Genomic DNA, 288,358 nt, shown 5'->3' with positions numbered 1-288,358 from the left:
ACTAAATATATGGAAATTGTGCTGAACACTGCCTTTAAGCCTTTTGCAAGAATTTTTGAGTTTAATTTGATTCGATCTTTTTTTTTTTCCTACACTGATGGCTAAAAATCAGACTTGTTAATATCGTAATGCATTTGATACTGTCTTCACAATTATTGCAGGCAAACAAATTTCAGTAACGAGCTCATGATAGCAAAAGAAACTTACACCTGAGGAAAAAAATGGTGTAATACAATGTGTAAAAGATATTTTGTTGTGTGTTTTTTGTGCACTTTGGGATATTTTGCCCTCTTTCTGACCTTCAAGGATGAGATTGATGTCTTTGAAAGCATTAAGAGGCTTTTTATTCCCACTTAGCTCAGCGTGCTAACCTCTCATATAGAGCTGATGGTGAAAGTGGCAAAAAAATAAACTTTACAACGAGAAACTGGGAAAGATTTTTAGATCCATGTTGCACATTTTGGCAAGTTGTGAACTCGAAATCGCAGAGTCTGTACTTTAGGGGGAGCGATTTGGTAAAAACCTTTTATAACACTGTCCCTGCACTTTCCAGCTATTAACGTTAGCCATCAATATAATCTGATTGGCTGATGGTGTTTGGTTTACAAGTTGTTGGCAGCCCAAGAGAAAAAAGTTTCTCCTTTATGAACGGTTTTCAGTGGCTCCGACTGCCGTATGAAATCATGTAAACGGGGCCTAACTTCCACTCTTCGTGTAATCCCCTCTGTCTTGTAGGAAATTCCTCAGTGTGGCATCCGTGAACACGTCTGGGGAAAATACTTTTTCTTGACATTTTCATCAAACTTACTCCAAAGCATTTGTTACAGAAAAACTGAAACACTCCCTCACAGGACATTTGATCTTTCCAGGCTCAATCACCGGCGTCGGCCACCTCTGACATGTTAGAAATAGAAATGTCAAAGGTTAAGACGTTGGGTGAACACTGCCGTGTCGAGGCCCCGGTGCTGCGGAGTGACAGATAGTTAATCGGGTCTGTGCTTTACTCAATATTAGATTTTCATGAGCTGATCATCAAATTGAGTTCATTGTGGGGTCTTGAATCAGCGTCACTGTAGGACATGAAAAAACATACAAAATTGTTGCCTGTTTTCATGGAAACAGTCCATCTTTGGTCCATTGAAGACAACGATCTATTTACAAAAATGTTTTTGTAACCAGTCGTTGAATCAATTTAGCTTTTGTACATGTTCCCTAGGAGCTCACAATTTGGTTGCACTGCACGTAAACATGACCCAGAGTGTATTATTAAGCTCCACTACTGCTTTTTTTTATTTATTTATTTATTTATTTTTTTTTTTTTAGCAAATGTGCGTTTCTATTGAACTCAGAGTGCTTTCAAATTTCTGGTGATCTACGACTCAGTATTGTGCCTGATTGCTTCCTGTGTAGCGAACACGGACGCTGACGCTGCCCCGCTGACATTTTGCTTGACCTATGCCATCTGTGCAGAAATTACTTTCATCCCATCAACAAAGCTCAAACTGTTTGAGGTAAAACTGCAGCAATAAAAAAAAAAAAAAGGAAAAAAAGAAAGTGGGCTCACCGCCCTGACTTTTAAAGCAAGATTTGAAAAAAAAAAAAAAAAAGATAAAGGGAGCTGATTCTGAATGTTTTTATGAAACAAACTGGATTTTCAGTTGAAGCACAAACACACTATTAGTACAAGCACAATGCACGCATACAAATATTCAACTTACTCTGACCTGTTTGCAAAAACACCCAGACAAGTAATCAATATTCTCCTAAAATATTTACAATATGTACAAGACACTCTAATATATGAACGGTATACACAGATACACTGCATCTTGAAAGTATTCACAGCACCTAACTGTTCCAGCATTATTCTATCATGGATTAAATTCATTTTTCCATCAAATGTCTTTACACAATACCCCATAACGACTTGTTTTTCTTTCAAATAAAAAGCTAAGAAATCAGATGTACATCGGTATCTGCAGCCTTGGATTAGAGCTTTGGTGAGCCGCTTCAGGCCCTTCGCAGCCGTCCTGAAGCCTCCTTCCACATCTGAAGCTGAACGCCGCGGCTCGTTCCACTGCTGGAATATGATCAGTGTCCTGATGTGACCCCAACAGGACTCTGCAGCAGGCTTTCATTCTGGACCTCACTGCATTTATCTTTCCCTCTGTCCTGACCAGTCTCCCAACAGCATGATGCTGCCGCCGCCGTGCTTCGCTGTGGGGACGGTGTTGCTGATGAGCGGCGCCTAGTTTCGCCTGGACTTTTGTCTCGTCAGATCAGAGAATTCAGCTTCTCGGGGTCCGAGAGCCCTTCAGATGCGTTGTGGAAAACTCCACTGAGGAGTGGCTCAAAGCATGCGTGAAATCCTCCAGGATAACCAGAACGGCACAGCTCTCCGCTGACGTTCGAACCCAGATGAGCACAGCCAGATAATGATCTCATTATGAAATGAGCAGCTTACCGACACATTTCTTCCCAGCAGCTGCTGTGTTCTACCGAAAACGGGAAAAAGGCCATTTCTGAACTTGGCCAGTGGCAGAAACGAGCATGTGCGTAATATATCCAAGGCTCCGGGCGCGATGTTTTATTTAGCGTGATGTAGATTCAAAAGAGACGAGCTTTTAATCACAACCAAAAGCGCACGCTGAAACATATAGGCCAGTCCGCGCATTATTGATGAATCCCAAAACTTTTATCGGTCAAATGAAGTATGTTCTTCAAGAAAATTACTAGAAAGTAGTACTCAGTTTCTGTGACAAGACATCAAAAAGCTGACAGAGACCCGCCGTCGGTGTCGGTATTGATTATCGTCCCTCACATGATCAACAGGCTCCGGCTGAGGTGATGAGAATCTGCCTTTGACCGGGAGTCAAATGAATATTTTAAGCAGCTTTGACATCCTTTTATTATGTGTGGAGTAAAGGTGATATTGAGTGGGGCTGGCAGGTCGCGCCACACAGAAAGATAACAAATTGATCATGAATTAATAAGGTCACGACAAATCAAAAACGTCTTCGCTTGCGTCTGAAGGCATTAGCGGCATCAGACGGCATGCGTTTGGAATCAGAAGAATCGGTGAAGGTGGGAGGAAGAGGAGCAAATACCAGAGGGATCAGGGGTCAGGAGGTTAAAGGTTACCTTGGAGAGAGACCAGATATGTCTGGACACATTACGATTTATGACTCTCCTCGGTTTTACTTGAGATACATCCATCAGAGACGGCAGTCTGTTCGCTGATGGTCTGCATGTAAGAGGCAGGGTTGAGGGGAGCTGGATCCCATCGCTGCCAACGCCGAGCAAAGGTCAGGAGGCGCCATGGACAGGTCACCAGGCCGTCGTAGGGTGAACACACACACATACACACACACATCAATCACACACTGAGCTTTAGACAAAAGTCGTTCCATCTCGATCATAATTGAAGCATAATAAACAAGAGCTGAAACGATAACAGGAGGGTGAAACAAGTCCAGAGGACGAGGGAGAACATGCAAACTCCTCGTGGGGATTAAACTGCATCAGCCACCGCATTACGAAACTAAACTACATTCAAAGCATTTTCATTCCTCCCACTCTACAATCACTCAAAGAAAAAAACATCACTTTAATCTCAGTGCATTTTTATTCATTTGGTGTGAAACTCTGACTTATTCTGTTTATTGATTCACATCAGTGTCACATTTATTTCCTCAAGCATCTCTTTTGTATTGAATTACGGCTTAACTAGAGAAACAAAATGAGCTTGACGTTTCTATCAAGCAGCTTCTCCATACAAATACTTTCTATTTTGACCTTTCAGAAGAAAATTTAACAAAAAAAAAGGTCTGTAACTCGGTTTACCTATTTTTTTTCTCTCTCCTGAACTGACATAACATAAGAGCACAAAATGTAACCTTGCACAGGTTTGAAAAATTACAAATTATTTCAAAGTTCTGCACGTAAACAACTGCGACGAAAGGTCGTTAACGTGAAGAAATCCTATTTACCATCCGCTGTTTCCACTTCGCTTTGAAGGCAGCAAAGTTTGACTTTTAGCAGAAAAACTGAAAGAAGTTCCTGACCTGCCTCAAAACTTAAAAATCTGACAAGTTTCCAGCGTTGGCTGCGCTTGTGTTGATGTGACTTCGCCCACCTTCACGCAGCAATTATAAAAGCAAGTGAAACTGTGAGGAAGGAAGGGAAAAAAAAAAGCCCATAGGAATAGGAGTTGTGGAGTCGTGCTGGAGGATAACATCAATCAATTTGTTTTGGGCAACTCAAAGTTTTGTTTTCGAGGTCAAGTGCCACAGATTCAAAGCGTTGTATAGGAAGCGTCAGATCGGCAGTGAGCTCTCCTCAAGTCGAAGGCTCAATAATTAAAAATCATCTCCTTCCCATCACAGTTTCAACAGAGTCCAGAAAGTCTGTTCTCTCAGCAGCAGCTACTTGATTTAATCTCACATTATTTGGAAAATGCGATTTTGTACATTTATTCAGGTTTGTTTATGCTATATATGTTATTACTATGTTATTATAGTGCACTTCTGGCAACAATGATGAGGTTGAAGTTAAAATTTTAAAACGATTTGAGGAAGAAAATGTAGTTCAAATCATACATATATATTTTTCTTCTTCTTCTTGGAAGAGTATGGACCCAGATACCCGATTTCCGCTTCAGCAGTTTTTTTCTCTTCACAACTGCTTATTAATGTTCATATAAGTATAATGCAATGTTGCCATTTTCGTGAAAAAAACTCCACAGATTGCTCTGAAATTGAGTGGAATATATACCACTGTTTTCATTTGCGGTTTGGAATGAGTTATTTCTCCACCTGCCGTGACGGCTGTGAGACCCTCGCCGTTTATCCGAACGCCCAAACTGTTTATTCATTGCAACATAACTGGTGTTGATTGAAGTCGCTGAAGGAGTGTTTTGTTCTGGCACCGGACTGCTCCGCCATGTAATTATCTCCCACTGTCTTATACTGATAAGGGGAAAAAAATGCCATGTTGAAAAAATAAAAATGCTAATCCGAGCATTAGACATGAGGGGAGATGAACGTCTCAGTGCGGACCGGGAATTAGTTTTCAGATACGTTCATTAGAGCACTCTGATTGAAATAAGTCCTTTGGATGGGAATAAAAAAGTTTTTCCGGGGCCTTTCTCTTTGCTTTTCCGGCCCGGTGTTTGTACTGTAACTGCATCGCGGTTAAACATTGTTCAGTCTGCTGACGGAGCGGCCGGCTTTCACCCCCATTATAAACACACTGTGGTAATTGCTGTCATTGGACTATCTGAGAAAATGTGCTGTTATCTGCAAAAGCTTTTAAGCCACTATCTAAAGGCACGTATTAATGGCCAAATGAAACTGGAGAGACGGATTTTCATTTTTAGGGATGAAGCTGTAACAACACTTTTTCCTGCTGTATTATCACTGCTTCAATTTAATATTAATATGAGGAATCTTAATGGAGTGACTTGAAGTGTTTCTCCAGAGGAAAACAAACCAACACAGAGACAAAACTGAAGTGTCGCTCTTCTATACAGCTTGATTAAAAAAAATTTATATATAAATAATTCATTCTCAGTGCTTAGCTAGCAGGTTCAAATATCACAAAACAAACTTTATTTGCTGCAAATACAATATGATTCAACAAAGATGTAAAGATCCTAATATTAATAATATTAAACTGTCAGACAGTGTTCATGAATTTTCTGCAGAGGTCCAGACCAAATTGCCTGAATAATCCCAGTTTATCCAACCCACCAAACATCTGACGTCAGGGAGACGCGCAGATTAGGTCATTTTTCGGTCGGTCAGTCAAAGATCATATCTGGACGTCCGCAGAACGTACAAAATGGATCCACGATTCAGACGTCATTACTGGACCTTTTTTTGACGTCATATTGACGTTCAGGATTTGGACGTCATTCAAAGACCAAATCTAGACATCAGCGAACGTACAAAATAGATCCAAGATTCAGACGTCATTATTGGACCTCATTTAGACGTGACAGTTACGTTCACATTTGTACCTGATCTGGACATCTGTGAAGGACCAAATCTACACGTCAGCAGAACGTATAAAATAGGTCCAATTCAGACGTCATTATTGGACCTTATTTAGACGTAATCCTGACGTTCACATTTGCACCTGATCAGGACATCTGCGAAGGACCAAATAGACAACATCAGAACGTACAAAATAGATCCAAGATTCAGACGTCATTATGGGACCTTTTTTTGATGTCATAACGACCCAGCTGGCATTCAACCAGTAGCGCCCGGTGGAGCGGGTCGCAGGTGGCGGGAGAGCTTGTTTTGTTCGCCTACACCGTCAGCGGCGGGCGGTGCGGCGTTAATTCGCTTCCGCATTGGCGGAAGCGCTCGTTTCCATATCCGCGCATTCCAGGCGGGCAGTGTTGAAGAAACCAGTTTATTGAAAATAATCGTTGCCTACCTGTTGTGTTGTTTGTAATGCGCCTTGAATGCGCTCAACAGGTACAGCTGAGGATCGCTCAACAGTAAGTTGTAAATTCAAAACCCGTGTTTCACCTGTCTGTAATGAAATGCTGAAATGACTGAAAGAATATGTCTGAACCTCAGACTGCAAGCCCAGTGGTTAGAGGATGGTCAATTTAAGTGATAATTTTCTGCACTTTTGCTGCTGCACTGTTCAGTTTAACTAAAACCAACTCTGCATTGGAGGTCGGCACGACGTCAGATACGGACCTCCATATGACGTCCAAAAAACACGTAATAAAAACTTTCATTGTTCACCTCCAAAAGACCTGATTTCGACAGTCAATTTCGACTGTAATTGGCTGTCATGAACGTCTGCATTGGAGGTTGGCACGGCGTCAGAATCGGACCTCCATATGACGTCTAAAAAAGACGTAATAAAAACTTTCATTCTGCACCTACAGCAGACCTGATTTGGAGGTCAAAAAACGACTTTAATGATACGTTGTTTCAACGTCACATTGCGCAGTGGGAATGTCATGTGGAAACATAACTGTAAAAAATACAGCTGAAATATAAATGCTGGAACATAAATACTAAAACTGCAACATGACTGCAAAATATGCGACACAGGAAATCATATCGTCTGCAAAAGTTGAAACCTGAACATAATATTTAGATGATACAACACTGGATCTACGTTCATGTTCGTTTTGCGCTCTTACCACGTTAATGATTTGTACGTTTTATCCTCAGATCAAAATACACTGTTACGTTTGACGGGCATATTGAGACACCCCATGGCAGGACTCCAACAGCTCAGGGCCGATCCCCCAAAGCTCCGTCTTTCCTTAAAAAATACAGAAAAAAATGCTGACGAAATTCAATACTCTATCCCAAAGTTCAAAAGATATTTTGAGTTAAACTAATTTGTTCATTATAAGCATGTATGTTTCTGTGGAGTTCCACAGAACTGTCAACAAATAGGAAACAGCTACATGTAGCTGTTAAATAATTTCTTCTTTTTTAAACTTTTTTTTCTTGCAGTCGCAGTTGGAAGAGCCACCGTGCCAATAAAAGCATTAATGAGACGCCTCCTCTGGTATCAGTGTGCTAGCATTGTGCATGCTGGCTTCCTGAGACACTTCAAAGGAAGGAAACCATCATTAAATTTATTACAAACACGTGTGGCTTCCCTAATTTGGAAAATCAAAATGCCTGCTGTGAAGGAAAGGTCAGTCACCTTCGGGCTGCGTCGTCAACGCAAGTGCATCAAACGCTGAGCCTGAGAAATCCGAGCGGGATAAACGACAAACAAACACACCGCTCACTCAAATCAATGTTCTCTTTTACTCCTCTGTGGCATTTCCTTCTCTTTTTTAAGCTTTTTTTGTAAGCTGGTGAGCATTGTTACTGCTGGAACATAAAGTTCTCTCAATTCTCACATCTGCAGAACTTGGAGCCTCGTCGAGAATTTTTTCTCTAAACTGACATTTCTGTCTGTTTGATTACCATTTTTTAAATTTTTTTTATAGTTTTGGTGTTTACGCACGTTCACCGAAAGCCTCTCGACTTGAGCAAAGTATCCTGCACCTGTGGAAAGACGATTCTGACCTACTTAACCTGAGTCACTTCAAACATTTAGAAAGAGGAACGAGGCAGAAATCCCTGGATCTGCTGAGAGAAGCTTCAGGATGGACGGACACTGGTGGATTTGTGGGAAGAATCTGTGGAAGATTAACAGAGTTTTATCTTTGAATGCTTTTTTAACCTTAAGTCACATTACTTCTCTTTGTCTGGATATTTAATGCTAGTTTCTACTTTTAAGGATCACTTGTTGATAGCAAACAGAGACTGTGTTTGGTGGAGCTAATGTGTCTGGATCAACATTAGTGAGATTTGTATATATTTTTTTTGGAATATTTATGTCTTATGTCGTGATTAACTGGGTGAAAAATGTGCACATGTACACACACACTCAACTCTCAGCTCAATTTCATTTATACGGTTTAAAAACAACAGCAGCAGAGCCAAGGTTATCCCACATACCTCAGCTTTGCCTCAGATAAATGTAAATTTGGCAGGAAAAAAAAAATCAAGCAAAAAAATTGGGAATGACGTGTCAAAGCTAGCTTACTCTCTGACTTTCTTTGTCTTTAGAATACATCTTTTTTGTTGTTTTGCAGTTTCAACGTGGTTCTTTGAAGTGCCATGGTAAGAATTACTCAGCACTGTAAGCTGTCTGAGGCAGCGACACATTCCTGTACTTTTCCTGTGTTGGTTGATGGCTCACCTGGCCAAGGGGTCGACCTTTGACCCCGGCTGTCTGCCGGAGAGCGGCGCGGGGCCTTCGGTGCTCGTCGCCGGCCCTCCCCGTGTCCCTGCGCGGGGCGGCGGTGATTTATTCTCCGGCTACCAGGAGGAGCGCCGCGGGGTTGAGAGATGATTGTCCTGCTGAGCGGGGGAATAAACCCCGACGCGACGGTGTCAAGGCCCCCCCCCCCGGCTGCAGCCAACGGCAAACTCCGTCCCACACACACAGGAAGCGGCTGACCTTTAATCAAAGGGAAGTCTATTCCAGCTGCCAAATGAAGACCGTCTGAGTCCAGTTTTCATTAAAACCGTTCAGGAGCTTTTTTAATGAAATGGCAGCACGGATGTGTTTTTATCTGACTGGGCGTCGCGACGCTCTGGACGCCGCCGTTGTCGAAGATAGATAAGTATCATTAAGTATACTATCATACTTTGACTTGGAAAAAAAATCTGAATTTTAATCAATCGCACCATGTTTGAGTGAACGTGTGTGCCAGATATGAAAACGGGACGAATCCCTGCGGGCGACGGCCGGGAACGTGGCGCCTCCAGACGCACGGAAGACGAATAAAAGTTATACCTCAATTTCTGGAAAAAATCAACACAATCTGACAACCATCAGAAATGTAATAACTACAAAGTAAAACCCTGCTGGTGCCTCTTACAGGTTGCAGTGTTTATTACGTGTCACAATCCCAAAATAATTGTATTTATCTCCGGCGCATAAATTCTCAGACATCCTGAGCGCTGCGTTTGTTGTTTTGGCCCGAGGCGAACAGAACCAAGGAAAACTTTTATTTAAGCTTCTTTCTTTTTTTTTTTTTTTTGTTTTCTCTGCTTTCAGAAAAAGTGGACTTTTTGACAGGAGAACAGCGGTTTTAACCTTTTAGCGCCGAAATTAAGGGAGAAATACGGCGGAGCCTTGTCAGAAGTGTTCCTTCTTGTTTACTTTCCATTACCTCCGTTCTCGGCTAATGCGAAACCTTGTTAGGCGAGAGGAAGTGAAAGAGAGACAATGAACCCTCCCGGAGAGAATCTCCCGGAGTTCACTGGGGGCTGCGAGCTGCTAAATAACAGTACTAGTCAGGGACGAACGCCTATAATCTGAATTTAACGACGCTCCTTTATGCGATAAGCGGTGCCAGCGTGTCTCTCGCTGCCGCAGACTAAATCATGTCCGCCCACACCCGACGTGTCCTCACCCACTCACACCACCCACCGCTGGATCTGCCACCGCCACAGCCTCCGCGCGCGCGTGTGTGTGTGTGTGTGCGTGCCAGGGCAATAAATCTGTGTTAGCATGACACAATAAATCCTCTTTGCCGTTTTGATTGCTTGAATTTAATCTCATTTTCAGATGTCGCTGGGTAACGTCTTTGAAAAAGCGGCACGTGTTTCTGAACTGAAGGCTGTTGTTTGTCAGAGTGGCAGAAAAAACAAAACAAAGCGCTGTTTTTCTGATGTTTAAACAAGATTTCCTCAACCTGATGCTCTTCTGAAGAGCTGTTAGTTTGGGTGAGTTAAAATAAGTACAATCTGGGTTATTGGAACAACTAAAGTTTTTGATAGTTATAACTAGTAGAGCAGGGTTTTGTTGAGAACATACTAGATGTTTGAAACTTATAGAGTCTGGATGAGTTATACCAAAGTCTTAGTTAGTAGCGCCAGATAAATTATGGGTTTTTTGTAACTGGTGGAGCTTGATTAGATTAGAGGCTACTTGATACTGGTTGAATTGGTAGCAACTATGGGCTAGTTGTGGCTAGTAGACTAGAGGCTAGTTGTAACCAGTATGTTTCTGTTTGTTTGTAACTTGTAGAATCGGGCTGATGGGGAAGCAGCTAAAGCCTTGGTTAGCTGTGACTGTAAAAACTAGTCTTGCTCAGTGTTAACTTGTAGAATTTACAGGCTGCCTTGGCGTCTATTTCGACATCAGAATAAATGAAATGTCGGTATGAGAGACAGAGTTTTTTTCTAGAGCTAAAGTCTTGTTCGGCTGTTACTAGTTGAGTCAGTTTAGGAAATCTAACTAGCCCAGATTTGAGGAGGCGCTACAATGACACCGTTTCTTGCTTCCGAGCCGTTTACGGTGACAGCAGCTCTGTGTTCTATCAGCAGAGGAAGGCAGCTCGTTTGTATCCGAACCAGAAGAAAGCAGCTTTCAGGGAGCTCGGAGATCCTGATAGAAATGTTATTGCAGGGGATTTGGGGGGGGGGGGGGGGGGGGGGGGGGGGGCAGTCAAGGATATATTATCCACTGATGTCTCTTTTAAAAGCTTCTATCTTACTGATGTGTACTCAACCCACACTATCTACCCCCCACCACCCCACCCCCACCCCCCCACGACCACCGCTTCTCTCTATCTCTTCCTTATTTGACTTAATGCTGATAAATGAGTCCGTTCTTACCCATTCCTCACACTGAGGAGCCCGGCTGGATTCACTTCACACGCCCCCCCCCCTCGCGCTGTAGTTATGGAATTGATCACAGAGACAGACGTTCTCACGGGTAACTCAATCAAGGGTCATTCGCCTGAGCGGTGGCGTCGTGGTTAATCCCATCGCTGCCGTCACTCACACACAGTCCCAAGAAAAATTTAGAGTTTTTGGTATATTTTTCCATATCTGTGTCTAGTTTTTTAAACTATGTGTAGTGATTAGCAAGAAAAAAAACAAAAACAAAAAAAAAAACCCAAACCTTTTGAAATGCTAAAAGGATAAAATATCGGAGCTGCTGTTGCACTTAGTGAGGAACACTGCAGCTGCTAATTTTTACCTCGGAGACTTAAACTCTTTAAAGCTTTGCCATTGATGTAAATGAGCGCTATTATTCTCCCCATGGTTTTCCGGAACATTACAATAATAACCATAATTATATACTGTTTAAAAAAGAAAAAAAAAAAAAAACATTTGTTGAACAACCGGAGCGGTATCTCTCTGCCTCACTGTTTAATGTGAGCTTACTTTATTTTTTTATTTTCTAAATCTGTGAGCAAACTTTCTGGTGCTCTCGACATCTTTTGTGTGGTGGTAGAGGAGAAGGTGGGAATGGGGAAGTGTGTGACGTGCCAAGCTTTGTGTGTGTGTGTGGTATCTGGGTCAGGCCTCCCGGCCCGGTGCAGGCGTCTTGTGGGATCCTGCAGGGAGTGCTCTTAAACAGCGGCCTGGATGAGGCGGAGATGGATTTTTGAGGATATCTCCTCCTGCAGGTGTGGCGCGGCAGATAAAGCACTTCCCCGGTAAGACAAACCGAGGAGGATTCGCCGGCGCTGGCGGACCGGCCGCTGAGCTCTCACCGCCACGCCGATGCTCTTTGAAATCTCGCCGCTTGTTCCCACCTGTCACTGCATCCCCCCCCCCCCCCCCCCCCCCTTCCCTTCCCCCTCCTCCCCCGATAGAGGAAAGTAATGGTAAAAGGCAGCGGCGCACACCCTTGACCCGGCGCACGGAGCCGTTGCCCCGGTGTTCCCAGCAGCCTCTGGGGCGCTGGCCTGTCGATGTACATAGTTTAATCAAAGTGGCAGGACAGCCTGTGCTGACAGGCCGCGTTACTTCCTGCGCTTCTCTTCTTCTTCTTCTTCTTCTACTCTCAGCTCCTGCAGCAGAGCTTGTTTTTTTCCCCCGTCCCAGCTCCTCCTACGCTCGCGCTCTCCAGGAAGCCTCGGCTGCGCTCAAATTAACCAAACTTCTGTTGATTTACACACACGAGGTGCTTCTCTTCCTGAATATCACAGACTTTCAGAGCTTCAGTGGCGCTTTGGTGCCTTTTAGACGTCTGTCAAAGGATCGGAGATGAGTTCAGTCAATATAGTGCCAATAACAGTTTTCTACTTCAAACATCTTTTCAGTCGGGCCTTCATGTAATGCTGTAAGAGTTTACTTTTAAAAGTATATGTCAATTTTTCTTGAGCTTTTAAAAGTTTTTAGGTAATTTGTTTTGGGGTTTTTTTTATTTGCTGTCTACATTTCATTTTAGTATTATAACTATTATCAAATATTTTATGATATGATATATAGTCCTTAATTGTTTTATTTATTTCCACAGTTTTTTTTTTTTAATTTTATCAATTTATTTGACTTTGTCACTGTTTAATCCTGTTTTTGAAAGACAAACTACACAAATATGACAACATGAATACAGAAAAATACACATATACCCAACATTAAAAATACTAGATCCACATTGTACACACTCATACGTCCATCACATACAGACCGTACTCATAGAGATACACATATATCATTGTATACCTTGCTGATGTATTATTGTTAAAGAGTTTTACTTTTTTCCCCTTTTATTTCCATTGTACATCAAATTCATTTTATTTATTCAATTGAGTTTTACTTTTGTTGGGTTTTTTTTCTTGATATAAATCACACATTTATTCTTAACCTATTTATTATAAAGCTGTTTGCAGTCTTTCTTAGGCAGTGTCTGTTTTTGGCAAATAGATTAACACATTTTATTATATTACTGATAGTTTTATGATTGTTTTTAAGATGAAACAGTTCATGGAGTGGTGCTGATCTCCACTCAGTTACTTATACAGATAAGATAAGATAAGATAAGATAAGATAAGACTAGACAACATGATATGAGAGAAGATGGCAAGAGGACATTAAAAAAGTAGTAAAGGAAAAGAATACAGGCAAATAAGTATGAAATGCAAGAAAAATAGTAACAATGATATATAAACAGAATAAAAAAATGATATTTTTTACATTTAAAACAGAGAAACTGCGTGTGTTTATATATAAATGTATATGCAGTCCTGTACAAGCGCTACTTCACCATCTGAAGTCACTTTCAAGTACTGAGATTTACATTACATTACATTAAGTGTCTAAGAGGTTTCTGAGATAGACTTGATGTGTAAATGAGAGCAGAGATCAAAAGACTTCTCTCTGATGTGGGCCAATTGTGACGGGATGGTTCCTGCGCCGCGGCACTCGAACATGTGACCGTGCCGGCGAGTGGGCGTCCTCGCTGCCGCGCTCGTCCCGGGTGTGTGCACAGCGGGGGAGCAGAGCCCCGGGAGCCGCTCGAATTAACCTCTTAATGTGTCCCGGCCTCCCGCTGGAGCTGAGAGGGAAGCGCTGGCTGTCGCAGCCTGTTCTTTGACTTCAGGCCTCCGGCTCGTCGTCACCGTCGCCAAGGCTGCTGCCGGCCAAATAGCACACCTTACACTTTCTTTAAATATCAGAAGGAAAAAAGAAAAAAGAAAAAAACCCTCAAATGTTATATCACATTGAACATTCAGACGATGGAAGTTAATGTCAGGCAGCCAGTCTTCTTGTGGATAGTCTAGTCATCCTAATGATGTTGTGGATCCCGGTAAGAAAGGAAAACTCTTCCTTCTATCAGGTGTTTCTCACCTGAAACTGAACCACAGCTCCAGCAGAGCACAGAAACTGTGTAAAGACGAACGCTACAAAGTATTTTTGTTCCATTCGAGGTTCCCAGCAGCACTGCATCCTCCGTGTTCCTCAAATAGAACAAGTCTGAAGCAAGGAGGACTTTTCCTCTAGAGCTGGCCGTCTGGCCATTTCTGAGCTTTACTGATTGAAAAGAGGACCTCGGCCGGTGTGGCTGAGCCCCGCTGATCCTGTCTGAAGACTGGAGGCTACAAACTACTGCACGGAGCAGAAGCGTCTCCTCAGTGAAAGTCAGACATGAACAGAAAAACAGTGAAAAGACTCACAAACTGTCCAGTTAAGACAAGATCAAACTGAGAGAGCGAAACATCACCCGTCTTTTCATCCCAAGCATGGTGGCGGCAGCATCATGCTGTGAGGCTGCGTGTGAGGATGGAGTGTGTCATGCCTTGTTTCAAAAGTTAGTCTTTTTTTTTGTGATGTGATTTTATGTGATGTGATATATACAGGTGCTGAACCAGTCGAGATTGTGAGAGGAAATTGGAATATCTTTAGGAAACCTCCTCATCAGGAAGAACATGCAAACTCTGTGGCTGATAATGGGGAGTAACAAAGTGAAAAGTACGTCCACAAACTAAAGATGTACACCGAAAAAAACTAAACAGTTCCACTGTTTGCATGACGAATTGAACTGAACTGAAGTGACGGATGCCCTGATCCTGATGTTCTGCTCCCGTTGCATCCTGTTAATATTGTCTCGACAATTTCCAGCAGTAAATATTCCACATTTATTTTTGACTGACGGTTTTTTTTTCAAAAGAAAACAGTATCATCTTGGGCTGATTCTGTGATCAGTTACATTGAAAATGTCTGACTCCACAGGCGATGTTTACTGTTAAAGTGCCCATTGATTGCGACGTATAAGTGTTTGCAATCACTGGATGGCGATGCTCCGAGAAACTTCAGAGAAAACAATCTTCATTTGTGGCATTTCTGTATGTGCTGTGCCGCTCCTCCTCTCAGCTCCTATTCAAAGCTGACTTTGTCTGTGGATCATATTGGTTCCAACTGTAGAAGTCTTTAAAAGATTGTTTTCATCTCTCTATTCAAAGCAAGCCCTTTGTCGCTGTGCATTTCAGTCCAGCCGTTTTCCTTTCGGCCAAACTATTAGTTGTGCTTTGAGCTTAAAGTTTGCTCGCGCTGCTCAGATCATGAGTCACAGGCTCTGATCAATGGGGCCTCACGCCGAGCCGAGCACCGTCGGTCCAATCAGAGTCCGAGCCGGCGGGTCGAGTACAAAGAGTGCGAATGAGCTCATGACCACCTCCCGCGGCCGCCATGCCTGATGGCCTCCGGACGCCGGGAAGCGGGCATGAGCGCGCTCATCCACATGGTGAGTCAGGCTAATAAGCTTCGTAAGTGGGGAGAAAGCAGCCGGGTCAACTCAGTGGGGCGCGAGTCAAATAAACATGGAGCGCAGGCTCAGGATTTCACTGCTTTTTTTTTTTCTTCACCACACTAATGGAGACCGTGGAGGATTGACGAAGGGTAATTTTAGCCCTTAAATTCACCTGATTCAGTCTGAGCATGCTCGCTGCGGCCCGTTCCCTGTTATCGGTGATTGCGTCAGAGCATTGCAGTCAAACTTCTCAAAGTTAAATTGTGTCTCTGCACTCGGATTTCTTGCTTTTTCTATTATTGCGAATGTGTGAACACACAAACACACACATCACATCCTCCTCTCACCGGTCAGCTCACATCCAGGCGTTTGTGTTGACCGTGAGGGATTCTATCAGCTGAGAGCAGCACAGAGCCTCACGTCTGCAGCAGAAACCTGGAGAGGAGGAAGACGTATTACAAGAGGTGGGATCGATAGTCACGAGGATTCCGTCTTTGGCCACAGCTTCAAAGACAAAACGCCGGGATCAATACTTTTCAAAACTGCGTCTAAATTACTGTCTTATGGCCATCTCCCCTGCTCCTGTCTCTCTCTCTCTCTCTCTCTCTGTCTCCCACACATGCTCGCACGCCCGGCCTTGTTCTGCAGGACTAATTATCGAAAATGAAAAAAAAAAAAAAAAAAAGATGCTCTCCTTGAGGGCGGAGATTTCGCCCGGTGTCTGATGAGCAGAAATTACACGTCTAATGGAACGGAATAGTTGTGCAAATTGACAAAATGAAACACACTTTTTTATCTCGGTGCCACCTTAAATTAGATTTTAATTTGGACCGCACGCACACATAATGGAGTGCAGCAGGCCTTCCTTGGCACTTCTCCTAATCGCCCATGGCTTTCTTATTTCTGCGGATCTTCTGCTTGATCCATTATCGACTCCACCACTTTCAGCCTCGTGCGGCTGGGATATGATGTGAGGCAGAACTGCATTCCGAGTCCAGACTTTTAGTGTGAAAAGTTGCTCCTTATGTGAAACAATCTGCTGAGTCGGCACGGAAGACGAACGTGGGAAACACAGCTTCCAGATTCCACTCTGGATGGTAGAAATACGGCCCGGGTGAAGGTCCTGCCGGCCGGGCGGCTCTCTGCCAACCGGAGCGATTCTGAAAAACTTCAGCAAAGTTCCGCTCGTGCATTGCAGAGTGTTTCACTTGAAAGAAAAGTGGACAATAACTCTGCCGCACAAAAAGTTATTTATGGCCCTCCAGCCCAGTCAGCAAGATAGATTTTGGGGGGGGCTTACTCTGACTCGGAGGAAATTTACAGCTTTATTTGTGTGTTGCAGCCTCATGGTAATGCAGAACTCCTTTCCTCTGAGGACAAAGAACTGTGGCAAAATGTCAGATTCTCTATTTTTTTTTAAAGAAATTCCAGTCTTAACTTAATCAAGTACGTCCCAAGTAATTTTACTTGGTCAAGTCAAGTCATGTTATAGGACAGATCAAGTCCACTCACCTTATTTTGATGTATATTTTTTTGTATTTTAGATTATATCTACTTACTTTGCTAAGTTTTGAAACCCCATTATGCCATGATCTGTAGTGTTTTAACTTGTAACGACTCCATTTTCAAACCAGTACTTCATTTAGTCCATCTTCAACCGTATTTGATCAACTTTGAACTATTTTTACCGAGGTGACTCAGGTTTAACAGTATTTTTGGGGACTTCATCATTGCGAAGTTTACTTTTTCAGCCCTCGATCCGATTTTCACTGCATGTGACTATGAAGATGTAAAAGCCAAGTGTCTCACAGTCTGACTTGAGACAATCAGACGGGAGGAGTCCGTGTTTCTCCATCAGATCTGGGCAGTTGTCTACCATTAATGAAGAAAAAGGTTTGAGAACATCTGACAGTGGAAATTTCAGATTACATACAGTGATATCTGTGTGTGTCAGTAAATTTGGGGTCACATACTCTATACTCTAGAAAAATTCTGTAAATTTACAACTCAGAGTCTATGAGTTGTAAATTTACAGAATTTTTTTTTCTCTCCACAAGTACTGCACAACACCTATCCATTCTATAATTCTATATTACAGGTGTAAAAGTCATGATTTGCACTTTTTAAACACTTTTTTCTATAATTGTTGCACTAAATTTGGTGCAAAACGCACCTGTATCAAAGACTGTGAATTTTGTGGGCAAAAATTTGAAACTGTGCAAATATGAATGTGAACTTGTGTTATGAATAAAAAAAAACCTCAAAAATTCTGTTTCCCTCAACTGGAAATCACAGTTTACCCGTCCACTGAGATATGTGATGATTTTTTTTTTTTTTTTTAATAAATGCCAATTATACGTTTTGAGATATTGTTGTAATAAGATTTTTTAAGACAAAATATCTGGTAAGTCCTTTTATTTTATACATCCTTTTATTTTGTCTCGGTGAATTAAATGCGTTTTCCGCCACTGTACCCCAGTTTTATTATTTATTTTGCACCATTTTTTTAAACCCACCCTTGATCCAGATGTTTCAAGAAATTACTCAACAATAGCAGTTCCTCCCATTTTGTACTTTTCATATTTTCGATGCTTCCTCAAGAGAATATAATCAGGAAACATTCCAGTGTATCTTCACTGGGAAACACTGTTGTGTGAACAGGAGTCTTGATTCATGCCGCCTGCCAGGCTGGTGACTCCTGCCTGGAGGTTGTGAGCAATGAAAAGTGGTTAGAAAATGTCACACCTGGTGACATTTTTCCCTCTCCTGGGGTAATTCTGCACCAGGTCCCTCACTGAACTCTCTCCTGAGCTCCCAGCATGCCGTTCAGCCTTCCCCCCTGATGATGATAAGCACTGACCACACATTTGGTTTCCACATCAGCCTCAATCCAGAGTCTAATCCCAAATTTGCCTGGTTTACCCAGCATGCACTGAATGAAGAGAGAACACGCTTTGGGAGGAAATGGCTGCTTATCCACTGCGACGTCAGCACCTGGCACTGTGAAAATGAGCATATTGTGAGTTATTAGGTGACTTTCATGTGCTTTGAGCTGTGTGTTACTGGCGATATGGTCACTTCAGCCCCTGCTGACTACATAACCCAGCTGCTCTCTGAGTGGCCTATTTACGGCTCTTTACGTTAAGAGTATTGGAGGTCATCATGAAAAACGCTGTTATCTGACGATTCGGCGAGTGGGAGACAGAGAGCTGTTATTCAAATGGAATGATGTGTAATTCAAAAGGTCTTTGTGGTCGTTTTAACATTAATAAAATAACCCACAGTTTTACACTTATTTGTGTCTGGATTTAAAGGAAATGAAAGGAAAAGGCTTTTATACAATTCCCAGATTTTACCAGTAACTTTGTGACACATAATCTACTGGATTACAGCTTTGTATGAGTTCGATAATGCTGAAAAAAAATCTGTAGAGGAGCTGGAGGGAATTCACAGGGCTCGAGGAAGATGCAGAGAGATTATTATGGATGAAGCTATTTGTCCCAGCACAGCGGTGTGTGTCTCGGCTGCTTGTCTAAATGAGGGAAAAGTCGCATTTAAATGCTTCTGTTTGTGTCTGATTTCCCTCAAGCTCTGATTCTTAAAGAGTCCAAAGTGAAAACTCAATCTATTCGACACTCAGTGAACCTGACCTGCTGTGTCAAGAGCCGATCGCTCACTGGAGCATTTAACAACAGCCTCCAAACTTTAAGACCTTTTATTTATTTATTTATTTATTAATATTGTATTTGGAAATATAGCTGAACAGAATACAATGGAAAATAATATTGGTTTTATATATTTCAAATTTTGCTACAGTACCACACAACCCCAGCAAATGTTCCACTTTACCCGTTTTTAAGCTTTAATTAAGCATAAATTTGGAGTTACAGAAGTATGTTAGTGTCTGTGTGTGAGAGGAAAGTGAAGGTTACAGCGAAGTACATAAAATTCTCACCACCTACATCTTCCATATGTACCAGGAGAATGTCTTAACAAACACCAGAAGGTTACATGTGGAGCTTTCCAAACTGTCCCTAAATATAGAAAGTGCTGGTGGAGGAGGCATACTAAAAGGAGTGAATCACCGTTTTTGGCGCGGTGGTTGTTGGATAGACGGAGAGCTGCTCGTCCGCCGTGCGCTCCACTCAGACGACACCGTCCCAAGAAGTGCTTCAGCTTAAAATATAATCGTTAAAAGACATTTTTTAAATTCTGACTTTTAGCTACATGGAAGCACCAAAAAAGATTTATCCAACATTAACCACAGAGATGTTTCATGGCACAATAAATAATTTCTTCGACTTGACTCTCTGTGATTGGCTGAAAATGATGCAGACATCTGATTGGTTACAGGAAAGTTTGGATCACAGAGACTAAAATCATGTATTTCTTTATTATGCAATAAAATGGAGCTTTGACGGCGTAGAAAAGCAAATATTATATAATAATTATTATCAGTAGTAGTTTTGTTTCCATCAGAAATAAGTTTGTGTATCATATTTTGTATATTCAGATTTGATTTTTATTTTTTTGCATTTATGCTGTTAATATTGCTATTTAATTTGATTTTCTTTACTTTAAATATAAATCTTCAAATGTATCTGTGTGCATGGGTTTTGCGGTTTTGGGTTGCATCTGTACATTAACTCTAATTATTTGCTGCCATGTAAAAATACTCAAACTGAGAGATACACTCACTTCACATCACAATGACCTCATTTGAAATATTTCAGTGGCCACATGGCGGTGCAGTGGTTTGCACTCGCAGGGTCATCTGGTTTGATTCCTCGTGGGTTTGCATGTTCTCACCATTAGATTCTCCACCTCTTCTACCAGAACACTGCAGTGAAGCCAAACATGCTGAAGGGCGCTTTTCCTGAAATAAAAAACCTGCAATCCGATGCATTACAGGGAAAAGTTCGAGAAGCACTGTTACAGGAATCCAACTTTTGTGAGGTTAATTTGGTGGACTAGCTGGGTTTTTTCTCTCTCTCTCTCTGCTCTCTTCCCACATTCTCTCTGCTGATTTGTATTAAAATGGTGTTTTTTTGTGAGAGTGCCACCGCGGCTTCAGTGCAGAAGTTGCGTTCGGTTGCTTTAAGCAGGCAGCAGAAAGACACCGTGTGCAGGAATCTCTGCTAGTGGAGTGCTTGACTTGTAAATGTCAGCACAGTAACCACCATCAGCACCACACACAGACCCGAGGTTGTTAAATTTTAACAGGCCTTTTTTTTTTTCTTCTTCTTCTTCTTTTTTTTTCTTCTTTGCTGTCTTGGAGGAGGAGTGGGACAAACTGAGGAATGTTTGCTTTGCCTCCTCCGTCTGAGCCCATCTGAAAACACGTCTGAGGAACACAAAAAGAGTGAGAGAGGGAGGACGAGATACAGCTGCCGGAGTTAAAAATAAACAGAGAGTGCACTTACGGGAAGAGAGCGGCTGAGAGCTTTAGAGGCGGCTTCGAGAGGCCGACCTCGTGGCCCGGAGGTCATACGGTGAGGGAGGGAGGCGAGGGAGGCGAGGTGAGGGTGTGGGGGGTGGGGGTGGGGGCTGGTTTGGAAAGTCCGAGATTTTCGCAACACGGAGAAAACTTTTCCAGCACAAACAACCGCCGAGCATAACAAAAGAAATGTGAAAGCAGGAAAGAGAGCCTGATGAAATTAACTCAATATGTGCAGCTTTGGTAAAAATGCAATCCTGCTCTAACACTTGGTAGGTACAGTTAAAAACTTGATTAACCTGACTACATGATCTCTCTTTAACTAAAATCCAGATTATAGAGCGCCTTCATCCTACAGTTTTATCCACATTATTTCCACCAAATAGTAAAGTAACTTCACTACTTTTTAAACAAATAACTCAAAATTGTAATAGAGTACTTACATTTTTAGCAATCTTTAAGGTTTTTATTCTTCTTTTTTATGTTATTAAAGATGTATTACAACAAAATGTTTCAGTATTTTTGATAAAAGAATAAATAAAAATCCCCGTTCCGCATTTATTTGTAGAATATTATCAAGTGGCTGTGAGTGATTTCACAGTTTGTTAAAAAAAAAAAAAAAAAAACATTAAGCCTCATGCCTTCATCCATTCATGTGTTCATTCTACCAACAGACCTCATTACAGCTGACAAAGGCCCGGTTCCAGCAGACCCACTGAGATTCAAAAGATAAATGAAAAAATGTCTTTATGGAGCCTGATTAGGATTCAGCTTCAGCCCACTATGTTCTGAGAGAAGAAAGAAGAGGAGCCTTCACATCATCCATGTGGGAATTCTGGCAGCTGTCGAGATCCTTCTGTGATAATGCGAGGCGGGGAGGCACGGCGGATCTGTTGAAAGAGCCGCGGTAAGAATAGTAACTTATCAAGCGCAGCAGATCCTGCTCTCTGACAACAGCCTGTAGCTGAGTCACGGCCCTCGCGTCCCCTTCGCTCTGCGCTTCACCTCCTCCAGCAGAGCAAACCAGAACACATCCAGTACCTGTTTGATGCGTGTGGGAGCGCCGGGGCGGCCTTTCCTCGCACCGCCGTCCTCAGATACCGGATCTGTTTGTGCACTCCTGATTACATCTTCACTGCTGCTGTAACACCTTCAGAGGAAGCTCAGTGCAGAAGCATGAAGCCCAGCGCTCCTGAACAGTTACTAGATATTACTTTAAAAGGCATTAACAACGTAAACTGTGCAAGTTGAAGATGACTGACTGCAGTCATGGAGTTCCGTCACTGCTGAATGAAAGTAACTGTTGATTTCCAGAGTGACGGTCGTCACTACCAGTCGGCTGACGCCAGCGTTGTTGCTCCTCTAATCCGACGTGCCAGCTATCACAAATGGCAGCGGTTGGGTTTGTTCCTTTTGGTACAATCCACAACTTTGGTCAGTGGAAATGCACAAAAACCTGAACCGTCCCGTACTGTACCGGCATAAACCGCACTCTGGAAATGAGGCTTAAATACAAGTCATGGAGGGCCAGCTGAGGAAAAGCCTCCCAACTCATAAAACCCGAATTTGGAACATTTTACATATAATGAAGCTGATACTGTAATCACTTACTAATAATGTTATGAAATAGTCATTCAAAAAAGCAACAACACATAGTGCTTTAATGCATTTAAAAACATTACAAGGATAAGACAAGAAAACCCGTAGCCTACCTCCTACCTTCCATCTCTCTATACATCCAGCTACACATACGGTACATGCACACACACTTACACAATAAAAATATACGTGTTTAGTAAGATCTTCAAGGATTGAATATGACTGTTCCATCCTCAACAGGCCAGACAGGTGAAACAGGGCCGTAATAACCTTTAATTTGAAACTTTCTTTTTACTTTGTTGTGCCGCAGAGTAAATATGAAGAAAATGTCGATATTTTGGCAAAACTAAAGAATCACTCCCAACCTGAAGTCAATTTTACCGAGTCCTTCTGCTGAAAAATACACTGAAATGTCAAAAAAAAAAAAAAACCTTCTCCTATAGCTGTTGTTTTATGCATGTTTTCCCAGACTCACCCTGACAACAGGGCTGTGAGGCTCGTTTGATACCAGCTGTCTTTCATGACGTTATCACTGATATCTCTGCTCAGGTCTCTGTGTTGTGTTGTGTTGTGTTGTGTTGTGTCTGCTCCTCTTAAGAAATTTGTTTAAAAAGATTAACGTCTTCCCTGAAATGTTTACGATTCGCTCAGAGGTTTGGCAGGCCGCATTGGCGCCTCTCGTCAGCCGGTCTTGGCCCGTGAGCCTTACGTTTTGACATCCCTGCACTGCAGCAACTTTTAAAGCAAACCTCCCACGTTCTCCCCCGCCTGTGTTGCTGGCTGCGATGAGGACGAAACGCCGTAAATCTCCCTCTCTAAGCGAAAACATCATCTGTGATCTCGTGAAGAAGAGGCTGGCCTCATGCTAACAACCAGCACAAAGGCTAACAGCACACCTGTGTCCGCTCTTCGTTCGTTGTTCAGTAAATTATGCAACTGTGTGCGCCCGGCGTCACCTCCTCACCTCACCACACACTCCTGCTACCGCAAGATAATACTCAAAGCTTAACCTCCAAAATAATTCACCATTGCATAAGATTTTCTCCTGCTGGGTGGGATTATACTCCTTAAACTCCAGCTGCAGGATTTTTTTTTTTTTTTTTTAAACATAAGCTGGAGTGGCACAAAGTTCTCTGCAACGTACACACTGACAGATGGAAAATGTTACGACTCCTCCACAGGCAATCCAGTGTGCATGGAGAGCCACTGAGGTGTTGTTTTATCAGCGCTTCATATAGAGCCTCCTAATGGACTTTCCACCGCGGACAGTAAAATTGCTTCTCTTTCTTTTTTTTTTTTTTGTCTCCGTTTTGCAGAATGGAATAACATTTTATTTTCTTCATTCAGCCACATTACTTGTCGGACCAATTAACCCCTCTGTCCGCGCGCGCCACAGCTTCCCCCGGCGCATTGAAAAACCTGCTCGGAGATATAATGTCTGCCCGGCGAACGCCGATGCTACTCCAAACTACTCGGTCAAAGGACGAGAGAAGAAATGCATTACATTGGCGTGCACGGCGCGAGGCGTATTGCATGGAGAATTACCTGCAGTAAATGAAAGCCCGGGCAGGAGAGGCAGGGGAGATAAAGCGGGGCGGGTAAAAATAGACAAACGTGGCCGCCGTTTCTGCAGATTTGTTGTTGTGGAGTAAGCCGGCCATTATCTGTCCGGCCAGGAAGGTTTTTCAGCGCGCCGCGAGGAATGCAAAGGTGTGCCCTGGCGTGTAATTAACAGATAAAACTGTTGGTTCATTAAATGCATATGCGGTGTCATGCATTCACTGTGTCGGTATCGATCGGCCGGACATCTCCGCGAAGCTCCCCGCTCGCCGGACTTCTGACACACTACATCCATCACGCCACCTTACCTCCAACATATTTATAGAATTTTAATTAGCTCTGAGCTCAAGCCAACATCATTAGCTTCTCTCTCTCTCTTTCTCTCTCTCTCCTTTTTTTATTCCCAGCAAACAGCCATGCATGGTAATAATGGTGTTCTTAGACACAAGGACACAGCTTCAGAGAGGGAGAGAAAGGTTGACAGTTTAAAATGACAATGAAAAATGGAAGAAGAAAACAGCCGAACATGTGGAACGCAGACAGTAATGTCACCTTGGAATAATTTCACCATGATTAAATGAGGAGCTGAAAACGTCCCTGTGTGATGACAGTATCTGGAAACAGTCAATACGGCTGAATCTCAAGCAGCCGGGCGTGAAGTTTCAAGACGGGGAACGTCAAGGTTAGCCTTCAAAACGCGACTGGACAATACGGATTGTTTTTTACAGAGCCGGCGCTCTCAGGGAAACTGATTCCACACGTCGCAGCCATGCACCTCGTGTGGATAGAATGTAGATGTCAATGCCTTTTAAGCACGCACAATGAAAAGACGGGGAAAACATGTTTTTCAATAAAAACTGCAGAAACAGCTGAGCGGCATACGGCAGGTAAATAACGTTAGCGTGAGTCACACAGCAGTCCATACTGCATATGTGGGAAAAACAGGATGTTCATCTCTCATTTGGAAAGGCTTGGAACTAAATGCTGAAAGGCATGCTCAGAGATCTGTACGTGGAGTGAAATCTGGAGGAACTGAACGTGTTTTCAATCTTCTTTCAATCAGTTTCTCACAAAATGAGAAAACGAAAATCGCCAGGATTGACTTGTGATCAGTAGCATCCATGAACACAAACTATAGTGTGTATGAGCTGCTGAGTTTGCTGTCTGGAATAATCATTTGTCAGTGTTTCGTAAAATGCAGCAACACAAGTACGCTATAGTACTCCTTTAAAACAGGCAAAACACAAGCGTTAATTTGATTTTAAGCGTTTATAAAAGCTAAAAATCAACAAATACATTTACGTATGACATTTACACATGAGAAAATCAGTTCAAACTGGCCCAAATCACATGTATTACACCACCCTACGCTAAGCCACAAATATAGAGGCCCAAGTGTTGTTCAGAAATCTGTGTGCGTTTGATATTTCTATCAACATTTCAAATGAAAAAGCTTCATTTTCAGAAAAGTTTTGTGTTTTCATGAAAACATTTTAAGCAATGTCCACAGTGAGGTGGAAAACTGAGGGAGACAAAGAGAGCAGGAACTTTTGTTTGAAATCAGATATTCAACCTGAAAAAAAAGTGAAAGTTAAGAAAAACACATGCTCAGGGGGAACATGCAAACCCAGCACAGGAAGTCTCCAGCCTGGAATCAAACCGGTGCAGCACTGAACCGCCTCACTGGGCCCTGCAAATGAACATCTGCAGAACTTCACTGCATTTTCTTTTTGATTTGTGTCGAATTCGATTTTTAAAAAAACAAAACAAACGTGTCGATGTTTCACGATCCCTCTCTCGGCCGAGTGGAAAAGCACTTTTCTGGAGCTCAAACTGTAAATGTGTCCTGATCCCGTGATTCACAGCCGTGACCCCCCCCCCCACTCCCTCCCCGGGCCTGTTGGGGGGAAAACACACCACTGCACAATCCTCACTTAAGGGTGACCTAATTAAGCCGGAGGCGAGGTGTAATTACATGCAACCTTCATCTGCCCCGCTCTCCATTGTTGTGGCTACTCGCTGGTCACAGACTGAGTCACAGTGTTTCCCCCATCCCTCCACTCCCCCTCTCCTCCTGAGACTCCATCCCTCTTTCCCTTTTTTCTCTCTTCAGTCTACCAGTTTAATTCCACGGAGACACAAACATCGTACGTTCAGCTTTAAGAAAAGATATATTTAGCCTCGGCGTGCTGCTTTAAAATTCCATTTACTTTTCGGTGGAATCACATATAAGATCTCATTCGGGTTCCTTCATTTGGTTTGATAATGGCGAGATATAAAATAATAATTATTGAAATGAATAATTAAGGCCGGGTTACTTTTTTCAAATGAACACACTGGCTGCATTGATTTACACAATAAAGGTATTGATACTTTTGCAAACATATTTTTCCACATGTGCCTGAGCAGCTGTTTTACTGCTTTTATTATCACAATAAAACAAAGAGTGACAGAAAAACAACAACTATTAACAGCATTTTTTTAAAAAATATTTGTTTAATTTGTATGTCCAGTTAAGACTTTCAAACATGTCAGTGTCTAGATGGTCGGTGTGTGCCTGCTGGGTAAAGATGAATCTATGTCGTGTTTAAGTACATTCATAAAATATTTATTTATTCATATAGCTTTATTTACAAGGTGTGTGGATGCGTGTGTGCATGTGCAGACTGCAGATAAGTGCATGAATATATGTGCATATGCATACTTGTGTACATTTGTATAGGTGTACAGTCAGATTAGTGCAAATGGATTTTTTTGTATGTTGTGACACATTTGAAATATATCAATTATTTAAAACAGCAAGCTCCTATTTTGCTTTCTCCAATATTTTTCTGTGCAAGAGACATAATTTTAGTTTGATACAAGCAAGGTAACAAGCACATCTGACTTTCTGTCTGATAACAGAGAGACAATATTTTTAAAAGAATTTTCAATCCATCTGAAGAATGCATAATTTTTTTAGGAGTAAAAATATCATCCCCCAAGGTTATATTTTGTAACACTGACAGCATGATAAACTGAAGAGCTGAACTCAAGTAAACTGGAATCTCTTCCAGTTTCTACCATTTAGTAATAAAGTTTCACATGAGGGATTATATCTGCCTTCATCTGATTGGTCAGACAGAGTCATGTGACACGGAAGTGTGCAAAAATAATACTTTTTGTTTAATAACTTCATTGAAAAGTAAGAGTAATGAGCTGCATTAAGCTCAAAGCAGCAGAGTAAAGGTTTTTCCTTCAGATTTGTACTCTAGTAAAAGCTGAACTGTACTCTATGAAAGTGCAGTTTAGTGGGAATGTTTCCACCTGAAGCTGGAAGCTGCAGGGCTCCTGCAGGACGTCTGCTGCCTGCTGGCAGCGCGCTCACACATTCTTCTCCCGGTTATTAATGGGAAGTGTTTTACCTCATAAATGCACCTTAGAAAACACAGCGTGTTTGTTTCCACCGTTAATCCTTCAGCCGTATTTATAGAAACTCTTTCCACTGATGATAAAGGAGCAGAGCCTCTTCAGTACGAGCCAAGAGTGATTTTCCGAAATGTTTTCACATACTTCAACGTGTCTTTTTAAGGGGGATGACAACACAAATATGAACCATTTATTCACAATGTTTTACTTGAAGTTAAGTAGGAATGAGCAGATTTAGGCAGGTACCAATTTGTTTCATGTATAGAAAAAAATTAGCTTTAGTTGTATTGCTTGCTTGACTCCAAGTACTACAGTAAAAAGTAGCAGAGTTGGAGTAACAACTGAAAAAGTATTGAAGGTGCTGTAGGCAGGATTCGGCATCTCCGCCATCTTGCTTAGGGTTACCTAAGCAAGATGGCGATTTGACCCATCTAAGATGGCGATTTGAAACCCAGCACAGCCAATCCTGTCCTGTTTTCTCTGACATTACGCCCTTACGCAAGTTACGCCCCTCCCACAAGAACGTGCGACGAACGCCCCTCGACCAATCACGGTTAGAGCCTCAGGGGCTCTTCTGATTGGTCAAAGATACCTGGAGCTGTCGAGATTCCTTTTCAGCTCAGAACAGAGACAGATGGAAACGCTGCGCCCTCGCGGTAGTGCAATTATGCTACACTCGTAAAGAATTATCAATGAATACTCTGACATTTAATCCAAAGAAAACACAAAAAAATTAGCATTGACTAGCAAAATCCTGCCTACAGCACCTTTAAGTCAATCATATCCCCCTGAATGAATATTATGACTATATCCAGAATAATGATATGAGCTACTGGCAGGATGATGCTCTAAAATCTGAGTTCTCTTTTTGAAAAATATATGAAATAATACCACACTTTCTTCCCGCTTACGCAGCATTTCAAGTGAAAACATCATTTTTGTATTTCACATAAGTTTTGAGTTTACACTGACACGGCGATGTAGTTAGCGTGCCAGGCCGTGGGTTGGAGCCTTTCGTTGCTTTTATTTCGTTGGTGCACTTTGTGCCAGCAGTAGTTGTTTTTAAAGTGCTAAATAAATAAAGTTGAGTTGAGTTGGTGTTACATTACTCACATTAGCTGAGCTGGAGTTCAATAAGTGGGAGAAAGACGCTGTTAAATGTCATTACTAACAGCTTAATCTAACTGAGGATGTCCATGAGTCAATCCATTAATTAGGACCTTTTTTCATTCTATTGATACAATAAACAGAAACATTGTCATCATGGGTTTTATCTGAATAATGTCCTCTGCGGTGCGCGTTCCGTTCTGCGGTGCATGTTCTGTGACTTCACACAGCTGCGAGGTGGTAATTTCATCTTTCTTTTGCAATTTCTCATGTAATCTCACACTCTGACCCGTGTCACTGTTTAACGCTTTCAAAAATAAGAAAAAGCTAAGATTTCAGCACTCCTCGTGCATTCATTCATTTCACCAACAAAAAGTCTATTAACGCCTTCCAGGAGAGACATGTGTGTGTGATGTGAGCGACGCACGGAGATCACTGATAAGACATGTTATCACACCGGCTGTCATGTGCTGCGTTGATTCGCTGGAGGCCCTGTTCCTAATTAATCACATGCGTCTGGTAATACATTCATCCCATAATTCCAAAAAAAAAAAAAAAAAAAAAAAAAAGAAGAATTGATCACTGCGGACCCTGTAAAAGGTCACACTCCCGAGAAGTTGGTCATTCTTTGAGACAGGTTTCTGCAGGACGCATGGGCTTCTCTATATATGCACATATTAAATAACGCCCCGCAAAGACTGAATTTTAATGTGCTTATTAGAATCTTAATTAAAAGAATAATTTCAAAACAGTAAGTAAATGTGCAACCACATTTAACCCTTCAGAGGTACAGGTTTTGTTTCTTCCTCTTAACACATTGGAAGCTAAAAATGACGACAGAAGTATCTGCTTCTAACACTGAGTGGGGTGCTGCTTGTCTCACATTTGCATAATTGGTGGAGCGACAAAAAAACGCACAACACTTCTCTTTTAAAAAAGAAACCGAGCACTTGACAGATGTTTCTAACTCGAAAATGTGTGAGAAAAACTGGAAACACTTTAATGCAGAGATGCAATGAATATGGCAACGAACCATTTTATCATGATGGATGGGCGGATTGATTTATTGACGGATCGATAGATGGATATTGCCATTGTTAATGTTTATAGCAAATTGTTTCCTGTGCGCATGTGTGTGGTTTCATTCCGAAAACAGCCAAGAGCTCTCACTAGTGGCCAAACATGAATACTACATCATTTTCAGTGTTGTACCATTTCCATGTTTTTTAAACTTTACCGCGTAAACGTCCTTTTTTTTTCTTCAATTTCTGCAACACATACACACTTTACTCTTTCCGAGTTATGTAAAAATTCCTTGTAAAGCTATTCATAATGCGGGATTGGGGTGCTGTAATGTGGTGAAATTAAAGGTGATGCACGTCTTTTACTCACAATGGAGAGAAATTAGGGGGAAATGCAGCAGTTCAGCCTCGCGCTGCTGCCGATGGGCTTTGATTTGACCTCTCGTCGGAGAGGACGAAAGGTCAGAGGAAAGGAATGACTGCCAAATGTACTAGCATTGATTTCTCCTCCTCCATTATTCCTTTACCTGCCACTCACAATAGATGGAGTGATTTCTGGGATGTCGGAGAGGCGATCAATGCGAGGAGGAGAAGAGGAGGTAGTTTGGGAGCGTGTAAGAGGAGCTGAAAGAAAGGCTCTTTTTTCTTTTTTTCTTTTTTTTTTTTACCCCTCAGCATGGGAACAGGTGATCCTCTTTGTGAAGCAAACAGGTCCAGGTCGGATGTTTGCTGAGTGAGATCTGCGCTGGGAGCAGACGACACTTTTTTGGGGGGGAGAAAGAGTAAATATGAAAGCAGCAGCTCACTGTTTTATTGCTTTACTACAGGGGCGCTGTTTATTTTGGGATGACTGAGGTAGAGGTTTAAAAGAAATCACTCTATGCACTCCTGCATATGTGTCAGTGCGGGAAAATTTGCTTTGGTGGGAAGAGATTTGGAGAAGCGCCTGCAGGCAGACGGCCTGATCTACCGGAGGTTTGCACAGAAAAAACAAGCTGAAGCTTGATCTACATCTTAGTGATTTACAAGTTGGAGTTTATGCTACGAGATTAATATTCAACTCATATTTTATGCATCTGTTGACATGTTTTTTAAAAAAATTAGGTGTCAGTCAGTCTTCAGCAGAGAAGCTGCTGTTATTGTGCTGAGAGACATTTCCTCACCTGGCCCTCCGTGGCTTTTTCATGAGGATTTTCTTCTAAGAAACATTCTGTTTCTGAATGTGTTCTGTAGCTCTTCTTTTCCTCTCAGCTTTTTTCTTCTAACAGATAGCTTCCCATAATATATCTTTCATTTTTCCCCCTTTCGTTAAAGGCAAATTTATTTTCTTTAATGCTTTAATAATATCCTCCACCAACCTCTCCAACTCTTCAGTATCAGATTTTTCGGTCACTTTGTTTAGAATAATTCAAACAATACAGTTTCTCATATGTAAGTAGATTCTGATGTATGTAAAACGCTTCTTTGAATAATGTTATTTACATGTGATGCCACTCATGGTGATATTTTTTGCTGATCACCAGCAAAACGTATGAAAGTGCAGTAGACTAGCACGCTTTACGCAAGATCTGTTCACCTCACTCCTCTTGTGTCATGCTAACATCCATGCAAATGTGCTTTAGTTTGCATTTATTTCTTTATTCTGCATGCATCATCAGCATGGGGGTTTGAGGAGGTTCGGGTTGAAGCAGAGGGTGATTCACGTCCTGGATAATACAGAAGTGAGGTGTAACAATGAATTGGCCTTAACAAGGTTTGCTGTGCTCTTTTAGTTGAAGACAGGAATCAAACATCAAGCGTAAAGATTTGGGTTTGGCGCTAATTTCTGCAGATGGATAGGAATCTTATATTCAAATCCGAAAGCTGCTGTTTTCACCAATAGGATGATATCTCAGTTTTTTAACATATCCAGATCGACACGTCAGGGGTGCAGTCTTAGTCCTTTATTGTTCACAATATTTCTTGAACCTCTTGCTGTGACGATAAGGGAGGAGCCCGGAATTCGAGGAGTTACTGCAGGAGGGAGAGAACATAAACTTTTTCTTTATGCGGACGACATTCTGATACTGTGTCAGGACCCAGCTAACTCTGTAACACAATTACTGGAAACTATTAAAACATATTCTAAAGTTTCAGGATACTGTATTAACTGGCATAAGTCAGAGGCCATGCCAGTCTCCCAGACCTGCTCCCCTCATCTACTCAATGCGTTTAAATTCAAATGGCTCCCAAAAGACATGAAATATTTAGGAATAGAACTAAATTCGGATATAGAAAAGATTATTACAACTAATATGGAAAAATTATTAAATAAAATTAAGGGTAATTTGGAGAAATGGGGCATATTAAATTTAACGTTATGGGGGAAAATAAATACAATTAAAATGGTTATTGCCCCACAAATTAACTATCTCATTGGAATGATCCCCCTATGCATCCCTCCACAACTGCTACTTAGATATAACAACATGATAAAATGCTTCCTTTGGGGTGGAAAGAAACCCAGAATTTGTTTAGATAAACTCTATCAACCAAAGAAATATGGGGGGTTGTCTTTGCCAAACATCTCTTATTATAGCAATTCTTTTGAAATGGCAAAACTCATGAAACACTGGAGTGGAACGAACACGGATTTGGACTGGATTCTGATTGAACAGGAGCTCACATTCCCTTTCAAACCCACAGAGACTCTCTCACAAATGATTAAACAAAAGGACAACAATATGATGAACCCAATTTTAACCCACTCAAGGAAAATATGGCAGGGCATACATAAAATTTGTAGAATCTCACATAACACCCAGAAATCGGCTTCTATTTGGCATAACTCTAAAATAAAAATAGGTAAACAAACCATTTACTGGGCCCAGTGGTTGAAAAAAGGTATTAGAACATTAGACGATTTGTATGAGGAGGGTAATTTTGTCTCTTATCAAACATTAGTCAATAAATTTAAACTGGAAGGAAGGGCCCATTTTTGGAAATATCTACAGCTCAGACATTGCATTAAAGGTAAGATCTTTATAAATAACGATGCTAATATAGTTGAACAATTCTTAAAATTACCACCAACATCTCAAACAGCCTCCAAGTGGTACGAGTTATGTCCCTGGAAGACCAGCAGAAGGTGTGATTCTTTAAAGATGATATGGGAGAAAGATCTAGATTGTACTTTGGATGAAGAAACGTGGAAGGGGATTCTTTCCAGCACTGAAAGATATATTAGAGAAGCTAGGAGCAAATTTATTCAATATAAAATTATACATAGATATTACTACACTCCGACTAGACTTAATAAAATGAAATTAATTGACGATGACCTGTGCTGGAAATGTAAGGGAGACCGTGGCACATATTTACATGCTATGTGGAAATGTCCTTGGGTTTTTCCTCTGTGGGAAAATGTATTGGAGTTTGTAGGGAATTGGCTTGAATGTATACTCCCAACGTCACCAAGGCTTTGCCTCCTCGGGGACAGAACAATAGTACCAGATTTAAATAAATTCAAATACCAAATATTGAAATCCGGTCTATTGACCTGTGCTCGTCTGATCCTGACGTGCTGGAAGGAACCCCGAACTCCTACAATGGAAATGTGGAAAGCTCAAATGATGGAAATGGCTACTTATGAAAAAATGCTGATGAGACTGAATGGTGGGAATGAGGCTGCTAATGAAGAATGGGAGAGTTTTAGAGATTTTGTGTATGTAAGGAGCTGAAAAGTGAATATTATTGTGAATACAAGCATATGAAGAATGTGCCACATCTGCTAAACACCCATTATATGTTAAACCCTCTCAATTTTTCATTAGAAACTTTGTGATGGACATTGCCTGCTAAAAAACCTGCCTTTATAGGTTAGTTATTAGGGACCGAGCCCGGAGGGCATGGTGGCCGCAGGCCACCATGCCCGGAGGGCAAGGTCTCTATTGTTCTTCGTTCGTTTGTCGTTCTCCTCCTCCTCCTCCTCCTCCTCCTCGTTAGGGACCGAGCCCGGAGGGCATGGTGGCCGCAGGCCACCATGCCCGTAGGGCAAGGTCTCTATTGTTCTTCCGGTGTTTGTCGTTCTCGTTCTTCATTATTATACTGACCTACCAAGTAAACGCAAATTTGACCCCCTAAACATGCACGAAAACTCACCAAATTTGGCACACACATCGTGACCGGCGAAAAATTTTATAAAATACAAAAACGAAAACCATCGGCTCTCTAGCGCCACCTATATCTCAAAAAACGTCTAAAACAGTCGCCACGGCCCACAGGAATGTCGTAGAGAGATCAAACCAACACTCACGCGTTCGTCTCATCAAGATCTACATTTCACACACTGACACCTCTGACCTAAATCCAACAGGAAGTCCGCTATTTCCCTTTCAAAGTAAAATTTAGCTCAAAATCACTCCTCACGAAAAAATTATCTCCTCCGAGACCGTTTGTCGTACAGACATAAGAGTCACACGACATGAAAGAGGACAAATTTCTCTACAAAAGTTGTGAACAACTTTGTCAAAAGTCTAACGGTGTGGATTTTATTAGCGTTCAAATTTGGAAGTCTGAAATCCTGCCTTGCTCCGGCCCTCATCCGTTATAATGGGGAAAAAAGGAAAAAAGTCGCCTTTTTTCAGCACCTCGAACAAGTGGCGACTGCGGCTAAATCGTGACTACTATCAACAAACCAAGCACATGGAAAGTTCCAGCAGGTTCTCCCGAACAAGATGATGTAACATAAGTGGGGAAAATATCATGTTATATGTATGTTTTCACAGGTAAGAAAAGGTGTGCGCTCTGCATTTTTTTTGTTCTCAGTTATAATGGAGCCGGATGGGGAAAAATCTCGCGCTTCTCACAAACTGAGGCCTCTGCGGTCCAAACTAAACGTCTGACTGCTCTGAAAGCCTCACCAACTGAAAGAAAACAAATTTTCCTATCAAACGTGATATTTTTTGTTCAGTTTTGCCAAACAGCAAAGGAACAAGGACCAGTTGTTTCCCCAAAAAAGAGTTTTATTTTCTCCTCTCTCCACTCTAACTGAAATGACCATATATGGGCATACATTGCAGTTACACAGCTGACAGCAGCTGTCAATCAAACTCTGCCACTGATTGCCTTCATTCAGTGACTGTCAAAAGCAGCTGGGAGAAGCTAACAACTCCATGTTAGTGGATGACTGATGCCACCAGCTCCATGTTAATGGATGGAACATGCTAACAACTCAATGTTAGTGGATGGGAGACGCTAACTACTCCATGTTAGTGGATGGGAGATGATAACTACTCCATGTTAGTGGATGGGAGATGCTAACTCCTCCATGTTAGTGGATGGGAGATGCTAACAGCTCCATGTTAGTGGATGGGAGATGCTAACTACTCCATGTTAGTGGATGGGAGATGCTAACAACTCCATGTAAGTGGATGGCAGACGCTAACTACTCAATGTTAGTGGATGGGACATGCTAACTACTCCATGTTAGTGGATGGGACATGCTAACTACTCCATGTTAGTGGATGCGAGATGCTAACAACTCATTGTTAGTGGATGGGAGATGCTAACTACTCCATGTTAGCGGATGGAAGATGCTAACAATTCCATGTTAGTGGATGGGAGATGCTAACTACTCAATGTTAGTGGATGGGAGATGCTAACTACTCCATGTTAGCGGATGGAAGATGCTAACAATTCCATGTTAGTGGATGGGAGATGCTAACTACTCCATGTTAGTGGATGGGAGAAGCTAACAACTCCATGTTAGTGGATGGGAGATGCTAACAATTCCATGTTAGTGGATGGGAGATGCTAACTACTCCATGTTAGTGGATTGGAGATGCTAACTACTCCATGTTAGTGGATGGGAGATGCTAACTACTGCATGTTAGTGGATGGGAGATGCTAACTACTCCATGTTAGTGGATGGGACATGCTAACTACTCCATATTAGTGGATGGGAGATGCTAACAGCTCCATGTTAGTGGATGGGAGATGCTAACTTCTCCATGTTAGTGGGTGGATGTCTCAGTCGCTGGCCGGCGGGGAGGCTCGGTCCCGACCAATGCCGCTTGCGGCTTTTTCTCTATTATTATACTAACGCCCAAATAAACGCGAATTTGACCCCCTAAACATGCACGAAAACTCACCAAATTTGGCACGCAAATCATGACCGGCGAAAAATTTTATAAAATGGAAAAATTGGCCCCATCTGCTCTCTAGCGCCACCTAGATCCCAAAAAACGTCTAAAACAGTCGCTACGGCCCGCAGGAATGTCGGAGAGAGATCAAACCAACACTCATGCGTTCGTCTCATCAAGATCTACATTTCACGCGCTCACACCCCTGACCTAAATCCAACAGGAAGTCCGCTATTTCCCTTTCAAAGTAAAATTTTGATCAAAATCACTCCTCACGAAAAAATTATCTCCTCCGAGACCGTTTGTCGCACACACATAAGAGTCACGCGACGTGAAAGAGGACAAATTTCTCTACAAAAGTTGTGAACAACTTTGTCAAAAGTCTAACGGTGTGGATTTTATTAGCGTTCAAAGTTGGAAGTCTGAAATCCTGCCTTGCTCCGGCCCTCATCCGTTATAATGGGGAAAAAAGGAAAAAAGTCGCCTTTTTTCAGCACCTCAAACAAGTGGCGACTGCGGCTAAACCGTGACTGCTATCAACAAACCGAGCACACGTAAAGTTCCAGCAGGTTCTCCTGAACAAGATGATGTAACATAAGTGGGGAAATATGATGATATATGCATGTTGACACAGGTAAGAATTGGGGTGCGCTCTGCATTTTTTTTGCTCTCAGTTATAATGGAGCCGGATGGGGAAAAATCTCGCGCTTCTCACAAACTGAGGCCTCTGGGGTCCAAACTAAAAGTCTCAATGCTCTGAAAGCCTCACCAACTGAAAGACAACTAATTTTCCTATCAAACGTGATATTTTTTGTTCAGTTTTGCCAAACAGGAAAGGTACAAGGAGCAGTTGTTTCGCAGAAGGAAACTGTAATTTTCTCCTCTCTCCACTCTAACTGAAATGACCATATATGGACATGCAGAGCAGTTACACAGCTGACAGCAGCTGTCAATCAAACTCTGACACTCAATGACTTCATTCAGTGACTCAGGAAAGCAGATGGCAAAAGCTAACTACTCCTTGTTAATGGATGGGAGATGCTAACGACTCCATGTTAGTGGATGGAACATGCTAACAACTCCATGTTAGTGGATGACTGAAGCCACCAGCTCCATGTTAATGGATGGAACATGCTAAGAACTCCATGTTAGTGGATGGGAGATGCTAACTACTCCATGTTAGTGGATGGGAGATGCGAGCTACTCCATGTTAGTGGATGGGAGATGCTAACTACTCCATGTTAGTGGATGGGAGATGCTAACTACTCCATGTTAGTGGATGGGAGATGCTAACTACTCCATGTTAGTGGATGGGAGATGCTAGCTACTCCATGTTAGTGGATGGGAGATGCTAACTACTCCATGTTAGTGGATGGGAGATGCTAGCTACTCCATGTTAGTGGATGGGAGATGCTAACTACTCCATGTTAGTGGATGGGAGATGCTAACGACTCCATGTTAGTGGATGGGAGATGCTAACTACTCCATGTTAGTGGATGGGAGATGCTAGCTACTCCATGTTAGTGGATGGGAGATGCTAATTCCTGCTTGTTAGTGGATGACAGATGCTAGCTACTCCATGTTAGTGGATGGGAGATGCTAACTACTCCATGTTAGTGGATGGGAGATGCTAACAACTCTGTGTTAATGGAAGACAGATTCTAAAAGCTTCATGTCAGTGGGTGGACGTCTCAGTCGCTGGCCGGCGGGGAGGCTCGGTCCCGACCAATGCCGCTTGCGGCTTTAATTTAATTCTGGGTTTTTTTTTTTTTTTTTTTTTTTTTTTTTTTTTTTTTTGTTTGTTTGTTTGTTTTTTTTTGTTATTGTTGAATGTTCTTGTTCTTGTTGAAAAAATGAAAAATTCAATAAAAAATGTGAATTATAAAAAAAAAACATCAAGCGTAAAGCCAGTGCTAACCAATTAATTTGGTTTTCCTGTTCACCTTTCGCAGCAGATCACAGGGTGGATCTGTAAACACGGAGCACACTGCTGTGATTTCTTTCATTTCTATCGATTATCCAATTTACAGACTCAGTTGAATCGTCTCTCAGAAGACATCCATCACTCGGCTGCCAATTTTCCGCGAATGCCAGCCGAGTGAACTCAGCGGAGATCATCAGGTCCGTGTGACACTTCTTCTGCGGAGCCACTTGCAGGAGATACAGGGTCGAACCACCGCTCGTTGGTGTGTTTTTGCTGCGCGTGGCGGCCGACGCCTGCTGCTGCGTATCGAGCTCTTTTGTCAAGACGAGGCCGCTCCGAGCCTGACAGCTAATCAATACATTCTATACCCTCAGCATCAGTGTTGGTGGATAGAAAGAAATGTGTCTTTGGAGCTCAGTCTGTGAACATGAAAGGGATCAACATGTAAGGATGTGTCAGGGTGGTTTAACTTCTCCTGACTTCGGTATAAAGAAAAAACAAAGTGGTCACAGGGCTTAGTGAGAGATTTGCTGCTGCGCGGTATCGGATTGTTTCGCTCCCACTGTAGATGAATTTATTCAGGGATAATGAAGTTGTATTCTTTTCTGTCTTCTTACACATGCAACATGTGTAAGGGTTGTTGTTTTTTTTTTTTCAAATTGTCCTCACTTGATACACAGATGCTTTCTCTCTCCCTCTCTTTTTTTGCAAAATGTACCAACCTGGCACATTTCTGTCTAAAAATACATCTGAAAAATGTTAAACAGGAATGGAGTGCTTTTTAAATTAAAGCAGTAGTACCCTCATGCCTACTGCTGCAGGCATGGTGCATTCACAGACATCAGAGGGGGTGGAAGGGGGATCTTAAACCCCTCATACTTGGGGAAATATGGGACTTATTCCCAAAATTATATAATTGAAGGAAACTCAGTGGAAATGTGTCAGAGTGGATGAACCTGATGTCCCGGCAGGCTCGCTGCATGTGAAAAACTTGCTTTATTTATAATCTCTGAATTACAAATGATCATAAACAATGAAAATAATGAGAGGTTTTGAACCGTTGCTTCCCATTATTTGCACAAATAACTAAATTTTTATGTTTTCGGTGATCATCACAAACTCATTAGTGTTAGTTTTGGAAGAAATAAGAAATATAGTTGATTCTCTAATAAAAAAGCAATAACTATCCTCAAGTACTGGGTTTAAAAAAAAAACAACCAAAGGAAGAACATACAGATTGCACACAGAAAGGCCTTGCATTGGAAGTCAAAACGCTTCTGCACCATGCCATGCAAATAGCTCAATAAACATTTATCATAAGTTATCCACAAGTTTATAGAAGAAGAACTCAGTGAAGTTTAAGTGAAACTTGAGTTCAGTACAGTTGAGTCTTTAGTTTTCTTTACCCTCTTCATGTCTACCAGACATATTTGTGCTCAGGTCACGCAACACTCGGCTGAAAAAAAAAAGATTTCAAAAGGGGTTTATTCATGGAAAAAAATTCTCGGTGCCGCCGCTATAGAGAATCCCTAAAGCTGTTTAAATGTTTACATGAAGTCCAATAATCCTTGCATATGTTTCTGTTTTATTTATTTTAAATCTGAGTGGTGACTCCCGGCTCCAAAACTTTAAGTACTCTCATCAATATGTAAATTTTTCTGTTATGGCCATTGAGCTCAGAGGTCTTGAGGGGGCCGAGACTTTGGGCCGCGAATTTCCAAACCTTTCGCTCATCTTGTTTTGACACCTACAGTGTCAAAACATTCCCTGGAGTAAAATGTGCAGCGGGCCAATTAAAGTCCACACTGAGACTGTGTGGTTACCGGGCCGTGACCCCGGGTGAGGCCGTGTTTTGTAGTCAGACGAAGTCTCTTTGTGCACCCGGCGGCGAGGCGGGAGCTGCAGCTCAAAGACGAGGCGGCCTGATCAGCCGTATAGATCCAGACTGCAGGGGTGGGGGGGGGGGGGGGGGGGGGGTGGGGGGGGGGGGGGGGGGGGTCGCGACCGAAGGCCCCCGAACTCAGAAACTGAAACCAACTCACAAACAGGAGGGCTGATAGAAGAAAATCATTCTGACTCATTTCTGTCTCATTTCACTCATGTCAATGAATTTATCATCAAAGTGAACTTATGTGCAGACTAAAGCTCCATTTGCAACACATTTTCAATTGAAAATGGAAAACTGTAAAGGGGGGTGGTTCATTTACACGATGATGGTGCTCGGAGTCACTGAAAACACAACTTTTAGAAAATGCATCGATTCTGTCTCCATGGAAACAGAGGAAAACATAACTTTTCGAAAACACTCAGACTTATAATAATAATCACAACAATGGCAGCCTCCAGAGTGTCTTGACTCCCAGTCCACATTCTGCTGGGATTTGGTAGTTCTAGAGTTGGGAGTCACTGTAACACCAATCCAACTTCGTCCTCTGTCAACATGAATGTCTGCGTACTCGCCATTGTTTATGTTCATAGTTTTCTACACACTTGTCTTTGGTTTCTTTACGAAACCACACAATAGCACCAACGAGTGATACTACATGAAAACCACATCGTTTTTTAGCATTTTTGCTATTTCTGTGTAAACGGACACCATCTTAAAAATGTTGCAGGCTAAAGGCCCGTCCATGCTTCACATGTCCGCGTGGGTGCGCGTGACGTAAAAATCGTCATGAATTCCTGTCCGCTAGGGTCCGCGCTGCAGCCAGAATTTGAGACCGCGTTGCGCATTGCGCGCAGGTCGCGGAAGTGTGCGCCTGCGCCAGAGCGCCATAACAAACAAAACATGACGGTAAAAGTGAAAGTAGACGGAGCTCCAGCCTTATGGCTCCACTTAAAGACACCGAAAGAGTGAAAAACTCGTGGAAAGAGAGAGAGACTGTCTGGAGGGAGGAGAAGGTCTGCAGACAGAAGTGAAAAAGTAACTAATCGCTCCGGCGCCGCCCCCGCGATTCAGAAACAGAAAAAAAAGGCTAAATAAACTTTAATACTTAAAGATAATGGACTGACAATGTATGTGCTTAATTTTCTCTAAATAAACCGCAATAAAGGAGCAGATAAACAGTCTGTAGAGCCGGAAAAGCTTCTCGAGGCTGCGTGGATCACCGCGCCTGCATGAGACGCGCACAGCTGAGCTCAAAATGTAGCATGGGAGAAAGCGCGTCCGCATCGGTGGTGCGCGGACCTTCCAAAGCGGACGCGGAAACGCGTACATGTGAAGCATGGACGAGCCTTAAGATGCAAAACCTGTCTGGACTACGCTGCCATGGCCAATGATCAGCAGGCAGAAATCCAGGAGTTGAATGTGGTATTCCAGCACTGTGGGATCCTCACTCCTCTGTGATGCCTCTACAGGACAGCCCGGCCCCTGCTCCATGGCACCTGCAGGCTAGTGATGCGAGGTTTTTTTTTTTTTTTTTTTTTGATGCCATTTACACTTTGTCACATCTGGGTGTAAAAGCATCAGTGAAGCAAGTGGAGGCAAATTTTTGGCCATGATGGATATCGGGAGCAGGGCAGTCTCCTGATTGGCATGTCAACATGCCAAAATACATTGTCACGTGGAGCGTTTTTTTAATTCCTGAGATAACTTGGTGGGTCAACTTAAACCCTCCAGACAGGACAACCAGGTGGCCAGCGAAGCACATATGTCTTCATATCCACCTGGTTGGCCCGTTTCGGCACACTGTTGGATGTCGCTTCAGACACGAACTCTTAATTCACCTCTGGGCTTTGGACAGGGGGTGGCTAAAGACCTTGGAGTCAAATTGCACCATACCTCAGCATCTTTCTACAAGCAATTCGGACTGTGTGAGCATTTCCATCGCACGGTGAAGGCTGCACTCCGAGCCACCCTCACTGACAGTAACGGGATCGGCCGGCTGCCGTGGGTCACGCTGGGCCTGCGTTCTGTCCCTAAGGAGGATTTGAAATCATCTTCTGTCGGGCAGGTGCTGCGTCAGCTGCTGCGGGTCCCCAGAGAGTTCCTGCTGGAGCTGTGGGAAACCCGGTCGATTGCGGCCAGGCAGCCTCTTTCAAAGAGGGAGCCCAAGGGCTCGACCCGGTTCCGGCTCATCACAGCCTTCCCCAGTCCTATGCCCCATGACATCTGATGGCGACCAAATATGTATATACTGGGCATGACTCTTCAGCCTCCAAGAACTCTGCAGGGGACATGGGATGTGAGTTTCAGAGGACTGCCCGTCCAAGTTACACCGGAAGAACTGGTGGAAGTGGTGCAGTCCCCAAGTCCTGTTCAGTGGACAGTGCCGCCTGCACCCGTACCTGTTTGTGTGGGGGTGCAACGCACCCGTTACGGACGCATAGTTAGACCTCCTATGTGTAACTAAAAATTTACGACTAATAATATGCACTTGTGTGGTGTCCACTTAGGGAGATCTCACATTTGAAGCAGCAGGCGGGGTTTGGTGACGTAGGAGGGAGTGTTGAGGTGTGGTGCACTGATGTAGGGGCTGTATAGTAGGAATACACAGAGAAGTACACACAGGAGACTTCTGGAATGACAGCTGTCAGTCTACATTAAAATAACACATTTTCTCTTTGAGAGGTTATTGTCTACATGGGCCCTCCATCTGCTGATGATAACCAGGTAAAAGTATTTGCAATACTGGAAAAAATGGTCTACAATTAATTTGAAATATGAAATGATGAAATACAATGGAAAATAAAATAATCTGATGTTTTAAATCTGCTAAAACCAGAATTTAAAATAAAATTCAATCATATAAAGCATAATTAACAAGTTGACTCCATAAAAATAAGACAATTTAAGATGAATAATTTATTGCATATATGTGAATTTGTATTTATAAACATGATTAAAAAAAAATCTGGTGCTTCAAAACTTGATAAACCAAAACTAAGGACAAAGAAATACTCTAAAGAATTCAAACCATAAAAAGTTGATAAGGCAATAAGTAGCAGAGAGAAGTGGGAATTAAGAAATAAAACATAAATATCTTATAAATGAAGGAGAGGAGGACTCTTCTTTATTCCATCATTCATTATCCTTTTTTGTTTGAAGAAATAGCACAAAAATAGATGACATTTAATAAATAAATCATAACAAAAGCCAACTGATTTAATCATAAAATACATCAAATTAACTAGGTTTGTAAATAGAAGTGCAAAATCTGAAAAATAATAATCACAAGTAAATAAGTGTGGATCTAAATGCAGACAGGCTGAAAGGAGTGCGAGCCTCACCTGTCAGGCACTGTTTTCATGCTCATAATCTATCTGTTTATCCTCGTCTCCTAAGCACGTCTAACCCCGTCCATGGCTTTTCTTTCTACTCGGCACTCTGCTGATCCCGCCGTGTTCGCCTGTTAAATCCGGGCGGTTCAGCTGTTAAATTCCGGCACTTAGTGAGACATGACAGAGGGCTCACTTTGATTATGACGACTACAGAGGAAAACACAAAATGTATGAGGGGGCCTTCTGACGGGCAACAACGTCACACTGAGTCTCTCAGTCAGATCTTCTTCTCTTCTCTCGAGGCTCGCGATTGTGCGCCGTGTTTTTCCTCCTTCTTCTGGCGTATTCATTAAACAGATTATGCCGTATTGTGCTCTGGCATGCAGCAGCCGCAGAAGTCATTTCTGCCTCAGAGCAGCAGGACCAAGACAAGCTGTGAAGTTCTCTCAGAACAATTTTCAAAGCCCAACCACCTAACCAAGAGTGTGCACTACTGTGTAAGCCTCAGCTGGATGAGCGGTAATGAACAGGAGCCTTCACGCCTTCGTTGTGTGCGTGTGTGTGTGTCCTGTGTTGGCTGCCTGACATAAACTTTACTGCACTTCTGCAGCACTTTTGTTCAATAAAGGCCGATCGCAGCCTCGGATCCAAAGCGGCTCTTTTGATGTGGCTCTGAGGTGCGACTGTGCAGCTGAATGGGATCACAATCACACAACCTCAGCTCTTCATTTGAAACAGTAATGAGTGTGAGTCTGTTGTCCTTCACCCAGCTGTTGCTTTCTGATGCTCGATAGGTAGGGAAAAATCAGAACGCAGCAGCTCGGTCATCCAGTGACATATCCTCATTAGCAAACCGAGGATGAAAGTTAAGCTTTTATCTTGTTATGCATTTTTTTCCCCCCATTTTTTTTAACCGTTAAGAGAAATGCAGCAATTCTAAGCTGCTCTCCTACACATCCGCCGTGTCCTCATGTGCACCTGTTATCACTAAAAAAGACTTCTGTAGAATAATGATCACACAGACTTTTCAATGAATTCACAGAGACTAATGATACAGTCATTTAGACGGTATTTACAAATGTCAGCTTGCTCATTATCTCTTCAGGTTGAGATGGTTTGGACATGTGCTGAGGAGAGATAGTGCATATATATATTGGATGAAGGATGTTGGAGCTGGAGCTGCCAGGCAGGAGGAGAGTATATTCATGGATGTGGTGGAGGAGGACATGGAGATGGTTGGTGGAGCAGTGGAGGAGGCAGGAGAAGGGTGAGATGGAGGTTATGATAAACACATGAAATGACACAGGCTACGCTCAGAGCAAAAGATCTCTCAGGCTCTGAGATGAAGAGTACAGAGGCCACTTTTAGCCGTTGTGGTGTGAATGGACGGCCAAATTTGCAACCAGAGTGTCTCGCTTTCACCTGAAGATGTTGTCGTGTAAACCTGACCAGAGCGACTGAAATGAGGCACAGCTGACAGCAATCAGGGGATAATGAGGAGAGCAGAGGAGCCACAGAACAGCAAAGAGACACTGAACTCAACACAGGCAGAGACTCAGAACCAGAAAAACACAAAATACTATAACATCAGGAAACATGAGAGAATATGGCACATGGAAACAAAACAAACCACAACTTAAAGAGTCCCAAAAAGGTGGGATATGTAGATAAAAATAGAACATATTGATGTGCAAATCACATAAACATTTGTTCCCACTGGACTGAGATATTTTACTATTCCATGGTGAGTATGAGTTCATTCTGATTTTCAAGGCAGCAACATCTATCTGAACTTTGACGACTCAAGAACAACCAGATGTTACACCTCAGCCGAGGAGCTACTGGGACGCGGCATGAAATGCCATCCTCCACTCCATGTAGCACAGCAGCATCAAAACTTTCTGAAAGTTTTGATGTGGATAATTTTGTTTACAGTATTGAGTAAATCGACAATTATCTGTTAAAAAAGCTTCAAGTGAGAGTGAGTGGTACTGATAAAAAATCCACACTATCCTTAGTGGGTCGAACTTGCACACAAAAGTAAAGAACAACAAAAACACAAAATCTGGCCTCCCTGCCGAACTTAAACAACAGAAAACGATTTAAATCAAAAAGTAGCAACTCACTACAATAACCCCAAAGTCTAAACACACACAAAGCTCAGCACAGTGGCTGGTTGCACTCAACAAAGGATGGCCCCGCCCCTCTGAATCTCCGACACCTGGCAACATCAGCGGTCCAACCTAAATACTCAGCCTCCTCCCAATCAGCCAATCCCGTCTCTGGTATGGCACGGATCTACTTGCATGCTGAATTTGGAGGGAAACAGAAGACAGAGCACAGAAAAAAAACTGACACAACCTGAGGCTCAAGCACACAAACAACTAACGACCGCAGTCGTAACACAGAGAAGCATCTTGCTGCTAATTAGGTTGATTTTCTAGCGGGTAGTATGACCTGAGGCACAGCCTCTCTGATGTGTTATTGTTGCAGTTGTAGCTGTAACTATTCTCCTGACTGTAATCAATAAACAAACACCTTTAAAGGAAAGATTTCTTGTATTTTTGTTTAGGTCTCTGAAAAACAGAAATGAGTTTCTGTGAATCTACATCAGATAAAGTTAGTTCTCAAAACTCAAGAATTTTGAGAGTTGTAATACTAGTTCACACCACTTGGTGGTGTATTGAGGCACTCGAAGAAGCAGCAGGAGGAATTACTTAACCAAAGCTAATGCTGAAAACAGAGTAAAAAAAAAAAAAAAAAGAGTAGTGTAATCTGTACTGGGAATCGACCGATCATCGGTCGGCTAACAACCAATCAGCAGTGAAAGCTGCAGGGCACAGAGCATGCTGAACCATAGATATACACTATCGGTCAAAAGTTTTAGAACACCCCAATTTTTCCAGTGTTTTTACTGAAAACTATGCCGTTTAATGTCTCATTGCACTCAGACGTCAAAGCATAGTACAAATAAGCAATTGGAGTCAAAAAAGAAATTATGGAATCAATTTATAGACCAAAATGTGTTCTAAACTGTTGACTCATCAAAGTAGCCACCTTTGGCAGATATGACAGCTGAACACACACGTGGCATTGTTTCTACAACAGAAATCAAATATTCTTCAGAAAGTTCTTCCCATGTCTGTTGCAGAAGTTCCCATAAATGTGTGGCACTTGTGGGTAGCTCAGTGGGGTTTAAGTCTGGAGACTGTGCCTCTCACTCTGAACAAGTCACCAACTCTGGATCCAGCAAAACAACCCCAGACCATCACACTTCCTCCTCCATGTTTGACAGTTGAAGACACACACTCTGGAAGCATCCTTTCACCGACTCTACGCCGTACAAAGATCCTGCGTGATGAACCGAAGATTTCAAATTTTGATTCATCAGTCCATAATACCTTTTTCCAGTCTTCAGTAGTCCAGTGGCAGTGTTTCTTGGCCCAGGCAAGCCTCTTTGTCTTATTCTGACGTCTTAGCAATGGTTTTCTCGCTGCAACTCGTCCAGTCAAACCCGCAGCTCAAAGTTTTCGCTTCACAGTTGAAACAGAGACTTGCTTACTACGACCACTATTAAGCTGTGCTTGAAGCTGTTGTCCTGTGAGCCGCCAAGCACGCAAACTGTTGACTCTCAGAAACTTGTCCTCTGATTCAGTTGTGGCTTTGGGTCTGCCAGATCTCTTCCCGTCAAAGTTTGCCCCAGTTTCTGATTTCCTTTTGATGGTGAAGGAAACTGTACTCACTGACCGGTATTGTTCTGAAATGTACTCTGCTTTTCAGTTTTGGGTAACCTTACTTTTATTTTACCCTCTGGTAGTTCACCACTTACCGTTGTATCATTTCAAGCTACTGATTGGACGTGAGTGACTTGAATTGCAATAAATAACTGGAAAAATTGGGGTGTTCTAAAACTTTTGACCGGTAGTGTATGTACATAGAGGAGAGAAGCGAAGAAGCTTTGTCAGTGAAATGAGCTCTGGACAGGAGAGATATGTCTCGTGACTGGAAGGTTAATCATGTAAAGGCTGCATTATGATTTCCACATGAAGCCATAAAACACAGTAAACCACAACATGCAAGAACATAAAAAAAAAAGCTCCACCAGCTTAATGCCAACTTGTATGGGAAAACCTATTGACTTTCTAACAGTTAACACAATAGTCACAGAACTTGCTGCAACAAATTAAACTGAGCAACATTTCACTTACTAAATACAAAACAGAAACTCTAATTATTTCAATACTAACATTCGTCTATTTCCCTCGCTCAGAAAAAGACGAACGATAATGAAAAACTGAAAACTCTGCCATTAGTGTACAAAACATAAACGAGAAGTAGTTATGGAAGTCTGACAAGCTTTGTACTATTTAAGATTTTGACACTTATATTTTTCACTTTTACTGCAAATGAAAATCGGCTGTAAATATTTGCTATCGGCCTCCTTGACTACAGATGATCAGTATCAGTATCGGCTCTGAGAAAACCCTATTGGTCTAACTCTAATGTGAACACGAAGCGGGTATCAGACCTTTAACTACTACACCAAAGACTGAGAGCCAATAATTATTCAATAAACATCACTGAAGTGACTCAACACTGCCATCTAATGTCCACCAGAGGAATGACAGACATCTTAATACTCGTTTAAAGCCATGACTGTAGACTGTGATAATACTACTGAAGTGGATATAAATAATAACTGTGTTTACACCTCTGGCAACCAAACAGAAGAATAATTAATGCATATTTACATTTCTATAGGTATTTTTGTGAATAATCATGGATGTAATTAATGGAGTTAAATTGGAAATTATTTTTTTCACTGTGCTGAATTCTTTTGCTTAATTAAGACTTGTACGTCTTATCGAAGCTCTCTGAGACTGCAGATGTGCCTCATTAACATGTGGGCTGCACACGGCACTTTGACTGAGAAGGATATGGAAGTTTAGGTAGAAAAGCAACACCTCAGACAAACATCGTTAACAAGCAATTTAAGCGCCTGCATGGCTAATGTCGGAAAAGTTTGTTTGTGCAGTTCACTGAAATACACCTCAATGACTGCTCAGCCCACACGCTTCACAAGAGTATCATACTTTATTAAATCCTGAGTGTGTTTGTCATAGACATGAAAGCCAGAAATACTGTTAAATTCTCGTGATAAAAAAAAACCCTCCCTCTGAAATAATACCTATTGGTATCTAATGCTTAAATAAGAAAACTTTAATTTCATCATTTAAGCAACAATTCAGCATATACAGAGCTTTTAAAAAATGACATTGTTCAGCTTTTTCAGATCTCATTGTTAAAAGAGATATTTTACGCTAAAAATGTCATGAACAGTAGAGGAATTTCAATCACATCATTTTACATCAGATACCTACTGATAAGCTGACATACAGTATTTGTTAACGGACTCCAAACATTAAGACTAACATCAAATTAAGACAAAACAATCCGTGGCAACGTGGTCTTGAACACTGACTGCATATAAAAGATGGATGTAGATAAAGGGATAAAGGGACGGTCCCCAAAGCTTTTTGAAATCTTGTTTTGAAGCTTCCAGCAGGAAGTCTTCATATAAACAATGAAAACCACATGTAAATGTGATTGGTCAAGCCTGTCCCATGACCGCATCATGTGGACAGAGGAGGTGCTGTGATAGGCCGATTTATGCTAAACTTTAACTCATTAAATAAAATCAACCGATGATTTATGTGAAAATCAGACTGTGGTCAAGCCGACATGGCTGTAGAAACTATTGATAGAGACCAAAACATGTTCTGAAACCGGGCGCTTTATATGTTTATTTACACTCTGAAATCCGGCATTTTTAAATGGCTTCCAATGAGACTCAGGCTCTTTTTGAAATCAACATCATTCCCCCCTGCTGGAATTTCCCTGGAATTAAAGCTTTCCTGCATTTCCACATTGGCTTCATTTGTCACCAGCCAGAGGTTGGCGCCTGGTCTTGAAGCTGATGATGAAGAAGACACAATACAGTAGACGCACTGTACACATGTGTGATACACTTGTGTATTAAACATATATACATATATACAGTACATGCAGCAATACATGAATGTCTGTCTTGCTCTCTGTGAATGTTGCACTGTGTTTGTTTGTATATGTGCACGTGTGAGTGCATGTATCATGTATAATTTTATTTGTGTGTATGTGCATATAGATCGATGTGTGTGTGTGTGTGTGTGTGTGTATATATGTAAGTCTGCAAATGTGTGTGTTAATGTATATTTGTGTGCTTGTGTGTGTGCATGCGTGCATGTTGGAGTGTGCACACAGTTCTCTCGATTTAAAAAAAATGTCTTTCAGTATTAAATAAAGATTCGTGCTAAAATGACAAACCGGGATGTTCTTTTTCTGTCCTTGTAAATCAAACAATCTTCATATGAGAAGACAGAAGCTCATCATCTTCCCTGTTTGGTTTGTGATTTGTCATATTGTCATATTTCCGCCATTAGATGTGAAAATTTGAGCTGAATTCTTATTACTGGTGTCAGTTTCTCTTCATCACGGCCTCTGAGTGATGCGGTGGTCTCTTCCAATCTCCCTCCAGTGGTAATGAGCACGGGAGGTGCAGCACACATGTAATGAGAAGCCTGATGGTGTTAGATAAGTGACACTAAACACCACTGAAGGGGACGCCGAGCACGTGACAGTCAGACAGATGCCGCACATCAAAAAGTGAGACGGGGCTCCTGCCACGAGCGATCCCCGTCACTTCACTTTTAGCTGTGCTGTTGTGACTTCGCAGCCTAATTGAAGTGATTCCAGGTGTTTGGTTACACATGAGTCAAGCAGGGAAGAGTCTTCACTGGGATCAGAGTCCTTCTATAAATACTCCTCCTGCAGCTGCAGCAGGGAAGATACAAGCCTGCCACCTCGTGGACATCCCTGGAATGGCAGGAATGGAGCCGCCTCCTTGAATCGATGGAAACAAAACCTGATTACTGCCTCTTGTGCATCACAGTAAATCTGAATAGGTCCTCTTGAAAGTGATTAAATTATCCACAAACCAACGTAAATTCCATCTGTGCTTTGACCTGATTATTCTCTCCCGAGGCACATTGCAGAATAATAAAAGAAAAAAAATTGGTCATTATGGTTTCTGATAGCCACTAAAATATCTCACACATGCCACTTAAAGCAGTAAATCCTGAGGCCAAAGTCAACAGGGGGTTAAGAAGTTGCCTGCGCTCCATAATCTTGGCAGCTGAAGGCTCGAGTCGGCTCCATATTGAACTGAGATGAAGCCAAGTGTCCTCAGACTCTCTGGTGGAGGGTGAAAACACCCTATCTGCAGAGATTGTTTTCACAGTATGACGAAAACTAATTACAAGCAATAAATTAATTTCACGCTCCTGCTTTAGAATTAATTGCATCTTTACAGAAGTGACTGGAAGTGATGGCTCAAGCAGCTCCGATAAGGGTGGACACACAAAGTGGTCTATTGAATTATGTGGGCTTATCAGCAGCAGTGCTCCAACATGGGGAGGGGATGCATTTGATAATCCTTCAAGAAATTATCTGAAACTCTCGTTTGTTGTCGTTTTAATTGCTGCTGCTTAGGTATTTTTGTCATTGCAGCTCCCCGGGCACACAAACACACTCACACACCATATGTTAGGACAGCTGAGCTTGTTGTTTTTGTGCAGCAGGCCTTAAAGGTACAGTATGTGATATTCCTCTCATTTAAAAGATTTGGCTAATGAAAGAAATCAAAAGCAATATCTTTGCATATGTTGCCCTCCATAGGGAGTGAAGTTAGCAGGCTAACAGGCTAATTATAACCTAAGGGTGCCCAACATGCCAACCGTGGGTCTGTTCAGGGTTCAGTCTGGCCCGTGGTTTAACCTTGAACAGCATGATGAAAATAAAATACGGACATTTATACAGCAGTAAAGCTCCTGACAAAAGATTAGTGAAAGATAAATACCTTATTGCAGGTAAAATACCATTCGCTGTCAAGCCTTACAGTGAGCGTTAGCTTGTTAAATCATGCACGCTGAAGGCTGCTGAAATAGTGCGATCTGTCATTTTAGAGATCCGACCCAGCTGAGATAGAATCAGGATGTACTGAATGAGTCGGACACACACCTGCTGATCGAATGTCTGGTTTTATAAATCCTTCACTCAGGCCCCGTTCACACAACCACGTTTTCAAGTGAAAAGGGAAAATGTTTCAAGGTGTATATTTACACAACAACAGAGCTCAGAGCTGCTGACACAACATTTTGAAATCGCTCTGAGCGTCTCCATGGAAAAAAATGCAACTTTTTGTTTTGATATAGCATAATCTTCTCACAGCGCCAACTCCAGCATGCTAGCTAGTTTTTCAGCATTTCTACCTTTTCTGTGTAAACTGACAATATTTTCAAAACAAAATATTTCTGAAATAAAAACTGAACAGCTATGAGCACTCACTTAACATCGTATAAACAGAGTCTTAGACCAGAGGTGTTCAACTTGGTTCTGTTCAGGGACCACACACGTTTCAGTTTAAAGGTGCAATAAGTAAGAAATTTGCTGTGAAAATAATTGATAATAACATTACCATTTGTCAACCGATAAGAAAGGAATACTCCTTTTGAACTTTGAATATTAGTGTAGTCTGTCACTACTTCCTGGTTTCTGTAGCCTGAAAGGCAGGAGAGGAGGGGGAAGACCACTGTGAGTGTGTTTTTTTTTGGACTGCAGTTCCCATTTCAAACACTGGGTGTCAGTGTTACTTATTTTTCCTTTAGTTTGAACTATTAATTATTATTAGAAATAGCTTTTTCTTTTCTGCATCTCTAATCTGTTCAAAAGAAACTGATTCACAGCTGCCACCTAATGCATTCAAATGGTACTATATCAACTGAACAGAGTGCACCTTTACCCTTTAACCTTTAGTTCAGAGGGCACACGCCGTTCAAACTGATCTCAAAAGTGGGTCGAAAAGTAAGAAAACCAGACACTACTCTTAGTAAAACAATGTAATCTACAATAGATGAATCACAAACAAGCACCTTTTAGTAAAAAGTGAAGTTTTCTTGGTAATGTTGACCTGATTAAAGGTGCATTTTGTCCCACGGGCCTTTTGTTGAACACCAGTGAACTGTGCTTCAGATGAAGATCAGCGAGGCGAGACGCTCTCCGGCTCGCTGTTTGAACTCCAGCGACACATTTCACACTCGCTGGAGGAGTGAGCACCCATAAATAACCCGCCTGTGAAATGATTCACTCTCGACTCCTGATGCTAAGTCATCACTTAGTCACAAGCAGAGAAGAAAGGATGGGAGTTCACCCACAACATGCTGAAGATCTCCACTCATCCCAGATTCTTACAGAAACAGAAACATAAATAATAACTTGACAAATGTATGGATTTGTAATTAAAAGGTGAAATATGGCAGCAGAGCTGCTGTCTCGCTTCCTCCTTTATATTTTGTGCGAGCTGCTTATTTTCATGATTCTGAGTTAAACGACTTTTCAAGACTCTGCTAATTGGGCCCGCTGGGATTTGGAGCGAAAAGAAAAGAAAAGAGGAGGAAAAAAAAAAGCCTTGATGTTTCACATCTCGTTCACATCCTCCTGTAACTGTGACAGTATTATTTTAATCTGAGCGGATAATATTGTTGTATTTTTAACAAGATCCCGGCAGCGTTTGATCGAGGCGAGTTTGGTTTCATTCCAAGAATGCATTTATCTTTTTTTTTTTTTTCTTTTTCATTTCCTCGGTGCTGTCAGACTAAATGTTCCTCTGTAAAGTGACATGACAGACTGACCCCTCACGACCCCTGATGACCCTTCAGGATCCCCTCGTTATATTACTCTTTCATCCCTTTCATACACAGAAAAGTCTTAAAGTGTATCATCGGTGAATTATTAATCCATAATCCTCCTCAGATGAAGCACTTGGAGGGGATTTGAGTTTAGTTTTTAATTTAAGGAGGTTTGTGAATAGTCGCTAAGCTCATTATATTCAACATGTTTGGAAAATACTCTGAATAATTCATTTCAACTTGCCAAATATGTGGTTAATGAACAATTTCTAATAGGCAGAGATACAAAATAATGGCTAATAAATGCACAGTTTTTGGGTAGATTTTCCAGGTTGTTTGGTTGAGAATTTGTTTTACTGAAGACTTTCTCCTCTTTGCATTGTTCAAACTGCCTCCTCTGTTGTTTTAACCTGGCTAAAACATCTAAGAATGTTGTATCCGCTGAAAATTCATTATCATTTTTGTTGTTCTTGTTGTTGCAAAGTGCTTTGCAATGAAATACAACAAAAATTGAAGTGTTTCGGTTGCACATGAAGTATTACTGCATCTGTAACTCGTTTCATTTGAATGAAAAGTTCAACATTACGTGACTCATCAAGACGTAATGACAATTCCTTTGAAACCGAGCTGATATTTCAAATGTTTGATAACTATACAAACACAGTAACTATATTTGCACAGTGTTGTCACATTTTTCATTGGAAACACTTTACACATGCTGACATTCAGGCTGTGCTCATAAAATCTAATGAAAGAATGAATTGAAGTAAGTTATGTAATGTGTTGTTTAACAGGAGGACAGTGAAGTAGAAATGTGAAGGTAATCATTAACTCAGTCCCTCCAGACTTTGAGCTTTTTACAGGGACGCACCTAGAAAATCATTCACCAGGACACACACACACACACTCACAAATCAACATGCTGGGGGAAAAAAAAACAAACTTGCATGGTCAGCCTTTATAACATTAGAGATCTTGAATGTGGTGTTCTCTTCAACATTTTCAGAAATATTTTACTTTTCGCATTTTTGCCAGTGGTTTTATATAGACTGTAATAAATGTATTTATGTGTATTTTGCAGTCTCTTTTAATGATTTCAGCTTTAATTTCCCATCCTGAAGAGTTTCCGGGGAATAGTTTAATGGTGTCATTTCTCTCTAAGTTGTAAAACACATGAGAACTGGCACATGAACAAAGATGGAGTGGTAATGGTGCGACAGCTCTTCCTGGACAGTAGCACGTTTATTGCATTAATCTTGCTGAAATCACACTTGTTTTAAATTAAATCTCAGTAATGCGTTCTTTCAGAAAGGAGAAGATAAATAAAAGGAATAAAAGTTTGTGTTAATGAAGCTGCATCATTCGCACGCAAGATGGATTTTAAGTCTTTGCTTTTTTTTTTTTTGCATTTTGCATTGCATTTTCCCCCCGTTACCATAGAGACGGAGCAAAATCAAGGTGTTATTAGTGAGTCTGAGCATCGTTGTCCTGTAAACGGACCTCCAATTCGCATTCCAAGTTTTCTATTGTCCATTTTCACTTGAACACATTGCCGTATGAAACTTTTTGGAGCGCCTGTGAGCTCAGGTATGAATCCCTTGCTGCTCATCCAAACAAACGCATCCTTCTTTAACATGTTCTACAAGTTCAAAGGCAAATAAAGAAAGATAAAAGTCTCCTTTTTTCAGTAGCTGGTCTCTGCTTTTCTTTACTTTTTGTGTTTGGTTACAGCTTAAGGACACATCAGCAGGTCTTTGTTTTTCTCCTCCGTGGCCCGGCCCTGTATTCAAACTGCAGCAGGCAGTGTGGGAGACGCCCGTCCCCTCCCTCGCTCCCTCCCTCCAGCGTTCACGCCCTTGTGCTGACTTTCAGCGGATTACTGTGAGAATGTGGCAATAACGTCGCTGACGGGAGGCTGGAATGTGTCTCTGCACATTACTGCTGCATGATTCAGCGTGAAGCCAGTGCAAGTCACACACACTTAAATCATCTCTTTTATTGATGAAATATTGTCATTGGAAATACTTTTTTTATTTTAAAAAAAAAGGCACCGTTCAAACCTTTTTTCAAAAAACTTCCTTAAAAAAAAAAAATTCTTGAAAACTATGAAATTTAACAGACAGTTACACTCAGCCACAAGCAATCTCTCCAATGATTACAATGAACCAACCAGCCCAGTTGTTATGAATCTATAGAAAACGCCCTCCCTTCATGTATCAACACGCACAAAAAAAACCAAAAAAAAAAACCTGTGAAACCAAAACTCTGAAGGCACAAAACACGTTGTAACAACCAATAATGTAAGAATGGACAATAATCTCATGATTTGGACATTTTTCATCATAATAAACCCAATAGTTTTTCCCATCATGCCAAAAATCCTCTCAAAATGTATTAACTGTGACCAATAATATGATACATAAATTAAACTGCAATTCCTGCAGGTGTTGTGCAGTTTGCTTTTAACAATTGTCAGATTAATTTATTGAGGATAAACACCATAACACTGGCTGGAAAAAATCTTTTACTATTTTACCACACTATTATCTTTATTACACTCAGAATGGCCAAAGTTATCTCATGAATGGTTGTTACACACATTAATACACAGTTATACTCTACAAAAATTATTTACATCTGCAAAGGTTTTTTTTTCAGTGCAAAAGACTTTAAACCAGGAAGCCGCAAAGAAATTAAACAGCTAAAAGCAATGTGCGCACACACAAACACACACACACACACACAAACGCACACACTTCTCATACACCTGTACATGTACACACACACACACACACACACACACACACACTGGCACCACTTGCTTGTTCTCTTTCTCATTCACGCTCAGGGCGTGCCGGAGCTCGTCTGGGTCTCAGCGTGCCGCTCGGCCCGAAGCCGAACACTGTTGCTTCGGGGGTTTGAGAGCGTTCATGATTTCCTGCAGACGTCCGCCAGAGTGTTGAACTTCGGTCCCAGCGCGTTCAGGAACTCCAGGTTATCGTCGCCGCCGAAGTCGCTGCAGCAGCCGACGGAGCCGGCGGTCGAGCCCACGCCCTCGAACCCGTACGCTTTCGAGTAGTCTTCCGCGAAGCGCCCATCCTGTTCAGTTCCCAGATATCCCAGTTTCTGTGAAGGTAGCATTGGAAGGAATCGGGATTAGTTTCAACAGCCGGGGAGTGAAAATCCCAGATTAAGTTTTCCTTTTTCCCACAAAACGTACAGTCTACAAAATACAATAAATAGAATTACTAAACTGTAATCAATTACAAGTAATTACTGTAATTCACAGATTATCTGTTAAAATGTCTCAGGACATACTATCTGGAACTACTAGATGTCACTGTATGACAATGTAATGTTGCTAATGAACCACAGAAAACCTCCATTATCAGATTTTTTTCTGACAGTGCAAGAAAAAGGTTACGAATGGATTTGTCACACAGACAAATTTCTCCTCTGTTCATTCAGCTGTGAAATAATCCACATATCTGCAACCTTCAAACGAGCTGTTTTTATGGACTTCCCTCCAAACAAATTTATCTGGAGCCACGAAAAAGTTTCAACCATTTCAATCGTTATAGCTGCTTTAGCAGGTTTATTCATTTTAATTCTTCCAGCAGTTTCAGTAAAATTTAAACCAATTGAGGTCTTTCAGCAGTTTTGGCTGCTCAAACAATTTTATCGCATTAAGTTCTTGAAGTAATTGCTATATTCGTATTTTATCAGTTACTGTAGTAATTTTAGTTGTTGTATTTCTTTTAGTAATTTTAGTAAATTAACTGCTTTAGCCATTTTAAGTCTGTCCACAGCTTGGACTGAATTAATATTAATATCCCATTTATATATGTATTAATATCAGAAATAATATTCACCAACACCACTTTCATAAAAAAGAAAGAAAACCTAATTCTAGTGTTTGTTATCAATTAATATACTGAAATACAAAAAGTAATTCAGTCCCGTTGACCAAATATCAGCGAATAAAACATGTTGCAGAGCTGCTGTCTCTTCACAGTGGATGGAAGAGGAGCGCTTCTTTAATCCTGAACCGACTCAGTCCTGATGGCAGAAACATAAAAAGTTTCCCCACCGCGAGTAACATTTGCATTGGCCTGCATGTACAGTGAATCTGATTCACATCTTTAAAGAACCGACATCAGCTCCTCTCTGTCGCAGCCGTTCGCTTGCATTTGTCAGTCGTTACTCCCACCCCTGGTTATTACGCCGCGTGGACCTGAGCCCGGGAGATGGGAGGGGAGATAGCGACCGTTCCGGATATGACAGACAGTTCGGATATTACACAGCGAACAAACAACTCGCCGACAAGTTAGAGAAATAATATTTCTCACCAAGAAGTTGAGAAATATTAAAGTTTACAGAGGATACTATCAGGGCTTAGAGAACAAGATTACATTCCACATGAGACTTAGCCGAGCTCTGACAGATAACAAAGACGTTATTAAGCCTCAGGGAATCAAACGTGGACACTTTCATTCTCTCTCTGCACATTTTCTTTTCACCACATTTGAAGCATTTTCAATCCTCGGCGTTACCTGGCGCAGATAGAGGCCGTTGGTTCGCCAGGTGTGCATGAAAGCCGAGTCCTGCGCCATGTTCCGGTAGTCGAAGTTCATGCCGGTGCCGAGGGTCTGCGCTCCAAACTGCTGGCCGTCGTACTGGCTGGAGTGGAACTCCTGCATGTTGGTGGTGGAGTAGCCGGTCTTGTAAAAGCCATTCTCGTGCACGCTCTGCCCCCCGATGGTGCTGGCGCTCTTGTCGCCCATCCAGCCCATGTTTGGAAGCGCCGACTTCACCCCACCCTTCACCGTCTCGGTGCCGATCATGGGGACGTTGATGAGACTCGAGTCCTGGACGGCAAAGCAAACAAACAACATGAAGATCCGGTTTCTACACATTAAATATAAGCCGTGGTCAGCGCGCACGTACCACTTCGTCTCCCGGGGCCTCGGTGTTGGACTTGAGCAGGATTCCTCCGCTGTCAGCGGCATCATCCAGTTGGATCTTCTCCCTCTTCGTGGCGCAGAATAGTGCAAGAAGCACACCTGAAATGAGAAAGCAAGCATGTTTTACAGAGCTGGCAACACGTTTCGCATCCACATGAGGCAGAGAACACAATAACGAGGCCACGTGGGGAAAGACCTGCACAATATCCACATACATGTCAGTTTTCAGGATGTAATGTGTGAGCTGCAGAGAGTCTCCAAACACAATTACAAGCAGTGGAAAAGGTGCAAATATTAAATATTGCGTCATTCATTTCTTGCATTGATGCTCAAAATGCCTTGATGTTTTGGGTTGATTTGTGTTTCTAATTTGCCCTCTAACTCCGAGTTTGCTTGTCCTCTCTGTGCAATTTTTCTCCAGGTATTTTGGTTTCTTCCAAAAGACCACAACTGTTCCAGGTACCTCTGTGACCGAAGGGCCAGATTTACTTTCTGTTTGTGTACGTTTCGCAGGTCATAACACCATTAAAGACACAAACAGGAGTCTTCAAATGGGAGGTTCGTGTGCTTCAGAATCTCTTAATAAGGAAAAAATTTTCCGGGCCTTTCCAGAAGTATTGTTTTTGTCCCTTTCACACGAACAGGAAATTGGAGCGTTTCACCTTGGGAGCTCTTTTCAAAATGAGCATTTTCAGGACACTCAAAATGCAACTAAAGTTAACATTTTCACCTGAAATCTTTGTGCAAATGGGGCCTCAAACTGAACTGCATTTGTTCACTGGTGTCTGATGAGAAATGGTTGGTCATAAAGTTTAAGTTTGAAAAAAGTCTTATGGAAAATCTACAGGTAAAAGTCGTGGGGGGCCAGCTGAGGAAAGGTCTCAAAATAACAGCAGATAAAAGTCGGGATGATAGGAGCAGACAAGAGCTTTGACATGTAGGAAATCCTCTTGTGTGCTGCAGTTGGATCATTGGAATTTCTTTTCTCTTTATGTACAACTGATCGCCAGTGTCTCCTGAACTGTCCTGCAGGCTGGACAAGAGGAGAGGTACTCACCGAGCAGCAGGAGTAAGAGGAGAGGCAGCAGCATGGCCAGCACGCCCATCCCCCCGAACATGGCGGAGCGGTTCTTGTCCAGGCAGACGCCGCCTCTGCACTCGCAGATCCTCACCATCGCCGTCTGCACTTCACCGTGCCCCTGCAGGTCCTTGACCAGCACGGGGACCTCGTGCATGCCGGTGGGAAGCTCTTTCACGTGCTGCAATGTGGCTGCCGTGTCTGGAGAAACAGTCAGGCATCGTTACGAAGAGGAACGGGGAGGCTGTGTCCACCCTTAAAACTCTGAATCTCTACGTAACACCTCTAACAAATTCCCGAGCTAAACCTAAATGCGAACTTGAGTGCTGGGGGCTTTCCCAGCATGCCTGACGACAAGGCCAAGAAAAGAGTTAAAACTACAGGGGAAAATAACTCTTCCACTGTTCCATCGGCTGAATGCAATTGAAGTGGTATGACAGGAAATTACATTATTCAAAATAATGAAGTATAACCCACTTAAATCAGTCTAAGCTAGGGGTGTCAAATATATGACCCATGGGACAAGACCGGCCCACCAAACGTTCCTGCTTTTCCATGTTAGCTGCCAATAAAGATCAACTTATGCCATTATTAATGTAATAAAGCCAATTAAGTAGTAAGTTCAGCAATTTTTCATATAAAAAGTCAGAATTTTAGTCATTTTTAATGTAATAAAACTAATACAGTAACCATTTGAGATAAGTTTTCATGTCAGAAAGCCAATTAAGTCATAATTTGGGTAATTTTCAATGAAATAAAACTAATAAATTAAAAAATTGAGACTTTTTTTAGAGAAAGAAATTTTCTTTAAAAAAAAAGGAATTATATGGACTATTTTTAATGGAATAAAGCCAATTAATGGAACTTGGGCTATAAATAATTTAAGTTTCAGTGTAAGAAAGCCAATTAAGTAATAAATTGCCAATAATGTACAGAAATAGTGAAAAATGTAATAATTGAGAATGTTTCACAGTTTGTATCCTCAATGAATGAAGGTGAAATCTCTGCTCTACTCTGAATTTTGGTCAGCAAACCACACATGAATCTCCTAAAAATGCAGTTCTACTGCTGTATTATAAGATTATTGGCAGCAGTTAGTAAATTTAATTTTCAATGCTACTTTAATATTTTAGTCGCTAGTAAAACTGATTACATAAATCTGCAAAATATCACAATATTTACTGAAACATTGTGATATTACACTTTTAAACTGTTCCACCAGCAGTAGCACTAAAATGTACAGATCCCAGCTTTGAGGAACTGATCTCAGACTTGCTTTGCACATGTTCAGGATGAGTAATCTGTCACTTTCTTGTGTTTAGATTTGACCAGAAGTGAACATTACTCATGCATTACTCTACATGAAGCCGTCTGGACGCCTCCGGCGTTTGAGTAACAAATCACTTGCTGACGCTATTAAAAAAAAAAAAAAAAAAAAAAAAAAAAAAACTCTTCAGTGAAGCTTGAACATGTGCAAAAGGCCAACCTACCATTAAACCTTGTGACGGTCCATTTGCCATCGCTGTCACTGGGTATGCTGAAGGTGAAGGGGGCGGAATATGGAGACAGGTCCTTGTCCTCGGCCACCAGCAGAACGGAGCCCATCTCTCCTTCCTTCTCACAAAGAATCAGCTCGCCGGGCGGGAACGTCGGCATGTTGTCGTTCATGTCCTCCACCACGATGATGACGGTTCCCGATCCCGTCTTGGAGCCTGAAACACACGGGTTTACAGGCGGGTGGGTGGGGGGTGAAAGTGAGGAGGAAGGCCGAGGATTTTAATTCCATTTGTTTAATTTTAGAGTTCTCTGGAATTGGAACCTTAACTGTGACAAGTGACAAGCCAGACTTTGAAGTTCAGCCGAGATTATGAGTCACTGTAAAACGACGAGTTGGGTCAGATCGCTTCAGCAGGTGCTTTCAGGTGAAAGCGGGTTGGCTAGATGTTCAGACAGATACAATAAAAGGTGGAGTACATAAAAAAAAAAACAACACGGGCTGGAGCGTCGCATCAAAGGGCGTGATGAAGACAAATGTGTCTGTGGTGAGTCGACTCACTGACTAAACACTTTCCCAGACCACTGTTTTTTCCGCATCACTGTTGGCGTTCATAAAGGTACTCAGCGTCTCGGTGTGGTTTGGCAAGCGGCCATCCACTGAGAGGAACTTGTTTTCTGAGTGAAGTGTTTGACTTCCAAAGAAAGCTTTAAAATGAGGAAACGTGTTTGGTAGTTGTAACAGTGTGTGCTGTGCATTTGTTTATTTAAATGTTTGATGGTGTCACATTTATGACAAACATTGATTTGTGAGTAGGGCGGCATAAGAAAGTAGGCCAATCGGAAAGAAACACTGACATACTGTTGTCACAGAAGACCTGAGGAGCAAATTTTCAGTTTTTCTCTCAATCTCAATTTTGAAGATGTTTTTCAGAGGAGGAGAGGTGGGATCGAGTGGTAAATATACATGTGTGTCATCGGCATACAAGCAAAAGGCCGATTGTGCACAAAGAATGGAGAATGTGTTCGGTAGATTATTAATTTGTTGCAACAATGCCTCTTGGCAATAAAACTGACATGATTGAAGGAACATGCATGAGTGGGATGAGCATCAGAGCTGAATATACAGGTTGTAAATGACTTAAACCAGGGTTTCTTGGTTTGTAATACCATTCCGAGATATTGTAAAGTCTGCCAACTCTGCCAAGCAGCTTGGTAAAGAATTAATGACTGCTTGACATGAGAAGTAAATATATTTGGCCATCTTCAGAATGCAAGCTCTAGGCAGCATCTTGACTTTGAAAATTAAATATAGCACAGAAATCAAAAACATAACTTTGCTTTCATAGAGCTTTTTGAAATCCAGACTTATACCAAAGGAAAGTGAGTTTTTCCAGTTTTCACTGTGCCACATTTTCCAGGAACAAGAGTTTGTGGATGACCACTGTGAACAGTATGCTAATTATTCTCCACTAGTGTCAACCTGCTCGATCTGCTATTGACTTGAGTTTCTGGTACTTCCAGTTCTGACTTCAATGAAACACTCGTAGGATCAATTTGGTTGTGCCCAAATGACCAATGCGGCCAGGTCAGCTGACTCTGCACTGACGCTGGTTGCAGGATCCATCCCGCTCCGTAAGGACACTTGTTAAATTTGCCAAAAAAAAAAAAAAAACTTTCTTAAACCACCTGAACAACCTAACTTGATTCAACAGCAGAATTTTCTGTTCAGCAGTGGCAGAGAGGATTCAGTAAATATTTGTATCTGTTTCTCAAAAATGTGGCAGCTTTCAAAACATAAACGATTTATTGCCAAAAAAAAAAAAAAAGCATCACAATAAAGTAATAACCTACCCAAACACTTGTTTCTTGACTTTTTGATCTACCTCTAGATGTCATGAGTATTTTTATGTGACTTACTGGAATCAACAGCCTTCACAGTCATGTTGTACATCCCATTCTTGACAAAGTGGGACTCCCTGTCGATTGTGTTAGCAACCCTCAGCGCTCCACTGGTCCTGTCCATATTGATCCAGCCAGCTGGGTCTGAATCCTTATAATACCTGAAAGACAGGAGACTTGACTGTATCACTTCAACATGACTTGAGCAGTCCAAGTCTGCCCTCCAGTGTTAAAGACAGGAAGTAAAAAGAGGAGGTTGCAGTTTTGTGACTGTACTGACATCATAGCACCATATGGACACCAGACAGCGCATCTTCACTGCTTCAGAAGTGTGAAAACAGCAACATTCATCCAGGATGATGATAACGCAATGTAAGGTCTTCAATTTAGGGTTCAAAGTCTTGTCAAAAGGGAGCTCAGTTAAACAGTTTAACAGTTAACTTTAAGTTTAATAGTTAAAAGATAAAAACACAAGATCACGCCTTCATCCGAGCCAGGTTAAAAATATCAAAATAAAAGTGTGATTACAGGATGCCGTCGCTGCTCTTTGTCTCCGGATCCACAGCGGAGTACGTTCCTATCAGCGTGCCGTTGGCGATGTTTTCCTTGACGGTGTAGCGGACGGTGGGAGCGGTGAACTCCGGGCCCTCGTCGACGTCGGTGACGGCCACGTTGATGGGGACGCTCATCCACTGAGCCGTGGTGCCGCTCAGCTTGGCTTGGTTCTCCGCCCTGATCTCCAGGTTCACATTTTTGTTCTTCTCATAATCTAAAGGCTGGATACAGCACAGACACATGAGCAAAGTACGCTTTCAAATAGACTATTTCAAAAGAAATGCTTGTAGACTCACCTTTGTGACGTACAGAAGCCCATCGTTGGTTTTGGGGTCTGTTTCAATCTTGAAATTTCCATTCTCGTTTCCTTTACTGATCACAAATTTGGAAACCCAGTTTGGTGTGTTTATCAAATCTTTGTCTTTAACGGGAATTCGAAGGATCAGTTTGTCTTTATCGTTTTCCTGGATGCTGGCGTCATACTAAAGGAAAGAGAGGAAAGTTACAAAGAACGCTCTACTTGTTTTTGAGGCGTCTCTTCGGTCATTTGCGAGCGCTCACAGATGTTTTGTTGAAGGTGGGAGGGTTGTCGTTGATGTCGCTCAGGCGAATGGTCGCTTGGCCCTGGCTGGACAGACCCGAATCTGCACCGGCCATGTCTTTGATTTGCACGGTCACAACATGCGTGTCTTTGGTCTGGGAGAGAAAAGTCAGGAAAAATGTCAGGAAGAAAAAAAAAATGATCAGAGGCAAAGACAAAGCAAAGAGTAATAACAGGTATGTTTCATCTTCCTGTATGAGTGATTTCTTTTTCATTCAAGACTGGAAAGGGGCTTTGATATCTTCGCTCCTGGATGGACAGTGTTTCCGGGGCTCACCTCTCTGTCCAAAGTGTTGGTTTTGGTGGTGATGACTCCCGTCTCGGGGTGGATACCGAACAGGTCCTGACCGCTCAGGAGGCTGAAGTGGATCTTTGTGTGGAGGCTTCCGGCCAGGTCCCGGTCTGTGGCGTTCACCAGCCCCACCACCTCACCTGTGGTGTGAGACCGGGATCATTTAGAGCGCCCACACTCCGCCAAAATAAAAAAAACCAGCCCCAGTGCTTGGTGTTCTCCTCACCTATGGCGCTGCGCTCGGGCACGGTGAACATAAGGGGGTCTTTGAATGTCGGAGCGTTGTCATTCTGATCGTCGATGTCTATAGTGATGATCACAGGGTCGTCTGTCTCCCGGTTTGTGAATTCTTCAAAAACACTGACTTTTAACTGTACAGAAAAACCAAGTTTGTAAGGTCAATGCACATGAACATATAATAGTGATAGCTTGAGAAAAAAACACTTGTCATAATTTCAATCTGCGTCTAGTCATGATAACATGAGACATTTAAAATATTATTCTTCAGCTTTACTTATTATAGCATCTGATAAGTCAATATTTCTCATTTTACACATTTGTCACTTATTTACACAAATATTTTAATGTTTGTACAATCAATCTGTTCAAAAACAGTTTAACTCAGCATTTTATATATATTTATGTTTTTATCAACTATCTAAAGGGGTTCACAGGCTTAGGTTGGTGTTTTTTTAACCCTATAAATTAAGAGTGAAAAATACCCTACAACAGAGTTATTATCATGATTGAGAATTATCATACAGAACAACACATGTTTGTGGATTTACTTTAAATGACGGGAACTCCTCACGATCGATGGCCTTGTGCACAGTTAGCAGCCCAGTCTTGGAGTTCAGACTGAACAATCCAATCGGATGCTGATCAACTCCGGGTCCACTGATGGTGTAGTACACACTGTAGTTCTGTTGTGTATCGGACACAATCTACAACAGAAAGAAACAACAACAAATTGTCTCATTCGGAGCCCATTTGTGACCACTAACACAAAACCTCTGCGGTCTCTTTCACGCAGGCGATGCTGTGGCTTTGATTTACCGGGAAACAAAATTAACTTTACGACCTTTAGTCACATTTCAATAGGGTCTGAGTCTAGATCTGGTAATTCAGGTATTAGAAAAAAGTGCATCATCGCAATTAACCACTCAGTTTCACATGAAAGTTGCACAACAAATAGGTGTGTCTGAGTGTGTGAAGGGACAGATCAACACGTGAAGTGTGAAAAGTAAACGTGACATTGTTTTAGGACAAGGTAGAAAGAAAGATTACCCTTTCGATGCCTTTAGGCAAAGACCCTGAGTAATTCTCCAGTATGTTGAAGGGCGGAGGACTCCAGCGTCTTTTGGAGCGCTTCAGGAAACCGGGGCCGATAGGCTGTGACATGCAAAAAAAAAAAAAAAAAAAAAAAAAAAAAGCAGGGTTTTTTTTTTTCTCCAAAAGGTGAACAGCCACAATAACAAGAAACCCTGAGACAACCCCTCCAGGCTTAATTGAGAAGAAAAAAAGTTAGTCAGGTTTCTGACACATTCTTCACATTTCAGCCCCACCACCAGCGCAGAGACTCGACACAGAGCCTAAAGGACCACTCGCATGCTTTCAGTTAATGAAGGCACACCCAAAATTGCCCTTCAAGGTCTTTAGAGCTTCGCATATGTCAACACGTTCACAGCTGCAACAATGTGCTGGGTGGAATGGAGGGGATGTGACCTCCTACCCTCATTCTGTCTAATGCTTAACTGCAAAATGTTTCTGTGTGTGTGTTGACAAAACATACCAAAATGAGCTTTTAAAATCTAATTAAAGCAGCCGTAATCATCCTGAAATGCTGACTAGTTCATACGCTTTGAATTCCATGTTTCCCATCGTTTTGGACCAGATCCATTCTCAGTGGATGTTTTTTTTTTTGTTGGCAACCTGCTGCCATTTTGGAACTGAAAACTCTAACAAACCTGAAACATTCATTTGGATTTGACTCTGGCTGCATACCATCTTTCACATTCACTTTTACTGAAGCATAAAGTTGTTGAGTTTTGATGGCGTTACTTCTCCAACCTTGACGACTTTCTCATTTTGCTTTCACTGTTTCAAAACCTGCCAACAATAAAAGTGATCCCACTTTTTTTTAATAGCTTTCAATATTTGAATGTCACAGATTACTCCTGACGTTAAAGAGAATAGGAAGTGTGCGTAATTACGCACATGGCACAGCGACGCATCCACGCTTTTAGAGTGAACATAAGATTAAAACACGATCTATAGGAATTTCACGGAAAATAATCTGATCACGTGCATACATAGCACTTTACACTTCCTGCTGGAATAGCTGCTACTCTCGTGAACTCCCAGGCCTGCGTCATATGCGTACGAGTGAATTTGTGTTTTATATTTTCAGGTCATCAGAGACGGATGTTTTCTTAAGCGAAATAAGTGTCTCCTCGTGAAACTGAGGATATAGTGTTATGTCTGTGTATTATGAAGAGGATTTTTCAGTTTTATGCAGCGCGTAAATGGAGACTACCGTCTACTCGTAGCATTACTGCTCCCTGATCATTAGAGTGCGCCATAAGCTGCTCTAGTTTGATAATAGATTATATATTTAGACGAACAGAAGCAGGTTCGAGCTTAAAATTAATTTTTAGTCTGGAACATACTTGATTTATACGACTTCCTCTCTCAGATTCTGTGCAATTTGATTGAAAGTGTAGTTGAACATATAAGAAATAACCCCATGAAAAGCCCCCCCTTCCCTTCTCCAGCAGGTAGCTGAGAGTTTGCGGTGAGCACACACACACACACACACATCACACACACACTGGCACACAGTCAGTCTTACTCGTTGGCCCCGGATTATCCCGTGGCCCCCTCCGCCCCTTCTCAAGCCATTTGGCGGTCCGATATAGCTCTGGTCCGACGCAGAATATGTCCACCCGCCCGCAGCCGGGCACAGCAGCGAGGTCTGAGGGAGAAACCGGATCTCACGGTGAGTTTCTGACATCGGAGCTTCACTTTAACGCCGATCAGAGAAAAACAGGAACATTGAAAAAAAAAATAAAAAGAAAGTTGGAAGCACTTACCAGCACTACGCAGAGGGTTAAAATTACTTTATTCGCCATTTTTTTTTTCTTTGTGGAGTTACAGTAGTAGGACCTTTTCCTGGTCCGCGGTGGGAGTAGTCCACTCGGCTGTAGGTGGCTGGCCTGACTGACAGATGGTGTTTTATTCGGAGTGTTTTGCCCGCTCGGCAGTTAATGGTGCTCCTGCGCTCCTGACGCGGACGTGAATGCGAGACTGGTGTTGTAACGCAGCCCGACGGTGAGTCAGCTCAGCAGACACACCTTGGACGACACACCCAGAACCCTCCTGCCAGAAGCACCTTCGGGTTGTGTCGCTATTGTTCACTGACAAGGGGAGAGAGCGCGAGCTCTGCAACTCCCTTCCAGTTTTGTTTGGGACGGTTTCTCTCCGCCAGCAGGGGGAAACGTTGCATTATTCATCTGCTTTGGAAAGGTGACCCACAAAAGGTGCAGGGCGACACAAGAGGTACATTGTGATCTCCTATGAGAGTGTGTGTACTTGGAGAGAGACAGGCAAATTGACTCTAAAGTTACAGTGCGTGAAACAGAGATGCATGGAATATGGTCACAGCTGGACTTTAAACAGAGATAAAATGAGCAGCAAGCAACACAGATACCAAACAACCACATAAACAATATAAAATGACCATAATGAAGTAGGGAACAGCTGGTGTAATGGTTAATGGAGTATTTCAGTCTGAGTTCAAGCTGAGAAGCTTTGGGTTTGCATGTTGTTCTTCTGCATGTCCAAACATGTCCAGATTGAATTCTGTCTTCTGCAAACTCCTGCTGCATTGACAATAAAGCTGACTCGGCTTGATGTGAAAACTTGTTTTGGTTTGACTGGTGGTTGTAAATGCCCTGGGAGTGTGTGTGTGAGTGGCAGTCCTGTGACGGACTGCTGACCCGTCCCTGTGTAACCCGCTGTGGTCAGCTGGGATGGGCTCCAGCTCCCCCAACAACCCTGCTCTGCTCAGAGCAGCTTAGAAGACGGATGGACAATCGAAAACAGGCCAAACGAGGAACAAACAGGACTAAAAGAACCGCGGCAAAACATCTGATACCAGTGTGTTCACAGAAGAATGAGGAAGTCATGAAAAGAGACACAAAACAGCTTTATATACTTACCACATATTGAAGATCAAAAAGAAAAGAACTGACACAATGAGACTGAAAAAGTGAGATAAAAGAAGAGAGCAAATGCAAAATGACCAGATAAGCACAACAAATTTAGTTAGCTTTTGTTTGTTGGTAGTCTTTTAGTCAAAATCAGAGACTGAGTCTTGAATAAAACACTGTTATCTCTCACAATAAAGTAGCTTTCAGAGTGTAGCTACACACTTACGACCTGATGGTTTCATATTTTTCTTTGTGTTTCATTTGGTAAGTCGTCCAAAACTGCACAGAAACTGTATCAAAACAAAAACAAAAACCATAAAAGCACATTATTTGGACAGGGTTTTTCCCCGCAGGCCACATGTTTGGCATCTCTGGTATACCAGATGAAAAGATTTTAGATAATCACAGCTTTTCCAGAGTTATGAAGAGGAGAAAAGTAAAGATTTACTTGGTTTTTTTTTTCTCGACAATGTTTCAGCCAGCTTCACAGCTACATCTACTGTTCTCTTGCTCAGTGTAGCTTTAGATACAGCAAATTATACTTTTGCATCTTATTTCAACTTTTATATCAATTGTTCTTCATAGAAAACAGAGTCGTGATCTACGGCCGCTAAAACTGACTTTCTCCAGTGGAGGCATCCCCAACATCATTACAAATAACATCCGTTCTTCTGCTTCTCATGCCTGGTTTGGGTGTGTTATTGGATGCTATCTCAGAGCAATGGAATCAGCCAAACTAGTTTTGGGAGACGTTTGTCCTCCCGTCCAAGAGGTTTCATCAGTTCATGCTGTTCCCTTGAGTTGTCTGAGTAATGAAGTGATAAGAAGCCAAACGTCTTCCACGTTAGCCAAGTCCTGCCTGACATTTTTTCTGTACAGGTTTTTTCAAACAAAATCTGTGCATGTTTCTTTGTTTTGTTTTGGGATTTTTTTTTTTCTTTTTTTGCTTTGGGAACAATGTCTGCTGCCTGCTTGTTTTTTTTTGTTTTTTTTTGCAGGACCTCTCCCAGGTCCACACGGAGATTGACCCCGGCTGGACTCCTCCTCCCCTCCCCTCTGCTGCTCGTTCTGGTAGGACGAACAGAATCGGGCTCCTCACTCAACACCGCAGGAATGCAGGCTGAGTGCGTGTGTGTGTGTGTGTGTGTGTGTGTGTGTGTGTGTGTGTGTGTGTGTGTGTGTGTGTGTGTGTGTGTGTGTGTGTGTGTGTGTGTGTGTGTGTGTGTGTGTGTGTGTGTAGGAGGCTGGGTTCTCATATTATCTCTGCAAACTGCTGATAACAGAGTGAGAGTGGTCTGGGCCTGAAACTCCCCGCGACCTCTGAAACACTCTGTCGGGTTGGCTTCAGATGATTCATTAAAAAAAAAAAAAAAGGGAAGTGAGACGTCGTCGTGGGGGGTTGGAACAGGAAAGGTGAGGAAAATGTCAGGAAGACGGACCGTGGTGGGCGTGGACCAAAAGGCTCTGGACTGCAAACAGCCTCTCTTGTGTTGCTTCCAAACTGAAAGGAGAGTTGTGATTATGTGGAGGCTCAGTGTGTATGTGTGTGTGTGTGTGTGTGTGTGTGTGTGTGAGTGTGATTGTGTGTGTGTGTGCACAGTAAACTGTAACAAGGGCTGTGTTAGTGACAACATGTCTGACCTCCTTCTTCTTAAGCTTACTCCAAACAACAGCTGGAAATTACAGAGTGCTTGTAATCTGCACGGCTGCTTATCCGGTTAAACATGAGATTTTTCACGCAGAAGTGAAGTGAAAGTGCAGGTTTTAGAGCATCTTCCTCCCGCTGACTGATGTAACCTCAGTTAACATCCAGATTATAGAGCAGGACATGAAAAGAGACTCAAGGAAGTGGTAACTTTAATAAATTACTAAATGTTCAGAGTGCTGCACACGCCTCATTACACCGAAGTCAGACTCGACTGATTTCTGTTGGTGTTTGAATCATAATCTTGGAACAGGAGCGTAAAGCTTAACAGCTGTTTGAAGCTTTTCGATCTTTGAACACACCTGTTTATTGTTGCTCTCTGAGATTGCAACATGCATTTTTTTTTTTTCTTTGACAACAGCCTCACGGGCATGACGACTGGAAACTTCCCTGCGGCACCGGAAGGCCGAACCGGAACCGGAGGGTTGAGTCACCCGGCGGCCTCTAGAAGATTCTAACTGCAATCCAGGTCGTCCGCTTGTGGCTCTTTTGTTTGTCTTTCTTTTTACGACAGCCACTTGCATCTCCCCGAGGTAAGAAAGTTTCAGCGTGCACCTCAAGCATGCGCCCCACCCGGCGCTCCGCTCCCTTTTGGACGGGCGCCAGAGGAGCAGCAGATACAAACGTCCACGTCACGGGCGAGTGGCCCGTTGCCTGGTGACGGTCCAAGACAAATCTCTAATGCATACCTGCTCCATGATTTTTTTGTTTTGTTTCTTTGACACTATAATTGCATAAGCACGCACCAGATCTCACACGAGCGCTTCCGCCTGGTTCCACTGACCCCCGTCACACAGGTGGGAGCCGGCAGACTGACGGAACGGCCTCTGGACTCGGGAGGAAGTGGTTTGTTTGGCGGCTCAAAACCGGAAGTGGACGTGCCGGCGACACTCCCAGACCACTGAAGCGGCTCAAATAAACCCGTCAGAATCAAACCTCTCCAAATGACGGAAACTTCAGGGTGAGAGCGCGGTCTCCCACGCTCAGCTGTCACACCTGATTCACCTTTTTCTTTGGTAAATCTGTCGGTCACGCTTCAGGAGAAGTGTGTTTGTCATCCAGCAGGTCACACTCCACCTGTTGCCTCTGACGCTGACTCAGAACGCTGGTGACACCGAGCATTGACGTAACTGCAGGGAGTCGTCCCCTCTGGTGCCGTTGACAGATGCACTTGAGCAAGATGGGCAAACTAAAAAAAAATTACAATTCATTGAGGGATGTGGAAAAATGTAATTTCCAGCATATATTCATTTGATGTTATCAGTTTATCAGAGCATGATAAATCACACACAGGGATACGATGCTCTATTATACATTATATATACTCGTAGTACTATATGCTATGTATATCTGCACAATGAAACACTCCATTACAACAGCTGCATCGTAAATTCACAAATACTACTTTTATGAGACAAATTTTCAGGTTTTATTGTCGCCCCCAGACAGATAATACCTCCTCGCCGTGTTTATTACCACAGTTGTAACATATACGAGTTATTGTACCACATGATAATACGATGAAAGACGCTCCCGACAATCTGCTCAACTCACCCGTGATAAAGATCACAGTGAAAATAGAAGAAATATCAGTTCAACACACTGGGAAAGGTGTAAATAAATAACTTTGACTGTGTAAAGGTGACTTCTGAAGTTGACTCATTACCCAGTGATGGTAGCACTCTGGCAGTCCCGTCTTATTGTCACAGACATATAATTACCCGTCTGTCCTTCCCCGGTGCACCAAGGCCCAGTCAGACACACAGAAACTGACACCAGCCCTTCCTCGCCCTCTCACTCTCACTCTCACTCTCCCTCTCACTCTCCGCCCCTCAGAATAAAAGTTTCATGTCTCTTGGCAACGCCGCCTGTGCTCCACTGCATCTATTTCTTATCTCTTTGTCCCTGTGTAAAACAAACTCACTGCACCCTCGCACACTGAGGCCATTGTGCCGCGGAGTGTTTCGAGACGTGGTGACCCCAGAAACTGTGCTGCGCTCCTGAAGAATTTCCCGGGCTCCGGCGAAGTTTGACACTCCAGTGAAGAAAGCAGTGAGCAGATGTAGAGCGTTACATTTAGAAAGGATTGTGAGAATATAAATAAACTCTGCATAGTATCAACTGAGGGAAAAGGATTACGGCCTCTCAAAATGATGAAGTGTGTGACTTGGAATTCAGACTTTTGCTGTCAGATTTCCCAAATTAAATTTATAAATTCAGATTGTTTTGTTTCTCATAATTATTCCTGAGAATTTTGAGTTTAAATTCACAAATCTTTTTTTTCTCACAATATCACTGACACATTGCAGACTTCTTTTCACAATTTGACTGAAGAATTTTAAAATTACAGCCACAAATCTGCCATTTCATCCTCATAATTCTGACTTTTCCCTTCAGATTTCTGACTTTTTTCAGATTTTTTTTTTTTTTTTTTTTTACCGTTTTGCTCAGATTTCTCAGAATAAAGTCAGAATTTTACAGTTTCATCCTCACAAGAATGTCCTTTCCCTCCAGATTTATGACTTTTTTTTTTAATTTTGATTTTATCTTCCTCAAAATTCTCAGATTAAAGTCTGAATTATGACATTTTCCTTTGGGATTTTAACCTTAAAGTGGGCCAGGACTTCGTTTTCCCCTTCGAATGATGAGATTAAAGTCACAACTTGATTTTTTTTCCCCCTACAAATGTTATAATCTTGAATATATACATCGAAGTGGGTCCATTTCTTATCCTATAGTAGCTTGGATTTTCAAAGTTTGAAAATGTTCAGTGTGGGTAGTTTACCAGCTGAAAACTTGAGGAAACAACCGTATTTGACGCGCCACATTTATTAAAAAGAGCATAATGTGTTTCTGCTCCCCCTCCTCCTCCACCCCCCGCCCTGCTCGCAGACAATAGCTCGCGCACACCAATACCGCCGCCGTGCGCACTGAGGACGCGTCCTGCCCCGTTCCTCCTGTTATCAGCGGCCCATGAGCAATCAAACGAGATCAGGACCCGCCTCTCGCTGTAAAACGTCTCCATGCCCTTCCATCGGGTCAAAGTCTTCACCACACCAACAACAGACGACGCATTCAGACACATTTTTCTCTTCTCCGGGACGATCCACTACTTTTCTTTTTTTTTTCATTATTCCGCGTAAAAATGGCTCCGCCGCTAAAATGGTGCGCTTTCCTCCTGCTGACGGCTCTCCTGCAAGTAAGTGGAACTGTGGGTAACGTATTAAAACAGACGTGGGGATTGTGTGTGGAGGTCTCACACAGGTGTGGCTCTCCTCTGCCTTCGTCGGTGTCAGGACGGAGAGATCCGCTTACGCAGCGTAAAGATACCAAAATGCGCAAAAGTTGTTGACGCGTTGTTTTCTATTGCCCTTGGGGAAACGTACATTACTTATTTATTTATTTATTTCTTAATGCTGAAGTCGGAATGCTGAAAGAGGCTCCACGCTTGAAGTTTGAATCCAAATTAAAGAGGAACGGTCTGTTTTTTTATTACGGAAGTAACGGATTACTTATAACTTTTTGAAACAGCAGCCCTTTCACTTCTAACTGCCTGGTTATGTATCAAATAAATGTGTTTGTATCTAATACTCTTATTAGTTTAGGAGATGAATACTTTGTACATTTAGTTGACAAGCTTTAACTTATTGACAATCCAGTCACATTTTAGAATAAATCAACTTCTTAAATCTTACATCAGTGAAATGAGTTGTACCAAAACAATATTTGTGGTGGGATTTAATATGTTGGTAAGCTGTACTTTTTAACAATGGTATTTCTACTTGTAATTAAGATGATGATTTATTGCTCTTGGCAGTACAATCAAATGTGCTTGGAGGTAATTCTCTGAGGAGCTTTTGAAATGAGCGCTTGGTACTTTGCATATTCACACTGTAATAAACTGGACTCTTACTTGTAACTGAGTACAATTTGGAAGTAGAAGTAACAAATTACAAATAATCAATCGCTGGAATTACCCAAAAGCTGTACTTTTTCTTGCATTTGAGTACAGTTAAAGTAATGTCAGTAGCTTTATTCAAGTCACAGATTACAAATACATGTTACAATAGTAGATTGACTTATAACTGAGTACAGCTTGTTTCTTTTTTGCAATGCAATTTATTGTTCTAAGAAAATGCTTACAACTAACGACTGGATAAGGTGAACTCCTCAATATTTTATAACATCAGGATGATTGCTCACATTACTGGAATCAAACAGTATCCTTTTTCTCTTTCAAGTTTGTGACTTCCCTCATACCTTGTTACAATTTATACAATGCACTCAGCGGAGTTACTTCTAAAATCCAAAGTAGATACATGGTTACAATTAAGAGTCATAATTTAAATAAATGTTTGATTCTTTGGATGGAGAAGATTCCGATTTGGAAATAGCATGGGCTTCGAGGGTGCAGCGTGTGACCCCCGGTGTGTCTTTGTGTCCTCGCAGGTCGTCCCCGTGGAGTCGGAGGGAAACGGTCTCCAGAGACACAAACGAGAATGGATCACGGCGCCCAGGCGGCTGTTGGAGAACAACGACTACACCGGCCTGGAGTTCATCGCAAAAGTCAGTCGCGCTTCATTGTCAATGCAATGCGGCAATGCATGTTTCATCAAGTTGAAGTACTCAGAGCTCAGTCAACACACCTAAAGCTCCACCCAGTAATCTGATTTATTTGTGCATGTATACCCGATAATCTGATTCATTTTTCCACGCAGTCACAAAACAAATCCCAGACAACATAAGTAGTCAGAACGCAAGCAAAGGAGGAAAGTAGAAAGTAAGAAAAAAAAAATTACAGCTAATGCTAAGATGCTAGCACCCATTAGCTCCTGCATTCCTAATGCTAAAGCTGTAATCTTTTCCACGTTCAACAAATTTAAAAGCAAATTTTACATCACAACAGCTCTAGCAGAGAGCTTCAAAATAAAGGACTTTTTCCATTAGTGTATTCTTAAAATGCACATAAATACATCATATCCGATGAATACAGTTATGAGTTTTTATCCTTATGTGAACAGAAATAACAATGTAGCACATAAACAGCCCATAATAAGGCCATATAAACAGCACAGACCAGTGCCATGTTAGTGCAGAAGCAGAATGACATTGAGAGTTCGGTTGTTTTTTTCCTGCTTTTTGCAGTGATTTGCCTTCAGTCTGGCTCGGATTTATCAGAAGCTCTGAAATGGTTTTTGAAACGTCACGTTTGAAATCACTGAAATGCCCCGCAGGTTGTTTTGCTAAGAAAGTGCAGCACAGACAAAAGAACACGCGACAGTAAAACCTGCCTCAAGGGCAAAAAAAAAAAAAAAAGAAAAAGGATCATTGTGGTGTGACGGGAAGGCAAAATACACCTGTAAAAATGACAGGCATACTCATTGCCCTAATTTCCCCATAAAATATCAGTTTAAAACGCCCCTGTCATGTTCTCACTCTGTGTTTTTGTATTCCAGATCCGTTCGGATAAGGAGAACTTCACCAAGATTCGATATTCCCTCACAGGGCCCGGGGTGGATCAAAATCCGGTGGGTGTGTTTGGTGTTGACCCCAATACCGGGTTTGTAAAAGTCTACACCATACTGGACCGAGAGAAGGTCGCTTCTTACCACGTAAGCGCTCTCAAATACTATTTCTAGAAGTAATCTGAGATTCAACCGCAAAGGAATGGTCAAATAATTTCTTCTTTTTTTTTTTTTTTTTTTTTATAGTTAAAAGGCATCGCTAAGTACATGGACGGCACCCGAGCTGAGAAGGATATCGACCTGATAATCACAGTGGAGGACGTGAACGACTGCCCGCCCGTTATTCAAATGAATCAAGTGGGATCCGTCAAGGAATCGAGTGCAGCAGGTAAAACAGGAAGACAAACTGTGTTCAGGCTGCGGCGTCTGGGTTAAAACAGTTTTTAGAAAGTGTCCTAAAAGTGTGAAAAATTGTTAAGAAATAGATGAAAAGATGTGAAACAGTTAAAGTCAACAAAAACACTTAATTTCATTGGATTTTATTAATTGATTTGCCGCATTGATCAACACAATAGGCTGTAAATGAACCAGAATTAGTCCAAACCGTCTACTTTTTGTCTCTTTCTTTAAAAACACAGACAGCGTTTGGCTGGGTTTTAATATTTTGTGCGTCGTTTGTGCTTCCAGGTACTGTTGTCATGAGAGTGATCGCTACCGACGCCGACGAGGCGAACACGCTGCACTCACAGGTCCACTACAGCATCGTGGAGCAGAGCAACGTCGGCGGGATGTTCTCCATCAACTCTCGAACCGGAGAAATCATAGTGCAACGCAACACTTTGGACCGGGAGGTGAGTCACGCTTCGTCTTCCAGTAATTTAACAGAAATTTTTTTTTAAAAATACTAAGTTTCACAATGACGCCACTTGCAATCTGAAAACACTATACACTTTGTTTTAATGGATGAGTCACATTGGGAGTACTTTTGTTTAAGATTTTTTTTTTTCTCATGTTTCATGTTTTAGACAAAGGACACTTACAATCTGATGATTAAAGCCTCCGACTTGAACGGAGCGTCAGGCGGTAACTCGGGAACCGGGCAGGTCCAGATCAAACTTCTGGACATAAACGACAACATTCCAACCCTGGAGAAAGACACGGTAGGTTTGACCAGAAAATGCCATTTTTAGGGTCAAACCAAATCTCTAAGAAAACACTTCCACTGGCCCACAGGCAGGAAATGGAACAAACCATTGTGAAGCAGATGAAGTGTTGTTATTCATAATTTTTACTGCAAATTATCTGTTTTCAGCCTTCTTCTTTGTCCCTATCATGTCTGATGTTGGCTGTTGTGTGTGTGTTTGTGTGTTTCATGATCAGTACGTGGGCAGTGTGGAGGAGAACACCGTCAACGTGGAAGTGTTGCGGATCCAAGCCATCGACAAGGACATGATGTACACCGAAAACTGGGAGGCGGTTTATGAAATCGTCTCCGGAAACGAAGGCGGTTACTTCACCATCACCACAGACTCGAAGACCAATGAGGGGATTATTATGATTAACAAGGTAAAAATGTGAAAAAAAAAAAAAGACTGCTGCTTTCATAGACTCGGTTTCCACAACATAAATATGTGATTCATGTGCTTTATTTAACTCACTGGGCTGGAATCTCCAGGCTCTGGACTATGAGGAGCTAAAGACGCTCAATCTGGACGTGGCCGTCTCCAACAAAGCGGCGTACAGCTCCTCCGTCGTGGTCACGGGAAAATCGTACCCCATCACAATCAACGTGGTCAACCAGAAGGAGGGCCCCAGATTCCAGCCGACCGTCAAGGTGGTGACCATCTCCGAGGACCAGTCGTCCGTCTCCATCAACAAGGTCATCGCCAGCTACGCCGCCATCGACAGCGACACGCTGCAGACGGCCACCAACGTGAGGTACAACTACTCTGTTTGACTTTTTTTAATCATCTCAGTGAAAAACGGTTTTATTTTGATCAATCAGTTGGGAAAACTTAATTGGTCTTGCATCTTTCATGCAAGTCAGTAAAATCTTTTCTATATTTTCAGGTATGCAAAGATCCGCGATGAGCAGAACCTGCTGATTATTGATGAGAGAACAGCAGACATCCGGCTGACCAAAGTGCCGGACCGAGAGTCCAAGTACTTGAAGAATGGAACGTATTACGCCGAGATTATCTGCATTTCCGACGGTGAGCCTCATAAACACGCGAGAGCGGTCAATCCTCAACTGTCACCGCGCAGGTCTATTCACTGTTGACGGCTTTCAGACAAACCCTCCAAAACCGCGACGGGCACCATCGCCATCCAGGTGGAGGACTTCAACGATAACTGCCCCACACTGACCGCCACCACGCAGACCATGTGCCTGGACGACAACGTGATCTACGTCACGGCCGTGGATGAGGACCTGTTCCCCAACTCGTACCCGTTTGAGTTCTCTGTGGTCAGCAGCAGCAGCTCGGGGAAGTGGATGGTGGAGCCTTTAAATGGTGAGAGCGAAGCCCTAATCAAACAAGAGTTCCCTGTAATCGGGACTTGGACATGAGTTAGCGTGACTGAGAGGGAGAGAGACAGCAGCTCTGCAGCTCTTCACAACAAAATAAATCTCTGAAGCTCCTCGATTGTAACAAACGTTCAAAATTTCATTGTAGCATTTGGTTCATTGTTCATTATTTACAGAAGTAACAGTGTTATTGTAACATGTTACTTCATAATGCATTCCTTTCAACAGTAATAAACACACGCCACATGTGAACATTGCCATGCCAGGTGGCGCACACCCATTATGTGGAGCCAAAAAGGGAGTAGTTTTTTTGCCCAAGGACACTTTGGCATCAAACTGGGAGACAATTTGTTGGAGCGATTAGCAAACAAACCAAATCTACCAATTTCATTTTGCCTCGTCGAGAATTTTTGGGGGGGGGGAAAAGAAAAAAAAACACGCACACGGCATTGGCTGTCAAATGGTGCATATTAGCCAGACCAGCAGTGACGTGGTGGTTCAGTGTTATGTGTTTGGATGCATGTAATGATCCAAAAGACCAGAGGTGAGAGAATGGTTGCAGATTTAGTGGCATTGTGTTTTCTTCCCTCTGCTTTTAGTGACAACTGCTTCGTTATATAACACTCATGAGTGACACAACGTTTTTATCACGGGAAGGATCCTCCGACGCCAGCTCCTGTTTACAGTCGGATTTGTCATTCACAGTTTTATTACTAAGTAAAGAACAAATGATCATCTAAACTTGGTAAAACTAAATTAAAAGTGCAATAAGATCAAAGTATATGGTGCTTTTTTCGCTGCCTCTGTAGCCCCAAAGTGTTTTACATTGGTAGTCACATTCACCCATTCACACACACAAATGAAAAAGGTCTACGACAAGCACATTTCTACCAACAGGCTGTCTGAGATTTGAACCTGCAACCTTGTTATTGAAAGACTAGCCACTGTACTATGTTTAAAAGAAAAAAAAAAAACAGCCTATCCGTATTTATTGTATCAGGTTCATCATCTAAATTTAAAGAGCGTGTACATGCCAACACAGTTGTAGCATGTAGCTTAGAAAGAAAAAAAACTTGTGTGATTGGTATATAATGTTTGTATTTACTCTAAATCATTGACCGTTAACACTCTGGGGCCTTTACATGAACCTGCCCTCTGTCTTTAGCAACCACCGTCATCCTTCGAGACCAAGCCAACTTGTGGCCGGGCCACTACAAAGTGATGGTGGAGATCAAGGACCAGCAGGGAAAAGTGTGCGCCGAGGACCAGATCATCGACCTGACCGTGTGCACGTGCCACGAGGTGACGAGGACGTGTTCGGCACGCAACGTGTCCACAGCCGGCCTCGGAGCCGCAGGGATCCTCCTCCTGCTTCTGGGACTCCTGCTGCTTCTGCGTGAGTGCACATATTTTCTCATCATAATCGTTTTCCTGGCCCAGTTACCTTATCCAGCATGTTGGAGCATGCTCTGAGAGCAAATCGAATGGGTGGGTCACAAAGATGAGGGAACATCCTGGCTCCAGCTCGCATTTTTACACAATTATTAGCTTATTGTGCCTCTTGACGTTAGAGGATAAAAGTAATTCCGATTGACGAGGACTTAGTTTGACATGATCACAGGGATTAATAAGGCGCTTTGCTTTGATGTGGTATTAAATGTGTCTTTTTTTGTTTTAGTCATTCCGTGTCTGCTACTCTTCTGCCTGTGCGGAGGAACCGCCGCTATCGGAGACTTCAAAGCGATGCCGTTCGAGACGAAGCAACAGCTGATTTCATATCACACCGAGGGACAAGGAGAGGACAAGGTGCTCTCATCAGCGCAACAGCTTCCTCTGCAAATTCGCAAACTTGACTCACTTTAGTTTTTTTTTTAATACATTTTCCTTTCAGGATGTTCCCCTCCTCCAAGTCCCGTTGGATGTGGATGCCGACACGCTCAATGCCACCAACATCAACAACTTTGGGAGCAAAGGCTACGAGTTAGGAGCAGCGGGCGGAGGACTGGGCGGAGGAGCGGGTTTCGGCATGAACACGTCCACTCTGGTGACTGAGAATATCAACATGTACAACCAGTACAGGCGAGGCGGCGGGCTGGAGGAGATGGATATGATGCAAGGACAAGGATATGGCTACTCGCATTACAGCGGCGGAGCTTTTGACGGGATGGCGCTGTCCGAACAGTTCCTGGGGGAGTACTATTCTAGTGTGAGTAACTTTCTAAAAGACTTATCCTTCTTTAACATTCTTTATAAAACATACTCAGGTGGATAGACGGTTGACTTTAAGTAACATTAGCCCGCTTCTGTGCTAGCTGTGAGTAGCATTAGCATGGTTGTAAGACAGTTAGCTTCCTTTTGTAGGTACTGCTTACATTTTGGGAGTTTACGTCAGCTGTTTCGTTGATGCTTCTTTCATGTTGTCAATAATTCATCAATCTTTTCTAGTAGCGCTAACATCCAGATGATAGAGCATCTTCCTTTGCTGGCACGGCTATGTGAAAAAGATGTCCTACTTAGAGCCAGGGTTAGCTAAGAGATGCAGTAAAGAAACTCCACGACACTTGTAAAGACGTAACAGTAATGAAGCACGAGGAGTCTGTACTTTCACAACAGTTGAAGTCCTGTATTATTTCTGCAGAAATCGAGCCACGCAGCACAGCAGCCTCAGCAGAAGGACAGCTTCCTGGTCTACGACTATGAGGGTCGCGAGTCTCTGGCGGGTTCTGTCAGCAGCTGCAGTCTTCTCGAAAACGACAATGACCTCTCCTTCCTTGATGACCTGGGGCCTAAATTCAAAACCCTGGCTGACATTTGTCAGGGAACCGTAGTGACCGAGACCGAGGATGTGACGGTGTCGGTTCCTCCCATCAGGCCTTCCACCTCGACTCACATCCACACTCACACGGAGACAGTGAGGGACAGAGACCGACTGGGCATCAACACTCTCAACACCTCCAACGTAGCATCTGGATCCTCCACCTTCATCCAAGAGAGCTTCACCAAGCGAGCCCAGGGGTTAACCACTGTTCCCAATGTGCAGATCCAGGAAAAGGTTGTCATTCCCAATCAGACGGTTCTCATCCAGCAGCCTGCCATGTACTACACCGCCGCACCCATGTACGTCGTCGAGTCTCAGCCCCAAGTCATGCTAGTGGCCGGCGGTGCCCAGCAGGCTACGGGCCAAGTGGGGCTGACTCAGGGGCTGGTGCAAGTCGGCGGCCTCCAAGGTTCCCAAGGCGTGGTGCTGGTGGACCGGCAGACGGGACCGATCGGGGCAGCGGGGCAGAGCGCGGCAGGCCTTTCCACGGGAACCACGTCCCGGTCCAGGCAGGTGCTGTTGGTGGAGAACGGCTCGTCGGGCAGGGAGCATGCCGCCGCCCGAGGCTTCGCTCAGGTGGGGCGGGACTCTGTGGATCACGGCCTGGAGGTCAAAGGTCAGGCCTTCCAGATGCACACTTCCGGCTTTTCAATGGGCTCGCGCGGGTCGGCGGGGTCAACTGAGGATTTCACCATGGCGGCCGCGCCCAAGGCGCAAGGGGCCCAGAGAGTGGTGGTGCAACGCAAGAAGGTCTCCGTGACAGAGAGAAACGTGGAGTCCACCTCCAGGGCTTAGAAGGACCCAGTTTCCAACACCAAATAAAAAATCCATCTATCCACGCAGGTAGAATTTAAAGTGTGCTAAAACCAGGAGAGTGCAATACTGTATGTCCTCATCAACAAGGTAAAACACTAAGTTCAGTTATTTTCTTGTTAGAATCAGACTTTTCATCGAGTACTGATAAACACAGTATTACAGTTAAATGAATAAACCATTCAGAGGCATTTAAGGTGTATTATGTGAACAAAAGGTATTTCCATACACTTCTGCTCCCAAAAATGTCCAGCCAGGTGTCAGATTACTGCCTCACAAGCCAAACAAGCCTGACACCCCACCTAGCATGAATCAATAGGACAGATCCAAACAAGCCCATGGTGCACCCATGAAACAAAACAAACAATAAAAAAAGGGAAAACTTCATGTCCCGATGCATAGTACCTGGAACAAGCACAGAACAAATTATTTAAAAAAAAAAACCCTGTAGCTTGTCAGGAGGCTGTAATAAATCAGTGGCAATATCCCAGCCTGTCACACCAGGTAAGAAGTTCTGTTTACATGTTTAAGAGCGGTTGCAAATAGAAGTCAAGCAGAGAGCACTCCAGTGGGAATGTGTGGGAAAGCAAACAACAATTCATATTTTATTTCAAAGACAAGACTTGAGAGAACTTTTCTTCTGATCAGAGAGCGGGTGATGGAAATATCTGCTGGACACCACTGGTACAGACGTTTAACTGTTTCAAGGATGTGACCGTGTGCGATCTTACTAACCTACACGACATTGGAAAGAGCTGCTGTGACTGTTACAGTCAGCTGAACGAAAGCACGCTTTCAAGACCAGATTCTTACTTTAAATTTTTTTTTTTTTTTTTTAATCACGCTGGGTTTGCAAGCTTTAGCCGTGCTAGAAGTTATTTGTCTCACTGTTGAACTGCTGTACTTGATAATCAGGAATTGCTTGGAGGCCTCGCCGAGTAGGGAGAAGGTCGATGTTTGTTTTATATACTTTCCAACTGCTGAGCCCCGCCCTCCGCCTGCAAACCAAAGAGAAGACCAAACTCATCCCAAAAGGAAGACGTCTGTGATCCAAAGCAGCTCCTTAAATGCACATTGAGTTCTTGCACTCTGTTTTTTGGTCTTTATGTATATTTCTGTAGTTCTAAAATGTCTCATTTCTGTACAGAAATCCTGATGACACCATGACAGTCCTTTTTTTATGTATTGGTGTGTATGTGTGCATAAAGGTTAAATCATTAGGGTATGTGCTAAATAATAAAGGGTGAGCTTGTAAAGCACTGAGATCAATGTGTTTTTAAGGTAGTGCACCACTGCTTTAGCAACATGCTAATAAATATGTTTTAATTATTTTTTTTTTAAGTTTTGTATTTTCCGTCATAATAAATCAAACACAAAGACTATTTGGCTGTCTTTCCTCATTTTACACACTGTCTCAAGATTTACATCAATTATGTAACTTTGTATGCCAAAAAAAAAAAAGTGTAAATTTTTTATAGAAAAATTGTTGGCAACAGACAGGAACTGTTTAGATCTCAATAGCTCAAAAACTATTAAACACACCATGAAGTTTCCCTGTTCGGGATTATTTTTATCTCACAAATAGCTTCATTCTCTGGATTTTTAGTGGCTGTTGAACGTTGGGTTTGTCGACAGGTTTTTCTTAGCTGACCTGTGTCAAAAGGACAAAACAGGTTTCTTGATCGACGAGTGAAAAGAGGGTCCATTCAGGCGTCGCCTGAACAAAGAGCTGAGAGAGTGGCGGATCAGGTTCCTGTCACTGATAACAGGAAATGTCCCCAAAAAATGCGTTCAGGGATAAAAGCAGGACTACAGACTCATAAATACCTAAAAGGTAAAAGGTCGACTGAGCCCACAGAGACGTTTTGATGACTGATTGACTCTTCAAGATGTCAGCAGTAAGAGTGTCCACCTTTGGGGGCGGAGCTTAGACAACCTCCACAGTTCAGCTCTGAAAACAACTGGGAATTCAGAAACACTTGTTCTTATGTAGCGTGATGAACTTTGGTTGACTTTGTCCTTTGTAATAAAATATCTTCAACTTTCTGTTTAAGCAATACGTGTTAATGTGAGCACTTTTTTTCTTTCTTTCCCTTTTTTGTTAAGATTTCATCACACCAATTACAACGATGACGCCATTCTGAGGAAAAACCGCTCCTGGGTTGGTGGAGACACCCTTCCTCATTCTTCTTCTTCTTCAACACTCCCTTTCTATAGTAAATATATTGAACACAATCAGCCTACGGCTGCATGATGCATCAAATGCTGTCGTAATTTACCATCAATCATTTTTTGAAAAAAGTGAGTGATCTTTTTTTTTTTCTTTTTTTTTTTTGATCCGGGAATCTTTTTTTTTTTAATTCAAAAAAACAAAACAAAACAGACAAACAGAAAGAAAAACAAAACACAAATTTGTGTCAAATACAATAAATAAAAGCATCATTAACAACTCAAGTTGACAAGAGGGTTTTGCAGTCATGCAGGCACTAGATGCTACAGTGAAGAATTTGGTAGGTATCAAGTGTGTGATTCACGAGGTATATCTGTCCAAGATAGTCCAAAGAGGCCCCTCTGCACAGTCTGTGCATTTGTAGAGCCGATGTGGTCCAAGAAAGGAGCCCAGGTTTTATAAAATAATGAAGGTTTGTCTTTAGTCCAGTAGGTCATTGCCTCCAAAGGGATAAGTTCCATGATATTCTGTCACCACTGTGAGAGTGTAGGAGGTTTTTCAGAGATCCACTCTCCAGTAGAATACACCTTCTGGCACTAAAGAGAGCACATCAAGCAGCGCTGACAGTAAGTGATGTCGTTCAACCACACCACTGTATGTACATCTTAAAGGAACATGAAATATATATCACCTGGTTAGCAAGTTATTGAAAAAAAAAGGAATTATTATTGTTATTTGATTAGTTGCTTGTAGTGTTTTCAGTTTTAATCGCATTAATGGCGGTTAATCAATGGAGGCCTGTCAACAGTTAATTTTCTTTAAATTGCAATTAATCGCATCATTTGTGAATCTGTAATAAAGTTTAAAACGAAGCATCTAATCTTCATAATTCACCTGAGTTTTATCGTCTGTTTCTTTTCTTTAAGCCAACTGTGATTAATGGCGATTTTGACAAAATGTTTGACAGCCCTCCACTGGTTAATCACAATTAAAACTGACAAAGAATGGATTCATGACCAAATGATGAAAAGAAGAGGCAACTCCAAACCAAAGATAGTTCTAAATAGGCTTAACAAGCTGTATTGAATCTTTCCAGTTCATTTTTTATTATTTAGATAATTCTAGTACGTTTTGTTTATATAATTTAGTTTCTGACTCAAAACTGCCGTAGACGTTATTGTCATTGTTAGTGCCTGAGCCGGTGTGTCCACACTGACAAACACATCATTACAATAATTATTGCTTTTATGTGTGTGTGTGTGTGTGTGTGTGTGTGTGTGTGTGTGTGTGTGTGTGTGTGTGTGTGTGTGTGTGTGTGTGTGTGTGTGTGTGTGTGTTTATATCCCACCAGCACACCTATAAGTTCAAATGTTGTTTTACGTTTGTAGTTGAGCACATGTATCTGTCAAGCTGTCAGTCTTACCCAGAATTCACTGCTCTTGTATGTGTGTGCTTGATTTGAATATAGTAATCATGAAACAATGAGGGAAAGAATGAGTGCGGTGAGTCCCTACCACCATCTGAAGCACACATGACATTTCTGGAATTTGACGCGGTGTATCTTGAACAGTAACGTCCTGTTTCATTTCCGTTCACTAATTTCTCTTAATTATAGTTATCTTGTAATACATTGTTCCCCTTCTTATGCGTGAGCCAAAACAACAATGACCTCCAGATGGCACAGTGCTGCAAACTTTCCCCTCTCACTTACATTCAGTTAAAAACTGCTCTGAGCTCTTCTAATTATGAATCTTTCTTCTGTTTCTGACATTCAGGAGAAAAGTAGGTCAGCAGATGACCTGGAATCTCTCAAATTTCAGAGCCCGCTTGAGCCGATCTGAGCGGCAGCTTTTAATAAATCAAACCTCGAGCTATCGTTCCACTTTCGAGCGTCGTTCCTCCAGAAGGCCGGATCACTGGTGAACTCTAATGTTTTGAACATGTTGCCTCCGGCTTCACGTCTTCATATCTCCATTTTTTCCCCCCTTCATAAATCTCAATCTCATGTCAAGCACATGTTTTTCATCTACCGTCTGATGGAAAATTCTTGCTGTCAGAGCCGTGACTTGGGTGCGGCCCGACTTGCAGCCCTCGGAGAGAAGCCCAGCGCGGCCCGCTCCTTTCTCCATCGGCCTGAATGTGCTGACAGGAGGGTTTCATCATGTCGCCGTCACACGCTAGCTTGCACTTCTTCACAGATTATCGTCACTGATTAGTGTCTGCAGTGAAATTCTTCAGTTTCCCTGCTCAGATGTATTTATTTACTGCCACTCAGGCTCCTCCCTGATTGCTTTGGACGTGTCAGCTTTGTACCTACTTGTAAAATAATGTCATAGATGTCACGGCGGCTGTCACCCTCTGCATACTCCAACCGACCTCAAACCAGCAAGAATGTCTGGTGCAGGTGCCTCCTCTGATTACTGCTCTAGATATGTCACAGAAGCATTTGATATGTGGCAGGCTATCATTGAACCGTGAACGAATAACATCCCTGCAGCGGATCCCAGCTGGCTGTGGGCGACGGCGGGTTACAGCAAGAACAGGTCACTAGGCCGTCATACAGTCAGTAAGTAAACACACACAAGCTAAGGGAGAACATGTTAACTCCACACAGAAAGGCCCAGAAGGCCAGACTTGAACCAGGAGTATTCTCATTGTGTGGCAGGAGTGCTAACCACTACACCACTGTGCACAACTTAAGAGTCAAATGTAAAGAACACAAACAGCCGACTTCTGCAAATCATCAATCATTTCTGCAGTCTGAAAAAGTGACAGGTAAAGTGTTTGTACTGCATTACTTTACCTTATTATCTATGCTTAAGTATTAATTATGGTGAGGACTTTTTACATTTCCTTCCTCCACATGAAGACTACCTTCACTCCAATACTTTATAAAGTTTAACGTGTACAAAATCGACACCAGCTTACACTGTTTATCTATGATAAAATCGACATGAAAAGACTAAAATCAGGTAACAATGATGTGTCTAATTGGTGTATATTTCTCATATTAAACTGTTTAAAAAATGTTTTTGATGCATCTCACATCTGTTTTTCCATTACTTTCAGAATACAAGTTGCAAACATGTTCAGAATGTTTACTGTTACTTCTCTTATGGGTCACAAAATGGGGTTCAAATGAGGCAAAACAGCAAAACTAAGTACACCGATGATTAATATGCCACATAATTGTATGTTCGTGTCTCCTGTCGTTGTCATTGACTCGTTAGTTTGGGAGGAAAGAAAAAGATAAACTCAGGATGTTTGAATCAGACGTTTTATTGCAGACTTGGCACGATGAATGCGAAGTAAATGTTACAAAACTGTATCAAGGACGAGAGTGGGCATCATGACTGACACTTGCGAAGCAAAGGCTAGAACACTTGCATATCTTCACGTTTCTACTGCCACTCGTGATCTTTGTCAGTACAAGCTGTATTTATACGCAGCAGAGGTTTGGCTAAACACTTATGTTTCTTGACTTCGTTGAATCTGTAGCTCACAGCTGATGATCTTTCTGCACGTGTCCAACAGCAGTTCTTCTGGTTCCGGGTCAGCGCTTCGCCATCAGTGGCGAACGCCGTGGTGAATGTCTTCCTCGTCCTCCATTTCGTCCTCTTCGTACTCGCCCATCTCGTCGGCGGTGGCGTCCTGGTACTGCTGGTACTCGGACACCAGGTCGTTCATGTTGCTCTCGGCCTCGGTGAACTCCATCTCGTCCATGCCCTCGCCGGTGTACCAGTGCAGGAAGGCCTTGCGGCGGAACATGGCGGTGAACTGCTCGGAGATCCTCCTGAACAGCTCCTGGATGGCCGTGCTGTTTCCGATGAAGGTGGCGGACATCTTGAGGCCGCGCGGCGGGATGTCGCAGACGGCGGTCTTCACGTTGTTGGGGATCCACTCCACGAAGTAGCTGCTGTTCTTGTTCTGCACGCTCAGCATCTGCTCGTCCACCTCCTTCATCGACATGCGGCCCCGGAAGATGGCCGCCACGGTGAGGTAGCGGCCGTGCCGGGGGTCGCACGCCGCCATCATGTTCTTGGCGTCGAACATCTGCTGCGTGAGCTCGGGCACGGAGAGGGCGCGGTACTGCTGGCTCCCCCTGCTGGTGAGCGGCGCAAAGCCGGGCATGAAGAAGTGCAGGCGGGGGAAGGGCACCATGTTGACGGCCAGCTTTCGGAGGTCGGCGTTGAGCTGGCCGGGGAAACGCAGGCAGGTGGTCACCCCGCTCATGGTGGCCGACACCAGGTGGTTGAGGTCTCCGTAGGTGGGCGTGGTCAGCTTCAGGGTGCGGAAGCAGATGTCGTACAGCGCCTCGTTGTCGATGCTGAACGTCTCGTCCGTGTTCTCCACCAGCTGGTGGACGGACAGGGTGGCGTTGTAGGGCTCCACCACGGTGTCGGACACCTTTGGGGAGGGCATGACGCTGAAGGTGTTCATGATGCGGTCGGGGTACTCCTCGCGGATCTTGCTGATGAGGAGCGTGCCCATGCCAGAGCCGGTGCCGCCACCCAGGGAGTGGGTGAGCTGGAAACCCTGCAGGCAGTCGCAGTTCTCCGACTCCTTCCTCACCACGTCCAGCACCGAGTCCACCAGCTCAGCTCCTTCAGTGTAGTGACCTTTGGCCCAGTTGTTTCCAGCCCCACTCTGACCTGCCAGATGCAACATTGAAAAGAAAAAGGTGGCAGCACTGAGTTAGTATCCAGTTTGTATGTATGAATGTTACAGCTGTGCTTTTTATTTAATGCTGGACAGAGTCAGGCTAACTGTTAGCATGCTAACTTCAGTACACAAATTCATCAGTAAAATGATTGCAGCTTTCTTTTATTGGCTAGAGTTTGGTGTTTGAAAATTTTACATACAATATCTTGAAGATGATATGTGTTTTATAATTACAAAAGCAAATAAAATTCGATTTTTTTAGCAAATTATTTTTAAACTTACAGAGCTAATAATACCAACAAAGCACGACCCTGTCAGATAAACAATCCCCCCCCCCCTGTTAGAATGTTACCAGTTTCATCCAAACCAGTTCAAGAAAGAATCAGCGTGACACTGCCTGAAACTAAACTGCCAAACTGTTCAACACAAAGTCTGAAGGTAGTCTAAAAGTCCAGACAGAAACTAGTCCAAACCAGGAGTAAAAAGCAGGTCTACAGCCAACCAGAAACTTGTCTATATTCTAAATACACATGGAAAATTAATCCAAACCGATATGAAGCCTGAAATTACATAAAATCCTTTAAAAAAAACCTTTCAAAAACTAGTTCGAACCTACACCAAACCAGAGACGGAAAGAAAACAATTCAAATGAGTCAAAAAACAGTGAGAAACTAATCTGAACCAAAAGTTATTACTACAAACAGTAAACAACAAAAAAAAGGGAAAACTGAAAACTAGTCAAAACTCAGACAAAAAACAAAGAGAAACTAGAATAAATATAGGTCGAAAAGCAGTACAGAACCAGTTTAAATCCAGAGTTAAAAAAAAAATACCACAAACTAGACTAAGCATCACCAAAAAGTACTTTTTGTCTGAAACGTCTCTGTATTCACTTTGAGCTATGAAACAAAAGCAGGTAGTTTATGATGAATAGACTGTATAACCTGTGCGTGCGTGTGCATGTGTGTGTGTGTGTGTGTGTGTGTGTGTGTGTGTGTGTGTGTGTGTGTGTGTGTGTGCGTGTGTGTCATCCCAGTCTCCTTTGTTTTCAGCACTGCAGCAGTAACTCCCATTGGCCTGTCATTTTTCTGCTGAGTCACCACTCAGCCTGACACAGCTTCACGCCAGCCGTGCGCCGCACCGTGCTCACATCACCGAGGCGCTGCGGATGCTCGGCACTGTCAGGTGGAATCGAACCGGGAACGGATTCTCGGGCTGTGACAGCAGCTGACGCGGCGTCTGCTCACCGAAGACGAAGTTGTCCGGCCTGAAGAGCTGTCCGAACGGGCCGGAGCGCACCGAGTCCATGGTTCCTGGCTCCAGGTCCACCAGGATGGCACGAGGGACGAATTTACTGCCTTTGGACGGGACGGGGTGAGAGGGGAGAGAGAGGCAGGAGATGGAAAAGGGAGGATAATATGCACAGTCTCACTGTCCATGATGCCCAACGCTTATTTGAAATCATGCATGCTTATTACAGCATACATGCATACATACATACATGCTTATGCTTACTATACATGCAAACCTGTATTTATATGAGGAATTAAAATCCTGTTTTGTGTGTCTCACTTGCTCCACCCTTCTTCAAGCCAAACTGCTGCAGCATGCTGTACTGCTTGTTCCAGGCAAGAGGGGCTTTTTTTTTTTAAACTGCTGAGCTCTGCAGAATCCAACCAAACCAGAATGCATTCTCTCCCTGTAGCATGCATGTTTCTTTTTTCACTAGGTTTAGAGTCAAAAACCGACTCACCTCAGTATTAATATTTCAGTTTCTTTTTTCATTCAAACTGGCTGACTTGTGTGTTAAATCCACATGCAGTAGTGACCCACTAAAAGACTGATGCCAGCATGCAGCGTGGAAACAAAGGGTCAATAACGCCTGCTGCTGCTGCTGCTGCTGCTGCTGATGGTGTGTGTTGGCTGATTGATTGCAGTGTAAAAGCAAAAGCAGCCATCCTGTTCAGGGCTTACATGTTAGCCAAACAGGTAATGTGTGCTGGATAAACACCGGATCAAGTAACTGCTACTTCTAGAAAGAATTTGTTCAAAAATCCAGCTTTTATAGCAGAAATAAGCTTCACTCATCGTGCTCAGTGTGGATGATGCAACTGGAACGACCTTCAGCATGCCACGAGCGCTCAAAATCAGCAAGGCACAGAGACCGGGTCAGCTATACAGAGACTGCAGATACCTGTGCTCCCTACAGAGAGAGACAGAGGGAGAAGGAGGAGGAGAGAGGGAGACAGAAAGGGAGATTTTAGCAGGTCTGCTGGCCTAAATACCCCCCCTCTGCACACAGTGGGACCTACTTTCCCCCTGCAGCTTCATCAGTGACAGTGCAGGACTAAACCAGGTCTGTGCAGCTTAAAGCCATGCAAGTCCAATAAGCAATAAAAACATAATGCAGACATGTCATTTAGATGCATATCTGAAAGCAGATCACCTGATGCCTCATTGTAGTAGACGTTTATCCTCTCCAGCTGCAGGTCACTGTCACCTTGGTAGCTGCCGGTGGGGTCGATGCCATGTTCGTCACTGATCACCTCCCAGAACTGAACAAAACAGCAAAGGAGTTAGTTTCATTTCAAGGAATTTAGGGTTGAAATGTTATTTATTTATTTATTTATTTTTTTTGAGGCACGTGCGTCAGGAAGGGAATCAGGTTTCTTTTCTTTCTTTCTTTCTGTTTTTTTTTTTTTTTTTTTTTTTTTTTTTTACGACGCACATGCAAGCAGCGGCCAGTGCCACCGGACTGAACCGCGCCCTGCACCTCTGGGCAAGCTTTAAACATCAACACCAAACTTTATTTCTTTTTAAAGACACCCCTTTCTTAGCAAATCAGAAGACGGTTCAATTAGCTTTAATTTAGTCGCGCGCTTAACAGGTGATAAGTTCGATTCCCTGCAGGCAGAGAGTGAAGCGGCGCTCTTTTATTACCTTCGCCCCGATCTGATTCCCACACTGTCCGGCCTGGATGTGCACGATTTCCCTCATGGTGAGCTGCGGATGCGGGCAGGAGAGCGTCTTTCTCGTCGGCTTCCACTCTTCTGGGGTCTCGTGCACTCAGAGCCTCCGGAGCAGCGCGCGGAGGGGAGGGGAGGGCCGGGATGGAGCGGGTGACGCGGCAGCATCCTCAGCATCCCTGTCAGCCAATCAGAGAGCAGCGGTTTGATGCAGTGGAGCAGAGGACGGTGCCGCATCATCCTCCCCTCCTCCTCCTCCTCCTCCTCCTCGTGTTGACATCAACCCTGTCCCATGCAGGGAAAAGGCTCCTTTTTCTGCTGGACCGAGGGTTTTTTTTTTTTTTTTTTTTTTTTTTTTTTTTTTTAATGATTGTTCGGAAATGCCAGGAAATGTCACATGTTGTCAGAGTGAGACTGCAGACTGCTGATTCAGTTTGTGCAGAAGCGACATGACAGTAGCTACCTGTGAAGGACAGTCGTTGGGCTGTTCTGACAATTTAAACATACAGACATGAATTGTATGTGTCATTTAAGATGATAGCAGCTTTATTTGATCCACAATCTTGAGGTGTTTTCGGTTCGAGGTGCTTTACTCTCCAACAAGCTGCAAATACATATTCAAAAACATGCAGAATGCCAGTAGAAACATCCACCTAAAACCTGATTCCTCCCACTTTTCTGAATCACCAGTATTTGTATTTTTATAATGCTTTGTTTAATAAAATTGCTTTAATAAAAACTAATTTGCCTTTTTCAGCCAAAGACAAACGGCGGGGCAGTAAAAGCATCTCACAAATCCTCCACACAATTCAGCAGGAGATTGTGAATTCCAGTTAATCTGTGACAGGACGATACTAAATGATGGAAAATCTATAGTCAACATTTAAAAGTGAAGTGATGAAAACAGAAAAGAAGAGGCAGGGAAAGGAAGGGGAATCTGCAGATACTTCAGAATCAACAATAACTTCAGAGAAAACATGAACTTCACACAGGTTAAGGTTGCTAATCTTCCCCTGTAGCACTAATCTGTGCACTGTTTTTGCATTTTGAAAATGATACAATAAACATGAACTACTGTGAGAACACAGACGTTCCTACAGATGGGCGATGAAGTTGCATCACCATTACAGCATTTCCAGTGACTAAATGCTGTTGTCGTGTAAACAAACACCCAAAATGCAGTTGGGGTTGGACAGTGTTCGTTTGGAAACATGGTATAAACGGGGATTTCCTACTCTAATACCAGCAAACAGGAGCCACTTCCTGAGTCATTGTTCTCAAACCATGACTCAGCACGACTGGACTTTTCCTGGAGCAGCAGAATAAAGTCTGAACTGTGAAACGCCAAGCGGCTGAGGAGTAATTCATCACACAGAACCCGGGTTGATCAATAAATAGTGGTTTATTTTAACAACAGTTATGGCTTATGTACAAGTGCATTACGTCTGTTAAAACAAAATGAAACCAAACACTTGGAACTTATAAATGGTACAATCCATGGTTGTTTTTCTTTTTCTTTTTTCTTTACATTCAATCAAATCTCCCTTCAGAGAGATTTTAAGTCGCACAACTGATAGAAGCAAAACCTGAAATGTGTACACTGGGGACTTCATTTGTCCGAGGCCGTTGGCCTCAGCCGGTTCCCGGTTCTTCATCTCACTGACACTGGGTGTTTTCACACATTTACTATTTACAAAAAAAAAAAAAAAAAAAAAAAAAGGCGAAACACATCCTGCACTCGAGCGCGTGTCCGCCCGCCCCGTCGCTGGTGCTAGCATTGCTTTGGATCGCTTTCACAAAGTCAGACCCAAATAACACAGGATGTGTTCGGCTCCCATTACCGCCGTGAACCAGCTGCATGGGAGAGAATGGAAGCCACAGATCTCAGAGAAGACACTCTTTGTTTTGTGCTGTTTTGTTGACTTTTCACCGGTGTTGCATGAGCGGACAGGGTTTGGAGATTGATTTCTGCAGGACACACACACACACACACACTGAGAGAGACACAAACACACACTCCGAGCGATGTGAAGCTACTGACCACTGCAGTCGACTCACTCTCGACTCCACCTGCATCAACACCATTTTCCAAAAAGTAGAATGAACATGAATCTATTGCAAATGTTGAATGTAACTGTTTTCTGCATTATTTATCACCCATTTTTATTTTCCCTTTTATTTCTTGCCTTAAACTGTCAGAATACCAAACTCCACCATGTGATTGCAGGTCATTGTGCTTTCGGGCGTAGCAGCACAGCGTGCATATGTTGGACTTTAGATGATCAAAGAAAAAAAATCAAGGAAATGAAAAAACAGAATTACTGAAGACAAGTAGAAAAAGATCAAAAAGAAAAAAAGTTGAAAAAGGGGGGAAGGGGTCCAAGAAATTGAAAGAAGTCAAAAAAAAATTCCCAAAAACAATTTTTTAAGTTGTGAGAAAAGTAAGTAAAAAAAAAAAAAAAAAAATTGAAAATTTTTAATATGAAAGAAAAAAATAATTTATTTTTTCAAAAAAACAAAAAATAAAATAAAGAAAATGAGGAAATTACCAAAAAATCAGTAAAGTCTAAAAAGAGTAAAACAACAGAATACAAATAAAATAAAATAAAATAAAATAAAGAACACGCAGTAAAAACAAGTTCAAGAAGATAAATGGAAATTAATTTAAAAAATAAGTCATAGCAAGGGAATCATAACATCTGAGCTGCATGAAGAAGAAGAAAAAAAAGCAGCTACCCCAACATTGATTATTAAATCATTTAAATCCAACAGATATGCAGCCAGTAATCAGTGCACACAGCCAAGGTTGCTGAAGTTTGATTATTGAACCTGTGAAGGTCACGAGAACACGAAACCCTGAAACTCTGATGTACCATACTAACTTTATCACGTCTGAACTCACGCGACACCTCTGTCGCCTGTTTTACAGTACAGTGTAATTATTATTCATATTTATCATGATTATTATTAGGAGGATTGTTGTAAACAACGGTATGTCCACAATCACACCTTTTCATTTAGGTTTTTTTTTTTTTTTTTTTTTAATCCTCCGAAGCATGAAGTCAAGTTACTCACATTCAAGTATATTGAGTTTTCACAGAGGAACTCGAGCTTTGGAAGCAAAATGCTTCCTTTGACCAGAGTTTGATTATTTCAGGTTATTAGAAATCAGAGGGTTTCAAAGTGTGGCAAGAACCCTAACGCCAATGCCTAAACCGAACCCCAAGCATAAACACTAACCGATTTCTTCCTATGTGGCTTCAACAAAACAATTCTCTCAACAGTCATGTTAGGAAACGGCGTCCCCCCGAACCCCCTGATTTGCCCTGTGGTGCCCCCTAGAGGCGGCCTACTGCATACTTTGAAAGCCACTTCTCTCTCTGGACAGGTTTTTGTATCATGTATTGCATTATTATTATTGTCAAGGTGAACGCATTTATTACCATTTGGAAAAAACAAATATTAGCGATGTTGCGACGGTTAGCGATCACATCAGATGGTTTTGTACCGTTCTGTTTGTTTTTTTTTGCTTGTGTTTGTTATCACGCTCACAATAAACATGCTCCGTCCCTGCGGTGGAAAAAAGAAGTGCCACCACACCGAGGTGCCACAAACACTGTAAGAATGAAGTCTAGCTCTGTACAATTAAGGGCACGCCATGTGAGAATATTCCAAAATAATACTTTGATTTTCAAAAAAACAGTAAAAAAAAAAGGAATCAAGCTCAACGACTAATTATCCATTTACTTACATGATCACATTCACAAAACAAGAAGCGCTCACATACCATCGATTTCATTGGCTGAAATGACTGGAAAAATAAAAGTTTCTCCTCGGACCGACAAAAAACGCGGGTCGTTGTTTTTCGAGAGTGTGTCACTGCTCGCAACCACGTGTTGACAGAAGCGATTCATTTTTTGCTTTACGTCAAATTTCCCAAAATTTGGAAAAAGATCCGATTCAATCCACACGCCAGCTTCTGGCAGGGGGCAGCAGTGAGCAGCAGTCCCACAGCACTGCTGATGGTTCGGAATTTTTGGCACTATTTATAAATTTGGTCAGGGTAGAATTTTGGCATTTTATTTAGAGGAGTCACTTAAAATTTGGATTGTTTAGTTCCGATTTCATGTCCGCATAAGAAATCAGACACACAAATTCATGATATTGACATTAAACTGGAGCAAAGATACCAGCTGTTGTCCTGGTTTTTTTTTTTAGTTTTTCTTCTTGATATTCGCACCTTTTCACCAGTGCTGATGACACATGTCAATGATTGTGGATAGAATGTGAAGTCTCTTCATAAACAGTGGTTTTCCTCCCGTCTCATTTACACCCGAGCAGTTTTACACGCTGGTGATTTCCAGTGACATTCATGAAGAGCAGCAGTTCCTGTCACACTGTCACAAACCAGCCTGCTTTCATTGGCTGAACGCACGAAGAGGGCGGGGGGGGGGGGGGGGGGGGGGGGGGGGGGGGGGGGGGGGGGGGGGGGACGTTTGAGAAACATTCAGCAGCTCTGTAACACACTTCCGCTCGACTCCAGGTGGGATCCGTCTTCTTTAAGCACCTGAAGTCCTAGCGGCACACCCTCTTGCCCCCCCATCGGTCACCTCTCGGGCCTCGCCGGCTGCCTCTGGCTGCAACACTTAAAGCTTCGCTCTCCGGGCCGCGGCGCTGGATCACGACGACGCCGCTCCGTTGACGGCGCCGCTTTCCGTGCTGGCGCTGTCCCTATTGTCCTCGAGGGAGAGGACACCAGAGTCTATTGGGGAGGACACGGTGCAGTCCAGCAGAGAGGAGGGCGTGGCCTCTGTGGGCGTCGGCGCCGGGGGAGCGCAATCTGAATCTGCTAAAACGTCCGTGACGGTCGGAGTGGTTGTTTCCGGGGTGGAGGGATGCTCAATGTCTGTGACGGGGACGGTAGTGGAAGGCGGGGCGGTGGTGTTGACGGCGGAGAGGTCCTCCATGGGTGGAGGGGGTGTGGGTGAGGGCGAATCGGGGGTGGGGCTCGGGGGGCCGCAGGGATCTGCGGACGTGTCGTTAAGATCTAACTGAGGCTGCTGGGAGTCTGTAACGGGAGGAGTAGACGAGGGCTCATCTACATTTTCTAAGTGAATAGGAATGTCAGAGTGTGGGGGAGGAGAAGGATGAGGAGGGGGCTGGGCGGGGGGGTCCGAGTCCGTCACAGGAACAGGAGAGGGAGCGGGAGGAGGAGGAGAGGGAGCGGGAGGAGGAGGAGAGGGAGAAGGAGGGGGGCTCTCATGCACAGACGGAGAAGGGGAATCGGGTAAAGAACCGGGAGGGTGCACCTCTTCGCCCGGTGGGTTCGGGGACTCTAACGTGGAGCTGGGCGGGGGCTCGATGATGGGTGTGGTGCAGATTACTAAAGAAGCGGGTACAGTCTGAGGGGCGGGGGGAGGAGGGGAGGGGTCTGGGGAAGGCTCGTCGCCGGCTTCTCCCGTAGGAGACGCAGCGGCGTGGTTCAGTTCGGGGAGCTCTGAGGCCTCCAGCGGTCCGATGGACTCCAGGACGATGGCAGGAGGCTCCTCCGCGTCGGCCAACAGCGGGTCCGTGACGCTCGGCGCTTTGTGCAGAGGAGTGGAAGACAGGAGATGCTCTTTACTGGCGTGGACCACGCCGTCTCGACCCGGCGGGGCGGCGGACGAAGACGCGACCGAGCGGCCGTCGGGGTCTTTGGCTTCGGGCCTGCTCGTCTGCATCTCCATCACGGCGACGCCCGCCATGTCTCCGGCTGACGGCGCGGTCAGATCCACGGCCGAGGAGGCAGTGGAGTCCATGGTGGACACGGCGGTGGCCGCCGCCTCGTGCAGCGGCGTGTCGTGCACCCTGGTGTAGTCCCTGCTGCTCTCCGACGGCGCCAGCAGGAGGCGCTGCTCCCCGGGCTTCCTGGGGGGGAGCAGGGGCTGCCGGGTGTAGCTCTCCCCGTCCGCCAGCGTCTCGGGGAGTGGCTGGTAGCGCGTCTCCGGCAGCAGCAGGATGCAGATGATGCAAATGAGCGTGCAGCAGGCGAAGATGATGTGGTGGAGGAAGTAGCCCTTCTGGTTGTGCAGCTCCATGATGGGCGCGGTCAGCATGCCGAAGCCGGCGCTGGCCAGGACCAGGCCCAAACCGCCCCCCCTGTGGGCACACAGCAGAGGATTACCCTGCAGCACCCGAATGCCTCTTTCAGGGACAAAAATCAATGTAGCCAACAAACACTGAATAACCCTCTGTCAGATCACCAGGACAATCTGTCATTTTGCGTCTCTTTGTCAAAGCAGGGAGCTGCAGTGCCGCCTGCTCCACATGCACTTCACCCTCCCCCTCCACCAGATGGAGCCCTTCAGACACCATCAGCACAGCAGCGCCCCTGAAATAACCCCACAGAATGAGCATCCAGTGCTGTGTCATATGCTGTCAGTGGGGGGCGGCTGATTTTCACAAGACGCGGATCACATCTGACACCAGACTCCGACACTTGGCTGTTTCCAGCAGGTCGATAACTGAACACAGACACAGACGATTCATCACGGATTACCTCACCGTGATGCACCGCCCTGGGTTTTTTTTAATTACCTGATGACGGTGGGCGTGATCTCCGCGCAGAAGAAGATGCTCAGGTTGCTGACCGCGTGGGAGGAGAACATACCGATGATGGAGAAGGCGATGGAGAAGTTCTTGTTCAGTGTGTCAGAGCTATCTGCAGATGAGACAGAAACACGGAGTCAAATTAACCACAATTTCTGTATTTTGAGTGGGGAAATGAACCTCCAGACCACAGTAAACCAGACAGATTAATTTCAGACCGAAATCACATCAGTGCTGTAATTGTGTCTGTCGTTATCAAAATTGAAAGCTGTAGATCATATCAGCTCGTTTGGGGGTTTCAATTCTACAATCACAATTGCTTTCTCAACACAAAAACCTCACGCTTAAGTGCTAATAAAGTGGGTCAAAATGTTCCGGCTCCTGATCTCTGATGTTTATTTTGACAAGGTACCGGGAAATAGGCTTTCAAACAACAAGCCCATTTAGTCCGGAGACGCGTTTTTTCTTTTTATGAATAAGACATGTCGAAGACGGTATAGAGAGGATCAGAAGCGTCCCGCAGGGGGATTAGAGCCGGGAGAGAAGAAGGAAGCCTGATAAACAGAGGAGAGAGGAGGAAGCGTGATGGAGGCTTCGCAGCTCGATAACAAAGAGCCTCGCCCTCTTCAACACCGAGGAGATAAATAAGTGAGAAGCTTGATGTAATTACATCCAGGACTTCATTACGGGTCTCTGCAGGGCTTTTCCACACCAAATGAAACACGCAGTTTCTGAAACCTCATCAAGATACTGACGAGACAGTTACAAGCAGGAGAAAACAGGAGGTGTAATCTTTTCAAGTCAGCCGCAACGGCCGAAACAGACCCCCGATCTGTCCAGTCCAGCGGACTGATTCACAACTGAAAACAAACGCACAAAAGTTTTACATCCTGCACCTTCAGGAGAGACCAACAAACCTTTTGCAGTCAACAGAGGCTTCAATCAAAAGAGGAATAAAAGAAGGTCTTTACCGATGTTCAGGTGGACGCTGTACTTCCCCAGCACTGGAAATAAAGAGACGCACACAGTGAGAATCATCGTCAACACTAAACAAGTTAAATAGGAACATAAAAATGAGGATATATAATTGAGTTCTGGTTTTGATTCAATCTGAATGGATATCAATGCATATCAACATATAAATGACGAAAAGAATATTTTTCCTCATTTTTATTGGTTCAAAAACAAAGCTAATGTTTACTTTTAATGGACTTTTGCACTTGTCTGATTGGATCATTGTACTTGGGGTCAACGGGTGTAAAAGTCTACTTATCTGTCTTCTGGTAGATCTACGACTGTCATGTCAAAACTAAGGCCTGTGGGCCAAAACCGGCCCACAAGAGGCTTCAATTTTAGCCTTAGCACCAAGCAAATATTAAAAGAGAAAGTTGATTTTTTTTTCAAACATTTCTTAAGAGTAGCAGACGAATCATCACTGAGAGCCGAGCTGAGATATCAGTGATGCTGCAAACCCGCCTCAGACTAATCCTGTCTGGGTGAGTTTATACAAACACAAATAATGCAACAGAGGGTTTATTTTTTGGGAAATTTACACCTTGTACCACGGAAATGAGGGGGGTTAATCTTTCTATATCTGCACATTTAGTTTTACATTCTAAACTTAGAACTAATAAATGCAGCCTGCAATCAAATCAGGAATGACCGTTGGTTTTTACATAATACAGTGTAATCCGGCGAGCTGGTTTCGGTCCACAGACCATATGCTGAACAACGCTGGCATACGACGACACAAACACCATCAAAGGGGGCATGAAATATAACCTCGGCGTGTTTACCGTGTGGTTAAACATTAAGTGGAGCTCATTTGTAACCGACTGAACCGGCTCGTACTGTGCTGATCGTCTGCTACACATTGACTAAAAACTTGTGTAAAAAGCCTTCAGATACAAGATATGTTTCCAGTTTAGGGTCACTGCTGCTCCCTGGTTATCGCCGCAGTGGAACATCTGCAGACGTTTAAGAAGCACCGCCGGCACGAGCCGTCACGGCTCGGCTCTCCCTGAGCGACCAGACACTGTAACGTCACAAACTGACAGAGCTAAATGGAATTCAGCCGTCTTTAACATTATCATTGCTACACACCTGTGCTTTTCCTGTCTGTACTAATTATAGTCAATCTACTGAATGAAATGAAGCTTCCACTGTGACTACAAACAGAAATATGTCTGAGGTGGTTTTATTGTGTGAAATGAAATAAAGTTTAATATATAACTAACATTTTATTTCAAGCCATAAAATACTCCGTCTCAGCCTTTATGAGTATTCAGGCTTTGTGGAACAAACCTCAGAGGACTCTGACGATTTGAATACTTGATTGACATTCTCAACAGCCAATCAAAGCTGTGCGCACACAACAAACAGCCAACGTGACGGCGCAAAGCACCATGGGATTGATTTAATGATTGGGTTATTATTATTAGTCAGCACTTCAATCTGATCTCTTTAGTCAGCGTTCTTGTAAATGGGACAATCCGGTTTCTCAATTCAATCAGATTAATGATTGAAAATTTCCCCACAGTGGGACAAATAAAGGATTATCTTATCTCAAACACAGATTCTGACTGGAAACACGATCTGCAGGTTTGGTAATACTCTGACCCAGTCTTGGTGAAATCGGCTCACATCACCGCGCTTCTGTGTTTTTCCACTTTTAACATCAACTTTGAGAACAAGTTCCCTCTTTTCCAGTATACACCAGCTAAAAAACAGGATCCAGGAAAACTGTAGTTTCTGGTTCTGATCTCTTTCTCCACAGAGATGTGAAAGTGGTCCTAATGTTGGTTTTTCTTAATGTTACTGTGATTCAACAAAGAAACACACACCCAGACTACACCATAGAAGCATCAGTTGTAAAGAAAGTGCATCAGTGACTGTGTGTGTGAGGTCTGTGGACTCACAGTTGAGCAGACCCAGCTGCAGGAGCGACGCCAGAGCGGTGATGATCATGAACATGAGGAGGCCGCCGCGCCGGCCCATCAGGCCGACCGCCGGGCACAGCGCGATGCACGACGCCACCGCGATGCCCGCCATGGTGTAGTAGTCGACGTAGAAGCTGTGGAACATGGTGGTGTCCTGGGCGTCCTGGTCCATCATGCTGCGGGCGAAGCAGTGGTGGATCCCGTATCCTGTCAGCCTGGGGGAGACAGAAGGAAAGATGTCAACCTAAACACTTGTGGGAAGATGTTGCCTGCTGTACACGTTGTTGGACGTCATCAAAACGAGTTTTAAAGAGCCGTTACTTCTGATTTAAATTTATACAAATCCAGCCAAACTGTTGAGTTGTGGTTTGTTTTGCATATTTTTGGCAAACTGTTGTCTCTGCCAGCTGTGCCTCAGGTTTTGGAATGGATAGTGACAACCTACAACGATCTGGGTTTGATTATACAGCCTGCCAGTATAAATGAGTCACACTCATACCAGTGGTGCAGGAGCAACCATGCAAGGAGTTCCTCCGCCCTCTAACAGGAGCGTGTTAAGGTTAATTGTCTTGCCCAAGGACACGTTGGCACGCTGACAGGTGGAACCTGGGATCAAACCGACGGCCAGCCTTGGGAGTGAAGGACAATCTGACCCACTCAGAGGAAACCCAAAGGGTTTTCACAACAAGAGACGACACACGCCCGGATGAAGCAGGATGAGAACGACTCTTTATGTCGTTTTTTTCTCCCATCTGTTCATTTCCAAAAAGCTGCTGCACGCATGTGAACACCAGCTCAAAGGCACAAAGGAACACGCCCCTGCAAACACACTAAAATACAAGCAAACACTCACATCCTCCCTGCTGGTTGTCTAATGTTTCATAAGGACAAAGCTCATGTAAAATTTATGCTGACTCGGGGAGTGAGGGACACCGTTCGCGGAGGCAGCGGTAGAGCTCTGCCCGGGTAGAGATGAGATCCCAGACGGAGAGGAGACGAGCGAGGGGGAGAGAGGGAGGGGGAAAAAATAGCAGCGGTAATGTGGAAGGACAAAAGGACTGAAGGGCGGAGATATCCAGGACGCGGGTTAATAGTGGGATCAAGAACAAAATGAAGGGTTTGGCTGGGATTCCCTCCTTCGACCCCCCCCCCCCTCATCACATGCAAACGGTGCCAGTTTTCATCCATGACACTCACGAGTTGACACAGAGGACGACGATGTTCTTCCACAGGTTCCTGGTCCCCACCATTTTCACGATGCACGTCTTTTTGGGCTTCTTCTGAAGAGCTTGCTGCAGTTCTGGAAACACGGAAACTCAATTAGCAGCAAATTAAAAAAAACAACAACAATACGACGCGTGATCTGAGCACAAGAACAAAAAATATGACTGAAATCTGGTTAATCCAAACACTTCAGCCTTTATCTGCAGCAGGATGCTGAATGTTCACAGACCCGAAAGAGACACGTCTGAAGGTCGGTTACATGGTCACTGCCACCCTGTCGAGTAAATTTTTGTCACATGCAGAACACCCATGCACAAATAATCCTCAAAAAGGACTGTAGTTATCTGAAGTGGAAAAATAACCTCGTTGTTAAGCTCCCCTCAAACGCTTTAAGAGTAACACCAACAAACAGCTACACAAATAAACAACCACGTCTCTGACAGTGAAAACTCTGTAACTGGATCGCATTATGTAGCGAGCGTAAAACCTTTCAGGGAGCAGTTAATACGGGAGTGGATTTCATCGAAAAATCAAGGTTTTGACAGCAGTCTGGCTCCTCGTCAGGAGTCAGACAGGGACAGCCCCCCGATTTCTTTCAGCCACAGAAAATTCCACATGCATTTTTAATGTGCGGCCTTTCATCCCACGCAGCCGGGCTCCCGCTGCCGTGCGAGCCAGGTGCGGCGGCGCTCCGGAGGGGGCGACACCCCCCGATCCCGCCACTGATACACACACACACACACACACTCCCGGTTCTGGCACGAGACCTCCGCCTCCGTGTTATTGAAAATACCGACGACGATGAGCAGATCAGCTCCCGGGCATTTAAATTCAATAGTGTGAAATCTTCAAGCATCTTCCTCCCAGCAACTGATCAGATGAATTTATTAAAAAAAAAAAAAAAAAAAAAAAAAAAAAAAAAAAAAAAAAAGCTCACTATCTTTTTCTTTCATCCTGCCTCGAATTCAATCCATCAACATCTCAGAGTGTCGTAACATAACGTTTAATGTCCAGCGCTGCCTCGGTCGGTGAAGCAAGTTACCATGGTAACAGGACAGGAAATGGGTACAACCTTGTCCTTCTGGGTAAAAAACGAATTCAAATCAGAAACGATGTAAAGGTAACTGTGTTAATGAGGCGCATCGTGATCCAGACTTCAGTCCGAGTTCTCTCATATGATGCTCGGCGTCGTTACCTGTGAGGATGTTGTCGGCGTCCAGCTCCATGTTGACTCGGTTCTTCTTGGCGATGTGTCCCATGATCCACTTGGAGCGGCAGTACTGCTGGGTGGCCAGCAGCCAACGCAGTGACTCAGGGAAGATCCTGCCAGAGACACGGGGGACGTCCTCGTTAATGTCACATGAAAAATGAGCCCTCTCGCTTAAAAGGCCTGATTGAGACGTAACTCGGTTAGGGAGCGCGGGATTAAATCTTGCTCGTGTTAACCGATGAATCATTTCAACACGTTCCGAGTTTGATACAGAGGACACAGCAGTGATGGGGAATATCGAATATCAGCTGTATGTTGAAAAAAAAAAAATCTCTAAATATATCCCTTCAAGCTAATATTATATATGAAGCTTGATCTTAGAATACACTCACTGGTTTCAGGGTATTTTCAGACTGCTTTCAAACCAGGTTTGGATTGATTTAGATGAACTCTGAATGGATTACAGAGTCATTTGGCACTTTTGATTGGTATTAGATCAAGTATGGACTGGTTCTAGGATAGTATGTGACCGGGGTTGGTAGTCTTTTTATCCCCAGTCTTGAGTCACATCCAGCTCTGGGTGAGATTCAGACGAGACTGGGTTTGATTTTTCACCTCAGGCAGCTTTGTGCTATTCTTAGCCTGGGTGTGGATTAGTTTTAGGGCAATTTTTGGGCTTGATTCATAGTTAGGTTAACTTTATACTTTTTAGGCTATAGCGCCACACACTAACAAAAATAAACACACACAAAAAATTGTATTATCTCTGTAGACAACAACAGTAATATCCCTGTAACTAAGATTTCTGTCAAATATTACTGTCAAAGGCTATGTAGAATGATTGCCAGAATGATATTTCTCACTTTTTATCCAGTAAAAATGCTCAAACATAGACATTTGCTTCAAAATTGATGAAGTGATATGATTTTCAGCAGCATGTCAAACACCGCCTACAGTTAAGCCTCATTGGAACCCTGGAGCAAAGAGCAGACGGCCTGCAGAGCTGCATGTGCATCACAACAGTGGAGGACGTGCTTCCAAAAGCAGCATTTCCATTGGAAGCAGATTGAGGACACGCCTTCAAGTGCGTCAGACTTCAAGCCCATAAACACCAGCTCAAAAATTAATGTATGTATTAATCAGGTCCTAATGTCGGTCGTTAGTTATATGTGGCCGTGTAAGTACCGCCTCAAACTTATTTTATCTCTCAGGAACAAAGCATACAGTTTATAGTTCCCACTCATCTATGAAATGGGAAGTCTGTCCTTGGCTGCAGTGTCAAACACACACACACAACCCTGCAGCACGTGGCGTTGCCTCACAGCCACGGTCACCTCTGTGCATGTTATGATTTAGCACGCTCTATTATCTGCTATTTGTATTATGCTGCGAACACTCCTCCGGGCCGTCAGGTATCTACTTGCAGACTGAGTGCATGTTGATATGAACACATTGAGTGAAACAAGGCCGCTGCGCGCGTTTCCATGGAGCAGATGGCGACGCCGGCAAAAAGTGCCTGTTTCATCGTGTTGTACTTTGCAGGTGTTTTTCCCCACAAATCAGCAGGTTTGCATCAGCTGCAGGACTTAAATCTTCAGCCCAATCAGCTAAATTTCTGGATTTGTTGAATCAGCACTGAATGTAACTCAGCGTTATTTTTGCTTAATATGAAAGGGCAGCAAGGCTCCAGTTTTTTTAATTTAAAGTCACTATTACTAATGTACATGGATATATTTCAGAGATGTGAGCCAGGTGGACAACACACACATACACACCTTGTTAGGACCCACTTTATCTAAAATGACTTGAATAAACTGCACCAAACATCAATTAAAGACAAACACATGATTAAAGTTTCACTTTATACAATATCTGATTATTTTTAATCTTGATTACTGTCATGAAATTTCTATGAAGTAACAATTTCTATGAGGTAAAGAACACAAAAACACTATAATATTTATTCTATCATAACAATTACATTTCATTTTTGTCCATTTTGTTTTAACATTCAGTGAAAAAAAATTGTCATCATAGACAAAATGTAAAAATGTTTAGGCCCTCATGTAAAGCTACAATATTTAATACTTCATTTCACTATAATTTGCTGAATTACACAAAACAACTTCCTGATTTAACGTCAAATAATATTTTGAGATGTGTCGCTGGTATATTTACCAAAATCTCTAAGTTCGTACATTTGGTTTTGCAGTACCAATTTATACCACATGAGGGTGTTTTGAGTCAGTCAAAAAGTCTGAAAAGGATAGGAATGAGTTATTTTCAGGAAGTAATATTCTGAAAAATTTGGTGCAGATCTCGAACTGTGACATCAGGACATTGTTGATCATATTTCAGTCTCATTTCTACTTTTGAAGGTACCTCACATCACTGACATGGAAGGTTGATCTTATTTCAGTAGTTTCTCAAAGAGTTTCCTTCCTTTGTTCTCCTGATACACATCAAGGGATGAATCAAGGTCTTTTTGATGCACTAAAACGATCTATAAAGTCGGATTCGCCTCCTCTGACTTTGTACACAGCAGCAGCACTGTGGATCTCACGCTGGAATAAATGCTGAAAACTCACTTGTGGGCTGGGCTGAAGCAAAAATGACTGCAGTCACAGGGAAGCCGGTAAAAGGGAAGTTTAATATGGGACAGCAGTCATTGCTTGAAAGAGCCTTTAGAAACATTATTTCACGTTATTTCTCTAAAATGAGCAGTAATGTTTAATCCCACTGCAGACTGCCCCACATATTCCATCTCCCGACGAACTGAAAGACATTTTGAAGAAAGACGGGCAGCTTTTCCTTACCAAATGTAGGACAGCATGAGCACCAGGGGACAGATGATGATGACTTGAAGGACCTGCCAGTCACGGCAGAGGTACGCCACACCGGGCATCAGCAGCTGTCCGCCCAGAACTACGAAATTGGCCACCATGGTCATGGAAAACCTCCATCCTGGCAGGCACAGCTCAATCCCTGGCAAAGGACAGGCGGAAGATAAAGTGAACACCAGCTAATCATTGCTTGCTTGATCTTGACTGTAACACTTGTCAGGAGGCTCAACCGCTATCCACTGCAGCACCGTGCCGCACCTTGCTGTAAATTTGAAGGATGCAGATTTTACAGATGAAGCAACAGAAGCTAAACCAGACTGTATTCTAAAAATAGTTGTTACCATGCATTTGGAGTCAGTGTTAATCACATAATCCAACAGTCACATTAAAGACTAAGAAAATTCACACGTTTAACCAAAACAACATGAATTCGATTTGAAATGGTCTTTGTTTGTGTGAAGTTATGTCAATGAGTGCATTGACAGGGGTGTTTATGTAACCGGGATTCTTCCCCATCCAGACAACAACAGACAAGAACCTGATGATTCATCAAACGGAGCAGCACACATTTCTGACGAGGCGAGGCGGAGAGGACCCAGCAAGCATCTGAGAGCGGATTACGTCTCCCTGATGACATACAGGTTCATTTCCAGATGACGACCGCTCTCTTTTCAGTTTGACTAAGATACAGCTGTTATACCACAGTGAAAAGGAGCGAGTACGTCTAAGTACGTCAGCGCGGGGATAACCAAAACACTCAAATCACCTCATTTGAAGCCCGTACACCCGAAAAGCTTTATCTTTTTTTTTTTTTTTTAAATCTTACAAAGCTGTATAAAGTGGGCCAAAACTGTCCAATATGTCCAATATGGTGACTAGGCTGACAATTAAAACTGAGAGGTAAAAAAATAAATAAATAAATAAATCACAATTTAGTGAGAATAACAGATGTGAGACAACACTCAGACCTGAGCGGGCACTCCTGAGAGGCAGCAGTGTGAGCTAGCTTGATGCTATCACTGGCATGAAGTAGTGATAGCATCAATGCTATACTGCAGGAATGTCCAAAGTCCGGCCCTGGGGCCAATTATGGCTCCTTACATGGTATATTGGATAAATGCAACTTGCATTTCCATTTGTAACTCATGCTGTTTGTGTAGAACACATGCAAATTACAAAATCAGTGAAATTATGAACTTCCTGGAAAAACCGTTGAAATTCTTTGCGCTAAAACAGGAAGACATCTGTCAACGCAGATGTTCTAGACCACTCCTATTTTAGTCACTGAGGGTTAATCAGTATTTTCATTATGGGAATTTCCTGCTTTGCTTCCCATTGTTTTTTTTTTTGTTGTTTTCTTTCGACGTCTTGTTGGCTTTTCCCTTCATTGTGATTTACTGACCAAATGATTAACTGATCGATCAAAAGAAAAGAAAAAAACACCTTCTGTGGGACTGTTGTTCAGAGACAGGACAGGGACAAAGACAGTAGGCTGCTGTGAGGGTGAAGGAACTAGAAAGGGGCTCCTTGTGCTCGTTTCTTCTCCGTCATAATGGGAGCGATTCATTCACGCCGTCATTAGCATGCACACCACAGTGGCAGCCAGCGACCACAGGCAGCGCGGCCCTTTAGTTACTGCAGGAACTAAAGTAGAGCTTCACGTCCCGGCGCTACTGTAACATGCCGCTCTGTTGGCAAATCGCCGTTTCCCCCTCTGGTTTGCCACCCAGGAATGTGAGCAGTCCGCGCCCCCCCCCCCCCCCCCCCCACGGGCCTTTCAAGGTGACAGGGCCAGGATAATACAGTGGGAGTCGGCGGCCCCGCTCCATTCCAGCGGAAAAGACTGGAATTTCAATTAGGACTTGCCCCCCTCTGAGGACATGAATAATGCTCTCTGTTCACAGACACTATCGCAGCTGGAATGACAAAGCCAATGAGCGCAGCGCAGGCCGATGGGTGCAAGACCTGCTGGGTTTGAACCAACTAACCTCCAGACTCCGTCCCCGTGTGCTGCCGGCTCACTGCTCACGGACTGCATGGGATTTGAATTCTCCGGTTATGTATCTGGAGTCATGTGCTCCGAACAGCCCGCCGCATTGTGACCGGGAGAGAACGAGCTCCTGTCGGCCGGAGCAAAGTACCTCACGGACATTAAGACGGAACGCTGCCAGAACGGTCTCAATCACTCCCTGAAACATTAATGCCACTCCTGGCAAAGAGTAATAGATTACTATTTCCTGTTACTGATGTTTGGTTGCAGAGCGGTTGTCTCTTAATCCTGGAAGTGGCACTGTTGGCCTGAGCATTCGGCAAAATATTGTATTCAATACTGTTTCGCTAAATCTTTTGCCACAAAGTGACATATTGTCAAAGCAACACTGCTGGTAGAAGTAATTGATTTGATCCCATTTACACAATGTTTCGAGGGAAAACGTGTTGTTTTTGTGTTCTCATTCCAAAAGAAGTTGGTAAAAAAGCTAGAAATGGTGTTGTTTCTATGTTGGGCCACTAGTGGGTGTTGTTGTTCATTTTCCCAATAAAACCACACAAACAAACAGAAAAAAAAAAACATTAATGGCAAGTAAAGAGACCTTCGTCTGGGCAGATGAGATGAGCTATGATGGGTGACTCAACGCGCAAACCAACACAACAAAAGATTTGCGCATGGGGCCACGGCTGCTGAACTTTCACAGAGCTCCTTACTCGCTACTGTTGCAACACCACAAAAGTTCTTATTCTATTTGCGCAACACTGACGATGAGCTCAGTGAATGTATTAGCAATGTTCACATGTGTGTGCAGGACTTCAGCGCAGAAAGGACTCCTGAGCTCCTTACTCCTGCTGACCCTAATCCTCCACAACCCACGAGTCAGCATTCCCACAATGCTCTGCTGCAGCCTCTGTCCCAGTGACATAAATCTACCAGCATCGACTCCGATATTAGAAACTCGCCCAGAGATCTCCAGAAACACACAAGCTCATAACAAATAATGAAAACAAAAAATAAACACAGGGTGATATGACAACATCAGGACAACAGGCAATTAATAATAATGATAATCCCCGAAGGAGCTTTGGCTCGTTTGCTGACTTTGGCAATACGTCGGAGTGAGCCATGCTGTCTGGCACAAAGCTGCAGGAGCTCACCTGGTTCGCCAGCGCAGAGAAGAAAGATTCTCTGACCACTAAAGGCACTCAGTGCAGCCACTCCCTGCACCCACAGGCTAATGTCTCCACATTATACCGGTCACCAGAGAACCATACGTGCCGTCCTTGCGCCTGATCCCGGCCACTTGATCCGTTAAGTAGAATAATTATGATAAGATAAAGTTCCCTGTCATTGATTTTTATTGCATGATTGTGATTTAGCAGACTGAAGCACGAGGCCTGCTGGTGATATCGCAGGTTAAAAGCTGCCAGCGTTTAATTTCTTCTGCTCGGCATGCTTCAGCATTGGGGGGGGGGGTGTCAAACATACGGCCGGCGGTCCGACACCAGTCCAATCCTTCAGAGCATCACCTGAAGTAACTGTATCCGATTTCCTGAGCCGTTTCAGAGCATTAGCACACTCTGAGTGTGAATTAGAAAAACCTGATCAAAATCATTAATAACCTGAAGATTTCAGAATACTTAACAGATTTGGACATGGAAAATACAAATTACACTCATATGTTGTTACTGCAACAAGATTTGAAGATAAAATACCGTAAATCAAGGAGATTATTTTTAGAATTTTCACTGTATTTTGGTGCTGAGGCTCTTTTAATCCTTATCATAATTTTGACTTAGGCCAAGAATCAATCCGATACGAAAAAAAACAAAAAAAAAACCCAACTTTTTTCTGGTGAAAAATGCACCATTTTCCATAACAAGAAGAAAAAAAGCTGACTGTCAAATCTGAGCACTTCTGAGTCACCATTATCCTTAATTTGACTGATATTTGTGGAAATAAAATCAAGACGTAGAGTTAAATACAGTATTAGACCAGAACAACCTCTGTATAAAAGAATCAGTAATAATTTAACCATCTTTTGTATATTAAATCCCTAGGACACTTGAAGATAAATTTATTTGTAGTCATAGCATTTTCAGTGCTGTGAAATGTCAAAAAGGTACCACTTCTAGCCCAAAAGGTATAAAAAAAAGTTGCACTAAAGAACAAGGGGAAAGATTTGAAGTGGTGGTTACTCAGATTATTTGCTTCAATTTAAATGTGCATAAATCCTCAAATCTCCTCCTACTTCTCTGATTCACTCTGCAATTAAGACGAGTTTAGCATCTGCCTATTAGAGGTGGTTTCACCTTGGTAAACATGCAATTAAAGCCAGGGAGGAAGGAATAAAAGCTAATGAGATGCACAATAGAGACAGATTGAATCAGAGCTTTACACGAGCGATACTGATTGCTTCCTGCAGACGACACTAACAAACATGCTCACAATCTGAAAGTGTGTCACTCCGAGTTGAATTCCGATCTTCTGGGGAATCTGCAGAGTGTCTGAAGCTCTGCTGAAGGAACAAACACCAAGTTTCCACAATCCGCTCACTGACACAAGCAGTTTGCATGACGGGCCGTCCATGAGACCAGCTGAGTGTTTTCTTTTTAAGAGTTTCTTTGCGTTCGGTTCTGCCTCAGAGGGCTTTGTGTGTCTCAAGGATGTCAAAATTAAACTTGCACAAGTCAAATAAAACATAAAAGGATAGTTTTGAGAATCTGAAGGGAATGGGGAGGGGGTCCAAGTCATGAAAATGTTTAAAACTACTGATTTAAACAGGAAAAATATGCATACAGAATTTAATCTCCATTATTTCTTTTTGGACGTTATAAATGTCTACATCTCCGACATTTTACAGGATGCCGTTTTGGCAATTTCTAATGTGAAAAAAAACAACACCCAAAAAAAAGTACTTGTTAACATCATTTATTCAAAAATGACATTTTGCCATCGATGTAAAAAGTTATCAGATTCATGATGCAGCATGAACAGTGGGGCAACTGAACTGGATACATTTTGCTTTCGTACGTTCACAAAAACAAATGGGACAAATGAAAGATAAAATTGGGAAAAAACATAATTTAATGTAAAATTATGTCAAAGTTTAATCAAAAGAGAAGTAATACAAAAATTATATGTAATAACTGCAGCTGAAAGTCTAATAATCCATAACTAAGACTACAGTTTCTGGAAATAAAGCTTCTTTGTGCTTTTCTGGTGTGTATCGGGAGATTTTTTTTCTGAATTTGGGCAAAAACACCAATTAAGAGTGACTGATGAGCAGCAAAGGGATAAAGGTTCCAGGAACTTCAGTCACTCCTACAGATCCAACTGGTTTCTTTTGTGAGTCTTTGGAACCACTACTGGCCCAATGTGAAAATCGGTGTTTTCAGCATTTCTTGTGTTTCCATGTAAACGAACATCATTTCCAAAACACTGCTTTAAAAACATGATTCTTTTCTGAAACAAAAACGCAAAAATAATGCGTTTTCCCTTGAAACGTTGTGTAAACGGGGGTACTGGTACACAGCTCAGGAGGGAAGGCACATGTTTCTGACAAGACCCCTGAAAAGAATTGGAGAAGTCGTGGCAGGAAGCCGATGCGCTGACAGAGCGTGGAAACACTCATGCTGACGAGGTCAAAGGCCTTTCGTCAGGTCAATAAAGACAGCGTTGAATAATCACTCCGCTCATTGGCATCTGTTTTAGTGACGGTTGAGAACAAACAGCAGCTTATTTATGATTACTCTGGTGGAAAAAAACCGGCCTGGAGGAAGCGTCTTCCCTCAACTTTCCTTTCATATTTAGAGAGAAAAAAAAAAAAAACACGCCAGCACAGTGAAGAGGGGTTATTGGCAAAGATCAAGGTCATACTCATTGATTGGTCTCTTATCTGAGCTGAACTGAATGCCAACAAGCCACAGGCGTTCTGATTTGATATGTATGAGGAAATCCTCAACAACCAGGTCAGTAAAACACCGGCAGGAGAGCCTTTTCTTCTGCTAATGTTGGCATTTCTGAGAGTTCTCGCATGTCCCGACCACACTACGTCTTCCCCCCCCCGACGCACTTTTGAAGAATCAGCAGAAAAAAGCGAGCTGCCAGCTGTCTCTGGACAGATACCGTGAGAGGAATCGAAACAGCTTACAGTTGTAAGATAAAAAAAAATCCTGAGCTGGCTTCGTCAACAACAAATCGCTCAGTCTGATTAAAGAACTATATTTCCACGTTGATCAAAAGAAAGCACAAAGGCGGTAGATTCGGCCAATCGCGGTGGACTTCGCCCCGGAATTTTCGGCGTGAGATAATATGAGATTATGTCACACAGCTCTGTGGACAAACAAGGGTTAAACCTCCAAGCTCAGGACTCTCTCCCTAAAAAAGCTTCTCAGTAAAACGTATGTAGCGCTGAGATATCTTTTTTTTTTTCTCCTTCAACATGCACAGCTCTATGTTGCTTGCTGAGCAAACAAAAGTGCCTGCTCGGCACAAAAAGGAACTTTAACCCTGCACAGAGAAACAGAGGGAGAGAGAGGGAAAAAAAAAAAAACTGAGCGTGCACCTTAACCCATTTATCAGAACACAGCTCGAGCGGATTGTGGGGGAAGAATGAGCGCGGTTCAATTTGTTCAGACTCACAGAAAAACACTTTTGTCTGGGGTGAAAAGCATTTGCACTTTGCACACAGAATGCAGTCGCCGTCCCACTCACTCAGCTTCTGTGGAAGTTTCACCATCGTCAGAGTTCTGCAGCTGAGTCAAACTCCTCAAGAATACATTAAAGTTACTTTACTTTACTTCTAGAAAATTCAGTTGTTGCTTAGTAAAGTGCTTTGTGTGTTTTCTGTCTAAAATCTCTGCAGTGACGCGTCGCCTGTGTCTTTCACCATATGGTGGAAAATGAAAATCTGCCTTCAAAGTCCAGACCTGGCACACACACACACACACACCTCTCAGATGAGTTCAGATTGAGTGTGATCCATCAACAGCATGCATATAAAAACTGTCGCCGAGCGAGAGAGAGACAGGTAAGGAGAGGAGCCAGAAACAACAAAGAATGCTGTCTGTCTGGCTGCATCCACAAACAAGAATCCACTGCTGACACAAAGGAAGCCATTTACACAGATACACACACACACACACACACACACACACACACACACACACACACAGCTCCTATTTTTTTCAGCGCCCGTAGCCCCTTGAGCCTCGTCCGTGTGCAGAGAGATTAATGCCTGTGGTAAGCTGAGGGCACCGCCGAGAGAATGCGCCTCATTACAGTCAACAGTCGGGGACAGCGGAGGCCGGAGAAAGCATAGCTTAGCACCGCCGCAGGAAGCACGGCAGACCCAGGCGGTACGTCTCCGTCAGGACGGACGGAAACAACGTGCGTCCTCAGTTTAGCTGAGAACAAAACCGGAAACAAGCAAAGCAACATGATTTATGAAAGTGTTTGTATTTATCAACATCGCATAAAGGGAAACGTCATGGCCGCCCGCTTCTTCACTGGATTCTCTCTCTCTCGTATATTTACAGCTAAATATTTAGGTGACATTCCACATGAGGAAATCTAACTTTACATTTTTGGGGGAAAAGTTAACTGACCATATCAAGACTTAAAGTTGAGATTTTTAACATTTACATTAGAAAATGGCATCAGTTTGTATTTTTGACGAGATACTTAAAAAAGGGAAAATGTAAGAAAACATTGTTACTTTTCAAACTTAAATCAAATAATGAATTTTTTTTTTTTTATTAATTATACAAAATCTGGAAGATTTTCAAATGACTTTGTATTTTATTTTTATGAGCTTAGATCTCCAATAAAATTCTCCCCACTCATGTCTAAAAATCCTTTAAAACAGAAAAAAAGTGTAATAAATGAAGTTACGCCCTCATGAAATATTACCACACAGCTACAACAATGTACAATATGGTCATATTTAAGCTGCAAATCTCTCCAGAGTTCACACAGCGTGCGCTCTCTCTTTAAATCTAAAGTGAAGGAGGAGAATGGTGAGCGGGTTATTTCCATAAAGCATCAAAGCGTTGGGCAGTGAAAACCAACTTTATTCTCTTCCTGAAAATTCATGTCAAGGGTTACAGACAGACGCGTCAGCGGGCTCTTTACAATGCATGACTATGAGGCAGTCATGTGATGTGTGTGTCATACTCCTGCCTCTCTCACCCACACACACACACACACACACACACACTCACGGCATGCACGGGCATGCCACTTCCCATTCAGACTGAGAAAGTGAGCAATCACTCCACTCGAGACATGTTAGGAGCGGTCTGCGGGCTTTTAAGAGCGGTGAAGCCTGCATGTGCGGAGAAACTTCACTTCATCGTGTCATCAGGACCTGGACTTTCTGAGGCCATCAGCACACACGCCACGTGCACCCAGCAGCTCACCGGTGTGTGTGTGTGTGTGTGTGTTTACTGTAAAATTGCATTAGTGAGCAGCACCGTGATGCTGAGCTATAGGCACTATGAGCCTTGTGCTGCGATGCTGGAAAGGCGATGCTCACACTGATGGGGCTCTGCGGTATTAATAGCCGTGCAGCATCAGATGACTCCGTAGCCACCGGCTAAGCTAGTCCGCAGCTCAGAGCGGACATATAGATGAGTGCAGGAGGAGCGGCATCAGATCCGCTGACGCACCACACGGCTAAACGCTAGCTAGCTTCATGCAGTGCTGGAAGTTGAATGCGAGTTGCCAGGTTTGTGCAAGACTGCACATGTTAGTTCACGAAAAGGGGAAGTTAATTTTGGCAAATTTGTGGAACAAAGTGTTTGTATTTATCTGAATCATACCGTTTTCACATTTTAACAGGCAGCCTAAGTCATTATACTGGTTTTTCAGCTGCGATTGACTGAAGCAGAGACAATTTCTCAGAGTTTCAGTATAAACAGAGCGACTTGAGTTTCACTGGTGTTGGTGGTGTTTATCACTTCGTAGCCTCTCAGACATGAAAAGAATCTCACTTTCTCTCCCCGGTGTAATCTGCACATTCCTCTCGGTCTTTACGTTCCGCGTTATTCTCCTTAAACTAGACGCTCAGGGTCTAAAACCGCGTGGCTGTCACTCCTCCTTTGGTTTTTTTTTTCCTCTCTGTGAATCAGACGCAGCGTCAGAAGCAGCGTAGGTGTCACATCACATCAGCCGGCGCCGTCTCCACGGGCCGATCCTGCCGGAACGAGAAGCAGCCGCGTGAAAATTGCCCCGCTGTCGGGAAAGAGGCTCTCACGTATCTTCCAAAGTGAGATAGATGCCCCGAATCAAGCCAGTCAAGCCACATCCGAGGGGTCCGAACGGTGCGTTCGAGTGCCCTGGTGACTCACAAGGACACGGAAAGCACATGCAGCTTTTGGTTTCTGCACATTGAACCTACAGCATGCTGCTTTTCCATGAGATTTTTATTAAGATTGAGAGGAATTGAGAACGGCACGGCTCGCCAATCGAACAGTTTTTGCCCCACTTTTATGCGTGTGGCGCCAGTTTGCATGAAATAAGACTTAATAGCACCGAAGTGACGAGAAAGGAGAGCAGGATTAGTGTAATGTCTCCATTGCAAACACAGCTGAAGCTGGGATTTGGCTCCGGCTTTCCCTTTGTAAGCTGAGTCAAACAAAGCGAGCCGCCACAGAACGACATGTGGTTTTCCCGACACGTCACATGACTGACGGAGTGTCGGGGCCACGGCCGGCGTTAGCATGTAGCCCCACTCCTGTGCCAGAGCAATAAATTCTCTGAACAGAACGCCTTGAAATAAAAGTATTGACCGTGCCCTGTAATGTGTTATTGAACGACTCTGTTCCCACTCCTGGGGCAGCTCTCGGCGAGTTTTGTCAATACCAAGTAGCCGCAGGGCAAATATCATGTGACAGAGGCCACACGTGATTAGACATAAGGGTGGCGGTATGGCAACACCATGCAAAGTTCAAACATGCATCAAGCACACTCTGTGAGTGGAGTCGATGACACTTTAATGCTCTCCAAAATCAAACCTCTTTATCTACCTCAGAAGGAGCTCTAATAAGGAAATAAATTATAATTATCTCCAGTAAAAGTGCAGAGTGGAAGGAAAGGGATGGTAAAAAAAACAACAAGAAGAAAAGACTTGTCAGTTAATTGGGGGAAGAATTTGTACCAGACTGTTTATTTTTTATCCAGAAATGAGGAACTCTGCAGAGTTGGAATCATAATTAGCAGCTGATGGAAGGAACTGTGTTTACTGTTGATGTCAGAGGTGATTTAAAGAGGCTCCACCGCGCTGGTGCTTCATTCAGGTTTAAAGACAGCAATGCCCATCGTGTTGTAATGCACCATGCCATAACATTAAGACCTCCTGCATGGGGTCGTGAACTTTCTGACTCCAGTCACCAAAACTGGGTGTTGTGTTTTCTTGTACCATTCCTAAACCGTTTGTGCTTTTCGACAAGCCAATGCAAGCTTAAAATATTTCAAAAACTAGTTACCACCCAGCACACAAATGATCTGATCTCCCTTCAAAGAGCTCATGAAAGCAAGAAGAAGAAAAAAAATCCACAAGACTGGCCAACAGTTTTTATCCAGAAGCAATCAGTAGCCTGAACTCTGCAGGATTACACCAGTATTTACATGGACTATGCAACAACCAGCACTGTGCAATACCTACTGACTGCAATGGCTGATTACCTGTAAGCTCTATGCATACGTGAACACTGTAAGTGTGAGCTGTGAGTGTGCATGCGAGCGTGTGAACACTCATTTAGTTTTTGCATTGGAGCAAGTTCTTCAATCAATGTCTCTGTATGTTAACCCTGAGCATCGTTTCTGGTAGTGTCCCTCAATGATTTGCAGGCAATGACAGTGAAAGGATATTTATCTTTATGAAAACTAGTCTCCCAACAGTGCAAAACTAGTGCAAAATTTGCATTGAGCCAGGCTGTTGGAAGAGGCCATCAGTGGGAGCTGTTTCCATGATGGCGTGAATGTGGTCTGCAGCAATGCTCCATGTCCAGGTCACATCCGAATGGCCTGCAGAAGCGGAGCTTTCCCATCAGAATGTAGGTTCACCTTCTTCTGCTAATGCATCCTGGTGCCATGAGGTCCGCAAGCAAGCCACGCACATTAACGTGATGTCAAAAGACCCCTGATCAATCACAGCTTTGGAGCAAACTGTGCAACACTGTATCTTCTGACAGATTTTTCGATGCCTTTTATATCAGAACTCACTGATCAGACATGCAGACACCCGTTTTCCTTTCTTTTGCAACTTTTGATAGACCCTGACCACTGCGGACCAACCAAAGAGAGCAGCAGGTAGGGAGATTCTCCGTTAAAATGTGCTGCATGCAGCTTTCAGTTGCCTCACAAAAGCCATCCCCCGTCTTTGTAGGAGAAAAGACGACAAAACGAAGGCAGAAACGGGAGAAAAGCAAACAAATGAAGAGAACACGTCGTTCAGGTTTACATTGCAGGAATGTCAAATCTCTAAAAAGTGTTGGGCAACGCCGTCCCGTCTGCCTGCGAGCAGCAGGCGGCGGATTCACTCGACCGGAAACTGATGAAAACAACGGCTGCAGATGGCAAGTTTGTTTAAATTTCATATGACGCCGTACCATCCCGTGGCTCCGCCCCCTCTCCGGCTCCTTTGTCCCGACTGCACAGTCCGTCCATTATGGGCGAGCGGTAAACCCTTTCAAGGTATACAGCGTGGAGTGAATTAGAGCGACAAGGACACGGAGGGCCCCTTCCTTCATCATTTGGTCCTCGCCTGCCTGCACGTCCACGACCTCCCTCCTCACCGCTCAATTACCGCGGCCGCAGAGGCTTTTAAAGAGCCGGCGAAGAGGCCAGAAGGTTCTTTAAAACTGCCACCGATCAGGAGGCAGGCTGTTTGAAGCGGGACTGGGTCTTTAGATTATCGATCTCACGCTGCTGCAGCCTCAACAGAAAGCAAGGAGGTGAATTTAGAGATTAAAGTTTAGAAACTGGTTAGTCCTCCAGAATGAGAATCCAATGTGCCATACACACCTCGTGGAGAAGTTACTGAGATAATGATTCAAAAAGTTTACATTCAAAACAAATGAGGAATGAATTGAATCTAATGTTCAAAAATAAGCAAATCAAATACTTTTACGCATTTTATGAGATTCGTTAGGACAAAATTAAATACATTTCCGAAAGAAGTGATGATAGAAATATGAGATGCTGATTTTTTTTTCCAAGGCAAAGTACATGAATACAAATTTCTCACTTTTAAAATAAGGTCTATGGTCTTTATGTCTTCATCTAACACTTAAAGGGCAATTTACCACATATTATAAAGACTTTTAAAATATTTTTAAGATTCAAAATAACAGAGGTTGAAACTTTGAATTTGAAAAAAATCAATGACAAACTTGTTTATGTTCTCAATTTATTTTATGTGTTTTATTTACTTATCCATAAAAAAACCTGAAAGCAGATGAAAAATATCTACATTAGTAGAAATCAGTTAAACTGGTTATCAGAGATTTTGAAATAATTCAAACAGATGAAAAATCAGAAAAAGTACTCAATGTTTTATTTTATTTTTTTTCCCAGACTATGATTTTTTTTTCTCAGGATATTAAGACTTTAAAAAGTACTTCAAACCTTTAATTTATTTCTGTATCAATCCATTATGTATTATGTATTACTCTACTGTTGCTTAATGTCATGTTGTTTACTTATGAACTGGTAGTTCATTGTTTTTCTGAGGGATTCGAGTGTGAGAGCCGCTCCTGCTTCGTACACACTGAGCCCAACAAACCAGTCCGACCGCAAAGCACTAATATTTCATCCTGAAGCTTCCCGCGGGCGAGCGCTGTGCTTCCTGCACCATTTTCTGCAGCTCCCCTAACTCCCGAATCTGCTTTCTGCAAACATTCAAATTCTCAGTGCTCCAGTACAAGCATTACTTCATGTTAGAAAATCTAAAAACAATATATTTTAAAGCAAGTGAAGCAAATATCAATCAGATTTTGGGCAAAAATATTCAACATGCTTGTCAAACAGGGATGGGTAAAGGGCTCTATCCATTCAGTGGAAGCAGTTTGGGGTTCGGTGCCTTGCTCAAGGACATTTTGACAAGTAGAGATGGGAAACCAAAACTGAAACCTTCCAATTGAGTCACAGCCACATGTTTAGCATTATATGTGATGATTCATGAAGTTCCTAATTCTGCAGCCAGTAGACATGCTGGATTGAATTCCTAAGCCGAATGTGTTTCCTGCACCGAAAGCAGCTTCAGGTATCAACTGAAACAACAGGAAGTGTAGCATTAAGAACGTAATGGAAGGATACTCACTGAGGACATAGAGCGAGAGCGTGATCCCCGCCAGGCAGAAGCCCTCAAAGAAGCGCAGCGTGCTGAACATGGGCACGTTGACGGAAAAAGCCACGGTCAGCCCGAACACCAGCATGAACAGCACCGATATGATGAGCACGGGGTGTCGGCCGAACCTGCAGAGAACGCGACGTTCAGCGAAACTCTAGTTTTACTTTAAGAGTGTGTGGTGCGAAGAACTTACCAGTCGGCGAGTATCCCAAACACCAGGTATCCAAAGATGGATCCCACCAGGAGGGAAAACTTTGCGATGTGCACCTTCCACGCCGAGTCGCACACCAGACTCCACTGCAGAGACAAAATAGGCAACTCAACGAAATGCTGTCATCGACATTTTCAATGCTCTTTCTTCGCAGATTTCTGGGATGTATCCCATCACCATGGACACTCAACAAATCACATCTTTGTCTTTTTTGTATATATTTCATAACCAAATGTTTAAAGTTGAATTCTTGCTAATTAATGGGTCAGGTAAAGAAAAGATTTGATGAACACAAAGTGAAAATCAGACTTTTTCATTGAATTAGCAGAGAGTATGACCCTAAGAATCCTTCTCCTCATAGACAGACAGACCCGATCTCTTTCAATCGGCAACAGTCGCAGCTGCTTTGAACGGCTCCTGGAAGGAAAGGACGGCGCATGTTCATCCGTCTGGATGCAACCAGTGGAGAGAACTAACCCTGTTAGCGCCAATAACTGACTGAATCCTTTTCATCATGGTCAGACAGAAGCGTCTGATCTGGATCTCAGTTATTGTTGCCCTCATTTGTGAACACTGTACAGAGCTGCAGCCGACTCTGAAGGAACCTAAAGACAAGCGATTTGAAACGGCAAGACATCTAAAACATACAAAACCTAGATTTGGCACTCCTGCTATAGACTTACCGAGTTCCAGTAATCAGCAACAGACCCTCAAATAGAAGAATGGTGCACATTTAGCATTTTGCATGAATTTAGTAGGTCTAACAGATCTGATGGCTTCGTGCTTCATTCTACATCAATCACAAGATGTTGGCAACAGTTCCAGTGGAATAGCTGCTGGAGACGCTCTCTGGAGGAACAGAGAACAATCAGCTTGTGGATGAGTCCAGTATAGAGTACAGCTCTGTTAACACAAATCATTACCAGAATCATCCTCCTCATGGACAGACCGAACCATCTCAATCTGACATTCTGTGAAGATGCTAACTGGTCCAGTCTCAACACGGTCACCAATCATCCCAGAAGCATTGCTTAGTTGGTGGAACAGTGCATGTTTCTGGATGGACCCTCATAGAGATTACGACCCCTGTTTGCAGTAACATCAGTGGAAGAATGGTGGACATTCATCCTTGGAATACCCCAATGGCCGTATTACACTGTGCTTCTGTAACTCGTGGCACCTTAATGGACAATAACTCTGACATTTCTATGTGATCTTTTAATGTCCAGGGAAGTGACAAAAAAGATTATTGGTTCACATGATGAGTTGGAACGCTCAAATCTGACAATAAACAAGTAAAAACCTGAAGTGGAACAGAGAAATGCTCTATCATGTATACATTAGCTCTCAAGCTTGGTTACTGGTGTGAGGAAATAGTCTTCAGTTCTTTATTTAGGTGCTAGACACATAACACTTTTTTTTTAAAATTGCATAATTGCAGTTCAAATGCGGTTTGGGGGAAATAATGACTCAAATCATTTTCTCCTCCACAAACAGGCGTAGATGCAAATCTCAGATTTTCAGATCAAGTTTCACATTTAAGGTTGGAGAATCCCCTGTCTTGTCCTCTGTAAACAAACACCCTGATCTATATTTATGAATCGTGGATAATGGAGGTCAAATCCTCATGAACAAACACTTATGACTGTGGGTGTTTTTTCCGAGGCTCCTGTGAGGGGCTGTCAAGTGATTCCAGGTGACTCAGCCTCGTCTCATTTTTCCCTCCACAGCAGAGCCAGTCCTACAGCGCAAACAATGCTGTGTGTACCTGCCTTTGCATGCACCAAGCACTCCCTTCGCTCTGCTCCTTTTCTCTCCCTCACCAGTAGCTACAAGTTGTGACAAATAGGCTTCGAGTACAGCACAAGCAATAATCGTCAAGTGCTGCTCTTAACAATATCAAAGCACAATAGAAACACGTGAGCTTTCCCACTGTAAGAAAAAAATAATAATACAATCAGGATTTTTTTAAGGTGAATTTGTCAAATCAAACTGTGCTAGGTAATTAAATTCAAGTCAATTTTTAAGTTTGGCAACTTTTATTTCCATGTTGCTTTTTTTATATCATTTAAACTTTCAAAACGATAAAATAACTCAGACTGTCATATTTAAAATGTTTGTTCACATTTACCAAGAGAAGAATGGAAGGAGCCTCACTTTATTTAGATAAGGCTTAATGCCATCATATGGGTTATATCCATAATATGAAGCACCTTTGTAGACGTCACTTGTTCAGTTCAATGTCATGCAAAACTGGACTGGGAATTGTGTTCTAATGAAAAAAAATAACAATTGAAACCGAATAATTTAGATACTTTACCATGCTGGTCGGTAATGTTTGATACCTCAACAGATCTTTTTACGAATGACTCCATGCAGCATCATTCAGATTTGAAACCCTTCAAAAATACACACAGTATAAAATGAACTTTACATACAGCAAGGTGGTTCCAGACCCCAACTTTGGGACAACTGACATGAAGAACTCTAGGTAAATACATGAAATTGTGAAAACACAAAGGTATTGCTTTTTTTTCTCAAGGTAGCATGTGCTTTCCAGGTCTCTGTGGCTTATGTACAGATGCACAGGAGAATAATTCATGCAATGCTGATCAACTCTGACCTTAAATAAGTCTTATTTACTAAGCAAACCTCTCTATGAACATGAACAGATGATGTATGGCTGAGAAAGGTATATTTGCATTTATACGGTAATTATGGTCTGTGCCGGAGCGCGACATGGACCTTGTTCTTGTATTTTTTTCCTCAGAAGGACTCTAACCTCTCATAACCTCTGCCATAGTGACCTGTTCAGAATGGAACGCTCCAGGATTACCCAGAGCCACCCAGCCATCACATGATCCAGGCATGCCACTCATTCATGGTTTCAGTATTGATGTCAGCACAGGAAAGGGGAAAAAAAATAAAAGACAAGAGGGAGGGAAACAAGTTCCTGTTGCACAATCACAGAACGACCAAGGGTATTAAAAAAAAAAAAAAAAACAAAACAAAAAATAGAGTCTGTCATCCTCTGAGACAGTGACTAACCAACACCTCACTGATATGAAACTTCCAGGGGATTACAGGAGAACAGTAAGTTTACGTTTGGCGACTGTGCAGGACTGATAATCAATGCTGTAAAACGCTGACATCAGTTTGAGTCACATGTCAACAGCAACACCTCAATGTGAGGAACTTTTGAAATGTGCCTGCACACAGAGAGAATGCCATTGATTTTACAAGTCAAAACACGAATATGTTGTATTCCAAAGCGTCAGCCAAACGAGTTAATCAAAGAATCCCGTCTGTTATGATTAGTTGCAATCGTAGTCAGCGTTACAGAAAGTCACCTTGCGTTACTTACTGATATTGTAGTGTTGCTATGAAGCAGCTGAGCTAAAGTTAGAGAGAGAAAGATGCTAATGCTACTTCCAGTGAGGCATTATCTTACATTGAGGACCGAGTTGATTCAGGATTAATGAGACGCTCTTCTCCTGATAGATGTGAGTTTAATGGAAGAGTAACTCCTGATGCTAAAGCTAACAATGTGCTCCGTGAGCAGGAGAGAACGAAAACAGCTGGCTCATTCATTCTTTCATGTCTTCACTCATAAAAAACAAAGCCATTTTTCAGTAGCTTTTGAAGAAGCAGATAGCTCTTACAAAGTGTAGTTGACCTTCATCAAAGCACATGACGTGAATTACAGCTACTTTAGATATAGGCTAATGTTGCTTCTTTATGTTCTGTCAGATGGAACGAGTTTGATGAATGAGACATTCTTGCCAGTAAATGGGACGTTAGCTAAATAATAACCGTGAACACATAATGACTTTTAGTAAGTTTTATTAATCACATATGACTGCTACATGCCATGATGTTGCAGTCATCAAAAAAGGCCTGGTGATGGTTGGCATGACAAACAGCTGGATGGCCTAATAAATCCAAATGTGAAAAAATCCTGCCTGATTCCACAAATTACAGCACCAACATAGACGACTCCAACAGACTGCCAACAAAATCAGTAAGATCCAATGAATCTTTGACAACATAAACCTTTCCAGATCATTGTTGATTCAGATCTGGTCCATCTCCAAATTTAAATTAGTTAAAAATTCAATTCACTCCATCATGAAAATGATCTTTTCAAATGGTTAAAATTCTTGAAAATGCATTTCCTGTCCCCAGCTGGTTGAGAGCTCAGCAGCTAGTCTCTCTACAGGTTTTAACCATATCCTCCAAATCTCAGCTCTCCAAAGGTTCTCTGTCCATTTTCAAACTGACATAAAACATTTTCTATACCCTTTACAACATGACAAATATGATCCCTAAAAAAAGCCTTTTAGACATTGTAAATTTGAGACTTAAAACCCAAATTTGATCGGGCTTTTTCCATCAAGGCTTTTAAAAAAACGTTCCAGTTGAGATAAAGCTGGAAGAATCTGTAATTTCCTTCAAACTCCCAGTCAAACGAACTCTTACAGACTTATTTTTAAGCGACAGCATCTTTTATAAACCTGCTTGTTAATTTTTATTAACCCCTCCCATTAACCCCAAGTGTGAAAGCAATTTTGTTTTTGTCAAAGCACTATCTAAAACACTGTTTTCAGTGTGTGCTGTAAATAAAGTTGATGATCGGTTGCTTTACGCAAATTATTCCAAACACCGTTTATTCCAGTGACAGCAAATCTCTAAACTTCAAATCCAAAGCGACCTCGGGTCAGGTCCGTGTAGATCGTCTCTCGAAATTGCCTATTTAAATTGGGGATAATGAACAACAGCCAGTGTCTCGGGACAGGGTGGACACGAATGACTATTCGCCGACAGAAAATTGTGAAACAATAAGTGGATCCGTCAGAATCTGTGGGGAGTCTCTTGACCTCTCTCCAACGACTGATGAATCGGTCCACATCGGCGAGGCTCAGACGGCGCTCTCATCAACCACAGCTGCACATTTCTGCACTCGGTGAACTACAAAGCGGTGGGCGGGGGTTTCAAAAGAAACGGAGCAGGCCAGGAGGGAGGGGAAGGACAAGCACACGAGAGCCGGGGAGGGAGGGGAGGGGAGGGGGGGGGCGATAAAGGAGTATATGATGCAACAAAAGGATGTTTACAGACATGTTGGCAATTGCAAAGGGATAAAGCCGACAGTGAGGTATGGAGCAGATAACGGGTGAAAGAGGAAGGGATGCTTGAGAGCAGCTGTGAGGAGGAGAAGGCAGAAAACACATGGAGAGACTGCTGCATAGTTACTGCCTAGCAACAGACCATCGCTGAGGTTATCCGACTCCGTCTGCTTCCAAGTGCAAGTTTTAGAGCTGCTGCCGTACCGAGGGGTTGAAATCCTATAATGTGACGGTAGCGTAGGTGAGGGCAAGCGAGAAAAACAAACTACTGTGAAGGCAGGGCGAGCGAGAGCAAACAGACGCTGTAAATACACACACCACACCACACACACACACGCACACACCTATCAGCCTTAACATTAGGACTACTGACAGGTGAAGGAAATATCCGTTTCTTTAAAGAAGCAGGAGGTGGTGTCCTCTGATGAGGGTTTATTTTGACATGGATGATCGGGTGAGATGCTTCCTTGAGGAATGATCTGCATCAGGATGTGTTATGGGCAGAAGGAGAGCCGGTGGAGCAATCCAATGCTCTTAGCAATGGAAAACTTTAGGTCCTACCTTCAATATGGATGCTACTTTGATATGTAGCACTTTTTTTTTTTAATTACAGTTTTGAGAGGCGATTTAAACATATATAAAATCAGTTTCCAAGGGTTTGAGATTAGCTTTGCTCATATTAGAGTTGCATTAATCTGGCTTTGGCCAGTCAAACGAGGGCGTTCACATGATCTCCAATTTCCTGAAATATCAATCCAATGGAGCAGTTGTGGGATGTGCTAGACAAAAAAAGTCTAATCCTCAGAGGTCCCACCTCACAGCATCTAGGCTTTAAAGGATTTCCAGCTAACATCTCTGTGCCAGTTAACACAACACATCTTCAGAGGTCCAGCTCAGTCACGAAGGAGGATCTAAAAATATTTGGCAGGTGGTCATAATGTTACGGCTGATCGGTGTAGGCTGTTGCTATGTGGTGAAAGGGAGACAAAAAGGGAAGTCTATACATGTGACAGTGGGGATGCAGCCAGAGGGACTTTACTCTGAGGGGTAAATTAACCCTGTAGCATCCAGATCACACTGAACGTCACATGAACGTTTGACAAGTCGGCCGCCGGTGGTTCTGTTTTCCTGTAATCAGCAGTGACGGCAAGCAAAACAACAAACCTTTGTCTGTCAATCTATTATTCATCAGGTCCCGTTCACTGTAGCTACACATCTGTGTCACTGTGAATTCCGTCACATGATCCCGAAAACAACCTTAAACCACGGCCACGGGTCACATACCCCACAATGCTCCCCGCTCCTCCCTCCGACCAGCCAGCACTTATCAGGAACAACACACACAAACACACACACAGCCTCAGCAGAGTTTTATCTTCTGGTCACACAAGCGTCTTTCCCTCACCAGCTGACGCAGTGAGAGGCGGTCATTGTGCACGGCTGCCTATCTGCGTCGAGGCCTTCGCCTTTCGACAGCTGAGAGCGTTTCAGAGTGTCCCTCGCCGATGGGCGCTCGGTGGAAGGAGCGGGCCAGCTGGGTAAACAACAGTGTGAAGGGACACGGAGCGCCGAGGCCCGCGCGGGTATCATCTTTCAGATCTATGGGTGTGCGACCTCCAGGACAGCGATATTGAGCCTGGGTGTACCCGTCAAAGCACTTCTACAACATATCTTCCTTATCACTCACTCACACACACACACACACACACACACAATACACAATGCTTCAACCTACACTCTGAGGCCGATAGCGTGAGCTCTGACATGCAGTAATATGACTCCAGTTACAGTTGGATAGTTGACAGATGGTATGGATTGGTAAAAAAAAAAAGGAAGAAACATGAAAATACTTGATTAAAACGCACAGCGAGGTTCACACTTGAGTTCGTAGCCAGAAAACCTGTGGTTTGAGTCTTGATTGGAGGTTGGTGGCTTTTGAGAGTTTGTGCGTTCTCCCCGTTTCTCAGTTTACCTCAAACAATTCAAAAACAGGAGTTTGGGGGGATACTTGGTGGCTCAAACTGTATATCTGTTACACAACCAAACTTCATCACATGAGCTGAGGTGAACTGCAGGATCAGACACAAATTTTGTTAAAATAAAAGCAGATTAGAGTTGAGTAGATCAGAAAGGCCCGTAAGAACTTCCTCACAGCAACACTGAATTTTTCATCGCTCGACTTGACGCAAAATGAATTTACAGGTGAGGAATCAATACAACGGCATCCCTTTTTCTTGGTAAACATTTCAAATTGATTCTAGAGAAGAAGTGCAGCCTTGTTTCTCTTCTTATAAACACAATAAGACTCAATATTTTAGGGATCGGGAGTCTGTGAGGAACACACCAACAAATCTATGACTCCTGATCCGTCTTTATATCCAAAGATGAATAAGAAACCTGGAATCAGTTTGATATTTTCTCTTTGGTATTTACATGATGGGACATGATCATTTTTGTCAGGCATGCCTTAAATTTTGGCAGTGTCCTGAACAAACACAGAGACTGAGTCACCAATCGCCTACATGTGACTAATCACCATAAAATAAAAAGATATAGCACCGAAAGTGAGGAGATATGTTGTCAAACGGTGCTACGTTTATAAAGATTGTGGATTTGTGGGATTAACAGAAGAGTTGATTCAGCATGCATGAAAAAATGCACCAAATTATATAATATTTGAAAACCCAACCAAATATATATAATATCTTTTTGTAAATAAAATAGGCTTGAAATGTTTTGAATAAAAGTATCTTATCTGAACAAGTTGCTGAAGTTTCAATAGATTCTTCGATCTGGTATTAACCTTTCAGTGTAGAAATCTGTTTTAATAAAGCTCAGCATAATTACAAATTAAACATCTTGGTGATCTAACCTACTGGCCACAACCCATTTAGACAGATTTAGTTTAGATTTAAAGTCTGAATATCGTTCAGTCTAAGTGGAAAGAGCTCCACTTACAAATATCAGCCATGATTGGTGGAGACGTTAATCTGATCCTTAAAAAGGTTCTCAGGCCTGTTTCGGGCAGAGCGTGCAGCTGCTACCCGTCTGAACAGCAGCCGATCGGGGCAGGTTGCAGAGAGAGTCTGTCTCTGAGTAATGATACATTCTCATTTCAAAAGGCTCAGCTCAATTAAGACGGACCCTGAGGAGAGCTTTGACTCAATTAGGATGGGTCTCCACATTAACCACTTTGGATCCTTCACCACTGCCTCCATCAAAAGCCCCTTCTTTCTGTGTCAACCTGAGATAAGATATGGGATGTTTTTCTCCTGTCGTGCAGATTCCTTGCCTGGCTCAGAGTGAAAACATCCATGCTGTCCATTATTAACAACATCGGTTCAATGTCTAAGAGCATAAGCTATCCCTTTCAGAGATCAGGTCAGATCTACTTTAGAAGGGGTTGGGGAGATTAATTCAATCAAAGGATGAAATATATAACCAATAATTTGTCCTTAACATGTAGAAAAATCACAGGAAACACATCAAGAAACGCTAACATCCAGATTATAGAGCATCTTATACCCACTAACTGGTGTCACCTAACAGATAAATCAGTCATTAAACTGACAGGGACACACAGGGACTGACAAATCCAGCACATTCCCTCCAGTAAAGTAATCCTACTAGTTACTTGAACAGTATCTGTGCTCGGCAATAGCAGAGCGGGGTGAGGCCCGGATCTGTTGCTGCGTTCTGACAGGGACACTGCCGGGTTTCGTCAGCGTTGGCACCGCGCTCTGCTTTTTAGGGATAGAGTGTCACGGATAGCTGAGCCCAGTCATGTGCAGTTATGCCTACGCAATCCAAACACGGGCAGAAATGCCCAGTCATCACATCCCGCCGCTGCGTGGTGGTGTCACATCCCCGGCTCCTCTGCGCTGGGAAAAAAGGGGGCCTTGGAAGACCAGGGAACAGGTTGTCGGCAGGGACGAGGCCGGAGACGAGACCCGATCAGTTTCTTCTGCCGGTGACCTTGTCAGAATGTAGACGGCTGTGTGTGTGTGTGTGTGTGTGTGTGTGTGTGTGTGTGGGGGGGGGGGGGGGGGGGGGGGGGGGGGTCAGGGAGGACACGGGAGTGCTAGACCTGCCACTGATCTGCAGTGGTGGTAGTATCAACATGACATTCTGGGTATGTGTGCAAAAGCAACACAAATGTTGGTACCTACAAGCCACAATGCCGGCACGACAGTAAAGAGGCAGGGGGAGTTTTGCATTTTTTTCCCCCATTTTTCACCCATGAGAGAGACTAAAATGTTCTGACTTTTGATCCATCCAATAAATCTCCAGTGCAAATGACTTCATGTGCAGCTACAGATCAGGACAGCTTGGCCTTTTGCACAACCCCACCCCTCTAATCGCCCCGCGGATGCTGAAAGGAAACCCAGAATTAAAGCATCAGAATCTGGACCCGCCGCCTAAATTACAAGTCATTTTAGCAGTGAAATGCAAAATGGGGACATTATCAGCGATAAGCAGGTGGACTGCTGGCATGACGGCGGGTGAAAGCTCGGCGCGAGCCAACCCTCTCCCTCTCTGTGAGCTCCAAATCAAACTCTTCCTCAGACGCCTTTTCATTATGACAGGCTTGCCAAATTCTTCAGAAGTGAGGCTGCTACAGATTAAAACGTGGTTTTTTTTTTTTTTTTTTTTGCTGCCCTGTGCGAGTGGGCGTCAAGTAATCGGAGTATCTAGCAGTGGACTGAGCTGAACATTTCAGTCTCAATCCAAGTATTCTCATTTATTTTATTAATAGCAACATCAAGTTTGACGGATCCTGAGTGATGTAGGCATGCAGCATCCAGAACAGGAGAAGAGCTGATTGGTGTAATCAGATATAAAAACCCTTCCTCCAACTGTGCTGGCTGCAGACACACACCGCCTGTCTCCAGCCGGGAGAAGGCTTTTTAATGATCTGACTGTTCAGGCATTGCACACATGCACAATCATACCTAAAGTGTCCACAATCACAAGTACAAGACTATCTGAACCCAGTTGTTTGGTTAGGGCAGCGGCGGGGGCGGGCGGTGTTTGGCCAGGGATGGGACTGCTCTCTCTTAAAGAGTGCACTAATGACCTTTGCTCCAGATCAAAAAGGGACACATGTGTTTTCTGTGAATGAAGACAAATGGCAGATTCCACAGCCCCCGATGGTTTGATGGGGGGGGGGGGGGGGGTTAAACTGTGAAACTGTGCATCCCTGGTGGGTCAGCTGCTGGAGGATGACTCACATGTGTGGCACAGAAGAGGTCCGGCTGACACTTTGGTTTTTTTTTGTTTTTTTTTTTTATGTGGAGGATGCTGCAGATGAATGGTGGATGGAGAAGATAAAGGAGTGCAGCAGGATCCAGATCCAGGAATTACATCTCTGGGTGGGGATGATTACCTTCACGAGAGGTGGTGGTGGGTAGGTAGAGGTGTGGGGGGGGGATCCGGGCCCTCAGGCACCCCCTCCTCCTCCCTCCCTCCCTCCCTCCTCCTCCCCGCCCATGTGGATGGGGGTATCACTGATGCATTAACACTATAGAAAGGATTCCCTTCTTACCTTCGTGACCACGTTTTGCACGAGCCCGGTGTGCAGCTCGAAGGTCCAGTTACTGCACCGACACTGCGTGCTCGTGCTGTCATTTTGGCCGCCGGAGCCGAATCCGCCGTAACTCCCATTGGCGTAAATAGACGCCGGGCGCGCGCTGGCGTTTCTCGGCGCGTCCAGCAGCGAGGAGTAGCCGCCGGTACTCTGATTACTGTGGTTGGCCAGCGGCTGGATGCATGTGTTGTTCGGCTGCGCGAGGAGGAAATTGTCCGAGTACTGGCTGAATCCGATGAACAACGCCGGAATCCATGTCAGCACGATCAGCTGTTTCTGGTACTTCCCAAATCCCCCGAGAAAGGGCAGGACGGAGCCGTCGATGCGTGTGAGCGGCCCCGGGGAGGTGGTGTCGGGGGACACGAAGCCGTTCTCCGGCTGGTGGTCCCCGCTCTCGAGCTGCACCACGGCCATCGCGGGGTTTTCACGATAGATGCCTCCGATGTGAAGCGAAGCCGGGGTTGCAGTGCTGCTTATCCCCCCCTCCTCCTCCTCCTCCTCCTCCTCCGCCGCCGCCGCCTCCTCCTCCTCCTCCTCCTCCACCTCCAACACCCCCTGTCGACTCCACAATGCGTCAATGCCCCCAGCTCCGGCGGTGGAAGCCGTGCGCAGTCAATCAGCGGAGAGCGAAACGAGACGCGCGTCGCCCTCCGTCCGCACCGAAACGGGAACCGCGAGACGAAGGCGGACCGGGAAGACAGACAGCCGCGTCGAGGCGGGCGGCTCCGTGCGCTTCCTGCGGGGAGGGAGCCACAGGTAACACACCTGCCCGGAAAGCCCGACTCTACCCTAACATGGCCACCTGTGAGCACCGGGAGCGACACACCTCCGTCCGCCGCGCGCCCACGGGGCAACAAACACCCTCCGCGCTCACAACTCCCAGCACACTTCTGTCACTTCTCTCTTTTGACACAATCAACGCATTCAAACAGGAATCAGCACAAACCGACAGGAGAATTTACGCACGAGTTTCTGCGCACTAAATTATTAAACACACATTTCTGTCTGTGCATTGATTATGTTGTATCCCCCCCCACCCCATTTTTATTAATGCAAACATAAAAAGAAAAAAAAAAAACCAATAATACAAAGTACAGATGTCCTGTCAACAGGGGGGCGGGAGGAAGAGGAGGAACTAAAGAGCTGTCCCCGCCTTGTTTCCAGCATGCAAAACACTGCCGGGACAATTGTGCATGACAGCATTGGAACTAATCAACATTGATGATTTATTTATCTGTCACTTTTCCCGTAACACTAATACCTATAAAGTAATTATCGTGGTTCATCTTTTTTATTGCACACAATAAACACATCCTCCAAAAAACCTGACACTATATTTTTTTAAAATATTTGTATATATGCAAAATATGAAAATATACACTGTTGTTAGAGATGTCCTGTCTAAAAAGAATGAATGAAGAATGAGAACTTAAATGCTGTGCTCCCTTATCCGCTCCCCCCCACCATGCAAAACAGTATTTTGAATGAATAATTTGCATTAAAGTGATGTTTTTCCATATTTACCTGTAAAATCATTAATAAAGATGCACCTTGTTCAGTTCCATTTAGAAACTGTGGCATGAAATGGAAATATGGAATATCGATTCATTTTGAAAGTCAAATATCTTCTCAAAAACACTTCACTTTCATCTGAATCGTGCACATTAAAACTTCAAGTGGCACACTGAAAGAAGCATCTAAATAGATGTTAGTGGACGAATCATTGAATTTTTGCGTTCCCAGTGTGACTCATGGGAACAAAGGGTATTCTGCTGCAACTGACATGCATGCACTGTGTATTTTTAAGTTTCTTCTGCAACAAGATTGATGGCGCAGTTGTGCATTGTGAATAAATATGTATAGAAACATGTGATTAATCAGCATTTATATGATTGTTGTTAACAAAATGAACCATTCTCAAGAGTCACAGTGGTCAGTCTGTTTTATATCAAGAATATCTTTTTAAACTATAACCTCAAACAAATGACACATTAATCTGTGGTCCTGTACATTAAAATTTGTAAAATACTGGAAGTTTCATGTACAAAATAAAGTTCACTTTCACTAAGTTCATGCATTTTACATTTTGTTTAGTTGGTGGTGATGTTAAATATGATAAAAGATAAGGCAATAGACATTACGGCAGTTTGAAATTTTATATATACATATATACACACACACACACACACATATATATATATATATATATATATATATATATATATATATATATATATATATATATATATATATATATATATATATACATATATACATATATGAATAATTACAATTACTTGCATATTTTACCAAAAACACATAATTTCATCTGTAAGATCACAAAAATATCTCTCTTTCAATCAGTGCTGTCTGTGTAGTGAGAATTTCAACACCTATCTGACAGATCCACACTATCCAACATATTATTTGATGATTAATAACTAAGATAGACATTAATATCAGTCCTGCACATGAAAATAAGTCAAAAGAAACCATGAAGAGTAACTAATACATTGTATTATGCATGCATACACAAGGTTGTGCATGTATATTTTGTATGTATTGTGCATTCTATATTTGTATTTATGCAAAATAGGAACAAATATCTTAGCTACTGATGGAATTTCCATTTAGAGCCAAGAGGATGTGGAGGTTCAGGCTATTACTGCCTTTCTACAGCAAGCAATACACTGCACTGTGAATGAATGAACATATCAATAATTTGACTATTAGTTTAAAAAAAAAAAAGTTATTTTTGGCTCTACAATTTGGATTTTTTTAAGCTCAGACATAAAACTAACATCAAGACAGGAATCCACTTTAAAAATTAGTAATTTCTTTGAAAACACACACACATCCCAGTCCAGCTTGCGTAAATAAAACCTATCACATGAAAGTGAATATGTTGATGTATTTAGTCAATATAAGTTATAATAATGCTGGAAGCTTCACAGATGGAAAACGCAAATTTAAAGAAAGACAATTCTATTTATGGAGAGTAATTCATGCTTTGTGTGAAAAATGAAACATGTATTACATCTGGTATCTTAAAAAGTGTCTATTTTCCTGTTTCTATTCCTGTTCTTCTATTTAATGAGACTCAACAAGGGACAAACCACTTAAATATCTGTATGTTGCTGCATTACTATGTAGATGTCTCTTCATGCTCCTTCATGGACGCCGTCTTTTGAAAAGCTGGACGCTCAGAGCTGGATGGAGCGGCCCTGAAAGAGCTGAAAATCCTGATTTCGTTGCACCACAGGAGATTTTTCCACTTCAGTGCTCGTTCATTCAGCTCATCCTCAGAGGAGGAGGCTCTCAATCTTCATACAGTTTCTTCACGGTGGGTTTTAATGGATGCAGTTTTAAACTGTCCACAGACAATGGTTATTTTGAAGCGTCCCTTTAGGGTCCTCATCTTCATCACAGCTGTCTTGAACACACACACACACACACACACACACACACACACACACACACACACACACACACACACACACACACACACACACACACACACACACACACACACACACACACACACAAAAGCTTTAAACACAGCTTCAAAATGAATAGGATTTCTAAAACAAAGGAAAAACTTTAAAAAGGTCACTTCAGTTTTGTTTTAATTATTTAAAACTAATCATAAGGTGATAGCAGTTACAAATCACTTCCTTTTTCTGATAAAAAAACATGATTAATATGACATTCAGTGACAATTTCAGCCTATTTGAATTACATAAATTATTTCTATTCTGTTCTCTTAAGACTGATTTGAAAAAATCATAAAGAAAAGTGTCTTCCAGATTATAGTGATAATAAAGACTGAATAAAGATTCAAGAGTTCACCACATGCAGAACTGCACAGCAGAAAGTTACATATCTAAAGTTGCCACATTTTCTCCAGCAGCTTTGTAACTAAGATCAAACCATAAGATCGTATGAATTCTTTAAAAAGTTTAAAACATTAAAAAAATGGTTGAATAAAGACAGAAATGAACACTTGTTTCAACATTTATGGATACATTTATTTATAGTCAAGTTCTCTATATTTGAAGCAACACATTGCATAGAAATCAATAAAGATGTAATATTCACCTGCGTTAAATTAAATTAAACCCCTCATTTCATAATATATATATTAGAGATTATTAGTATAAATTAGAGAAACCTCAGTGATATTCTGTCAGTCACATGTTGAAATCATGTTTACAGTCCCATAGAGGGGAGCTCAGCTTTCATTTGTCCACAGAAGTCTTGAATTATGAATGTTTTGGGCTGTGATGAGCTCTGTAATGGAGTCGCTGAGGTTTGATGGGTATCAAATTTAACAGTCACTTCAGGATTGGCCAAGTTTGATTTATCTTCATCTGAGCATGACTCTTTCTGCCTGTTCATCAATGCTTCACCCTCCTGGCCGCAGCCTGCTAGTGCACATTCCTCTTTCCATAGTCGCCATACTTCATCCAAAGTAAGGATGAAGATAAATTGAATTTTTACCCTTTTCCACTTAATGTTTTTCCAGTGAAATTATATTTTCAACCAATAAAGTAACGCAGCTCATAAAGTTGTTTATATACCAAATCTAATAAAGTTTAAAGTTTCCATCCTGTCTTTGTGAAATCTAATCTACATTTATTAAAAAAAAAAAAAAAGAAAAAAAAGAAAAGAAAAAAGTGACTTAATTGATTTACATGATCCATCTTTAAACATCACATCTTTGTTTTGGCTTCGCTGAAGAAGATAAAGAAAACTCAGCAGCATTTTCAAACCTGGAAACTGCTTGATGTGAAGCATCAGAGCGAACCGCTGCACCACCGTGCCACCCGGAGGAGCATCGTGCACTTTGAATTCCTGCAGTCAGGTCACGTTTATCACACTGATCCACGTGCACGCAACAGGTCTTTCAACCATCGCCCTGATATTATCCCCAAGACTGAAGGCAAAGCAAAAAAAAAAAAAAAAATCACTGGATTGAACCTGAGTGACACACTGATGCCTCCTGGTGGCAGATTGAGGTAACTACACACACACACACACACATATATATATACTTTTTATATTTATATATAGTATATATTTATATACTTTTTATTTTAGCTTTCTTAAGTTGCTGTTTTTTGCATTCAGTGAATAATGCATGCAGGATAATTTTGGAACATAAATCAATATTATTTTTTGCTTTTACTGTATTGTGTGCACTTCGTGATTTTTCCCTCAGCTTTTTGTTCCCTGCTGCTCTTGTCCTGGTAAAAACCATTAATCGGTGGATTTCTTTGATCTGCGTCGCCTGCTCATCCATCACAGACACGACACCTCTCAGCAGTGTGTGTGTGTGTGTGTCTTTCATGGCTTCATGCCAACAGAAACCAGTTGACCGTTGCACTGTCACACTATCACAGTGTACTGTTTGTTATCATTCAAACTCTCTTATTATCCTCTCCTGGCAACCGAATGCAGGTGTGTCCAGGACACGCCTCTATGCTATGACTCAGGCCAGGTGTGTGTGTGTGTGTGTGTGTGTGTGTGTGTGTGTGTGTGTGTGTGTGGGTGAGATAAACCGGCTGGTTACAGATGAGGTGCAGAGCAGACAGACCTGAGGCGTGTCTGAGCTTTCACTCACTCCGTCTTATTTTCTCTGTGAGAAAAAAACCCAGTGCGTGCTGGCAGGCACTCCCTCTGCTTGGAAGATTGAAATTGTATCATAGTGATTATCCCTTAAAAAAAAAAAACAAAAAAAAAACTGCTCCTTCTGCTGGGAGACAATGTAATCAATGAGTAGTTTTAGTGCGGTTCAGTTTGGATTCAAAGTCCAGCCGGTGGTAAAAATGTGCTTTATGAGGGGATATCAGTGTGATACTGTCAGGGAGGAGATCAGTAAATGCAGCAGGGCCGGTGGACATCTAAGGATGTGGACTTTGCGAGAGTTTTTATCGATTGCTTTGGAAAAGCATCTTTTATTCTGACTCGGTGCGCCCGATCAAACCAAACAAACAAACAAATAAATATGAATTAAAGCTCTACGTGTCTTTTCATTGGATTCCTCCTCCTGTTTTCATCACAACTGGTGCAGACAGAAAATTCCATATTATTGAGATGTATTGCTGTTTATTTGTCATTTTGAATTCTTAACCATCCTTCACACTTTCTCCCCTCACAATGCGTCTCCTTGTGTTTCCTCCCTGTGAAGGCTTGAAGAGTCGTCTGCTAATCTTCTTCCTGCTGATAAGAAAATCCAGAGTGGCTTTCATACCCGCACAACACCAAGGTCGTGTCCTCTGGTGCGATTCTGAGGAATCTGGGAGAGATTTTAACAAGCAGAAGCAGCCTTCACGTCCCAAAGTCAGGAGGAAATTCCCCGGCACAGAGCCGGAGAGCTGAGGGAAAACAAACAAACAGGACTCCAGCAGTCTGCTCAAACATCTCTTTGCAGATCTCTGATCTTCCCCTGCAGATTTATCTCCATTTAATTGACTCTGAGGCTTTCATTTCAGAGCGAAGCGATGAAATCTCTTTCAATAAGACGAGTATAACGAGGCATGACTTCAGGCTGCTTTAGTGTCTTCCTCAGGACGGAAACTCTGATGGAGCTTCTGTCTCGACACCACATTAATAACCACCAGCATGTAAACCGTGTGTGTGTGTGTGTGTGTGTGTGTGCTCTAACAAGCAGACGTCAGTGTCTTTCTTTTCACTGTTTACTCAGTGCGGGATGTCAGCTCGCTGTCTGGACACGATCTGTGAATCACCACACGTCATCTGGGAGGCCTCCTCTCCTCACCTGCCGTCACCCCAGCAGCTCCAACCAGTCTGATTCAGCCAGATGTGGACTCCTTTATCACACGTGAGTCAAATCTGTCCTTCACGTAAAGCAGACACGGGGGTTAAATATTGACCCCCCCCCACACTGGGGAAAAGGAAGGTGAAGAGAGTGAGAGAGTGTTCCGAGTCAGACTTTTCTCAGACTCGGACGCAGAAACAACAAAGGGCGTCCGCCCTGCTGCCTGCTGACAGATGACTGTTGCCAAATCTGCATACTTGCAGAAAGTGGCCACACCTAGATGTAACTGATGAGATAAAACAAGACAACCAGGAGAGATCTTATCTGGAGAAATAATGCTAATCCAACAGCACTTTATAGATTATAGTTACTTATTTAGAGACTGGTTATAAAAAGCAAATAGTTATTTTGGAAAGTACCTCTGGATTTGCTTCGGTCAGACTTAGTAATTGTTTTAAACAATGCTGATGTTGGTGTTTCTCTATAATGAGGCCAGATTCCTTCTTCTGGAGACTGTTTATGGTTGAACATCTGTTTCGTTTGGCCTTTGCAGATCGGGACGCAGAGTTAAAGTTCAGTGTCCGGCTGCCTCGTCCAGCTCTTCTGGATCAGAGCTGCTTGTCGACCGCGGTCCGTAAAGCCGCGCCTGTTCAGTCACGCAGTGTTTTGGGTTGAACAGGATGGATTAAAGAGTGGAAGGAAAAAAAAAAAGACTTGTAAAGCAAACCCACCTGAGTCTGGAAAAAAAAAAATAGGGTGTGTTTTACCTTTGACTCTGTCATTATTACAAATGGAGACTCGCTGGTGTTCGGCACACACAAGTCTTTGAAAGACAGGAACTGAAATGCCTCGATGGCTTTGAGATTCCAGGTCAGGGCGTTGGTCTCTCCAAGTCACCGGTTGGGTTTTCTTTTCTTTTCTTTTTTTTTTTCCACCCATGGCCAAATCTTTGACTCCCCTTCGTTTTGCTTCACACTGCTGTGAGACGTGCCGATGAGAACTCAGGCTGAAACACCAGAGGGCACAACGTGTCCGTCAGTCTCTCCCTGGCCTCACAGGGAGGCATTTCAGGCCTTCTAGGGAGATCACTCTGGCTCTATCTTGTTTTTCGACCTCTTTTTCTGCAGAGATCTTCCGAAATTCCCACACTCGGTCTGAACATACGTGAGAAAGGCTCCTCCGGTTACTCACGGCTACACACTTCACCAACATTTTGTTGTAGCCTTGCATTTTTCTGGCGTTGCCTCATACTGGCAGTAGGTGTGTGAGTGACTCTCCCAGCTTTGCTCCCACTCCCTTTCACTTTTCAAATCTCTGTCACTCCCACTTCTGCTGTCTGCAAGCAAGCAGGAACCCGGCAAAGTGCTTAAAGGAGTACAGAGAGGTGGAAAAAGTTCAGAAAAATAACAGCAAGCCACCTCATTTCGCCCAAACTGACTCCCTTTGACCTCCAGACTGTTGAAGTGGAGATGAGAGAAGAGAAAGGGTCTGAACACTGCTTCCATTATCCTGCAGTGGATAAAGCAACCAGGCTTCAGAATGATTGGCTGTGAGGTGAAAAGGGAGGGGAAATAAGCAGAATTGTCACATAACACAGATATAAATCTGGTTATATATTGTTTAGTTAGTAATCAGTTGCATTGAGATGGATTTCAGTTGAGGGCAACACATTAATATTTAAAATGAACAATTAATTGAGAATATAGGAAGAGAAAAGAAGTAGAGTTTCAAATATTTTATGAGAGAGATAGATTTATATTTGGTAATTTTGTAATTTATAAGTGTTTTGGAGTATTTTTAGCTATATAAAGTATATTTTTATCATACTTTCAAAACTTAATAATTTCCTCTCCACTACTTGTAACATAATTTGAATAACATTCTGCTTCATGACTAGTTGTTTAATTTCCTCTACTTTTAGCACACTTTGTTTATTTGAGACACTTGAAACATATTTTATTCAGTGCTACTTTGTTGAAAAGCAGAGCCGTCACTTCACATTGAGTAGAATTTACGCACTCTAACAGTTTTCAGGTGTCTCTTCCCGCTTGCTTACAACACCACCTTTCAGTGAGAAATGACAGTCACCTCCCATTAAAGCAGTGTGAGTGTTTCGTAAATACGACAAGGTGTGGTTTCTCTCCAAAAGCGGCCAACTTCCGTCTATTCACAGCAGACCATTATCTGCGCAACAGGAGACGGGGCGGGGAGAGGCGCACGGTCTGTCCGCTGTCCGGACGGCACAGCAGAGGAACGGGAAAGAAAGAAACTGTAACAAAGGAAAGAGCTGAAGGAAACCTATCATCAGAGTATTAAACGGCTCAGCCAAAATGAGCATGTACGGGTCCACGTCCAAGCTGGCCACCATGGGTCAGAGGAGCAACTCCCGGCCGGATCTGTCGAGCTTCAGGAGCAGCAACGACGTGTTCGTCGGTGGGAACGGCTTCCAGGGGGAGTACGCGATGGGGGACGGCGGCGGCGGTGGCGGCGGATACACCTACACCACCTTCTCCCGGACCTCCATGCACGGCGGGGGGATGCCTCCGCAAAAGGCGCACAGTGTGATCGGAGGAGGAGGAGGAGGAGGAGGCGGCGGCGGCGGAATGAGGTGAGCGCACAGAGAAAGGGGAAAAACTAAACACCTGTTGCGTCTGGATTCGCCTAATTGGAAGTAAATGTCAATGAAATGTGTATTATTCCACGTAAATATAAGTAAGATGCAGGGTCGATTCAGATTGGAAGATTTTAACGCGCTTTTTGTGTGTTTTGGATAATTACGCGCTGCGTAAATTACGCACCGAATGCCTCGAAGCAGGTTCCTGTAATTCCACTGCAGACTCAGCACAGGCGCACGTCAGACTGGGAGTGTTGTTGTAATTGCGCTTCAGGCCTACATGACTCTGTGAAACCGACCTTTCGTCACTCCCAAATGCTTCCAGAGAGTTTTTTTCCCTCTCTCCTCCTCCATTTCTCCGTGTGTATTCAAGTTGTTTCGCTGATCTCTTACCCAATTCCCTGACTCACAACACATGCACGCCCTTCAAGTCTCCCCATTCAGTCTGATGTAAGTCTCTGACATGTTTTTATTGCAAAAAAAAGTTGAAACTCAATCCAGAATATTATCATAAGCTGGGGGAGTTTCCAGCAGATGTCAGAAAAGGGTGATTTTTTTCAAGCTGGTGCCCTTTTGTTGACCCGCAAACTGAAGTCAGACTCTTTAAAAAGACAGATGAATGACTTTCTGTTAGTTTGAAATACATTGTTAACGCTGCTAAACGGTCGGTCTGTAACTTTACGATAATGTTGCTGGCCCTTTAAGAGGCACTGACTCGATTTTTTTTCGCTTTTAATTTGTGAGACACTGAGAAATCATTTACAAGTATTTATATCAGTTTAGTGACACATTGACTACATGTTCAAGATCCGCCTTTCAAACTCTGCGGCAGGAAAAGACCAAAAAACCTCTCGACTTACAGAACAAAAAAGCACATTATATTAAAATGACTGCAATTAACTCAAACGTCGGCAGATGATTTACAGTAAGATACTTTTGCTGTGGTTTATTGAACAACATAATCTTAACTTTGACTCATTTTTACTGTAAATTGTATATTGAAGCCTCTTTTGCTGTGTTGTTTTTCTTCATTGCAAGTAAACTCAGTATCCACAGTACGGTCAGGAAGTCTTTCAACATTTACTGAAATTGAAAGTATTTATAGTTTCATTGTGTTCACTCTTACATTTTTCAAGTGTTTTACATATTTCCTTTGCAGAGTTGTTCTCATGCATTCATTTCTTGTTTGAAGTGAATTATTTTTTAGTTAATAGACCCCTCTGTCTTGCCTGGTTTCCTCTGCAGCGCCATGGCCATCCAGCAGAAAGCGTCAGTCCTCACAAACCAGTGTCAGGATTTTCTGCAGAGAGCCAAAATGATTTCCCAGAGTGTGAGTACACAACACATTTTCACACTGTGCACACAACAACAACAACGACAACATGACTGCTGTGGTTTGTTGGTTTTAGATCCTTGGAAAGTACTTAGCAGAATGAAAAACAAGAAACAGCTTTATTATTATTACAGTGAACGAAAACAGTTTGGGTGTTAATAGATAATAATCAGTTATAACATAATGCTGCTAAACCACAAACCGTAAATCATCCATTCATTCTAAATTATTGCCAGACTTTTTTCCTGATCTGCTTCACAGTGGAGGCAAACGGTGGTGGACGCGCCCACTCTCGTGTGTGTGACGGCGTCCTGAACCCGTTTGACTTCATGTGTTTGGGATGTGTAGCTGCAACCCGAGGACCTCGGAGCAGGAAAAGCCCTCTGGCGGGGTCCCGGCCCGCAGTCCGAGGGTCCGTCCCGACAGGAAGTGACACGTACGGAGTGGAAAAGTGACTGAGGTTGTGTGTGTGTGTGTGTTTCCAGGGCGGCCCGGCTGTGGAGGCTGAGCGGATGCTGATGATGAGCGCGGAGACCATCGAGCAGCTGAAGGTCTGCGGCAGAGAGCTGCAGCTGATGCGCGTGCCCAGCGAGGTTTTCAGAAAGTACGAAAAGATACAGATTATTTTTACATTTTTACATTTTAAAGTTTAATTGAATGAGTGCAGAACACATGATCCAACTTCCTGTTCTATTCAGGACCGCCTGTAGATTTCATAAATAATTACAGAAGCTGCAGCTTCCTCTGCGTGTGTTTACTTCTACTCGCATGTAGTTTTTAACAGCAGCGGGACTCCCTTTGCCGGTGAACTGAGTGTTTTCCTCTCATTCCTGCGTCTCCATAGCGTCGAGCAGCTGCAGCACATGCATGCCGGTCTCCAACAGCAACTCATGGGCACCGTGACCCTGAGGCGCAACAGGAGCAGCGTGGGCTCGCTGGACGGAGGGAGGGTCTTCAATGACGCCATGGGCTGGATCTCCCAGCAGAAGGTGAGCCCAAAGAAACCAAATAACAAGTGTCATGGAGGAACTTTAACAGGAGCAGTTTCTCCATTTAGAGATTATCTTGCTAAAGAGATATAATTTGCCATTCATTCATTCATTCATTTTCCGCCGCTTCATCCCTTTCGGGGTCGCGGGTGGCTGGAGCCGATCCCAGCTGCTGTGGGCGAAGGCAGGGTACACCCTGGACAGTTCGCCAGTCTGTCGCAGGGCTGACATATATAGACAAACAACCATTCACTCACACATTCATACCTAGGGGCAATTTAGGGTGATCAATTAACCTACCATGCATGTTTTTGGACCGTGGGAGGAAGCCGGAGTACCCGGAGGGAACCCACGCACACACGGGGAGAACATGCAAACTCCACACAGAAAGGCCCCGAGCCCCGGCCGGTATTTGAACCCAGGACCTTCTTGCTGTGAGGCAAGAGCGCTAACCACTGCGCCACCGTGAGGCCCATATAATTTGCCATTTTTGTCCAAAGACTGTGGCCTCAGGGGGTCATCTGAATCTGAGGTCAAACCGGCGCCTTGCAGGGTCTCGTTTTACCCACTATTCTGGAAATGACAGATTTATTTTCGCCGACTGTTCTGTTAAATATAAGTTTTCTCTTCACGTGATTTTCAACTTCATGTGATTGTCAGTCATTTCATTTGATGGTAATTTCCCCTCAGATCCGTTTTCTTATTGGATGCATCAGCTGACTCCGTCACACTTTGATCCCTTGCAGAGTTATGTCAAGCTGAATAATCAAACCTGCACGTATGATGAGGATGCACCAGGTTTTTTTCCTTTCTTTTTAGCCATTTAGTCGTTTTTATGACTACATTTCACCTCTGAAGTCATTTAGGCATAAAATCTGCACTACTTGTTTAAATCAGTGAGAATGACTAAATCTATTGTATGCAAGTAGTCTTTAAAATGCGTGATTTCTTTCAAGTTTATCATGTTGATTCAAATAAAAAAATGTAGTTTTCCCTTTGAAGTGAAGGGATTTTTAATTTCTAATAGTTTTAAACATGTACAGAAAAACAACCTGCTCTATTTAGCCAATCAATAATTAAAGCATAAAACTATTGCACTCTATTAATTAGCATTAATATTTTTTATCTGATGCTTTCACCGATATCAGCCTTAGATTTCAAGCTAAAGTTGAATTTTAAAAAAGGCCATATTACACTTCTTTTCCCCCTCTAAATAATTAAACCTTCTTAACTGTGAGTTCATTTTGTATTATTTTGATAAATCAGGTAAAATTTGAGTGTTTATGCCCCTTTAAGTGAGTCAATATGAGTTTTCAAGTAGGGGAAACAAGCGTAGCTTCTTTTACTCTGAATTAAAGAGCTAATATTACATCAAAAACAAGCTAAATCAACTGTAAAAAGTGTGATTCCTCCTCTGTAAGAGAGTACATTCAGCTGACGATAACATATTGTTGTTAAAGAGAAGAGCATCATCAATTTAAATCACTTTTTAGTCTTACTAATGAAATGAGAAATCTGAGAATCAGGAAAGCCTTTATGAGCGTAAAATCAGCTGTAATTGTATAAATTATGCAGATGTTTGAGTTTGGTGCTGTAATTTGAGTCACTTATTCCAACAAGCCTCAGTTTGTTGGTGTGAAGCTTTCATCACCCGCAGATTTCAGGTCAGCCTTTTATCCTGCAACTAGTTTTCCCAGGCCTGGAATGACTTCACCTGCGTGCGCGTGCACGTGCACGTTAATGCGGGTGCAGAGGTGCACTAAAGGTTTTCAGGCAGAGAAAGATCCACTTCTGTTATCACTCGGCCCGAACCCCCACCCCTACCCCCACCCCCAGATCCGCTACCACCGGGTAACTGAAACCACCTGGACCTGCTCCCAAAACCTGATCCTGGAGTGAGAGGGGGCTGAAACAAAAGAGGAAACCACGAGAAGTGAAGCCGTGTGATATCCGACACTGCACTGACTCAGTGGTTACCAGACGGGACCGCTCGCTCGCTCGCTCGGTCAGTCGAACGTAGCCATGGGAAAACGCCCTGCGTCTGAAAACACACCCCGTCGCTGTCACCGCTCCCAGCCTCGCCCTTTTTTTTTTTTTTTTTTTTTTTTTATTACACACACACCTTTCTACATATCTCACTTTTTGCTCTTTTTATGATGCAAACTCCAACCTGAGATCCATATATCTCTCAATAAACGGCCTCCGTCCTGCTGTTGACCTCTCAGTCTGGAGCTTCAGGGAGGAAAAACAGGAGAACAAAAGCTTGGAGAAGGAAGAGAGGGGAGCAGGGCGAAGGGGCTGGTGCAGGTTAGAGCTGCTGGCAGGGCTCCTATCAAGGCCTGGGAGTCAGGACAAGAGGAGGAGGAATACTTGGAATAGTTTCCTGAGAGATAGGAAGCTCAGCGATCGTCTGCTGACACCTAGAGGACACACAGGGAAACGTCCACACTGTTAATTCAGCAGTAAAATGAAATTATATAAGGAATAATATGCAGAATTACATTACATGGTTGTCAAAATCAATTCAGTTCACATATTCGGTGCAAAATCAGCTTCATTTTCTGTATTTGATGTTTAGAGTTAACAAAGCAGTCTGTTATATTATCTGTCAGGCAGACCTGATTAAAAAAAAGTGAATTATAAATTATATGTACTTGTACTTGAGTGTTTTTGCTTTTCTAGGCTTCATATGAAGACAGAGCTCCTCTTTCTTATCTTCAGTAGAATTTCATGAATTTGAAAAAAGTACAAGTTGCATCAGTCATGGTTTGATGTCTTTAAAAAAAGGTTGAATTAAGGTTTCAAATTGATTTTCTCAATAAAGTCCACATTCCTGAATTAAAACACTCACCATTTTTTAATCTTTTTTTTTTCAGATAATTGTTCCATTTGTTTTCTTGTGTTATCCAGTTGGATGATTACCAGTATTAAATTAATATTTGTGAAACCTTTTTTTAATCTGGCTAAATGTAGGGACATTTATTGTAATTTTTGAAATTGCAATCTCACATATGTCATTTTTAAATCTAATTAAAAGAAGTTGTCCATTCTATTTTTGTATTCATTTTTGAAATGTTTTCTAATCAAGTTTTATAATTATTTTAAAAACAAACAGAGTGTATCACACCGTGGCTGTGTGTTGTGTTTGACTTAATAAAATCGGGATGTGTGTTGCAGCGTATGATCGAGACGGCTCCGTGGGGCGACGACACCGAAACCATCGAGAAGCAGCTCTTCAACCACAACAAATACCACAGCTCCATCTCCAGGAGCTCGGAGGTGGACCGGGCCCGAGACGAGCTGGTACCGCTTCCTCTTCTCTTCTTTCACATGTTTCCCAAACATCTCCGCGCTCTTGAATACTGTGAGATTTTGTGATAAACTGATTAAAGATGACTTCCTGTTTAGAACGGCCGCGGCGACAAGTACAACCTGTCCATCCTGGACCAGGAGTTTGACAGCCTGCAGGTAGACTCGCGCTCCACGCACAGTCCGATGCTTCACATTTAAACTGGTTTTGCTCATCGTGGGCTTGAATTTCCCTTCTGTGTCGCAGAAAATGTCCCACCAGCGCACGGGCCAGCTGAGGGACCTGCAGACCATCATCGAGGAGATCTTCAGAGCCATCATGTGGGTGAACGAGAAGGAGGAGGAGGAGCTGGTGTTCGACTGGGGCGACAAAAACATCGACCAGTACATCCCCCGCAAGCAGGAGGCCTACTCTGTGAGGAGCCCGGCATGGGGTCTTTCTGTTTTACTCACGAAATGATTGAAACGCGTGGATTTATGGACTATCTTGTGTGGCGTTTCGTCCCGGACAGAGGCTGATGAGAGACCTGGAGGAGAAGGAGAAAGACCTGAACAAGCTGAAGGTGAAAGCAGACGGCCTCCTGAACAACAACCACCCCGCTTCAGACAAGATCGAGGTGAGTTCCTCCCCCGGAGCGTCCTGAAAGCTGCCTGACAAACCGTTTAAAAACCCACCAGACTTTCAAAGGAAACGGATATTTGAATAGATTTCTGTAACCAGAAGTGTAGGAATCTCCTCGTGAAGGATAGGTTAAAAAGAGAAAGTTCAGTAAAAAAAAGCAACTATTTATCTATAGAAATGGTTATTTATTTATTAATGTGGTTCATTATTCATCTATTTTGATGTCATCATCTCTAATTCTTTTTACCAACATATTTATTTATTCATTTATTTATACATTACATTTTTATTGACATTCATTTAAATTGCACTTAAATAAATACATTAAAATACAGTGGATTAACATAAAATCAGCAAATCCATGCATGAGTGTTTGATTCAAAGCTTTTAAGTATGAATTATGAATAAAAAATACATCATTAAATCCATAAATAAATTAATAACAGAAGAAATTTATAAATAAATGAAAATTTAAAATACAGAAATAGATTTTTTTAATTTTTTTTTTTTTTTAAATATATTTACTCGTGTTTTTATCTGTGGAATTTATTACCTTTCACACATCAGTCTATGCCGTCCCAAATTATTCACGTCAAACTTTGAGATAAGAGTCATTTGGCATTTGTGTCTATCTGAAATATTGTTACAGTAAATTAAATCAAGAGTGTTAACATGTTTTTAATGAGTGAAAGCTACAATGAGTCTTTGCTGAGGAGGCAAAGGGCTGCAAGTTACAAACTCCAGTCTAAAAGATTCTTTTTTTGAAACAATATAAACCTGATAACGATCAGTCTCAGTTTTTTTTCTTCTTCCATTTTTTTTTTTTTTTTTTTTTTTTTTTTTTGTGCTCAAGTTCCTTGCAGTATTTTGCTCCATGTTTCAGTTTAGTGGCATTAAACCTCCCGGAGTGTGATGACTGAGTCTGAATGTCTGTTTCTGCAGGCCTACATGGACACGTTGCAGACGCAGTGGAGCTGGCTCCTCCAGATCACCAAATGCATCCACGTGCATTTAAAGGAGAATGCCGCCTACAGCCAGGTGAGCGCGCAGCGCCGTCTCACCTTTAATCTCATGAAAATGAGCGATGGGTGTGTGTGTGTGTGTTCGGATCAAAGTAAACATCTCTTCTCTTGTCTGCAGTTCTTCAAGGAAGCCAACGAGACGTACGCCAAGCTGCAGAAGCAGCACGAAACCATCCGCAACAAATTCACCTGTGACAAAAACACTCCTCTGGAGAGCCTGAGCGACCTGCTGAAGAACCTGGAGGTACGGACCTGTGTGCAGAAAGAGATACTCTTCACAGTGCATGCATGTAGGTCCCGGTTTACATCACTTAAAGACTTCTATGTATGTATTTTTTTTGTCTTGCAGAAAGAGAAAGCCCGTATCGTGGAGAACAAGAGGCAGGTGCAGAGCCTGGTCAACAAGTCAAAGTCCATCGTCAGGCTGAAGCCTCGTAACCCCGAGGAGAAGAGCACCAGCCCGGTCATAGTCCAGGCGTTATGTGACTTCAAACAAGACCAGGTGGGATCAACTGTGGGATCTCTGTCTCTCTGTTTTTCACAGTTTACTGTTACGATGCCTTCATTCACACTAAATTTTAGCATCTCCAATATCCACGTTTTAACCTGACTGCTCATTGTGCCTTTGGTGTTCTTTAAACCTTTAGTTAAACATATTTTTATTCATCAAGTATCATTTTTTCCTCATAATTTAAAGAATTAGGTGAAAAAAAAACTTTCAAAACCTCTGTTACCAGCTCACCCTGTCCCTGAATGCACCACTCCTGAAAACTGGGTACACTTCAGTAGTGATAATGCTGATGGTGCATTCAAGAACAACTGGAAAATAGAGTTGCTGAAAGTCCCCATTTATTAGTTTTTTCATTACTGATGGATTTCCTTGACTGGTTCATGCACACAGTGTATTGAAGTGTTCTGTCCTTACAGAAAGGCATATTCAAAGGGAACGAGGGGATCCTGAAGGATAACTCTCAGCGCAGCAAGTGGCTGGTGACGGGACCTGGAGGTCTGGACATGATGATCCCCTCGGTCTGTCTGCTCATCCCCCCTCCGAACCCGCTCAGCATCGGCCTCGCTAACAAGTAAGAACATCTGAGGACTTTCAAATGCCGTCTGAAGAATTCCTTGACTGAAATCATGTCCTTTAAGGTGAAATTGTTTTGATTTGACACACGACTTGTATCGCCCCTGTAGGAACGAGCAGTATTACGACGCCATCATGGCCATCTGGAATCAGCTCTACATCAACATCAAGAGTCTCATCTCCTGGCAGTACTGCGTCAAAGACATCAACTACATCAACTCGCTCACCCTCAGCATGGTGAGATGTGACCGAGGAGGACGCACTTCCTGCTCTTCGTTTGTCCTCGGCTCGAGCTAACTCCTCTCCTCTGTCTGACAGCTGTCCAACATGCGTCCTGAAGAGTACCGCAGCATCATGAAGAGGCTGGAGACTCACTATCAGGAGTTCCTGCGCACCAGTCAGGGCTCCGAGATGTTCGGGGAAGATGACAGGAGAACCATTCAGGGCCATGTAGACCAGGCCCAGAACCACTACGACACGCTGATCGTTCAGTTACCTTCTTACAGTGAGTACCCGCCGTCTCATTTAGGTCAGATCACTTCATCTTAGGGATGTGAATCTGTCAATTCTTCACCAACTCTTCAGTTTTTGACTTAGTCATTCAATTTTCCAGCAACCACCACCACAGTGACTGAAACCGACATAACGGAAAAAAAGTCGGACTCCAGCACCAAGACGTCCAAACCCCAGAAGACCACTGTTCCCAAAGTCACAGTTCCACCGCCCACTTCCACCCTCAGCCTCACTCTGCTCAGCAGCCTGCAGGAGATCCGGCGCAGGCTGGAGCTGGCCGAGTCCGGCCTCACCAGACACCTCCATCTGCCCCTGGGGGAAAACAGCCTGCACGAGTGCTCCGTGCACATCCAGAATCTGCAGGTAGGAGTCAGTCTTTTGGTTTGGCTGTGACAGGGTAAAGAAGGAAAAGAGGAGGACTGAAGAGTGACAAGAATTGAATCTTTACGCAGTGGTGTCAATCAAAGCACCATCAGAGAGGAAAGCTTGAAGCATGATCCTAAAATCGAAACGAAATAAAAAAAAATCAATTTCATAGAAATAAGTGAAACTGGATTTCAGAGTTAAATAAGGTCACTCAAAAATCTAAACTTAGAGCAGTACAAATAAGGGAATTCTTCAAGTAGAAAAGGTTGGTAATGAATAAAAGTATGGAGAGAAAAATGAGGAGTGAACAAAATGTGTTAAAATAGGGGCCTTATCAGTCTAAAACTTAGAAAGTGTTCCAGAAGTTCCACATGTACAACAACATTATGTGTACTACTGGAAACGTCAGTGAATTTGGGGAAAAAAACCCTCCAATTAAACCACTTTTGGCATCCTGTTGGTTTCCAGGATGTGCACCAAGATCTGGACTCTATTCATGATGAGTACCTGCGTCTGAGAGAGAAGATCATCAAGCAGCTTGAGGGGATTCCTCCAGACTCCGAGCAAGCCAGGTTTCTCCGCGCTGAGCTGGAGATCATCAACCAGAAGCTGGGCGGTCTGCAGGGTCTCTACTCAGCCTACATTCAGAGGTACGTCGTGTCGGGCGAATTCCACCGCTTTCCACCGAGTGTGAAACCTCTGCAGGCATCGACGATTGGAAATGTTGTTTGACTGTTGTGAATTTGTTGTGATGACTGTGTGTCTGCTGCAGGCTGTCGGCTCTTAAAGGCTTGCTCCAAAGCCTCATGCAGGCCGAGGACATCATCAAGGTCCACGAGGCCCGGCTGACCGAGAAAGAGACCAGCTCACTGGACCTGCGAGAAGTGGAAAATTACCGGAGCGTGCTCAAGGTTTGAGACACACCCTTTTTTAAAATCCGTTTTATGCTGTGGGAGCTGTAGCCATAACATGTTTGAAATGCTTTTTTTTTAAATGTGTGTTTCCCTATTAAAGCAAATGAAGAGCGAGCTGGAGCTGAAAAGAGACCTGCTGACAAACATGGAATCGGAGCTGTCCAAAGCCGTTCACTGGAATGGACAGATCTCGGACTCTTTCCACAAGTGCGACATTGATCTGAACAAGTGCTCAGACATGGTGAACCAGCTGTCTGACCGCTGGCGCCGCATCCAAACTCAGATCGACAGCAGGTACGACTGGATAGTTGGTGCTCATGCTTCCTTCGCACCTGAGGCGACCTTTATGAATATTCCTCCACATCCTGCATTGGTCGTTGCTGGTAAACAGCTCTAAAAAAAACATCCTTCCATCCCTTCCCCTTCCTCTCATTCTTTCCCCATGCAGAGTGTGGGACTTGGAGAAGCAGGAAAAGCAGCTGTTGCACTATCAGAAGGGCAGCGTTTCCCTGGATGAGTGGATAGACAATGCCAGGAAGCGCCAGGACACGCTTCAGGCGGCGAAGCTCGGTGACATCCAGACCCTCATGGACCACCTCAACCAACAGAAGGCATGAAAGCTTTTCTTTACCACAAATATATCGTCCAGGCAGGAGGATTTTGCATGTAGCAAAAATGACAAAAAAAAAAATTGTTATAAAATAACTGATTCCTAATTTGTCCACTAGAGGGAGACATAACAGCACAGATGCATCAATGCCCTTAACGTCAGCACCAAAACAATATGGGGGGGGGAGTTGTAGAAATACCTGCCAAGTTTTTATGTGATTCTTGGCAAGTTTTTACTTCTAAATATTAGTTTTAAAAAGAAGAAGAACAAGAACATATTAAAGTTTGTTTGCTTGTTTTTTCCTGACTTTATTCGACTCTGAATTGGAAAATTTTGATTTTCATACCCCCATAAAGGATGCAAACTTCTTTTAGCATTGATGCAAATTTGTGGTTCTGATATAATTATTGAGCAGAAAATGAGGAAAAAGTTAAAAAATGCCAGTTTTTCCTGGGATGCACTGGGACCACAGAGGCCTTTTATGAACATTGCTTTTCGAGGTAGTGCATGTCGGATTAAAGCAATTTCACTTTTTTTATCACCGGATGCAGTCGTGACTCACTTAGAGTTTCAGTTGTTGCTGCAAAGAGATTTTCAACGGAGTGCACCTCTGTTGTAATGAAAAATTGTTGACAGGACAGATTTTCGCGGGGTTAAATCAATAAAAAAAAAAAATCCCCCTTTTGTCTAACGCAGGCTCTTCACACTGAAATCAAAGGGAAAAAGGAGAAAGTGGAGGATGTGCAGAAAAATGCAGACACCTGTGCCGGGTCCATAAAGGTTGGTGGACTGTTTGCAACGATTCTAACAGATGGAAACCCAGTTTACCTCTTGGAAACCATGTGTGTTACGTGTGATGATGTGTATGCCATTCTGTGTGATTTCAGGACTACGAGATGCAGCTGGCCGCCTACAGTTCAGGCCTGGAGACGCTGCTTAATATTCCCATCAAGAGAACGATGCTGCAGTCCCCTGCTTCTGTGGTCAGACAAGAGGTAGGTGAACTGGAGTGATAGTTGAAGCAATTTCCAACTCATTGCAAATATATTACATACATTTATTTTTATTTGTATACATTTGTAATTTCTTTTTTGTTATTATTGCATATTTTTATATTGATTAAATCACCTTTAATAAAAGAATTAAGCACCATTTTTTTTTTAATTTGTCTTCAAGATAAACATGTATTCTCTCCATTAGGCGACTGATCTGCAGACCCGCTACATCGAGCTTCTCACCCGCTCCAGCGACTACTATAAGTTTCTGGGGGAGTTGCTGAAGAACATGGAAGAGCTGAAGGTAAAAACACTAAGTTTGTATCATTTATGAAAATATTATTGTATTCCGAGTTCAGAATAGAAGAAAGTGTATCATTTATTTAACATTTTCATCAACTGACAGATAGAGACAATATTCAAAGCCTGCACTGATAATTGGAGCTTTCAAGGTTGTTGGATGTACACCTAGCGTCAGTGTGCGGAGGGTGTTTATAAAAACACATAGCTTGTGTATGTCGTTTGTGCATCGATCATAAATTAGGCCTATTACCCGTACTCGTTAACCCATGTAACTAAAGGTTAGTAGTCGTACTTGTACTCATCCTTTAAAAAACTGGCATCAGTGCGTCCCTCTCTGAAAGTATGACATTATATAACTTTCATGTTCTTATTGTTATTCTCCATAGATGAGAAACACTAAGATTGAGATGCTCGAAGAGGAACTGAGGCGTCTGAAGGAGGAACTGCAAGATCGCGGTCTCAAAAATAGGTCCCTGGAGGACGAACTGGGCCGCTACAAGCTGGAGCTCTCTCAGTTCAAAGACCAACTCATTACAGTCGAAGAAGTGAAGAGGACCACAGCAATGCAAGCCAGTGCTGCCAAGGAGAGCCTAGAAAGCACACACGGCCAGCTTCAAGACCTGAATGACCAACTGACCCGCATCAAATACCAGCTGGAAGAGGAAAAGAGGAAAAGAAGACTGGCCGAGGAGCGCTACAACAGCCAGCAGGAAGAGTATGAGGCGGCCGTTCGCCGCAGACAGAAAGAACTGGAGGAGCTCAACTGGTCCAAGATTGACTTAGAGAAGGTCGTGAAGGACAAGGAGCGTGAGCTGGAGAGGCTGAAGTTACAGCTAGAGGAGGAGGCGGGGCGTCGAAGAAATGCAGAGTCAGATATCTCAAAGGTAAGAGCACAGTTCACCCAGGAGATTACTCAGCTTAAACAGACACACGAGACAGAGATCCACGTCTCCAAGACCACCATCCTGAAAGCGTCGCAGCAACGAGAAGGGGACGTGAACGAGCTGAGGCTGCAGCTCGACCGACTCGCAGCTGAGAAGAAGGACCTGGAGGATGAGCTGAGGAGGCTGAGGCAGTCCATCAGTCACACGGAGGAGCAGCGGAGCCGGGCCGAGGAGGAGGCCAACCAGCAGAGGGCCTCGGTGGTGAAGGAGACCAGGGTGCGCACTGAGCTGGAGGTGCAGCTCAGATCGCTCGTGCAGCAGAGAGAAGAGAGTGACCTCAGCTTAAAAGACGCCAATAAAAGCAATCAGGAGAAGGCTAGGCAGATTAGTGTCCTCACATTCAACCTGGAGGAAGAAGGGAAGAAGAGGAGAGCTCTGGAGCTGGAAATCAATCATCTGAAACAGGCTGAAGCAGAGCTGAAGGCAAAGAACGCCTCCTATCTGGAAACAGTTAACAGGCTCAAAGTCTCCGAGCAGGAGATGCGCATCACCCGAGTGGAGCTGGAAAAGCAGACCAGTGAGAAATCCAAGGCCGAGCAGAGTTCTGCCAGGATGCAGAGCCGCATCCGGGACCTGGAGAGCGCCCTGGACCAGGCGGAGGCTGAGTTAGAGAAGCAAAAGAAGGCGGCGCAGGAGGACTTCACTCGCAGGAAGCGTCTGGAGGCTGAGCTGGAGAGGCTAACGATCACCTGTAGGGAACACACCACCACTATCAGTTCACTGAAATCCATCCAGCTCGAGGCCAGCAACTCCGGGAGGAAGTATGAGCAGGACCTCAGGGCTCTCCAGGAGGCACTGGACAAAAGTCTGAGAGAACACAAAGCGACTAAAGATGAGCTGGCAGCGTTGATGGCGGAGCTGAAAGCACTCAAACAGAAACTGCAACAGAAAGAAATACAAATTCAAGAACTCAACCAGCGCAATGAAAGCCTGTACAAGACCATCGAAGAGAAGAGCCGCCAGCTGAACGAATACACCACAGAGATCGAGAAGCTGCAGGGTCTGACTCAAAACCTAACAAAGGAGAGGCTGAAGCTGGAGGAGGAGCTGAGGGGAGTAAGACAGGAAAGGGATGATCTGAAGCTTAGCAGAGACGCCATGGATGGAGAGAGTGCCACTCAGATCGCCGCTTTGCACGTCCAGCTTCAGAGTAGCACCAAGAGGACGATCGAGCTGCAGGCTCTCATCAATGACCTGACCAAGGAGAGGGAAAAGCTTAAATTGGAAATAGACAAATTCCAAAAGCAGTCACTCGAGGTATTTTTGACAGCACTGAAGGATCATCTCTTCATCACACAGCTAATTCACACTGCTGCTTGTGCTTGCATAAATTGCTGCATGTGAACTCAGACTGAACTCTGATTTCAAAGTAGCTGCGCTCTATCCTGGCATCGCCCCAGATGACCTGTTGCAGCTTTGGGTCTGGAGGTCTGCATGACTTTCAGTAACTCTCAATGCTTCTGCTTAGTTGTGCTTATCAATCATGCTCGATAATTCAGTGGGATGCTGAGTGTGTCACATTGAACTTCATTCCCACCACATTAACAATCATCACTTAATTGAACACCGTACACTAACAATCTGGAAAACGTATACACACACTTCTGTGTATACATACAATATCTTGTTATTCTCACAAATAAATGACATGATATTGTATTTCCATATCATAGCACATGCTGTATTCATACTGGATGTATGCTTTACATGTTTTATATCTAATGATTCCTCTTTTCTCTCCACAGACGTCAATGATGGTGCACGAGTCCCAAAGTCAATACAATGAGATAGTGATGGAAAGAGATAGTTTGCTGTCCAGGCTCAAACTACTGGAGCAAGAGAAGAGTCGATACCAGCGACTGGAAGAGGAGCTCAATCGCATCAAGGTGACACTAGACACCGAGCTCCGCAACAAACAGCGCCTGCTCGATGAAAAAAATTCAGTCCTCAAGGAGTTCAACCTCATCAAGAGCCAGTACGACATCAAAGACGGACAGATCAGGCAGTGTGAGTCAGAAAGGGACAGGATTGACCGGGAGAGGCTTTCCTTGAAGAACGAGATTGAGAGGCTCATGAGGGAACTCAAGACAGTCGACGAGAGGTACAAGAGCCGTCTGACTGTGGCCGAGAAGGAGGCACTGGAGCTGGCTCACATCAGAGATTCACTGGAGAGGGAGATACAGAGGCTAAAGCAGAGACCCAGCACTCTCACTAGGCAAACTCAGACAGATGAGAAAGTCCCCACAATTGACCCGTCCAAACTCCTGTTTGATGGGGTACGCCACAAAGTGACAGCCCACCAGCTCTGTGACTGTGGGATCATCAGTAAATCTACACTGGAGGATCTTCTCAAGGGGAGAAAGACTGTGACCGAGGTCTCACAGGACATTCAGCTCCATCTGAAGGGTACCGGAGTTATTGCTGGAATGACTTCACCCGGCCAAGGTAAGATGCCCTTCACTGAAGCAAAGAACAGGAATCTCATCAAGCCAGAGAGCGCCCTCATGCTCCTTGAAGCTCAAGCAGCAACAGGTCACATAATTGACCCCACATACTATGAGAAGATGCCTGTGGACACTGCATGTTCCAGAGGAATTGTAGACACAGAAGACAGAGACACACTGGTGACAGCTGAAGCAGCTAGCACAGGCTTCAAAGATCCATACAGCGGCAAAGTGCTTTCTGTGGGTCAGGCTTGCAAACTCGGCCGCGTGAGCAAAGACACGGCCCTGCGTTTGCTGCAAGCTCAAGAATCTGTTGGAGGCATTTTGGATCCGGCTCTGAGTGTGTTCCTTCCTAAAGATCTGGCCTTGGACCGCAAGCTCATCGATGAGGATCTTTACTGGGCTCTGAACAAAAAACCTGCCTGCTACCTGGATCCAGTATCAGGAGAGAAGATAAGTTACCAAGACCTTCGCAAGCAGAGCGTAGCGGAGCCTGTGTCAGGTTTACTTTTGCTCCGTGGTCCAGAAAAGCCCCTGACATTTAAGGGTCTACGTGGAGAGGTCACTGTCGATGAACTCATTGAGTCTGAGCTGCTGGATAAAACTGACCTGGACAAGCTGAACCAGGGCAAAATCACAAGCAAAGAAATTGAAGACAAACTGAAGTCCTATCTCTATGGATCCACCTGCATTGCAGGGATCTATGATGAGGCCAAAGACAGAATAATGCCTTTCTATCAGGCAATGAAGAGTGGTCTGCTCATGAGAGGGACCACCCTGGAGCTACTGGAAGCCCAAGCTGCTTCCGGCTTCATTGTGGACCCAGTCAACAATGTCTTCTTGACAGTGGAGGAAGCTTCAAAGAGAGGCCTGATAGGAAATGAGTTTAAGGCTAAGTTGATGTCTGCAGAGAAAGCAGTGACAGGATACACTGATCCTTCCACAGGAAAAGTAATCTCCCTCTTCCAGGCCATTGAGAAAGATCTTATTGAGAAAGGTCACGGGATCCGATTGCTTGAAGCCCAGATTGCCAGTGGAGGCATTATTGACCCCAAGGAGAGCCACCGTATTGACGTCTCCGTTGCCTATAAAAGGGGATATTTTGATGAGGAAATGAATGAGATCTTAACCTATGAAGGGGATGACACAAAAGGCTTCTTTGACCCCAATACAAAGGAGAACCTGACCTATCTGCAGCTGAAGGACAGGTGTATAACAGACAGCAAGACAGGCCTGATACTTCTGCCCCTGAGAGACAAGAGTAAGCCCCAGACCTATTCATCAGAGAGCCGCACCAACGTCCTCCGGAAGAGGCGGGTGGTGATTGTTGATCCAGACACTGGACTGGAGATGTCCGTAAGGGAGGCATATCACAAAGAGCTGATCGACTATGACACATTCCTTGACTTGTCGGAGCAGGAGTGCGAGTGGGAGGAGATCACAATTACGGGATCTGACGGCGCTGCACGATTGGTGATCGTGGATAGGAAAACTGGAACTCAGTATGACATTCAGGACTGCATTGATCGTGGGGTAATTGACAAGAAATCTTTCGATCAGTATCGCTCTGGAACAGTGTCCCTGACCCAGTTTGCTGACATGATCACCAGCCACACCAACAGCAGTGAGATGAACATTGCAGCCAGCAATGTTGATGACGTGATGACATGTAGTAGCCCCACCCAGGCAGCACCATCCTCTCCTACTGTCCGTAAACGCTTCAACAGCATCTCCATCACAGTCTCCCCCCCAGAGATGTTCGATGACCAGAGCCCTGTGGGGGCCATCTTTGACACAGAAACTTTGGAGAAGATAACCATTAATGAAGGGCTCAGAAGAGGCATCGTTGACACCATCACAGCACAAAGGCTGCTGGAGGCCCAGGCATGCACTGGTGGGATCATCAACCCAGCCACTGGCGAGAGGTTGTCACTGCAGGACGCTGTCCATCAAAGCGTCATTGACGACAACCTAGCCAGCAAGCTGAAACCCGCCCAGAAAGCTTATGTTGGTTTTGAGGATGTGAAGACGAAGAGGAAGATGTCTGCCGCAGAGGCAGTGAAGGAGACGTGGCTACCTTATGAGGCCGGTCAGAGATTTTTGGAATTTCAGTACGTTACAGGAGGCCTGGTGAACCCCGACAACGGCCGCCGCATCGGCATTGAAGAGGCGATCCGCAGAGGCTGGCTGGACGGCAAAGCGGCCCAAAAGCTCCAGGATCCCCGTAACCACCAGAAGAACCTGACGTGTCCCAAGACCAAACTGAAGATCTCCTACAAACAGGCCATGGACAGCTGCATGGTGGAGGAGAGCAACGGCATGAAGATGCTACAGGCCTCCTCCGTTTCCTCCAAAGGAATCAGCAGTCCTTACAACGTCTCCAACCCGGGCTCGCGCTCTGGATCCAGGGCCGGATCCAGGACCGGATCTCGCAGAGGCAGTGTAGATTACTCCACCTCCACCTCCACCTTCAGCTACAGCTTCTCCTCCAGCAGTGGCACCTATTAGTTAGTATTCCAATGCTAATACACAGCGCAGAATCACACTATTGATATCACTTTCTGTGCAGTTTGACCTTTTTTAACATTCTTTGTTAATGCCATTTAGAAGATTTTGGAGGGTTTCTTTGTTTTTAAACTTAATCTAAATGCAATTTATTATGATTCAGTGTTTCAGTAAAATGTAAATCGAAAGTTGAATTCATTCAAACTCATGATGTAACACATGATTATATTTGTCATTGTTCAAAGTCAAAAAATCTGTAAAATAATACGAGTTTAACAGAAAGAGGTTAAAATGTATATCTGGATCAGTCAAGCATTCACACTTATTCTGTCTGAATTGATTTAATGGGTAGTACAGCCTCATGTTAGTCACATAATTGAGTTATTTTTTGTTCCTGTGTTATGCAGCTTGATTTTTTTGTGTGTGTTTTTTTTTTTTTTTTACAGATTTTTAATGATGGTTTGCTGAGGTATAGCTTGACTATAAGATTGCTTTGCCAATAAATTGTTACTCTTGTGTGATTTCAAATAAAGTTTTAATAAACTTAATGATTTGTTCGCTCACTTGACACTTTATAGTTAACATTTTGCATTTTACTACAAGATAAAAACAAATTACACACTTACAGTAACTTGATATTTGCAGGACATTTGCAACTTGTAAAACAGTATTTGTTACATTTCAGACTTTAGCATAATCAAGTAGTTCATGTCTGGAAATGAACCAGATGAGTATTTATGAAGGATTAATTGTTTTTTTCAGTAAATTAAACTTTGTATGCAATGCATACTCTGCACATTATTCCAAAAATGAACAAATAAATCAACTATAAGAACTATACTGACCAACAAAAACACCTACATAAGACCTTCATAAGACAACACTAGTTGTCGTTTTTTACGGATATGATGAATATCTATTTTCTCTCATTTTAGAGTAATTGCTGATATTATTGAATTAAAACAAAGTTTCCAATAATGTAAATTTTTCTTAAAGATCAAAATTAAAAACTCTTCTTATAACTCTCTTATTTCTGTACCATAATTTAATCTTTGTCCTGCACTTTTTCATTTTTAAATATAAAGTGCTCTACAAATAAGTGTAAAAAAAAGTTTGATAGTAATTTATGTATTTTTTACTGTCGCCTCCATGAAACAGAACAAAGGTGTAGTGAAGTGACAGAAATACTGAGGAAATCAGGAACAACTCATTTCCCAATATGTTTGGAATGCATCAAAATTTTTAAAGTATCAAGTCTGAAAAATACATAATGTACTTTTTTTAACATTAACAGATTCATTTTCGATATGATTATGCATTTTGAAGATAGTTTTAAATGCTTTAATATCACACATTGCACCGTCAAAATAATTTGTTACTAAATTCATTAATGATTTTATCGCCAAATTTAAGACAGTTTGCAATTCTTTAAGTTAAAATCATTATAAAGGACTCTAAAGCCCTTCTAAATTGTTTTTCATTATGCATTTTAAGATACCTTGAAGTTCTAGAATCTCAAAATACGACTAATTACATTCTTGAAATTCAATTATATGTAAATTAATCAAGACATTTTAAATGCTTTACAGTACGACTACTGGAGAAACTTACATTTAAATGCATTACAATTAATTCATATCTGATTTATTGTGTGCTTGTAGCATAACTTTAAATGCTTTAATGGAAAATTATTACAGAATACACATTTTACTTCCTTTTAAGCAATTTACATGTAATTTAAATATGAATAAAAACTCATTTAAAATGCTTAAGGCAAAAAAATATAACAAATGGACATTTACATTTCTTACAATTAAATTTACATCTTATCTGATAAAGTTAGAATGTTTTTTAAGCTCAAGCAACAAATATGAAAAAGATACACATTTAGAAGTTTTATAATAACATTTAAATTTAACTTGCTCGTGCAGTCAAAGTTACTTAAAATGATTTAAGCCAAAAATATGACATACTGTGCATTCAAATACAATATAGTTATTATTATTTAAGATTTGGTAATAGACAGGTAGAATTGCTGTGAATGCGTTGTTCTTTCAATAATATTACATTTATTAGTTATATGGTGTGTTTCCAGGTGGGGCCTCCGTGTTGGGAGGATTTTGTGGGGGTCTAGGGAGGAGGTGAGGACTGAGGGTGAGAACAAATGGAGGGAGGAGGAGGAAGAGGAGGAGGAGGAGGAGGAGGAGGAGGCCTGGAGAGGGGAGGGCGCACAGTGGGAGGACTGAGCCGTGCCAGCCAGGACTTGTGGCGGCTGCAGCGGCGCAGCTCGGACTGCAGGAAGAAAGTTTTCTGGAGCAGCAGAAACAACCGGAGCAACAGTGCAGCGACAAGACAGAAAAAAAAAAAAGCAATAAATTCCCCCCCACTGTGATCGGATAGAAAGGAAAGAGAAAGAGTCTGCGGAGGGAAAAAGTGGAGTACGCAGCGCAGGAGCGCGTTTGGATCCGCCTGAGAGCGCATTCCAGCGCAGGGAAATGAGCCTGTGTGACGGACTGAGCGCTCTCTCACCCCGGCCTGCCTCTCCCGGCTGCTTCCACTGACAAAAGAGGTGGCAAAACACAAGGAAAGTGCTCATTCGGAAAGGTAAGGCACGTTGTCCAAACTTCTTCCTCAGCTCACCATTCCTTTGAGAGGCTTTTAAAGTATGCCCAGCCTGCTCTGCGCCTTACTTTCCAGCAGGATTAAACTTCCACACTCACAAATCCTCCTTTCTTTCTCTCTGCGGTCTCCCCTCCACTCATTTACATCTCACTGAGTTTGCTCATTTACTCATACAGAAAAAAAAAAAAAAACAGGACACTGCTGTCTGTATTTACTTTGGCTGAAACCAGGTGTGTGTGCGTATGAGTGAGTGTGTGTGGCACACACACACTCAGAAATCTTGGGGACAGAGAAGGGAGTCATTCATACTCAGCAAAAACTGATCTTGTGGCTTTCTTTCTGTTTTCCCCCCCTCCATGTCAGTGTGAATGAGTCTTACTGAAAGCCTTTGAATGAAGCTCGGTCTGACCTCTGCAGCTTTTCTCGAAAAGTCTTCCTCTGTCAGTTGTGCTGTAATTTGCTGTTGTGGGCTCTGTTGCACTGAAACCCCCCTCTTTTTTTTTTTTTTCAAATGTGAAACATATGGGACCATTCTCCTTGACGACTTGTACCCGGTAGTAGTCCACAGTATACAGCCATCCAAAATAAACAGAGCCGGCTTTGATGTCTGTTGGCTGTTTGGAGTCTTCTGCCGGTGGAGAAATGATGGAGACAAACAGGCTGAGAGGGATCTTTGAGCTACAGCTGCTGCGCGGTATTCGTAGCCCGGGGCGTCCTCTCTGCTCCTCGGACGGCCATTGTTGATGATCTGTACAAGTGTCCTGACATCACAGCAGCTCCAGCCACCTCCAGCCCAACACAAAGCTGGCAGTCCAGCGGACACACAGCAGCCAAAACAAAAGTGGGGCGGTTCGGTAAAATGATAGCACCCTTGTCTTTTATCTACCTGCTAGTTATTAAAGGTGTCACCAATCCAAGTAATTCTAACTTGTACTGTAGGCAAGCAGGACTCAGACCTGGTTCATCCATGCTCAACATCCAGTGGTACGGCCTGTAGTGTTGCGGATCACTTTTTCAAGGTCTTGGTCTTGACTTGGTCTCGGCTTTCTAAAGTCTTGGTCTTGAGATGCAGGAAGCTCATTGATATGTAAAGGAGCTTTCAGTCAAGTACTTCCTGTCTGGATTGATCTCCTCTGCTCAGCTGGAGCGAAGAGTTGAAACCAAAACATTATCGAGGTCAGATGTGACCCACTGACTGCACCGTAGCTGTGTCAAAGAGACGTGAACTGCACGTTTCTCTTAAGGTCCTGTAGCATCACCAAGAGAAGCTGTTCCTCTGCTTAACCGTCAACTAACACATTTATCGCAGTCTACTGCTGCTAAATACAGTGAATCATCTAAAAGTCATGTCCTCCATTTGGACTTTTTTTTTTGCAACTTTAAATTGAATCAAATTATGCTTCATTTGGCAAATCTGCTGAAATATCCGAAATCCTTCCTGTCAGAGTGATTCTCTGCAGTGTAATGACGGCAGAAGCCTTTTTCTTTATTTGTTGCACGAGTTGTGCAGTGTTTAGCACGCTTGTTTTATGTGGTTTTGATGCCAACGCTAAAAGTGGCCAGCTTTCACCGCTGATCTCTCAGTTCTGAGCGTTGTCATTATCTGTTGTTCGCTTCTCGATCTTGGTGTTGTTTTCTGTCTGCTCCTCCTACGACAACAGAGTTCTGCACTTACTTTTATGGCATAGTTGAAATTTACAATGGAGGCCGCCCCGTGGACCGGATTGGACCCTCTGCTGGGCCGATTTTTGACCTGCGGGCTCTATGTTTGACAGCCCTGACCTTAGCTTTGACCCTTCGTGTTTCTCTTTGAACCTCAGGCTCACATCTGCATCTTGCACACCTTCCTCTCAACGCAGAAAAACAACGCGGGCCGTCGGGAGCGTTTTGCTGGCTAAACTCTTTCAAGATTAGCTTAAATTACAGACCCAGCAAGACAGGAGAAACCTCCTCGAACGGGCAATTACAGCTTTTGTTCTTGGTTCTATTTTCAGGTCAGAGTCCTCCGAACAATATCTGCCGCTCCAGGGCGAAAAAGAAACGGTAGACAGTGTTGTTTTTCCCCCCCCGACTGATAACAGGAGCTTCCAGATGAAGGGGGATTCTGACAGTGTCGGTGTGGACAGGTGGACCGGCCGGGCGGTTGTGTACTGTAAGCAGAAGGTTGCGATCGCGACCCGGGACGTTTCGCCGCGTCGCAGCGGTGCCACGGCCGCCCGGCTGACATGTGTAAGTCATTAAACCGAAGGAGAGACCCGGAGGACGGACGCCGAATGAAAGCAAGAAAGCAGGGAGAGAGAGTGGGAACGTAATCCAGTTTGGGACGCATTCCACTACGACCTCGGGATAGAAAATGGTAATTAGGGACTACTTTGGGAGCCTTTAGGGTGCACGGATTTACTCCCGGCCGGAGCCGTCATTTTTATCCCCTTCGCGAAATATCTCAGAAAATGGTGAGACAAATACACGCTGCAGTTCCAGGGCTGCAAAATAAACCGGCTAAAAATACCCCGCGCCCACTTACTGTGGCTTTCTTTTCTTCCCCAATAGTTCTCAGGGTCTGTTTATTTCGGTTTTTCCAGCAGTGAATGGGTGTCAAAGCCTCAGCATAAACAGACAGAGCCCCCGACAGGAAAAGGCCAGAACAAACTGTGGCCTTGTCCTTCTCCGGGCCCTTAAACCCGGCCGCTCGAGCGGCTTCACGCACGCCGCCCCGCAGTATGCGGCGCGCTCTTGTGCCAAGTGCGAACACAAGGCCGGCTCGCCATCGAGGTTATTAGACGGCTATTAGATGTGAACGCTGAATACCGAGCCGGGGGTGGAGGGGGGGGGGGGGGGGGGGGGGTCGGGGGGGCTTGTGCAACTTCTGCTCTCAGATCGAATGATAAACATAAATGGCTCTTTGTGAACGTTTGAAAACAACGAAAACAGTAAAAAAAAAAAGGATTTAAGTTGCGAGCGCAGCCAGCCTGCAGGCAGGCAGACTTCCTGAAGCATTTATGGCACTTGAGGTGTTAGTCGGGTTTGCAGACAAACAGTTTAGGAGATCATTAATCTGTCCGCAGCTTCCTAAAGAGACACGAGTCTCCTGTATGTGCAGTCGCTCTTTGTTTTCTTTTTTTTTTTTTTCCATAGCTTGGAGACAGAAGCGGTTTCTGCACGCTCGACGCTGTCTTATCAGCTTTGACTGACTCCGCACTCCAACCTCAACCGGATGACGCATAATGATGTATAATTACCGCTTACATTTATTTTTTTCTTTCAATTTCCTATGCATCATTTCAATTTAATGGATCAACACACACGAAAAAAAAAAAAACTTCTAAAACTGGAGATTGCTGCTGCCTCAACACGTCAATCGTAAAGCCGTAGATGAAGCAGTTAGAATATTTTTGGCTTTGGACTCATTTTATCAGCATATAAAGATCAACCGATTCCCCCGCGGGTCACATTCGCCCCCGCATTTTAAGGTGGAAATGAAAATGATCAAACCTGAGTGAAAACTGGAAACTTTCATTGTGGGTGTCCGTTTACACGAAAACGCTGCTCAGAGCCTCCGAAAGTGCAGCTTTTTGGAAAACCTTTGCGTCTGTTTCTTTGTAAATGTGGGGAAAATGCAACTTTTCTGAAACTTTGCTACTGCGCATGTGCACCGCAGTCGATAGTTTCTCTGCACATGTGTGAGTACCATAGATGGACAAAAACAGTGATGGCAGAATCCAGAGCAGCGTTACTCCACACGTCAACGTTCTCTTGGAACTTTGTAGTTTTGCAGTTGAGAGTCACCAGTAACATCGGTTCAACTTCACCGTCTGTCCGTACCATTGCCTGTGTTCTCGCCATTGTTAACGTTTATAGCTCATTGTTCTCTGTGGGCATGTGTGTGTGTGTGGTTTCACTACAAAGACAACCGACAGTGCCAACCCGTGGCCTGGCGTGCTCTCTGCTCCGCTTTCAGAGTTTCTGCAGTTCCCAAACATTGTCCTGTAAACAAGGTCCTTCAGTTATCTTTGTAAACGAACTCAGTATTTCCAATTCGATTATATTTACAATATAATATGTGGATGGAAGTTTTGTGGATTCCACCATGACCAAACGTTCCAATCACTCTTGAATGCAAACAATAAACAGATTTGTTTGGATGCTTGTAAAGATCACCTTTTCTTTATCGACCATCTCTTTAAAACCAGCCCGACGTTGTGGTGGCGTCGTAACTCCTACAAAGAAAGGCGGTTGTATTATTGAAAGCTGGAAATCAGTGTGGTTGCTGCTACAAAAGCTTGTATTGTGTGTTCACAAATTCATGCCAACGGCTCAACTTTGAAATTTCAACTACAATCGAGTTCAAGAAGAGAAGCACACTGTTGTTTGAACATACAAAGCAAAAAGACCTCAACATCATATGCTTAGTTTACTTTTTAAATCACTGCAGCACTGTTGTGTGTTGCATTTTTCAATCAAATGGATTAGTACTGCAAAAATTATACCAAAACTCTGCAGTTTCATCACATTACATGAGTCCATTGAAGTTGGAATTCTGATGTCAATAATTTGGAAAACTGGGTTTTAGTGTCCCAGTTGATTGAAGTCGGAAAACAGTATTGTCACCTCTGGAAAAGCCTTTCAGATGAGTAGAAAGATAGAGAAAAAGACCAAAGACCGTGATAGCACTGCACTGTCAAATCCTTCAGACAATATTAAAACACTGCTTATAGTTACAGTGTGTTCCAGATCTACCCAGAATTCCAAGTTGTTTTGAGAATTGTTGAAAAGACGGATAGAAACAGCATAAAAACACAACGTAACTAATATATAACTTTACGTAGGACCATAATAAAATCTCAGGTGGAAGATCAGGAAGTTATCCAAGGCCAAACCCTCAATTCCAAGTCTGATAACAGCTGTAACTTTAACCCTACACACCAGTTTTCCTCTGCGTTCGACTCCAGACACAGGAACGATCTGATGACCACAATGAAATCACCAATGGAAAACCGAGCCGGGGTGGGTGTGGAGGCATGTAGCGACCAGCCCGCTCACACACACACACAGACTCAAACGCCGATCTGGTTGCTGCGGCCGCGAGGACTCGAATGTTTCGTGACGGATAAGTATGCGAAGGTTCTGCCAACTGTTGACGCCGCCGCAGACTGAAAAATGAAAACAAGCGGTGAGGTCAGCGCGATCCGCCATGCCGCCTCGCTTCATCCCCGACGGTTCACCTGCTCATACAGGACGGAAGATTCCACACAGGTGAAGGGTGTGGCGCCGGGAACAGGAGCGTGGCGTCTCCTGCTTTTCTAACTCTTCAATGGAATGCTCGATCAGTTCATTTCCAGAGCCGTTTCGGCGGGTAAATTGGGAGACAGGTCATGCGTGTGCGAACGTGGCCGCCGGCACCGAGCTTACCTGCAGGGGCTTGGAGCAGTGGTGTGGTGGTGGTGGTGGGGGGGCAGCCAGACACACCCTAATCCCCCCCAACATCCTGACCTTAGCAAACCTGTCGCGGCTTGCTCGCCGCAGACCTGGCAACCCGTTTTCTCTCTCTCCTGCCCACCCTCGCTCCCCGCTCCCTCTGCCAGCCCGGCTCTCACAGTGCCATGGGTGGCCTCTGGATTTGAGTTCCTTGGCACTGCTTATTCTGGCTTTGTGAGCTAATGCTGCGCCTCAAACCAGGAACAAAAGCAGTCAGTGCAAATTAAAGACCAATTATCCTCCGTGCGTGCCGGGGCAAGTCGCTCATGTTGGCTTAAACGACGAGTGGGAGAGCCCAGCGGTTGTAGTAGGAAGGCGATGTTGATCACTGCAGTGCCGCTCATGAATGATTCATGTGCGATCAGCTCACATTAAACTGATATTTAAAAGCTTTGCGCGTTGTATAACGTTGCTACTTTGCACTTGTTTATGGTTTTATTTGACTCTGTCAAAACTTTACGTGGTTGTCTGCTCAGCAGTTGTGTAATGAATTATGTAATAGACATTTTTAAGGATTTCTGAAGTTAGGCACCAAACTTTTACACAAAACTGAGGGGTTTTTTTTTTTCTTCTTTTTCTGAGCGACATTACTGGGTGTAGTGGGTGCGGGCTTATTTTCCCACACTTGCCTGGATTAGAGTCGGTGGCTTTGTGTTAGCTCTGAATATAAGGCCCCTGTGAAACCAGGATTACAGCAGATTTCTGTCAAAATGTTGAAAATGTTGAGTTTTAAGCACATTTGGACATCAGAAGAGCATTGATTCATGTGAGGACTCAACGTTACGTAAAGATTTCTTTTAAATAAACATAATAAAATATATGTTTTCTTAATTTATTGGCGTCAAGTTGGATGTGTTTTGCTTCATGTCTGGCTGTTAGCATACTATGTACTTAATAAGCCTTACATTTTGGACAACTCAGATATATTTTAAAGAGTTTTACACTCAAAGATGAAGTTTTTGTGCCACTTCTGATAGCAACTTACCTTCACTTTGTAACTGTCTTTCAGTCTTGACACCAAAATAAGAGAAAAGAAATGTTTACATTTGAGATTTTTGTTAAACAGCTGATATACATTTTTTTTTATTATACCTTCATTCATTCATTCATTTTCCGCCGCTTCATCCCTTTCGGGGTCGCGGGTGGCTGGAGCCGATCCCAGCTGCTGTGGGCGAAGGCGGGGTACGCCCTGGACAGTTCGCCAGTCTGTCGCAGGGCTGACATATATAGACAAACAACCATTCACTCACACATTCATACCTTCATACCTAGGGGCAATTTAGGGTGATCAATTAACCTACCATGCATGTTTTTGGACCATGGGAGGAAGCCGGAGTACCCGGAGGGAACCCACGCACACACGGGGAGAACATGCAAACTCCACACAGAAAGGCCCCGAGCCCCGGCCGGTATTTGAACCCAGGACCTTCTTGCTGTGAGGCAAGAGTGCTAACCACCGCGCCACCGTGCGGCCATAATACCTTCCATAACACATATTTGTGTATCGTCTCGATGTCTTCTTGTGTTCAACGTCAACTGATCACCTGTAATTCACATTAGATCAGAAATATTACATTTACACTGGAAGGAAACATAAACCAACCACTGTCTTTGGCTCCAGTTTATTTCTTCGTTGGGATTTTGAGTTTCAGTCAGTTGTTGAGTGATGCAGCAGTGTATTAGCATTAGCATCTGACAACGTGCACGGCGTTGGGGGCTGTTCTGTCCTGAGGAGTGGGAGACTTAAACTAACAACCTGCAGAAAAAACACTGTGGCAGACAGGAGATCAGATCTGGTGGATTTTAACAAATAAATCCAAGAATACGGCATACGGTATTCAACAGGAGAAAATGTAAGTCACATAGTTTTTGGACATTTAAATGTGTTTTGTATGAAGATGCATCATTAATAAAAGAATTATTGGGAATTTTCTTACATTTTTTATTAATCAAATGTATGTTTTCCTAAAACTAAAGGGGAACATTTGGAGTTAGTTTTCTGTTGATATGTTGCCGTATTACTGGTCTGATCCACTTAGGATCAGTTGGGTTAAATGTGTGTGTCGCTCGGACACACACACAGCTCCAAGTACTGACCGACGTGTTCATTAATTTCCCATTAGTCAACAGTTTTTCCTCGGAGTCCCAGGGGAAATAGACTAACCCTGCCATTAGTCCCGACAATCCCTGAGGATCTCTACCCCCCCCCCCCCCCCCCCCCCCGCCCGGCGCTTCCAGCACCTCCAACCAACACACACACACACACACACACACTGGAAAAAAACCACAGCGGTCCAGTCTCCCCGAGCGATGACCTCTTCACATGGCCTCTGCCATTCCGCTCCGAGGCTCGCTTTAAGCCCCGGCTACACCGTCCCCGCTTTATGGCTCCCCGCCTGAGCCCCCTTCAAAGTGCTGGGCTGTAGCCTGCAGTCCTCTCCGGAGTTAATTGACGAACACATTCTTGACTCGGGATCATTTAATCACAATAAACAGTCTTGGTCATTCAAGAAGGGCGACTGTGTCTCTGCTGGCTTCAGGAATGTGTTGGTCAGAAGTTCAATATTCAATGTGCCATAAGGTTGGATGATGCTCATGTGTTTGTGTTTTTGGTTTTTACTTCCAAATAACAGTAGTCTTTCTCTCGGCTCTTTTTCCACCTCACACTTCTGTACTTCCCACTTGCAATGTTTCAGAAACAAAGCAATTTGTTGATTTTGTTGAATTTTCACAATGTAGTTTTGCGTGCTTTGATTTTGTGAGAAGGATTTCGGTATACTTTGTGCAGCCTCAGCGATTACTGAATCAATTCATGAATTTATTAATTGACTGAAGGAATAAATGATGGCCCAGTGTTTCCTGCACTGACACACAGTCGGGCAATGATTCCAGGGACCCAACTTGGATGAAGCAGTGCAGATGATCAGATGAGTCACATTTAAAAGATCCTAAATCAAGACAACTTCATGTTCTCCCTGTCTGTGTTAGTTTGTACCGAAATATACCAGATTTGTCTGTATTTTCAGTGATATTCTGTTACGTCGTGGTGAGGAAAGGTGAACCCAAAATCCCAAACACAGTGGTTGTTGAGAACAAGAACTCATCTTATTGTCCATAAGAAGAACTAAAAGTTCCCTAAAACAAACAAATCTCTGGAGATAAGCAGTCCATATAAACACAGAGGCTGTAAAGGCTACAGGTGTGTGAGAACACTGGCATAGGGTAATGAAGACACAGAAAGACAGACAACCAGACCACATGAGGACGGTCCTTTATAAAGGCAGGGAAGCAGCTGATGACAATAACACACTCAGGCACAGGTGAAAGACATCAGGGTAGGGAACAGAAATGAGACATGAGGAGGGGAAGCCAGGAACCTGAAACCAGAGACAGAGTGAGAATACCACATAAAACACATGAACCCTGATGTGGTCATATTCATTAGTAAAAACAAAAAGTATTCTCTTTTGAGATTATTTACAAAAAAAAAAAAAACAAAAAAAAAAACCATGCTAAGAGTAACATATCACCACTGATCTAATATTGTGTAAGACGCCCTGTGTCTATCATGAGCCGTGCTACAGAGAATCAGCAGTATTACTGTCACCTGCCAGTGGTTATAATGTTGTGGCTAATGGGAGTGCAGCACATTTTGACCATATTGTGAAGCTGAAAATCACTAAAACAAAAAGATTTATGAAGTCGCGAACACCATGAAGCATGAAAATACATTAGAAATGACAATCAATTTGAAATATGCAGGGTTTTTTTTGTTTTGTTTTGTTTTTACTGGACTCGTTACAAAACGTGATGTAAACAAACATTTTTTACTTCAGCATTGCCATAGAAAGGGTTCACTTTGCTAACTTCACCCTTCTTTGATTCTTGTGCTTCACACACGGTGGATTGTTCCCACCATGCATGAGATAATGAAGTGGAAATAAAAAACAGTCAACACAAATGCAGCAGCAAGGCTCTGTCTGATTGACCAAATATGTTGACATGCAAAGCAAATAAAATATCCCAAAACTGTAAAGTCACAGCTGGTGTAAAGTAACAGTGTGAGAAAAAGCACTGTCGAAACACAAAAACGTTGACATCTATTTAAGTTCTTGTATTTACCGCAGATCTGAGTATTATCTGATTCTCTCCTTGTTGTCAGATTTGTGACACATCGTTGATGCGTTAGCTTCGATTGGCTACAACCCAAAACTGGACAGAACTTCACAGAATTTGCCTTCGCCGGCAACTCATCGATCGACCTCATTCCCTGGATTCAGCCAGTCAGAGATGAGCAGATACCAGACTCCGATGTGTCTGCTGGGTGTGGTGGCGAGGCAGAGGGGGTAGAGGGGGGGATGGGGGGGTTGGATGGGCTTTCTCTAGACCACCGCAGCAGGAAGTTCATGGACATGAGGTCACAGCAACAACACGCCATCTCTCAGGGATTTGCAACAACTGGTTTCAGCCGGTATCCTCTGAGAGTTTATCTTTCCTTTTGTTGGAGTCCAAACTTGCGATACGACTGTGCCGTAGCTCTCTGTGCAGAACAGATAACTCGCAATAATCTGCCATGCGCTGGAAAAAAAAGTCTGTGGTACTTTTGTTCTGTTTTTATGACACAAGCTGCTGACCGTTGGTGTGTCAACACAAAATCCTCTCATGCATTGTGTCATTCTCCAAAGATATCTGCAGGAAAAAAAGAAAAAAAGGTGACTCAAGCTAAGGACTTTGACCGTCAAATATTTACCAACCGTCAGCAAATGGAAAAGGTTTGATTCTCCTCTGTCTCTGTTTTCGATATCCCCTGACAGAAAGTCTCCGGATCCAGCATGGAGGAGGGATACGAACTGGACCTCACCTACATCACAGAGCGCATCATAGCGGTGTCCTTCCCGCGGGGCTGCTCGGAGGAGATCTACTCGCACAACCTGAAGGACGTGACGCGAATGCTCAAGTCCAAGCATGCGGATAATTACCTGGTCAGTGCCCGTTGCCTCGCCTCGGAACGAAGAGCGCAAACACGGCTTTCTCGCGGCGTGCCGCCGTTAAAAGTCAATATCTGTCACTCGTGCCGAGTCACGGTTGAAGTCACAAGTTTGGTTTGTGGTTTGTTTTTCTCCAGATCATCAACCTGTCAGAAAAAAGGCATGATCTTACCAAGATGAACCCCAAGGTTGGTTTCCTAGGACTTAAAACAAAGCAGGCAACTCGTGACAGCGGTGCTGCTTATCTGTTAGGCCTCATTGATCATCTGTGTCTGAGCAGATGACACCAGTCGATGCACAAGTTACTGAAAGTTATGTTACTGTAAGTTAAAACAGCTGCTAGTTACTTCTAGAAAAAGTAACAGGTATTTACCTAGTTACCTAGCGAAGAAATACTAACTAGCTACTTAGGCATGCTATTTAAGCAGGCTAATGCTAATCACAGCTGCTGTTATTTGGGCTAGCAATGTAAATACCTGTATTGGGAATGTTATCTGTGTTATCATGATGTCTTTTAGACTCTGGATACTGGCTGGCCAGACCAGCACGCTCCACCACTGGATAAGATCTGCACCATCTGCAAGGCCATGGAGAGCTGGCTCAACGCTGACCCTCTACATGTGGTCGTGATCCACTGCAGGGTGAGCATGCGCACATTGAGCAGAGTTAGCTGCACGGTTTAGAGCTCACTTTAGATTTAACCACACGACACAGCAGGCGTTGCTTAAAGTTTAATGTGACAACCATGGTTCCAAAATATATTAGATGTTTTGCTCTGTGTATTCAGTATTTCTGGTTAAAAAAGAACATATGAGTAAAGGAAGTGTTTTCTACATTTGAGTGACACCTTCAGTAGCACATCCCTCCAGGTTTAAACCCAGTTCGAACACTGGTGTACCACCAAAATGGGGGCGGGGCTTCAAAAAACAAGCATTTCTATTGGCTGTACAATTAAGACACGACCCCAAGTACAGGATTATGCTGCGTTCACACCGATTTTTGACGCAAAATCGCGTCAACGCGAGAAGCTGAACGCGTGTCAATTCTGAGGTCCGACGCTGAACAACGTGGGGCCAAAAGTCGCGTTCACACCGAACGCGTCGCTTCTGGTGGGAAGGCGGGGCTTCGGGCCGTGTTTCCTGTGTTAGCTTAGCCTCATGGCTAACCCTGTTGAGCGGGTGGCTTGGCTTTATTTACTTAATAAAGCCATACAATGATGCCGTCGGCGGACAGGACGGCGTGCCTGGGTGCACGATATGATCCACAGACGGTCAGAGTTTGGCGAGTTTCGCTATTTGCTCCAGGAGGTGCGCCAGGACGAGTGTCGCTTTCTCCGGTCCCCGCTCCCTGACCTACGTCACCATGGAGACGCTCTCTGATTGGTTTGCTGCAAAATCGCGACGCGTCAAAGTTCAGATTTCCCAACTTCAGCGTCGGACGCAAAATCGCGACGCGTCACAAAATCGCGCCGCGTTGCGTCAACGCCCCGACGCGCCAACGCCCCGACGCGCCGCGAAAACGCGTCTCATCACGGCTGGAACGCGCATTCCCATTTGTTTTCAATTGTCTTTTGACGCAAAATCGCGGCGGAAATTGCGTTCGGTGTGAACGCAGCTTTAGTCTTCGGATACTGGCGCATGACGATTGACAAGACAATAATAACAATGGCGGCCTCCAGAGTGTCATGACTCCCAGTCCATGTTCTTCTGGGGCCTGGTAGTTTTATATTTGAGAGTCATCCATAATGTAATCCTACTCCCTCGTCTGTACGCACGAATATGTGTGTACTCACCGTTGTTTGTGTTTAGAGTGATCATTTTCAAAACATTGCCGTGTAAATGTGAACATTTTTTCAAACGAAAATGCAAAAACTGTGTTTTCACTTGAAACATTGGTGAGTAAATGGGGGCCAGAATATGAATACATCATTTTATAGGTCTTTAATGGAATTGTTATCAGCTGTTGCCATAACAAGAGTTAGATCAATTAATAATCCAAAGAACGTTTTCATTTTATGGGGTCTTTCAGCCACTTATCAGGTTAAGTATGTTAATACAAGCAAATTAATCCCATCATTTAATTAAATATTAGGATTTCTAACAGTAGAATTATGCATTTAACCATTTATTTACCTGAATGGTGTTTTATAATCTCAGTATTGTTTCATTTCACTAAGTACTTAGTTTTATTAGATGAAAGCTGAAGCACTGAGGAAAAAGCCCTCTGCACAGATTGCAGACAAATCCTGTGGCCAAAGGGTTGATGTGAAAATGATGAGGAATTCTGCTGAGTAATGCATCATAGCAGCTTTCAGTGTTCCTGTTTACATCCTCTGGTCCCATTCTAAAAATGTCTGTGTCAAGCAAAGCAAAGTAGTTTAAAACACAGTTTTATTTTATTTTACTTTGGTTCAGACCACAAGTACAAACACAGGCTAAATCGGGGTGAAACCGCAATTGCTGCATTTGTAGTGAGTCATCTCCTCTCATCTCGTTCTTTTTTTCTCAGGGTGGCAAGGGTCGAGTTGGAGTTGTCATTTCATCTTTTGTGCATTTCACTGACGTATCAGCCAGGTAACCGCTACCATGTGTCACCGGTCACCATGTCATGCCCTATAAATGTTGTTTTTCTCTGCTCTGAAGTCCGAATTGATCGTTACATGAGCCGTTCTGGTCACTGCTGGCAGAAAGCAGTATCACGAATACACCACAACAGTTCAGGGATACTCACCATAACAGACGTTTAACTGCGGCTGATTGATCTACTTCCTTTTAACAGGGGGTTAAGGTGATTTGGAGTGAGTCAAAGAAAAGTCTTTTACATTCAAAGGAAAACCACATGATTGAAGCTATGAATCACCCTGTATTGAATTGCATGAATCAACTTAGAAGCATGTCGGTTACTGTGGTGCCTTCTGGCCACAGTGTCAGCTTCAAGAAGAACAATTCGTCATGATGACCACTGCTGAGCATTTTTCCAGTACAAGCCACTTCTAGAAAAAATGTATCTACTTTACAAATGACTGTAAATGCCATGTGACTGCTTACTTGGTGAATTAATCCTCAACATGGCTCTATTATTGCAGTGTTGTGGTGAAATGTGAGCTCTGTATTCCAGTATAAAGAGTGATTCATTCAGTTCAGGTTCAGGAAGATCCTCTATAATCTGGATATCAGCTGTTTTCTAAGAAAATATAAACGTTATAGTGGTTGCATAACCTGTTTTCATCAACAAAGTTCCAGTTTGCTAACTACCCTTTGTCAGATCAAAGCAAAAGTGCTCATATGTTGAGTTTAATGAGATCCAAATTCATGTGGTAAATGTGGAAGACAGAGGTCAGAAAGCAGGTACAGAGATACCGACAATCCAGCAGAGCAGTTTCAGCGTGGAGCCAAGTGAGAGGGAAACAGAGCTGTGGTGAAAAGGCTCCAGCGCCTGTTGGTTTTAGACGGGTCTGAATAGCCAAGCTGTGCACACACTCCGGCCTCCCTGTCCTCCTCTGCCCCCCTCTGTGTTTACTTAAGTCTGACATTCTCTTCCTCTCTGCTGGAATCCTTCTGTCCCTCCACTTACTTTCCCTCTTGTTCATTATGTGTGCGTATGTCTGCGTCCCTCTTAATTGAAGCTGGGGTTAATGCCGTTCAATTACAGAGCAGAGCGTAATCTCCCTCTTGAGTCATAATTACCCAAAGTGTTTAACGTGTGTGTCTGTGTTTCTCCTTTAAAGTGCTGATCAGGCACTGGACCGCTTCGCCATGAGGAAATACTACGATGATAAGGTCTCAGCTCTGATGACACCCTCGCAGAAGCGGTAAGACCCAAAACACAAGCACGCCCTTCTGATGAGCAACATACATCTCACCGTGTGTTGTGCAATACATAGTACCTGGATACAGTTACCAAAACTAGCTACAATCAGAAAGTAGATGGTTAGAGTAGTTAGTGGCAGGAAGATGCTCTAAAATTAGTTAGCATTTCTTGATGGAAAGAACCTGATGAACTATCAACATGTAGACAGCTGCTCTTGGAAATGGAAGCTAATTGCTATTTCATCCTGCTATTGCTAATACCAGCAAGTGTGTTCATAAAGGATGATGCTAATGTCAACTACGGTGGGATAACTTTCATGTTCCTGTTGAGTTTATTCTTGAAAAAATAATGTCCTCTTTCTTTATTAAACAGAAGTTTAGCAAAATAGAAACCGTTAAGGCAGCAGCTAATGCTAATGGAAACGTTAATGGCATTTACAGTTGTATATCAGGAAGACAGCATTAGTTAACTGAGACGCTTGTCTTTCTGTGAACCAGAGTTTAGTGAAATAGAAACTGTTAGGACGACAGCTCATGCTAATGCTAATGTTACTTACCTTATTGTTAGGGGGGGAGTTGGATGCTTTCAGGGTTATTGAGCCCTCCCCCTTTTGTTTAAACAAGAGCTAAGTGAAAAAGAAACACTGAAAATAACATGCTAATGTAATATACAGCAGTAGAGGGCTCATGCAAAAGGAACAATGATGTTTTGCACTTTTGTTTTGACGTACTCCTCCATGGAAACATTCAGATCTCACACCGACCTGTTGAGTGTCACGAATCCTTTTTAAAGCTGAAAGCCAGTCATTGTTCATCATTTTAAAGAGAATGGGATCCCCCGGTGACCTGGTGTAATCCTAACCCCGTGTATATCTTCGATTCATCATCGGTCACAGCGATGGGGTGAAACTGGTTCCTGCCGCCTCCCATATCTCCTCGTTTATCTCCTATAATTCTCCAACAACAGTCACTGATCTGCAGAGGGGCTGGAAAGTGGATTTTGTTTCCCTCAGAGAGCCATACAGAGTTCTTTTGTGTTTGTCTGGCCCACATGCTCGTCAGGATACCTTCATGTTACAGTAAAAAGACATTTGAGGAGCACTGATCCCGTTTCACTCTGGTTAAAAGCAAATACGATCATTTTCCAAAACTTAGCCGTCATGCTACGACAATGATTTCACAAGAGTTCCCGTATTTGGACAATGAGAGGTCAGTTCAGGCTAAACTATAAGAAGAACAATTCACATAAACAAAAGAAAAGGCTCTTTTGCGAAGATTTGAATGGTAAATGGAGATTTGGGAATGCTGTTCCACTACTTCAGCAGCTGTTGGAAATGCTCGTATTGTGCGGTACAATAAGTTTATCGTATTCTTCCCTATCAGGTACGTCTGGATCCTCAACAGTTTACTGAGCGGCTCCATGAAGATCAACGCCTCCCCCTTGTTCCTGCACTGCGTCATCCTTCATGGGATCCCAAACTTTGACGCCACCAGAGGTTAAAACTCCGAACATTTCCCACTACACACAGCTGCTGGTCCCCAGTGAAAACTCAATCCCTGCAACAAAAGTAATCTGACACAACCACATGAGAGCCGGAGCCGTAAACAATATAGAGTCTTATCTGGAGTTTATGCCTTTCACTTTTTCCGGGGCACGCACGCACGCTTAGACAGAAAGTGGGTTGTGTGTGTAAACAGAACCGAAGGGGGAAAACTTCCCACTTCCTACTTAAACCCTGGGAATTCTCCCATCCGCATCTAAATGACTGTTTTCACTACTTTTACCGACAGCAAAAAGTTTTCCTTTACGTCACGGAGTTAAAATCTCTTTCTCATGACAACAGCTCATCACACTTAACTCAGGGGTGTCAAACATGTGGTACACGGGCTAAAAAACAGAACAAAAAGCTGTCTAATCTGGGCCAGGTAAGGACTTAGTAACAGTATTACATAGATCTTACTTTCATTCAGACAAGCGCTGCAACTTTATTAGAAATTAATGTAGTGCTTGTGACAAATGTAGCAACATTTTCTGGTGTTGTGGAAACTGAGTTGAAAGCACATGTCGTTCTGTCCTCAGCGTTATTGTTACTGTCCTCAAAGCTGCCGCTCATTACGAAACATGAAAGTCCTGAAGTTACTTTGAGAAGCGGTGACAAAGTTGATGTGTTGATCCAAACACATTGAGGGTAATTTTTTTTTTTTTTTTTGTTATCCCTGCAGAGTTTTCCATAATGATTCCATTTTTACGTGACAAATGTCATGCGGTGACTTTCAGGACAGCCAGCAGCTGTTTGTATGAGCATGTTTTGTCTGGTAGGGTCTTTTCACAGTGTTGACATCTCCTCAGTAAGGAAGAGTGCCTGTAAAAACACACACACACACACACAAAATTATTTTATTTATTGAATCAATATGGGGAAAGCTAAAGGAGCTCTTTAACATTTCACCTTTTGATTCAATAAAGCTCTTTAGCAACAGAACAGAGTTCAAGTGTCCTGTGAAGAAAACAAGTGCTGCTGGTTCTGAACATTGTGGTATGAAGAACTGAAGAACTATCAACAGACATCAAGCATCATTTGTATTGGATCAGTATCATATTGGATCAGTATTGGCATTGGATTGTGTCCGATCGCCATCTGCAGTAGCAGCACTACTGCATTCCAAACATTCATGAAGCCTCTGTTTTTTGATTTTAGTGTGCCGTCCGTACATCAAGGTCTACCAGGGCATGCAAGCCGTGTACTCATCTGGAGTGTAGTAAGTGTCCTTCTCACACATGTGCTGCAGCACTTTCAGTGTCACTGTTGACTTCAAAGCACTTTACAGCACTTTAAAATTAGCTTATTGGTAATTTTCAGTCGGAGTTGCATCTTTCTGTAAATCTGTGTAATTGCTTCCAAACTTGGCGACGTTCCCGGCGTTTGTGTTTCAGTCACATCGGTCCGAGCCACAGAGATCGTGTGTGCATCACCCTGGAGCCTGCACAGCTTCTCAAAGGCGACATCATGGTAATGCCGGCATTACGATGCGTGTTTTTGAAGCAAATACGACCGCAGTGACGGCATTTTCTGCGTTTTCTCTAGATTAAATGCTACCACAAAAGTGATGTGACTTCGGAGCGTGAGGTGATCTTCCGGCTCCAGTTCCACACGGGAGCGGTGCAGGGTTACAACCTGATGTTTGAAAAGGAGGACATGGAGGCTGCCAACAAAGGTAGAGAAGAAAACCCTTCCCGAGCGAGTCTCGACGCGCTCCGCGCTGGTTAACTACAGCTCCTCCAGCTCTACACGTCATCTGCAGGCCTCAATCTGGACCTAATTTAGACTTTTACACCAACAATCCTGTTTTCCCAAACATGTTACGTACGTGTACTAAGAGAATCCAGGCTGCAGACGACAACACCGATCCTCATCCCCACTGGGAAGTCACTGACATTCTGGGCTGTAGTCGTCTTTTTTTGTTATGTTTACTTTAGGTAGTCAGAAAAAATAGTTAATCTAGTACTTCTGTATCAAAATGAGAATATTTCTCTTCTACTTGAAAAACAACCAGAGACTAAAGAAATCATTGTGCGATCTGCAGGAGTAATGAGATTGGAGGGGTGATAACCTCTTTGGTTTATTTGTTGACTCTTCTGATTGATAAATCTGTTCAAATTGATCTGACATGGTGATTAAAACTGCTCACTCTACAAACTGGATCAACTGAATCATGTGATGTGTGCACATATTTTCCACACACACATGAATTGAATGTCCCGTTGGGAGTCCTGTGTCGGACTGAGGTCTGCAGACTGTGGATCTCAGTGCAGTTCAGAGAAGTCATCATCGTGTGGAAACAGTCTGGAATGATTGGAGCTTTGCATCACGGTTTAGAAACATCATAATATGGTACGCTGTGGTCAGACATGGATGATTATGATGAGAAACAAACAACCCTCAGGGAGACTAAACCTGCTCACTTCAATCACCTTTCTCCATCATCCAGAAACACACTGAGCTGCTGACATGTGATTGTTTCAGCCGTTTGTGCTCATGAGTACTTGAATAGGTGTGCCTAATAAATTAGCCGATCGACATCTGTTTTAATGTATTTGTGTGTGTGGTGTTCTGACTTTCCAGATTCCAGATTCCCAGACTATGGAAAAGTGGAGCTGGTGTTCTCCGAGGGACCAGAGAGAATCCCAGGTACTTTGGATGGTTTTCCGTGTTAGTCACAGTTGTAAAAGCAGATGTCTCCGCTGGGCTGACCTGTTGCTGTGGGAGCCCCCCCCCCCCCCCCGGTCTGTCCTCCCCCGTCGGCCCACCTGGTGTGTGGGGATGTGTGATACTGCAGAGGGGAAATGTAGTGTGAAGTGTGTGCTGACAGAGAGGTAAAGAAGCGCAGCGTCTTCTGGCCCCAGAACCACAGGAGGGAAACTATGTGGCCCGAACGGCTGCGCAGAAACGCTTGTCTCAACACTGGAGACGTGAATAGAAAATCAACGTGTTTTAACCTGTTTGTTCTTTAGTTGTTGTAGTTTGTACAGTTTTTTTTAATCACTTTGCTGTAAAAGCTCAAACGCTACTGGTTGAAACACATTATGGACAAAAAAGCCAACTGTGACCATCAAAAACACGATAGTGGAGGGAGCAAACCCCGTTTTTATTTGTTGAGAGATTTTCAAAGTGAGGGAATACACCACATTGGTGCTGTGTTTCCGTTGTTTCAAAGTTTTTCACAGTTGTGTTATTCCTGGTTGCAGGTGCTGACAGGTGGCAGAACGGAGCCGACGTCATTGTGGACTACAACACGGCGGACCCTCTGACCCGCTGGGACTCGTACCAGAACATCTGCGATGGGGAAGGTACTGTTAAGGCCCGACTCACGACACACCGTTCTCACACACCGGCAGTCTTATGAATGAAAGCAGTATATGAAGCGTGGCTTATTTAAACTCTGAATGTACCTTTCCTGCCTCTCTCTTCTTACTACTTCACCAGTGCTCAGTGTGCTCTCTGTTTTTGCACCAGGAGGTGTAATTAAAAAGGAGAAAACCCACCTCCTGCGTGTAAATTCCTTCACATGAACACAAACTCACACTTTGCTTCTCAGAGCATGACTGTGGACCCTGTCATTGAGGCTCTGTACTGCCATTTCATTTACTTCTCAACCTTTTTTTTTGTTTTGGTTTGGTTTATTTGTCCAGCACAAATGCGATAGTGACTGATTATTTTTATGATATACAAACTTAGTTTTAAGTGATAAACGTCTCCTTGACCTCATTACTTGTTCATTTTGTTGTACATGAAGGCATTTGTGTCTTTGTCTGTCAGTTAGCATTAGCATTAGCAAGAGCAATAGCTGTTCTCTCTGTGGTTACGATTGTAACTTCAGCTGAAATCTGAAATTTCCTCCCTCTAACTGATGTATCTTCAGCTAACATTAAGATTATAGAACATCTTTCTTCCAAGTTATGACTTAATTTGTTACTACTTGCGATAAATACAAACACTTATGGAGATTTTGTTAATGTGTTTGTACTTCTGAATTGTGCTCTGTGGACACAAAGAGTGACATTTTTAGAATGTCAGTCAATAAAAATGTTCAGTTCGTAGCACAGATTTGTGGATTTATCACTCTTAATCAGAGTTTTCTTCCTCATTTGCAGTTCTTTCATTTAGAACTTGCACAGCATACATACAGACTACAGGGAAAGATAACTCGTTACAATTCAGCCAATGTTTTCCACTCGGTATCACAACATGTTGATATCGCGATAAGGATACACTTGTGGCATATAATGTGTGTGTGGATGTGGATGATAGGGAGGAGTGTTATTCTATGTGAGGGAATGCTGGGTTCAGAGGAAGAGCATTTCGTTCTCAGGACATTTCTGTTTTCTTGTTTCCTGAAATGAATAGGCATGCTTTAACCATCCCACACACACACACACACACACACACACACACACACACACACAGACCTGTGGTTGTTGCTCTCCTCTCCACCACAGAATTCACAACAACCTCCCAGAATAGAGCTGCGTGGTGGAGGCATTAAAACACAGATCCACCCTTCTTCTTCTTTTTTTTTTTTTCTTTCCCAGTGTGTTTTTATAAGCTTGGCTTGATGAGAACGAGCTCCCTTTTTTAAAAATTTAATTCTCATTTAAAACCGTTTTACGCACGCTACTGGGAACGCAATGAAACTCAAATTTAAGAAAGCATCAAAGCAAAGCTGAGACATGAACAAAAGAGCTTCGTTTTTTTTTCCTCTCTCTCTCTCTCTTCTATTGCCTTGATCCCGAAGCATTCATGTGGTATATTTACGGCCTTGTTTTCTCATGTAAACACTACATGTGAGAGGAAAGGCTGCGAGCTCTGCTGGAATTCTGCATCTCGGTCCCAGCGGTCCTCCGCCGGCTCAGTTTGCCTCCGCTCGGAGGAATGACTGTCACGGCCGTGCTAAAGCTGCAGAAAGAAAAGCTTATTTACTTCAGGGGCTCTTAGTGTGTGTATGTGTGTGTGGTTTTGTCTGTGAGTCAAGAGTTGCATTTAAAATGATTGTTGTTCCAGGAAAGGCTGGTTTCGTCTGTTTATTGTCAAACAAAGTTGTTGACTTTGAGGAAAGGTCTCTTAAGTGTTTTTTCACTTATTTTACTCACTGATAAAAGTGGAACTATATAGAAAACGGGGAAAAAGTTAGTTTCTGATCATTTCCCGTCATGTGGGGTCACACAGAGCTCAGGATGTGTATTGGCAAGGACCTCATGATATGATATGCATCACGACATTTATCACGATGCTATAAATTTACGATATATCATAATATTGTGATGTATTGCGAATGTGCCTTATCGTTAAAAAAAATAATAATCGAAATAACACAAGTTGCAAATTATAGGAACTATTCAAATAACTTGTATAAGGACTTATACAGTTTATGCCACACAGGCCACATTTCCATGATAAACTTAACTAAAGACACGTGATTGTTATTGCCCAGATACTGAGCATGTGCAGAAGAAGTGCTTACTATGGCATGCGCAGTGACAGCGTTTCATAAAAGTTGTGCGTTCCTCAGCTAACGTGGAGATGGAGTTTGGAGCGTTTTAAAAAAGTTTTACTATGGACGACCAAACGACCACTACCAATACGAAAGAGAAGTTTTCCTTTTTCACTTGAAAACACTGCGTAAACAGGGCAACAGTGCAATACTCAATAAAACAGCTGATAGTTTAATATTTTATTTATCCCACAATGGGGAAATTCTAGCGTTGTGAGAGACAGTGAGAGATAATATGTATATATATATATATAGCATAATCAGGTGAAAAGGGTTAACAAAAGCAGTCTAAGTACTGTAGCATGAAATAAGAATAGAAATATCAATAACAACAAATACATTCTCATAAAAATGAGAAGAAAGCTGTTTATTCACAAACTGCCAGAACACGTTTTTTTTTTTATGTTTCATATAGGTGCTGTTTCAGACATGTGCAGTAAATTATGTTGTTCTTTGAATATTATTTTGTTTGTTTGTATTGATTTGTTTATGGATGAGTGTTCATTTAACAACAGTAACTTCTTTGTTGCGTTTGTGGAATTAAGTCATTTTAAATACACATAAACAGTCAGTGGGCTCATGAAGTTCACAATTTATTGATATAAACAGAAATGAAAATAATTGTTTTTGCACATGTTCTTCTGCTGTTACTCTGATGAAACTAAAACTAGATAACAAGCAAATGTAACATTGCTTAGTAAGTATAAAAACTCCATAATTTACCCTTTAACTGTGTTTCATTGCATAGTTTTAATTAAATGCAGCTATAAAAAGGATTTTTCTTTTTTAATAGAATCAACTTACTGGCAACAAAGATCAAAAGGTTTGGATACTCATTAAAATTGTGGATGTACTCATATAAAAGTAGGGAGCAGATTACAAGAATGAAAAAAAAAAAAAAAGTATATTAGACAAAATAAAAGTGATTCATAGAGTTCAAATTATCTACGTACAGCTCAAATCCAGACTGAATCAAGCCTCCATAGTGCTGCATTAGAAGACATTTAAAGGCAGTTTTATCTTTGTTTTCAGTGTGTGCAGCTTATTTTGTACAAACTGCATGGAGGACTTGATGAGGTATAACTCCCCGTGTTGCTATCTGCACAACGGATGTGTTCGAAAACAAGGACGTGTAAAATCCTTGTGCTTTTTGACTCACTCTGGTGGTATTCGGAGGGAGCGGGACGGCAGTAACCGGGCAGGAATGGAAAGGCCGGGGATAATTGCATAGCCAGACGCGAGCGGACCTCCTCCTGCGATTCCAGAGCAGCTTGAGGAACAGTTGTGGTTTCGCCTCTCCGTGCACTGTAATTGTTGGATTATTTAGGGACTGACTGCACCACAACAGCCGACATGATGAATGCAGCATAGAAACGGTTTGATTTCTCTCCGCGAGCTGGGAGAATACTCTGTGAGCTGTCTTCTGGCTTCTGAGTGGTCCCAGTAGGTAAAAATTGCGTTTTAAAACCCCGTCATTGGGTTTGGGACACATCTGTTTTCTTGGCCGGTGTTATGCACGAGGACGAACAGGCATGTAATTTTGTGACACACACAGAAGAGTGAAAGAAAAGCGCTTGAACGTTGCCTGGAGCTCCCTGCGGAGGCTCGCTTTAATTAAAAAGTGTCTTTTTTTTTTACACGGTGAAAACGTCTCTGGCTTGCAGGAATGTTGTTTTCATTCTCTGATCTCTCCCTTTTCTTCCCTTCGTTCTCTGATACCCCCCCTTTCTCCCCAGTGGGGTAGTCCCCCTGATGCAGGGCAAGAGGTCGGGTTACTAGCTTCCTCCGACCCGCCTCCGCTCCTTAGCCCCGCCCCACTTGTTTACATTCCAATGCCCTTATTTGGAGATCTCAAGGCCCCCCCCCCCCTTCCTCCTTGTGTAGAGTGCAAACACTCTCACCTTCTCGGAGAAAGAAAGCGGGGCCGACTTATTCAAACGCTCTTGATTTTCATCCCCCTACCTGCTGCTGAGAAGACCATGCCTGCTCCCTCGCTGTTGCACTGCAGCGCCATCTCCTCTCCAGCAAACTCTGGGACTGTCTCTCACACGCACCTGGCAGGGTCAGAAAAGGTAAGAAGTTTCACTGTTCAGACGGTCAGGCTGCCTCCTGACAGAGGTGACAGGGAGAGGAGGCCGGCTTCGGGGTGAAGAGGTTAAAAACCTGCTTGCACCTTGCTGGAAGGAATGTTATAACGGGGGGGATTTGTTGGGGGGAAACTCTACCCTAGAGCCGACCTGCGTGGAGCCCCGAGCCGGAGCTGCTCCGGAGGCTGGATGAATATTCCTCCTGCATGTTTGAGAGGGAGGAGAATCGACGGAGCAAAAGGGGGGAGGCAAGGGGTGCAAAGCCATACATACAGGAGCTTTTGGAGGAGGTGGTAGGAGGAGGGCGAGCTTTTATAATGCGTGTCTGGTATTCAGATCCTCTGGTCATGGCTTGACTGAAAGGCAAGGACTTAAGGCGAAGCGAGCGAGTCATGTTCCAGGTTTCTTTTGTTGAGGCCGACAGTCCAACAGCAAGTTTCACCGACTTGGCAACGCGCTGCACTCGGACCCCTTCTCTCAATTCAAGGTCGAAAAAAAATTCTTGTTTTTTTTTTTTTTGTTGCTTTGGATAGTGACTCATTTTTTTTCACTTTTGAGGATTAAGGAGGCTGTTTGGACATATGCTCGAGGTCAAGGGGCAAGCAGGAGGGAGTTGGGTGGCTTAATCACAGCAGGGTGAGGAATGCAAGGGTCAGACTCCTCGAGCAGGATGTAACATCTCTCCTATAACCTGTGCATGAAGTATATGCAACTTTACTACTTCTACTACTAAACAAGCTGTTTGACAGTTCACCTGCTGGCCTGAGGGGAAACATGAGGAGGATGAGTGTATTAGCTTGAAGTAAGCCCTTGTTAGAGTCATGTGGACTGCACATTTTTCTCTGACACATCTCTGTAACATGATTCACGAGTTTTTCTCTGTCCGTGTTTGTTATTTGTAGTGTGTACTGTCTGGAATGTTGTCTTTATCGGGTGAGGTTGTGATTATACGTGAACTCTGTCAGTCAAACAGCGTGAGTGTTGTGAGTTTGAAGCGTGACTGTACATGTTCCCCTCCAGTCTTGTTTTGTCTGTGGGGTTTTTTTTTTGTCATTTTTGTGTGAGTCGTTGCTGTTTGTGTGTCTTCGCCCAAACCAGCTGACTGTATGAAGCGCTACGTCTCTTCTATTTTACAGCACCTCGCTCTCAAGGCCTAGCGCAGGAACAAGCGGCCAACAAGAGGAGCCCCAACAGCGGAGGAGGAGGAGGAGGAGGAGGAGAGGCCACGTTGGGTCGAGGAGCCCGCACCACCTCTGCCACCTCCAGTCCAGACCACAGTGACCACGCCCTGTCGGTCAGCAGCGACTCGGGCCTGTCCAGCACCTCACTGTGGGCAGACAGACCCACACCTGTCACCACTGCTACCACCAACACCGCCACCGCCACCATCAGGGCCAACCAGGGCCCCAGTCAGCAGGAGAAGGTCCAGCTGAAGCGCCTCCTGAGCGGGTTTGGTCTGGAGGATCCCTCCCTGGAGGAGATGGATCATCAGGCGACCCGTGTGGGTGTCCAGCAGGTTGTCCCGGCGCAGGTGCATATCAACGGAGAGCCCCGGCCTCGAGAGAGGGAGACGGACATCCTCGACGACGAGGTCATCACAGGTCACGATCTGCACAGCGTGGACAGTTTGGGGACTTTGTCGTCCTCGTGCCACAAAAGCAGCCAGAACTCTCTGCTGTCCGACGGCTTTGGGAGTCCTGGTGGAGAGGAGCAGTCTCACCAGCAGAGCCCGAACCAGCACCACCTCCATCACCACGCTGCACCTCCTCCCATTGAGGAATACGATCGGTCCTACGCTGAGGCCAGGAGGGGTTTTCTGAGCTCCAGAAGCAACTCCGTGGCTACCTCTAACCCAGCCGGCGTTCCACCACCCAAGCAGCATGTCTACAGACAAGGGAGCTACTCCACGCAGTCCTGGGTCCGCCAGCAGCAGATGGTTGCCGCTCAGCAATTCATCTACATGCCCGATGATGGGAACGATACCGAGAGATACCCTGGAAGCAAGCAGCGGAGCAGTTCAACCAAAGTGGGGCTGTCTACTGATCCACAGGTCCAGAGCAAGGACCCAGCAGCAGATGCTGTAAGAAACACTGCGCCTCTTGAAAAACAGGCGATGGTCAACAATAATAACAACAACAAGCGGGACGAGGAGTTCAAATCTCTAACGAAAGACATCGACAACTCCATTGACCAGCTCAATCAGCTGATCATGGACCTGGACCCCACCTTCATGTCAAACCACGGTGGCTCCATTAAGAGGAACGGTGGGACGCACGTCAACGGCTCGGTCGTCAAGTGCTCGAACGGCATCGGTCGTAGATTCGACGATAATAATGGAGCTCCCCTGAAAAGCACACAGCAGCACACAGGTAAGAGAGTCAGACAGTTGGAGGTGGTGATGATGATGATGATGATGATGATGATGATGATGATGGGAGCTGAAGGTGTGAATGAAATGAGTGATGGTTGTCATGTAAAGAGATGAGTCATCTGCATAGATATGATCTGTCAGCCTGCTGGGAAGGAGTATCTATCTATCTATCTTTCTATCTAATTATCCTTTCATCCATCCATCCACAAAAACACGTTACCAGGTAGTAATGTTTATCTCTACTGAGTAACTGACGTAACTTCAGCTTGACTTAATGAGTAAGTTAGCATTGCAATGCTTATGCTAACACTACAATGTGCATATTGTTAAAGCACCCAGGGAGAATATCACTATCGTACTAACTTTTTATCTTCAGTTACTGATCCCACAACTTTGCAGAGAAGTAACTAATCACACACTTTGTATGTGTTTGTATCTATCACATGTTATATAATTTATTGCAGAATTCCAGTCATTATCATTGCATATTGTATATGTTCCTAATAATGTGTAGCCCTGATTTCCACTAACTTGCTCAACCATGCTTGAAAATGTGGCAAGCAAGCCTTAAAGTAACTTGAATTTACTTGCTAAGAGTATTTCATTTCTGGTAATTCTTCTTCAGCGGCTTCAGCTTTCCCTCCTCTTCTCTCCGATGTTACCTTAAGCCCACGTCTCCCTCCCTCTCTCCCACCTGGCGTGTTTTAGTGGCAGAAATAGTAGGGTTGTTGCCAGCTTTTCAGATGTTTCTGGGGAAAGAGCGCCGTCCAGACTTGTCTTCAGAGGTATCTGAGCAGCACATCAGCATGGTACATGAAGAGAGGGCGAGCAGCTGTCATCAGACTCTCTGAACACTGCCGTCTTTTAGACTTCAGGATTGTAGAAACTGCATATTTATTTCCCGTCGGTTTCCTGAGACGTCCTCACAGACAAAACTTTTAATGCTGTGTATTTAAGCATTAAGCTCCGCTTAACCACTCTCTTAATGTGAAATTAGCCGTCTTTTGTAGATCTCCTTAGTTTTGTTGTCTCATTGTGCAACATGGAAGTTTTTGTGAAAGATTTGGTATTATGAGTGAAATGCCTTTGATTGTTGTTCTTGGCTTTGTTTGACAAACACAGGCTGTGCAATATTTTGGCTCGTGTACCTACAGTAGATTTCCACCCAAGTTATTTCCTCCTGGCTCATGTTGAAACTCATCCCATGAAGATATTTGGTCACAAAGTTCATGGGCCTAAAACACTGGAACGTATACTTCTGTTACATGTGACTATACTGCGTAGAATGGATCTGAAATCTCAAACATTGCTGTTTTTAAGGCTTGTTTTGCAGCCCCACAAGGGTTACAAACATGATGTGAAACTCATGCAGCTTATATTTGATCATATATCCATCTTTTATTGCGGTAATGCTGCTAATTACCTGTTTCCGATGCGAGCTGAAGCTATCTACTTAAATGACTTAATTAAAGGTGCTTAAGTCCCATGAAATGCACCCTGGGTGCGTGACTCACGGCGTGGACGTGTGTTTGCATGGGGGCACACGATGCCGAGAGGCCTGAGGAATTTCAAGGAGAAGAACAAGTGAGCCCGCAGGCAATGTTTTTTTTTTTTTTTTTGTATTTTTTTTTTCCCCTCCTCTGCTTGCATCGAGAAGCATACCTGCCTGCACAAATCCACCACACTGCACACCCGTTCCAAGAGACAAACGCCAAACGCTATAGTCCTGCCAATTCAAAATAATCTATAACAAGTTCACTTTTAAAGTAGGATATGGAATTAATTCCAGGAACAATCCCTCATGCATTTGCTGGAATTCAGTGTCCGTGTGACTCGAGCAGTCATGCCTTTTTCTGCCATCGTCTTGTATTTGCACATGCCTCAGTTCACTTTGGCACAGCTGCTCATTTACACACCTGAACTGGTGCTTAGAAGGTGTAAAAAGCGGGCAAAGGGGAAGTTTATTAAAGGAGCTGCTCTCAAACCACAAAGATTAATGTTATCCAGTGCTTTTCTTAATGCTTTAGGTGAATGGAAGAACACAGAAACATGAAGATTTTCTTTTATTGTATTTTATACTCTATTGATCTTGCTCTGAAAGTACTCAAGATTCTTTGAACCCAAGATTTATTTTCCCCTGCCAAGCAGCATGTTTTAATTGCTGTTGGTTGATTATACGTTTGCTTGTTTGTTGGGCTGGTGATTTTGATTTTTTTTTTTTTTTTAAATAGCTGTTTAACAGGTGAAAGTGATCTAATTTTCATCAATTTCTAGAGCCAGAACAAAAATCTAGAGGTTTTAGGGGATACTTTGCTAGTAACTGCAAATAAAGAGTAACTATTAGTTCATTTAATTCAATAATGATAAATACAATTACAAGTTACCTCTGTAAAAGAAATTGAGTTACTTTAGCTTCGTCTAAAATCAAAGGTAATTAGGTCGAGTTAGTTATTAAGAGGTGGCATTCATAGCATACTCTATACTGGATGTGCTGTGAGAGCCATCCAGTCCCAGATGAAGTGAGTAATGATCCCCAGCATTAGCACTTCTACACCATTAGAATTCTTCATGGCTGAGAGGCTGCAGCTCAGTGGGAGGGCTCAAATTAACACCGCGGTGCCGAGTGGCCGCGTACACACACACACACACACACACACGGACACACACACAGTCAGACGTTTGGCATTCCTCAGCTGTCCTCTGAAAACATTACCAGAGTTTAAAAAAAAAAAGAAATGTTGCCTGGCAGTGTGGTCTTTTCGCCAAATTAAAACTCACGAGTCCTCCTGTCAGGTTGTTAATCCATCTGTCGTTCAAAACAACACACTGTCAAGTGTAGTTCAACACATCAAGTAGCTGAATGGCTTTACGAGGGCGCCGTGGATCAGAGCTGCTTCACGCCAAGAGGGTTTGAACTTGCTCGACATTTGGTCATTTCTGTACCGAGTCTGCATGTTCTCTCTGAACCTGCATGACTTTTCTATGTGAATTCAAGAGATGCACTTCAGTGTGTGTTTGTGTTCTTGTCCATGGTAGAAAATTTGGATCAGAGCATGTTTCTAACCAGTGGAGTGAGGAAATCTCTGTAAAATGTTGACATTTTGGACGTTCTTCATTTTGTTTTCAATAAATTTTTGTTAGCAAAGAAAGATGCAAATCGGAACCATATCTGGATGAACCATGTAGGTCTATTTATTCGGTCCTTGATAGGTTGGTCGGTCGTCATAGCCTCACTTTGGTCAGCATAACTCTGCTCTGGCTGCCCTTACTTCTGGTAGAAACCAGGTGTAGAAGATGGACTTCACTCACTGCTGTCACACAAGATGACGTAACATTAGAATAATGCAGAACTGTTCTGGTTTAGATTGAAAAAGACTCACGCTTGAACTGAGAAGCACATCTATCTAACTGTGTTAGATAACTATCTCTACTTAAAGGTTGAATAGATAACACTGAGGTCATGCCATTTTTTTCACTCTCGTGTTCTGCTACTTTGTCATTGCAATGTGCTTCTGCCATCATTATTTTCACTATTCCATCTAATAGTGTTTTGAAATGGTGTTACAGGCTCACCAACAGGACAATTGTCTCTTTACAGTCTATTAGTGTGTGTTTCTTCAAATTTCTTAAAATTTTTCTTGACATAAAAAGACGATGTATTGTTCCTCCTTAGTACCTGATCTCATTTGGAAGTGTTTCATTTCAGTGTTTTTCATCTTTGTTACTGAGTGAAGCCTGTAAATGTGTTTACCTGTATGTGTGTGTGTGTGTGTGTATATGCAGCTGTCCAGTCCACTGAGGGCCGAGTGGGGGTCTCACGAAGTATAAACAGCCAAGGGAGGGACATCATGGATCACCCAGGCTTCTGTAACTCTGGGTGGGGTGAGTCCGAGGAGTACAGGGGCCAGCGGACGTACTCGCCATGTGTGCCCCAGTCCCAGGTGAGTACAGCACATGCACACACAACCAGTTTCATTGTCTGTGGTGTGTGTGTGTGTTGGCGGGTTTTATTGTGTTATTAGTGTGTGTTGGAGCATTACATGACGTGTGTTATTTGTTGCAGCACTCCATACTGTTCAGAAGTGACAGTGCAGACTACAGAGCCCAGTGTCCGGATGTGGACAGTGGCGTGGAGGCGGGCAGTGACATGACTCCGCCCACTCCCGCTTTCCCCATCTCTCCACCAACACCTTACGGTAAGCAGGAGACGCATCTAGTGGCGAAGTTGCTGATTATAACCTGCAAAAACCTTCTTGAAGTTCTTGTTCAGTTGAAAATGTAGTGTTGACTCTATGTAAATATATATTAATATTCATATTAAAGCTTTGTTTTTTGATCTATGTAGAGCACGTCGCTCATTTTCCCCATTCTTCTTTTAGTAATCCATCATGTGTAAATCATGTGTGTCCACCTTTCGCATCATTAAGCTTCTTACTTTCATGTGCGTTGATTGTTTTTCAGTGAAAACCATGGCGGAATTCACTCAGCTCCGGTCAGCTTCCAGCGGTGTTCAGTCGTACGGACAGTACAGAACAGACCACGGTGGGTTTGAAAGTTATTCAGCAATCTTTTTCCCAATCAAAGCTCTACTTAGTGCACAAAAGACATTTTTAACACACCGATGAGCCATTCATGATTTGAAAAAGACAAAAAAAAAAAACAAAAAAAAAAACAGATTTGCGATGTTAACACATAAAAATGACCTTTTCTGGCATCGCAAAATCTTACTGTATTCAAGTGTAAAAAGCCTGTGTCATGTCATATTTGTGCCTACATGTTTGAGGCATGTCTTTCATGACATCAGCTTTTCTGCTGACATCGACGTTGTTATTGTTGGAATTTTGGGGGGTTTCTTTAGACAAAGCCTGAAAACAAAGATGTCTGTGCACAAGCAGGGAGATTCCTAACCCCCGTCTGCCCTTCATGTTGGGTTTTACAAGAATGTCTTGGTGGTCATGGCCTGCACAAGAGGGGGTTTTTGACTGAAAGTGTGCAGTTTTTTAGACAAATACTTGATTCTTCATGGTATGAAGTCTAGTTGTGAGGCAGTACGGAGTCCAGCTGTTAAATATGTTCCAGAAAAGTCAAAATACTTACTTGCAGTTCTTGTGTCCTTTGTTATGCTGCTTTTTCAATATTTTATTGGTTATTTTTGAAGAAAGTAGAACACTATACGTACCTTAGAAAGTGCAGACCAAGAGATAATAAAATATCACAAGAATGAGCAAAAAAGTCTTTGTCTTGTGTCTGTGGGGTCACGTTTTATTTACCTTTGAATCTTTCCTAAAATGATTAGCATTTATACCCTATGTTATATATTATTAATAAGTTCTTATTTTCTTCTCTCGTCATGTGAAGCGATGGAAAATACCTGATGACTCATCCTGTAGTGGAGGGTGTGTCCTAATTCTTGTATCCAACCGAAGTTCTTGATTTCATTCTTAAGTCCCATCCCATCAAAGTTTAAATTGTCACTAGAGAATTTCTCCTCTGCACTAGCAGCAGGGTGTGATTGGCTTCTAAAAATGTCCACCAAATCTGGAAGACACTTCCAGATAGTCTTTAAAGCCTGTTTCCTGGATGTTCCCATAGAGATCTAAAGTATGTGTGAAGGTTTTAGGTCCTGGGAACAGATCTGTGCCCCTCACTCCCCCACCCCTGTTTCTGTGGTAACTGTAATTTAGAAAGCAGGGCAGGAAAAATGTTCTACATTCTGGGCTCACTGGTGACTCCTTCAGATTAACACTGCTAGTTTCTGTCAAATGCAGCCATTGAATCCCGTAACTGTAACCCTACATGCTTCCACAATGTTGCATCTGTATCCCTAAACAAATCACAGATTATTCCAATCACAAATTTCAAGAAATGGAAGATAGTCTGTCATCTGGATGTTAGCATTTCTTAGCACAGATTTAAAAATTTCATTTAAGTTTGAATCTACTGTGGTTGCGTTTTTCAGTCTCTCATGCAGATCCTCGGGAATATCCGGAGGTCAGTCATGTTGGGGTGGAGGGTTCTACGGACCCCGTCAGCTGTCACCGGACCCTCGTGCACACACACTCTGCCTCCGTCGCTGGGACGCTTCAACAGACAGACAGGTAGAAATCTGCCTCTAGCAAAACTGATTTCGACTAGCAGACTGTTAATTCTGAATAATCCTTTGTTTCATTGGCGCTGTGTCATTCAGCTCATCCATGACCCAGCCGTGGCCAGCAGAGCATCCCGTCCTGACCCGCCACTCGTCCCTGAGCGGCTACACCTCTGCCAGACCGCCGCCGCCGCACACCCTGGACTACAGCCAGCACTCCCCTCCCCTGCACCACCCCCACATCCACCCCGCCCCCAACGCCCACAGCTCCCCCCGGAGCAGCCAGCGGAGCCGCATGGCCCGCTACGCCCTGAGCCGCAGCCCCGGCGTGAGCTTCCACGACCAGGACGACTCCGGCCTCGGCTACGGCACGGACTGCCCCGGCATGGGCATGGACAGGGATCTCTTAGCCCCCGCGGACGGGGGGCAGCACCGGACGCAGACCCCGCTGCTTCAACCCCCGCTCCTGCCTGAGAAGAAGAGGGCGTCGGACGGGGAGCATTCGCTGGGGACGGCCTCTCCGGCGCTCAGCGGCTTCTCCAGTCCACACAGTGGGAGCTCTCTGAGTATCCCGTTCCCCAACGTGCTGCCGGACCTGTCCTCTCAGATACCCGGCACAGCCTCCCCCCTGCCAGGTACGCTGATGTTCACTGATGATGCTAACCTTCCATTTCGTCACAAGGCTTGGACGAAGTTACACCAGTTAGTAGGAGAAAGATGCTAGCTAATGTGAATATTAGCTAAAGCTACATAAATTAGTGGTAGGAAGATGATATGTGTATAATCTGGATGTTGTCTGAAGTTACAGCAGTTAGTTGTACAGCATACCAAGGATAGTCGACATAATGAGGAAAAGTCGTCAACTAATTGGTAATAAAATAGAATATTTCTCGGTTTTGAACTCGAGAAGCAGAAAACCCCCGCTTGCAGCTACATAACTGTGAGCCTCCTCCCGCTAATGCTAACCCTGGCAGCTTTATTAGCAAGTTCAAGACACACTAGCTTTCCAGCTGAATCTTTCTTTTTTCTTCATGTTTTCCAGATGTACTGGCCAGCAAGCAGGTTACTGTAAAATTTGTGCAGGACACATCAAAATTCTGGTACAAGCCGGACATCTCCAGAGATCAAGGTCAGTTCGCAGCGCCACACTTTTGTGTCAAAGTAATGAAAGAAAAGAAACATTTCCTCCAGCGGCTCCGCTGCTGTGTTTCTCTTCTTCAGCTATTTCAGTCTTGAAGGACAAGGAGCCGGGCTGCTTCATCGTGCGGGACAGCCACTCCTTCAAGGGGGCGTACGGTCTTGCTATGAAGGTAGCGACGCCGCCGCCATCGGTCCTCCAACAAAGCAAGAAAGGTAAGACAAATACAGACGGGAAAAGAAAAGAGACCTTCCAGGCAATCATGAATTGTCTTTGGCCTGTTATTCAATAAAAGAGTGCAAAATGTTAGTCTGAAATAAGAAACCACACAGGAAGGATGTAAGAAAAAGACCTTTGATTAGTATGATTAGTATTTCACAAGTGACTACTGAACGGCCTGGACAAGAAGCGATCCCCATGCTGTTAGAAACCGTGCTTATTAGCTTAATTTGGGTTGTTGTTTTTTTTTAGAAATTACTGAACCTTGGGTAGTTTTTGTCTCTTGAATATTTCAGAAAAATAAACAATGAGTGGGTCTCAGTCCCTTTTAGAAGACAGCTTCAACTTTCACCCTCAGTCTTCTTCAGTATCACAGAGAGAACCTTCAAGCTAATGTTCTATTTCTCCACATTGGTAATGTTTGAATCTTATATGGAAAGGGAACGTATGGTGTTTGAACATCCTAATTCAGAATGGTCGACTTTTCTTGACAGTTTTTAGCTGATTCTGTTTTTAAATCTGGTCTTAGCGATGTTGTTTTTTAGAGCTATACTGTATTCAGTAGTCACTGAAGCTGTTTCAACCAGCTTTTGTAGCTATTCTGGTTGATTTATGTTTGAAGTCATTGGTTTTAGCTTGGGAGTTTCAATCATTTTTAGGAATTTCAACATTATGAGCCAATTCTGGTTTTTGCTGGTTTTTCACCCTTTTTTTCTCTTTTAGCCATTTCAACCAGTCAGATTTAATGGTTTTAGCTGTTTTTTCTACTGGAATTTGGATGCTGTTTAGAGCAATTGTAGCTGCTTTAGTTTTTTTTTTTTTCACATTTATTTTGTTTGTGTTTTATTAGTATGTCAACCATTTTAGCAAATACAGCTGTTCCAGTCATTTGATTGGTTTTAGTCATTGTGGCTGTTTGAAAATTACTCTGCAAAAGAAATAAAAACAAGATACACATGTGGCTCCTAATCGAACATTAGAATAGATGTTGTGAGAAGACATTTGATCCTGTTAGTGGTGACATGGTGGTGACCAAAGGGTTAATGCTAACCAAGACTGAAAACCTCTCTGACTCCTGTCGGGATTGGTGGAATTGTTCAGACATCCTGGGAAATCACGCAGAGCGCAGTCCCACAACACAAAAGTCATCTTCGGTTACCGTTGTGGACTCTGCGTCACGGAGGAACCCGAGAGTCCTGTTTCGGTATTTGTGTGTCTGTTTCTCTCCTGGGCATCATCACCACCATCACGACCAAGCCGAGCAGACCCGCATTGCCTGATAGTCTTAGATGTGCAGCTAATGTTTCACCCCCGAACAAAAGATGTGCCGGGTCCATAAGCCTGAACTGATCCTGGGGCATTCATCAGAGGAGCTGCCCCACAAAACTCTCTACGCACAGAGACGTTCTTTCCCAGTGAACCTGGCTGTTTTCTCGGTTTTCTACCGTCTGCTGTGTCATTGAGGCGTATTCACCAAGCTGAGAGAACAATCAGGCCAAACATTGTCTGGATGTTTCAGAATGAAAACAAAGGCTGATTGACCAACCAAATTCAGGTCAATAATGAATGGTCAACTAATTTCTGTTGTGGGGATTAATGTTTGACACATAGTCAGGTTTTCCACAGAAGAGGTGCAAATATCGAGAAAAAGCACTTAACTTACAGTATATAGTTATATATAGAGAGAAAGAGCAGTGCCATTAGAAGTTGATGAGAAAAGGCATGAGATCTTCCAGAGCTTGAAGTGATACCTCGATGTTTTTAATGGCCTCAAAGACCATTGAAATCTGCAAAGACGTCTTTGATTGGACCATTTCTTTGACTTTCGTCTTCTAAGAAAGAGTCAGGAAAGCAAGAAAGCATATAGATGGTGATGTTCACAGAGTTTGAAGCGCATGTGTTTTTGTGTACCGTTAGCCTTTTTCCACTCTTCACTCGCACAACCACTTTGGGGATCATTTTTGGGTGGGGTCTGGAACCTGCCAGAGAGGTTACATTTCTTTTTCAAAAATTGTTTAATTTTGCAAAATTTTGCAAATGTCACCTGTGACATCGGTCAGCCTGCCGTTTGTCAATCACTGGTACTTCTGGAAACGCTGCCACCATTGCTGTGCATTGATTGGTTGCTGAGAGGAAATTGGTTCGGCTTGAACAGGAAGCTGATTCCAGTAGAAAAAGTATTGACTTCGAGATATTTGAGATTCAGAAGTGGATCAAAAAGCTTCAAAGCTCACACAATCTGTATCATAAGAAAATTTTATTGTTAAAAAGGTGTATTTTCAGACTGAAATTAGACCAAAGAGGTACACAGTTTGGAAAGGGCCCCTCCTACGCCCTTTGATTTGCCCCCCTCCACCCCTCACACCTGCCCTTTTGTTTGCCCTGTGGTGACATCATGACAGTCCAACCTCCATCCACGCTGGGAGCTCCAGGCACTGCGACTCCTTCCAAGTGTGAAACCCAACCCGTCTTAAGGAGCGGAGTCTTTGTGTGGACACATTCCTCTCAAAGACTCCTGTTGAATCACAAGCCAGGGAGACTGAAAGCAGAGATTTAATATGCTTTATGTAACTCTTCACGGCTGGGAAAAATAATGCACAATGACAGAGAATGTTGGGAGAAACTGTAGCAAGTAATGACAGTAACGTATCTTCTTCTGTCTTCCCCCCTCCCACGGTGTTTTTCCTCACAGGAGGAGACTTCTCCAATGAACTGGTTCGCCACTTCCTCATTGAGTGCACACAGAAGGGTGTGAGGCTGAAGGGTTGCCCCAATGAGCCCTATTTCGGTGAGCGCCTCCTTTATTTATTGCCAACAGTGACACCCTGTGGCCATTCACCGACACTGCACCAAACGTCAATACCTTTTGAACAATGCTGCCCTCTAGTGGCCTAGCCTGACTTGTACAAACACCATCCAAGCACGAGCCTCTTTAATGACTATGTATGCATTGAGATTACTTCAACTGTTTATAAATTCCCAGATCAAAAAAATGAAAAATGTATTTCAAGAGTTTTACAAGTTTTAAAGTATAGAAAGTAGAATTAATAAAAAGATTAAAAAAATTGTAAAATCAACCAAAGTTAACTATATTTCATGGTTCACAGCTTAAAAATCTCTATGGATTTGCCAAACATGCCCCACATTTATCACTCTGAGAAAATGTGGCATCATATATTTTTGTTATTTTGTCAGATTTTCATAAGTGACTTGGTGCACCAATATTAAGTGAGAGGTGCTTGTTTCAAGTCAGCATTGCTGAACGCATCAGTAAATCAGTTTTGAAGTCGAAATTCAGTAACTTGTCATTATTTATTAAATATGTAGAAACCCCACTAACTTGAATGTGTCACACAACTTGTTTTTCAAACAATTAATCTAATAAAGATAGTGTTTACTATTTGATTTATAATACAGGGGAATGTGTCCAAAATGTATATATATATATATATATATATATATATATATATATATATATATATATATATATATATATATATATATATATAAATAAGATGATCTATATGAATTTAAAATAATGTATTAACAGTGAAATTAAGTTCTCATAACTAAAAGTGAGTTTTATTTCAGTGTCCTGCACATTTTTCTTTTTTCTTTCTTTAGTCTGACTCTTGAGTTATACAGGATGCTTTAGTGACTCTTTACAACACTTTGTGGTATTAAAGGATATGCTGTCCTTGTTGTATTTTAGGGTATTTAATGAATGGTGGCTAGCAAATGTCTTACATCCTGCAAGGAAAATAGGTGGTGTAAAAAAAAAAGCTGCAGTTTGACTTTTATACCCTGTTTTACAGGAAGCTTAACTGCTCTGGTCTGCCAGCATTCAATCACTCCTTTGGCTCTGCCCTGTAAACTCATCATACCTGATCGAGGTAAGCACACAAACATGGAGTGATGGAGCTGAAGTAAACATTATTTCAGCTTCATGGCTGCTCCTTGCGTCCAGTTGTTTTTTCGCTGTATAATCTCGCTGCTGTTTTCTGCCTGGTAGATCCTCTTGAAGATGTTGTTGAGAATACCACACAATCGGTCACCAACTCTGCCGCTGAGCTGCTGAAACAGGGCGCAGGTAATCAGTCTCTGAATAGACGTGCGGACAAACAGATGATGGGATTACAGCAAAACACTGACGGCGTGTAATTCTGGGACACTTTTGGAAATCGGCTCTCCTCCATGTCCTGTCATTATGCATTGTGTCACTTGCAGTTCTTGAGACTCTTAACACAACAGCGTGACATTTGAGTGTTTTTTTTTTTTGTTTGTTTTGCGGCCCGCAGCCTGTAACGTGTGGTACCTGGGTTCGGTGGAGATGGAGTCGCTGACGGGCGTCCAGGCTGTGCAGAAAGCGACCAGCATGACTCTGAGCTCCAGCCCTCCACCCACCTCCACCGTGGTCCATTTCAAAGTTTCTTCTCAGGGAATCACTCTCACTGACAACCAGAGGAAGTGAGTACCTCACATACTACAGCGCATCATACTGAAATACACTAGCATATGCTCTACACCCTATACCACATCATATCAGATAATATTACCCCAAACCATCCCTCACTCTTACCTTACCAAACATTATGGTTTGCAGTATCTGCCTCATCATGTCCCGCCCTACAATGCCTCTGATTGGCTCATCAGCCCTCATGATGCTCTGTTGATTTTTAGCCCCATATTTTGTGGCTCCAACCCACTGAAAAATGGGTCGTGACCCAACACTCCTTTATATAACACATAATTCTCTAAATTTTTGCCATTATCCTTAATATTTTATCAGCAAGTTCACCATTACTAGAAAGAGGCAACATTTTTGATTGACTTTATAATTAAAATTTGTGTTTCTTCTTTAAGGCTCTTTTTCAGGCGGCATTACAACGTCAACACAGTCATATTTTGTGCTCTGGACCCTCAAGATAGAAAGTGAGTAGTTTAATGTTTAAATGTGTGTCTGCATGAGCAGTTTTCAGTCTTTTTTTTTTTTTTTTTTCCTAAAAAGGAAGAAACGCTGTAGATGTCTCGGTTTTCCTTAAGTACTTCACATTGTCACTGCTAATTTTAGATAATAAGGGCTGGCTGTGTTAAGTACACGTGTCACTAAACATTATTGTCTCCTTTTCTCTGCTCCCAGGTGGAAAAAAGACGGCTGCCCATCAGCGAAGTAGGTGCATTATTACTGCGCGAACAGCTGCAATTTGGACGCCCTGAAAGCGGTTATTTTTACACTGACCCAATGCCTCTGACTCGTCCGCAGGATCTTCGGCTTCGTGGCCAGGAAAACCGGCACCTCCACAGACAACATCTGCCACCTGTTTGCGGAGCACGACCCCGAGCAGCCCGCCAGCGCCATCGTCAACTTCGTGTCCAAGGTGATGATCGGCTCGCAGAAGAGTAAGTGACGAACGGCCGGAGCGTAAGAGACAGCGGAGCCTGGAGGTCATGACGATCTGGACTCAAACTGGATGTTATACACACACACACACACACACGGGGCGCTCGATCAGTGGCATCTTTAACTATACACCTCCTCTTATTCTTTATTCTAATGTATTTCTATTTACATCATGAACTGCAGATGAAAAAAAAACATAAGAAATGTGTATTTCTAGTTGTTTAAAACTGTAACTTCTCATACAGGTAGATTATAATGATTACCAGTATATTTTGAGTATGTAATACAAAAGCTGCTTTTCTTACTAGTGCATAGCATTTTAAGGACAAATCAAGAATTTCTGTATGTTGCTACATGTGATTTTTTTTCTCTTTTCTCGTATTTAACCAAAACAAATCTTTTTTTAAGCTTTGTAAAGTTCTGCAGCTACCCAGCATGCACTGCTTCAGAGTGGAGTTAAAACCACGGAAAAGCAGTGCAGCAGAGGTATATAAATATATATATAATTTGAACTTTGGGACTGGCTGCACTGCATGTTATTATATTATTTTATCTATGCAATGTAAATGTTGTTAAACTGTACGTGCGACTCGTTTTACCGTGTTTCAATCATCTCTGTTGTAAGGTGTTTTCCAGTATGACCACTTTTGATAAAATGTGTGTGTGCGGGTGTGTGTGTGTGCAAAAGAGTGAAATGATAGAAAATATTTTAAGTAAACCCTAATATATACTGACATGAGCTGGTTATAGGACGAGTGGTTGGGTTTCCACTTCATCAAAGGCATTTTCTGTTTTTTACTTTATCTTCTTTTGTGGACTTAAAAAAAAAAAAACATTTTAAATAAGGCTGCTATATTAGACATAAAGAAAACTTCCTTGTCGGAATTGCACGAATAAATTTTTTTCACCGAGTCGTATGTCAATGACATCTACACCTGATCCGGGGAACAAAATGTTGGTTGTTAGCTTGGATTGTTGTACATGAGACGATGACTAAAGGAAAATCAGTCATTTGAACCTTTTTTTTTCTGTGTTTGAATTATATCAATGGAGGGACCTTCGACCCTCATCAAGCTGTTTTTATTCTCACTTTTTTGATATGACCTGTACCTCATGTTTATCTCTCACATCCTCATTCTGTGTTTGTACGACGCGCTACATGTGAAGCCTTTATTTGTGTATGGACTGTTTGATGTGCTCTGTAAATAAAACCACATGAAACCTTGGGATTGCTCTCTGTCAGGTAGATTCAACAGTGACCAGTGCCGGAGAATCCAGAAACCTCGTGAATGAATGTAATAATAAAGAAGTACTCTATTTTTTTTTTTTTTTTTTTTTTACTATATGTCACAAAACTGTGTTATGAAGAGGTTAAGTTTGAATTTCTTCCTCAGCTTTTAGTCCCTGTTTTGCCTTCTTTGTCTTTTTTTTTCATCGTGATCACAGTTTCCTTGCTTTCCTCCCGTCCTTTTCACACTCTTTCTGGTTCCCTTTCTCACTTTGAATTCCGCTGTGCACGTTTTTGTTTTTGTTGACGTTTTTCCTGTTTGTGGTTCTTCGGCTGTGCTGTAGCGGCGTTCAGTGGTCATACAGTGACATCCAGTGGTTGCTGATAGAATATGCTGGTATGTTTTGATATATAAATCACTTCTTAATAATCGTAATACTCACTGAGTTTATGACGCCACCTCAGTCTGACCTTGTCTTTCTCACCACTCCTAGAGTCAAGTAAATCATCGATTACATCCTTTTAAATAAATGCTGAAGTTTTTCAGGAAAAAGAAGGTGAAGATGACATTAAAGTGTGAGGAAAGTTAAACATCCAGTTCAGTTTTCAGCCAGCAGAGGGTGCGAGCAACTCTTGAGCTTTTACAATTTTGTGTTTTAGTGACATGATTGAAACTCTTTCACAAAAGTCAGTTTTTTTCACATCGCTAGACATATTTTTCAGTACAAACAAATAGATTAAAATGACTCGAAATAACTGCAAAATAGATTCCAACAGATTACAACACACACACTCACTCACTGGAAGTATATATTTCATTGAGATTACATAGAATAAAGAAACACAAACGTACCCATAAATATAAAGACTAAAGACACAAATACATCCATACATGCAGGTTGAATTTACTCAAATAGGATGGCCATACTCTATAATGTAGAATTATTAAATATAGAAACATATACCAACATATATACTGATATATACAGACTAAATTGATGAAAAATAACTCATATTTACACATGCTAGAAATCAATTGACACATATTGGTCATTATATACTGAATAGATATATGAAAGTAACACAAAAAACACTGAATATGCTAATAAATCTACAGATTAAGCAAAACTACAGTAACAACCACATGTATGCCAGCACAGGTAACCACTGACATATCGATCTATATATACAGTGTAGATACAAAAGTTACATGCATTAAGAATGGAAGACAAACTTGAATAATTAAAAATACAAGTATTAACTGTCAATACTACCATGTCTGCCCCCCCCCCCCCCCCCCCCCCCCCCCCCACACACACACACACACACTCACACTACAACCCTTCTGGATACGCCCCTGCTGTGTGCACGTGCACATATCTGACACGTGTCGCTTCCTCTCTGAGTGTGAGCGCAGTAAAAGAGGATTTTCCTCTCGCACAGGCCCAGGCAGGTGGCTCTAATGGCCCTGCCGAGGGCGGGCGGGGCGCGGCGGGGGGGTTAAATTGCAGGGCCGCAGCCGGAGCGGGGGCAGGAGAGCCTCCCCTCTCCCTCTCTCCACTGCCCCTCTGCAGGTGGTGAAAGTGAAGAATTCCCGGGGAGGGCAGGAAGGAAGCGAGGGCCCAGGTGTGGCCCCGAGCCTCGAGCCCAGAGCTCACAGCCCGTCTTCCCTCTGTTATTTAATAAAAGAAGCAGGGGGGAAATCCAGAAAGGCGAGAAAGCTTGTGAGACTACAGAGGAACCTGTCAGAGGAGACAGTATTTCACACATCTAATGACAGTGTGTGCAAGACAGGCACACGAAGACAAGCAGGTCTCTCTAAAATCTGCAATGAGTCTCAATCAGGGTTCATTTATCTGTCTTAAGTTTCAATTTTTACCTTTATATTTGAAAGATTAACCACTTATTGAAGAGATTGACATTTAAAATGCAGCCAACTCTCATGTTCATATAAATACTAAGAACAAATGCAAATAAATGCACTCCCCTAAGCACAACAGTGACATTACCAAGATGATGATAAGGCGAGAAGAAAACTTGTCATGGAGGCTGCCAAGAGACCAACAGCAACACTAAAGGAGCTGCAGGAATTTCTGGCAAGTACTGGCTGTGTCATACATGTGACAACAATCTCCCGTCTTCTTCATATGTCCGGGCTATAGGGTTGGGTGGCAAGACGGACGCCTTATCTTACAAAGAAAAACATCCAAGTCCGAATTCATTTTGCAAGAAGACATCTGAAATCTTCCAAACACATGTGTTACAGTCTGATAAAACCAAGGTTGCACTTTTTGGACATAATTCCAAAAGGTATATTTGGGACAGAAACCACACTGCATATCACCAAAATAAGACCGTACCTACAGTGAAGCATGGTGGTGGCAGCATCATGCGTTGGGGCTGTTTTACTTCAGCTGGAACTGGGGCCTTAGTCAAGGTGGATGGAATTATGAACTTGGGTCACATTAAAGGTGGAAAAAGTTGTGAAATTATTTGTCTTGCTGTCATTTTTTTACATCACGAAAACCTGGCATTTCAACAGGGGTGTGTAGACTTTTTATATCCACTGTATATAGAGGTTGGATGAAGGCATAAAAGGATTCCTAAGACAGCACAACTCTGATCAAAAACACAAAACTAACCAGAACATCAACAGGAACATTGAAATCAACTCCAAAAGCAGAAGGATCCTGGCATTTGAAGGAGAGGCTTATTGAAATGGGCACAAATTGCGCTCACACACACACACACACACACACACACACACACACACACACACACACATTCAGTTTGTTTACAGCCTTCTACAATGATGACGTTTGTGTCCCCAGCTCCGACCCCCAGAAGACACTGATCAAACCTGTCACTCTCACTACACTCGCCCCACAGTCAAAACCGGCTTTCCCAATGAACTCCATACATCCCTCCTGTTCAGTGAATGATTCAGGGGTGAAAGGCCATGTTGATCGGACCCGCAGCACCCCGGCTCTGCAGCGTTTTTATGGCCACTTAATTAGAGGGGCAGGGTTCATCTCTTTCCTCTGAGGCAGAACAAAGGTTGGGGAGCAAAAAATAGAAAGTGCATTCTGGGATGGCTGCACAATTTGAGGCCCCTGCTCGGCTCCCTGCAAACGGCAGAGCCTAAAAATGCCCTCCGCAGACAAACGCTGGGCTTTCATATCGGGCTGCGCGCTGGTTCAGGTCAGGTCGAGAAGACGCCCCACACCAGCCCCCCTGATCATTAGTTTGCTACTGATGCAGAAAGTTTGTTAATTTGTTTTTCTCGTGTCGCTTCACAACTTCGGGCCAAAGCAGCAAATTACTGCGACGTTTACAGAGGGGAACAAGAATTTCTGGTGTATTGGTGTCCTGACTGCACACTGGACGCTGACCCAATTAACTGCAGGGGAGACCGAGCGGAAAGGGTGCCCGGCGACGCCCACCCTGTGTGATATAACTCTGTTTACATCGTTATTTTCAGCAAAACAGTCAGAGATGACTGTTGTGAAGCAATCAGCCATAACATTATGACCGCCTATGTAATATTGCATAGACTCTTCTAGACCAGAACAATCTAAACCGGTCTAGATTCTGGAGCCATTATCACCAAAATCAGGAAAAGGCAGAACAAGGTTTGTTCAGATGTTGGTAAACAATCCATGAGAGAGTGGTGCAAAAACCATTTTTTATGCTCTAGGATCGATCATGTTCATGTTCATGATCATTCGTGTTGAAAGAAAGCATCTCAAACTTTTACTGTAATATTTTATGTTTGCAGGTTGATAAGGCGGTGTTACACCTAATGACGGAGGAGCAAATGGTTAATTGCATCACATCTTCTGGTGACCGAGTAGCTGTCATGAAGAAACAAACACTTATGCGACACCGATAAGAAGTCTCGTTTGTTTTTTTTTGGTTAGGAGACAGAAAAATAAAATTAAAAAAAAGATGAGCTCTGTCTAGTGCCCCAGGTGGTCAAAATGATACTCAGTAAACTTCTGTCATTGCTTTGTCACGTCTGTTTTGTTTCCGTTTTCAGCATGGATGCGCCAAACTTCATGCTGGTCGCTCTTCATGTAGTTTTACAAGGTCCCACAAAAATTCATCTTTTTTTTTTTTTTTTTTTTTTAAAGATGTCCCTTGGGGAGCGCCTCAAAAAAATAACTACACTGCATGTATAATCTTACAATTTTAAATGAGGAGAGTCTGTGTGCTCTCAACACTGCCCCCAAGTGTGCAGTAGAAGTTGAGGCACTGACTGAAATACATAAAACACAGGATATGTCATAAAGGTCTCTATAAATCTTGCATTGGTGATTTACAGCTCAAGGTTCAGTCAAGTTTGTGTTGGATTATGCTATCTGATAGGGGGAGTAGCTCATAGCTGCTTCACCTTGCATGTCTCCAAGAAATCTGGACATCCAACCATGAAACGTCTGGAAATAATCCATAAAATAGCATATAGGGACTTTTCATATTTCATTTGCTATTCACTTTGAATGGTGACCCCTGAGGCCGTGAGTGACCCATTAATCCTTCATGTCTTTTGATATAACCTGAGAAATACAAAGCATAATGTCAGGGTTTGTGTTTTGTCTCTTGTGTTTCAGGCTGTGTGGCTCCCCCTCCTCGTGTTTGATCACTGATGTCTTTCACCTGTGCCTGAGTGTGTGATTGTCGTCACCTGGTGTCTTGGGTTTATAAAGGGCTGTCAGGGTATGTGTTCTGGTTGTTTGTCCATTTGTGTTTCTGTTCAGCGAGCCTTCATTCTTTGTGTCTGCGTCTCTGCACTCTTGTCCTGCAGGCTTTGCGCTTTTGTGGACCTTTCTCCAGAGTTCGGGTCTTAGTTTCTACTTATTGACAATAAAGTGAGTTTTGCTTTCATTGTTTTTGACTGGCATTTTGGGTTGACCCTTCAAGACAGTGTATCCTGGAACAACATGCAAACTCCAGCAAACGATGGATTAAAGTGTCTGCTTTGTAGAATTTGTTACAGAAGAAAATAATCCCTGGTTTCTGACCAAATTAAACCCAATTTCCACAAATTCTTCCCATTTGTGCAAACATTTCTTAAATGCAATTTAGAAAAAAAAAAAAAATCCTCCCAGGACAATGTGCTACAGTAATCTGAAGCCCCTGTCCTCCCGTTGCGGCTCATTAAATCAGACGTGGTCAGACATGGCTATAAGTTTTTCTGCTGACAGTTCCACTTGCAGCCTTGATAACTTTCTGTATTTTCTCCCCACTTCAGCTGCAAACCACAGACCACCATCACTTATAAAGTAAATGGAGCATTGTATATCCTGCATCTGCAAAAGATATTCCCTCCTTCGCTGGCAGTAATTTGTCTTTGTTTATGAGTGAGTAATGGTGCGTCGGTGTCAGTAGGGTGGAAAAAAAAGAAGCATGACAGAGGGACCGAAAATTACATGTGCCGTCGTCTGATGTGTTTGTATTTTAATCATTTAGCATGACAAACCATGTCAAAGGGGAAAAAATGAAGTAGTTTTTCTCATTTAAAGGAGTTTAATGAGCCTCTATGTTTACATTGAACTCATGCTTTCCATATAATCCAGTTAATTGCAGTTATAAAACGGAGAGTGGCTGGAGGGAGAGGGGGAAAATCAGCGTTTTATACATGCGTGTTCAAATGTCCAGTGTGTCTGGAAGAAGCGGAGACATAGGAAGTGCTACCGTCAGGGTGGTGGCTGGGGGGGGGGCATTCGGGGCCCAAAGCAGCGGCGGCGGCGGCGGCGGCGCCACTCTCAGCCCACTTCCGCGCTCCCTGCAATCCGTCAGGCTCTGCCTCCGTCCTCCACTATGCTCAGGCCTAATTACAGCTTTGGACTGCCTCGGGGGGCCAAGCCTCCAGAAACGGGGGACCACGACAGCTCCACAAACACTTCACTCCAAAAAATAAATCTACCTTAAATCAGATTAAAAAGTTTTTTTCTTCTTCTTTTGTTCACTGCCTCTAATAATCCATTAATTGGTGGATCAAAGGAAAAAGATTACTGTGCTAATCACAATAGAGACTTTCTCATCCGATTCATGTGCGATGACATTTTCCTCCAAAGGACTTCAGAAGAGGGTGGGGTGGGGCAACTCTGTTAGTCATGAGACTCCTGAGTGGGAAAGAAAAGGGCTCAAGGTACCAGACTGGTCGTGTGATGTCTCTTTTTTCCACTCCAACTCACCTCCACACAATGTCGACCCCACACCACAGACACACCGGACTCCCACACAGCTGGCTCAGACTCCAATGGAGGACAGATGCAAAAGACTTGAATGTCTCTCTTTATAGGGTCTTCCCAATGGCAAACTAAATTCCCCAGTCTGAGCCAAAGGCAACCTTTGAAACAAGACCACAACAACACATTACTTTAATTCATGTAAATTCATGTGGCCATTTTGAGCTCCCAATATCAGCCTGAGCCTCACAAGCTGCCACAGTTGCCCTCAGTTTTGGTGCACCAGAAAGAAAAGGAGCCCCCTCAGACCTCCTCCACCCTTGACTCCTGTCCTATTACAAATGACAGGGTTCAGCTTGTGTTGCTCTCATTGATATAGCCCCTTAGACAATTTACAATATCTCTAAAATTCAAAAACTAGGAGGAAGTAGAGAAATAGAGTTGTACATCTATATATGATTCATTAACCTGATACCCAGCTTTTCTGCATTTTCTGTGACGCTGATTATTCACAGAAAAGACTGATCAATATTAAAAAGAAATGTGGAAAAACAATTCTTTGACTGAGATAAACTTGTCATTGGATTTCTGGAAACATTGTTTACACTTATTTAAGTCCTTTATACCACAATATAATATGTGCAATCACAAAAAGTGCATTCAGTTTCAAACTTGAGACATTTTACTTGTATGAAATTTCTCCCTGTATGCAGATGATGGTGTGGCATATGTTAGTCCTTTGGTCAGCTGTCTCTGACCAAACAGACATCAGGAAACAAATGAAAATGAGTTTGCATAATGCAAGGAAAATTCTCATTTAGTCCTGCTTAGCTTTCTGAATATATTCTGAGTAATTCAAGTAGAGATGTCAGGCCCTGTATGTGTTATGCTGTAAGTGTGCTGGAAATTATTTCCTTTCCAGGAGTTATCCATGGAATAAACAATCAAACCATGTCTGACGCTATCCCAGTCTGTTTCTAGTTTTGGCTTTCATGGTTTATGTTTCGTCACATTTAGTGATCTGTGTATTTTTGCTCCGCCCTCATGTCCTCCTCTGTGCTCCCTCTCCTCCCCTGATTACCCTTGATTGTTGTCTGCTGTCTCATCAGTGTGTGTATTTACGCCCTCAGTCTGTCCTTGTGTCTTGTTGTTCCGCCTGTTTGTTTCTGCGCCTTTCTTGATTCTTCTAAATTTCATTTTGATGGGTTTTTCTGTGATTCCTTTGTGAATGAAATAAACGGATCCTAAGTATGACCTCAGCCATAAAACCACATCTTAACCAGCATATCTTGTGTGTGTGGGTCCTGCAATTTAGGTCGGACCCCACAAAAGTCATTTGCTCCCTGTTGTTGTTCCCCACACAGAGAGAAACACAAGATTTTCCCTCATGAGGACTTAATGTCTCTCCCTGCGAGTGATGACTGAATCAAGTCTTCACATAAATAATAAATCAGAGGTGTCCAAACCGAAAAACTGGACTGAATGATGTTAGATAATTTCTGCAGGACTATTGAAAATGGACCATGGGTTGAGGTTGACCCGTTTGCCAACGTTTGGTCACCTCTGTAATAAACAGCATGCACACTGTATTTAAATAGCTTTAGGAGATTGTACATTGACTTACATTAACTTCTTAGACTCTTAGTCTGACCTCAGTCTTATTTTAAAACATGTTTTCAAAGACAAACATCCTTTTGTTTTTTGTGCCCACAAAGATGAAGAATCAACATAATGTGAATGTCAGGTTGATAATAGGTCAGTATCCAAAAATATAGTACAAATCCTAATGGGGTACTTTGAAATCTGAGGTTTCCCTTCAGAACATAGGTATGCACTCTTATGACCAAATCAGATGAGTTTGAAAATTTCAACCAAATAAAATTGATCTGGAGCTGCAAAGCATGTGTAACATTTAAAGTGAAGCTAGCACAGTCCATAAAAACATATGTATGTTGGTTGGCTTTCCATACAGTACTGCTGGATTTTTAAAAATATATTAGCTATTTGATTTCTTGAAAAACTTTTAAGTTTATTATTTAAGTTTTCTTAATTTTTTTTCAGCCAACAGTTTTAGTAGCTTCGTTTTTTCTTAACATTATATATATATATATACATATATATATATATATATATATATATATATATATATATATATATATATATATATATATATTCTATTTTAGCCATTTTAGCTGTTTTGCATGTCTCACATGTGTTAGCTGTTTGACAATTATTACATCTCTTTTGTTTTTCCTTTTTTTTAAACTTATGCAGGATTGTCTGGTCTGGAAAATGTATTAGATCGATTGTATTGATCCTTAAAGCAGAACTATGCAACTTTTTTACCTCAATAAATGTTTTTCAGAATCCCTGTGGGGGTAAACAAAGACTTGTCACAGTGATTGGCCGGTCCCTCCACTCTCCCCGGGGTCTGTGTCCTGAAAACAGCACTTGCAATTTCAGAGGAGCGGACCTGACTCCATCTTGCAAGAACAAACCTGCTTTACGGCACTCATATGGCAGTACAAGTATAAAAACAAACATGAAACCCTCGCTAGCATTAGCAACGCCACCCTTTGGTGCTCATGGATGGCAGAACCAAAAAGACAGAAAAAAACGTCTGACGAGCGGACAAATAAGGAAACGGGAGTGGGACGCTCTCTGCGCAGGGGTGGGGGTGGGGGAGGCGGGTGATGCGGAGAATGTTTGCAACAGTGAGCTTTCACAGGAGACCAGTAGGGGGAGTGCTAAAGCAAATCTTGCATAGTTCTCCTTTAAAGGTGCACTGAAATAATACCACTTCTGTACACCATGTGGCAGCAGAGAGTCGTTTTGTGTCAGTAACTCTCTGTACCATCTAGTGTTATAGAGTGGTGCTCCAGGAGTTGAAATTTATATTTAAGAATATTCAGCAGTTATCTATGACTTTAAAGGTACATTAAGGAGTTTTTCAACTTTAAAAATACTTATTTTCCACCATAAATATGTTACAAATATTCAATGATGTGTACAATGTGCCCTCGCATATTCATTGCAAGTACCGCTAACAGTGCTAAATTGTCACTTGAAAATTGCAGTGTTGGTCCAGCACCAGAATTTTTTTTGTGGAGAATTTGAGAAGATGTGACGTAATGTGCGATCCTGCTGGCCTGATTTCCTTAAGTTTCGTTTTGTCCGCCATTACTCCGCCAGATGCTTAGCGAGCAACAACTGAGCAGTGTGAGGATGGATCTTCCAGAAAGTAAGAAAAGACAGGCTTCTAAGTACTGCCACAACTCCAGCACAGACCCCAGCAGGCAAAAGAAACTTAAATTTTACTCGAGCGCTACTAAAAGAGTGAGGAAGGAGTTCCCCTCTTCCGTGAACATATATGGACGCAAGCCACAGACACGAGCGTTTCACTAAGCTGCAGTTACGTCCAAGGCCTGCAGGGGCCGTTGTTTTGCATAAAACGTGAAAACTCCTTAATGCACCTTTAATAATAACGACTTTAATAATTTAACCTGGAAAAAGTAGTATTAATGTTTGTGAATGCTTGTAATCTGATTATTTAAAAGTGCCCTAAAATCAAAGCCAAGCACCAGTAATATTTGTAATGGATAACTTCCTCTGCCTTTTGCTGAACAGCATGAGAGAGAAGATCTTTGGGAGCTTCCAGTCGCTGTATCGAATGTGTCCGAATCATCCTAACAGGGTGGAAAAACGGTGGGATTAGGGCGGGGCGGGTGGCCGCAGTGGGTCAGTAATATCCAGTCCACATTCTTCACACTCCGGCTTTATTGAGCGACGGCTCGGCGGGACGACATTCCTCCAGTACGCGACTCTCTCTTCCTCGCTGCCCTCTGCTATGCTGAGTATGCGCAGGTGGCTGAGGGAGCCCCCATTTTTTTTTCCCAGCATATGAAACAAATGTTTGGCATTCCTGAGAGCGGCGCTTCGCTGCAGATCGGCCCGTTAGCGGGCGGCTCCGCGCCAGCTACACATTTCACATTCACATCCCAGGAAGGTGAAAATACACAGAAACATATTCTGTGAAAGTGTGCTCGTTTGTCTAGAGTGAAAAAAAAAAAAGAAATAATTACTGAGGAATTTTCCTCACTTACTTTAAGAAAAATAAGGAGAAAAAAACAGGTGAAGAGAGACAGCAGCTCTGAAACAGTTTTCAGGCACTTTTCAAAGTAAGAAGTTGAAACTTTTGTCACTTTAACTGAGTTATAGTCACCAGTTTCTGATAGTAGTGACAATAAAAATAAAAGTATTCGTAGTTACGTCACATTTCTCCCTATTTATGAACGATTTGGACTCCAGGCATGAGCATGAATAAGATATTACTCACTTAGGTTTAGTTTTTTAAATTACAGTTGTAGTGGAGCAAAAACATTACTATTTCATCAAAAACCTGTTTCATGTTATTATCATTAAATAGGTAATGTGGTTACGTTTACTTAAAATTCACTTGTTGCTTTTTTAACACATGAGAACATTTGTAGAGGTAATATATTTAATATTTTTCAATGAATACTTTAGCTAAAAATATTTTTTGTGTTTTAAAATAATAGGAAATTGGAAGGGCTATTCATAAATAACAACACCTTTTGGTGGGTTGTAATGTATAATAACGAATGAACCATGTCTCATCAATTGAACCCTGAATGATCTGTAATGTATTTTCCAGTAGTTTGTATGTACATACTTGCGAAACTCAAATATCACTGGAGTGAATTGACTCATGTTGCCTTTCTCTTTTCATATGAGATTTTGTAAATCATCACTACTCACAGTTATAGCTATAAACTCCTACTTTAAGTATACATATGACATATATATGCCTTTTAAATATTGGCACAAACACAATCACGTGACCAGACTTCAATTTATACGCCAACACACACTACTGTGACATTTTACCTGCACAAAAAAATCAATTTTAATATGCAAAGTTAACACAAAAACACAAGAAATCAAGTAAAACTGTGAAGTTTGGAGAATGTCTGAATTCCTGACTTATCTAAACTTTGGCGCCCCCTGTGGACGATTATGCACATTGCAGACGCTTTAACTTCATCCTGATAATATTTGGACTTTTTAAAATAGTTATTTTATACATTTTTTGTGTTTCTGTCACTTAATAATTATACTTGTTATTTCCGGGGACTGGCTTCATGTGTAATATGAGGAAAAACAGTGAATAAAAGTGTGAGAGCTGCAGCTGTCCGGCTGGTTTGTGGAGGTCTGCAGCGTGCCGCAGGCCATGCGGCGCACACGGCGCGCTCCCCGGGGGTGTGCCTTCACTCCCCGGGGTCTATATATGGGGATGCTGCGTCCGTCCGCGCGCTGCCTCCGCTCTTACCTGCACTCACATGACAACATGGACTCGTGCTTCCGCGCGCTCTGCGTGACTTTCGTGCTGGCGTCTTGCGGCCGGAGGTCAGGTGCGGCCGGACCGGTGATCCGCTGCGAGCCGTGCGACCCGGGGGCCCGGCTCCTGTGCAAGCCGCTCCCGCAGGACTGCGCGGAGAAGGTGAGGGAGCCGGGCTGCGGCTGCTGCCTGACGTGCGCGCTCCGCCCCGGGCAGCCGTGCGGCGTGTACACCGGGAGGTGCGGGGCCGGGCTGAGCTGCCAGCAGCGGCCCGGGGAGGAGAAGCCGCTGCAGGCGCTGCTGGAGGGCCGCGGGGTCTGCGGGCCGGCGGCCGGAAGGAGGCCGCCCGGGAGAGCCGCAGCGCCCGCCAATGAACTGCCAGGTAACCGGGGCGAGCACCGGAGCGCTCAGAGTCACTGTAACGGAGGACGAATACTCACTTTAACAGAAGTAACCTGCACTTTTATCAGTTAATTTAATAATGAACTTTACTCATACAACTCACATCTTTAAATATTTTTAACACCTTTGAAATAATAATAATAGGATGAATTAACTAATTACTGTTTCTCATACGTCTCCAACTACTTGTACTTTGGAGTTATTTTCTCCAAGTAACTAAATACAAATATTTGCATTATTGCAATGCAGTTTTATGAGTATTTTTTATTTATACTTGTACTTTACTCATACTCAAGTACAACTTAGTTCATGCAATATACTTAATTACTTTTGAAATGAACATGTGTACGTGACAGATTACAAATACTCTCATTACTAAAAGTAGCAATACTTTTGAGTGTATTTTCAACCATGTAATGTACCTCACTAGTATTGAAATAGTAAGATGAGGAAGTGACTACTTACAAATGCAGTAGTGTGACTACTTTGAGTATTTTTTTCCAAATATGTAACACCCTTAGCTGCAATTTCAAACCATTTAATCTACTTCATTGCTTTTGAAATCATAAGCTGTGGGAGTAACTGATTCCAAATTCTTGCATCACTGTAGCTAACATGTAGTTTTATGAATATTAACACTATGTAATCCACTTCACAACTTCATCATAAGGTTTTGGAAAGTAACTTATGACTGTTGTGCTTTCACTATATTTAGGACTTTAATCAGCAATCTGTTTTTTCAAATATGTGACTATATTCATGCTTAGATTCAACATATACTGTGGAATTTACTTCATTACCTTTTAAATTATAAGGCCTGGAAGTAACTGATTACTAGTACTTCGATTACTTTAACGTGTACATGAATGACCTCTTTTTTTGTTATGCAACTTTAAATATGCTTGAAATTTCCATCATGTTATCTACTTTTTTACTTTTGGCCTCATTATGGATAAAAGTAATAGACTGCAACTGCTCACATCACTGTCATGACTTAGTATTCTGGATAAGAGTACAACACTTTACTCCATGTAATTTATTCTATGTCTGGGATTGTTGGGGGATCTAGTAAATAATTAATGTCACTCATATTTAAGTACAGTTTAAACCATATAATCTGCTTTGCTTGTTTAGAAATCATAAGGTCTGGAAGTAACTAATTACTCTCAGTGGCATTACTCCTACTAACTTGTACTTTAGTGATTATTTGTGTGAAGCGTTAGATTTGAATTTCTCACATTACTGTAATCGGGAAGCATTTTTCAGGACTGGTATTCATACAAAAAATTATGAGAAAAATCGCTTTAAAAAATACTGATAAAAGTAAAATTCCCACAGAAGCTTTAGTAATGTGTTACTTCCAGCCCTGCTTACGTTTGTGGTAATTGAGAATGCAGTACTATGAAAACATTTAAGTGGTTGGAGTTGCTGAAATCAATTGATCCATCCCAGTAACTGACACCAGATGTTAGTTACTTCTTCAAATATCAAATACAGTGTGGGATTGTTGACATGACAGGAAGTCTCCATTATCTGCTGTCACTCTTGTCTGTGAAACCCTGAAAGAATGATTAGATTGTCAGAGTCGTGCCAAGTACTTCATATTTTCCCTGAAAAGAGGTTTGGTACGCAAAGTGACCTTGACTGAAAGCTAGATCACCCCAAAATAATTAACTCCTCCCATTTTCAAAATGGCCTATTGCCAGCTCCACATGTAAGATAGGAAACAATTACCAATGTGTTCTGTTTTCTGACTTAATTGGAGGATTATTGAAGACGAAGACCAAAATGCTACGAGCTTCGATCTTCCACCTTCATGCAGCACCAACTGAATCTTAACAGTCACGACTTGACTTATGTATTAAAGTGCAATCAAGCCCTGATTGTGTGAAAAAGTGGTGCCAATCCTCTGCAGAACAATGTTTCTGTTGGTAATCCTCAAAACCATGATGTTCTCATAAACATCAGACATTTAGAGATTGCTTCTAAAAAACTAGAACCTCCTCTTCTCTGTCAGTGAACTGAACTTCTTGGAGGTCACCTTCACGCTCATTTCAAGGTCTGTTGTATTCCCTGACTCTAGTGGAGAACGCCGAGACTCCGGAGGAAGAGCGGAACTCCACCGGCTCCGGCCTTCAGACCTCGTCCAGCACCCACAGACCCACCGGACCCCTCAGGCTCCCCCCTCTCCAGTTCTTCCCCTCCATCAAGTCCGACATCCTCCGACGGGACCATCAGAAGAGGACTCAGAGCTTTAAGATGGAGGATCTCCCGGGGCCGCTCATCACAGACCAGCAAAACTTCTCTCTGGAGACCAAACAGGAGCCCGAGTATGTAAGTACCGAAACCGATATTTTTCTGTCCTCAGAGGACGGCAGGAATGTTTTTCTCCTCTTCCTCTGTGTTTTGGTGTCGTCCCCCCCACCCCCCCCTGCGGGTGATGAAATGCTTTGGGTCGCGGCGCTGACGGCTGGCAGGGATCAGGAGCGGGAGAATGGCATGGCAGCGAGCGGGTACCATGGCCCTGTGGCTGACCCGGGTCAGGCGGTTGTTTAGCCACAAGGCGTCCGCGTGCCGGGTGCACCGGGAGCCAGAGAGTGATGGATTGGCTTGTGTGAGCGCCTGTTGGGAAGCCCTGCTGCTATTTTCATCGTCTCTTTGGCCAGAGAAGTGAGCACGCTCGAGTAATGGGCTCCGACTGGCTGCTCTGATTAGTGAGTGCAGCACTTGGACTTGAAGACTTGAAGACAAACCTTTTGGTTCCTTCTGACTTTCTTCCTCTGCCTTTGTGTGACATGTCGGAGTGTTAAGCAGCTTTCGCAAACTTTCAAGTAGATGATTTCAACTTCTTGCCGCCACTGTTGAGGTGTTCCAGCCGAGCGGAGCGGCGAGGCAGCTCAGTCACATTATGTCCTCATGAAAACCTGAAGGAAAACCTCAGACCACTGAATAAAAATGCTTTTGCTCGGAGCCATGTTCCTTTTTTGTACAAATATACAAGAGAACTATGGCGGCTGCACAACGACAACTGACAACCCGTACAAGGTGTTTCCTCAGCTACCTGAAGAGCATCAGACTTAGTGTTCAGATTTGTGAAGCATCATGTTTCTTTTCTTGCTTTCCCTTCAGCTCCAGCATTTGAATTCCTCCTTCAAAATAACGTCACTTCATAGGAAAAATAAAACAGGTGGTTTCCTTCCAGTTTAACTGTCCTTGTCCCAGTTAACTTCCAGTATGAAAACAAAACAGGTCAGCTTTATCCCCGCAGAAACACGTTTCAGGAACTGAAGGAAATCTTGGACATGCTGGGAAAACATCCAGCAGCTTCTGTATTATTATTACGTCTGATGAACAGATGTCTCACACATTCATGCATCCATTGCAGATTCATGCGAATGTTGAACGACATGCATGTGCCATCCAGGCAACGAATGACCCAACAAAAGAAGCTATTCACTGTGATTGTTTTGTAAAAAATTGAAGCTGATTTCAGCATTTTCTTGTATTTTTGTTTCTCCGTCTCCATAAGGATGAAAAGAGCCCCTTAATAACTGAATTGATATCATTTTTTGGACTTGATTCATTGCTTCATCAGCATCGCCTCACGTGTTGAATCTTTTGCAGGGCCCCTGTCGGAGGGAGATGGAGAGCATCCTCAGCAGCCTCAAGATCACCAACATCCTCAACCCCAGAGGTTTCCGCATCCCCAACTGTGACAAGAAGGGCTTCTATAAGAAAAAACAGGTAAAAAACCTGCAGAATATCACATGCTAAGCAGTCGGAAGACAAAATCAGCCTTTACGTTGATAAAGATTAAACGCCGAGGCATCGTGACTCTTCGGCTCTCCTGCAGCCCAATTACAGATTTCTTGCTGTCCTCCTGCATTCATCAGTAGTTATTAGAGCCTCATCACTGCCCCGCCACACCAGTGAGGTAGACCCGAGCCGCTGGCTTCTGGAAACAGGGACCGCAAAGGGGCCAAACCCCAGCGGGGCCGACGGCTGGGACGAGGGCCGCTTTAACGGGAACCCTCCCAGGGAGGCAGACGTCAAGGTGGCCGCCGGCACCCCATGTGCTCGCCCCATAATTGCTGGACTTTTTGAGAGGCAGGACACAGAAATAGAGCTGCAGCCATCCCCGCGCTCACATGGGTTTTTTTTTTTTTCACCCGCGATCGGGGTTGTAATAAATGAGCGGTTCTGACGCATTCATATGGAGGCACTTAAAGGCTCCCGCGCCGCTGCATCAGCGAAGGCATTATTACATAGCAGCGCCTCCTGCTTAATGGAAGTTTTTCTCCTTGACCTGCAATCATCTCATAACCAGCCTCGCAACGCCAGGCTCATTGTCTTTGTTTATGCAGAGCGGGCCCGGTGCACCGCGTCGAGCCCTCCGGCGCTCCAGGGAGAGTCAGGCACACGCTTAATGTGGACACTTGCAATATTTCAAGCCAAACTGCAGCGGCTCTTATTAACAGGAAATGCCAGGAAACATTTGAGTATTCTGTTAAAATGCTGAAGACTGTGATTCCTTCAATATTTTTCACTCTTATCTTTGTGTAGCGCATATTAAAAAAAAAAAAAAATTGCATGTGGGTTCATAACCAGCCCCCTGAGTCTCTCTGAAATATTGAGCAAAAGGAGGACATGTCGCCTCCCGATCGTCTTGAGCCGGAGCTGCAGCACAGTGGCTTCAGCCCTTTGAAAACCAATGGCTGCATGTTTTACTGGAGTGGAGGCTGACCTTTAGTAAAATTGGCAGTAAAATAACAGCCCTTGGGTAGCTCCACAGACTCTGTAAGTCATTTGTAGTACCCATAATTTGGAGCTGTGGGGTATAATCAGCAACAGATGATTCGTACTGGCCACCGGCTTCTGAAAATAGATCCCGCTTCACAGTTGTTCACTGACGGGACTAAGCAAATATTTTACCAGGTTTCTGTTTACCTTAAAGCTCTCTATATGTGTGTGTGTGTGTAACAGGAGGTAGACCATAAAAGCAGCTCAAAATACCACAGCACGCTGTTTAGCCAAGGCTGCGTCGACTCAGCACAATCTGCCCATTAATGCCTCTTAACTCTGCTGTTCTACTTCATTGACTAAAGTGGCTCGTTACCCATAATGCAGCGTATTCAAGTGGGCTGTTGCCCCTCTCTCCCTTCGTTTTTCAGTGTCGTCCGTCCAAAGGCAGAAAGCGGGGCTTCTGTTGGTGTGTGGACAAATACGGGCAGCCGCTGCCAGGCTTCGATGGGAAGGAGCGAGGAGACGCCCAGTACTACAACTCCGACAGCCAATAGGAGGAGAGCAGGGCCGCGAGGGCGGGCGGGAGCCAACGAGGAGATTTGTAAACAAATGGAGACACTGAGGATATTGGAAGAGAGGTCAAGAGATGGCTCGACCGATATATGGATGTTTTTTTGCTATTTTGATCTGTTGCCTGTGGGACCTTTTTTTCAGAGGCGGAGCAAAAAGGGGAACAGAGGAAAAAAAATTCTTTTTAAAAAGTAGAAAGCATGCACATTTTGTACTTTCATCCCTGGGAAGAAGCTGTTTTTGTCTCTGACTCAACGCGCACAGTTCCCGGGAAGACGAACCAGAGGCCTTTTTTTTTTGTTTGTTTTTTTTGTTTTTAAATGACTGTAAAACACGGTGACCACGACGCTCTTCATTTACGCACAATTAAAAGCAGCATATGTGTACATGCTTGTAAATCATCACCTGTATGCTCCACTGTTCGTGGTCACGTAAGCATGCGGCGTTCCCGCTCCCCGATGAGCTGGAGGCGGCGGTGCGACTCACAGTGCATATGATGGGACATTTGGATTCACACTGTGGTTCTTACTGTTTTTTTTTTTTTTTGTTGTTTGTTTTTTTTTTGTCACCTTGCATAAGCTGAACATTTGAGATCAAGTTGTCTCTCTGTGTAGCCAGTGATATTTTTGCAGCACTTGTCTGGGTTTAAAGCTGTTTGTTTGTACAATGCAACCCTCAGAGGTCTATTTTTACTTAATAAAGGCAGTTTAAAATAATCTGGGAGTCATTTTTCTCTCATTTAAGACACTGAATACACCCTGAATGATTAAATCGCTCTGTTCTGTTTGCTAGAAGGACCTGCAGCACATTACAAACACAAATCCAAGACAGATGGATGGTTAATTACCATTTTATTTAGATGCGCATTTCCAGATTTAGAATATATATACACACACACACTGTTCCAATAAAATATGAATAGCAGCATTCCTGGGTTTCACTGCATGACCTTTTACTGCACAACAAAAACATTGACACACGAATGAATTATAATAAATACTAGAAGAGATCAAACACAAATGCTAGTCAAAGTCCCCTAACGTGAGAGAGGTGAAACCCTCCGCTCACCCAGTGGACCTGCAGAGACTAGCAGAGGTAGACAACATGCTGAATAACCCATCCCTAACCTCAGAGCGGCTCGGATGAGCCCTGATATGTTTGTGCTCGGCCGCTGCGTGCATACTTGTGGCGCTGGAAGCATTTCCCTCCTCAAAATGCCCATTGAGGAAACGCCAGTGGAGATACATTCAGGCCGGATGAATGAGCGGCTGTGTTGTTTGGTGCCAAGTGTAAGCTCCACTTTTGAATGAATCTTAGAAAAAAAATAAATCCCGAAGACTCTGAAATGGGCTTGGCATGAGTTGCGGACCGGTGGTTTTTTGAGCAATGGAGTTATTTAGTCAGAAACACAAACAGAGTCGCCCTATTTACAACTGAAAAAAAAAAAAAACACACACAGGCAAACATATAAAACATCTAAAAATGACAAATGGTTAATCATAGTGAGAATATACAAGAAGTGAATAAATAAATCATGATACATACATCATGCAAATGAAAAGAGAGGAAAGTTCCCTCTCTGGGATAACATCCTGTGATTCTGAGAGTAGGTTTACATTCATGTTGAGTCACACAGAAAAAGGAAAAGGAATGGCCACGTGTGTTTGCGAGGGAGTCCGTCGTCGTCTAGTGAGTGACTTCCTGATGACACTCTGAGTCACCGACCAGGTCGCTGGACCCCGGGAGCCTCTTCCCGTTCCAGGAGGAGACGCACCAGCAGCGGGCGGGCGGCCCCACCAGAGATGACTCACACTGAAACAAACAAATCACCCCGTAATTTAGGCGTGGATCCCGTTCAGCGTGTGGGGAGGCGCTCCGTCTGACGGATTTCCTACCTGCTTGGCCTTGTAGAAGCCGTGCTTGTCGCAGTTGGGGAGGTAGAAGGTCGTGAACTTGTCTCCAAGTTTCTGTTGTGAGGTGGCGATCTGGTCCAGCGCCGTGTGCAGCTCAATGTGACAGGGACCCTGTGCAGAGGCAAACACCGTGAGAACAATGGTACGCCAAAATCACAGTCAGATCACCTCAGTTCTTCTTATCTCTGCTGGAAAAAGCCACAATGTCTCCCACACAACAACTCCATCTTGTGGACACAGTGACAAATTACCTACATTCAATTATCTTCAGGAGGAGACAGGAAGGAGTCAGTGGAGACGTTTCATCAGGCCAGTAACTGTATTTAATTCCCACATCTCTTCTTGTTTTTTTCTAAACTCACACTGACGAGTAAATGACAGAATGTACAGAGACAGATGTGTATTTACCAGAGTGCGTCTGAACTTTAGACTGTGTGTCAGAGTGTGTCGGAGTTACGAGAAGCTTCTGGAGTATGTGTGTGTTCTTCTAGTGTGTCAGAGTTCATGAGCATGTAAAAAGTTCAGTGTGTCAGAGTTCTAGAGTATGCAAACAATCTAGAGTGTATCAGTTTTACTGTGTCCCAACACCAGAGTGTGTCGGATTCCCAGAGTGTGTGAGTCTTCCAGAGTGTAATAAAGTGTGGAAATGTGTCAAGGTTGTACAGTGTGTGACAGTTCAAGATTGAATCATAGTTTTAACGTATGTCAGAGTTCTACACGCCCCGGCGCCTTCTCACCTGCTGCACCAGTTTGCTGCGGATGGCGTTGACCTTGGCTTTGATGCTCTCCTGACCCTCGGCAGTGTCTTGCTGGTCAGGAGGAAGGTTCACACCAAACAGGAAGTGCAGGGAGCCCTGATCAAGGACCGCATCAGTTTCTTCTGGACAAATAAGGGAGGAAATCACATGTCAGTACCTTTCTACATTCAGTACCATTAATGAATCACTGATGATCAACATTATAAATATGTTGGATCCATGTGTAAACTTCTCTGAAGCAACTTGATCTATGTAAACTTTGCAAATAATAAGTAACTTTAAGAGAAGAATAAATAAAATCTGTTCAAATCACAATTCTCAAAGTTTAAAAAAGTAAATGGTGAAACACAAATGCAGGATTTTATCTGTTTAAAATATAAACTTAGTGACTACAAACATACAAATGTTTTCAAATCAATTCACACTGTGGAGGTGAATAACTTATTTTCTTAAGTTAGAAAAACAGATTACAGTGTGAATGTAACACGATGTGTTATTTATTCTTATGTTAACTTGTTAGAACCTGTGCTTTTAGGCTAATTGTTTTCCCTTTTTTTAACATAAGTAGCAAAATTGAAGAAGTACTTTCATAATTTTTTTATTCAAATATCTATAGGTATACCTAATTAAACAATGTAGGTATTTAAGCGCTTTTTTGATGGACAGAAACTGGCTTGATTTTGATTTTGGATTGCAAAGTTTTTTCTTTCCTTGTATCTGAAAGTTTACTAAAGCAGATGATACCTTATCAATTCTACATTTTTCCATGATAAAATAGGATGCAAAGGGAGCGGGACTACCTTGGTCCTGGTCCTCGGTGCAGACCCCCTGGCCCCGGGTCAGCGCGTGCAGCGGCCGGGCCTCCCCGGGCCGGGGGCTGCAGCGGAGGCCCGCCCCGCAGTGCGCCGTGTGGACCCCGCACGAGGCCCCCTTCTCCAGGGCGCAGGCCATGCAGCAGCCGCAGCCGGGCTCGCGCAGCACCTGCGCGCACCCCGCGGGCACCGCGGGACAGTCGCTCGGCTCCGCGCAGGGCGCGCAGCGGATGGGCTCGGGTCCGACCACCGGGGACGAGCGCACCGACACCAGCGCGGCGGCCGCGAGCACCGCGAAACTCAGCCTCTCACGCAGTCCGAGCATCTCCGGGGGGAATGTCTGTATCGTAGGACTGCTCGGCTCACCAGCTGTTTTCTTCCTCTAACGGGATTTCTCCGAAGTGGCGCTATTTGTACCTGGCGGTGGCCTCTCGAGGAGGTTAATCATTCACTCCGGCGGCGCAGATATAAAATATTTTGGACGCGGCGTCTAGAAATGACCCCGTTTGACGTGCGTAGGTTTCCAGGTTCACGAGGTCTGACCGTCAATATTGACGCTGGAACATAAAGTGATGGTACATCAAAAACAAGCCTCATGACAGTTTAGCTTTTTTCACAGAAGTGACTGGTCGTCTTCATTTGAGCAGATGCTCAAGAAAATAGAAATATTAAAGGAAGATGAAGAACATCAGAATGAGGATGAGAGATGATGAGGCTGCGTGTCAAAACGCAGCTCCCGCTGATAAACATTCCTCCTGCCCCATACTGTTTTCAAGTCAGATCCTATTTGTCCCCTCAGTCTCTTCTTATCTGCCAGACAGATAAACAGGATCATTCCCCTCTTCGCCATTGCATAACCTCTACGTTATGGATTTCTCTGCCGGGATCACAACATGTTTGTCAGAAGAAAGAAGGCGGCAAAGAGCTTGTTTTTCCTCGGTGTAGTATTTGACCTGACTATCTATGGAAAATGCCAAATAGCACCACTTACTAAATCTGTGATATAATCATCAGAAACACTCAAACACTGTGGATTGTGTAACACCTGGGCTTAAATGGAAGAGGTTTAGTAAGATTGATCCAACAGTTTCAAAGAAATCTTGGAAAAATCAAACGATTTAACAAAACATTTTTAAAAAATAGGCTATGTTCCATTTTTCCATTCACGGATCAGGAGAGGCAGCAGCCGTGCAAACCGCTCTGTCCATCCGCTTTGGGGCTCAGTGTCTTGCTCAAGGACACCTTGACACATGGACAGATGGAGATGGGGACTCGAACCAGCAACCCTTCAGCTGGGAGAACCACTCCGCCAATCGAGTTATAGACATTCACGAATACAGTGAACTTGAGAGTGAAACTCTTTGAATTCCGGGAAATGATCCGTAGAGGCAGACCACCCAACTTTTCCGTGTTTTACTGTTAAAAATGCCATTTTCAGACTGTTCATTCAGAACACATTTTCAAGAAATCCGCTTGAATCCACTTTTTTGATGGGAAAAAAAAGTGACAGTTTAAAGTCTCCCATAGGCCAATTTTGGCATTTTCTTTTTCTCCTTTTTATCTAAATCGCAGAAGAAATGACAAACACGAATGCTCCACTTTGACATTATGCAACATGCTGCTCGTGTTACTCAATGTTACTCAACAACAACAGGACTATGGATTGTTTCTGCTGCTCACTGGAGGCTGTATCTCAAGAATTACACCAACGAGTGGCCTGGCATGCAAACTACAGTGTGATTCCAGTACTATGAATGCTGTGTCACTCTTCTCTTTAACAGCTTCTCCATTAAAATCCACATTTACTCCAATTCCCTGAAAACAAGTTTCCGAAACATCCAAGGTGCATACAGCCGAAATCAATGAATCAAGAAAGAACATAATGATTTATTGACAAACAAGTATCATCAATGAAGAGATATTTCTCTTCTTTCCTGCAGCGGCTGTTATGAGGAGTCGTCTCTCGGGTTGTGCCAGCCCTGTTTGGGCCTTCTTGGTGAGTACTCCACCACCAGCTGGTGCGTCGTAGCCTCCTCGATGCTGACCATCAAGCTCACGAGCCACGGTGGGAACAGGCCGCCCTGGGGAGCATCGAGACCGTTAGAGTCCAGCTGATCCACTCTGAGCAGTGACTCTGGCGACAGCATTTACCCCAAAAAACTGAGCTGCTTTTAGGTACGAAAGGATTTAGGTTGTTGCTAATCAATAGATCAATATTGGGCCTTGGAAACATTTAGTGAGATAGTTTCCAAAAAATACAGATACAAGAAGTTCAATCAATTATTTCAAAAAATGTTCAGTGAAATTTGAAAACAGCTATTTCAAGTGGAAAAACATCCAAGAAAGAAATGTCTGAGATTTCTTACGGATCACTGCAGACCTCCAGTTGATACCACCGTTTAAAAAAAATAGCTAGATATCTGTTCCTTCACCTTGACTCTCCGAGTTCTGGGTCTCTTACGACGTCTGGATCTCCTCCTCCATGGTGACGTATCCTCCTCGCTGAGGATACTCTCCTTTTCTTCCTCTGCAAGGTCAGAATACTTTTGAATTGTTCATCGTTCATTTTGACTTCAGGCCTCCAATTTCAGTTCAGTTTGAGTTTTATGCATGTTTGGTAATTTGCTTTTTGTTTGTTTACATATTGCTTGTTTTTTATGAGTTTTACTCTTTCATTTTGAAATATGGTAGATACAATGTAAGCTTAAGCCAACTTTCTAAACGTATTTTCAGATCCATGGAGTTTCTCCCTTTTAAGAATGTTACAGATTTCACATGACGTGCTGGAATCTGCTGTCACTTCATAAATATGTAAACTACAGACATTTGCTTCACAGTTGCAGTTACTTCAGGTTGGCTTCAGGAGGACTCGCCTTGTTCCTCTGCTCCTCCTGTTCCGCTCTGCTCCTCCTCTTCCTCCTCTGCTCCCCTTCTGCTCCTCTCGGCATCGTCTAACTCCGTTTCTTCCTCAATGGGCTCCAGAGACCGCGACTGCCATGTTGTGATGAAACACAAAACCAAAAAGACCGACCTGAGCGTGTATTATCCGTCAAGACTCATGAAAAGAGGATTCTCTCTCACTCACTCTCCGCCTTCGCCCTCGCCCTTCCATTTGGCCGAGGCCTCCTGCTGATTCCCTCTGATTGCTGCAGGTTTCTGCTTTTCCTGCTGCCTGTTTTTAATCAGCTGATCATTCAGAACAGCTGCGCTTGTTTCCTGACGATTCCTCCTGATCACTGAACTCCTAAACATGTTTAGAGTGAAATGAAGTAAAGAAGTTTCTACAAGTATATTGTATATTTCAATCTTTTCCATTTAAACAAAAAATGACTCTAATTTGCCTTTGTCTCTTTTTTTGTCCAATCAAGCTCACTGGATTTTTAAAATCCTTCAAAAAATGTGATTTCTTTTCATATTATTGATATTCAATCATCTGTTTTTTATATATTTTTCTTGATTTCAAATGTATTTTTTGAAATCAATGATGTTTTTTGAGGTTTTTTAAATTTGAGTCATGATGTAAGAGTTGACTGAGCTTTGCTGTCACGACTATGAACTTTGAACTTTTGAAATAACAGACATGACAATATCGGTCAATTGAATTTAATGTAATGTAGTTTTTATTTCATTTCATTATATTTTTGTTGACAGAAATTTATCACAAATCTTTGGAATACATCATTTTTTAATAGACTGTGTTCATTTTAATGTAATTTCAGTTACCAAAATTCAAAGTCGATTCATTTTTCCTGAACTTGCGGCTCAATTTATCACATTCCAGGAAGCTACAGAGGTAACCCTGGACTTTTTACTCTTTCCCCATCATGTATTATTGATCCAACAGATTTCATTGATCTACTTTTTGACCTTTTCTCAGCCCTGGTGACTCCTGGGAGGATGCTGTTTTGTCGCTCGGTGTTGGAAACGACAACAGTTTCTGTAAGAACAGCCCGAAATCTTTCATACGCTGTAATTGAAGTCCATAAAACTGATCAGAATGAGTTGCTTTCCAATTTAGGACAGACACGTTTCCAATGTAGAGCTGTGTTTCGTAAAGTTTTTTTTAAAAATATGATACAATATGATCAAATATGAACATTACTCAACGAATTTTGATCCCATTTTCATATTTGGTTTCTTTTAAAATGCACTCATTATCCTGGGTGCTTTTTATAATATAGAAAGTTGTCTTTTTCCAATATTAATATTTAATAATAAAATGGGTTTTTGTCAGGGAATAAGGTCACACCAGATTGTTTGTATGACAAATAAAAAGTTTATTTCCGCTCACTCGCCTGAATATAAAACAGAAACGTGGAAAATGTGAAATGTGGAAATCTTTATAACTGTCACTCTTTAATGTCACCTCAAGTTTGGCTCTTTGTCCCCCTTTGTGGACGTGACAAGAATTTCTTGAAATCTGCTTCCAATTTTCCATTAAAAAACCAAAAAAACCCCAAAACCTATTTCTAATAATATCATCCCTGCTGTGGGTTGTGAGTAAATAATCTATTTGAAAACATCTACGGTCATATAGTAAATGTTTTATACCTGGCATAGGAAAAGTAAGTCACAGATGTGATATTTTATGCACCAATATTGTCTTTATTACAAAATAGTCAATAACCCAACTTTACACTGTACAAGATACAACATAGTTTACAGCATTCAGCTATTTACAAAAAAAGTATGATCTGCATATCAAAGTTAATATATCTAAAAAGGCAGGTTGCAATCACTGTAAGCTTATTGAGTAAGGCAAAACATTGGAGACATGACGTATTTACACTTTTGCAGATTGAGTGAAAGTCCTACGTGGTGGTGATGATCACATCTGGTGTGTGAGATGTGATTAAGCTTATATTCATTTGAAGGAAACTGAAATTGGAGCTTAAACATCAGAACATGTAAAAAAAAAAAAGGAAATGTTAACATGGCATAAAAAGACAGAAATTCCGTGTTTGTTGGATTATTTCTTTTTTGAACAATGTCTCTTGATATTTTTGGAAAGCCTGGCTATTTCCCCTTTATATGAAGCAGGAAGTGGGAAGATGCTCTATAATCTGGATCTGCTGCTCATCAGACAAAACCGGGTATTTCCATGTCACATGGAAATAAAGAGGTTTACTAACAGCATCAAGAAGCATCATTGCAATGAAGAAATGAGCTACTGAAAACACCGTTTCCTGACTTTTTGTGTCATGCTCGCCCACCGTCAGCCAGCGATAAAGTTCCTGTGGTCATGATTGCAAACCAACATTGCGGCTAAAAGGAAGGTCATGCATTTGTGGAAGCTGTGTGCTTATAAGAATGTGTGTGCTTAACTCTGTGGCTGAATGGCCCGTCTGAAACGCATGCACATGGGTTTACATGCTGTATGTTTGCACCATATCCTGCAGAGATGTACGGCTTTGTGCAATTGTGACTCCTCCACTTTTGGCATTGGCTAGTTTTCATAACAGCTCAGATCGGACTCAGTTGACTGACTCTTTCCCGTCATTTGACCTTTATTGCCTCCTCGGTGTCAAACTAACCCCATTTGTGAGTATTTAATGCTTCATATTACCCTAAACAAGTGTAAATGAGGGCCAATTTGACAAAATCAACGATTCCAGACACCTTATCCTGCCTGGAAGTGGCTGGAAAAGACGCTTCAGTGTCACCTGTTACTTCCTGTTGAGGCCATACGAGCAGTAAATCTGAGGATCCGTGGAAAAGCTCAGTACTTTGGTTTTCTTTCAACGGGAGCATCATTACTATGGCTGTCAACTCTTAAAAAAAAAAATCTCATGCACTATTACTGTTAAGTATAATAAAAAGCATATTTCATACAGTGAGCCTTGGAGTATAAAAAAAAGATTTTGTGCTGTTTTGTTACAATTTGTTGAGTTGATCACACATGCATACACACACACACACACACTCACAGGTACACACACGCATGCTACACCAACAAAAAAAAATAAAAGGAGAAATAACACAACTTTACACTGTAAATAATGCAATGTATCCTTGGCAGAATCAGAAAGACAGTGCAAAAGCAAAGAGCAAGAGTCTTTTTCTGGATGTGGGCGCACGTATCTCCTCGTACACGGAGGATGTGCTAAGATAAGGAATAAAGATGCACATTATACCTGGATCTGAGGGAACCCAGGAACACCTCAAATCAAGAGTTTTCGAGGCGTTAAAGGGCGATCGGGGTATTTGTCTCTTCACTCTCCATCCAAAGAGTGGCAAGCAGGTAAAAATCCCTAAAAGCAAGAGTGATTGTCTGTGTCGTCGCCTCTTATCGCATCCTGAAGGAGCGTTTCCTGGGTTGTGTCGCTATAGCTCAGGATTTATTAACAAAAAATATACCTGGACAGACTTCCCCGCCCCTCCACTGAGTATTTTAAAACTGGCGTCCTTCCTACACCGCTATGTCTGCGACCGCCGCCACTGCCTCGATCCGGATCTCCGTCACCTCCACGTCGTCTTCCTCGTCCTCCTCGCCCACCGCCGGCACGCGTGGCGAGGGCAGACATATTGCTTGGCTGTTGCCGCTGTTGGCGGCGTTCATCTGGACGTTGCTGCCCATGGCGGCGTGCGCGGCGGTCAGGCTGGCGGCCGACGACACGCTGCCCAGGTTGGTGGGGACGCTCGTCTTGCCGCAGGAGTGGATCCGACGAGCCAGGCTGGCGGAGCGCATCACCGAGGAGGTGGTGGCCGTGCCCACGCCCTGCACCTTCCCCTCCAGGAAGTAGGTCAGCATCTCGCCTTTGCCCTTCACGCTGACTTTTCCCCGGCAGACCAGGTCGTAGTTGGTGTTGAGGAGCCGGTAGACCTCCTCGGTCACCTGGATGAACAGAGCGGAAGCGTCAACACTACTCCCGGGGCGATGCTCTAACACAGAGGGTCAAACTGATTTCTCACTGTTGGAAAATTTCATGTTCCGGGCCGGATTGGACTGTCTGTCGCTTATGTGACAACCCTACTCTAAAGGGTAAAAGTACAGAAATTAAAGATGCTGTAGGTAAAAATGAAGGTATGCCACTTTTGTGCATTAGGTGGCAGTAGTGAGACCATTTTCTTTCAATCCAACCATTTGTTTTCCGAGATCCAAGAGCTGCAGCATCTGTACTGTTTCGCATGCTAGGCTAGCTGGTTATCTAGTAATCTTATCGTAGTCATATGAAGAACACAACACTCAGACACTATGATGAGACATCATTATTGCCTGATATACCAAACAGTTTCCCATATAAAAATAGGAGAACATGTTTTATCACACACGTGTGGTTAAGGCATATTCTGCAAAATACTGGGAGGAGTTTATGCTAATGGGTTAATGTACAACAAGCAAGGAGCGAATCAAGCAGGAGTAAATCAGCTATATTGCGGTTTGTGATGTGTGATACTGAAGGTTTCCTTTCTGCTCTGATATCAGAAAGGAAAAATGAGAATTAAAAAAAAAAAAGGAGGAATGTGCGTTTAAAAAAATCCACTGAAGTCAAATCAAATCATGTGATCGATTTCCTATTTGAGAAGAAACGCAGCACAGGAACCAATCAAAAAATTGGAAAGTTGTGCAATCAGGCGAGGAGCAACACACAATGAACAAAATCAGATTCTTGATGGATCTTCGTGTGTTATGTTATCCAAGAACTGCTTTTAAGAGTGGACCAATGGACTTGCGACACCTTCGTGTGAAGCCTGTGTGATTGTCTATTGTATTTCAATACGTACGGTCTCAAGATTGATCTCTAAACAACAAATATCGATCCTCAGTGGAATTCTCAATATCACCAGCAGCTGTTGAGAGTCGGCTGGTTCAGACTTCTCTGACCTGTATTTTCCCGGGTACTCCAGTGCTGTCCATCCGACTGGCCACATTGACCGTGTTGCCCCAGATGTCATACTGAGGCCGGCGTGCTCCGATCACTCCGGCCACCACTGGGCCCACATTGATTCCTGTGCAGCCACACAAACCCAGACTGAGTCAGGAATACAGTTTCACCCTGTAAACAACATGGTAATTGGATGGCGTGGTTCCAGGCGTGGACCTACCCACTCTGAGGACAAACTCATTGTAGGACTGATAGTTGATTTCATCCAGAACGTCAAACATCTCAATGGCGTAGTCTGCGATCGTGCTAAGATGGTCGTAAACTGATTTTTTGGCCTATGAAGGGAGAATTTACAACACAATTTGGAGTCTCTGTATAAAATTACCCTTCATACCAGGACAAAAATCCAAATATTTGATGGCTACCTTGGTACCGATGGTGGGGACGAGTCCTACAGCAGCCATGTAGGTGCTGCCGATGGTTTTGATCTTCTCGATGTCTTTGTAGCACTCTTTATCCATGAGCTGCCAAACACACGTTCAAGTCAAGGCTGAACTCCACACAAAGCAAATGAACCAAGCATAAAGCATACCAGGAGAAGAAATACCTCATCAAAGTCTGCGATTATCTCATTCAGCAGTCTCAGGCACTCCACTCCCATGTTGTTACCATCCAGCTCGATGTAGAAATCATTAAAGTTTGGGATTGAGGCGAACAGGACTCCGACTTGTGCGTAGGACTGATAGTACAGATCCTAATGGAAAGAAAAGAAAGAGGACAGGATGAGTAAGAAGTCTCTAATCAGGTCTGCTCATAGCGGTTTTGTTGTGGGTTCCCCTTTCGTATCTACCTGTTTGTGTGTCTGTCTGCATGCCTGTGTATTAGCGTGGCTCACCATGTTCCTGGGGTTTGACATTAAGAAGTGCTGAGCCACGTGTGCAGGCAGAAGGTTGAAGAGGATCCTCCGATTGTCCAGCTTCACCTTCTCCATGCCGTCCCTCTCCTCTTCCGCCTGGCAGCAGACAGAGCACAGCAAACATCAGCTGCCTCCTCCGGGGTTCCGCCACGTGGGGGCAGTGAAAAGCCTTCCGGGGGCGTACGGCGCAGAATGCTGCTGGAGCCTCACAGTCGGATGAGCAGGCTTGGGTGTATCGCCATGACTAATGCGGCTAGTTAAAGGGTTAAATGGTTTAAAATTCTGCTTCAACACTTTTCTCCCACTATGTAGGACGCTCAGTGCCAATTGGCACGAAGCCAAAACAAGCTTCTTATCCTTGTTTTGCTGAAGAACAGACAGATGGCAGCCTATAAATACGTAACCTCCTCACATAACCAGACAGTTTATTCATATCAAATCTGGAAGAACCGGATTCCTGCAGTTTTTGTTGAAAGTTGGACTCTTTTGAAAAAAATTTAAGACACTGCTGATCAGTGGCTGTTCCTACACGTGTGAGCGTCATTCAGTCATTCAGTCCATCTGTCAGTCAGTCTGTGAGTCCGTCAATCAGTCAGTCCATCCTTCAGTCACCCAATCAATCAGTCTGATCTGACTTCCAAACTACCATAACTTTAAGTTAAATAACCTGAGCGAGAAAATCACATCTTCACTTAAAAAAAAAAAAGCGACTGAACAGAAATACTTTATTAGATGTTTTAAAAAAAAGAAGAAGTAGCTAGTTATTAGTAAAAGTCCTACAATTCTTGTGTGCTTAGCTGCATGCAAATATGGAAGCAAGAAATTACAAATAGTCACATTAATCTAACCAGGCCTATTAAGGGTTACATAGGGGTACATAGTTACTTCTGTCAAAAATCATTGGCATATTTTTGAAATGGCTGAAAATAAAACATAACCTATTAAAATAGCTCTCGCTTTTCTCTTGCAGAAGATCACTTGAGTACATGTTTATGATAATACCTTCAATTGTAGTGAACAGTGAAAAGTAGTGTATTCATACATGAAAGTAACAAGTTCCAATGCTGATTTTTGTAAATAAATAATATTTTTAGAGAATATTTAAATTTCTTTGATAAACAACTGTTTTGGTACTTAGATGATATGAAGTACATATAAAGTATATAATGTCTACTTTGTTACTTTTAAGATCATAAGTAACTATTTAGCGTTTGAATAATATATTTCAATAAAACATTGAGGAGATTAAAAAGTAACTAATGATCTGAGAAGAGTTGAGACGAACAGTGAGTAGAAACACACAGACCTGCACGGCCCACAGGAAATCCAGGCGGAGTTTGAGGTCGAGCTGCCGGGAGTGGAGGGCCAGAGCGCTGACGAACAGCAGCAGGGACAGGAGGGGCTCGTAGCCCCGGATGTGGAAGGACCCCCCACTGTGGAGGAGACCAAAACACGAGTCAGCGCCACACCGGACCACACAGGGGACTGCACACAGAGGAGGGCCGGCCGGCCGGCCGGACCCCCCACTGTGTTCGGTAAGTGTTTCTTTCAGGAGAAGTTTTAAAAGGAAAGGGAAACATGGAAGCTGCTTTTGTTTTTTTTTTTTGTTTTTGTTTTTTTGCTGTGGGAGGGGTCTGCTTTGGTGGGAGGAACCTTAAGGCACTGGTCCCGCCCCCACAGCGGGACCCTCAGTCTGATGATTTGGGATTAATAAGCATGTGTGATGCTTCAAAGGCTGGAAAATGAAAGAGCGTGTGATGTGAAGACAAGCAATGGCACACGCACACGCACACACACACACACACACACACACACACACACAGACAGTACATTGCTATTCCTATGTTACATTCTGTTAGTGGGAGGAAGATGCTCTATAATCTGGCTGTCATCTGAAGTTACATCAGTCAGTGGGAAAACCTGACGGACGTGGAAGGTGTATGTTTTCGCCCGGAGCCCACCCTGCTGTCTTGCGGAAGCCGCTCAGCTCCAGCACCGTGATGTAGAGCACCCCGAGAAGGAGCATCAGCGCCATCTTTGGCAGCCAGGAGACGCGCAGGAAAAGCGCCAGGGTGAGCGTGCCGACCACGCAGGACAGGAAGGCGTAGCGGGCGCCGTCGCAGGGCAGCTCGGCCATGGTGTGGTTGGCGCCGCTGTCCACATCGATGATGAGGATGGAGCTGTTGGTGTTGGGACCTCCAAACAACCAGGGCATACAGCCCACCTCAAAGGCAAACAGAAATACACCCCTCCATTTATATACACTGACATAGTTATCCAGGTTAATGTCTAATTGCAGTCTAAAAGCATAGAACAAATAAACGCACTGCTGCTAAAACATGTCATTTTTCCTTCATATTTGGGTCACATAAAGTGTCCTGGATGAACTCTTTACTCTTGATTCTTGGACTTACCACACAGGCCTGGGCCACAGCGTAGATTAAGAGCACAATGAGGATGCAGAGAGCCGTGCGGATCTGAATAGTCAGGCACCCAGGAAAACACTGAGAGACCAAAACAACAACAAAACTGATGAGAGAAATAACAGGAATAACAAATTGTGATTTTAAAAATAGATATGTATATATACTACTGAGTGAAATTTAAAAAGCTATTTTGATATCTTCATATTAGCTTTCAATCTATTTAAATTAAACATTTGTACCTAAGTATGACTGTTGTTACTTTGCTTGAATTGGAGTAATACGTACAATAGTCATTCCAAGTAGAATGCTGCTATTAAAAACAAAGTACTCTTTTGACAAACTTAGCCAGCATAAATTATCTTTGATTTGCATGTAATCTGCTGTGAACAGCAGGCAATCAGTTCAATTTATTAAAATCTCAGGCATAAAATATCAAGAGAGCATGGAAAAGAAATATGCATATAAAGGGGGACTTTCTCTCTTTCAAGAATTTATTTATTAGCTACAAACATGCAGGGGTTTCTCATGATTTAATTTAAATCACATGATATAGACTGTCACAAAAGTATGAACACCAGAAAAATGAGTTAATTACAGTGATACATTGATAGTCTCTCACTCTGAAGCCTGAAAACATAGAAACCGTCATAAGTTTGAGCTGAGCCGAGAACTGAGAGCTTAAAAGCTGAAACGAAAAGACCATCAAGGTCATTTTAATCAGAATGGCTTAAAAATCATCCACGTTTGATTGAAGTGATACACAAAGTTTCTCTTTGATACACAAAACGTCTGATGGACAACAGATGATCTGCTCTAAAAAGGTAAAGAGCAAACGTAAACCTTCACTTTGTGAAAAGAAAGACCTTGTATTTACCTGTATTCTAGTGATGTGCAGATACATGATACAAGCTACGAGGAAACAGATGCAGAAGACTAGAAGGACTAGAACCACCGTGCCCCTGAGAGGGAGAAGAAAGAGAATTAAACTGTTAGCTGGAAACGAAATGAGTCAATGGCTTGAGAATGAGAGAGAGAGAGAGAGAGAGAGAGAGAGAGAGAGAGAGAGAGAGAGAAAGAAGAGAAAGAGAGGAGCGTGTTGTACGTACTGCGGTATGATGAGAAGATAGACAAGGCCAAACAAGGCAGCGAGGATCAGAGAGAGGACCACCGCACTGGTGAAGTACTCATCAGGAACCTGGTGGTACTACGTAGAACCAGAGAGGAACACCAGTCAGCATCAATGATGTGACTTCATCTCAAATAGATCACATTGAATCCCAGGTTTACTCTGTTCTGAGGCTGTTGAAATGACTACATCATTTTTTTTTTAATGTAAGAATGAGGAACGTTTTGAGAAACTTCGACCAAAAATAGCCAATTGTGGTGTAAAATCAGCAGTCTTATGACGTACTGTGGAATTGCGAACAATAAAACTCTCCCATCGCCATCTCTGATTTACCAAAACTTCACAGCGAACCCAAACATATCCTAGACACTAAAACAAGGTGTCTTTTTATGGTTCTCTCACATGTGCATATTTACTTTTGACGACATTGGAGCAGGATAAAAAACCTACATAGCTGTTTTACCTGATTAGAGCTTCCACTGTTGAGTTTTTTATGTTGTACTTGAACCTATCTTCAATCTATGAAAACCAATGCAGCCATTACACCACTACAGTTTTAAGTTGGCAAAAACACATTTCACCATCATTTCAGTTATGAAGACATTTTAGGATCCATATAGATTATGCTGCTGATTATTGATGTGTCACAAATCGCCTGAACTAATCCAGTTGTCCTTGAAACTTCTTGCATCTTATAGATGCCGTCAAGAGTAATGGGACATGGGAAAGCAATAACTTCTGAACAGAGAAAATAAAGTGTGTGCCAGTTGTCCCCTGAACTCAGTAACTCAGTGAAGGTCGGTGAAGCTTTTTGCAAAGCTCAGCACTAAACACTGACTTACGTTTTTCCTCTTATTTCGAAATGCATTAGTGAAACCAGGACTGGTTCTGATAGGCGTTTAACACTTCAGTTTTTGACACATTGTAAATTTTTGAAAGCCTTTAATGTTTCATCAGGGCCCGGTGTGCATCCGCAGAGGTGCATGCTGGTTAAAAAGTGTCTGTTGACACTGTTGATGTTTGACAATAAAGCTTCAATCAGCCTGTTACATTAAATTTTCACTACAGGCTACGTTACTGATGTCAAAGTTATTTAAATAATGGATTCATCTTCCTGAACGTTGTGATGCCTTTGGTGTTAGCATTCGCTCTCCCAATGGAAGCTACAGTCTTAGCACTCGCTGTCCTAAGACGAAGGCTGCTGGAAAACACAGTCTTAGCGTTAGCTGCCTTAATATGGGAGCTACTGTAAGTCAGTGTCCTCATGTCAGCTGTTCTAACGTGGGAGCTAATGGAAATGACAGTCTTATCATTAGCTTTACTTAAGTGTGAGCTAATGGAAGCTACGATCTTCTTAGCTATACTAATGTAGTGACAGATAAAAGTTACCGTCTTAGCTTCAGCTGTTTCAGCGAGTGGAGCTAAAGGAAGCTACAGTCTTAATATTAGCGGTAATTAGGTGTTTGATAACACAAGTTACCGTTTCAGCATTAGATGTATCGAGGGTTTTCTTTTCATTGAACATTAAATTTGTCTCATTTTCTCTCCAGAAGACGTTCCTGGTTTTTCTCAGCTGGCACTCATGTTTATTGACTTCTGTCTACTGCTCGCTTTGTGATTAAGTAAATATAATTTTCTTCAACATTCTTTGTACTTATGTGTAAAAGAAGGAAATAAAGCAGAACAACAGACATACATGCATGCAAACTAGAGAATGTTGCAGATAAAATGTATAACCATGGTGTTTGTGGGTGTGATGCTAAAGTGATTCACAGTGTCTTGGATCCCTCACCCTCTGCTCGCGGTCTGAGCACTTATACATGAGTGTGAGGAAGTTGAGGTCCGCTGTGTCCGACTCGGTCTGCCGGGCCTCGATCAGCCGACCGATGTATCGGTTGACCCGCGTCCTGGGGCTGCTCTGGATCACGTTAGCCTGGTTAGCGTTGTTTCGGTTTCTCAGCTTCTGCGGAGCCGTCCGCATGGCCCTCCGCTGGTGGTGCATGCACAAAAGGAAAAATTAAGAAAGAGAAAAATCTGAAAACGCAGAGCTTTGAATAACAACAGTCTTGATAAACAGGCTGCAGAACAGCGCCCTGTATTCTCTGTGCGACTGGAGTATTATCATATTAGGAACAAGGGTGAATACAAGTCAACAACAAACACAGGCGGCTGATTATACTTTCAGATGAGGACGTCGCCTTCACACTTAACTTCATTACCGAATGCGCCCCGCTGTGTCTGAGTGTCTGCGGCAGCCAAAGTGAGCAGCCTTGCAAAACATTGTGTATTGGAGCAAAGCCAGAGAGCTAACATGGCCATGTGTGTGTGTGTGTGTGTGTGTGTGTGTGTGTGTGTGTGTGTGTGTGTGTATTTGTGGCTCGGTGCAGTGAAGGGGGCAAGGGGTGAGCCAGAATCACCAGAGTGCTCATGAGATATGTGTGCGGCTGTTTTCTTCCATTTCAACCTTCTTCACGGTTTCTATCTGTTTTCAAAACTTATTTGCACCGGGTTCCTTTTTTTCCACAACAATATCCTCCATTCATTTGTCTTATCACCTATTTCAAGATACTAAGACTCAGCCTCCATTTGCACAACAACATTTCAAGTGAAATTGCAGTTTTTGTTTTTTCCTTTTAAAAAAAAAAAAAATCACATTTCCACGGTAAAGCTTTGAAAACGATGTCCGTTTACATGTAAATGGCAGAAATGTTGAAAATAATGCAATTACAATGTCAGGCCATGAGTTGGCAGTGTTGGTTGTTTTCATAATGAAACCACAGACATATGTGTGCAGAGATCAATAGTTTAAAAACATCAGTAAAGGTAAGCACATGGACGACCATGTTGGATTCTTATTCCAGGCGACCGTCAACTCCAAAACTACCAGCTTCCAGGAGACTCTGGACACGGAATCCTGTCACTCTGGAGGACGCTGTTATTTTGCTAAGAAAGTTTAATGGAAACACAGCTAATGACAGAGATAGTTTTCAAATTTCACCAAAGTACAATTGAAATTTTCAGGCATTTCCATTGAATGGTGTTGAATGCATAAGCCGTAAATCTTGTACAAGCTTGTCCCAGGAGACTCTGCTTACAGGAAGACATTTTGCATTTTCCTTGTCAAACTCTGCATTTCATTGTTGTTGGCAACCAAGAACGGAGTTTATATTTATTTTCTTTAATAATTTTTCAAAATATTTCCGTCGTACTGCGCCATCTTTACTTGAACAGGCTGGTCACAGGACGCCGTACGTTACATCCACTGACGCATAAATGCGAGAAAAGTGTTTCCATACACTTTTGAGATATACGACTATATCGACACGCCTGAAAAACCACCTTATGAAAGTGTAAAAACTTTATAGCGATATTTGTTTTTGGGTTTTTTTTCTCCAAATATAGGCGTTTCCATTGCCAGCTTTTTATTGCGATATTTAGGTTTTTGTGCATTTTTATGCGTAAAGTAAATGCAACAAACGTTTTCACTTGTAAACACTGTTGTGTAAACGGAGCATCATTCTTAATGTACAATAAGAAGTGTTACGAAGAAGCTCTGTAATCTAGATTTTAAACAAAATTTCAGGATCGCATCTGTTTCCCCACCTCATCGCCTGATTCGCCCGTGAAGTGTGTGTGTGCTACATGCATTGTGTGTCTCCCTCCTCCGTGGTCTTTCCCTCATGTGCTGCACCTGTGCGTTCCTGATTTAAACCTCCATCTCCTCTTGTGCCAGAACCTCTTGATTACTTCGCCTCCAGACATTCAGAAGATCCTTGTGTCTTCTTCTAGATTTAACTCTGTTATTGTGTAAAGTTGTGGATTATAACAATGCTTTCCTACTTTAAACACCTAATTATCATCTTTCCCCCATGGTGTATAATTGTCATGTTTTCAGCCTCTTTTTCTATTTCACTTCACTTCTCTTTCTTTCAGTATTCAGTATTCCTCCCTCTTTCCTGACCCCGCCTCCCGTCCCTTCTTTCTCTGTGCATCTTCACCATCTTGCTTTGGGTTATTTATAAGGCAGCAGCACGGCGGCCTCTGGACTTCTCCTTGTGCTCCATATTGTGCTCGCTGTAGCACAGGACATATCATGCAGCCGTGTTTGGTGCACAGGAGAAAAAAAAAAACAAAAAAGCAAAAAAAAACCAAAAAAAACAATTCCTATTCATTCATCTCTTGTCGCTCATATTGCTCCCCTGCGTGCCTTGAATGTATATATCGTATCGCACTGTGCAAGTGTGTGTGGCCTGAATCTGAAATTGTCATTCAGGGGCAGTTTATATATGATATATCCCGTCTCCCTTCCCCATTTTTCTCTTTCATAGACAACAGCTTCCTCTCTATGATGTGAGGATGCTGTTATTACTGGTAATGTAGACATAAGGGGACATTTATGTTGGGTGAGTTGCCGACTTGATGAATGTAGCTGGAATACGAAAAGCTGGATTTAAAAAAAAAAAAAGACTATATCACACATGCTTGAATTCCAAGCAAAGCAGTTCTTGACACATCTGGAAAACTGGAGTGATCTGTGCTGTGCCAGCAAGAGATCACATCTGGAGATTTCTTGTAAATATTAGTGATAGTGGAAAGTTGATTGTGTTGAAAGTTCTTGACGTGTGAGAGTTTTAGAATCTATGGAAGCTTCAGAATTCATAAGAGTAGAAAGAGTGAGAATTGTAGAATGTGTCAGAGTTCATAAAATCTGAAGGTGTTTTAGTATTTCTGAGGTTTATAGAATGAATTAGCATTGCAGATTTGATGAGTGCAGATTGACAATAAATGTGAGGCGATTTGACAAGAATCAACAACATGAGAAATACAGGAAGATGAGAAGCAGGATGTGGCTGAAATCATGAAACAATAAGGTCACAAATGAAGTGTTTCTACAAACAAATGAAGTCTAAACAGTCTGGTCTAAAGTTTGAGTCGATTACAGCACGGACAAACACAGACACGTCAACACAGACACTGAGTTTATACCTTATCACCGTCCTCGCAGTTCATGACATTGGAGAAGGGAATCTCAGCCTTGAACATCTTCCTGCAGTGCATAAGCTGCACTAGTAAGTAGCACACAGTTTTGAACTTCATCTTTTTGGCGGGCTTTATATCCGAAAGAATCAATCCTGGGAATATCTGTCACCAGATAAGAAACGGGAACAATGATTAAGTCAGGATACAGTTTATATGTTTGTAAGTCATGCACAGGCACTGGAGGGCATGCACGAGCACACGCGCTCATGCACACACACAGAATCATCAGGAATTTCACTAGAAAATGGTTAAGGAGCAGCAGCTGAGGTGGCTTTTATAGTTTAGGAAATTTGCTACCCTTGTTGGCCTTCAATGTAAATCTGTTTTTTTTTTTGTTTTTTTTGGAAGCAGATGTGAAGGTCAGGGGAATTTTAAAACATGAAATCGATCAGAGGTGGAGGCGCGTCTCAAGCAGCATCTCCAACACAGCAGTCGGGGCACATCTTTCTCTGTGCCAGTCAGAAATATGAAGGAGATTAGCAAAGTCTCTCAACTGACAAAGAAAAATACATGTAAAATACACAGTCGGGTCATACAAAGCAAGGCTTCCTGTCCAGGAAGGAAAACCTACTGAGAGGAGGAACGGAGGGGAGGAAAAGGAGCAAGAGAGGGAAGGGAAACTACAGCAAGGAAGACGAAATGAAGGAAAGAGAGAAGAAAGGAAGGAATGGAAATGGAATGAATCAAAAGAAGAGGAAACAGAAGGCAAAAGAAAGGAAGTGCAAAGAAAGTACAAGACAGAGGACACAAGAGGAAAGAAAAGAAGAAAGACGGAAAAGGATTAAAGGAATAATGGGAAATGACACGTGGAAAAGAAGAGCAAAGGAAAAGAACTGAGAAGAGTAAAGGAAACAAAAGAAGAAAAAACATACGTTAAAAGGTATGAAAGAAAAGAGGAAGACAGGAAGCTAAAAGGAGGGATAATAAAAAACGAGGATAGAGGAAGCAATGGGAAATGAAATGGAGAAGTGAGAGAAGAAGTGGAATGGCAAAGAAATGAAAGAAAAGGAAGATAAATGGAAGAAAATGAAAGAAATGCAAGTGAAGGAGGGAATAAAGAAAGTGTTACACAGAGACAAGACTGAAATTCCCTCTCCAGCTGCTTGTGGCACATCTGTTGGAGACGCGCTTGTTCGTGTGTGTGTGTGTGTGTGTCTCTGTGTGTACGTGCACACAGCCCCACACAGACACACACACACATCTCTGTAAGTTTGTCGGACTGTGCAAATCTGAGATGATAGATGCCACGGGCTGTTTTTTTTCCTTTGCCTCTTTGTAGCCCCGATCCAATCCATTACAGGCTCGGCAACAACCGCCGTGTGAGAGCTCCATCGCACCGGGCGGGACGCCGCACGTCCGCGTCAAGCCCGCCTTCCTCGCACAGGCTGGCAGGGAGGCAACGGCAAACCTGTTCTGTCCACCTCGCCTAGCCTGAGTCACCACAGAGCTAAGAGGGATTACCATGCTGCAGGAGCTTTGCTGATGTTTACAGTGCTCTGCCTTCAGGTATTAAACGGTTCAGGCCCGGGCAGGAGACGCGGAGTCATACAACTGAGGAGCGATACCTTCCGTCGGTGAGATGGCACTATGAAGAAGGTTTCAATTTCGTGTTTTTGGAGGAAGGCGTTCCTTTCGTGACCGTTTCCAGGCTCCACCTCGTAGTCTCCGTTCAGGCACTCTAGAGTCGATCTGGTGATGTGAACTTTCCTGGAGGAAGCAGAGCACGGAAAGCATGAAGCCAGGAATAAGAACTGAAACTCAGAAAGGCACACAACTAGGGCTGGGCGATATGGCAAAAAAAATGATCACGATTTTTTTTTTCCTATCATTCGATCTCGATTATAATCATGATATGTCATATTGTTTTTAAACCAGTTTTAAAGCATCTGCACTGAAAACTAGAAGTATAGAATAGTTAAACATTTTATTAACAAACTAAGTAAATAGCAATGCAAATTAAATAATATAAACATAGAAAAATAAGAACAATTTCACTTAACAGTGCAGTAAATGGAAAAAAAAATCTAGCACCAAGATAATAAAATCTTGCGATGCACCATTTTTTTTTCAGTAAAAGAGAAGAACTGAACGATCGTTAATTAAAGTGTGACAGTTTACAGCCCTGAGGATTTTTGTTGCTAGAAAAAGATTAAAAAACTAAAGAAACCGCCTGGAGATAATGAAGGTGCTTTAGAATATAAACATTATTTTCAAGTTCTGATGCTAAATATGCTGCTGCCATCATTAATGCTTGCATCAAATATACAAAATTTAAATAATCTAGACAGGACAGATTAGACTTAAAATGTAGCAGTACAAAACCACAATAACACAAAAAAAATAGACAAAAGTAATTGTTTTTATCCTCTTAGAATGTTGCTCGTATGGTGCAGTGGCCTGAAAAGACGACACTGGCTATGTTTACATGCCGTCAATATTCGTGTTAAGATAAATATTCTGGTTTCTGAAACATAATAACCCCAGGAGATCCCCATTCAGACCACGGCCACAGACGACGCCATGACTGCATTTACACTTCATGCCACTAGGGGTGCTGTTTGCATGTTCAACCTTATTTTACACAGACACCACTGAAGAAGAAGGCGCCGCAGCCGCTGCTGCAGGCTTTCTGCATGTTGTTAGAAGAAGAGTGTTAGCGGCAAGACGTGGAGATATGTTCAATGATGCGATGCACCGTTTTTTCATTAAAAGAGAAGAACTGAACGATAGTTAGTTAAACTGTATCACAAGTAGTTCCTACTAAAAAGACCAGATTCTTTGCGGATCGGTGTGTTAGCAGCGGAGCGTTGCAGCGGTGTGCTAGCAGCGGAGCAGCGTGGAGCAGCCTTTCCTGTCAGCAGCAGCCTCATCTTCAGAGGATAACGCCAATACATGGCTGACTTCATCTGCTTCGTTGCCCTAGGCTCCACGTTCAGCTCCATCTCTGGTTACCTCTCAGACAACTTTCAGGCGGAAGTTGAGCAGGAAAAAGCCGACTTTGATCGGCTGTGGTCACGCACATTTCTGCCTTGTCTGATCGAGAAAATGTGCTCACAGCTGATCACCGTGATCGACTGGAAATTAATCGCGATCAACAATCACGATCATATAATCGCCCAGGCCTACACACAACCATATTTTCAATACAATATAGAAATAATAAAACATTTTTTTTTTTAATCAAATAACATACAAAACATGTAAACAATATCAATTTGATGCCTGAGGTGAGCCAATGAAGTTAATCTGGTATTAATGAGTTTGATAACAGATATTTCCTGGTCCTGGACCTGACAGTGAGTGGAAGTGTTGGTAGCACGTGAGCGCGTGGCGCCGCACTGACCCCGGCAGGCCTCCGGCCTCCATCACGTTGGCCAGGGTCACGTCGTTTGACCACACGTCGTACTGCCACTTCCTGAGGCCCAGCACGCCGCACAGCACCCGGCCGGTGTGCAGACCCACGCGCATGTTCAGGTTGACCTCCGTGGCCTCGGCGACCGACCTGCGGAGACGACACGACATGAGGAGAGTGGCGGGGCGCCGCGGCGGAGCTGCAGAGCGCGTCGGCAGCTCTGAGGAGCAGGTGGCATGAAAAGACTCTGTGACTCTTTTAAAGAGAAATAATTTAATGTAAGACAAACAAAGCTTTTTATTATTATTATTGACTGCTGTTGTATTTTGTAGGTACTGTTATCACATCAATATTGTTTTATCATCTATTTTAACACTTACAATTCGTCAAAGAAAACAGTGAGACTAGTGAGCAGGGCAGAGAGACAGCAGCTCTGCGGCTCTCCAACTGTTATTGTCTTCAATTACAGTCCAAAAAACCAGGCTAAATTATAATAAATAAAATCTGGAAGCAGAAAAGCTTCAGTGTGACAAAATGTGGATGGAGAACAAAAAGCTTCTCACATGAACCAAAAATAGAACATCATCTTACAACCGATAAAAGCTAAATTTAGCATTTGTGTTTAATCAGTGGGGGTCAAAAGGCTCATCCTGATTAGCAGCTTTTAGTAAAGCCGTTCAATGTACTTGGGTCAGTTTTTTTCTAATTTTATATTCTACAGGCTGAACAAGCTCACTCACTTAATAAAAAGAAATGTTTGCTTCCTAAATTAGAACCTTCATGGTGGACGTCTGTTGTTAAAAGTCGCTTGAAATGGAATGAAAACATGACTGGGGTCTCACGTTATGGTGTCGATCATGTCGAGTCCCATCTCCACGCAGCAGTGAGCGTGGTCGGTCTTCGGCTGGGTCAGTCCAGACACACAGTAGTAACAATCCCCCAGGATCTTAATCCTTCGACAGTGGTTCTCCTGTTCACCAGAGGGAGGGAGAAGAGATCCTTCTGAAAGGTTTCAGTTGGGTACTTAGGAAGAAAGAGAAAGATCTGCAGTGTTTTATCATGATGCAATATTCATCCAAATCCGCATCAATCCATTACACACTTTACTGATCATCCCTATCTCTCCCATAAATTCCATTCATTTATTATTTCTTCTTTCACTTATTTATCCTCAATCCCAATTGGAGGCACACTGTTGATCTGCATTGATTTTGCAGGTGATCAACCAAGAAAAAAATACACCATTCACAAACAGTATTCACACCAACATTTGCATGTATGAAGCCTCGTTTACCAAAGAACAAACTGAGTGACGTGTTATCACTTGTTTGTTTGATTGGGTTCCTCATGAAATCGGTGGAGGAAGGTATCAAACATTTTGAAACGTTATATAGAAAACTGGGGGGAAAAAGAAGAGAAGTGATTCAAAAGAAGAAAGGATAAAAGTATCTGAAAGTGCACAGATAAAAGACGTGGAGGGTCAGCTGAGAATATGTCTCCTAGCACAGCAACAGGATCACCTCTCCTGAAGGCTGTACTGTTTTACATCTTCTTATTAAACATCTGCAGAACAAACACAATCACAAACAGTGCTTCTGTTCCCAGAAGTTGTAAATAACATCATTGATCTACTACGTAAAGTCCTACTGGCTCCTCATGACCATTATATGTGGACTCAGAGTTGGACGATGAAGCTCCTCTTTTTTCACACCTTTGACTTTGTCAACATCTTCATATTGGAAAAAAATCTGACTTGCAGCACTGATATGTTTGATGACGTCCTCCAACAGCTTGTCCAACTATGTCATATTTTCTCATTTTGCACTTGCAGCAGCTTAGCGATCGATCTGATTACTTTTCTCTATGTGTGGTTGAAAATAATAATTGCCAATAAGTCCTACAAATGTGTTCAGTCATGGACATGTCAAACACTTACAGGATCTATATTACACAGTTTTTCAAGTGTTTCACATAAATGTCAAAAGTCAAAAATATTCAAGGTAGATTCCTCAAATCCTCATACATGCTTTAGATACACATACTGTTTTACTGTGAGAAAACCATTTTAAAGTGAATTTTGCACAATATAGAACCTTTAAGACAGTTGCGGTTAGGATGAACCCTAAGGTAAAAGAAACCCTCAATCAAGGCGAGAAATACAACAAAGTGCAACTAAATGAGACATAAATGGCAACGATCCGCGATCCCGCTTCTTCATCATTATCTCAGGAAAGCTCTTGAGGATTGGAACACACACCGGCACTCAAACATATCCCACAATGCAGCGCTGAATCAAAGGATACGTCTCACTTTAGGGAAATAGGTGAGTCACTATCACTCTTTAGGGAAAATAACCGCTAGCTTGAAAAGACAGCTTACGAATATAACCCATTATTAGAGGATATGAGCAACACATTTATTTTACCAGGGAGACCATGTTACTGTGGGGGCCTTCTCATAACCCTTTATTGTTTCCATGGAGGTAATGGGATTGCTGGCCATGCATGTGAAGAGCACAAAGACTCATAATTATGCACATCGGTGGGCACAAGACAAGACAGATGCTCTATTTTTACCATGGACGCTCTGCGAGCTTCATTACAGCACAATAGCCGGGGCTGGTTGGCTGCTGGCCTCGTGTAGGTTTACCTGCTGTGGTCATGCTTTCTGAATGCAGGCTGGGATGGAGGATACTCATGCGAAAAACACTTAATGTCTTACGTCTATGCAGAGAGAATCTCCATAATCACACTGTTATCTATCAATTTTTGGTTAAATGCTGGGATAAATGTGCGTCACTTCAGAGGTTATTCCTGTTTTTTTCTCCATATTCAGAACATAACGTAACAGATATTTTACCTTACAATTATGACAAAGCTTATTTGATCATTTAAATTTTGACTTAAAGATTTTGTTCATCAATACGTTTTACTGAAATAAAATAGCTTCATCCACAATTTACTACCTTTTAAGATGATTATTTTTATTTTTTTATTATTTTTTTGTTGTTGTTGTTATTTTTAGTTTTTTAGATTTGGCTTGCAATTTAAGATTTTAATGATTACATTTGCTTTTTAATCATATTAAATAATCTAGGTTATAAATATTCCAAGTGTGAACATTTGTAAAAATGAGATACTATTAAAGTTTGCATAAATGAGGTGTGAATGGAAAAGTAATCCAGTCCAACTATACTGATCAGGAATTTAAAACATCCACAGAGCCGCACACATGGAAAAGGTAAACAACACAATGAAGCAGCACAAAAAAGGAAACAATTGAAAGTGTTTGCTGTGTGAGGGTTCAGAAACATGTTTGCGCTTGCCTCTTTGTTTCAGAAGCCTTTTGAAAATGATGTCTGTTTATATGGAAATGGCCGAAATGCTGAAAACAAGTAGCAGGAACATTCTCAAAAAGTTCCACCGGAGGGAGTTATTTTCAAAAAGTTGCATTTTAAGTTAGATTTGAGGTGCTCCCCCTGATGCTGGTCCGAGCACGACCGCAAACGCACCCTACGACTGACTTTCTTTTGCCACGAACTCCGGCAAGCTGTGTTCTGTAACCGTCTCACTATCATCAGACGATACGAACTTGACCACCGGAGCCGGCGAGTTTTCTTGAGGGTGACTTTGGGCGAACAGATGGCGCCGTAGTGAGACACGGCCGAAGCCACGGGAAGCAGGGAAAGCCCTGGTTACTTAGAGAGCCTCTCCCGCTCTGTACTTTTCCTCTGCTAATCTGCAGTGTGAGGGTTTAGGCGCTGATTCAGACCCAAGCGGGATTAACGGTGTCACGTGACCGAAGCATTGTGGGCAATCTGGGTGGTCATCAGCACGGGGGAGGGAAAAGAGGAGTACAGTTTGACGCCTACACCCTGTTCCGTTTGCAAAGAAACCGCCTCGAAACGTCGGGTTTTTCAAGCAAGGTCAGGAGATAACGCGAGAGGCGTCCTCTGGGGTCCACTGCAGCCGAATTAGCAACCACCTTACGAACAACAGCACCCTCTCTAACGACAGCCGGGACGCAAATTAGCAAACAATACAGCGTGTGCAGACGAGCAGAATGAGAGAGTCAAACACACAAATGCTGGGAAGGAGAACGTTCAGTAAATGATTATGAAGAAAAAGATGAGGCAGCAGGGAGGGGAAGCTCATTTCCCACAAGTCCCCAAAGGAGAGGGCAGCGCACACACACACACACACACACACACACACACACACACACACACACACACACACACACACACACACACACACACACACACACACACACACACACACACATACACAGCGCTCTGCCTTTTAGACAAATACACAGATCAGGCCTGTGCTGATGGGGAAAGATTAGGATTTGCAAGAAGGTGTGTTTTGCTGATTGTGGCCTCTGAAAACCTTTCAGTAACACTTTATAAGACACACGGTGATGTCCTTTAATACTGAAAAAGAATCAAGGCAGCAACTTTGGAGGGAATTTCAAGATTTCTTGTTTTCACTCTCATGTTAGTACATTCCTTACTTGCAGTTTTTTATACGTTAAAGTCTCTTTGCTCATGCTCTTATTTTAATGTTAATGTTTACAAATGAGTTAAATAAAATTCTGAATTGTAGAGGTGATCCTGAAATCAAACAAGTAACAAATAGATATAAAACAATGTCAACTCAATGTAAAAAAAAACAGCTGAGGTGGAAACTGAAAATTCTAAGGCCGCATTTAGATAAGAAAAGTTTCACATTCACACAAAAAAGTAGGAAAGACAAGGAAATGGCAGAAACGCTGAAAATTATGTAATTACTCTTAGCATGTTTAATCGGTGTAGAATAAAGCAAGAAGTGCTTTAAAAAGGGCTGAAAGTATCAAAAAAGCCACTGTGAAAACAATGTTTCAAAACTCTAAGATGTAAAACAGCGAGAAAAATGATTTAACATGGATTGCAACAACATGAAAAAGAGATTGAGAGAAAATGGGTTGGTAAAACAATTCTAAAAAAATGCCAAAACTTTGTAAAAACAACTGAGAGCAGTACTGTATGTGGTCAGTTGCCCGATAAAGAGTTACCACTTCAGCTGAGTTCTACAGAAATCACGATATTTCATGCATTTTATATCAGGTGATTTCATATATTGGACAGAATTCTGTTATTTCCAATCCATCCTGGTCTGTTGGAGTCTCTCATTTTGACTTTCCATCAATATGCAGAGACAGTGATTCATTATAAAGGCGGCCTCTATTGAGCAGAATCGATAGGAGCGCTCCGGCATATTTCCCCCGTCTCCGCTAACTCCTCTGCACCGTGGCATATGAGTGGTTATTCCCCTTTTAGTCACCAGCAGCTTTTTTATTGATTTGAATTAATTTCTGCACAACAACAAATAGAAAAGATATCAACACTTCCACCACCCACCCCAATCTGGTGGGTTACCGCAAGTGGGTGTTGGAGATCTGTAAAGTAAAGCTATTATTGAGGATATATTTAACAGATATGACAAATAACAAATGTTCAGCGTTCCAGGGCCGTTTTATTTTCAATGATGGCACCGGGACGCAGAACATTCGGTAAGAACTGGAAACAGGGAGCGTTGTTTTCTTGGAAAGAATCGGTCGAAAAGAAAAATCTGAGAGGTGGATAACGTAGTTTTTTGGACTGGAAAGTTGTCCTCTCTGTGTTCTGCCAGCAAACACACGCTCATTCTGTAAAAGTTTGGACAAAGTGAAAAAGAGCAGTCCTGTTTGCAAACAACGGCCAAAAAAAAAAGCGATAAGTCCTGATTGGCTGAGGAGGAAGGGAGGATATACCCCCTCTGGATAACGTGCCCCTATTCTTCTCAACCATCAGTGACATTAAGGGGATAAATTGAATTTGACTCCAACTCATTGGCTTTCATTCATTTCCTGCAACCTTAACTTGTAACAACTTCTGATCATTTTTCTGAAGGGTTACCCAACTTCAGTCTGATCCAGTTCAGTCTGTGACAGTAGCACAAGTCCTCACTGGTGCAGTTGAGCAAAAATACACACCAACTTTCATGGGGACATTGCAATAAAGTTTTCCCTATACGGAGCTCATATACACAAGTAAACTAACTGTTCGACTCCAAATAAACAGTAATTCAATTATTCAAAGATATAGATTAAACATTTGATGTTGTCTTTCAAAGCAGTTTTCATTTAGGTGAGATTTTATATGAGTAATAAAACCAGCATGCTTTTGATAATTAGTAGTTTTGACAATTTTATCTTAATGTGACAAATATTTGCCTTGAAGTGTGTCTGATTTCCCACACTGTATCTTCAGTTTCAGGGTTTTTTTTGCATGGAGCTTAAGGGAGTTTTTGTTAAATCTCATAAATAACCCTGATGATGAGCTCTGTCGGATTATCTCTGTGTGGGCTCAGAGAATACAGTTTTCTAACAAAAACAGCCCCATAAACCCAGATTATTCAAAATGAGAGAGAATCGCACAAAAGACACCAGAGAGCCATTATGGAAACTGTGATAATGAAGTGTTTTTCCACCCTGATACACTATTAGCGAGTAAAAATATGAATTAAAACATCTCGGCTGGAATTTCATCTTCTTCATATGAGTCACCTAAAATTATGCAAGTTTGCTTTCTTTGTGTTACATATATCATGGTGGGTGTTTTTTTCTCTCTCTCTCTCTCTCTTCAGGGGGAGAATCACAAGCATTTCTCTCCTCTAACTCCTTCGTCAAGAACCCGAGCAAGCGTGTTTGGCTTGGCGTCAGTTTGCAGTTTTGTGTACAGGCGTCAGGGAAACAGCAGGACTTGCTGGTGATCCCTGCATCTGTGTCTGAGACGAACCCAAACAGGGTTATTTCATCGTGTTTGCACCCAGACTTCAGCTTTCCGGCAACCAGCTGTCACCATGTGGCCAACGAACAGCTCCTGCGCCCGATTTAGAAGCAACACATTTTGTGTTAGCATTCAAAGCAGTTGTATTTGCTGTATTTTCTGGGCACCGGGTTTTGTTTTGCGCACATTGTGAACCTGCTGATGAATCAAGACTTTTCAAAGTTAACTTTGTTCTTTTAAAAATTGATACATAAGTAAAAAGTAATTTTAAAAACATCCTCCTCAAACTCGATGATAAGATGCCAGAAACTTTAAGCACTTGTGTCTGGAATATTCATGAACTTGCATCACAGCATTCTTTGTAGTCATCCACCGGTGGTCAGGCATTCCATATTCCATCTATCCAGACCTCATTATCTTCACGTTCATCAAGAAAATCCATCATCCATCCATCATCCATCCATCCAACAACCTGATAATGCAACATTCCATCTATTCTACTAAAAGTCTATAATTCTGTTAATGCAGTAGTCCAACCATCATTCCATCTATTGATCTAAGCTTTAATCTGTTCATCCAACTTTCTATACGTTCATCCAACATTCTATAATTCTGTTATTGCAATATTCTGTTCTTCCATCCAACCATCCATCATCCGACACTCCATCTATTGCTCTAAAATTGAATCTGTTTATCCAAAATTCTATTTATTCATCTAAAATTCAATCTGTATATCCAACATTCTATCTACGTATCCATCCATTGATTCAACATTCATCATTCTATATAATTCTGTTAATGCAATATTCTGTTCTTCCATCCATCCATCCAGCCATCCATCATCCAACATTTCGTCAACCCATCCAACATTTAATGTTTGATCCATTCATCCATCCATCCATCCATGTTTCTGACACGCCATTATCTTTCTAATCATCCAGCCTTCCTTTCATATTCTTCCAGTCACAGAATAAACTCTCTCGATAGTGGCGGGATGCTGGAGAACACACACCGACAAAAGGGAGAATGTGCAAACAGAACAAAAACAAAAAGACCCTGAAGTCAACCGATAGCGACAACACAGGGCTTTAAAATCTCTCAAACGCTGGCAAGACTCAGGGTAGTAGGAAATTATCTAAAGTGCCACAAACATCCATGGAGACAAGACAGCGAAGGTTGTTCTGTCGACTCCCAACAGTGTCATGACTGAATGAAGAGGAAATGAACTCATCGAGGAAGTAAGAGACAGCAGACAGATACATCACAGAGCCATCCTAAAAATGGAAACATGAAAGCGGAAGTGAACCAGAGGGCATGAAAGACACCGTTGAGGGAAGTAGGCTGCTGTGTGTCAATCAAAAAAGCTGAGAAACAAGGAGCGGAGGAGTCTGGGAGCTGTGATGCAGGGAGGTGTTGCAGGAGGAGATGAAACACAGACGCAGGAACGAAAAAGCCTTTCTGCACACACAAGCATGTAGACACAAAAACACTAAACCATTAATGTTATATAGCACCACAAGAAGCATGAATTAATCACAGCGCTGGCTGCTTTCAGAGCTGATGTTTTGGGGAAACTCAGAATGAGGAAGAATTGTCTATACGGTAAAGAAAAACCTATTTGTGCATCAATTTTTGTGAGTCTTAATCTTTTAAATAAATGTCACTCTTCTGGTAAAAATAAACGTTGTTTTTGCCATTGTGGAATCCTTCAATCTGTCAGTTTAATAAAGATGCAGTCATGTTTGGCCCATTTCTCCAGTACAGTACACTCAGTAGCTTCCGCCCTGTATGGAATAATGACTGTGTCTGTTCTGGGTGTCAATCTGCTGTTATATTTTCACCGCCTGAGTTTGGGTGGTGATAAGGTTTCCAAAGCTTCCCCGAGACGCTCCGCTTGTCTTCGCTCCCAGCGGTAGCCGGCAGATTCTCAGCCTGGTGGCGAAGAGTTATAATTACTCCCAGCTTGTGTTCATGTGGGTGGTGGGAATCAAACCGCAAATACTGATCAGCGCGAGTGGGTTTCCTGTAAACTTCCATTTTCAAGCGACAACTCGACTCTCCGTGGCAGTCTGAAGCTAAAGGATTCATTTCTGCTGCTCGATTTAATATTTTTCACTCTACTGTCTCTTGTTTTTGATTAATTAAAACAGCAAATAGTGAAATTATGAGATCAAGATTGTTTTTGATTGTGCTGCTGGTGTTGATTGGGTGTTAATTTTTTGTGACTATGCAGGTTAAAAAAAAAAAAAAAGGCTGGAAATTCAAAGGTCCATCTTTGAAACTAAATATATCATCACTGATGATTAAAATGACTTTTAACTAAAGATATTTCAATACTTTATAGTGCAAATCAACACCTCATGCGCTATTTGTAATTCAAACAATCCATGATATTTCACCTGAATAAACTGTGCATGAATTGTTTGGTCATTTGAGTGGAATCCAGAAAACTCTCCTTGAAATTTGGGAAACTGCACAGAGACTAGAACACTTGACAGAAGGAAGATTCCTGTTCTCAGAATATAAATTAGCTAGCACATAACCTCAGGACCTTACTAAAAAAACTACTTAAATAAATTAACTTCAAGGTGAAAAAAGTGGAAAAATGGCAGCTGCCAAAGCAAAAAAAAATATACTCCCTTAATAGCTGATGCTTCCCACACCTGAGCTAAAAGTAGAGTCCATATCACTGAATTCAGGCTCGAGCATGAATTTGCTTTTAATCCCGAAGCTAAGTACAGATGAGAGTGTTGTCAGACTGAGTGAGTGGGAGCTTTCTGAAGCTCGGCTCAGGTTTGTTCCCTTCTACTCGTTTCTGTTAAAAATTTAGAAGAGAGGAGAAGGGACTTGGTCAGCTCCATCAACACCACTTTAGGAGAACACTGTGTTCCTGGCTCGCTTCCCATGCAGCTTGACAAGTCCAAAGAGTGGACAGGTGGTGTGGGGATGGTGCTGGAATTGTATTATGAGACGATGCCCAGTGGCCATGTGGCATCGCCCGCTCTTCGTATGGACGGAGAGGAGTCCGTGTGCCCACAGTGACCACGGCCTGAGTCACTGGCATTGCCACTTCCTGCCAAAGTGGATCAGAATGAGTGGGGCTCTGGGTCAGGGCAAGGGAAGAACATTTGATGACACGTTTTCATGACCGGGGAGTGTACCGTCGAGTGTAATACAGGGCTCCCGACCAGCAGCCGGAGCAGAGATCAGACTCATCTACTCGGCTGGAAGTAAAAGAATGAGACAGCTCGGATCACAGGAGCACGGAAACAGACGTATTTTAAGATACGATCTCTTCTGGCCAATTTAATTCTGAGGCCGACAGTCAAAATATATCATTTGAAGTTAAATGAAAGGCATTAGGGCCAAAAGCTTAAATTAACTCAAATACCAAAATGTTGGCCAGACTTGGGCTGATGTTTAGGACATTCTCTTAAAGGTACAGTAGATTTAGCATCACATTTGGAAGCTGGGCGGCAGCCGTGAGCTGCTGTTTCTGAGGTTGGAGCTTTGCAGAAATTCTTGTTTTCACTGCTGTCAGAATCTGCTCTGGAGTGGAGCGAAATAAAAATACCATACTGATCAGGCTGTGGCTCGCCAGTAGGTTTGTTAATTTTTGTTAAATTTTCTTGCAAAATCACGATAAACTTCATTTACAGTGTTTTCCTGCAAATCATGCAAGCAAGGGGCTGTGGGGAGCACGCACAGTAGCAGCGTTTCAGAAAAGTTGCGCTTTCCCCCATCTGCACGGATACAGCGGGAGAGCGTTTTCAAAAAGTTGCATTTTCAGTGGCATTTAGCTTCGATCACATGTAAACAAAAGGCCCAAATACATTAAAATATCTGCATTTTCGCTCAATGCAAACTGGTCCAAAGAGCACTGGAATCCCACCAGCTGTGCTCTGCAGTGATTGGCTGATAGGAGAAGGGGGCAGGGCCTGAACCAGGAAGTTCACTCCAGCAAAAAAGGATCATTGTGAGAATTTTTTTTTTTTTTTTTTTAATTATTTACAGGTGTTTTATTTACACATCCCCACAACTTTCTACAGATCCAATCCAAACAAACTCACAGTATCTGTATAAAAGAGCAGATTTGAGACGGATCGTTGAAGTTATTTGACAGCAGCGAGTGGAATGAAAGCCGCTCCCGTTTTAGCCCGTTCTAAATTTGTTCCTGTAAACAAAGCGGGTAAAAATAGAAGGTCTCGGCGCAGCCAAGCAAAAGCTTCTGTGAAAGCAAAAAAAGGGTTAGTTGTAATCCCGCGGATTAATGGATTTGACAAGGGCACGCGGCTGGTGTAAGTAATAGAGGCCAGATTACACGTAGATAAGGCCGAGGCGGAGTGATTTGCACCAAACAGAGAGTCGTCTCAATTCTCGCCGCAGGTCATGAAGCAACCTTCGGCCTTTTCTTGGAGAGCTGTGCCGAGTCTGAAACGCGCAAGAGTCGCCTGGAAGTACGCGCAGGCTGCTCGTTTTCGTATCGCACTGGGAGAGTGAGAAGATTAACCGTAGCGGGAGAAGTTCACAACAAAAGTTGAGCGGATTTTCAGACCCTGAAAGCACAAGGAGTGAAAAATTGACAGATGGAGAGGCTGAAATCTTTTTTTTTTCCCCCCTTTAACACATGCGAACGTGGAGCAATCGGGACGCGCACGACTCTCCCTTCCTCTCATTCACGGGACGGAGACGAGGCGAGGTTTAGCCCCGGGTAAATCTGGGCGAGATTAAAGAGGTCTGTCAACTCGTTCCTCAAATGAAGCGCCGGATAATCATATTAAGCATCATATGGGCCGGCGATATTCTCTGTGACAGCATGCTACGCTACTGACTAGTGCCAGCAGCCTGTGGCCACAACAGCACACACACACACACACACACACACACACACACACTGAAATATCACTTTTATCTTCAAAATATGGAAAAATGTTATAAAGATGCTGAAAAGAATTCATGTCAAGTGATTTTTCATAACTTTTTTGTATGTGCCTATAACATATTTAACTTTTGTGCTCCTATTAATACCTTAAATACCCTAAAATAACAATTTTAGCGTATTTAAGGTATAAATCCCAACTTTAAAAGGTCTCTGAAGTGAAAACAATCTTGTTATTGTTGGATAAAACTTGTACATATTTCAATAAGGACTGCAGCAACCAATAACATAAAGTAATGGCCAATGCTATTAACAATTTTAAATGTAATAATAATACACCTAATTATGTAGTGAAAAAAACACTGCCTGAAAATGCAATATTGGCTGCAGTTATTAAATTTTCAAAAGATTCATTGGTGCATCGTCAGTGATGTGGTAACTTGTCATTGGCCTTCATTAAACTGTTGGTTGCTCCGCAGGGTCAAAGCAGGAGGGGCGGACTCACTGTGGCCAGCTCGTCAAACTTCCCGAACAGTTCGTTGAGCAGTTTGACCAGCTCCTGTGCCGTGCACTGAGAGGCCAGGCTGGTGAAACCCACGATGTCTGCAAACAGGATGCTGAAACAGAGACAGAAAACAAGGTTTGATCACATTCCAATGCCTGATATTATATTATATTATATTATATTATATTATATTATATTATATTATATTATATTATATTATATTACAGTGGTGTTGTGGTTTCCTCAATACACTTGTTCTTCCTTTCCTTTCCTCTGTGTATTTGCTTGACTAGTGCTTCCCAAAGTGTGTACCACGGCCCACTGCTGGGACGTGAAGACAGTGAAGTTGGGTCGTGAGAGTTAAATTCCAAAATGTCTACGAAAAGTTTTCAATACTCAACATTGTGACTAAGTTTAGTATTAAATATATATTGATGTAAAGATACACAGTTTGAATAAAACATGAAGTTTGTTTCCCATTGGGAGCCAGGCCCCACAATGACTTTGAAGTACTCCTTGCATTCGAATGAGAAACACACTTCAATGTTGGAACATCAAGAATTGATGAACTCTAATAACAAAATGATGATTAAGCAGATTTTGTTGAATTGTCCTGTTTCCACAACTAATGCTTCAGGGAAATTCATCCTTGTAGTTTGAAATGACATTTTAAGTATCTGAACACTGGTAATGTGCAAAACCATTAAAACAATGATGGCAAATCGAAGAGAGTGAGAGGAAGTTGTAAAGAGAGCGATGGGGACTGAGAAAGAGGAGGAACCTGCCCTGTTTGCTAACTGAGTGGCAGCGCAGCCGAGCACAGCCACTGAAAATAGAAGCAGGATATTCTCACGGGGATCAGGAAGGAGTCATGTCCTGTTAGGAAGTGAAGAGGAGCCCTTCCAGGTTATAATGCACCCATCAACCCGATGTCACACTCTCCACTCGCATCCCCTTCCCTGACATGCTGCATCATACGGGACTCACGGTACCTGCATCGACTCATTTTGGCCCCAAGAAGTCAGCGTTGGAAAGTCCGTTGGGTCAGACCTCTGAATAAGGACAGATTTTTTTTTTTTTTTTTTTTTAATCGCCCATACTGGAGCCATTATGAGAAGGAAAAAGGATTAAATATTGACAGCAGGAGCGGATGGTCTGACACTTATAAAAACAAACTTTCATTGCAAAAAGAATGGATCCTCTCCTTCTTCAGTAAACATGAGTTTCATGAAACTGTAACAGAGCTTCCAGTTAACAGGTTCAGCATGTTCTGTTTACATGATCTATAACGCATGTCCAATATTTTCCAAAACGTAATCTCATCCGATACCGTGTTACCTGGCATATCTCGTGCGCACGTCGCCATATTAGCATGTAAAGCTGTGGTGGAGGATGAGGCTGGAGAGCTGGAACTTTTCTCCGAGTTTCTGCGTGAAGGAGATGACTCATCCAGCTCTGACTGTCCTGCACTGCGTGCATGTGTGCATCTCCGCTCCTGATTCACACTGCTGCCTTCATGTGGGCTCCGCTCTTCACAACGTGACCGGGAGCTGGATCCGCAGCCGAGACGGGAGCTGCTAAATGTCATTTTACCATCTCGCAGATGTCAACCAAAAACTCGCGTTTTTTTAACCAGCAACCATCTGCGGCCGACAAATATTTAGAAGGTTAGGCACCGTGTCAGTGTAAATACTGGACGCTATAAATCATCTGAAAGACTGAAGAGAGCCGAGGGACATGATGGAGTGGAAACTGAGCAAAGAGCAGCGACAAAACAATGATCTGGAGTGATCAGCCCACGCAACACATGCCCACTTATTCAGTCCCTCAAAGTAACACAACAAGTCCTGTTTCACGCCGCGCTCCAAGACAAAACTATTTCAACTAATATCAACGACTTTAATACTCATTAAGCTGTTGTTTTCCACCGTATCAGGAGAGTTCACGTGAGGATTTTATGTGCATCTGGTCTGTTCACACGAGGACGATCTGTTTGGTTCTGTGAGGGATAGCTTATGTTCGCCATGCAGTGACTGGATGGAGCGCTGAGTCTCAACAAACACGAACTGAAATGCGACATTGAAGAGCTGCACGCGTTGGTGGGGGAAGTTTGCAAACATATCAGAGCGTTCCAGCAAATAAATCTAAACTGGGAGATGATTTGTCACAAAAAAATCAGAACCACAGAACAGACTGTGGTGATTTAACCAAGATCTTTGAGCTAATTCAGTTCAGCCGCACACATTAATGTGTCGTCAAGGCTAAGGTAAAAATACCGAGGCCCCAAATTTACATTATCTTTTCAGGAAAGTTTTGCATTTACACGCCAACTTTGAGAACAATGTAGTTAGCATGTCAGGCCACTAGTTGGCACTGCTGGTTGTTTGTGTCATGAAACCAACACAGGACATGAAAACTAAGGAGTACAGCATATCTCACAGCAAAGTCATAAACGAAATACTTCAATGACTAAATCACAAATAACACAAACAATTCCAAATGTATAAAATCGGTGTACATTAACCTCTCAAGATTTTGTGCAGAGAACGCAGAGAACTCATGAATGAATTTCGGTCATCAGTGCAGGCGTGCTCCTCGGTGCGTCCTTCCACGTGCGTCCACAACATCACGTTTGTGCCTATTTTTACACTCAAACCTTTAATAGATCAGGCACTATGAGTGAAAATGTGTTTATGTTACAAAGAACTAGGGGGTGGGGGACCAGTCGGTGGCCACGTGGCGCTCTGGGTGTCGTCATGGAAACCATTTGGACGTGATCATGAAGTGGACTGAGTGCAGGTATCAGACATTAAAATACTCGGCCCGACCCGCACTAACAGGTGTAGAAACATCACGACGGATCACGAGTGCGGCGGCGCCTTTCAGAGCTCTCCACGCTTCACGCTCCATTCATCTACGATACGAAGAGTCAAGACTTCACCTACATTCTCTCAATGAGCCTCGGCGGGAATAGAAAAACCACTGATATGTTCTAACAAGGCCGCGGCGCTGAGGCCTAATCAGCTGTGACGCGCTGCAGAAAGCTGCACAGTGCCAGAGTCTGCTGACCTCCAGTGACCCGCGCCGTTATTTTCTGACTGTGTTTACTCTGTCTCGTGCGCACCATTGTCTCCAGGCTCACGTGCACACATGCACAGTGCATGAAGCGCCATTCAAAGTCCAGGCCATGCAAAGGTACAGAGTGATTACGGGTGCCAAAAGAGGGAGACAGCACTCCTTGTCAACAAGATCTTAACAAATTCAGCTTGATTTTCAAAAGAGGGATGAATGGCCGTGTCAGTGAATGCTCATAAAAATGTTTCAAATTAAGAACCGAATCATTATAAGCCAAGTTTTCCACCAAGCACGTCATAAAACGGGAACATAAGCTTGCTCTGTAATTAGAAACCACATGTGCTGGGAATGGCAAACTAAATCAAACTGACAAATATAAATAACAGTGTAAAGTGTATGATTAATCTCCCTAACATCTGGGATCTAATATAACAACGAGGTTCTTTTAATTCTAGTGTATATTGATATAATTAACGGTGGAAATGCAAGCCATGACTGATGAGCTAATGCTGTTTGTCTCATCTTTGTAAATCATGTTTGTTATCAGCATCAGATCCTCATAAAAGCTCCTCTAAAGACTCAAACTGCATCGCAAATTCAACTCCATAAACTGAAATTGAAAGCAGATAGTATATTGTTGCTAATTTCAAGTGAAGTCTGACTTGTTTTTTTTGTTTATGACATATTCTTCATCTTATTGTCTCTTTATGTGTCTTTACACTTCCATTTACTAACTGATGTAACCTCAGTTAGCATCCAGATAAGAACCATCGCTCATTTAACTAGAGATGACGCTGGAAATGTAAAAATGTGAACTGTTTGAATAAAGCATTTTATATATGTATATATATATATATATATATATATATATATATATATATATATATATATATATATATATATACATATATATACTACAACCATGAGTCTGGGACCTCATCAGGGATCACAACAGGCTTCACTCTCTTTCAGGAGAGAAGACTGAAGACCACCAATGAAACATTAAGGGAAGTAAAATCCGGATTAATATTGTCTTTTACTGAGTGGTAACAATTTTCTTTGGCTGGATTTTAATCAGGCGCTGCTCATCGTCTCCAAACATAATGAAGAAAAGTGTTGAAACGGAGAAGCACGCAGTTTCCTTTCTAATTACGACTCGAGCACATCGTATAAATCATGTCCAGTCCGAACCGCTCTCAAAGGGGGGCGCTGTCTGAAGGAGGCCCCGACGCAATCAGAGCAGATCTCCACCGGGATCTGTCCATATTTAACCCACACACACACACACACACACGCACACACGCACACACAAAGTGTTACGCAAGAAGAATTTAGTCTCCATTGCATTTAATCCCCTGTAGCAACTTAATCCCGGGGCTATACAAACTCTCCTCCTCAAGCCTGCCTGCTGCTCCCAGAACACAGAGGAAGAGGAGGAGGAAGAGCGAGAGGAGGAAGAGGAGGAGAGGAAGAAGAGGGAGAAATAGTGCGAGAGGAGAAGCAGAAGGGGAGAAGGGGAGGAGAAATAAGAGAAGACCAGGAAATGTAGAGACGGAACACTAGGAGATGAGGAGATGAGGAGATAAGGAGGAAGAAAAGAGGAAGAGAAGGAGAAGAGGAAGAGGAGGAAGAAGATAGAGAGGAGGGAAGAGAAGGATACACATCGAAACGTGTTTCAATCAAACTCTTTTTCATTTTAATCTGAATTTAAATCTTTCAGCTGACTCACGACACCCTCTTGTGGTACGAAGCTATACAGCAAAGCTAACCTAGGACGGTTCGGTTATCTTGTCAATTTCGGCTTTGCAACATTCTGAAACTCAATCGTTTCGGTTGGTATATGACTTAAAACATTACATGAGAATGTTTTTAAAAGCACACCTTAAAAAATTATTAAAATCCACATTTCTCCTCGAATAACTGAAGAGAAAGTGCCGCGTCACGGCTCTGCCACACCGTCAGCACGATGTGGAATGTAAAGCTGGTGTGTCAGGGGTGAGCCCTGTGATGTTGACGATGAAGAATTAAATATTTCAGTTTTCACAGCCCGGGGTGGTGTTAATGTTTTAGGACACTCTTGGGTGAGATCGCACAACACTGTATCGCCCTCAGTGTTCCCTCCAAAGGACATGCTCCGTCAAGTTATTCATTTCTTTTTTTAGCTGGCGTTGTAATGCGTCGAGCCAGGGTTTATTTCATGATCTCAGCCCCAAGGGTGGCATATGATATGTCTGAATGCTACTGTAAAAAAACAAAAAAAACTGAGTCCATTCACAGCTGCGTTGAACTCCGGATCGGGTCCTACCTGACATTGTCATGGCGCTGGATGTAGATTTTGTGAAAGATCCTTTCTGGGGGCTTCAGGAAATCCTCTTTCATCTCCATAGCTACGTTCCTGGGCAACAGGCTCATTAGCAGGCGCTCCTGAGTGCGCGTGTGTGTCAGTGTGTGTGCGTGTTAAAAGGAGAGGGAGAGAGAAATAAAAGATAAAGTAAGTCAAATAGAGCAAAGTTATCAGAGGATGAAGTGTTAGCAGTGATAAGAAATGTGCGAGACAAAAAGGCATGAAATCTAGCAGAAATGAATAATGTGCTGAAATGACTCACAGTCATTGGGGGGGGGGCAGGATGGGGGTAAATGTATAATTTCATCCAGGGTGGAAGTGGCATACAGGTGCAATTACCTGTTTCTCGTTCTCGTCCTCCATGCGGAGCCTCTCCTCGATGCAGTTGCGAGCCTGCAGGAAGGCCTTCCTCTGGGCTCGCTCTGTCAGGACGCGCACAAACAGCCCCGACAGGTTGACACTGGTGAACAGCACCGTGTTGGCAACCAACTGGAAGAGAAAAGTCGGAGACACATGAATAAATACAGCGAGAAAGAAACCCAAATAAACTTCTTAAAAATGTGCATTTCCAGGAGAAATCATCAAATAACAATGATGCAAAATTTGCTTTTTGAATCTCTTCATGAATATATGCTTTCAAAGATACTATAAAAAGGGTCCATTTACGTTTGCATTGTTAACTGATTTGGTCTTGGAGACATGATTTGGTTGATTTTTCTATTTTTATTCTGTTCCTGTGCACTGGCGCAGAAAGTGAAGGGCGGCTCAGTCCGGCGGACTCACTGTACTGTATGAGCATAATCATACATGCACGGACGTACTTATGCATCTGGTCAAGTGTGTAACTACTGTTGTGTAACTTTATTATCTGTGACGCACACATACATGCATGCATGAAGATTGTTGTTGCTGCCGCCGCTACAATCTAAACGGACAGAGGGAGAGAGAGAGAGAGAGACAGACAGATCGATAGCTAGATCAAAACGTTTTGAGCCAATTGATCTTTCAGCCAACTGTCCAACCAACTGACCGAAGGACCAAGAAACTGACTGACCGGCCGATCAACTGTGCAACCAACTGAGAAGTCAACAAGTTGACCGACGGACCAACTGACTGACCGACTGTTCAACCAACTGACAGTCCAATTCATCAATGGACCAACCATCCAACTGACCAACTGACCATCCAGCCAGTTCAATCAGCCGAACTGTGGACCAACAACTTACTGACCTAACGACTGACCGCCCGACCAATTGACTGATGACCAATCAATTGACTGACCGACTGTTCAACCAACTGTTCAACCAACTGACCAAAGGCTCAACCAAACGGCCAATAATCAAACCAGCTGACCAATGGACAAACTGACTGACCGGTCAACTGACTGATCGTCAAACCAACTAATCGCACGACTGGTGGATGAACCAAATAACGGTCTGAATGACTGATCGACCAATTGACCACTCAACTAACTGACCCACCGGCTGACACCCAGCAGATACAATATTAGTTTGGAAAATGAGTATGACTCTTACTCGCTTTAAAGAGGATCTGCAGGTAATGCTTCATGCTAGTGAATGACCTTGATGTGGTCGCTGGACTTCACAACACATCCTGGTTAATTTTGAGTAAAAAAATTAGACAAGTAAAGGTTTTTGCTGACTTGACATAGTTAGCCGTTTTTTTTTTTGACAGAATTCCTAATAATGTCTGAAAAGTTTCAGGAAAAAAAAAGAAGATGGGACTGATCTATTAAAGCTTTGCAGCTTATTAAAACCAAAACTCAAATATGGAAGCTGATCTAATGGGATGCACTGATGATCACATCTGACAGATGTGCAAAATAACACACACCATCCATTTAGCGCGTTTGCCTTCATGAATATGGAATATCAAACTCATTTTCCAGAATGTGCAAAAAACAGAGGGAAGTTTATACTAAATGATTAAAGCACAGAATGCTTGGATTGTTTATTACCACATTTGTTTTTAGCTCATTAGAAAAGAAGGTGTGAACCAGCTCAGCCTTCTGCAGAGATGCTGCTGTTATTGTGGTGGGAGGCATTTTCCCAGCTGGCTCCAAACCACTTTTAATAACTTACTTTACTTTATGTGGCTTTTTTTTTTTTTTTTTTTTTTTTTTTTTTTTACAACAGAAAAATGGCTTCGGATGGATAAAATAGATAGGACCTGAGACCTAGGAACACAAATGATTGCTAAATATACCAAAAATAACAGAAAAACCGAAAAACTTAAATATGCTGACAACATGTCTTCGAAGTAGGTCCTTCATTTCACAATCATACAATTAATCACCATTTTGGAATTAATGGTTTTAAACTATGTCCTCTTCATGTTGAGTGTTTTGTAGCTGCAGACAAATTTTGTAGAAAGTGAGCAAAATTAATGTTTGGTCCTTGTATGTTTTCTACATGCAGAGATTAAAAATACACTTACAAAAACCAGAAAACATCTGAAAACAGCTAAAACATACATATTTTCACTATACCTGAAAAAATTGAAGAACAGCAAAAAAACATGGCAAAAATATCTGATAACAGTGGTTGAAAATAGATAACAATGAATAAAATATGGGCTGTAAAAGTGAATGAATATTAGAAATGGCGAAAACAACTACAAATAATAGACACTGAACATTGATTCTGTACGTAATTTTTAAATTTCAAAAATGCAACATAAATCAACGTTTAGGCATATACAGTAACACTACATGTTAAATTAAAATTGTAGAAATGGATAAAACTAACGAAACTAAAAATGTCAAGACAGTAAAGAGCGAAAGCTCTTCAATGTTATAAATGCACCAAGAATTTGAGTGGAGAATAGTTTGATTTAGCGAAGCTTGTGTGACCCAGCATCCTGTGAGTCTTTGGCTGTTTGGACATTTTAACGGTTGAGAATGTTTTCTGTGGATCATCCATCACCACTGCAGCTCCACAGTGTTCGACCTTGTGCAGGACTTTGTTTCACTCCACCGAGGCCAGCTTCACACACACACACACACACGCACACACACACACTCGCATGTACACACGCACGCACTCACTCACACTCCCTTTTAAAAGCTGTTTCTGTGAGAAATCATTATACATTCACAGAAATGATGACTTTCATTGTCTCCTTATCGTTCGTCTGCATCAGCTGGAGGGAATGACGCAGAATGTTAGCTGTTCAAACAAAAGCTCATCAGTAAAAACTGGCATTGTTTCACTGTGTTCCATAAATACACTGTCAAACCTTTATCTGGTATACATCAGGACATTTTAGTTTAGGAGCCACATACACTTCAACTTCTTACCGGTAAAATAGTGCCACAATAACCTTTTTCTGAGTGCAGAGTATACGATGAAAATGTCTATTTCTTGCAAAACCAAACAATTACGAAGGAAAATTACTACAATCTTCACATAAAGCCAATTTTAATGAAACTTTCTGGTGCAGAAAAAAGTAAAACATCCAAAAAAAAAAAAAAAAAAAAATTGGGTCTCAGTGTTGTGTTGTGTCAAACTTCTCATTGGTTTTGCAGGCCTGATTGGAGCCTTTTGTGGCCCGGTTTTGGACCACAGGCCTCATGCTTAACACCCCTGGTATTAATATGCACAAAGGCTATCCATTGCGCTGCAGAGCTGCTGTCTCTCCCCTGTGAGAATTACTCTATAACTACTTGCATGAAAAACAATCACAAATTTGAAACACATTTCAAGAAAATTCAACATATTATAGCTGACAGTCTGGTAAATGATTACTATTTCACCAACTACTGCAACTCTTGTTTTCAATAAACAACAGCGTTGTTATTACTTCACCAAACTCCATTCATTCATTCATAAATTCATTCATTATTGTAATGTCACTGCACTTTCATAACATGGTGTATTCCTAAATGTATCTTAAAGGTATAATGGACGATGTTTCAGCCAATGAATGGCGTGATGCGAGTGTCAACTATTGGTCTTCCGACATGTCAATCACGCTGGAGAAATGCTTGCGTAACAACGTCAAGTGCACTCGTAGGAGCAGCAGAGCAGGTAGGATGGTCTGGCGCATGCGCGTTTTTCAAAAAGCGAGTAACAGACGTTTGGCGTCGACTTTTTCGAGAAAATCGTCCATTATACCTTTAAGTTTACATTTGAAATGCTTTGAAATCTTCCACTTTTGGAAGAAGTAACTGTAATCAAGTACTTATTTTCAGGAACTTTCACTGCAGTTTTTTTTTTCCTGTAATATTTCTGCATATATGTGTTCATGTTTGTGATTGATAGTGATGTATACTTAAACGTATGTCTCGTATTAAAATTTTCATGCTTTTTTCCAGTCCATATTTCACTAAAACATGCTTGTTTTCATTCAGACAACGAAACAGTTCTCATGCATTCAGCTCTTCACTGTGACACTGAAATGGGGGAGCTGAGTGTGTAGTTGTGGACAGAAAATCACATTGCTGCAGTGAAGGAGGCCTGTAATAACATGGAAGTGAAGCTATGCCGCACATTTGCTTGAGTATTAAGGCGTATGCGCTGCAGGCTGAGTGCTTGGGACATGGGTGGGTGGCTGGTGCGAGTCTGGGCTGTGCAGGGTCATGCCACACAGCTCATCTCTAAGCTTAATGGATTAGCTATCTCTGGTCGGCCGGCTAACGCCGTCCTTCACAAGGCTGCGCAGGTATCTGCTAGCCTACACGCAGGAAAAACAATCTCCTCCGCGGACACGCCGTCATCATCCGAGGGCGCCGTGGACTGATCAAATCTCAATTTGCTCTGTGAGAGACGGCGAGTCTCGGTGTCACATGATGCACGTGGGCAGAAATGTTCCATTACACCTGGAGGGTTTGAGTGATGTGACATATCTTCGTTCTTTCCCCTCCTCACACCTGATGACAGTCAGGAATGTGTGTGTATGTGTGTGTGTGTGTGTGTGTGTGAGAGAGAGAGAAAGAGAGACAGAGAGAGAGAGAGAGAGAGGCACAAAGATAAATATACAGAGTGCCGCTGTACCAATTTCTATTTCAGCTTGGAAATGGCATGCATGACTTTGCCCTCTTTTTTCACAGCTGAAGCATATAGTGTGGTGAAAGTGGTTTCTGTGTGTGTGTGCGTGTGTCAGTGCGTGTGTGTGTATGTGTCCTTCCAATTTGCCCTACTTCTGGTGCTAGCAGGATGTCACTCTAGTTCTTCATTTCCAGCCAGCTCCTTCGAGACTGAATCATATCCCCAAGGAAACAAGTCCGGGGCCTGCAGACTGCTTCGCTTGCTCATTTTTTGTTTTCCTCTTTGTTTGTTTTCAGGCCCACAGGTTTGCATCAGCACAGCTCCAGAACACCTATAAGCTTGTAGGATTTCAAATAAATGTAATTTGGAGAAGGTATAGCAGCACCTTTCATTGCACCACCGCACAGCAAGACCTTGGGTTGGGTTTCCAGATATCATGCATTTTCAATCAGGCTAGATTTACTAACATCATGCATAAAGTTGCATGCTCCTGTAAATAGATTACACTTTCAGTTTCATGCATCTTACAGGCCCTGTTTTCACGACATTATCAAGTGACCAACTATGATCAAAGTCGCAAAAAGTATGACTTTCTAAAAATGCCTCCCAAAGCAGAACCTTTCGAAAACGCTACAACGACGTGTATACAAGGGAAAACACAACTTTCTGAATATGCAATCTGACATAGTCATCCATGTACTCCCGTTGTTAAAGCTCATATTATGTTCTCTGCATGTGGATTTGGTTTCATGGTTTCATAACAAAAACAAACAACTGCGCCCACTACTGGCCTAAAATGATAACAACTTTTTCATCGTTAATTTCATGTGTTCACTCTTAAAACAGGGTCTAAGAATGACACCAGGCATGAACAGAAGTATTCAGATGAAGATTTTATGCGAACCATCACTGATTTTTTTTTTTCCATGACTCAACCTCCAAAGAGCTCCTACCACTGCACCAACATTTGGCAAGACTATATTTTATTTATTTGAAAAGGTCACATTTTAAGGGTCTCGTTTTGATTTGAAGTATTGTTCTCTAACTTGAGGGCAACTTTGGTCATTTATGGGGCCATTAAAATGTCATCCTCACTAACAGAGGGCCAAAAAAATGACCGAAATGTCCCACCAATGAGATACAGTATAAGAGAATTATGGCCACTACTTCAATGAAAATAAAAAGAAAAAAGAAAAAAAACTGTGTGCTTCTGAATTTTGTTCACTAAGTCAACATGTAATTATTGTTATAATGGTTTTTTTTTAATAACAGTAAAAATGGGCAGGAGTTGCCCACATCTGGTTAAACTCGACACTATGAGAGCCAGCAGGAGCTGTCCATGGTGCTGAAATCACATCGGAACTCTGTTTCTGCACAAGTTTCTGCACTTTGTTTGTGGACTGTGTAATTAATACTTGGAGTATCTGATATCAGCTAAATACTCTTAATAGCGTAACTCATTAGGATGAGTATTTGAGCATTTCATACAGGTAGTGTCTGTGTAAGTTTACTCATTCAGCAAAATCCACGCCCTTTTAAAATCATACGAGGTGAAATTAACACATTGCAAATACATTATTGTCAAAAACAGCCATTAGGGAGTACTTGTACTTACAGTTAGAAATTTTACTTTTACTCACGTGAACTGTATGCCATGTAATGTGGAAAAGTAATAGGTTAAAAATACTCACATTATTGTAAGTTTGAAGTATGAAATTTGCTTTTACAAGTTATAGGTTGATTAACTTACAGTTATGATGGATTCAATTTCACGTTTTATAGATTCAGAAGCCTTTAGCAGTCCAGAGTATTTTTCATTTACTCCTCGAGTATGTTTTTAGTGCTGTTGTTTTTGCTATTTGCTATTGTTGTCAATGCTATTGTTATTATTGTCATTTGTTCTTTTAATTACAATTTTTAGTGCTCTTTCTTTTTTTGTTTTTACTACCGTTATTGTTGCTGTACACAGTGTTGTTATTGTTGGAACAAGAATGCATAGCTCTATTCCAGGCTTCATAATTTATCAATATTTACTTCTTGTACTTCTTGTCGCAGGTCTGTTTTCTGTAGCTTGACCCTATTTTGCTTCCTCTGACGACATGAAGTGGTGAACATGAATCACGAACATGAATCATGTTTCCCCCAATAAAACTTTGGGGTCACCCCCCCACCCCCAACCCACCCACACCCACACACACACACACACACACACACACACACACACACACACACACACACTCACCGTCCTCCACAGTTTCTGCGTCTTGACGGTGACGGAGGTGGCGGTCACTATCAGGTGTGAGATGGAGACCATGGTCCCGAGCAGGACGGCCAGGAGCGTCCGCACCGGCAGCAGCGCGTAGGCGACGAAGGTGACCAGGATGAGCTGCCACACGCCCTGCTCCGGGGAGGTGGGGGGCTCCATGCCCATGGCCCCCAGGGAGAAGGGGCAGCACAGGAAGGAGAAGGTGAAGCCGAAGAGCAGCGACAGGTTGACGATCTGCTGCAGCTGAGTCACCTGCAGGTACTTGACGTTGGTGACGATGAAGAGGGACACGAAGATGACACAGTGCACCGGATGGGACCCCTTGGAGATGGTGAGGCTGGGGCCGGACAGCAGCTCCACCACGGTGAGAGTGGAGGACATGAAGATGAGCACGGCCAGGGCTTTGAGGGTGGAGGTCTGCTCCAGCTTCAGGTTGTAGTTTTGGAAGAGGGACTCCAGTTCCTTGCAGTCGAACTCGTCCTCGCACACGATGGTGGTCAGAGGGACCCCCGGCGGACAGTGACTTCTCTTCCGCCTGGTTTTGACTTTCTGAAACGGTATTTCCTCCATGTCAGTGCCATTCATAAACTGAATCACGGTTCAGCTCAGACGGAACGCCGGGCAGAAGACGCGCACGGATCGAGAGCGTCCCGGAGAGTGCGGACCGGCCACAAGACGCGCTCCTCACTTATCCACAGGTTGGACTGTGTTGTTGTTGTTGTTGCGCGAGATCACCCAGCAAGAGGAGAAACCCCCTCATTTCTCCGTCCGTCTGTGAAGAAAGACGCTGCGTAAATCACAGAGCGGGGAGCGGGCGGGTTGTCTTGAAGCGCGGCGGCGCACACGACGTCCAGTTCTGATGGTAACAGCTTCTCTCTCCTTTTTTTTTTTTTTTTTTTTTTTTGCCAGGCTCAGATAGGATCACGCCTGCGCATTATGAGGTGAAGATAAGAAGACAGGTCGCAGCTACTCAGCGCGCGCAGTCAAGGCGGTTTGACTGGTGCGGCTGCAGCCGTGCATCATCATAACGACAGCGTCCTCCCCTCACCTCCCCTCACTATGACATGTTTCCATCATTAAAGCACGCCTTTTTTTTCCCCCCCCTCTCTCTCTTCCTTCCTTGGTTGCACTAATTCATTTAAGCTCTTCCTGTCTCCTCCAATCACGCACGTGCACAGACAGGATCCGGAGTCTATATCTGACCGTGATTCAGATCCTCACTGGAGAGTCTCGGAACAGCTGGCAGCTCCTGCGCGTTCCTCTGGCACCGGCATGGGGGCAACACGACAGCACACCCATTCATAACGCCGGTCGTGTGAGCCAGCATTTCTCTCTCTCTCCTCCACCCTCCTCGAGCATCAGCTCCCTTTTTGGCATTCACGAGCTGGCTTCTCATTCATTACCAAGAGAGGATTAGTCATCCGTCACAGGTGACCCGTCAGTGCCACAGAAAGTGGCAGAAGGATGGATGGACGGATGGATGGATGGATGGATGGATGGGTGGATGGATGGCTCGTGCCAAAGTCCAACACTTCAGCACTCCAACATGCCACCGGACACTGAACAGGCCCCTCTGTCCAGGGATGGATCCAGAGGAGGCCCGGAGGGGGGCACGAGTTCTCACACTTCATTTACTTTCAGGTGAATCAATGCAAACAGAAAAACGTTTATTTAGTTAGTTAGTAAACTGGGTCATTCTTTTCTTTATTCAATAAATTGTTTATTTTATTGTCTTTTCCATGCGTTAAATTCCAATACTATTTTTTTTTTATATTTACTGTTTTCTTTTTTAAATGTTCCTTATTTTTAGGCTCCTTTGTAGTCAATCAGTCAGTCAGTCAGTCAGTTAGTTAGCTGTTTTACTTACATTTTAGAAAAATTTTACCTTGTATTATTTTAGTATCTACCATATAGGACATTTCTTTCTTTCTTTCGTCATTTACTTAGCTGTAGAACTACATTAATGCTGCTATATACTGTTTGAGCATTATTTTCTTTGTTAAAAGATTTATTTCTATTACAACAGCAAAAATATGACTAATTCTTTTTACAGTTAAACAGCTTTGTGTGTATTTTTGAGAGAAGTAGTTGAGGGATTGTTTTTTAAAATATGCCTTATTTGTTTTGATAACAGTTACTTCATCATTTTAAATATAACTAAATAACTGTTAGTGATTGTCATAAAACAGGTTTCCACGCTGAAATCAAAGTAAATTCTGACCACCTTTACGACTTCTGAGTGCTGCAGCCAATAGAGCACACTCATTTCTCCCATTCACAAGATGGAACCTTATCACTTACATGAAGAAAACCTCCTCCATATTTAAAATAAAAACAAATCAACTTTCTAAAATTATGCATTTTTAATGTTTAATATATTTAATATTTAAGATATTAATATTTTAAATATTTTTCATTAATATTTTTAGACTTCAGCTTTGTTTGGCTGCTTGAGAGAACAGGATGTGGGACAGTTTCTTTTTCTTCTAGTTCTTCTCCTTCAGGACATTCCTGAAGTGAGACGAGCTGTAAAACCCTCCCTTGAGTTACTGCGTTGCCTGCAGGATATTTACCACTCACACATGCAAATGAAACAAAGCGCTGTGGTTTACAGTCCGTTGATGGTGGTGTAATTAATCTGGAACTGATTTCCTGTCATTGCCTTGATCAATATTTCACTCCTCCTTGTGTAGCAGCTCCTAAATTAATCTCCATAATGAATGAATGTTGTTTTCCAATCCAGTCTTTCATTTCTGTTCAGCTTTCACTGGGTGGAGCTGCACATGCATTCCTGCACAGGGTTCCTTTACATCCTGAATGAATTTGATGCAGATTTAGAAAAGGTGTGATTTGCCCAGTGGGGACTGGAGGATACATATCAGTGTAGCTCCAACAGTCATGAAATACTTTTTGTCAATGCAATGAGGAAAATATCTATTCCCTTCAGCTCCCTGTAATTTATTTATCGGCTTCATGTTCCTCCAGTTGTCATTTGATGTCAGTCATTGTGTAACTATTATTTTATTTCAAAAAGAAGAATTTAATCAATTCAAATTTGCACTGCTTGTGTGTTTGAAATCTAATAATTTATTACAGTTATTAATTAGTTCCTTGAAACATTATTGAGTGACTTTACATTTAATAACTTTCTCAATCTGACATGCCTCCACGGCCCCTCCAGGGGTTACGCCCCCCACTTTGGGAACCACTGTAGTAACTTATGCAATCACATCCACACTTTCTGATTTTCACATTTATGCAATTTGTAATTTTTTATTTTCTATTGATAGAATAGGACCTGAGCTGTGGGGCTATAAGCAGACCCACACCAGCCTGCCGCCGCTCACCGTGGGCAACGCGAGAAGAGAAGTGGATAGTCCAGCCCTGGCTGTGTGTGGAGGTGAGCCCAACTATATCTAGCCGGTACCTCTCGACCTCCCTCACAAGCTCGGTGCTCCTTCCCCCCCGACGAGGTGATATTCCATGTCCCTAGAGCTAGTCTCTGTGTCTGAGAATTGGGTCGCCGGGCACCCTGCCGTCGGCTGCCACCCAATCCACACTGCACCCAGCCCCTACGGTTCCCTCGGCGGGTGGTGGGTCCACCGGAGGGCTGGCCCACGTCGTCCCTTCAGGCTGAGCCCGGCCCGGCCCTGTGGGCAAAGGCCCGGCCACCAGGCGCTCGTTTGCATGCCCCAACCCAGGCCTGGCTCCAGGGTGGGGCCCCGGCTGCACGGTACCGGGCGACATCACGGACCTTGATTGTAACTTCATCATAGGAGCTTTTGACCTGCCCTTAGTCTGGCCCATCACCCAGGACCTGTTTGCCATGGGAGACCCTGCCAGTGGCATAAATCCCCGGACAACATAGCTCCTGGGATCAAGCGGGCAGTCAAACTCCCCCACCACTTTAAGGTGGCAGGTCAGGGGGTAGCCCCACAGCTCAGGCACCATGTGTTGGAGTTCACCCCAGTGAACGAGAGGGTCGCATCTCTGCGCCTTCGGGTCGGGGATAGGTGCCTCACTGTTGTCGTGGCTTACGGGCTGAACAGCAGTGCAGAGTACCTGACCTTCTTGGAGTCCCTGAGAGGGGTGCTGGACAGTGCTCCGACTGGGGACTCCATTGCTCTACTGAGGGACTTCAACGCTCACGTGGGCAGCGACAGTGAGATCTGGAAGGGGGTGATTGGGACGCACAGCCTCCCTGATCTGAACCCGAGTGATGTTTTGTTATTGGACTTCTGTGCTAGCCACAGTTTGTCCATTACAAACACCATGTTCGAGCACAGGGGTGTCCATAAGTGCACATGGCACCAGGACACCCTAGGTTGGAGGTCGATGATCGAATTTGTTGTCGTGTCATCTGACCTCCGGCCGCGTGTTTTGGACACTTGGGTGAAGAGAGGAGCAGAGCTGTCGACCGATCACCACCTAGTCGTGAATTGGATTCGCTGACGGAGGAGGAAACCGGACAGACTTGGCAGACCCAAACCTATTGTGAGGGTCTGCTGGGAACATCTGGCAGAACCCTCTGTCAGCATGGTTTTCAACTCCCACCTCCGGGAGAGCTTCTCTCATATACCGAGAGAGGCTGGGGACATTGAGTCCAAGTGGACCATGTTCTCCACTTCAATTGTCGAAGCAGCTGCTCAGAGCTGTGGTCATAAGGTCTCTGGTGCCTGTCGTGGCGGCAACCCCCGAACCCGGTGGTGGACACCGGAAGTAAGGGCTGCCATCAAGCTGAAGAAGGAGTCCTATCGAGCCTTGTTGGCTTGTGGGACTCCAGAAGCAGCTGACGGGTACCGCCAGGCCAAGCGAACTGCAGCCCAAGTGGTTGTGGAGGCAAAAACTCGGGTCTGGGAGGAGTTCGGGGAGGCCATGGAGGAGGACTGTCGGTCGGCCTCGAAGAAATTCTGGCAAACCGTCCAGTGCCTCAGGAGGGGAAAGCAGGTTTCCACTAACACTGTTTATAGTGGAGGTGGGGAGTTGCTGAACTCAACTGGGGATATTGTTGGGCGGTGGAAGGAATACTTCGAGGACCTCCTCAATCCCATTGCCACGTCTTCCGTGGAGGAAGCAGAGGCTGAGGTCTCAAAGGTGGACTTGTCCATCACCCAAACCGAAGTCACCGAGGTGGTTGGTAAACTCCTCGGTGGCAAGGCACCGGGGGTGGATGAGATTCGTCCCGAGTACCTTAAGTCTCTGGATGTACAGGGACTGTCTTGGTTGACACATCTCTGCAACATCGCGTGGTGGTTGGGGACGGTGCCTCTGGATTGGCAGACCGGGGTGGTGGTTCCCCTGTTTAAAAAAGGGGAATGGAGGGTGTGCTCCAACTATAGGGGGATCACACCCCTCAGCCTCCCTGGGAAAGTCTATTCCAGGGTACTGGAGAGGAGGATTCAACCGATAGTCGAACCTCGGATTCAGGAGGAACAATGCGTTTTTTGTCCTGGTCGCAGAATAGTGGACCAGCTCTATAACCTCCATAGGTTGCTAGAGGGTTCATGGGAGTTTGCCCAACCAGTTCACGTGTTTTATGGACTTGGAGAAGGTGTTCAACCGCGTCCCTCATGGTTTCTTGTGGGGGGTGCTTCAGGAATATGGAGTCTGGGGCCCCTTGTTAAGGGCCGTCCGGTCTCTGTATGACCGGAGAAGGAGTCTGGTCCGCATTGCCGGCAGTAAGTCGGACCTGTTCCCGGTGCATGTTGGACTCCGGCAGGGCTGCCCTTTGTCATAATAATAATAATAATAATAATGCATTGGTTTTATATAGTGCTTTATTGGACACTCAAAGACACTTTACATTGCATTATTCATTCTCTCCATTCTGGGTGGTGGTAAGCTACTATTGTAGCCACAGCTGCCCTGGGGTAGACTGACGGAAGCGAGGCTGCCAATCTGCGCCATCGGCCCCTCCAACCACCACCAACCATTCACTCTCACACTATTTTCATACTTAGGCAAGGTGGGTGAAGTGTCTTGCTCAAGGACACAACGACAGTTTTATGCCTGCGGGAGCGGGGATCAAACCGCCAACCTTCCGGTTATGAGACGACCTCCTCTACCATCTGAGCTACTGTCACCCCATCACATTTATTCATGTTAATGATTCATAATCTTTATGGACAGAATTTCTAAGTGCAGCCAGGGGCCGGAGGGGTTCCGGTTCGGGGACCACAGGATTTCATCTCTGGTTTTTGCAGATGATGTTGTTCTGTTGGCTTCATCAAACCCGGACCTACAGCATGCACTGGGGCGGTTCGCAGCTGAGTGTGAAGCGACAGGGATGAGGATTAGCACCTCCAAATCTGAGGCCATGGTCCTCAACCAGAAGAGGGTGGCCTGCCCCCTCCAGGTCGGTGGAGAGACTCTGGCCCAAGTGGAGGAGTTTAAGTATCTTGGGGTCTTGTTCACGAGTGAGGGACGGATGGAGCGTGAGATTGACAGGCGGATCGGTGCAGCTTCTGCAGTGATGCGGTCGTTGTATCGGTCCGTTGTGGTGAAGAAGGAGCTGAGCCGAAAGGCGAAGCTCTCAATTTACCAGTCAATCTACGTTCCCACCCTCATCTATGGTCATGAACTTTGGGTCATGACTGAAAGGACAAGATCCCGGATACAAGCGGCTGAAATGAGCTTCCTCCGTAGGGTGACTGGGCACTCCCTTAGAGACAGGGTGAGGCGCTCAGTCACTAGGGAGGAGTTCGGAGTAGAGCCGCTACTCCTCCGCATCGAGAGGGGCCAGCTGAGGTGGCTCGGGCATCTGGTTAGGATGCCTCCTGGACACCTCCCTGGGGAGGTGTTCTGGGCATGTCCCACTGGGAGGACACCCCGGGGAAGACTTAGGACACGCTGGAGAGACTATGTCTCTCGGCTTGCCTGGGAAAGCCTTGGGATCCTCCCGGAAGAGCTGGAGGAAGTGTCTGGGGACAGGGAAGTCGCTGCTTAGACTGCTGCCTCCACGACCCGGCCCCGAATAAGCAGTGGAAAATGGATGGATGGATGGATGGATGGATGGATGGATGGATGGATGGAGAATACGACCAAACTGAGTTCAGTGAGTGTGTTATTCGTTTTCCTATGCATTTTGGTGAAAGCGCATGAAGCTGTTGGGACTTCTCGGCCTGTGTGTCGCTCGGCACATTGGAAGAAAAAAAAATGGGAGCCGCTATCATGAATGTGTTATTCCCTCAGCTTTAGATGGCTTCAGGTGTAAGTGCACCATCTCACTCTGCCCACCTTCATCTGACAACAAAGGGAGGTCTGATGGGAGTTGACCAGCCGAGAGTCACAAATGGATTTGACCAAGAATTATTGTGTGTGATTTCCCCAGCGTCCAGAAACACACGTGAGGTTAAATCAGACAGATTTTATCCGTGGGCCAAAACAAAATATGAGTGTTTTAACACCTCCATCACATGCAATCCTGTTTCATAATTTGTCGCATATGTAAAATTTGTCTACGTTTTCATATTTTATATTGATGTGCAAACAGAGCAGCACCTGTAATTTCATTAATTGTGACATAATTTTATTCAATTATTTTCTATTCAGTCAGTTAACTGAAGATTCTTTTGATATTCTGCACATTTTTCCAAACTCATGTCAGGTGTATTGTAGCACCATGGTCACATTAAATTACCACCTCACATCTAATTCTGCATTTTTGAGTAGCTGTGAAAAATGGGAGAATATTGGAAGCAATTCATGTGATTGTCACCAAACTGGAAACTTCTGAAAGTTCTTAATATTTGAAAGAAATTCAAGAAACATCCTCAAGAATGTTATAATAGTAAAAGCGATCAAGCAAATATCACCAGAATATAAATTGTACATGTTGAGCTCCACTGGTTTCCCCTCTTGGTTGATGTTTGTTAAGATGACCTTGTTTGTCTCTTCTGGACTCTGACAGCAGCATTAAAGCAGCTCTGCAGGAGGTGGCCATATTTGTAGTTTGTTATTATGCTCCAATTTGGGAAATGGAGCTTAACTATCCAAGTTTCCAGCTGCATGATATTATCTGATCAGTCTAGAACTAGGACTCAAAATGAGCTAAATGCATTTACAAAACGACTATCGTGATGTGTGAAAGATCAAGAAAAGAGATGTGGCATTAATCTAAATATTGAGGTTCCTGTGAAGAGAGTGACCACGAACAGCGAGTCCCAGCAGTGTCCAGATGTGTGTGGTGACGCATCAGCTCAACACCAGCAGATGAGACCGAGAAGCGGAGGCCCAGGAGAGGCTGGGAAGGCATGTGGCGGATCAGCTGTAATTAAAATGTGCTAAGAGAAACAAAATCAGCTTTTCTCATGCTCCTCGGTCAGGTGTGGGGACCTCAGAGAAACAGCAGCCGGAGTCTCGGGAGGACCAGAAAAAAAATAAGGCCAGATATGAGATCTCCATGATGTAGTGATGAATGTGTTTCCCGTGCTCTCACTTATGAAAGGAAATACAAATCATCAATCAAACATGGCCTCCAGTCCAGCAGGCTCCACGTGGACGGAGAAGAAATGAGCGCAGATCTAGAACTCCATCTGTCAGGGCTGTAAACACTCGTAATTACCAAATCAAAAATGGAGTCCAGGAAAGAAAAAAAAGTAAGAAACAACCTCAAATCCACAGGCTAATCCTTCATTCAGCAAAGGGAACGATGGGTTTACGCTCAGAGAAGATGAATGTCGCAGCAACGCTGCCCCAGAAATCCACAGATCAGATTGAGCACATTGCTTGATGCACTTGTCAAAGACAACAAGGTCACAAGTTCTTACTGGTGTCGGATAAACAGCTCGACTCTTACAGCAGTGGTGCCAAACATAAAGCAAGTGGGACAAAGCTGGGCCGCCAGAGATTTCCAGTCTTGGTCATGGGATGAACTCAAGATGAAAAGAATGCATTTGTAATTTTAAAGTCGTGAATATTTTAAATGAAAACTTGAGGGTGGCTGGCAGAATTTACAAAATGTAGAGTTTGATCTATGATGGCTCCTGAATTTATGGTATTTTTATCGCTCTATCTGTGTATCTGATTGAGCTTGATCAAAATCTAGAAATTGAGGCAACAATAAGTACCAGAACATTTTCAGTTCTTTGACAAAGTGTATCTACAACTAGGTATTTTTGGTGAAAATGCAACTGCTCCAGCACAATGCATGTAAAGTTATGGCAGTTCAGTCAGTCTTTTGTGAAGTGAGTAATAAGAAATGACTCTGAATTTTGCAGCTTTGATCTAAAGTTTATTCCCTTACAGTTGCGGTGATTTTACAGATGAGTGAAACATGTTCAGACAAGCGTTTAAGCCTCTTTTTGTTCCGGTCTTTGTCTTTCTCTTCCCGTCCACGTCTCTCTTTGTCACCTGTCTCATGCGCGGCACAGAGAACACTTCCAGCTTTCTAATTCAGTGCGCACGTGATGCTCTGGAAGACAGCCGCAGTCAGAGCACATGGGCTGAATGCAAACACACACACACACACACACACACACACACACACACACACACACACACACACACACACATCGTCTCTCCCAGATTACTTGAACTATCAGAAGCGTTAAGAGGATTCCACGATAAGGGAGGGCGATGCACCTGAATCTCATGCACCTGATGGCTAGTGATCCATGCTAAGCTAGCATACGGTCCAACAGTTGTCTGCGGTTTTTAAAGGCCTCATGCGTGCAGTTTTCCTTTGTGATGTGAATAAATTTCCCTCCCAGCAGCGTGCACACTCATTAGCGATGCGGATGTAAGTGGGAGATTAGAAGTACGGTGCGAACGCTGGATGAGTCCCTCCGATGTGTAGGTTGACAGGCAAAAGGTCGCAATCAGCAAGCTGTCATGTGAGAAAGCGGGATAGCATCATGTGTCCTGTCAGGGAGGGAAAAGGACTGATTTACTTTCCACGGCGAAGAGGAACGCGCGGCCACGTTCGGGCACGGCGAACCGGACACAAATAAAGTATCATCTCAACGCTGTCGTGTAAACGAGGCCTGCCATTTAACGAAGGGATTTTGTATGAGAAACTGCAATTATTCCAGTAAAACCCACATTTATAGCTGTGTTGGAGATGGATTAAAACAACAAAATAAGCTTGCACTGGAAAATGTGCAATAATTACAACAGTGACAGATTATTTACAAAGACTTAACAGCTTTTTCAAATTAAAAGCATCGAGTTACATGAGATAGACTTCTTTTTATTTCCTAAAGCAGTTCTAAATGATATCTTTTAGTGTGAAAATCATTCAAGGGTGGGGGGTGGGGCGTGGGGAGGTCTTTAAATAATCTGTCACAGGGATTAAGTATAGACTTTCATTATTGTATCCAAGTCTGTTAAATACACAGAGTTCAGGGAAAGGTTAGGAAAAGGAACCATGAGGAGATTAGTGCGCGCATGCGGGCGTGTGTGTGTGTGTGTGTGTGTGTGTGTGTGTGTGTGTGTGTGTGTGTGTGTGTGTGCAGGTGAGACCAGCAGCAGCCTCCATCCTGGAGTTGTGAATTGACAGCTGCTATAAATAGAAAGGAGTCGAGCTTTCTGCTCTCCTGCTTTACCCACAATCCTCACACTGACTCAAATGTGACAAGTTGAGGTTTGAATTGTATTTCCAAAGCACACCGAATTATTGAAACATCCTTTGCACAGAATGTTTCACTGAATCATATAACACTGGCAGGAAGATGCTCTATAATCTGAATATTAGCTGAAGCTTCATCAGGTAGTCAAGTGGGAGGAAGAGGCTTTCTTATCATTAAATGTTGCGATGTGCTTTTGAATTGACATTTTCAAGCAATGAATAACTAACGTAGGAGTATAAAAAAAGTCTTCGCTCATGGGGTGAACAGATTGATGAAAAAAGAGTCTATTCTTTCGTTGTGATTTAGTTTTTTCCTAATCAAATCACTGACCAGATTTAACCCTCGAACGGGCCTGTTTTGACCCAAAAGCCACATAATCGACACCCCTGGTCTGATATATGAGAAAGTAAAAGAAAGTAGAAAGGATGTAGAGTGCTGAGCATTTTTAAGTGTCAGAAAAAGCCGTGTAACGCATAACAAACCCTGACAGACCGAGTGGAACTGTGAGGCTACAGCATGTGTCTGAGTGATGTTCACGGCTCCTCGCCCAGCCTGACCTGGTTCGGTCTGACTTCTGATCAACACACACACACACACAAACACACACACACACACACACACACCACCATCTTGTGATAAGAACATGTGGTGGAAGTCTTAAATGGATGGTTATCTGACTTTTCGAGTTAAAACTAGAAACTTCAGAAACCTTTTCTTGAGATGACATCCTGACTGTTTTGCCTCGTTTAGCAAAATTTCGAGGAAATATCACATATCGGGCTTTTGTTTTTGGATCTGACCCTTGCCGGTTTGATTCCCATAGCCAACAGGGTCTTACCACGAGTCCCCTGAGCAAACCTTCATTAAGTTTAATTCTTTAAAATTTGATGATATAGTTGACTATAAAATACTTCAGATATTATATAAAGCTAATAGGAACATGTTACCTGGAAAAATTCAAGAAAGATTCGGAAAAAAAAAAAAATCTAAAAGGGACTGACATTTTTTAAAAACCCAGGTTCAGAACAAAAATAATGGAATGCACTTTGACGGTTCAGGGAACCAATCCGTGGAATGCCCTACAGAAAAGAAGTAAAAGAAATGCAAACAATCACAACATTTAAAAGAAATGTAAAATCTACATTGCTGAGGAATTATGCAATGTTGGACAAATGAGGTATGTGTCCAGCATTGCATAATTTTCTTCTGACAATGGAATTGGTCTTGGAATTTTGAATATGGATAATGATCGAAATTGTAGACGGAATATAAGCGGCTGGATAAAGGAGAGGTAGACAGAGAAAAAAATGATAATAGGTGTGTGTAACTAGTGTAAAATCAGGTGAAAAAGATGACGGTGTTTGTAAATATTGGGAAAATATGAACTGATGAAAGAAGGGGCAGACATTACAAGTTATTCTTCTTTCTGCTCCTTTTTCATTCATTCTCGTATTGTATTATTTTCTTTTATGTATATTTTTTGTGTTATCTTTTGAGTAAAAAACAAACAAACAAACAAAAAAAACTCACCCACCTTCCAACTCCTTGTCAATCTGCCACCAGGAGGGCATTTGTCAAGCTCCCTTCACTGATCAGCCGAACTACTAACCCCAGAACTTTTACACTTCCTCCATTTCCTCTTCTCGTTCAGGAACTAACAGAAGATCATTGAAGCACACGACTCGGGTCTCTTTGAAGAACCTTGGTGATTGTCATGACTGATGGGACTGAGTCCTGCCTCTTCTTCAAGACAGGAAACAGTAATGGAAAGAGGAAATGAGGAAATCTAATTATGGCAATGATGATGATGATGATGATGGTGATGATGGTTTAAAATCATGATGGAAAAAGCACCCACCTGACCCATTGATGTATCCTCGTGCAACATTTTTACATGCACGTGTAACTCTTTTTTTTCCTTCTTTTTTCAAATGTTTAAACGGATTTATTTGAAAATTAATAATATTTTTCTTTAATGTACCATAATTTACATTGTTTGTCCTTGACCTAATGTTCACTACTTTGTTTTGATCCTGCTGTTGTTACTTGGAACTTCATTTAACTTCCACGTGTTCGCCTGGTTTTGTTACACTCTGTCGCCATCTACTGGCTGCTGCTGTTATTGTTGTTGCTTTGGACATTCAGCACATGAATGTAAGTCAATTATTTTTATGGATCAAGCATCTGATTTTAGAGATGGGATGACTCACCTGATAGATAAAACCATAAGTTAATTTATACAGAGGAATCGTAATCTATACATCTACATGGAAAAGAAGAGATGAAAAAAACAAAAAAAGAAATTGTATGATGCTAAGGATGGATAGAAATAGGACAGAGACACCCATAGACAGTAAAAAGACACAAAAAATAGTAGCAATACAACTACTAAGATAAATAAAGGTGTAGACAGAGAAAGACACAGAGAGATATAACTGTACATATAGATAAAGACTGGGGAAAAGAGGCAGAGAATGAAAATAGAGTCCCTGCTACACAGAGAGGAGAAAGATATCCATCCACACCAAAGACATGGACAGAAATATAAAAATACAGGTGAATAAATGATAGATACCTGGAAGATAGGACTATACAGAAGAGTAGATGGGGATGCAGAGGGACAGAGGGACGATAGAGATGAAGATAGAGAGGTGACAGACACAACTATATATCATTAGCAATTTGCAAAACATCTAAATTTCATACCAACTACCAATAGCTCCTCTAAATTAAACAAGTATTCTTCGTTAAATGCACCATCCTGCCAGACTTAAAACATAAACTGTCTGGAAGTCTTTTAAATACTACATATATTTTTTTCTCATTTTCACAGTTCAACACAAACTTTCCTAATTGTGAATTAAACCTGCAGTTCCTCTTCCCTCCTGAAAAGTGGCGGCGCTGTTTTCACTCAGATCAATAAAAAGAGTATGATGAAAAAGTGCAAATTCTGATTAAAGTCAAAATCCCACATTTATGAACAAAAGAACAAATTAAAAAGAAGATGCTTTAAGGACTCCTCGTGGAAATCACAAAAAACACAGCCGGTCTTATCGAATTTAAATCTTTAATGTAGAAAATTGGACACCGGATATATTTTACCGCCAATTTAACATGTGTCTCTTTAAATTTTGGTGAAATCTGACTTTTAATATACTTGAAGAAGGCATTTTCTGATAAGGCATTGATTAGGCAATAAAATGTTTTAAGTGCATGTTGTCTGTGCAAGGAACTACAAGCCCTGTCCGGAAGTGACGTCTGTCGGAGCAGTCGGTACGTCAGCAGTGTTTTGTTGACATTTGTTTGTGAAAGACAAAAACAGTTCAGACGGCGGACACGGAGTGGCTTAACGGACACGGCGCACGGTGTGCCCGCGGGACGAGCGTGAACCGAACCGGGTGGCGGCTACAGGGACGACGTCGTGCGGTGGTCGGACCTCCTCTGTTACACATTTATAGCAGGGACTCGGAACAAAACAAACCGAGTCCGAGACAGGCTGAATCATCCACGGGCTAGCAGCCTCCCACACCGCGGAGGTACACAGTCCCGTTAACCGGGGGAGGCTAACCTCTTCTCCTCGGTGAGAGATCCCCATCAGCACCACCAGCAGCAGCAGCAGCCGCTTCGTGTTCTGACTGTTTACCGAGTTTACCGTGTCACCATGAGACCGTAGATCTCCGTTAGCACCTTAGCAGGCTAACGTTAGCCGCAGCATGTAGCTGGAGGCTACGTGTTGGGAGCCTCAAACACGTTCCTGTTTCCTGAGATGAGAATGTAAAGCAACACTAAAGCACAATGGCTAACTTCGAAGCGTACCAGGAGTATCACAGGATCGAGGACTTCGAGGAGGACTCTCCTCCCGGCGAGGAGGATCTACTGGTCCATGTGCCCGAAGGCCTGAAAGGTAAACACGTTAGTCAACCAAAGCTTAAATACCACGTTTTCTCCCCCTGGTGAGTTCACTCGAGGACCTCTGCACCTACACCCCCTCCATGAGCTTCCACCTAAAGCTTTAGGTGCTTGCATAACCATCATAAACCGAGTAAGACGCCTTGTCTCAATCCTGCTTGTCCGATTTAAAGATCTAACAAAGAGCGTTTTGTATTTAAGTTCACACGAAAAGTTATGGTAATTATACATTCGTCATAAGTCAGAAAATGGACGAAAAATGGCCCGAGGACAGGCTAAAATAACTTGTTTTTTTATACATTCCCCATCTTGGATCTTCAGTTTATCAGATAAAGTAAACGAGCTTTTCTCTGACTCAAAATAATAAAGCTATTAAAGCAGATCTTCATTAATTTTGTTGATCAACTTGATGTCTATGAATAATAATAAATTAAAAAAAAACATTTCTCAAAGCTCCTTCAAGTAAACACAGTAAAGACAACAGACTGGAGCAATCAATATTTACTCACTGAAAACCAAAACCCATACAAATTCAAAACACCTGTACTGAAGACAAGATACGATGACGCACTACGACCACTTACTGCACAAGACTAACCTCACATTTCACACACTGCACTGTTTAAGCCTTTTGATAGTTTTATGGACAGAAGTCAGGAAAAAGCGAGGAACATACCAAAACGTCATAGCAAAATGGCTCATGATGCTTTAAATTGAATGGGGGGTGTTCCACAGGGACCTATTGCAGGACATTTCTAGTTCCTATTCATAATCACGAATTAAACTGAAACTATACTTAACCTGAAACAATATTGACATTTGTTTACGTGAAGGCCGTTTAAATTGTAAGTACTTTAATATTTGATTAGATGTAAAAGAAATTGTATTGATGCTGTTTAAATCTGTCAAATGTACAATCCCTTTTTTTTGTCTTTACTTCCGTTTCAGACTCATGGCACCACATCAAGAACCTGGATAACTTCTTCACAAGAATATCCTTTCTTAAAACTAGAATGCAAGCTTCACTTGTTCACTCGCTGACCGCAGTCACAGTTGAAATCAGACTTCTGCTCTTCAGTAAGTCTTTTCTTTAACCGAGCGCTCACATCTATCATTTCCATCAGAAGAACGGCTTCGCCTGCATGATGCTCTCGGAGTTCTTTGAACTTGTGTAAGTATGAAGTTCAGTCCAAAGTCCTCCACAGACACCAGTAAAACTTGACCCTTTTCTTTTCTCTCTCTCTACATATTAGGACTATGCTGTTTAAACTTACATACAACATGATTACACATGTTTATTATAGGATATTTTTGCTACTTTATGTATTAAATTCAAAGTTCCTCTCATATGAATCTCCTTGAGTTAAAAAAAAGTTTAGCAATATGATATGATTGTTTTGCCCCTTTTGCACTCCACTGTAACTTACCACATATCATATCTCATTGTATCATATTTGTTTATATTTTCTTATGTCCTAATATATTACATCTTATCATTTTAATGTGTGGTGTCGCATTTTACTATATTGCATCATATTGTAGCTTATTGGTTCACATTATTTTAGATTTTATAATTTTCATGTCGCATTGTATCGAATCATTGCTTTTCATGTTTATCACATCGTATTGATTGTTCTTTGTGTCTTATACTTTGTTAATGTTGTGATGTCATGTCTGTTATTGCCTGGGTTTGTACCACATGGCGTATGAGAGCGGGCGAGCTGACCTCTGTGTTGTTGCAGCTGAGTTACATCATTTATGATCACGTCTGACTCAAGAGCAGGTCTAATATTGTAATTGTAGAGGTTTTGCCATGTGAAATGACAGTGTAAAGAGTGAGATGTGTGTTTAGTGTCACCGGTGGTTTTTTTCATGTTGTTTTGACAGCTAACTGAGCCTCAGGGCTTTAACATGGAGCAGCTGTATGTAGGGCCGTTTCCTCTGAAAACACATCTTGGTGTATTCGGTCTCTGCTGTCTGTCATCGGGACTGTCTGAATCTCACCACAGTCTGTGTAATAGCTGCTGATCATCTGACCAGCTTTAACCACATTCTGCACACAGTGTAACGTCCAGTAATCACATGTTCAAACCAGGTGAAAACATCTGTATTTAAGCTTCAACTCTGACACATCATTGCAACAAAACAGTGTGAAAAAACACAAAAAGTGTGAGATTTATGATGTTTTTTTCTCTCAGTAGCAATGTTATAAAAAGGACTCTGGTCAGAGAGAAGCAGCAGCACTATTGGGTGTAAACAACTCCTCGCTTCTCATCCCTTCTTCCAAGTATGAAAGAGAACCTGCGGCGTCCATGAAAAATGTGGACGTACCAGTTTAGAGTCGGTGCTTGGTTCCTAGAAACACGAAGGTTCTGTTTTGGAGAACTGGCGTCTCTGTGCCGACACGTCCAGCTCAGCGTGGAGTAACAAGAACCTCAGCTTGTGGAGAAGATAACTTTCATCTTTTCTAAATATCTCAACTGTGTCCCACTTTCATTATCAAGGTTTCAGTTTTGAAAATCTTGGGACATTTGTCAAATCTTCCTTCCTATCCGATTGATTTTTGATTTCTGATGAGCATTTGCCTTAATTACTCTTCGTTTCTAGGTTGATATGGTTGCTTGAAGCCACTTCTTCAGTATTTTTTTTTTTCTGAATTTTGACACCATTCAATAAATGTTTGGATTCGGTATTGATTGATTTCTAGCTGGGGATTAAGGATGCATTTTGTCATATTTCTGAGTTGTTTTGTTTTAGATTTAATTGATGTGTTTGTAAGTGGTCTCAGACTCATTTTGAGCTGGTATCTGTTGAATTCCTTCCTGGTTTTTGGAATCGTCTTTGACTGATAATCCACAGTTTTGACAGAGATTCTTTTAACCTCCCTTTTAACCTCCCTTGTCTCTGACAGGGCGACAGTAGCTCAGTTGGTAGAGCGGGTCGTCTTATAACCGGAAGGTTGGTGGTTTGATCCCCGCTCCCGCAGGCGTAAAACTGGCGTTGTGTCCTTGGGCAAGACACTTCACCCACCTTGCCTAGTATGAAAGTTGTGAGAGTGAATGGTTGGTGGTGGTTGGAGGGACCGATGGCGCAGATTGGCAGCCTCGCTTCCGTCAGTCTGCCCCAGGGCAGCTGTGGCTACAATAGTAGCTTACCACCACCGTTGGTTGATGTGATATTGCAGTGTGAAGCGCTTTGGGCTCTGTCATGCAGGGTAAAAAGCGCTATACAAGTGTAGTCCATTTACCATGATTTGAGGTTGGTTATCTGCACATTAATGAACCTAAACATGTATCTGTCGGGATTATGACTCTTTCTGGTTGGTTTTTGGATCAAATATTGGATTTAGAACCAGCTTCCCAGTGGTTTGTTACTTGTTTTGACATTTGGATTCTGACTTTCTTATTGGTTTCTGACTGATCACTTGATATGCTCTTTTTGTCCTGGTTTCTGCAAAGCCTGCTGTGAAATAAGCCAGTTTTCAAAAAAATGGCTTTCTCAGTGGGTTTTGGACTTTGCACTTTATTAGACCTGCTTGGTCTTTTTTTTTTTTTTTTTTTTTTTAGTAGACTATTTTGGATTCAGTGTTTGCTTTGTAATCCATGTTTGCCTTCTTTTGTCCTATGCTTTCTCGTCCCAAACAGTCAGCTTCTGTTCGTGGTCACGTTCACGACCTTCCTGGTCAACTGCGTCGAGTACGACGTGCTGTTTGCCAACCGAGCGGTGAACCACACGGGGCCGGGCCAGAGCCCGACGGACAGGAACAAGGTCACCCTGCCGGACGCCATCCTGCCGAGTCAGCAGTGCACCGAGAGGTAACGGCGTGTGGCTTTACTGATGTACGGGGATTGTTCAGACGGGACGAAGGAGCTCCTGTCAAAGAGTTTGTGTTCCCTGAAGACACTTTTTGTTACGGACTTGGTTCCATCAGAACTCATTAAAAAAATGCCCTGCAGATCAAACACAGAACACTGTCTCTGTTGTAGCTTCGACGTCATAGACATTTAAATTGAAAGACGTGGAATGTTCCCCGTGGGGGATTCAAAATGTCATCACAGATGAGATATCAGTACTGACCTTCAAGTTTCTGTGTATCAGTAATGAATAGTGAGGGGGTTTTTTTTACACTTTCTATTTATCTCTTAATGCGTTTAATCATTAAATGTCAAAAATTCATGCTTTTTTTTTTTTAAATAAAACTTCGCAGGTCTATGCTAGTGTATCAAAGTGAGTCAGCAGGTCTACTGCTAACATACTGAAGTGATTTAGATCCTCCAGTGCTAATGTATCAATGTGAGTTTACAACAAATTCCAATATGATGAAGTGAGACATCAGCCATAACGCTAATGTAAAGCAGTAAAGATGGCCTCTTGTGTGAGTAAGAGTTCTGCAGTTTCACTTGGTCTGGATTAAAGTAAATCTCTGGGGTTTGTTTACTCTGACCTGAGATCGATGGGTTCGTGTGAGCGCTGTGCGCTCTGTGGAAGCCGTTTGCAGAGATGTAAGCGATATCCTCGGTGAGCTGCGACCTGCAGACCCACATTCTGACAGCTGAGCCGGAGGCGGCGGGCTGACGAGCATACGACACCTGACAGGCACCCCCCCCCCGACCCCGACCTACAACACAGAGCTCTCTCGCTTGTTTATATCAAAGTGTGACCACATCCCGCCGCTGCGCGGTCTAATTAGAGAACAGCTCGTCCTGCTGTTTGGATAGCCAGCGTCCTCCTCGGACCCCGCTTCTGATTTCCCTGCCACAGCTAATTACTCCTCAAAACATCCTGATCCCACTGTATCGGCAGGGCAGCTGAGGGAAAGCAGAGTCACTGTGGCAGAGTGTAAAAATTTCCAGTGAGAATGAGACAGTTGACTGAGGAAACACAAAGCTGGAGCAAAAAGCACGCAGATATCTCATTGTAATGTGAAAATATTTGTCACTCTGAGTTGTGGAACATTCTCATACTGTAATGTTAAAGTCTATCGTTTGAGCGGATGGAAAGGTTCTTGTTTTTCCACAAATCTCTTTATTGTAGCATCAAACATTCTCATTTATTATTTTGGATCAATTCCTTAAAAAGTAGTTACTTAGCAAGTTTTATTGACTAAATTCAAAGCTAAAACTACTTATTTTCTCTTTCAAAATCTTCATCTTAGCAGAAGTTACAGCAGTTAGTGGAAGGGAGATGCTCTAGTCTATGATGTGAATGGCAGCTGAGGTGACATCAGTTTGTGGCTTATGCTAATGCTAATTCTATTGAGAGTGATGAGCACTCATGTCAGAATGAATGACACCCTCCCTCCTCAGTTAGTTACCTTTGTTGTGGCGTAACTCTGCGTACAGTGCAGTGGACATTGACTCACACAGATCTGTGTGCGATTCCAGGATCCAGGGGAACAGCTGGATCATCTTCCTCCTCATCATGGCCGCTGTCTTCTGGGTGTACCGTCTGGTTAAAGTCTTCTGTAACATCCTGAGCTACTGGGAGATCCGCCAGTTCTACATCAAGGCCCTGAAGATCCGAATGGTGAGAGAAAGAACTAAATCGTTACTTTCACAGTTCATCTCGGCTGGATGCAGTGTGATCAGCTCGTGTGTGGGCTTCTGTGTGTGTGTGTGTGTGTGTGTGTGCGCGCTTCAGGACGAGCTGTGCAACTTCACGTGGCAGGAGGTGCAGGACCGGCTGATCAGCCTGCAGAGGGAGCAGCAGATGTGCATCCACAAGAAGGAGCTGACCGAGCTGGACATCTACCACCGCATCCTGCGCTTCAAGAACTACATGGTGGCCATGATCAACAAGTCCTTGCTGCCCGTGCAGCTGCAGCTCCCCCTGCTGGGCAACGTCATCTTCCTCACCCAGGGCCTCAAATACAACTTCGAGCTGATCCTGTTCTGGGGCCCCGGCTCGCTCTTCCAGAACAAGTGGAACCTGCATCCCAAGTACAAGCGCAGCGGGAACCGGCTGGAGCTGGCGCAGCAGCTGAGCCGCGTCATCCTGCTGATGGGCGTGGCCAACCTGCTGCTGTGCCCCTTCATCCTGGTGTGGCAGGTGCTCTACGCCTTCTTCAGCTACACCGAGGTGATCCGCCGGGAGCCGGGCAGCCTGGGCGCCCGCCGCTGGTCGCTGTACGGCCGCCTGTACCTGCGGCACTTCAACGAGCTCGACCACGAGCTGCACGGGCGCCTGGGCCGCGGCTACAAGCCCACCTCCAAGTACATGAACTCCTTCACCTCGCCGCTGCTCACCGTGCTCGCCAAGAACGTGGCCTTCTTCTCGGGCTCGGTGCTGGCCGTCCTCATCGCGCTGACCGTGTACGACGAAGACGTCCTGACGGTGCAGCACATCCTGACAGCCATCACCGTGCTGGGCGTGGTCATAACCATCACCAGGTGGGCCTGCAGGGGCACACCCACGTTTGACTTTTATTACTTGTGATCGTTCGAAAGAAAAGTTTAAAACTCAGTGACTCTGTGATGAGTTTCCTGAGCTGACTTACACTCGCGCCGTCTGTCCGTTCTTCCTCCTGCAGGTCCTTCATCCCGGACGAGCACATGGTGTGGTGTCCCGAGCAGCTTCTGCAGTGCGTCCTGGCCCACATCCACTACATGCCGGACCACTGGAGGGGCAACGCCAACAAGAGCGAGACCCGGGACGAGGTGGCGCAGCTGTTCCAGTACAAAGCGGTGAGCGCTCAGACCCAAGGAAGCCGTCTGTGTTTAGCTTGAAAGATACGAAGAACTAAAAGATGAGTGTGATTAAACCACCAGGTCTTCATCCTGGAGGAGCTGCTCTCTCCCATCGTCACGCCCTTCATCCTCATCTTCCTCCTGAGGAACAAGTCTCTGGAGATCATTGATTTCTTCAGGAACTTCACGGTGGAGGTGGTTGGAGTTGGAGACATCTGCTCCTTTGCACAGATGGACATCAGACGCCACGGAAACCCCACGGTGAGACAACATCCAAAAATGTCCCGCAGTTTGTAGTTCAATCTGATGTGAAGCTGTGATCTGATTTCAACTCTTGGTTTGTGCCTTTCAGTGGATGTCTGAGGGCCAGACAGAAGCCTCCGTGTACCAGCAGGCGGAGAACGGGAAGACAGAGCTGTCCCTCATGCACTTCACCATCAAGAACCCGCGCTGGCAGCCTCCTCAGGAGAGCTCCGTCTTCATCAGCCACCTGAAGGAGAAGGTGCAGCACGACGCCCAGGGCGGCCCGTCCACCCAGCTGCTGCTGTCCGAGGCCCCGCTCTGCACCTCGCTGCAGTCCAACGAGTCGGCCACCGGGGTAACTCCACCGCACACACACACACTGCCTCATGGAGCTGCGTAGTGCAGGCCAGGGAGTCCACACATATGGACTACTGTCAGAACGTCCGGAAAATATTCAGAATTATTCGATATATGGGAATAGCTACATATCATAATTTGATTTGTGGTGTTCCAAAGGAACAGGAACAGGGTTCAGGATCCTTGTGTGTTTCATTCACACCAGCAACTGCAGCTGCAACAAAGCGGTTTATTAATGTTTTCTATCTAAAATATCAGAAAATGCACAAACTGTCAGCCAGTGTTTCCAATGTGGCTCCAGAAAAAAACCTTGGAATATCTTTTTTTAGCACAAAAATATATCTCAGTTTTATGCACTTAATTTCTTGCTTAAAAGAATTTGTCAAATATGTGAAATTCCGTTATGTAAGTGTTAATTTTTTATGTGGTGTTTTACAGG

The 288,358-nt window shown here is 43.1% G+C and overlaps 10 protein-coding genes across 17 annotated transcripts in view; 5 read left to right on the top strand and 5 right to left on the bottom strand.

The window, feature by feature from the left end:
- Positions 1-54,691: 54,691 nt before the first annotated feature.
- dsc2l (desmocollin 2 like) lies at positions 54,692-66,998 on the bottom strand. The gene is made up of 15 exons (XM_030115290.1): positions 66,694-66,998; positions 66,453-66,575; positions 64,889-64,993; positions 64,390-64,545; positions 63,828-63,972; positions 63,587-63,741; positions 63,270-63,404; positions 63,005-63,190; positions 62,682-62,929; positions 62,172-62,314; positions 60,248-60,469; positions 58,737-58,958; positions 57,663-57,778; positions 57,269-57,583; positions 54,692-55,841 (listed from the first exon to the last, which is right to left on the bottom strand). The coding sequence occupies exons 1-15, from the start codon at positions 66,730-66,732 to the stop codon at positions 55,644-55,646; spliced, it is 2,508 nt and encodes an 835-aa protein (XP_029971150.1). The 5' UTR covers positions 66,733-66,998; the 3' UTR covers positions 54,692-55,643.
- A 5,574-nt stretch (positions 66,999-72,572) lies between these two features.
- Positions 72,573-82,519, top strand: LOC115405651 (desmoglein-2-like). Its single transcript, XM_030115288.1, has 14 exons — positions 72,573-72,716; positions 73,967-74,083; positions 74,974-75,129; positions 75,229-75,370; positions 75,670-75,833; positions 76,008-76,142; positions 76,363-76,548; positions 76,658-76,920; positions 77,053-77,195; positions 77,274-77,495; positions 78,675-78,905; positions 79,188-79,315; positions 79,401-79,715; positions 80,148-82,519. Exons 1-14 carry the CDS (start codon positions 72,663-72,665, stop codon positions 81,120-81,122), a joined length of 3,231 nt encoding a protein of 1,076 aa, XP_029971148.1. The 5' UTR covers positions 72,573-72,662; the 3' UTR covers positions 81,123-82,519.
- A 4,276-nt stretch (positions 82,520-86,795) lies between these two features.
- On the bottom strand, positions 86,796-91,071 carry LOC115404955 (tubulin beta-2A chain-like). Of its 2 annotated transcripts, XM_030114316.1 has the most exons (5): positions 90,913-91,071; positions 90,419-90,527; positions 90,167-90,175; positions 89,220-89,330; positions 86,796-87,962 (listed from the first exon to the last, which is right to left on the bottom strand). In XM_030114316.1, the coding sequence occupies exons 1-5, from the start codon at positions 90,967-90,969 to the stop codon at positions 86,878-86,880; spliced, it is 1,371 nt and encodes a 456-aa protein (XP_029970176.1). In that variant the 5' UTR covers positions 90,970-91,071; the 3' UTR covers positions 86,796-86,877. The 2 variants fall into 2 exon arrangements, with proteins under 2 accessions (XP_029970176.1, XP_029970177.1); XM_030114317.1 differs by lacking the exon at positions 90,167-90,175.
- Positions 91,072-93,960: 2,889 nt separating this feature from the next.
- On the bottom strand, positions 93,961-130,514 carry LOC115405267 (solute carrier family 22 member 23-like). 2 transcript variants are annotated; one of them, XM_030114785.1, is made up of 10 exons: positions 129,968-130,514; positions 119,282-119,385; positions 119,059-119,213; positions 105,716-105,884; positions 102,885-103,012; positions 101,663-101,765; positions 100,445-100,680; positions 98,498-98,530; positions 97,515-97,638; positions 93,961-97,076 (listed from the first exon to the last, which is right to left on the bottom strand). In XM_030114785.1, the coding sequence occupies exons 1-10, from the start codon at positions 130,421-130,423 to the stop codon at positions 95,618-95,620; spliced, it is 2,967 nt and encodes a 988-aa protein (XP_029970645.1). In that variant the 5' UTR covers positions 130,424-130,514; the 3' UTR covers positions 93,961-95,617. The 2 variants fall into 2 exon arrangements, with proteins under 2 accessions (XP_029970645.1, XP_029970646.1); XM_030114786.1 differs by lacking the exon at positions 129,968-130,514 and adding an exon at positions 125,707-125,720.
- Positions 130,515-135,209: 4,695 nt separating this feature from the next.
- dspa (desmoplakin a) lies at positions 135,210-157,899 on the top strand. Of its 3 annotated transcripts, none has more exons than XM_030114276.1 (24): positions 135,210-135,214; positions 140,650-140,734; positions 141,223-141,341; positions 141,582-141,726; positions 144,904-145,029; positions 145,135-145,194; positions 145,283-145,450; positions 145,548-145,652; positions 146,600-146,695; positions 146,798-146,923; positions 147,029-147,181; positions 147,607-147,761; positions 147,874-148,000; positions 148,082-148,268; positions 148,377-148,639; positions 149,111-149,292; positions 149,415-149,553; positions 149,657-149,850; positions 150,005-150,167; positions 150,863-150,946; positions 151,054-151,161; positions 151,367-151,465; positions 151,851-153,665; positions 154,154-157,899. In XM_030114276.1, the coding sequence occupies exons 2-24, from the start codon at positions 140,654-140,656 to the stop codon at positions 157,358-157,360; spliced, it is 7,902 nt and encodes a 2,633-aa protein (XP_029970136.1). In that variant the 5' UTR covers positions 135,210-135,214; positions 140,650-140,653; the 3' UTR covers positions 157,361-157,899. The 3 variants fall into 3 exon arrangements, with proteins under 3 accessions (XP_029970136.1, XP_029970135.1, XP_029970138.1); XM_030114275.1 differs by lacking the exon at positions 135,210-135,214 and adding an exon at positions 138,981-139,398; XM_030114278.1 differs by lacking the exon at positions 135,210-135,214 and adding an exon at positions 138,986-139,398 and having other exon boundaries at positions 151,851-152,348.
- Positions 157,900-159,620: 1,721 nt separating this feature from the next.
- On the top strand, positions 159,621-199,831 carry tns3 (tensin 3). 2 transcript variants are annotated; one of them, XM_030114279.1, is made up of 27 exons: positions 159,621-159,961; positions 170,269-170,436; positions 170,580-170,630; positions 170,961-171,083; positions 172,951-173,015; positions 174,170-174,253; positions 175,635-175,747; positions 176,951-177,011; positions 177,187-177,262; positions 177,338-177,467; positions 178,376-178,441; positions 178,999-179,100; positions 184,525-185,757; positions 189,543-189,700; positions 189,823-189,955; positions 190,221-190,301; positions 191,719-191,857; positions 191,947-192,482; positions 192,890-192,976; positions 193,069-193,200; positions 195,897-195,992; positions 197,020-197,097; positions 197,217-197,294; positions 197,503-197,671; positions 198,068-198,136; positions 198,345-198,374; positions 198,468-199,831. In XM_030114279.1, the coding sequence occupies exons 2-27, from the start codon at positions 170,287-170,289 to the stop codon at positions 198,610-198,612; spliced, it is 4,185 nt and encodes a 1,394-aa protein (XP_029970139.1). In that variant the 5' UTR covers positions 159,621-159,961; positions 170,269-170,286; the 3' UTR covers positions 198,613-199,831. The 2 variants fall into 2 exon arrangements, with proteins under 2 accessions (XP_029970139.1, XP_029970140.1); XM_030114280.1 differs by lacking the exon at positions 184,525-185,757.
- An 11,518-nt stretch (positions 199,832-211,349) lies between these two features.
- LOC115405271 (insulin-like growth factor-binding protein 3) lies at positions 211,350-217,378 on the top strand. The gene is made up of 4 exons (XM_030114795.1): positions 211,350-211,765; positions 213,869-214,119; positions 215,410-215,529; positions 216,957-217,378. The coding sequence occupies exons 1-4, from the start codon at positions 211,393-211,395 to the stop codon at positions 217,080-217,082; spliced, it is 870 nt and encodes a 289-aa protein (XP_029970655.1). The 5' UTR covers positions 211,350-211,392; the 3' UTR covers positions 217,083-217,378.
- Positions 217,379-218,784: 1,406 nt separating this feature from the next.
- LOC115405555 (insulin-like growth factor-binding protein 1) lies at positions 218,785-220,906 on the bottom strand. Its single transcript, XM_030115160.1, has 4 exons — positions 220,570-220,906; positions 219,749-219,891; positions 218,994-219,122; positions 218,785-218,910 (listed from the first exon to the last, which is right to left on the bottom strand). Exons 1-4 carry the CDS (start codon positions 220,904-220,906, stop codon positions 218,785-218,787), a joined length of 735 nt encoding a protein of 244 aa, XP_029971020.1.
- A 5,452-nt stretch (positions 220,907-226,358) lies between these two features.
- LOC115405169 (adenylate cyclase type 1-like) lies at positions 226,359-266,741 on the bottom strand. Of its 2 annotated transcripts, none has more exons than XM_030114658.1 (20): positions 266,133-266,741; positions 259,221-259,370; positions 258,843-258,961; positions 253,463-253,574; positions 242,110-242,237; positions 241,259-241,417; positions 239,481-239,622; positions 237,862-238,017; positions 234,668-234,865; positions 232,856-232,953; positions 232,624-232,708; positions 231,738-231,827; positions 231,285-231,547; positions 230,630-230,756; positions 229,258-229,419; positions 229,015-229,161; positions 228,833-228,931; positions 228,628-228,742; positions 228,407-228,531; positions 226,359-227,416 (listed from the first exon to the last, which is right to left on the bottom strand). In XM_030114658.1, the coding sequence occupies exons 1-20, from the start codon at positions 266,739-266,741 to the stop codon at positions 226,991-226,993; spliced, it is 3,510 nt and encodes a 1,169-aa protein (XP_029970518.1). In that variant the 3' UTR covers positions 226,359-226,990. The 2 variants fall into 2 exon arrangements, with proteins under 2 accessions (XP_029970518.1, XP_029970519.1); XM_030114659.1 differs by having other exon boundaries at positions 229,303-229,419.
- Positions 266,742-280,034: 13,293 nt separating this feature from the next.
- Positions 280,035-288,358, top strand: part of atg9b (autophagy related 9B) — a 15,154-nt gene continuing 6,830 nt past the window's right edge. For both annotated transcript variants that reach the window (XM_030115316.1, XM_030115315.1), the window contains exons 1-9: positions 280,035-280,628; positions 281,582-281,625; positions 281,740-281,804; positions 284,278-284,448; positions 286,018-286,159; positions 286,274-287,022; positions 287,163-287,316; positions 287,401-287,580; positions 287,672-287,917. In XM_030115316.1, the coding sequence (XP_029971176.1) occupies positions 280,520-280,628; positions 281,582-281,625; positions 281,740-281,804; positions 284,278-284,448; positions 286,018-286,159; positions 286,274-287,022; positions 287,163-287,316; positions 287,401-287,580; positions 287,672-287,917 (1,860 nt within the window). In that variant the 5' untranslated portion in view covers positions 280,035-280,519. The remainder of the gene's footprint in view (positions 280,629-281,581; positions 281,626-281,739; positions 281,805-284,277; positions 284,449-286,017; positions 286,160-286,273; positions 287,023-287,162; positions 287,317-287,400; positions 287,581-287,671; positions 287,918-288,358) is intronic.

This window comes from Salarias fasciatus, chromosome 18 (genome assembly GCF_902148845.1).
Source record: "Salarias fasciatus chromosome 18, fSalaFa1.1, whole genome shotgun sequence".
NCBI classification, from domain to species: domain Eukaryota; kingdom Metazoa; phylum Chordata; class Actinopteri; order Blenniiformes; family Blenniidae; genus Salarias; species Salarias fasciatus.
This window is presented reverse-complemented; position numbering and strand designations above follow the sequence as displayed.

Coding starts and splice junctions, on each gene's coding strand:
- dsc2l (XM_030115290.1), bottom strand. CDS start 66,732: ATGGCGAATAAAGTAATTTTAACCCTCTGCGTAGTGCTG. Junction 66,576..66,693: donor TAACCCTCTGCGTAGTGCTG/GTAAGTGCTTCC, acceptor TTTCTCCCTCAG/ACCTCGCTGCTGTGCCCGGC. Junction 57,584..57,662: donor AGGCCCCGGGAGACGAAGTG/GTACGTGCGCGC, acceptor TTTGCCGTCCAG/GACTCGAGTCTCATCAACGT.
- LOC115405651 (XM_030115288.1), top strand. CDS start 72,663: ATGGCTCCGCCGCTAAAATGGTGCGCTTTCCTCCTGCTGACGGCTCTC. Junction 77,496..78,674: donor GATGGTGGAGCCTTTAAATG/GTGAGAGCGAAG, acceptor CTCTGTCTTTAG/CAACCACCGTCATCCTTCGA. Junction 78,906..79,187: donor GGGACTCCTGCTGCTTCTGC/GTGAGTGCACAT, acceptor TTTTTGTTTTAG/TCATTCCGTGTCTGCTACTC.
- LOC115404955 (XM_030114316.1), bottom strand. CDS start 90,969: ATGAGGGAAATCGTGCACATCCAGGCCGGACAGTGTGGGAATCAGATC. Junction 90,528..90,912: donor GGAATCAGATCGGGGCGAAG/GTAATAAAAGAG, acceptor TGTTTTGTTCAG/TTCTGGGAGGTGATCAGTGA. Junction 87,963..89,219: donor GCCGGACAACTTCGTCTTCG/GTGAGCAGACGC, acceptor TGCATCTGGCAG/GTCAGAGTGGGGCTGGAAAC.
- LOC115405267 (XM_030114785.1), bottom strand. CDS start 130,423: ATGGCCGTGGTGCAGCTCGAGAGCGGGGACCACCAGCCGGAGAACGGC. Junction 119,386..129,967: donor TGCAAAACGTGGTCACGAAG/GTAAGAAGGGAA, acceptor TTGTCTCTGCAG/TGGAGTCTGGTGTGCGACTC. Junction 105,885..119,058: donor GCTCTCGCTCTATGTCCTCA/GTGAGTATCCTT, acceptor GTCCTTTGCCAG/GGATTGAGCTGTGCCTGCCA.
- dspa (XM_030114275.1), top strand. CDS start 139,121: ATGAGCATGTACGGGTCCACGTCCAAGCTGGCCACCATGGGTCAGAGG. Junction 146,924..147,028: donor ACCTGCTGAAGAACCTGGAG/GTACGGACCTGT, acceptor TTTGTCTTGCAG/AAAGAGAAAGCCCGTATCGT. Junction 149,293..149,414: donor TACTCAGCCTACATTCAGAG/GTACGTCGTGTC, acceptor TGTCTGCTGCAG/GCTGTCGGCTCTTAAAGGCT.
- tns3 (XM_030114279.1), top strand. CDS start 170,287: ATGGAGGAGGGATACGAACTGGACCTCACCTACATCACAGAGCGCATC. Junction 197,098..197,216: donor ACTCATCATACCTGATCGAG/GTAAGCACACAA, acceptor TCTGCCTGGTAG/ATCCTCTTGAAGATGTTGTT. Junction 198,375..198,467: donor GACGGCTGCCCATCAGCGAA/GTAGGTGCATTA, acceptor ACTCGTCCGCAG/GATCTTCGGCTTCGTGGCCA.
- LOC115405271 (XM_030114795.1), top strand. CDS start 211,393: ATGGACTCGTGCTTCCGCGCGCTCTGCGTGACTTTCGTGCTGGCGTCT. Junction 214,120..215,409: donor CCAAACAGGAGCCCGAGTAT/GTAAGTACCGAA, acceptor AATCTTTTGCAG/GGCCCCTGTCGGAGGGAGAT. Junction 215,530..216,956: donor GCTTCTATAAGAAAAAACAG/GTAAAAAACCTG, acceptor TTCGTTTTTCAG/TGTCGTCCGTCCAAAGGCAG.
- LOC115405555 (XM_030115160.1), bottom strand. CDS start 220,906: ATGCTCGGACTGCGTGAGAGGCTGAGTTTCGCGGTGCTCGCGGCCGCC. Junction 219,892..220,569: donor CACCGAGGACCAGGACCAAG/GTAGTCCCGCTC, acceptor TTATTTGTCCAG/AAGAAACTGATGCGGTCCTT. Junction 218,911..218,993: donor GCTTCTACAAGGCCAAGCAG/GTAGGAAATCCG, acceptor TGTTTGTTTCAG/TGTGAGTCATCTCTGGTGGG.
- LOC115405169 (XM_030114658.1), bottom strand. CDS start 266,741: ATGAATGGCACTGACATGGAGGAAATACCGTTTCAGAAAGTCAAAACC. Junction 241,418..242,109: donor GACATGATCGACACCATAAC/GTGAGACCCCAG, acceptor TCGTCTCCGCAG/GTCGGTCGCCGAGGCCACGG. Junction 228,532..228,627: donor TGAGTTTGTCCTCAGAGTGG/GTAGGTCCACGC, acceptor GTGGCTGCACAG/GAATCAATGTGGGCCCAGTG.